Here is a 212500-nt window from a genome sequence, read left to right on the forward strand (position 1 = left end):
ATCTCTAATTCAGAGCATTAATTGCAGCTGCAGAGGTACCCTCCCCCCAACACACACATCATACAAAGCCCTAAAGAGCACAGAAAGAGATGAGCAGCTGATCAAAACAGTACATTGAGTCACAGGAGAGAGCACACAGTTGTTTAAATGGTAGTGAGGGTTCTGTGTGTGTGTGTGTGTGTGTGTGTGTGTGTGTGTGTGTGTGTGTGTGTGTGCCTCTGTGTGTGTGTGCCTCTGTGTGTGTGACGGTATGATGGTCTTCTAGGAACTTCTGTCTTGTCCTGTGCTTTGCGTGGTCTTTCGTATGAGGTAAAAAGCATACAAAGAGAGGGAAAGAGAAAGGAGAGAGAGATGAGTATGATATCTGATCAAATAGAAGAATATAAGACATGTCCCAGCGACTTGCTGTGTGTGACTTCAGAGAGAGAGAGACAGCTGTTCAGGTATTCATGTGCGTAGTCATGAAGCTGTAGAAAGGGCTTCGAACAGGCACTCGTTTATTCATCAGTTCCTCCCTCAATCTCTCTTTGGGATCTGACTGTAGCAGTCATACTGTTCTTCGTCTGTCTGGAACTGTCCTTTATGTCCTCACTGTGTAGCTGCTACATGTCTGTGACTCTGTTCAACTAGAAAGGCCTTATGTAAGACGCTATAGTTCACTCAGTACAATAATGCTATAGATCAGGGCCTACAACCCTGTTCCTGGGTTCCACGCCAACCCTAATCCAGAGCACCTGAATTCAATAATTAGCTGGTTGATAAACTGAATCATGTCAGTTACAACTGGGGTTAAAGTGAAAACCTACAAGAGGGTAGGTCTCCAGAAACAGGGTTGGAGAGCCCTGCTATAGATGGTGGAAAAGAGGAGACAAATATCATGTTTGATTAACAATGATAAAATACAGAAGAATTGAACAGAGAGGCAGATGGGGGGGAGAGCAAGAGAGAGAGAGAATTGAGAGAGGGAGAGAGAGAGAGATGGAGAGAGAGGATGAGGGGATGGGGGTAGAAAGGCATTAGTGTGAGCCAGCCTGTGGCGAAGTGTAGGGGTTAAAGTATATGAGGGGATGTGAGTAGAGGGAGGGTCAGATAGAGACCAGTCAGTCTGAGAAGCAGAGAGTTAAAGTATGATCTTGTTGTACGGTGGGATGAACTGAAAGACATGATGGTGAAAAAGAGGGAAAGAGTGAAATAAGAGAAAATGAGGGGAGAGAGCAGGAGAAAAGGAGAGAAGGGTGAGGATGGAAATGGAGGGAGGGAGATTAGGATGGAGTTAAAGAAAGAGGAGAGAGAGAGAGAGAGAGAGAGAGAGAGAGAGAGAGAGAGAGGGAGAGAGAGAGAGAGAGAGAGAGAGAGAGAGAGAGGATAAAAAAGGAAAGTGGCTGTGGCTAGCCTTGGGGGACAGTCTGTGTGGGAGTTTAAAGAAGTGGATACACGAACATCATTCTCTCTATCTCTCTCTCTCTCTAATTAGTTCGGGGTGTTTTCTTAAAGCAGAGAGAGGGGAAATCTCTAAATTCAGAGCATTAGTTGCAGCTGCAGAAGTACCCTCCCCCCAACACACACATATTTCAAAGCCCTAAAGAGCACAGAAAGAGCAGAGCAGCAGAATCAAAACAGTAAAGTATGAGTCAAAAGAGAGAACACACAGGTATTTGTCACATGCTTCGTAAACAACAGGTGTAAACAGGTGTAGACTAACGCTGAAATGCTTACTTACCAACAATGGAGAATAGAGAGAAAAATTGAAAGATTATATAAAAAATACACAATGAAAAATGGTAACTTGGCAATATACAGTCAGCCAAATACATTTAAACTCAGTTTTTCACAATCCCTGACATTTAATCCTAGTTAGAAGTCCCTGTCTTAGGTCAGTTAGGATGACCACTTTATTTTAAGAATGTGAAATGGCAGAATAATAGTAGAGAGAATGATTTATTTCAGCTTTTATTTCTTTCATCACATTCCCAGTGGGTCAGAAGTTTACATACACTCAATTAGTATTTGGTAACACGGCCTTTAAATTGTTTAACTTGGGTCAAACGTTTCAGGTAGCCTTCCACAAGCTTCCCACAATAAGTTGGGTGAATTTTGGCCCATTCCTCCTGACAGAGCTGGTGTAACTGAGTCAGATTTGTAGGCCTCCTTGCTCACACATTTTTTTCAGTTCTGCCCACAAATTGTCTATAGGATTGAGGTCAGGGCTTTGTGATGGCCACTCCAATACCTTGACTTTGTTGTCCTTAAGCCATTTTGCCACAACTTTGGAAGTATGCTTGGGGTCATTGTCCATTTGGAAGACCCATTTGCGACCAAGCATTAATTCCCTGACTGAAGTCTTGAGATGTTGCTTCAATATATCCACATCATTTTCCTTTTTGATAATGCCACCTATTTTGTGAAGTGCATTAGTCCCTCCTGCAGCAAAGCACCCCCACAACATGATGCTGCCACCCCCGTGCTTCATGATTGGGATGGTGTTCTTCAGCTTGCAAGCCTCCCCCTTTATCCTCCAAACATAACGATGGTCAGTATGGCCAAACATCCATTTTTGTTTCATCAGACCAGAGGATATTTCTCCAAAAAGTATGATCTTTGTTCCCATGTGCAGTTGCAAACCGTAGTCTGGCTTTCTTATGGCGGTAAAGGAGCAGTGGCTTCTTCCTTGCTGAGCGGACTTTCAGGTTATATCGATATAGGACTAATTTTACTGTGGATATAGATATTTTTGTACCTGTTTCCTCCAGCATCTTCACAAGGTCCTTTGCTGTTGTTCTGGGATTGATTTGCACTTTTCGCACCAAAGTACGTTCATCTCTAGGAGACAGAACGGGTCTCCTTCCTGAGTGATATGACGGCTGTGTGTTCCCATGGGGTTTATACTTGTGTACTATTGTTTGTACAGATGAACGTGGTACCTTCAGGCATTCGAAAATTGCTCCCAAGGATGAACCAGATATGTGGAGGTCTACCATTTTTTTCTGAGGTCTTGGCTGTTTTCATTTGATTTTCCCATGATGTCAAGCAAAGAGGCACTGTGTTTGAAGGTATGCCTTAAAATACATCCACAGGTACGCCTCCAATTGACTCAAATTATGTCAATTAGCCTATCAGAATCTTCTAAAGCTTCTAAATTTCCAAGCTGTTTAAAGGCACAGTCAACTTAGTGTATGTAAACATCTGACCCACTGGAATTGTGATATAATGAATTACACGAAAAATGTGTGTGTGTCATGCACAAAGTAGATGTCCTAACTATCTTTTGTTAAAACATCTTATGGCTGGGGGCAGTATTGAGTAGCTTGGATGAATAAGGTGCCCTGAGTAAACTACCTGCTACTCAGTCCCAGTTGCTAATATATGCATATTATTAGTATATTTGGATAGAAAACACTCTGAAGATTCTAAAACTGTGAATGATGTCTGTGAGTATAACAGAACTCATATGGCAGGCAAAAACCTGAGCGAAAAATCCAACCAGGAAGTGGGAAATCTGAGGTTGGTAGTTTTTCAACTCATTCCCTATTGAAGATACAGTGGGATATTGGTCATGTTGAACTTCCTAAGGCTTCCACTAGATGTCAACAGTCTTTGGAAACTTGTTTGAGGCTTCTACTGTAAAGGAGGGGTTCATAAGGGCTCTTTGAGTCAGTGGTCTGGCAGAGTGCCACAAGCTTGTGACGATCGTTCATGTGAGAGTTAGCTCGCGTTCCATTGCTTTTCTACAGATAAAGGAATTCTCTGGTTGGAACATTATTGAAGATTTATGTTAAAAACATCCTAAAGATTGATTCTATACATCGTTTGACATGTTTCTACGGACTGTAACGGAACTTTTTGACATTTCGTCTGCTCCTAGTGAATGCTCTTTGTGACTTTGTTTACAAAACGAGCTAACAAAAGTAGCTATTTGGACATAAATGATGGACATTATCGAACAAAACAAACATTTATTGTGGAACTGGGATTCCTGGGAGTGCATTCTGATGAAGATCATCAAATGTAAGTGAATATTTTTAATGTTATTTCTGACTTCTGTTAACTGCACAATATGGCGGATATCTTTTTGGCTTGTTTGGTTTCTAAGCGCCGTACTCAGATTATTGCATGGTTTGCTTTTTCCGTAAAGCTTTTTTGAAATCTGACACAACGGTTGCATTAAGGAGAAGTGTATCTAAAATGCCATGCATAACACTTGTATTTTCATCAACATTTATTATGAGAATTTCTGTAAATTCATGTGGCTCTCTGCAAAATCACCAGATGTTTTTGGAACTGTTGAACATACCGCGCCAATGTATACTGAAATGTTTTGATATAAATATGAACTTCATCGAACAAAACATACATGTATTGTGTAACATGAAGTCCTATGAGTGTCATCTGATGAAGATCATCAAAGGTTAGTGATTAATTCTATCTCTATTTCTGATGTTTGTGACTCCTCTCTTTGGCTGGAAAAATGGCTGTGTTTTTCTGTGACTTGGCTCTGACCTAACATAATCGTTTGTGGTGCTTTAGCTGTAAAGCCTATTTGAAATTGGACACTGTGGTGGGATTAACAAGAAGTGTATCTTCAAAATGGTGTGAAATACTTCTATGTTTGAGAAAGTTTAATTTAGGGATTTCTGTTGTTTTGAATTTGGCGCCCTGCACTTTCACTGGCTGTTGTCATATCGATCCCGTTAGCGGGATCTTAGCCCTAAGAAGTTTTTAACAAGAAATTTGAGGAGTGGTTGAAAAACAATTTTTAATGACTCCAACCCAAGTGTATGTAAACTTCCGACTTCAACTGTGCACGGGGTATCAGTACCGAGTCGATGTGCAGGTCTACGAGGTAATTGAGGTGGAGATGTGCAGTACCAGTCAGAAGTCTCTCAATATAGTAAATAAGTACACATGGCTTGTATTCAAAACAACAGGTTTTTTTCTCATGGTGAGTTTACACAGCAGTATGCAGGAACAGTTATAGCAATTTATGACATACAGTACCTGTCAAAAGTTTGGACACACCTACTCATTCAAGGGTTTTTCTTTATTTTTACTATTTTCTACATTGTAGAATAATAGTGAAGACATCAAAACTATGAAATAACACATGTGGAATCATGTAGTAACCAAAAAAGTGTTAAACAAATCCAAATATATTTTATATTTAAGATTCTTCAAAGTAGCCTGCCTTTGCCTTGATGACAGCTTTGCACACGCTTGGCATTCTCTCAACCAGCTTCATGGGGAATGGTTTTCCAACAGTCTCGAAGGAGTTCCTACATATGCTGAGCACTTGTTGGCTGCTTTTCCTTCACTCTGCAGTCCAACTCATCCCAAACCATCTCAATTGGGTTGAGGTCGGGTGATTGTGGAGGCCAGGTCATCTGATGCAGCACTCCATCACACAGCCCTTACACAGACCGGAGGTGTGTTTTGGGTCATTGTCCTGTTGAAAAACAAATGATAGTCCCACTAAGCGCAAACCAGATGGGATGGCGTATCGCTACACAATGCTGTGGTAGCCATGCTGGTTACTGTAAGTGTGCCTGAAAATCTAAATAAATCACTGACAGTGTCACCATCAAAGCAACCCCACACCATCACACCTCATCCATGCTTCACGGTGGGAACCACACACGTAGAGACCATCCATTCACCTACTCTGTGTCTCACAAAGACACGGCGGTTGGAACCAACAATCTCAAATTTGGAGTCATCAGACCAAAGGACAGATTTCCACCGGTCTAATATCCATTGCTCGTGTTTCTTGGCCCAATCAAGTCTCTTCTTATTGGTGTCCTTTAGTAGTGGTTTCTTTGCAGTAATTCAACCATGAAGGCCTGATTCACGCAGTCTCTGAACAGTTGATGTTGTGATGTGTCTGTTGATTGAACTCTGTGAAGCATTTATTTGGGTTGCAATTTCTGAGACTGGTAAATCCAGTGAATTTATCCACTGCAGCAGAGGTAACTCTGGGTCTTTCTTTCCTGTGTCGGTCCTCGTGCGAGCCAGTTTCATCATAGCGCATGATGGTTTTTGCGACTGTATTTACTTTTTTTTTTAAGTTCTTGAAATGTTCAGGATTGACTGACCTTCATGTCTGAAAGTAATGGATGGTCGTTTTTATTTGCTTTTTTGAGCTGTTCTTGCCATAATATGAACTTGGTATTTTACCAAATAGGGCTATCTTCTGTATACCAACCCTACCTTGTCAAAACACTGATTGTCTCAAATGCGTTAAGAAGGAAAGAAATTCCACAAATTATATTTCAATAAGGCACACCTGTTAATTGAAATGCATTCCAAGTGACTACCTCATGAAGCTGGTTGAGAGAATGCCAAGAGTGTGCAAAGCTTTCATCAAGGTAAAGGGTGGCTACTTTGAAGAATCTCAAATCTCAAATATATTTTGATTTCTTTAACACTTTTTTGGTTACTACATGATTCCATATGTGTTATTTCCAAGTGTTGATGTCTTCACTATTATTCTACAATGCAGAAAATAGTAAAACAAATAATGAAAAACCCTTGAATGAGCATGTGTGTCCAAACTTTTGACTGGTACTATACATATACTGTAGGTAGGGGTAAAGTGACTAGGCAACAGGATAGAATATAAACAGTAGCAGCAGAGTATGTGATGAGTCAAAAGGGTCAGTGCAGATAGTCCTTCCGTCATCTACCTATCTGCTCTCTCCATCTCTCTTTGGGATCTGACTGTAGCAGTTGTACTGTTCTTTGTCTGTCTGGAACTGTCCTTTATGTCCTCTCTGTGTAGCTGCTATATGTCTGTGACTCTGTTCAACTAGAAAGGCCTTATGTAAAACGCTATAGTTCACTCAGTACAATAATCCTATAGATGGAGGGAAACAGGAGGAAGAAAGAATGTTTGATGAACGATGATAAAATAAAGGAGAATGGAACAGAAAGGCAGATAGATAGAAAGAGAGAGAGATACAGAGAGAGAGAGAGGAATCTGTTGACTGATTCTCTGGCCAGGGTATAAAGGACTGAGCTGGGTGATGGACAGGTCATTAATTATTGATCCATGGTTAATGGATTATTTGATTGGATTGATCATTGATTTATGACTCTTAGATGAGAGGAACATGTTTTGTTCTTGCCGATGCTGTGTGTGTGTGTTACGCATCTCCTTTTCATTCCCATCCAATCTGGATGTGATAGGTCACACTGCATCATATGCCTCTCTCTCTCTCCCTATACACAGTCCAGGGTCCAGAGCTACACAATTGTTCCATCTGGAAATGCTCCAGCATCCAATAATCTTTTTACATATCTATGTTCGTTGCCAGGGCTGCAGTATTCTCAGATCTGTACTTTCAGCCTTTACTATGATGGCAAAACATCAGTATCTAGTTTTAACAGATCTGTGTTTTTGGCCAGAGCTACATCTAGTTTTAATTTCTTTTGGCTGTTGGTTTTATGGTAGGTACGTCTCCATCCTGCATCATTCATACAGTCAATACATTATTTATATAGAGAGAATGATTTATTTCAGCTTTATTTCTTTCATCACATTCCCAGTGGGTCAGAAGTTTACATACACTCAATTAGTATTTGGTAGCATTGTCTTTAAATTCTTTAACTTGGGTCAAACATTTTGGGTAGCCTTCCACAAGCTTCCCACAATAAGTTGGGTGAATTTTGGCCCATTCCTCCTGACAGAGCTGGTGTAACTGAGTCAGGTTTGTAGGCCTCCTTGCTCACACATGCTTTTTCAGTTCTGCCCATACATTTTCTATAGGATTGAGGTCAGGGCTTTGTGATGGCCACTCCAATACCTTGACTGTGTTGTCCTTAAGCCATTTTGCCACAACTTTGGAAGTATGCTTGGGGTCATTGTCCATTTGGAAGACCCATTTGCGACCAAGCATTAACTTCCTGACTGATGTCTTGTGATGTTGCTTCAATATATCCACATAATTTTCCCTCTTCAGGATGCCATCTATTTTGTGAAGTGCACCAGTCCCTCCTGCAGCAAAGCACCCCCACAACATGATGCTGCCACCCCCGTGCTTCACGGTTGGGATGGTGTTCTTCAGCCTGCAAGCCTCCCTTTATCTTCCAAACATAACGATGGTCAGTATGGCCAAACATAAATTTTTGTTTCATCATATTTCTCCAAAAAGTATGATCTTTGTCCCCATGTGCAGTTGCAAACCGAAGTCTGGCTTTTTTATGGCGGTAAAGGAGTAGTGTTTTCTTCCTTGCTGAGCAGACTTTCAGGTTATATCGATATAGGACTCATTTTACTGTGGATATAGATAGGTCCTTTGCTGTTGTTCTGGGATTGATTTGCACTTTTCGCACCAAAGTACGTTCATCTCTAGGAGACAGAACGCGTCTCCTTCCTGAGCGATATGACGGCTGTGTGGTCCCATGGGGTTTAAACTTGCGTACTATTGTTTGTACAGATGAACGTGGTACCTTCAGGCGTTTAGAAATTGCTCCCAAGGATGAACCAGACATGTGGAGGTCTACCATTTTTTTCTGAGGTCTTGGCTGATTTCATTTGATTTTCCCATGATGTCAAGCAAAGAGGCACTGAGTTTGAAGGTAGGCCTTGAAATACATCCACAGGTACACCTCCAATTGATTCAAATTATGTCAATTAGCCTATCAGAAGCTTCTAAATACTGCTTGTGTAAAAGTCTAAAAGTATTTGGTTTTAAATATACTTAAGCATCAAAAGTAAAAGTATAAATCATTTAAAATTCCTTAAATTGAGCAAACCAGACAGCATAATTTTCTTGTTTTTATTTATTTATGGATAGCCAGGGGCTATCTCCAACACTCAGACATAATTTCCAAACAAAGTATGTATGTTTATTGAGTCCGCCAGATCAGAGGTAGTATGGATGACCACGGATGTTCTCTTGATAAGTGTGTGAATTGGACCATTTTCCTGTCCTGCTAAGCATTCAAATTGTAACAAGTAATTTTGAGTGTCAGAGAAAATATTTAGGAATGTAGTGAAGTAGAAGTAAAAGTTGTTTAAAATATAAAATGGTAAAGAACAGATACTTTACTTTTAGTATTTTGACATAAGTACTTTACACCACTGTGTGTGTGTGTGTGTGTGTGTGTGTGTGTGTGTGTACAGTATTTCCCGTCATTAAGGCAGGATAGCAATTACAGGAGTTGATCTACAAAATTATGAATATACCGTTCACACAGATGCAATTAAGAGTCTCGGAATATATTAGCCTACCCTACCTACTGTAGCAGAAGTACAGATGTCTATATGTGAGCCTCCTTCACTAAAGCCTTGTTCACATTGACAGTTTGAAGTGACTCAAATAAAAAAAATAAAAAAACAGATTTGAATCTGTGCTTTTTCCTGCAGTCTGAACAGCCAAAAAGCACATGGAATCTGATATTTCAAGCCACATACAAATCTGATTTCTGGTCATGCAATTCATATCTGAATGGTCAAATCTAATTTATTTGCCCTCAAGTGTTTTTTAGATTCTTATTTGGCATATTGTGTTGCCTGTTAGCTATTATATTGACAGTTTGACAAGAACATGTGGAAGCTAACTAGCTTTTTATTGTTTACAAACTAATTAGTGCATGTGCTGGAAAGCTAAACAGCTACTTAGCTAGCTAGCTAGTTGACTGCTGTGGCTAGCCAAAACGGAGTTGTTTTAAAGGTTGGACCATATGATAAACTCTATGTGACCAGGGACAATGAAAGGAGAGGATAGGAGATGAGAGAAGAGGAGAGGATAGGGGGAGAGAGGAGAGGAGAGAACAGCAGAGGAGTAGAAAATTAAGCTGTCACCTCAGTCTATAGCACAGACATAATCACGCATAACATGCATGTTAACCACTCAAAGCGTGACCAACATGTCTAACAGAAATGACAGGCGGGAACAAAGATGTGTCTGTGTCATAATTGTGACCCAAGCCCTGCTCAGATAATCCCTACCGACAACGTAGCGCTGCTGCAAATGTACATTGTCCCAGGGCCGTTGGCAGTCATAATGTAAGTAACCTCATTTATGTACCTCTTACTCCCCCTGAATGCCTCTGTCAATCCCCTGAATGCCTCTGTCAATTCTACTCTTACTCCCCTGAATGCCTCTGAATGCCTCCTACAATCCTATTGTATGCAGTTATCATGTGCCTATGAACCTGAGATCTACTGTTTGAACTGAGGCGGTTTGCCCTAGTAGGAAGTCCAATGTAGCTCACCCTACACTATCAGCTCAAAAATAAATATAATGTCTACCTTTGATAAACCTCCCAGTAAAGCAATACAAATTAACAAAAGATGTTCAGCACGCTTATAGGGAAGGGCATTCAACTTACGCAAATGACTGATGATTGGCTGAGAGAAATTGATAATAAAAAGACTGTGGGAGCTGTTTTTTAGACTTCAGTGCAGCTTTTGACATTATCAATCATAATCTGCTGTTGGAAAAAACTATGTGTTATGGCTTTACATCCCCTGCTATATTGTGGATTGAGAGTTACATTTCTAATAGAACACAGAGGGTGTTCTTTAATGGAAGCCTCTCCAACATAATCTAGTTAGTTAGGCATTACCCAGGGCAGCTGTCTAGGCCCCTTACTTTTTTCAATCTTTACCAATGACCTATGACCTACTAATGACCTAATGACCTATATGCTGGTGTCTCAAAACAAGCGAAATCACTGCAACACTTAACAAAGAGCTGTAGTCAGTTTCAGAATGGGTGGCCAGCAGTAAGATAGTCCTAAATATTTTTTAAAAACTAAAAGCATTGTCTTTGGAACAAATCATTCACTAAACCCTAAACCTGAAATAAATAGTGTAATTAATAATGTGGAAATTGAGCAAGTTGAGGAGACTAAACTGCTTGGAGTAACCCTGGATTGTACTGGATTGAACTGTCATGGCCAAAACATATTGATGCAACAGTAGCTAAGATGGGGAGAGGTCTGTCCATAATAAAGCACTACTCTGCCTTCTTATCTCTATCAACAAGGCAGGCCCTAATTTTGTCTCACCTGGACTGCTATCCAGTCGTGTGGTCAGGTGCCACAAAGAGAGACTTAACAACTGGCCTAGAACAGGGCAGCACAGCTGGCCCTTAAATGTACACTGAGAGCTAACATTAATAATATACATATGCGCAGCAGGTGTTTATTGTAAAGGACCACAGGAGGAGGCAGGTAGCTGGGTCCAGGGGCAGGCAGAAGGTCATACACAGGGGTTCCAACAAGGCAACAGTACAGGCAGGGAAAAGGATAATAACGTCTTCCGGGAGATCAGGCAATAGGTAGATAACAGGAAATCCGACAGGCTAAGGTACAGGCAGGGAATAGGCTAATAACGTCATCCAGGAGATCAGGCTATAGGTTGATAACAGGAAATCCGACAGGCTAAGGTACAGGCAGGGAATAGGCTAATAACGTCATCCAGGAGATCAGGCTATAGGTTGATAACAGGAAATCCGACAGGCTAAGGTACAGGCAGGGAATAGGCTAATAACGTCATCCAGGAGATCAGGCTATAGGTTGATAACAGGAAATCCGACAGGCTAAGGTACAGGCAGGGAATAGGTTGATAACAGGAAATCCGACAGGCTAAGGTACAGGCAGGGAAAAGGCAAAAGGCGTCATTAGTGAGGCAGGCAAAAACGATCATACACGGGAGGAGTAAATCACAGGAAAAACCAGCTCAGAAAGACGTGTGTCACAAAACAAACAATACCTCACAGTGATGGGGTGCAAAGAACTGAACCAAATAGTGTGTGATAATGACATACAGGTGTGTGAACAGGTGATCAGAATTAAGGTGATTGGGATCTGAAGAGTGAGCTGTGTTCAGGGGATCTAGGTATTTGAGAGTGTAAGCTGGAAAGTGAGCTGTGTTCTGGGGATATACATGTTTGAGAGTTGGAAGCATACTTTACAGCAGGGAGCAGAGGCAGACTGAGGTGTGTGTGTACTGTAGGTGTACCGTATAATGTAAAATAAAACATCTAATTTGAGTGTACCGCAGAAAAATAGTGATTCATGTACAGGAGCTGTCAGCAGTGTTCTGGCACTATACACACTATTATTTGTATATACACTGCTCAAAAAAATAAAGGGAACACTAAAATAACACATCCTAGATCTGAATGAATGAAATATTCTTATTAAATACTTTTTTCTTTACATAGTTGAATGTGCTGACAATAAAATCACACAAAAATTATCAATGGAAATCAAATTTATCAACCCATGGAGGTCTGGATTTGGAGTCACACTCAAAATTAAAGTGTAAAACCACACTACAGGCTGATCCAACTTTGATGTAATGTCCTTAAAACAAGTCAAAATGAGGCTCAGTAGTGTGTGTGGCTTCCACGTACGTGCCTGTTTGACCTCCCTACAACGCCTGGGCATGCTCCTGATGAGGTGGCGGATGGTCTCCTGAGAGATCTCCTCCCAGACCTGGACTAAAGCATCCGCCAACTCCTGGACAGTCTGTGGTGCAGCGGGGTGGATGGAGCGAGACATGATGTCCCAGATGTGCTCAATTGGATTCAGGTCTGGGGAACGGGCTGGCCAGTCCATAGCATCAATGCCTTCCTCTTGCAGGAACTGCTGACACACTCCAGCCACATGAGGTCTAGCATTGTCTTGCATTAGGAGGAACCCAGGGCCAACCGCACCAGCATATGGTCTCACAAGGGGTCTGAGGATCTCATCTCGGTACCTAAAGGCACTCAGGCTACCTCTGGCGAGCACATGGAGGGCTGTGCGGCCCCCCAAAGAAATGCCACCCCACACCATGACTGACCCACCGCCAAACCGGTCATGCTGGAGGATGTTGCAGGCAGCAGAACGTTCTCCACGGCATCTCCAGACTCTGTCACGTCTGTCGCATGTGCTCAGTGTGAACCTGCTTTCATCTGTGAAGAGCACAGGGCGCCAGTGGCAAATTTGCCAATCTTGGTGTTCTCTGGCAAATGCCAAACGTCCTGCACGGTGTTGGGCTGTAAGCACAACCCCCACCTGTGGATGTCAGGCCCTCATACCACCCTCATGGAGTCTGTTTCTGACCGTTTGAGCAGACGGCCTGCTGGAGGTCATTTTGCAGGGCTCTGGCAGTGCTCCTCCTTGCACAAAGGCGGAGGTAGCGGTCCTGCTGCTGGGTTGTTGCCCTCCTACGGCCTCCTCCACGTCTCCTGATGTACTGGCCTGTCTCCTGGTAGCGCCTCCATGCTCTGCACACTACGCTGACAGACACAGCAAACCTTCTTGACACAGCTCGCATTGATGTTCCATCCTGGATGAGCTGCACTACCTGAGCCACTTGTGTGGGTTGTAGACTCCGTCTCATGCTACCACTAGAGTGAAAGCATCGCCAGCATTCAAAAGTGACCAAAACATCAGCCAGGAAGCATAGGAACTGAGAAGTGGTCTGTGGTCACCACCTGCAGAACCACTCCTTTATTGGGGGTGTCTTGCTAATTGCCTATAATTTCCACCTGTTGTCTATTCCATTTGCACAACAGCATGTGAAATTTATTGTCAATCAGTTTTGCTTCCTAAGTGGACAGTTTGATTTCACAGAAGTGTGATTGACTTGGAGTTACATTGTGTTGTTTAAGTGTTCCCTTAATCTTTTTGAGCAGTATATATATATATATATATATATATATATATATATATATATATATATATATATATATGACATGGGGGGGATTATGTGTTTGTATATTTTTTATTGCTTGGTATTACTGCACTATTTGAGCTAGAAACACAAGCCTTTCACTGCACCTGTGATAACATCTGAAAATCTGTGTCTGCAATCAATAAACTTTCATTTGGATTTGATTTTGAACAAACGGCACACACACACGCATACACGCACACCACCCTGGTTCAACATAATTTCTCAGACAGACGAGAGAGGTGTGAGGAGGTGCTTAGGAGACAGATACAAACAAACAAGCACGCACATTGTTTGGAGAATTGGCAGTGGGAGATAAGCCTCCTGCTTGTTGGACTGACTGAGCTTGCAAACTTCTTCAGGCTAGGGTCTATTTTTCTCAATTTCCGCCTGACTGACGTGCCCAAAGTAAACTGCCTGTTGCTCAGGCCCTGAAACCAGGATATGCATATAATTGGTACCATCGGAAAAAGAAAACACTCTGAAGTTTGTAGAAATGTTAAGATAATGTAGGAGACTATAACACAATAGATATGGTAGGAGAAATCCCAACCGGAATTGTTTTTTTTGCGAGAGCCCATGCTCTTCCAATGGAACGTATAGGAAAAAAAAAAAATCTAGCTCCCAGTGTGCAATTCCTATGGCTTCCACTAGGCGTCAGTAGTCTTTGTTCAAGGTTTCAGGCTTGTTTCTTCCAAAACGAGGAAGAATAATGAGTTTTAGTACAGGGACTCCAACCAATGTAGGTATTTTCAGCAGCCTCTCATTAGCTTAGCATACTAACTTGAGTGTCAAAGAAATCCATGGGTAGATGTTAAAGCCCCAAACCAACTTGAAGTTATTTCTGTCCAAGTTCTATCACCATATTATTATGTGGCCAGATTTGCTCAATCACTTCAATGGACACATTTCTGCTGATGTTCCACTTGGGAGAGATGCCTAGCTCAGAGGAAGGTGATTTGACTTTACCAAGCGTGGCCATATGCTAAGTGATTACTTTCCAAAACCCGGACTCAAAAATATCATAATTTCTCTCTTCTGAGGGCTTTCACATTCACTCCCTCACTCACTCACTCACTCACTCACTCACTCACTCACTCACTCACTCACTCACTCACTCACTCAAATGTATATGCACACACTCACTCACACACACACACACACACACAAACATGCAAGTGTACACACTCACTCACACACACTCAAGTGCACAAAAATACACACATACATCCACATACAGTACACACACACCTTTTTATAACTCTGCATGTCCAGCCTCTAAAGATTAGTGTCACTTTGACATTTTCACTGCTCTAATGTTACCTGAACACAAACACCCCCTCTCTACTACTCCCTCCCTCCCTTTGTGTTGTCCTCCATCACCACCCCTCCTTCCCTCCCTCCTGCCTTTCTCTTTTCCTTGGCTCAAGCATATTACTGAGGAAATTGGGGCCGATGGAGTCTGTCACTGTATGACCTAGAGCTTACAGAAGAAAATGAGAGAGAATAAGAAAGAGGGGGAAGAGGGGAGGGAAGCAGAGACGGGTGCGGAAGTGTAGAGGAAACAGGCAGAGGTAATGGGAAGAGGAGCGGGAAACAGGGGAACAGAATGGGCAGAAATGGAGAAAGGGGCACAGAGAGAGAGGGAATGCAAAAGAGAGGGAGAGAGAGACTCAAATTAAATTCCCATCATGTCAGGGTAGAGCAGGATTCAGTAGTGTTTATTGGCAGCTCCGAGCCTCAGGGAAATTACATTCTGCTGCAGAGCGTGAACACACTGACACACCCCCACCCACACACCAACACACCCACACATAGACAGCTGTTTGTGTCCTAAGGGGTGGCCACTGAGAAAACCCACTCACGTCAAGTCACTCTAGACGCATGACTGGGTGTGTGTGTGAGGGGGTGGGCGGGTGAGAAGTTTTTGATTGTATCCTAAGCTGGCCTATGTCTTCTCTCTTAGATCAAGATCAACCACACCCACACAAGTCTGCTTTAACGTAGTGACATGAAGATCTAATGTAGCGTTATGAAGGTTTAACGTAGTGTTATGAAGGATGAAATTGTCCCACTCCACCCTGCAGCTTTCCATAAACCCCACTGAGGACAGAACATCTGGAGTTGACATCTGCGACAGCATAAATAACATCTCTCTTTCCCACTTTCTACACCTTCTCTCTTTATCTCTCTCTCCATCTCTATCTCTCCACAAATGTTCTCTCTCTGTCCCTCTGTCTCTCTCTCTCTTTCGCTCTCTCTCTCTATAGGATCATGGTGAGAGTGCAGCAGGTACAGTGGAGGATGATGGGAAGTCGAGTTTCTTCTGTCAGCTGTGTGAGAAACAGTACCTGAGACACCAAGAGTATGACAATCACATCAACTCCTACGACCACGCACACAGACAGGTAACAAACACACACAAAAACAAAAACACGCAAAACCTCCCCTCTCCTCACACACACACAAACCAAGTCTTCCAGTCTCATCCTACACAGAGAAACTTAAAATAAACATAAAGCTGTTGCTTAGTTGTCATTGTTCTGAACATGAATTACAGCAGCCCAGAGTTAAGGCTCGTTATCGCCAGCGGCAAAGACATGAAACGAGCTATAGGAGCGGCAGAGAGACTTTAGCCATGGGCATTGTACCCACACATACACACACACACACATACGCACACACACACACACACACATAAAGACACACACCAGTTTCCGAGCTGTAATGTAGAGACTAGTTAATGTAGCCTATTTGTGCTGGCTGTTCTGTTTGTGATTCAGAGGCTGCCGCTATAAAGACACGTCTGTTCTTCTTTTAACATCCTTTCAGGAAAAAAGACACGTCCGTTCTTCCTTGTCAGGGGTAGTGAAATAAACATGTTGGGATTGTATAACACTACAAAAACACGTTGCACACTGATTCCGTGCTGTTGTTCTTTTATGCCGCGACCATTTGTGGTAGATGGTGGCATTCTGTATCGCACCACACTATCACAAGGAGGGTTAGCATGCTGATCTATCGGTAGTCTAAACTGTGGCAATTAATGGGGGTGTTTTCAGTCTGAGAGTCTCCTCTGGCAGTAGAGTCCTGCATCAGACAACAACAACAAAAACTGTCGGTGGTCCTGGAGTTAAGAGAGAACTTGGATAAATACAATGGGGAAATTTCACTTGACATGTGGACTGAAGATTTTCCCCAAAAAAATCTTGGTGGGCTTTTGGTTTCTCTTCCTCTAAAAACAGAAATAAATAATTCTAAATAACAAACTGGCTTTATTTACAAATTAGTAAGAATGTCTCACCCATGTTCAAGAATGGCTTTTTTCCAAATGATTCAGATTACAATCGCTCACTTTCAGTTTTTTTAAACAAAATAATCTCCAAAATATCATTATTTTTTAAACAAAGTGATTTTTATTATTATTATTAACCATGCATTATTATTATTATATAAAAGCCCCTTAGATATTCTCACAGACCAGATTTGCCCTAATGGAAAATACCCCTTAGATATTAATTTAGAATCCTCCAATCATCTAAATGTAATTCTTGGCGGAGAGTCATGTCATTGGCGAGAGTCAGGCGGTATTGGTAGAGTTGAAGAGGGCAAGGAACGAGATGGAGTCACAATCCATGCCAGGCAAACATGCAGATGATTATTTAAAATAAATTTTAGTTGCAACAAGTTCGATCGGGTTTAAATCAGGAAACCTACATGTAGAGATTTTTAAAAATATTTGTAGATATACTGTAGGCCTACCGTAGGTGACATGAGCCGAACTAGTGTTGAGTACTGTGCTGTTAAAAGTGTTGTAGGTCTTGTTTATTGAAATGTATTTTACTACATAAAGGTCTACTTACTGTGCTGGCGTCTTGACCCAGTTTGTGCCCTCATTTGCATTGCAAACCATAACGAAATACTATGGGAATAAATGGAAGAGGCAAGTGGAAGGTGGGGGAAAGTAAGGAACTTCTCTGTTGGCCCTGGAGGCCTTTTGAAAACATGTTTTCACCGTGGGATTTTGGTTTCTCTCCATCTAAAAACAGGGAGAGAAAACAAGCGTAGCAGGCTGTTCTGCAAACAATGTTTCTAGGATGGGCTATTAGCAGGACAATAGTCTCTTCAACCATTAGAAAAGGTAGTAGTTCGACCTCTGTAGGTGTGACCCCCCCACAACTTACAATGTATTAAGTACTCTAAAGTTTGACGTTTCTAACTCCAAACCTCATGAAACCACAAAACGTGGGATCAACCGTACAGTATTTGTGCTTTCCTTAATACCGGTCCACACAAGTTTCTTCAACTGACTTCTGATGATGATTAGAGCGATGTTGATTGCCTTTGCCGATCAATGATCATCTTCAACCATCAGTGAATCCATCTTACCGAGACTGAAACCAGATTTGCCCCAACAAAAAAATGCATCAAGCCCTACAAATATATACATTTATCATTAACCCTGCATTGTAATTGTAATGCAGGTGTTTATTTTGTTATGGATCCAAAACGAATTACTATGGGAATAAATGTCACTGAATGACATGTGGTCAACTATTTCAGCACCGTTTCGCGCTGCTCTGAGACCAGCATGGGGACTGGTCTTGATAAATTAGTCAATGAGATAAAAAAAAAAATTAAAAAGCAAGAGAACACACATGGTTAATGTTCAGATTTTATTTTATAATAATAATGAATAATAAATAATAATTATTATTATATATATATATATATATATATATATATATATATCATTATACCATTTAAAAGTTTGGGATCACTTATAAATGTCCTTGTTTTTGAAAGAAAAGCCATTTTTTTGTCCATTAAAATAACATCAAATTGTTCAGAAATACAGTGTAGATATTGTTAATGTTGTAAATGACTATTGTAGCTGGAAACGGCTGATTTTTTATGGAATTGGCCAGACACTGGACAGAGGAAATCTGCCAAGAAGCATCCCGGAGTTGCCTCTTCACTGTTGAAGTTGAGTCATTACCCTTCCTCTCCACTCCTTACCTCTTATTTTCTAGTGCTTTTTTCCAGGCCTATGGTGCTGGAGGGAATAGCAGCTGTTTTACGGGATCCTGACCAATTGTGCTATTTTGTGTGTTTTTTTTTGCGCTGATCTTAACTTCTTCTGTACATAATGTTTCCGCCATCATTTCCTATGACTGAAGAGAGATTTCGGACATCAGAACAACGATCACTAACATCAATTTGGATGAGGATTTCTACTTCAATGAGTCGGGTCGAATGACATACTGCTCATCCCGGACCAGGCCCAAATCCCGACACTCAAAAATGGAAAAGGCGGTGCTATAAAGGCCAGCGTGCGGGATGCCTGACAAGACAACATCGGCGAGTGGGTAAACCACCTCTTCCCTCGAACCAGCAATCACTGGAGAATAAACTGGAGGAGCTCCTTTCAAGACGATCTTATCAACGTGATCTGAAGAACTGTAATATCCTATGTTTCTCTGAGTTGTGGCTGAACAAGGACATGGAAAAATTAAATCTAGCTGTTTTTTCTATATATCGGAAGGACAGAACGGCAGCGTGGGATAAACTCGGGGGGGGGGGGGGGGGTGTCTTTGTTAACAAGAGCTGGTGTGTGGTCTCTAATACTAAGGAGGTCACGAGGTTCTGCTCGCATTAGTTAGAATATCTGTAGATGATACTATTTACCGAGATAATTTTCATCTATCATTTTCATAGCCCTCTACTTACCACCACAAACCAATGCTGGCACTAAGTCCGCACTCAACGAGCTGTATAGGGCCCTAAGCAAACACGAAAATTCTCACCCAGAGGTGTCGCTCCTAGTGGCCAATGATTTTAATGCAGGAAAAATGAAATTCGTCTTACCTTATGTCTACCAACATTTCACCTGTGCAACTAGAGGCGGAAAAACTCTAAATCACCTTTACTCCACACACAGAGACACATACAAACTCACCCTCCATTTGGCAAATCTGACCATAACTATATCCTCCTGATTCCTACTTACAAACTAAAATACACTGAGCTAAAGTCTAGAGCGGGACACTAATCCAGATGCATATAAGAAATCCTGCTACGCCCTCGGACAAACCATCAAACAGGCAAAGCATCAATTCAGGACTAAGATCAAATCCTACTATACTAGCTCTGACACTCGTCGGATGTGATAGGGCTTGCAAACTATCATGGATTACAAAGGGAAACCCAGCCATGAGCTGCCTAGTGACCCAAGCCTACCACACGAGCTAAGAATACGTGAGAATGCTGTTCATTGACTGCAGTTCAGCATTGAAGACCATAGTGCCTTCAAGCTCATCACTAAGCTAAGGACCATGGGACTGAACACCTTCCCCTGCAACTGGATCCTGGACTTCCTGACCCCAGATGGTGAAGGTAGGCAACAACATCCACCACGCTGACCCTCAACACAGGGCCCCACACGACACCAACACCATAATTAAGATTGCCAACGGCACAACGCTGGTAGGCCTGATCACCGACAACGATGACACAACCTATAGGGAGGAGGTCAGTGTGGTGCCGAGACAACAACCTCTCCCTCAATGTCAGCAAGACAAAGGAGCTGATCGTGGACTACAAGAAACGGAGGGGCGAGCACGCCCCCATTCACATTGAATGGGCTGTAGTGGATTGGGTCGAGAGCTTCAAGTTCCTCGGTGTCCACCACACTAAGGACCTATCATGGTCCAAACACACCAATACAGTCGTAAAGAGGGCACAACTACGCCATTTCTCCCTCAGGAGGCTGAACAAATTTTGGCATGGGCCCTCAAATCCTCAAAACAATTATACAGCTGCCAGATTGAGAGGGTCTTGACTAGCTGCATCACCGCTTGGTACGGGAACTGCTTGGCATCCGACCGTAAGGCGCAACAGAGTGTAGTGCATACGACCCAGTACATTACTGGGGCCGCGCCTGCCATCCAGGTCCACTATAGCAGGCGGTGTCAGAGGAAGGCCATACAAATTGTCAAAGAATTCAGCCACCCAAGTCATAGACTGTTCTCTCTGTTACCGCATGGCAAGCGCTACTGAAGCTCCAAGTTTGGGACCAAAAGGCTATTGATCCGCTTCTAACCCTCAAGCAATAAGACTGCGGAACATGCTACTTGGACTATTTGCATTGGCTACCTTTCACCTCCTCTATGCATACTCACTGGACTATACCCACACACTCACACACACTACACTGACACTCCAACACACACATACACAAGCACATGCATATTGACGCCACATACACACACACTCACTCAGACACACTTTCACGCTCTTCACATACGCTGCTGCTACTCTGTTTATTATCTATCCTGCGTGCCTAGTCACTTTTACCTCTACCTACAGTGCCTTCAGGAAGAATTCATACCCCTTGACTTATTCCACATTTTGTTGTGCTACAGCCTGAATTTAAAATGGATTAAATATGTTTTTGTGTCCCTCATCTACACACAATAACCCATATGACAAAATGAACATGTTTTTTAGCAGTGTTTGCAAATATCTCATTAACATAAGTATTCACACCCCTGAGTCAATGCATGTTTGAATCACCTTTATCAGCGATTACAGCTGTGAGTCTTTCTGGGTAAGTCTCTAAGAGTTTAGCACACCTGGATTGTACAATAGTTGCCAAAATTCTTCAAGCTCTGTCAAATTCATTTTCAAGCCTTGTTATAGATTTTCAAGCAGATTTAAGTCAAAACTGTAACTAGGCCACTCAGGCCTAGTTACAGGTCTTCCTGGTAAGCAACGCCAATGTAGATTTGTGTTTTAGGTTATTGTCCTGCTGAAAGCTGCATTCATCTCCAAGAGTCTTGTGGAAAGCAGACTGAAGCAGGTTTTTCTCTAGGATTTTACCTGTGCTTAGCTCCATTCTGTTTCTTTTTCATCCTAAAAAACATCCCAGTCCTTAACGATTATGCAGTCACCACTATGCTTAAAAATATGGAAAGTAATGTGATGTGTTGGATTTGCCCCAAACATAACGGTTTGTATTCAGGACATAAAGTTAATTTCTTTGCCAGATTTCTTGCAGTTTTACTTTAGTGCCTTATTGCAAACGGGATGCATGTTTTGGAATATTTTTATTCTGTACGGGCTTCCTTCTCACTCTGTCATTTAGATTAGTATTGTGGAGTAACTACAATGTTGTTGATCCATCCTCAGTTTTTCTCCTTTTACAGCCATTAAACACTAACTGTTTTAAAGTCATCGTTGGCCTCATGGTGAAATCCCTGAGCGGTTTCCTTCCTATCCAGCAACTGAGTTAGGAAGGACACCTGTATCGTTGTAGTGACTGGGTGTATTGATACACCATCCAAAGTGTAATTAATAACTTCACCATGCTCAAAGGGATATTCAATGTCTGGTTTTCTTTTACCCATCTACCAATAGATGTCCTTCTTTGCAAGGCATTGAAAACCTCCCTGGTCTTTGTGGTTGAATCTGGGTTTGAAATTCATTGCTCGACTGAGGGACCTTACAGATAATTGTACGTGTGAGTCATTCAAAAATCATGTTAAACACTATAGTCCATGCAAGTTATTATGTGACTTGTTAAGCACATTTTTTACTCCTGGACTTATTTAGGCTTGCCATAACAAAGGGGTTGAATACTTATTAACTGAAGACATATTTGCATTTAAGCTTTTAATAAATGTAATTAGATTAGATTTGTTTCTTACTTTTTAACTATGCATTGCTGGGAAAGGGCTCTTAAGCATTCCACTGTAATGTCTACCTACACCTGTTGTATTCGGTGCATGTGACAAATACAATTTTTCCTTCTATTCCCTCTTCACTCCTCTACTCTCGGGTGGTCCAGTCACTGACAGATCCGCTCCCTCTATGATTGACATAAGTCCTGTCACACACACACACATTCTTCTACAACTAACCTTGTGGAGAATCTTATTTTCCCTAACCCTAACCCAACCCTAGCTCCTAACCCTGGCCCTAAAACTAACCCTAGCTCCTAACCCTAACCTTAAACCTAATTCTAACCCTAATTCTAACCTTAACCCTAAACCGCCTAGAAATAGCATTTGACCTTGTGGGGACTAACAAATGTCCGCAGTTGGTCAAGTGCTTGTTTGTTTACTATTCTTGTGGGGAGTTCTGGTCCAACAAGTATAGTTAATCATGTCCTCATACACACAAATAGAGAGTTATGTATTATGTATGCATCTGAGTAGGAATATGATTAACATTTCTCACATACCAGCATTTGGCATCAAAGACTCAAAGCTCCTTACTGTACGCTACCTACACGCACACGTACGCAGGCACGCACACATGAATACACCAGTGTAGACATGCACGCATGCACTCAAACACACATAAACCCCCACACACACACGCGCACGCACGCACACACACACACACACACACACACACACACACAGAGCAGTAGAGCACATCAAAGTCGTCTACAGTGAGCTGACAGTGGGATGTTAAGTAGTGAGTGATAACACACAGAAACACTCGTTTGTGTTCTGCTCACTACAGATTAACCTGAAAACTGTCAACGTGTGTGTGTGTGTTCCTGGATTAGCAGGATGAACTTATCTGACATTGATTAGCAGCCACAGGAGGTGTGATGGTGAGAGTGTGCATGAATAAATGCATGCTCATTTGAGTGTCAAGATGTGCCCTTAGGTTTTACTGTGTGTGTGATTTCATGATAGCAAGAGAGGAGAGTGAGAGGGGAGGGGTAGAAGGAGTAAGGAGGGAAGGAGAGAGAGAGGAAGACAGAAGAGAGGAGGCAAGGTTTGACTGAACGACATGTCAGGCAGAGATGCAGGAAATAATCAGATAGATAGTTAGCGGCTAGATAAAATGATGGAGACTCCTAGATGCTAAGTTAGTTGTAAATATGATCAACTAATGAGAGCGAGAGAGAGCGAGAGAAAGAGAGAGGGAGGGAGATAGGGAAAGAGGGAGGGGAGACAGCGGCAGGGTAGCCTAGTGGTTAGAGCGTTGGACTAGTAACCGAAATGGTTGCAAGTTCAAATCCCCGAGCTGACAAGGTACACATCTGTCGTTCTGCCCCTGAACAGGCAGTTAACCCACTGTTCCTAGGCTGTCATTGAAAATAAAAATGTGTTCTTAACTGACTTGCCTAGTTAAATTAAGTTAAATAAGGAGAGGAGAGAGAGAGGCTGATAGAATAGAGGAGACTGACACACACACACACACCCCATATATATACCTTTACCTGCCAAGTGCAGATAAAGGCAGGATGAAAAATGATTAACGAAGGCAGAGAAAGAGACATGAATCACTATTTCCCTGAAAGAGCTGGCACGCCTGAAGGAGCAGACTGATGGAGAGGAGACCCACACAGTGGTCTGTTTCTCAGTACTGATGAGATGGTGCTTGCTGTGATCTTAGGAGTTCCAGGTTCCGTTAGAGGTGAGTTCCAGGTTCCGTTCTAGAGGGTTAGATGTGAGTTCCAGGTTCAGTTCTAGACGATTCTAGGTTAGAGGGATTTTAGGGCCTTCCAATGCAGTTCCTCTAGTGCTGTTTATGCTTTATTTATTCAATCAGTGGTCTGTAGTTTCTATTAGTAACATCATCTCCCTGCCATACTCCAGTCAATGTCTTCAATGTAAGATTTCAATAAGCAGGCTTATCACTGAGATTTGCGTAATGAAGTAAGTTTCCTAAATGATCCTCTTATGATGAAGTCCATATTAATGTGACAGATGGTTGCTGGCATTTAGGCTGATGATTGAAGGGTTGGTACACTGCAGCCTGCTGAGAGATGACAATCTGACAGACTGCAACACTCATCATCATTAGGCTTATAACACTGTCAGTACTCAATCATCACCATTCTCCCTGTCATACAGTTTCTATGGCAGACCATGTAGAAACAACATGTTTCTCTCCATCAGAGTTGAATGAGTCTGTAGACACACACTTTTGATTGATAGACAATTCACACTCAGAGATGATTCTTCCCAGAGATAGAGGGAGCTGAAATAGTTTCCACACAACGCGCGCACACACACACACACACACCCACACCCACACCCACACCCACACACACACACACACACACACACACACACTCTGACCCTCTCCTCTCCTCCTTGTAGAGACTGAAGGAGTTGAAGCAGAGGGAGTTTGCTCGGAACGTTGCGTCTAAGTCGTGGAAGGACGACCGCAAGCAGGAGAGAGCTCTGAGACGCCTGCACCAACTAGCACTGCTACGACAACAGACACACAAGTAAGATGGTGTGTGTGTGTAGAGACCTGCTTTCCAAGCGCACTGCAGGGAAATCTCTATGATACACACAAACTGTCCACATACGCTCACATGCATACACTCTGTCAGTTTCTCTATTCCTCAGAGTGATGGATGTAAGAGCTGGCCTAGATACTGTAAGCACAGGCTGAGTTAATATAACATGAACACTCACAGTAAACTGCATAATATGGACAGTGTTTCACATGTTCACAATTTTATATTTATTCTGTTCTCTGCTATCCTCTCGTCTCCACCTCTCCTCTCTTTTGTACCAGGGTACCGGGCCAGGTTGTTAGGTTCCAAGGGACAGTGAGAGCTGAGATCCAGCATTCAGAGAGACACTGTGGAGAGAGAGACTACAAACCAGGGGACCACTATGTCCCCTTGACCCAAACAGGGTTAATCCAAACCACAGGGAACTCCCAGCGACCCGCTGTTACCCTACCTCCAACCCAGCCCCAGATCATCCCGCTCAGCCTCCAGGGAAAGGACTCCCCCCATCTCCAGACCAAGCCTCTCTCCCCCTCCCAGCCCCAGCAGCCAGAGGATCCTACCCACATACCCATCTTCCCTGGAGGGCCCTTCCAAGCCTCCCCACCCCTAGCCTTGCTTTCCAGATGTGGATCTTCTCTGGAGGATCCCCAGCCTCACCTGAACAACTCTCCCCAGGACCCTGCCTTTCCGTGGGGCAGAGACAGAGGAAGGGTGGGGGTCTCCTTCTGTTTTTCCAGGAGGGGCCCAAGACTAGAGCCATCTGCCTCCGTCTTCTCAGACCAGCAAGAGGAGGAGGGGAGAGGAGGAGGAGGAGGGCAGATGAAGGAGAAGGGAAGGGGAGGAGATGAACTATGGCTGCGTCACCCAGACAACCTGTTAGTAGGGCTACCAACCAACAGCCTTCACCCCGGAAACAAGACAGAACCCCCAGGTGGGGAAGAGGGGGAGGAGAGAAGAGAGAAGAGAGGAGGGGAGGAGAGAGACAGGTTCTTTGCTAGCCATGACCCAGGCTGTCCTACCCACAATGCCAGACTGAGAGAAACAGACCAGAGCCCTGTACACGGGACAGCAGATAAGAGGGAGGAGGGGGAAGAGAGGGAGGAGAGGAACAGGGGTACAGAGCACAGACAAGAGGGCCATGAGGTGAATCAGACTCCTATGTCTGACTCCTATCTCCATGTGGTTGCCAGAGACGGATCCACCCGTCTGAGATGGCCAGCAGAACTGCTGCAGTTTACCACAGCCAAACCCCACCTTTCCTACAGCTGTAAGCCCACACACTGGCAACGCCACACCAACCCACTACACTGTAACCCTGAACACAACCACAACCACTGTCAAACCAAGTCACGCTGTAACCACTCAGCAAGCCAGCAGGAGACAGAGAAACACACAGAGGAGTCCGACTCCCTCATGTTCTCTAGCTCCCAGCCTCCTCCTCAGGACACAGAAAATGTAGAATCCAATACAGATCTATATACAGAGACAGGCGGGACAGATGAGGGAGCCAAACACTCATCATCCTGTCACGTTGTGGAGAAGACAGAAGCACATGGAGTGACAGCAGCCTTCCAGGCAAAAGCAACAGTGCCAGGGAGTGGAGGTGAATCTGGGTTCAGATGGCACCACCCCCTCTTCGGGAATGGTGACCCCCTTCGCGGTGACAACACGCACACAAACCCCCACAATCCCCAAAGAGGCAGATTAGGAGGACATGTGAGACAGGAGAGAGATCGAGCCGTCAGAACCCCCAGGCCTAAATTAGAGGCTGTCATCCAGCCTTGCGCTGCCGTTTGTGGGTGTGCAAGCGAGGTTAGATGTGTGTGTACGCACACTGCCAGCTCACGCACACACTCCGTGGGCGGTTCAGTAAGCACTTCGACAGATGTGTCATGCCGAAATTTAAACGACAGCACAAAGAAGAAGAGGAGGAGAGGGGAAAGGTATAATGGGACTTCAAACGAGTGCGAGGGAGAGCGGCAGCGTCTTAGGAGCGTCATAACCTCTGTTTCCACCTGGTGGGGCGGAAAGAGGAGATGTGACGGAGACAGAGGGGGAGAAGGAGACAGGGAAATAGAGCGGGAGAGAGAGACGGGTGGAAAGAGGAGAAGAAAGGCAGGGGGGAAGAGGAGGAGGGGGAAGAGGAGGAGGGGCGGGACTCTGTGCCTGCTGGGGGAGTGTGACTCGGAGTCTGTGCCCTGCTCTGACAGACAGAGGCCTCACAGGAGTCACAGTAGAGACCAACATCACTATAACTATAACTCTGCCTCCCCGTTCAAACCAGCACCAAGAGTCACAGAGAGGACAGAATACTACAGCACAGAGTCTCAGCTGTATAGAGAGATAGAGAGAGAGAGATATGGAGAGGTGGAGAGAGGAGAAAGGCAGGGATGGCCTTTCTACTGGAGTTCAGACTCCTCTCTGTGTTCTACTTCCGGGTCGCCCTGGGAAAAGGCTCACAACCTCCCAGTGGCATATGGTGGTCTCCACGGTTGCAGCGGGGGCTACCCAGTCTACAGTCGCCATGCCAACATCCATGGTAGCAATATTTCCTGTACTCCAGTGAGGAAGAGTAAATACATCCACAGAAACAGGAAATACATGAGTAGGAAGTGGTCAGAGAGTGAGGAGTGGGAAAGAACAGAGACTGGAAGGAGGCAGAGCTGGGATGGAGGGAGTAGAGGCTGTCGGGAAAGTGGTAGGGAGAGAGGGAACAGAGATTGGGGGAGTAGGAGGCAGGGTTGGGTAAGCAGGTTATCCAGCCCTGGAGGAGTCAGTGGAGGGGGCTGGCAGGGGTATCTCTCGACCCCCAGTCACAGAACTCTGGAGGGTTTCAGGGGATGGAGGTCTAGTCCTGGGGAGGGAGAAGTCTGGAACAGAGGACCAGTAGACTCAAGCCCAGACAGATGTACCTGGGGCAGCCGTGACAGTTGGGAGGACAGGGGGACATACTGCAGGGAGAACAGATACATCTGGGATGACAACTGGGAGAGACAGAGGTCCACTGAAGGTAGAGAGAGCTGGAGCAGTTGGGAAAAGGGATCACGACCTAGCCCCAGCCCCAGACCTGATAGTTTTAGCTGGGACTGGGCAACCAGATGCCCTGACCATAGACACAGCCGCAGTCCTGGTTCCCAGTCTGTTCCCAGTGTGCAGGTTACCAGATGCCCCATCTCCAGCCCCTGGCCTGATTCTAGCCCTGACTGGCTGCCTCGACAGCCCAGTCCTGGCTTCTGTAGCAGCAGCACCAGTGTGTCAGACCTGAGTGGGGGATGGAGTAGCTTTAGTACTCACTCAAGACTCAACCTGATTGGGAGAAAAACAACAGGGGTGCCCAGGCGAGCACCATGTCCCTCACCCACCAAGGAGAAACACCAAGCCTCCAGCCTTAAACCTACTCCTCCTATACCTCTGCCCAGCACTGATACCACCCATCCACAGGACAGGAGCCCCAACCCCACAGCACAGCCTGCATGTCTCTCAGACAGAGAGCCCAAAGCCCCCCCAAAGCCCAGAGAGGGGAACCCCAGCAGAACTATGCTACTGCCACTTATCGGGAAACTACCAGCAATTAGGAGAGGAACTAGGAGACGAGGGGCAGAAAGAGAGAGGGAGGGCCCTGACCAAACAGAGAAACATGACCACAACCAAGACCAGGTCCAGACACAGGACAAGGACCACAACCAAGACCAGGTCCAGACACAGGACAAGGACCACAACCAAGGGAAGGAGAGTATGAAGAATGGAGCGGTCCAAAGTGGTCGACTGTGCCCTCGACCCCTCTTGTCTCCGAGCCCCGAGAAAACTGGAGAGGACACGTCCTGTCCTTCCCTGACATCACATCCTGCTGTGACGTCATATCCTGCCCTAACCTTACCTCACAGGGGTCAGTGGTCACATGGCCCCTCCCCTCCTCTGGCTCAACAGCCAATCAGCTTCAGCGCTGAAGAGATGGGCAAGTATCGCTGTCTGCAGGAGCAGGCACGAGAGCACATGCAGAGACTGCTACAGGGGACAGAGACACACACACACCATACCCCCTCTCCAGAGCCACACACACACCCCACACTCACTCATACACATGTGGCACAGACTCAAGAGAAAAACACACACTCCACTTTCCTAAATACTTCTCTAAAGCTAGACGCACACCCCGTACAAACACAGCTCTTACAGACACACTCTACCCCCAGGCTCCCCCCTCCTCATCCTCCTGTCCCCATACCACAGCCTCTAATGACCCACCCTCCTCCACCCACACAACATCATTACATTCTACAACACACAGCATTCAGTATGGCACTCTCGTCACCCTCCTCTACCTCTTCCTCTCTCGCCCCCCACACCTCACCCCCTCATCACCTGCCCCTCCTACACCTCCCTTTCCCCCATCCCCATCCCCACCTCCCTCCATTCTCCATCTCCTCTATCTTTCCCTCCATTCTACTCTCCCATCCTCCTCTACATTTCCTCCCTCCCTCCCCTGCCTTCCACCCCTCTCCCCTCACCGCTCTCCCCCCCCTCACACTGCCACCACCGAGACCACCGTATCCAGAAAGACTTTGGTCATTGAGGTTTCAACAGAAAGCATTATGATGCTCTCTGATGACATCACATAGGGTTTACAATTTATTGTTAACTCCTGGACAATAATGTCCCATACAGTATAACAATCCACTGAATTTTCAGAATTTGTGTGTGTGTGTGTGTGTATTATGTTTTTGTATGAGTGCATGCGTGTGTGTGCGCATGTGTGTGCATGTCGTCGCTGTCGGATGAAAACCTTTTAACTCCATTTTTGCCAATTTTCATGTTTATACATGTATTGGAAGCATCAACTCCACTCAATGTTCTCTGAACCTTTCATGACTTTTGGAACAAGAAAATGTATTCAACATAGCTTCTGTAGTTTCATAATTGTATGTTTCCTGTTCAAGTATGACTCAAGGGAAAACGTGCACCTGCTAAGACTAGCTGCCTTTCTCTCATCTCTTTCTTCCTCTCTGAACGTCAGGCATACTGGCTGTCTTTAGAAGTACCGCCATACTGGCTGTCTTTAGAAGTACCGCCATACTGGCTGTCTTTAGAAGTACCGTCATACTGGCTGTCTTTAGAAGTACCGTCATACTGGCTGTCTTTAGAAGTACCGTCATACTGGCTGTCTTTAGAAGTACCGTCATACTGGCTGTCTTTAGAAGTACCGTCATACTGGCTGTCTTTAGAAGTACCGCCATACTGGCTGTCTTTAGAAGTACCGTCATACTGGCTGTCTTTAGAAGTACCGTCATACTGGCTGTCTTTAGAAGTACCGTCATACTGGCTGTCTTTAGAAGTACCGTCATACTGGCTGTCTTTAGAAGTACCGTCATACTGGCTGTCTTTAGAAGTACCGTCATACTGGCTGTCTTTAGAAGTACCGTCATGCTGGCTGTCTTTAGAAGTACCGTCACACTGGCTGTCTTAAGAAGTACCGTCATACTGGCTGTCTTTAGAAGTACCGTCATACTGGCTGTCTTTTGAAGTACCGTAAAACACCTGAGAGAGAGCGACAGACCGACGACAAGGCCGTGAGCAGAGCAATAGGCCCAACCCCCACTCCTACATCCGCCCAAGCCCCATTCAGCGACCAAAGAGCCATGTATCAGGTGCCCAGTATGTTCTGCTCACCCCTATTAGTCTGAGGCGTAACCACACGAAGCACAACCCTGGACACTATGGATCACAAAGCTTTTCCTATATCATGCTAGAATATCCAAGGTCTGAGGTCATCTGCCTTTGACCTAAAGAGCAGGAACCCAGACTTCACCAAAGACATCAGAAATACAGACATTGTCATCCTACAAGAAACATGGTATAGAGGAGACAGACCCACTGGTTGCCCTCTAAGTTACAGAGAACTGGTAGTCCCATCCACCAAAATACCAGGAGTGAAAAGGGGAAGAGACTCAGGGAGTATGCTAATTGGATGTAAATCAGACCTAGCCCACTCTATTGAATTAATCAAAACAGGAGCATTTTACATATGGTTTGAAATAACAGAGAAAAATGTCCTCCTGTGTGCTACTTGTATACCCCCACTATAATCCCCATGATTTAATGACAACAGCTTCTCCATCCTAGAGGGGGAGATCAACCATTTTCATGTTCTAGTCTGTGACGACGTAAAACACCAGAACCAGTCAGGGACCTGACACTCTCAGCACACAGGGGGACAAACACCTACCTCGAAGTGACAGCATTCCCTCCCAATATGCCCCCCTAGACACAACTACGACAAAACAACCAACAAAAACGGGTCACAAATCCTGCAACTCTATCGCACGCTGGGTCTGATAGGTTGAGGGGACTCCTTCGGTAGGTACACTTACAGCTCATCCCTTGGCAATAGTACTGTAGACTACTTAATTACCGAACTCAACCCAGAGTCTCAGAGCGTTCACAGTCAGCCCACTGACACCCCTATCAGATCATAGCAACATTACTTGAACAGAGCTAACTCAACATGAGGCATCAAAGCTGAACAAACTGCATACCATTACAAAATGTTATAGATGGAAGGAAAGTAGTGTAGAAACCTACCAAAAAACAACTAGCAAACAAAAATTTAATCCCTCTTGGACAACTTCCTGGACAAAACATTTCACTGCAATAGTGAAGGTGTAAACCTGTAGTAGAAAGCCTAAACTGTATATTTGACCTTTCAACTTCCCTATCAAATATAACAATTCCAAGCAGACAACCTAAGAAAATGAACAACAATGACAAATGGTTTGATGACGAATGCAAAAACCTAAGAAAGACATTTTGAAACCTATCCGTTCAAAAACAGAGACCCAGAAAACCTGAGCCTACGTCTTCAGCATTAAAACACTACAGAACCCTAACCCTAACCTGAGCCTACGTCTTCAGCATTAAAACACTACAGAACCCTAACCCTAACCTGAGCCTACGTCTTCAGCATTAAAACACTACAGAACCCTAACCCTAACCTGAGCCTACGTCTTCAGCATTAAAACACTACAGAACCCTAACCCTAACCTGAGCCTACGTCTTCAGCATTAAAACACTACAGAACCCTAACCCTAACCTGAGCCTACGTCTTCAGCATTAAAACACTACAGAACCCTAACCCTAACCTGAGCCTACGTCTTCAGCATTAAAACACTACAGAACCCTAACCCTAACCTGAGCCTACGTCTTCAGCATTAAAACACTACAGAACCCTAACCCTAACCTGAGCCTACGTCTTCAGCATTAAAACACTACAGAACCCTAACCCTAACCTGAGCCTACGTCTTCAGCATTAAAACACTACAGAACCCTAACCCTAACCTGAGCCTACGTCTTCAGCATTAAAACACTACAGAACCCTAACCCTAACCTGAGCCTACGTCTTCAGCATTAAAACACTACAGAACCCTAACCCTAACCTGAGCCTACGTCTTCAGCATTAAAACACTACAGAACCCTAACCCTAACCTGAGCCTACGTCTTCAGCATTAAAACACTACAGAACCCTAACCCTAACCTGAGCCTACGTCTTCAGCATTAAAACACTACAGAACCCTAACCCTAACCTGAGCCTACGTCTTCAGCATTAAAACACTACAGAACCCTAACCCTAACCTGAGCCTACGTCTTCAGCATTAAAACACTACAGAACCCTAACCCTAACCTGAGCCTACGTCTTCAGCATTAAAACACTACAGAACCCTAACCCTAACCTGAGCCTACGTCTTCAGCATTAAAACACTACAGAACCCTAACCCTAACCTGAGCCTACGTCTTCAGCATTAAAACACTACAGAACCCTAACCCTAACCTGAGCCTACGTCTTCAGCATTAAAACACTACAGAACCCTAACCCTAACCTGAGCCTACGTCTTCAGCATTAAAACACTACAGAACCCTAACCCTAACCTGAGCCTACGTCTTCAGCATTAAAACACTACAGAACCCTAACCCTAACCTGAGCCTACGTCTTCAGCATTAAAACACTACAGAACCCTAACCCTAACCTGAGCCTACGTCTTCAGCATTAAAACACTACAGAACCCTAACCCTAACCTGAGCCTACGTCTTCAGCATTAAAACACTACAGAACCCTAACCCTAACCTGAGCCTACGTCTTCAGCATTAAAACACTACAGAACCCTAACCCTAACCTGAGCCTACGTCTTCAGCATTAAAACACTACAGAAATATACTAAGGCAAAAGAAGGGGCAGCACTTCAGCAGTCAGCTCAAAGTAATTGAAGAACACATCTGGGGGACCACTTCTGGGGGACAACACAGCCCCCACCCTCTTCAACATATACAGTATATCACAAAAGTAAGTACACCCCTTACATTTTTGTAAATATTTGAGTATATCTTTTCATGTGACAACACTGAAGACATGACTTTGCTACAATGTAAAGTAGTGAGTGTACAGCTTGTATAACAGTGTAAATTTGCTGTCCCCTCAAAATAACTCAACACACAGCCATTAATTCTAAACCGCTGGCAACAAAAGTGAGTAGACCCCTAAGTGAAAATGTCCAAATTGGGCCCAATTAGCAATTTTCCCTCCCCGGTGTTATGTGGCTCGTTAGTGTTACAAGGTCTCAGGTGTGAATGGGGAGCAGGTGTGTTAAATTTGGTGTCATCGCTCTCACACTCCCTCATACTGACTGGTCACTGGAAGTTCAACATGGCACCTCATGGCAAAGAACTCTCTGAGGATCTGAAAAAAATAATTGTTGCTCTACACAAAGATGGCCTGGGCTATAAGAAGATTGCCAAGACCCTGAAACTGAGCTGTAGCACGGTGGCCAAGACCATACAGTGGTTTAACTGGACAGGTTCCACTCAGAACAGGCCTCGCCAAGAAGTTGAGTGCACGTGCTCAGCGTCATATCCAGAGGTTGTCTTTGGGAAATAGACGTATGAGTGCTGCCAGCATTGCTGCAGAGGTTGAAGGGGTGGGAGTCAGCCTGTCAGTCCTCAGACCATACGCCGTACACTGCATCAAATTGGTCTGCATGGCTGTCGTCCCAGAAGGAAGCCTCTTCTAAAGATGATGCACAAGAAAGCCTGCAAACAGTTTGCTGAAGACAAGCAGACTAAGGACATGGATTACTGGAACCATGTCCTGATGAGACCAAGATAAACTTATTTGGTTCAGATGGTGTCAAGCGTGTGTGGCGGCAACCAGGTGAGGAGTACAAAGACAAGTGTGTCTTGCCTACAGTCAAGCATTGTCTGGGGCTGCATGAGTGCTGCCGGCACTGGGGAGCTACAGTTCATTGAGGGAACCATGAATGCCAACATGTACTGTGACATACTGAAGCAGAGCATGATCCCCTCCCTTCGGAGACTGGGCCGCAGGGCAGTATTTCAACATGAAAACGACCCCAAACACACCTCCAAGACGACCACTGCCTTGCTAAAGAAGCTGAGGGTAAAGGTGATGGACTGGCCAAGCATGTCTCCAGACCTAAACCCTATTGAGCATCTGTGGGGTATCCTCAAACGGAAGGTGGAGGAGTGCAAGGTCTCTAACATCCACCAGCTCCGTGATGTCGTCATGGAGGAGTGGAAGAGGACTCCAGTGGCAACCTCTGAAGCTCTGGTGAACTCCATGCCCAAGAGGTGCTGGAAAATGATGGTGGCCACACAAAATATTGACACTTTGGGCCCAATTTGGACATTTTCACTTGTACTCACTTTTGTTGTCAGCGATTTAGACATTAATGGCTGTGTGTTGAGTTATTTTGAGGGGACTGTACACTGTTATACAAGCTGTACACTCACTACTTACTACATTACATTACCACACTACTTACTACATTGTAGCAAAGTGTCATTTCTTCGGTGTTGTCACATGAAAAGATATACTCAAATATTTACAAAAATGTGAGGGGTGTACTTACTTTTGTGATATACTGTATATCAATGAATTGCCGAGGGCACTAGATCAGTCTGTAGCACCCGGCATTACCCTACTATACTCTGTAGTCAAATGCCTACTGTTTGCAGATGATCTGGTGCTTCTGTCACCAAACAAGGCAGGCCTACAGCAGCACCAAGATCTCCTGCACAGATTCTGTCAGACCTGGGCCTTGACAGTGAATCTCAGAAAGACAAAAATAATGGTGTCCAACAAATTCAAATTCTATCTAGACACCATTGCCCTCGAGCACACAAAGAACTATACCTACTATACCTCAGCCTGAACATCAGCACGACAGGTACCTTCCACAAAGCTGTGAATGATCTGAGAGACAAGGCAAGAAGGGCCTTCTAGGCCATCAAAAGGAACATAACATTCGACATCCCAATTAGGATCTGGCTAAAAATACTGGAAGCCGTTATAGAACCAATTGCTCTTTATGGTTGTGAGGTCTGGGGTCCACTTACCAACCAAAAAAAGTCACAAAATGGGACACACACCAAATCAAATTGAAACTCTGCTTGGAGAATTATGCAAACACATTATTTGTGTACAACGTAAAACCCAAACTAATGCATGCAGAGCAGAATTAGGGTGATACCCGCTAATTATCAAAATCCAGAAAAGAGACGTTATGTTATGTTATACAACCACTTAAAAGGAAGCATCGCCCAAACCTTCCATAAGAGAGCCATCACCTACAGAGAGATTAACATGGAGAAGAGTCCCCTCAGCCAGCTTGTTCTGGAGCTTTGTTCACAAACAAAAACAGACCCCACAGAGCCCCAGGACAGCAACACAATTAGACCCAACCAAATCATGAGAAAACTATTTGACACATTGGAAGTAGTTAACTGAAAAACAGACCAAACTGGAATGCTACCTTTCCCTAAAAAAACGATATACAGTGGCAGAATACCTGATGACTGTGCACTGGCGTAATGCAATTTCTCTGGACCCCCCAAAGGTCGGAGTTTGCAACTGACCTGTATATCCTACCTGAATGTGCATGACATGAGCCATTCCTCGCAGCTTGGATAGAAAGTTGTTTTGTGTAAAAAACTGTTTATTAATGCCAATCTCTTTTTTTCTATGTAGAGGCCTGTAGTAGCTACAGTATGCGGCTGTGTCGGCTTGCATTTTTGTGTGTAAAGCTTCTCACCACAGCCTGTAGGTCCAGGTTACAGACCCCACTGTTTTCTGTATTGACCATCCAGACAGTTTTTTCTGAGACATTGTGCATTATATATCCATTGCGCTGCACACAATTTAAACTTAGTCTTGAATGGTGCATAGCAAGATCTACCAGAGATAAGGGACTGTTAATATTGCAACCACACAACTCAAATGACGGTTCACCAGAATGAACAAAATCAAGAACGCAATAACTGTTTGTCCGCTAAAGAGATCTGTTTGCATCTGCCAATTTACTGGCTGTCCAGTATACAGACAACATGTCCCAGCGCTTCCTCGGCCTACAATTAAGGAGACTGCGAGAGACTCAATTAAAGATATTGCTGAACTGCTATATTTGAAGCACCACTCCTTTCTTCCCAGTTTCCCTGATGTTGCTACGGCAATCAAGTTGTTTATAACCATCCTGTAACTGTCACTTCTGTGAAGAGATCGTTTTCTAAACTAAAACTCATAAAGACCTAACTAAGAAGAGTTAGGCTCTCGGTCTGACATGAACGTTTGAACACCTAAGTAAGCTCCACTCATGTCACTGGCGCCGTGGTAGTTCTGACCAGGCATTTGCTCACCAATATCCACTTAATTTCAATCAGTTTAATGATTTATTTTTCAAGGCCTGAGGGACTTTGATCAGTCACATTATTGAAGCCCAATAGACAAATGCTTAGATTCCTAGTATATATGGACATTTAAAAGGTTAATGAATTACTTTTTAGAGGGTTACTGTGAAAATGATTTATTAACTAAAATAAAAATAGACCAACGTCAGACAGGCGCATGGTATCCAGCACGCCAGTGCCACGGTGACTAACCCAAACTTAAGAAAAGCCTTGCCTATTTACAGACTCCATGTGAGCCTTGCTGCTGAGAGAGGTCACCATAGGCAGAGAGAGAGAAGAACGTCTGTGCCCACTGTTTATTGCTTATTGTTTTACCACTTGCTTTGGCAATATAAACATGGTGTTTCCCATGCCCATAAATCCCCTTTGAATTCAATTGAATTGAGGGAGAGAGAGAGAGAGAGAGAGAGAGAAAGAACAGAGTGAGAGAGAAAGAAGAGAAAGCGCGAGGGAGAGAGAGAGCCCTCGAGGGATATAGCGAGAAAAGGGGAGGTGAGAAATAGAGGGAGAGAAAGATAGAGAGTAGAGATCAAGAAAAAGGGCCATCTCTGTTTCATACAGGTTAGTTAAGCATTTGTACAAAAAGGCATCAATCACATTAAAAGCTGAAAATACTGTAACTTAAAACATAAAGACTGTATTATCCCTGGGACAACACACACACATAAAATGGAATGCAGCAAAATGTAATAACCTGTTTCCATATATCTGGTGTACAATGTAATGTAAATATATCTGCCCCGCTGAGGGGTAGAGAGACAGAGACTGACTGCATTATACAACCATGGGACAATAAAATGACTTTACATATACAATTTATTCCTGTCTGCTTATTTCACATGCTGTGCTCTTTGTTTTGTTTTTTGCTCAATGTCTGCTCTCACACACAACCATACACAAACATTCACGCATGGGCACACATAAACATATACACACACACTATCTCAGTTCAGGTCCAGATGGCGCATATTGAGTAGATTACCCAGAGTGATTTGAGAGATTTGATTGATTTGGCCTCTGTGAGATTATGGACCTCTGGGGGAGGAGTCAGGAGACTTCTGCTAGGGATGACACACACACACACCTACAGTACCAGTCAAAGGTTTGGACACACCTACTCAAGGGTTTTTCTTTATTTTTTAAATGTTCTTCATTGTATAATAATAGTGAAGACATCAAAACTTTGAAATAACACATATGGAATCATGTAGTAACCAAAAAAGTGTTAAACAAATCAAAATATACACTGCTCAAAAAGATAAAGGGAACACTTAAACAACACAATGTAACTCCAAGTCAATCACACTTCTGTGAAATCAAACTGTCCGCTTCCTGGCTGATGTTTTGGCCACTTTTGAATGCTGGCGGTGCTTTCACTCTAGTGGTAGCATGAGACGGAGTCTACAACCCACACAAGTGGCTCAGATAGTGCAGCTCATCCAGGACGGCACATCAATGCGAGCTGTGGCAAGAAGGTTTGCTCTGTCTGTCAGCGTAGTGTCCAGAGCATGGAGGCGCTACCAGGAGACAGGCCAGTACATCAGGAGACGTGGAGGAGGCCGTAGGAGGGCAACAACCCAGCAGCAGGACCGCTACCTCCGCCTTTATGCAAGGAGGAGTAGGAGGAGCACTGCCAGAGCCCTGCAAAATGACCTCCAGCAGGCCACAAATGTGCATGTGTCTGCTCAAACGGTCAGAAACAGACTCCATGAGGGTGGTATGAGGGCCCGACGTCCACAGGTGGGGGTTGTGCTTACAGCCCAACACCGTGCAGGACGTTTGGCATTTGCCAAAGAACACCAAGATTGGCAAATTCGCCACTGGCGCCCTGTGCTCTTCACAGATGAAAGCAGGTTCACACTGAGCACGTGACAGACGTGACAGAGTCTGGAGACGCCGTGGAGAACGTTCTGCTGCCTGCAACATCCTCCAGCATGACCGGTTTGGCGGTGGGTCAATCATGGTGTGGGGTGGCATTACTTTGTAGGGCCGCACAGCCCTCCATGTGCTCGCCAGAGGTAGCCTGACTGCCATTAGGTACCGAGATGAGATCCTCAGACCCCTTGTGAGACCATATGCTGGTGCGGTTGGCCCTGGGTTCCTCCTAATGCAAGACAATGCTAGACCTCATGTGGCTGGAGTGTGTCAGCAGTTCCTGCAAGAGGGAATTGATGCTATGGACTGGCCCACCCGTTCCCCAGACCTGAATCCAATTGAGCACATCTGGGACATCATGTCTCGCTCCATCCACCAACGCCACGTTGCACCACAGACTGTCCAGGAGTTGGCGGATGCTTTAGTCCAGGTCTGGGAGGAGATCTCTCAGGAGACCATCCGCCACCTCATAAGGAGCATGCCCAGGCATTGTAGGGAGGTCATACAGGCACGTGGAGGCCACACACACTACTGAGCCTCATTTTGACTTGTTTTAAGGACATTACATCAAAGTTGGATCAGCCTGTAGTGTGGTTTTCCACTTTACTTTTGAGTGTGACTCCAAATCCAGACCTCCATGGGTTGATAAATTTGATTTCCATTGATAATGTTTGTGTGATTTTGTTGTCAGCACATTCAACTATGTAAACAAAAAAGTATTTAATAAGAATATTTCATTCATTCAGATCTAGGATGTGTTATTTTAGTGTTCCCTTTATTTTTTTGAGCAGTGTATTTTATATTTTGGATTCTTCAAAGTAGCCACCCCTTGCCTTGATGACATCTTTGCACACTCTTGGCATTTTCTCAACCAGCTGCTATTCCAACAGTTGGAAGTTCCTACATATGCTGAGCACTTGTTGGCTGCTTTTCCTTTACTCCATGGTCCAACTCATCCCAAACCATCTCAATTGGTTTGAGGTCGGGTGATTGTGGAGGCCAGGTCATCTAATGCAGCACTCCCTCACTCTCCATCTTGGTCAAATAGCCCTTACACAGCCTGGAGATGTGTTTTGGGTCATTTTCCTGTTGAAAAACAAATGATAGTCCCACTAAGCGCAAACCAGATGGGATGGCGTATTGCTGCACAATGCTGTGGTAGCCATGCTGGTTAACTGTGCCTTGAATTCTAAATAAATCACTCAAAGTGTCACCAGCAAAGCACCGGCACACCTCCTCTTCCATGCTTCACGGTGGGAACCACACATGCGGGGATCATCCGTTCACCTACTCTGCGTCTCACAATGACACGGTGGTTGGAACCAAAAATCTCAAATTTGAACTCATCAGACCAAATAACAGATTTCCACCAGTCTAATGTCCATTGCTCATGTGTCTTGGCCCAAGCAAGTCTTCTTATTATTGGGGTCCTTTAATAGTGGTTTCTTTACAGCAATTCAACCATGAAGGCCTGATTCACACAGTCTCCTCTGAACAGTTGATGTTGAGATGTGTCTGTGACTTGAACTCTGTGAAGCATTTATTTGGTCTGCAATCTGAGGAGCAGTTAACTCTAATGAACTTATCCTCTGCAGCAGAGGTAACTCTCGGTCTTCCTTTCCATTGGCGGTCCTCGTGAGAGCCAGTTTCATCATAGCGCTTGATGGTTTTTGCCAGTGCACTTGAAGAAACTTTCAAAGTTTTTGAAATTGTCCGTATTGACTGACATTCATGTCTGAAAGTAATGACGAATTGTCGTTTCTCTTTGCTTATTTGAGCTGTTCTAGCCATAATATGGAGTTGGTGTTTTACCAAATAGGGCTAACTTCTGAATACCACCCCTACCTTGTCACAACACAACTGATTGGCTCAAAAGCATAAAGAAATTCCACAAATTAACTTTTACTGTATACACACATACATTCCTGTTGTGTAAGGATGGGGAACCAAACAGACTACTAGAGTCTCAGTAATTGGAGCTCAAGCCTCCTATCTCCTCCCTATGACCCCAAATTGTGTGTCTGTGTGTGTGCGCGCCAGAGCACGCACGCTCTCGATCCGTCTCCACAGGACAGCAGATCAAACAGATTGAGTGAAATCCAGAGCAGCAATAATTAGCAGCTGTTACAGCATCAAACCTCTCATCTTAAAAAACAGACACTCAAATTGAAGGCACTGATAATTAGTGGATGTTTCATAATCAAGCTACACCAGTCAGCCATCAATCCTCCCCTATCATCTATCAGACACACACATATTCTGACTGAACCACCACACAAACACACAGCTTGAACCTCCCCAAACACACACACGCACACACACACACCACAAAACACAATGGTTATTATTGAAGAGAAGCAGCGATGCTGAACCCAAAGCTCACTGGAGTTAATGTTCAATGGAACTTCTCTGAGGGTGAGCAATAGCATGTGATGGAGGGATGTAGGAGGTGTACTGCTGAGAGAAAGACCCTCACCAGCATGACTCTGTAACAACAAAAACACACACACACACACACACACCTCAGGATTAGGGGAAAAGGGCCCTTATTAATCATGATTTCACAGTATCATGATGGCGCTGCAGGTAGCCTAGGTCAGAGTGCTGGGCCAGTAACTGAAAGGTTGGTGGATCGGATCCCCGAGCTGACAAGGTTTTAAAAAATCTGTTGTTCTGCCCCTGAACAAGGCAGTTAACCCACTGTTCTTAGGTCGTCATTGTAAATAAGAATTTGTTCTTAACTGATTTGCCTAGTTAAATAAAAACATTCCTGTTGTCTGTCAGTGACTGATTAAATCCTTATCAGTAAATCAAAACCCTGTGTGTGTGTGTGTGTGTGTGGTGATTTACGACCAGGAATAGGCTTTTTCTGTGGCCTAATGATGTAGGAAAACAAGGGAGGTGACACAATCTCACTCACACACCACTGTTTGTAACTACAGTGTACAGCAGTCAGATGTGAGGTGTCGCTCTAAGACAGCATGGCTAATTGGCTGTTTATGTTATCTTTGAAACACACTGTATCTAGTAAAGATTACAGTGCTCATGTACACACAGACAAACACAATGCTCTTTCACACACACACACACAGAGAGCGAGAGAGAGAGAGAGAGAGCAGAGCAGGCAGTGTTAGAAGTAGAGTTATTGACAGAATAGTGAGGTCATTAACGAATGGCGTTCCATTTCGTGAAAGTTAATTATAAGAGTTAGTGAGTCTCTGCTAAATAGAGACTGAGTTTGCCTCCTTTCTATTGACTGTTGTACTGTTGAGAATAGAGAGGGAAAACTGAATACTTCATTTTAATTCACTTTTCACTGATGTTTTAACAGACAGATGGAGGCTTTCAGAACACACCCCCCCCCCCCCCCCCCCCCCCCCCCCCCCCCCCCTACAGTGATCCTATAAAAAGGGCCAGTATATTAGAATGTTTCTTTATGGCCACTTTACATCCACACTCTCAGTTGTTACTTACTTACACACACACACACACACGCGCACACACACACGTACACACGCACACACACACAGTGTAAGGCTGCATTTACAGGCAGCCCAACTCTGATATTTTTACACTAATTGGTCCTTTGACGAATAAGGTCAGCTCTGAAAAAGATCTGATGTGAAAAGTTCTGATGTGATTGGTCAAAAGATAAATAAGTGGAAAGAAATATCAGAATTGGGCTGTCTGTGTAAACTCAGCCTTACACACACACTTAAACACACGCGTGTGCTGACCGACTGTGACCACACATTGAAATCTCAGCTATTCAGGAAACCATCAGTGTACAATATGTGATAACTCAGGATGTGTGTATCCATTAATCCATTAACCTTACAGAGGATCCCATCACTCTAAACACCAGGATGTTACTGTCTTTAGGAAGTATTATCCCTTTGGGTGCATTATGTATCATACTCATCAGGAAGGATATTAGCTTAGATACACAACTATCTCTCTCTGTCTCTCTCTCTCTCACACACACACACAAACACAGAAAGAGAGAGAATGAGAGAAAGGGGGAGTGTGTGGGAGAGGGAGGTTATACACACCGACACAGGTCTGATGTGTTAATTTAGTAGGATTCTGATTTGATGATTTATTCATTAATTCCCTGCAAGATGGCCTGATTAACTCACTAATTAACTACACACACACACAATGATCAATGTTCAGTTCCAATCAATGTGTTGTTATGACAACGCAAGTGTTCTAATCTGTTAATCCAGGATTAGCTCTCTCCCACAAGCCTATGTTCTGATTAATAAAACACACTCACAACTACACCACACACAACTACACCACACACACACATATACACTAAGTGTACAAAACATTAGGAACATCTGCTTTTTCCATGACATAGACTGACCAGGTGAATCCAGGTGATAGCTATGATCCCTGATTGATGTCACATGTTAAATCCACTTCAATCAGTGTCGATGAAGTAGAGGAGAGAGGTTAAATAATCATTTTTAAGCCTTGAGACAATTGTATTGTGTATGCGTGCCATTCAGAGGTTGAATGGGCAAGACAAAATATTGAAGTGCCTTTGAATGGGATATGGTAGTAGGTGCCAGGCGCACAGGTTTTAGTGCGTCAAGAAGTGTAATCCTGGTGGGTTTTTCACCCTCAACAGTTTCCTGTGTCTATCAAGAATGGTCCACCACCCAAAGGACATCCAGTCAACTAACTGTGGGAAGCATTGGTGTCAACATGGGCCAGCATCCCTGTGGAAAGTTTGACACCTTGTCGAGTCCATGACCTGACAAATTAAGGCTGTTCTGAGGGCAAAAGGGGGTGCAGCTCAATATTAGGAAGATGTTCCTAATGTTTGTACACTGTGTATACCTGCACTCTGCAGACACCTACGCAGATGCACACACACCCCCCGTGCACACACACACGTATCCCCCCATGCACACACATGCAAAATCAGCTCTCCTCATCTAAACCCCAGCGTTCCCAAAGCAGCTATCTCTCCCACCGGCCTGATGATAATCAGTCCCGGAATCTTAGATAACATTCCTGTTTAGCGGTGTGGGAATTCTTCAAAGAGATGAGGTGCTGTGCTGTGTTGGGTTAGTTAACAGGCTTGGAGAGACACCTAGGTCAGTGTGTGTGTGTGTTTGTGTATTTGATTTAACAACGTCTGTTTATCTGTCTCAGATCCAGGAGGTGTTACATAGTGTGTGAAGCGTAAAGTAGGTTAGAGTTGTGTGAGTGGACTAGAATAAGCAGATGATTCAACAGCCTAGATACTGTATCTCCTCTTTCTGCTTTATTCGTGTTGCTTTAATGCTTTACTGTTCGTGTTCAGTACAGTACTTTTTCCACATTGTGTTACCTTACAGACTTATTCTAAAACTGATTAGATTTTTTTTTTCATTCTACAGACAATACCCCATAATGATGAAGCAAAAACAGGTTTTTAGATATTTTAGCAAAGTAATTCAAAATAAAAAGCTGAAATATCACATTTACATAAGTATTCAGACTTTTTACTCAGTACTTTGTTGAAGCACCTTTGGCAGCAATTACAGCCTCAAGTCTTCTTGGGTATGACGCTACAAGCTTGGCACATGTATTTGGGGGGTTTCTCCCATTCTTCTCTGCAGATCCTCTCAAGCTCTGTCAGGTTGGATGGGGAGCGTCGCTGAACAGCTATTTTCAGAGATGTTAGATCGGGTTCAACCACTTTGAAAAGGTTGGGCCACTCAAGGACATTCAGAGACTTGTCCCAAAGCCACTCCTGCATTGTCTTGGCTGTATGCTTAGTATCATTGTCCTCACATCATGATGCTTCCCTGTAGGGATGGTGCCAGGTTTCTTCCAGATGTGATGCTTGGCATTCAGGCCAAAGAGTTCAATCTTGGTTTCATCAGACCAAAGAATCTTGTTTGTCATGGTCTGAGGGTCTTTAGGTGCCTTTTGGCAAACTCCAAGCAAGCCTTTTACTGAGGACTGGTTTCCGTCTGGCCACTCTACCATGAAGGCTTGATTGGTGGAGTGCTGCAGAGATGGTTTTACTTCTGGAATATTCTCCCATCTCCACAGAGGAACTCTGGAGCTCCTTCAGAGCACTTGTCAAGAGAACATCCCTGGTCCTCCCTACTGCTGTCACGTCGGTTTGAAGGATCATGAGACAAATGCAAGAATGCGTAATAGGGTTTTCTATTAAGCCCAAATTACGGCGTGCCGTGTAAAGGCACAGGGACGGTGATCAAACAAACACGTAACAAAACACAGGGTAGAAACCCAAAACAAAAGAGCGAGGAGTACCTCGAATAAATAACACACGCGCACAATGATTAACCCATGGGACGAGACCCGTAATCATCTGTGCAATCCACAATGGCACGAAAGCCAAACACACAGCACAGGTACTCACACGCACCAACGAACATTGTAACAATAATGAACAGCCCAATGGAAAGTATTAATCAGTGGGAATAGGTGACAGGTGTGCGTAATGAAAGTTCCGGAGGGATCGATGACAACTGCCTCTGATCTGAGGGACTCCCTAAGCTCAAATGCTTTGTTTGTAAATGATGTCTGAGTGTTCCCCTGGCTATTCATAAATAAAAATAAAAAAATAAAATGGTGCTATCTGGTTCGTTTAATATAAGGGATTTGAAATTATTATTTTACTTTCGATACTTAAGTATTTTTAGCAAATACATTTACTTTTGATAATTACATTTAAAACCAAATACTTTTACTCAAGTAGTATTTTACTGGGTGACTTTTACTTGAGTCATTTTCTATTAATCTTTACTTTTACTCAAGTATGGCTATTGGGTACTTTTTCACATCACTGATTCGAAGCCCTTAAAAATCTCATCTCAGTTTGAATCACTCCCTCTTACACCAAAGGAATTGTGGGAAAACATTTGAGTGCAATTGTACGGCCACTTGGTCAGGCGACAAGATAATAATCTATGAGATTGTGTTTGTGTCTAAATTGGGAGGAATAATATTGTACATTTTAGTGATTTAGAGCGACTTGGCGTTAGTGCATTCATCTTATAGATAGCTAGGTGGGACAACCATAGGCATAGAAAGTACATTTTTGCATAGCATAGTTTGGAGGTAGGGAAGTGCAGTTCCTATTGCTGTTCTGTAGGTAAGTGCCATGGTGTTGTAGTGGATGCGAGCTTCGACTGGAAGCCAGTGGAGTGTGCAGAAGAGCGGGGTGACATGAGAACTTAGTAAGGTTGAAAACTAGGCAGGCTGCAGAGTTCTTGATAAATTTCAGGGGTTTGAGGGCATAATCAGGGAGCCCAGCCAACAGCAAGTTGCAGTAGTCCAGACGGGAGAGTACAAGTGTCTGGATCAGGACATGCGCCTCTTCCTGTGTGAGGTAGGGTTGTACTCGGATGTTGGAGAGCATGAACCTGCAGGAGGGTGTCACTGCTTTGATGTTTGCAGAGAATGACAGGGTGTTGTCCAGGGTCACACCTAGGTTCTTTGCACTGGGAGGGCGACACGAGGTCTTTGAGCGGGCAGGCCTGCCCCAGGAAAAGCAGTTCTATCTTGTCGTGATTGAGCTTGAGGTGGTGGGCCAAGATCCAAGTTAAGATAACTGCAAGGCACGCAGAAAAGCCGCAGAAATGTCGTCACCTGGGTGTCAGAAGGGGGGAAGAAGAAAAGTAGTTGAGTGTAATCCGCATAGCAATGATAGGAGAGACGTGATGATATGACGGAGGCAAGTGACATAGGTGTATAGAGAGAAGAGGTCTAGATCCGAGCCCTGGGGGACACCAGTAGTGAGAGTATGTGGTGCAGACACATATCCTCAATTGCGCCGCAATCCAAGAGTGCAGCGCCTGAGACGCCCAGCCCTGAGAGGGTGGAGAGGAGGATCTGATGGTTCATGGTGTTGAAAGTAGTGGATAGATCTAGGAGGATGAGAACAGAGGAGAGAGTCAGCTTTGGCAGTGCGGCGAGCCACCGTGACACAAAAGAGCAGTCTCGGTTGAGTGACCCATCTTGAAGCCTGACTGGTTAGGGTCAAGGATGAGGGAAGTCAGGAATGGGAGAAGGTCTCCAGAGTTGGTCTGGGGAAGGAAGGAGGGGATGGGGTCAAGCTGGCAGGTTGCTGGGCAGCCAGACCTTACTAGTCACAGGATGTCATCTGGAGAGAGAGGGGATAAAGAGTTCAATGCATAGGGTAGTTATGTGAGAGTGAGACCAGTGGACTCAATAGGCTGAGTGAATGAGTAGCGGATGTCAACCTTTTTTGTGGTTGACAAAGTCGTTCGCAGAGAGGGAGGGGGTGGAGGATTAAGGAGGGAGGAGAAAGTGGAAAAGTGTTTCCTAGGGTTAGAGGCAGAAGCTTGAAATTTAGAGTGGTAGAATGCAGCTTTAGCAGCGGATACAGAGGAAGAGAAGATAGAGTGAGTCACTCAGCCATGGAGCAGGAGGGGAGGGCCGACCCGGACAGGAGGAAAGGGGACAGTGCAGGTCATAGGATGCGGAAAGGGAGGAAGGTAGGGTCGAAGAGGCAGAATCAGGAGACAGCAGGATTCAGCAGAAGGGAGAGATGATAGGATAGAAGAGGAGAGAGTAGTGGGAGAGAGTGTGAAGATTCCGAAGGCATATGACCATATGGGTAGGGGCTGAGAGGTTAAGGTTGGAGGAGAGGGAGACAAAAAAGGAAACAAAGTTGTGATCAGAGACCTGGAGGGGGGTTGAAGTGAGACTAGTGGGCGAGCAGCCTCTAGTAAAGATGACGTCAAGCGTATTGCCTGCCTTGTGAGTTGGAGGGGAATGGGAAAGGGTGAGGTCAAAAGTGTCAAGGAGAGGTAAGAGAGAGTTAGAAAGAAATTAATAGAAGGCGGGGGGGGTGGGTGGGTCAATGTAAATTGTCCGGTGGCAATTTTATTAATTGTTCAGCAGTCTTATGCCTTGGGGGTAGAAGCTGTTGAGGAGCCTTTTTGTCCTAGACCTGGTGCTCCGGTACCACTTGCCGTGCCGTAGCAGTCTATATCTTGGGTGACTGGAGTCTCTGACAATTTTATGGTCTTTCCTCTGACACCGCCTATTGAATAGGTCCTGGATGGCAGGGAGCTTGGCCCCAGTGATGTACTGGGCCGTTCGCACTACCCTCTGTAGTGCCTTACGGTCAGATGCCGAGCAGTTTCCATACCAGGCGGTGATGCAACCGGTCAGGATGCTCTCGATAGTGCAGCTGTAGAACCTTTTGAGGATCTGGGGACCCATGCCAAATCTTGTCAGTCTCCTGAAGCGGAAAACATTTTGTTGTGCCCTCTTCACGACTGTCTTGGTATGATTGGACCATGAAAGTTCATTGTTGATGTGGACACCAAGGAACTTGAAACTCTCGACCCGCTCCACAATAGCCCCGTCAATGTTAATGGGGGCCTGTTCAGCCCGCTTTTTCCTGTAGTCCACGATCAGCTCCTTTGTCTTGCTCACATTGAGGGAGAGGTTGTTGTCCTGGCACCACACTGGCAGTACACTGACCTCCTCCCTATAAGCCATCTCATCGTTGTCGGTGATCAGGCCTACCACGGTTGTGTCGTCAGCAAACTTAATGATGGTGTTGGAGTCGTTTTTGGCCACTCAGTTGTGGGTGAACAGGGAATACAGGAGAGGTCTAAGTACACACCCCTGAGGGGCCCCAGTGTTAAGAATCAGCATGGCAGACTTGTTGTTGCCTACTCTTACCACCTGGGGGCGGCCCGTCAGGAAGTCCAGGATCTAGTGCAGAGGGAGAGTCCTTAGCTTAGTGATGAGCTTCGTGGGCCCTATGGTGTTGAACGCTGAGCTGTAGTCAATTAACAGCATTCTCACATAGGTGTTCCTTTTGTCCAGGTGAGCAAGGGCAGTGCGGAGCACGATTGAGATTGCGTCATCTGTGGATCTGCTGGGGGCGGTGTGCGAGTTGGAGTGGGTCTAGGGTGTTCGGGAGGATGCTATTGATGTGAGCCATTACCAGCCTTTCAAAGCACTTCATGGCTATCGCCGTGAGTGGCACGGGGCGGTAATCATTTAGGCAAGTTACCTTCACTTCCTGGGGCACATGGACTGTTCTGCTTAAAACATGTAGCTATTACAGACTCGGTCAGGGAGAGGTTGAAAATGTCAGTGAAGACACTTGACAGTTGGTCAGCGCATGCTTTGAGTACACATCCTGGTAATCCATCTGGCCCAGCGGCTTTGTGAATGTTGACCTTTTAAAGGTTTTGTTCACATTGGCTACTGAGAGCGTTATCACACTGTCATCCAGAACAGCTGGTGCTCTCGTGCATGCTTCAGTGTTGTATGCCTTGAACAAGAATAAAAGGCATTTAGCTCATCTGGTAGGCTCGCATAACTCCGCAGCTCGCGTCTGGGTTTCTCTTTGTAGTCCGTAATAGTTTTCAAGCCATGCCACATCCATCGAGCGTCAGAGCTAGTGTAGTAGGATTCAATCTTAATCCTGTATTGACGCTTTGCTTGTTTGATGGTTCGTCTGAGGACATAGCGGGATTTCTTATAAGTGTCCGGATTAGTCTCTCGCTCCTTGAAAGAGGCAGCTCTAGCCTTTAGCTCGATGTAGATGTTGCCTGTAATCCATGGCTTCTGGTTGGGATATGTACATACAGTCACTGTGGGGATGACGTCGTCGATGCACTTATTGATGAAGCCGATGACTGAGGTGGTGTACTCCTCAATGCCATTGGATGAAACCGGGAACATATTCCAGTCTGTGCTAGCAAAACAGTCCTGTAGTGTAGCATCCGCGTCATCTGATCACTGGTACTTCCTGCTTTAGTTTTTTCTTGTAAACAGGAATCAGAAGGATATAATTATGGTCAGATTTGCCAAATGGAGGGCGGGGGAGAGCTCTGTATGCATCTTTGTGTGTGGAGTAAAGATGGTCTAGGATTTTTTTCTCTGGTTGCACATGTGACATGCTGGTAAAAATTTGGTAAAACTGATTTAAGTTTGCCTGCATTAAAGTCCCCAGCCACTAGGAGCGCCGCTTCTGGGTGAGCATTGTCTTCTTTGCTTATGACCTTATAGAGTTGGTTGAGAGAGGTCTTAGTGCCAGCTTCGTTCTGTGGTGGTAAATAGATGGCTACGAATAATATAGATGATTACTCTCTTGGTAGATAGTGTGGTCTACAGCTTATCATAAGGTACTTTACCTCAGGCGAGTAATACCTTGAGACTTCTTTAATATTAGACATCACGCACCAGCTGTTATTGACAAATAGACACATACCCCCATGCCTCGTCTTACCAGAGGTAGCGTCTCTGTTCTGCCGGTGCATGGAAAATCCCGCTAGCTCTATATTGTCTGTGTTGTCATTCAGCCACGTCTCGGTGAAACATAAGATGTTACAGTTTTTGATGTACCATTGGTAGGATAAACTTAATCGTAGGTCATCAATTTTATTTTCCAATGATTGCACGTTAGCAAGCAGAACAGATGGCAGTGGGAGTTTACCTACAGATTCTTAGAAAGCTTCCAGATCTGCAGTCCCTTTTCCTGTGTCTTCTCTTCACACAAAAGGTGTGGATCTGAGCCTGTTCCAGTGAAAACAGGATATCCTTCTCGTCTGACTCGTTAAAGGAAAAAGTTTCTTCCAGTCCGCGGTAAGTAATCACAGTTCTGATGTCCAGAAGTTATTTTCGGCCATAAGAGACGGTAGGAGCAACATTATGTACACAATAAGTTAAAAAACAAGTTACACAAAACGCAAAGAAACTAACAAAATAGCACAATGGGTTGGGAGAATGTAAAAAAAAAAATCTGCCATGTTCTTTGGCGCCATCCAGACATAAAGTCTGTAAATAACTAGGTGAGAGTACTCAAGTGAGAGAGTGGTGTGGAGCCTTCCTCTCTTTCCTTCCTCAAACATCTCCGCAGAACAACTCGGCAGAACCGTCTTAGTTCCGTCAACCTTCTTAGTACGCGACAAAACAGCCACTGACACGACTGCCGCTTATAGCTGCCGCTGAGAAACCAGGGGACACTGACGAACTAACACTAATTTCTAATTGCTTAGCAGAGGTGGAGAGAATACCTCCCTGTACTAATTGCTGATTGGCTAGGAGAGGTGAAACCACTCCCCCCCAATACAGCCACTGATTACCAAAACAAGTCACAAATTGCCCTGCCCCTTGATCCTGGTTGATGGAAACAAAGCTTGAGTCGACATGTCAATCACTCTTTTCTAATACAGAAATCAATTCAGCACTAATATGACAGAGAGAGAGAGGTCATATGATTCTGGGAAACTCAGGGTTGAACAGCAGAAAGGCACTTCTGAGAACACAATACAGACAATATCTAGAGAGAGAGAGAGAGAGAGAGAGAGAGAGAGTGAAACTCAGAGAAAACTCAAGGGCCCATTCATCCTCTTTCAAGGGCCCATCAACAGTCGTAACTCTGCTGCTTTCAAACAAAGTGTTGCATCTGGTCTAGTTTGTGAGTTGTACAGAGATAGGTAAGAGGTCTTTATAAACTGCAATTTAAAAACGTTACCTTTATTTAATGTCCGAGTTAATAGTGTACTATAAAAGTAGACAGGGGTATACAGTCTAAATGGCTTTTACACACTTTGTTTTACCCGTGCATTTCCCCACCTATCACAGAAAAATGCATTGGAAATAAAGGGAGCGTTACTTCATTCACCACGAACGTCTCTCAGCGTGTGCTAACCCACTGTTTTACCACTAGGTCACTTGTAGAGCGAGAGAGAGGGGTGTGGTCAATGTTCCATGGCGTCCTCCTCCTCATCGTCACTACTGGTCTTCATCCATGGCAGGGTCTGTTTCCCTTCCTCCCCCTCGGTCTCATCCCCCAGTTCCACCAGGAGCTACTCTATGTGCTCCAGAATGGGGCCGTCACCACAGCGCAACTTCAAATACAGCTGGAGAGACACACACACAGAAATAAACATTTGTTACATTCATACACATTACCAAATGCCTCTTTCCTGGTGTATTGGGCTCAGTGAAATACGCTGTGAGCAGGACCATTATAAATGCCTGTTGTAGAGGGAACCGGTAGATTTCCATGTGTAATACGCTCTCTGCCTGAGTGGAAGCACTGAACTGATAACAGAAGAACACACTATGACACACATACGCTACAGCAATCACAACACAGAAACAGACAGACACACACACACACACTGATTAATTCATTTTGCTACAAAATGAAACTTCTCCTCTAGTCCACAGTGATGGAGATAAGCAGATCTGGGAATCTTGGCTGAATTAGTCTGCTTCATCCATGCACACACACACACACACACACACACACACCAGGGTTTCTTTTTATCCGTAATTGCCGGATTTTGGCCGATAAAAAAAATGAAATGCCGATAAATAAAATTTCTGCCAGCCAAATTGACCGGGAGAAAATACAATCCCATTGCAAGATAATGCTTTTTATACATTGATTGATTGATTAGTAGATGGAAATACATTTACCGTCATGCTTATTGGTCTATAGGTTAATTTGCTACATTGTGTGGATTTAAATTGAACCGTGTGTATTTTCATTAGTCCTCGTGTATGCCCCACAGCATCAAGTGCATAGGCAATGGTAGGCAGGCTAGCAGCCCATAATTACCTACCACTTTGCAATGTGATCTGGAGGCAGAATGCATTTTGAACACATATACTTAATTGTTTGAAACCGGAGCATTCCACTGCATATTATGAGGTATGTCTTACTTTGCTTCAAGGTAGCCGAGGCAAAATCCGACGATAGAAACATGGAGACAATTATTTTATAAAGACTTCCTCCTATGCCATTGAAACCAGCATTTCTTTCCTTTTTGTTTGGTTTTCATATCAACTTTCTTTTGTTGTCCAGAAGCAAAAGTCACAATCTTAGCCATATTAGTAAGCCTTCCTTGTTGTTGCATCTTTAGATTCCCCATCATTCTACGTTTCTAACTTTTCATCTCTGTCACATGAGAAATTAAGTTAATTGAATACTCACTTTACATACAGTTGAAGTCAGAAGTTTACATATACTTAGGTTGGAGTCATTAAAACTCGTTTTTCAACCACTCCACAAAGTTCTTGTTAACAAACTATAGTTTTGGCAAGACGGTTAGGACATCTACTTTGTGCATGACACAAGTAATTTTTCCAACAATTGTTTACAGACAGATTATTTCACTTATAATTCATTGTATCACAATTCCAGTGGGTCAGAAGTTTACATGCACTAAGTTGACTGTGCCTTTAAACAGCTTGGAAAATTCCAGGAAATTATGTCATGGCTTTAGAAGCTTCTGATAGGCTAATTGACATCATTTGAATCAATTGGAGGTGTACCTGTGGATGTATTTCAAGGCCTACCTTTAAACTTAGTGCCTCTTTGCTTGCCATCATGGGAAAATTAAAAGAAATCAGCCAAGACCTCAGGAAAAAAATGGTAGACCTCCACAAGTCTGGTTCATCCTTGGGAGCAATTTCCAAACGCCTGAAGGTACCACGTTCATCTGTACAAACACTAGCAAAATAACACCATGGGACAACACAACCGTCATATCGCTGAGGAAGGAGAGGCGTTCTGTCTCCTAAAGACGAATGTACTTTGGTGCGAAAAGTGCAAATCAATCCCAGAACAACAGCAAAGGACCTTGTGAAGATGCTGGAGGAAACAGGTACAAAAGTATCTATATCCACAGTAAAACGAATCCTATATTGACATTAACTGAAAGGCCGCTCAGCAAGGAAGAAACCACTGCTCCTTTACCGCCATAAAAAAGCCAGACTACGGTTTGCAACTGCACATGGGGAAAAAATCATACTTTTTGGAGAAATGTCCTCTGGTCTGATGAAACAAAAATAGAACTGTTTGGCCATAATGACCATCGTCATGTTTGGAAGAAAAAGGGGGAGGCTTGCAAGCTGAAGAACACTATCCCAACCGTGAAGCACGGGGGTGGCAGCATCATGTTGTGAGGGTGCTTTGCTGCAGGAGGGACTGGTGCACTTCATAAAATAGATGGCATCATGAGGAAAGAAAATGATGTGGATATATTGAAGCAACATCTCAAGACATCAGTCAGGAAGTTAAAGCTTGGTTGCAAATGGGTCTTCCAAATTGACTATGACCCCAAGCATACTTCCAAAGTTGTGGCAAAATGGCTTAAGGACAACAAAGTCAAGGTATTGGAGTGGCCATCACAAAGCCCTGACCTCAATCCTATAGAAATTTGGGGGGCAGAACTGAAAAAGCATGTGTGAGCAAGGAGGCCTACAAACCTGACTCAGTTACACCAGCTCTGTCAGGAGGAATGGGCCAATATTCACGCAACTTATTGTGGGAAGCTTGTGGAAGGCTTCCCAAAACATTTGACCCAAGTTAAACAATTTCAAGGCAATGCTACCAAATACTAATTGAGTGTATGTAAATTTCTGACCCACTGGGAATGTAATGAAAGAAATAAAAGCTGAAATAAATCATTCTCTCCACTATTATTCTGACATTTCACATTCTTAAAATAAAGTGGTGATCCTAACTGACCTAAAACAGGGAGTTTTACTATTATTAAATGTCAGGAATTGTGAAAAACTGAGTTTAAAGGTATTTGGCTAAGGTGTATGTAAACTTCCGACTTCAACTGTATACAGTACACATACAGTATTCTTGACATAGCTCATCCTGTATAACTACTGCTGTACATACATTTTCCTACGTATATATTGTCCATGCTGTCTATACACACCATGTATTTATATTGGGGACTCTGACATTGCTTATTCTGATATTTCCAGTCAGGTCAGCTTTCTTAATTTTTCTTTTGTTTCTTATTTGTGTTTCAGTATTGTACTGTTGAACACTTACCGCACTTATGGCTCTAAAAACATAAGAATTTCGCTCCACATGCTTTAGCATCTCCTAATCTGCATATGGCGACACTTTCATTTGATATGGAACCACACACATCATTTGCACAGTTTAGAATGGTGTTTTCCTATAAATTGCATTTAGCAAATGTTTGAAAATGACATTTTATTGGCTGCTTTACATGAGTTGCATGTTCTGTTAAGATTAATTACCCGGACCCCAAAAGCGTTCTACCTGGAACCAAAAAAGGTTCTCCTATGGGGACAATCGAATAACCCTTTTTTCAAAGAGTGTACTCTTAAACACTCACCTGGCTCAACCCTCTCTTCCTACATTCTGCTTCTATAAAGCCTTAACGGTCCTTGAGAAACATTGAGAGGTGGGTGTTGTACACACACACACACACAACACTCACTCTCCTCGCTCTTCATCTGTCATTCCTCTCCCCTCTCCCTTCTCTTAGCAAACTAAATAGCTAACAAAATGACTACATGGTCTATCAGAGTTGACTCTCTTATCTATGCACACTCACAGGGCCCTACACACTTACAGTACACACCCACTCCATAATTTGCTCACAAACATTTATACTGACTACACACACACACACCCCCTCTCACATTCAATCATCATATTCGCTGCTGCTACTGTTTATCATATATCCTGATGCCTAGTTACCTTACCCCTATACACATCTACCTCTATCGATCCAGTATCCCTGCACATTGTAAATATGGTACTGGAACTGGCCCTGTATAATATATTTGTTATATCTTGTGTGTTTTTGTTCTACGTTATTGATTACTGCATTGTTGGGGTTAGAGTTTGCAAGGAAGACATTTCACTCTACTTGTGCATGTGACATTGAAACTTAATCTATCTTTCAATGATCAATCCTCATGAACTCCACAACACTACAGAATCAGATTGAGAGGAGAAAAATACAGAAAATAAACAGCATTGAAGTTGTTTTTTTATCTGGTTCATTCCAGGACAATGGAAACAAAGCTTGAGTCGACATGTCAATCACTCTTTTCTAATACAGAACACAATTCAGCACTAATATGACAGAGAGAGAGAGGTCATATGATTCTGGGAAACTCAGGGTTGAACAGCAGAAAGGCACTTCTGAGAATACGATACAGACAATATCTAGAGAGAGAGAGATTCAGAGAATACTCAAGGGCCCATCGACTGTCGCACTCGCAACTCTGCTGTGCTTTCCAACAAAGTGTTGCATCTGGTCTAGTTTGTAAGGTGTACAGTGATAGGTAAGAGGTCTTAGTAAACTACATCTCTATAAACTTTACCTTCATTTAATGTCCGAGTTAATAGTGTACTATAAAAGTAGAGAGTGGTATGCAGTCTAAACGCTGTTTACCCACCTGTAGCAGAAAAAGACACTGGAAACATGGAGAGCATTACTTTATTCACAGCGAAAGTCTCTCAGCGTTACCAACATACTGTTTTACCACTACATCACTGGTAGAGAGGGGTGAGGTCAATGTTCCATGGTATCCTCTTCCTCATCGTCACTGTAGAGCTCAAAGTCTTCATCCAGTGCAGTCTGTCTACCCCTCCTCCCCATCTGTCTCACCCCCCAGTTCCACCAGGAGCTGCTCCATGTGCTCCAGTATGGGTCCGTCGTCACAGCGCAACTTCAAGTATAGCTGGAGAGAGAGAGAGAGAGAGAGAGAGAGAGAGAGAGAGAGAGAGAGAGAGAGAGAGAGAGAGAGAGAGAGAGAGAGAGAGAGAGACCGTTTGTTACATACATGCACATTTCCACCACGACTTATTGTTAAAAATGCCTCTTTCCTGGTGTATTGGGCTCAGCAGAACAAGGAAAGCAGATAGGATTTTTCTCTGCTCTCTCTCGCATACACAGTATTGCTGTTGTTATCTCAGTGAAATGTGATGCAGGACCATTATAAAAGCCTATTGTAGAGGGGACCAGTAGATTTTCTGGTGTATAAAACTCTCTGCCTGAGTGGAAGCACTGGACTGATAACAGAACGGAACCCACCACACACACACTGATTCATTCCTTTTGCTCGAAACAACTTCTCCTCTAGTGAGGGAGATAAGCAGGTCTGAGAATCTGGGCTGAACTGCATTATTCTGTCATCCAAGCACGCACACACATGCACACAAAGTACAAACAGCAGCAGGAACAGATCACCTTCACACTTACAGTGTAACCCTGCCAAAATAGTTTGTGTGTGCGTACGTGCATGCGTTTGTGTCACCCCAGGAACAGTCTCCAAGCAGTCTCCAAGCAGTAGGCTTGGAAGACGCTTGGCCCCCTAGGAGCTCATTTGGAGACAGTTGATGTCCTTCATTTTCAAGCTGATCAATTGAGTATCATGGCATATCGATAAAATGTACTTATTCAACATAAGCTGTGACGTTTATGGAATGCTCATTTATAAAGAGGAACGCATCTGCCAGGATAGTATCATTTTTCATTGCGATAGCCGTAAGTTAAATAAACAGTGTTATACATTAGAGAAGAGTGCTGAGCTCAGCAAAGCCACACAATCAATTAAACACATTTCTCATTTAGAGTAATGCAAGTTTCTCTCCCTTCTTTCACAGGTTGGCTGCTCTGTGTATGTGAGAGTGTGTTTGTGTCTCCCTCTTTCACAGGTTGGCTGCTCTGTGTGGTGTGTATATGTGTTTGTGTCTCTCTCTTTCACTGGTCAGCTGGTCTGTGTATGTGCATCACGGGTCAGCAGGTTCTCTGGTCTAATCCAAGAAGCTTTCCCTCAAAGCCTGGAGTCTGAGGCACATCTGGCCACTGCTGCACGTACACACACCCAATGACACGTCTTTCTTAAGCCGTTGTGACAGGGGGTGAGGGTGTTGACCTATGAAGAGAGAGGAGGGAAATTAACCCTTTAATTATCTCACCCTCTCGCTCTCCTTCCTCTTTCTCTCCCCACGCTGCAGATCCCTCTCGCTCTCCTTCCTCTTTCTCTCCCCACGCTCCAGATCCCTCTCGCTCTCCTTCCTCTTTCTCTCCCCACGCTCCAGATCCCTCTCCTTCTCTCCCCACGCTCCAGATCCCTCTCCTTCTCTCCCCACGCTCCAGATCCCTCTCTCTCTCCTTCCTCTTTCTCTCCCCACGCTCAAGATCCCTCTACCTCTCCTTCCTCTTTCTCTCCCCACGCTCCAGATCCCTCTCACTCTCCTTCCTCTTTCTCTCCCCACGCTCCAGAGCCCTCTCACTCTCCTTCCTCTTTCTCTCCCCACGCTGCAGATCCCTCTCACTCTCCTTCCTCTTTCTCTCCCCACGCTCCAGATCCCTCTCGCTCTCCTTCCTCTTTCTCTCCTTCTCTCCCCACGCTCCAGATCCATCTCACTCTCCTTCCTCTTTCTCTCCCCATGCTCCAGATCCCTCTCACTCTCCTTCCTCTTTCTCTCCCCATGCTCCAGATCCCTCTCGCTCTCCTTCCTCTTTCTCTCCCCACACTCCAGATCCCTCTCACTCTCCTTCCTCTTTCTCTCCCCACGCTCCAGATCCCTCTCGCTCTCCTTCCTCTTTCTCTCCCCATGCTCCAGATCCCTCTCCTTCTCTCCCCACGCTCCAGATCCCTCTCGCTCTCCTTCCTCTTTCTCTCCCCATGCTCCATATCCCTCTCGCTCTCCTTCCTCTTTCTCTCCCCACGCTCCAGATCCCTCTCACTCTCCTTTCTCTTTCTCTCCCCACGCTCCAGATCCCTCTCGCTCTCCTTCCTCTTTCTCTCCCCATGCTCCAGATCCCTCTCGCTCTCCTTCCTCTTTCTCTCCCCACGCTCCAGATCCCTCTTGCTCTCTCTCCTCTTTCTCTCCCCACGCTCCAGATCCCTCTCGCTCTCCTTCCTCTTTCTCTCCCAACGCTCCAGATCCCTCTCACTCTTCTTCCTCTTTCTCTCCCCGCGCTCCAGATCCCTCTCGCTCTCCTTCTGTCCCCACGCTCCAGATCCCTATCGCTTTCCTTGAGGTTCAGGGTGATTAAGTGTACATACAATAAATGGCACACATCTCATAAAAAGAGCAGCATAAATTGTTTAAGTGAGAGCCGATGTGCCCTTGAGGCAAAATGAATGATAGACTTTCTTTCTTTCTTTGGGTGAATCTAATAGAGATCAAGGACTTTCTCCTCGCCTCCCTCTAAATCACAATCCCCTTCTCCTATCTCAGCTCCTCTCAAACTTCCTACAAATCTCTCCTGCTGTCTCCACTCCCTCCATCCTTCACCCGCTCTCTTTTCCTCCTGACCCACACTACTTTCTTCATCCCTCTTTCTTCACCTTCTCCATCTTTCTCGACCCGCCTTCTCTCTCTGCTCCACAAGTGACCTTCCTGTTTGTGTGACAGATCACTGCTCAAACTCCAACCTAGAAACACACACCCACACACACACTCTCAGGAGATGAGGAGAGCAGGGTAGGGAATGATGTGAGAGGTGGAGTGTAGGGGAGTAGAGGGCTGAGGGATGGTGTGGTATGGTTAACAGCAGAGGAGGTGAAATCAATAGTAAAAACATCAGAGAGAGGCAGCCTTGTGTGTGTGGATGTGTATGTATGTATGTGTGTGTGTGTGTGTGTGTGTGTGTGTGTGTGTGTGTGTGTGTGTGTGTGTGTGTGTGTGTGTGTGTGTGTGTGTGTGCGTGTGTGTGTGTGTGTGTGTGTGTGTGTGTGTGTGTGTGTGTGTGTGTGTGTGTGTGTGTGTGTGTGTGTGTGTGTGTGTGTGAATATATAAATGAGTGTGTGTGGGAAGGAGCAAGTGGAGGTCAAGCGTTTTACTCTTTGATGAGCTAGAGGCGATCCCTTAGGGTATGGATGGCTTGGAGGGTGTGTGTGTGATGTAATTTTAATGCTGTGGCTGAAAAGCGTGAGTGAACTCCAGGAGTGAAGTGTTAATAGTGTGTGTGTCAGGGTTTTTGTTAGGAAAATGTGGCGCCGGACATTTAACCGGGAGCATTTTAATTTAACGGACATTTGAGAGATTCACCAGACCTATATGCATTGGGTGCGCAACCTGATTAGGGCGTCAACCCACGGTGCTCAGAATGACAGAACTCACATTTAGATAATGGTTACTCAGAACATGCAAGCCGAGGATGCAACGGTGTGCGTCCTTATCTAATTCCGATGAGCAATTTGAAGATGTTAGAATAACTGCCACATATACCTTTCCTCAGCCAACAAGACGAGTAACAGAAAAATCACTAGCCTATGTCCATCTACTGTCCCCCTTAGTGGAAAAGGTTTATCTATTCTATTGGTCAGCTTGTTGAGAAAGAAATAGCCTAATCAAAAACAGACTCTGGGACAGTTGTGGGACAATATATCCCAAATTCATACAACCAGAAGTTCTAGACTACATTAAAAAAAACATGTATAAGCAATGAGGCTGATGCAACAGATCAGAACGTTGATAAACTATTAATTCTTCACATTATAAGCGCAGCAATGTGCACAAGGCTACTCGCGAATGTATGCTCCATAATGCAATTAGCGGTAGACACCGTTGTCAAACGCACACCGCACATGAGTGGTTTCATGTAACAAGAGATGAAAAATCTACATTTGAAATTTAGAAAGAGGGGAGATCTACAGATGCAACAACTACCACGGGTTGCTAATATGACTATGATCGTGCCTTTGGCTACTGGTAAATGAAATAAATAATTGCCTCCACGTTTCGACGGTCGGTTTTTACTTTGAAGCGCGGTAAGACATGCCTCATCATATGAGAAGTCAAATGTTCAGGTTCCAAACAATTAAGTATGTTTTTAAAATGCATACTGCTTCCAGCACATTGTAAAGTGATGTGTGACACGCTGAAGCCTGCCTAAAGTTGCCTACATGCACTTGAATGGCGAATAGAAAGCTCGCTTCAATTAGGCCTACCAGTTGACATATAAAAATAGTAGTCCTAGCTCTTTTTAAATTGTGGATTTAGAATAGTTTTAGAATGATTGGGCTTATAAAAGCACCTTTAACTCCAGGAGCAACGAATGACCTGTTTGAGAAGCTGTAGCGGTAGCTCCCACGCTGTCTAACAGATTTTCCTCTCATAGGTTCTGTGTCTGTATACTGTGAGCATGTGATAAACATAACGACTAACGAAAGTACACGCGCTCCAATTTAATTCCACTAAATTATGCAAATGAACCTATAGACCGTTAAGCATGAGTGGTCAAATGTGTTTACATCGACTGGTATTTCAAAAAAGCAATATTTTGCCATGGGATTCTTTTTCTTCTCCTGAACAGTTTTATTTAAAAGGCTTAAAAATATATTTTACGCCAAAAGCCAGTGTGTGTGTGTGTGCGCATGGTGTTCATGCCTGTGTCCTATGACAAACATACAAATTGCATACAGCTATTTGTGGCTTTATAAGGGGCTATGAGTTTACAGCTCCTCTTCTCTCCTCTTAAGAGGGGTTGAGGGATGGTTGGAAGGGTGTCAAGGTCAACCATCATCCAACCCCCTTGTAAACTTCCATGAGAGGGAGCCGAAGAGAAACAGGGTCTGTCTCTTTAGAAGTAATGTGGCGAAGCACATTCATCAGAGGGAAAATGAATAATGGAGATATTTCCAAAGAACAGAATCAAATGTGCACAGACACATACATGCACAAATGTAATTAAATATGCACACTCACACAAACAGTGCTAACAACATAATTAAGTATGCTAGAAGTGGACTTGTGTCTAAACAAGCCAGTGTGTAGTAGGCCTCATTAACATGTTCAGTGTTTCTGACTAACTTTGAGACTGAACACTTTAATAATTAACACCACGCTCACAAACCCTGGTCTGTTACGACAGAAGACTCTCATACACACACTTGTGAGGCGCGGGTTGAAACTAACCCGCAGTCCCCGTGGTTATATCCGTGGGGTGGGCAGGTTTATGGTCATGAAATATTGTGTGGATTAAGGGTGGGTGGCCGGCGGGCGGGTTGAATAAAGAGAAAAATCCATAAATGTATAATTATTGTGCAATTCATAGCTATAGGTTACATTGGGGTTTTCCTTTAATTATTTGTATCTGAAGTCAGTGCGTAAGTCTAAGCTTCAGGGCCTAACTGTACAGGCGCCAAATACACAGCAATTGCCAAATGCTTTTGGGAACACTGGCAGAAACATTTACGTCGGTCCACTGAGGCAAAAAGGACAATGTCGGAGTATAATTCAATAAGAGAAAAGCTGCAAAATGGAGTTTAAAATAAAGAGAAGGGAGGACCAGAAAATTAATATATGGGAAAAATGATGTGTGATGATTGTGAGGAGCTATACAAATTTGACAGTCACAAGACTGGGACTTCAAATATGTCAAGGGACCTGTACTGTTCAGATGGGTTAAATGGACCAGGAACTGAAATCTGGACATTAACTGTGGGTCTATAACCTCTCGCATAATCTTAATATTAACTCCTGCAGAATTAAGCGGTTATTGCAGTAAAATTATACACCAAATGTAAATTGACTTGGAAAGAGCAGTGGAGAAATATTATTTATTTATCTTGAGAGAATGAATGCGCGATTAAGGACCGCCTGTGAAGGTCCTAACTTTATCAGCATCGAAAAAGCTGATAGTATTTCAACCACATAAAATATGCATCCATGCTCAAATTGAATCTTATCAGAAACATATTGGGTCGTTTTCACAGCTTTTAACTCCCTTAAAACTAGGGATGCAAGGGTACACAGTATGTTATCGAACCGTTCGGTACGCCCCCTTACGGCTCAATACACACACGTGAACCGCGGAATTACGGTATGAATGTCATTTTCCTATAATTTCCTAAACTTGTTTATTGGGCTGCAGACTACACGCACATTGTACATTCAGATCTACCAAACCAGACGAGCAGCTTGTGGCCGTTAGGGGGCTCCTGAGGGCTGACAAACTTTACTCCACAGCAATGTCTCAAAATGTGGCAACCGCAGTGACAGCAACCCCCTTCCCTTAAACAACCAATGGACGATTTACAATGACAGTAGGAAACCTCCCTAATGGGGCCCCATGAAGAGAATGGAAACTAAAAATAATATTATCTCAGCTCCAACGTGACAATGGCAAAACAGAGAGAAGCAATGCCGTCTTTCAAATCCGCTGTGTGGGAACATTTTGGATTCAGCGTTCAATACGATGATGAGGGTAAGAAGACCGTAAACAAACAAAGTACAGTCTGCAAGTATTGCTTTGCCACTGTCGGCTACTCGAGTGGAAACACTTCTAACATGATGTGTCATTTACGTCGCCATCACTCGGCCCTATCCCTACTAGCAAGTGGAGCTGGAGCAAGGAGCGTCCACTCGTTAGCGAAACACAACAATCCCTCGCTGCTGCCTTCCAAAAACAATTTGCGACAAATTTAAAAAAAACACAAAGAAATAAAGAAAGCAGTGGGATTATTCATAGCCAAAGATTTGCAGCCCTATTCGGTGGTTACTGACTCTGGATTTCGTCACCTGATTAAATGTTTTTTACCACGTTACAATGTCCCCTCCCACACACATTTCAGCAGCGAAGTAATTCCCAAACTCTATGAAACATCACGGAGAGAAATTGAAAACGAATTGACACAGACACCCTATCTAGCTCTCGCCACTGATAGTTGGACCTCCAGAGCAACTCAAAGCTACCTCACTGTGACGGTTCACTGTGTACTGGAAGCTACCTCACTGTGGCGGTTCACTGTGTACTGGAAGCTACCTCACTGTGACGGTTTACTATGTACTGGAAGCTACCTCACTGTGATGGTTTACTATGTACTGGAAGCTACCTCACTGTGACGGTTTACTATGTACTGGAAGCTACCTCACTGTGACGGTTTACTATGTACTGGAAGCTACCTCACTGTGACGGTTCACTGTGTACTGGAAGCTACCTCACTGTGACAGTTTACTGTGTACTGGAAGCTACCTCACTGTGACGGTTTACTATGTACTGGAAGCTACCTCACTGTGACGGTTCACTGTGTACTGGAAGCTACCTCACTGTGACGGTTTACTATGTACTGGAAGCTACCTCACTGTGACGGTTTACTATGTACTGGAAGCTACCTCACTGTGACGGTTTACTATGTACTGGAAGCTACCTCACTGTGACGGTTTACTATGTACTGGAAGCTACCTCACTGTGACGGTTCACTATGTACTGGAAGCTACCTCACTGTGACGGTTTACTATGTACTGGAAGCTACCTCACTGTGACGGTTTACTATGTACTGGAAGCTACCTCACTGTGACGGTTTACTATGTACTGGAAGCTACCTCACTGTGACGGTTCACTATGTTCTGGAAGCTACCTCACTGTGACGGTTTACTATGTACTGGAAGCTACCTCCCTGTGACGGTTCACTATGTACTGGAAGCTACCTCACTGTGACGGTTTACTATGTACTGGAAGCTACCTCACTGTGACGGTTTACTATGTACTGGAAGCTACCTCACTGTGACGGTTTACTATGTACTGGAAGCTACCTCACTGTGACGGTTCACTATGTTCTGGAAGCTACCTCACTGTGACGGTTTACTATGTACTGGAAGCTACCTCACTGTGACGGTTTACTATGTACTGGAAGCTACCTCACTGTGACGGTTCACTGTGTACTGGAAGCTACCTTACTGTGACGGTTCACTGTGTACTGGAAGCTACCTCACTGTGGCGGTTCACTGTGTACTGGAAGCTACCTCACTGTGACGGTTCACTGTGTACTGGAAGCTACCTTACTGTGACGGTTCACTGTGTACTGGAAGCTACCTTACTGTGACGGTTCACTGTGTACTGGAAGCTACCTCACTGTGGCGGTTCACTGTGTACTGGAAGCTACCTCACTGTGACGGTTCACTGTGTACTGGAAGCTACCTTACTGTGACGGTTCACTATGTACTGGATTGGGAGATGAAGAGCTACGTGTTGCCAACTCGTCCCCTTTATGAGTCATACAAGCGCACACTTTTCTTAAAAATAAAGACACCGAAACCATACCCCACAAACTGTGATACATACCGAACCGTGGGCCAACTGTACTGTTGGATCCTTACTTAAAACTGGTAAAATGTTGGGAATTTGGACATTTTGCATAGAAAATCTTTCCCATTTTGGGGGGTTATTTCTGCGCAGAGAAACAGATGAAAGAGAACTTTACCGATGTCAACTAGATTGAAGCATTCATTCTATCGATGTATACATACATCTTTTCTGTTGAGCAAGGGTTTATTTTGTTTTCTAAGGGAACAAGTACATGACAAAAGCTGCATGTATCTAAGTATAGACAAGTTGAGTAACAAATAGCCTAACAAAATGTCAGAGAGCAGAAACATATGCCCACCTAAAAATAAATCCTGCACCCCCATCTGCAGGTAACACACCCAGCCTGAGAGATACCACACCTGTGAGAGAGAGAGAGAGAGAAAGGTGTATTTTATTAAGTGAGCTCAGCTGTGACGGGGAAAAACACATTTAACGGTCTAGCCTGCATGAAATCTGTACCTGGAACTGTGACAAACAGGCTTTACACACGCGCACACACCGGAGGCACTTATTGAAATGCTCACGGCATCCTCATGAGCTGCCACTATGGTAACGAGCTGGGCCTGTGCCGCTTCAGTGTGTCTTCGCAAACTTTCGTCTCCATGCGTCAATCTGACAGCGCTGTTACACACACACACCCCACTTACAGACTAAAGGACGAAACACAGCTACACACATTGCATTCCTTCTCTCCTCTCAACTACCTGTTGTATTCTCTCTCCCTCATACCAATACTGTACACACCTACATTAAAACACACCCTACAAAGTTTACCCTCATCCTTCCACCTACAACACACAGCACACTTGTACTTCAGAAACGTGTGTGAGGGTGTGTATCTCATCTGAGGACAAGGATCAGCCACCAACACTTCTTGCAGAAGCAGGACATTAACATTCCCCTCATTTACTCTTCATTTTACAACAGAAAACATCAGTGACCTCCACCTCTATCAGTAGACCCATTACATGCATGCACGCACGCACTCATGAAGACAAGAGGCTTGAAGGCTGAACATAACTTTATGCCTTTTGAATGATTATACAATTATTAAAAGCATCCTCTTCATGACCTGATCTGCAACTCCGTAACTTCAGTTGAGCATAGCGGTTTCAGAACTTTTGAATACACGCACTGACCTGTGTGTGTGTGTCTAGATCTGGGTTGCTACTTCAATCAGAATGTCTTTGCTTCCTCAAAAGAACCTTCATTAGAATAAGTCTCTTTGAAAGTGTTTATGAAATATGGTCTGTTTTGCTCGTATTTATGGATGTATTAAACTAAGCACACACACACACTTCATGAGCACACACACACACCACTCGTCTCAGCAAACGAACGAGCCAGCTAAATTAAGAACATCAGAGAATCCACTCAACACCCACACGTTATTCTCTGAATGATAAGTCTACAGTAAGTAGGTGTCAATCAGTCCTCTTGGACGAGACAACAGTCACAGATACCATCTAGTTCTAGAGTGTATTTGTAGTTTTAACAAGGTCCATGTAAAGACGTCTAAGTCAGAATTCTATAGTTGACAAAGTACTACTTTGTACAGAGAGTTAAGTGCCACCACCTTGACTACTGGAAGCTGTTTGGGTCCATTAACAATGCATGAGTTACCGAGGTGGGTGACTTATCAAAAAGAATGGTTAGCACAAATACAGTTTGAGCTGTGGATAGAGGGTTTAGAGTAGGCTGTGTCATCGTCATTTCCAGTTGTGTTATACAGGTTATTCTGATGGTGCGACTGACAAAACATACGCTTTACTGTATATTTATAGGAGTTCAAACTGTGTGTGTGTATATATATAAAAACAAATATATATATATGTGTGTGTGTGTGAGTGTGTGCGTGTTTCTACTTAGAGCAGGTGTCTCCTGGATGAGTTCAAAGGTTCAGCAAGTGACTGCTCTCAATCTGTCAGCTGAGGTGTGTAGGAGGAAGGGTGAGAAAGAATGAGCACACTGCAGTGAGATCGTCACACACACACACACACCCCTCGCAAAGAATACCAATATGGCTCTGGAGCAGAAAGAACTGAACTGAGGCTGCAGGTGTGTGTCCTGCTCACTTCACACACAGAAAATAAAACTACCCCAGAATCTTTTCAGTGTCTATTTTCAAAGGATAAAGGTAAAAACATGAACAACTTCATAGTTAAGAACACTATAACAGTGGAAGAAAATGTAACTTAAGAACACTATAACAGTGGAAGAAAATGCAACATATTCTACAAGAACCAATATCACTCCCTAAAAACACAACCCTATGGAACAATCCTTGGATAGCTTTTCAGAATTCACAGATAAAATGGTCCACATTGAAAACTAAAAGGCATAGAAACTGTAAATGACGGTAATAGGAAATAAATGTATTTCCATGACAGAATTAAAAAGCAATTTTGAACTGACCAATGTAGATATTTTCAAATGCATGTAACTTAAAAGTTATATCAAGAAATGTTTATTTAAAATATTTTAGACATCAGAGCAATCTTGAGGGAATCCCATTTGAGTCAGAAAAGGATATTCATATGACAGGTTAAGTATACAAAACCTTGCAGAGACCATAATCAACGGACAATCTCTTAGAAAAAAGAACAAAAAGAAACTATTGGAACCAAGACTTAAAAATAACTGATATTGGCACAAGATGGAGGGAATGTTGGAACATAACTAACAGAATTACAGTGAACGAAGATGTACGCTTAACCCAGTATAAACTAAAGAGACAAAATGTATAAATTCTACATCATAACGGCAGAGTCACGTCTTAAGTGTAAAACTAATAATGACGCAATAATCCATGCCTTCTGGGAATGGTGAAGTCCAAAAGTTATGGGGAGAGTTAGAAAGTTGGCTGTCAGAAGGATTCATGTAAATGAACTTTTAATCAGTCTGTCTGCATACTGTATTTCAAGACTTGGCATATGAGGGTGCAGTGAGATACCCGATTGGTTGGAAAATACTTTTCTCATCAATCATCTTGAAAAAACTTACACTTAAAACTGGAAATCAATCAATCCCTCGTTAACACAATGGAAAAGGTCAAATGCTTTATTGTCTAAATGTTTAAAGTATGTAGGCGATGGAGAGAAACAAAATGGTGCAGTAGAGGCCAGAGAAAGTGATGCGGGTGCTGGTGGGCCTGGGCAGGGGTGATGTTGTTGATGTTTGTGTGTGCCTGTTTGCTATCATTTGTGTGTAGATGTTTTGTATTGTGTAAAAAAATAATATATATAAAAACACACACACACACAAAAAAATAAACGGACATCATGACTCACCTGCCCCACCTCGTCATCTTCCTCTAGTAGACCCTCCAACACATCTACTGCTGTCAGAGAGAAATCATAAAAAAAAACACACAAACCATCATTTCTGTTGTTCATTATACATCAAGCACATCCTGCTCCTAGCCTGAGTGGCTATGTGTGTGGAGGCAGAGCGAGCGAGGTGTTTCCTGTCACACACATCTCGCTCTTTCTGCTGCCCTAATCAATGGATGTGATCAGCGAGTCTGATTAGACTCTCAGAACCCAGTGATCCGTCGACACGGTCGTCAATAGCAACAGGACGGCTTACACAGTCATCAATACACAACGAAGCTAATCTCGTGATTACTATCAATAATCAGTCAATATCGCTCCTTTCCAATACTCCTCGACCTCAACAACCAATACAGAACTGGTCATGGTCAATAGTTCTAGTCTTGATCACTGGACCTGATCACCAGTCCACGCCCTCCTGTCCAGATCATTCCAGACTAGTTCACCTTACCCCTTCCCAGTGTTTATGATCTCACGCATCTCTTCAAAGAGTTCACCTGTCCCATTTTCTTCTTCCCTCTTCCACTTTTTATCATCACTTGTGTATGCGAGAGACGTTGAAGGGTGTGTGTGTTAATTAACTGTGGCGCTGATTACCTGCTGAGTGGTTTGATTAATTAACACATTCTGATTAGAGGGAAATCAACATCTCATTCCTGATGATCTACAGAGTACATGTTTTGTATTAGAGCGGAGGTTGATCAAACTATTTAGCCGATGTAGTTAAACACTCAACTATCTGTGTTAGTTCCGGACCTCCAAGGAGCCAACCACTGAGTAACAACAGCTTACTAGAAAACAGACATCAACTCACAACAGACAGACATTCCCCTGACAACAACCCATGACGACGACAACAACTCAACTCTAAGACTGGTTGTCATGACACTACCTCTTGTAAGGACAAAATATTATTCCTGCGTGAATTGCTGGGGACTTTTACCTGTTAATATGGTCTTTATATACATGTACCTCCTGCATTATTCACTTAGTTGAAATACACCGATTGTCATTCACAGTTGCTTTGGTGTTCCTGCATCTCTGTCTCTGAAACTGTGTGTGTGTGTGTGTGTGTGTGTGTAAGAGAGAGACAGCTTTCCTGACTATTGTAGTCATTTGTCTTGTTCCTATCCATGCTCTGCACTCTCGTAAAATGGTTCTGTTCAGCAACGTTGCCTGCAGATTACTCAACAGCAACAACAAATATACACACGAAACGTGTCGTCCCCTTTGCTTCAGGACCAGTTAGAAACCGCCCTCCTGGGAGTAGCTCATTTATAACTCTCTCTCTCTCTCTCTCTCTATGTATCTATGTGTAGCCGTGAGCATGCTTGTGTGTGTTTGTAGTGTCTTTATTAGTGTTTGTTGAGTCAGACCTTTGTAACCTCCTGTCATATGAGTGAAAAACAAAGTGATTCATTTGACACTTGGAATTTACCTAAAGGTCCAATGTAGCATTTATTTTTTATTTTTTTAAGCTTCAATATCAAATCATTTCTGGGTAACAATTAAGTACCTTACTGTGATTATTTTTAACCATTTTAATTGAAAACAAACTGAAATAGCTTCTTAGAAAATAGCTAATTTTCAAGCAGGAACTTAGCTAGGGCTGGTCTGAGTGGGGAGGGGAAAACTGAAAACTAGCTGTGATTGGCAGCGAGGTTTTGAACTCTTATTGGTCTATTAACTAATTTACCTCCTGGTGATGTCACCAGGTAGGCCAAAACTGCATCCCACCAAAACAGGCTGATGTTTTAGGCGGTCTATTCAAACAGCTCTTACACTAAAAGGGCATTACGATCATTTTCACTGTAGTTTTCCAGCCTCAGTGTGGAAATATACACTTAGTGGACAGTTTATTAGGTGCACCCTGTTCACAAAAAAATGTGAAATGGTTCACTCCTACAGACAGTGAGTCACGTGGCTGTGGTTTGCTATATAAAGCACGCGGACAGGCATTGAGGCATTTAGTTACTGTTCGATTGAACGATAGAATGGGCAAAATGAGTGACGCAAATGATTGAGTGTGGTTTGATGGTCTGTGCCAGGCGCTCTGGTTCCAGGATCTCAGAAACGGCCAGCCTCCTGGGCTTTTCACGCACAATAGTGTCTACGGTTTACAGAGAATGGTGCGACAAAAAAATAAATAAAATACATTCTTTCAGGGGCAGTCCTGTGGGCGAAAACAGCTCATTGATGAGAGGTTGAAGGAGAATGGCAAGAATCGTGCAAGCTAACAGGCGGGCCACAAACAGGCAAATAATGGCGCAGTACAACCGTGGTGTGCAGAACGGCATCTCCGAATGCACAACTCGTAGGTCCTTGTCATGGATTGGCTATTGCAGCAGACGACCACACCGGGTTCCACTCCTATCAGCTAAAAACAAGAAGAGGCACAAGTGGGCACGCGATCACCAACACTGGACAACTGAAGAGTCCATGGCCCAATTGTGCCTAGTGTGAACAGTACTGGCTGGTGGTGGTGGTGGTGTAATGGTGTGGGGAATGTCAAGTCCCTTGATACCAATTGAGCAACATGTTCATGCCCCAAAGAATTTAGGCTCTTCTGGAGACAAAGGAGGATTCAACTCAGTACTAGATGGGTGTACCTAATAAACTGGCCCAGTGTATATAAAAAAACATAAAAATCCGTTTGACTGCACTGGGCCTTTAACATCGCTCCAATGCAATGTGTAGACTGCATCTTACTTGTGCTATGGTGATATATGAAAACAAACAGGCCTAGCCTTCATATGCACTTAACAAAAATAGTGGCGCAACATGTAGTGATGGAAATAAAAGATCCCACTAAACATTCCACACAACACAAAAGCTTATTTCTCTCGAATTTTGTGCACAAATTGGTTTACATCCTTCTTGTGAGCCTTTTATCCTTTGTCAAGATAATCCATCAACCTGGTAGGTGTGGCATATCAAGAAGCTGATTAAACAGCATGATAACACAGGTGCACCTTGTGCTGGGGACAATAAAAGGTCACTAAAAGGTGCTGTTTTGTCACGCAACACAATGCCACAGAGCTTGCAATTGTCATGCTGACTGCAGGAATGCCCACCAGAGGTATTTCCAGATAATTGAATGTTAGTTTCTCTACCATAAGCCACCTCCAACGTCATTTTGGATGTTTTGGCCTGGCTCTACAGTGGGTGTACATGGCTCCCAAGTGGGGGGGCCTATACCCTCCCAGACCCACCCATGGCTGCACCCCTGCCCAGTCATGTAAAATCCATAGATGAATGACTGATTTCCTTATATGAACTGTAACTCAGCAAAATCTTTTAAATTGTTGAATGTTGCGTTTATATTTTTGTTCAGTATATATACAAACTACATGACCAAAAGTATGTGGACACCTGCTCGTCAAACATCTCATTCCAAAATCATGGGCATTAATATGGAGTTGGTCCCCCCTTTGCACATATAACAGCTCTTCTGGGAAGGCTTAGCACTAGATGTTGGAACATTGCTACAGAGACTTGCTTCCATTCAACCACAAGAGCATTACTGAGGTTGGGCACTGATGTTGGCGATTAGGCCTGGATCGCAGTCTGAGTTCCAATTCATGTCAATGGTGTTAGATGGGGTTGAGGTCAGGGCTCTGTGCAGGCCAGTCAAGTTCTTCCACACCTATCTCGACAAACCATTTCTGTATGGACCTTGCTTTCTGCACAGGGGCATTGTCATGCTGAAGAGAAATTTGGAAGCACAGAATCGTCTAGAATGTCATTGTATGCTGTAGAATTAACATTTCCCTTCAATGGAACTAAGGGGCCTAGAGCTGAACTTGTTGGAAAGGTGGCATCCTATGACAGTGCCATTTTGAAAGTCACTGAGCTCTTCAGTAAGGCGATTGTACTGCCAATGTTTGTCTATGGAAATTGCATGCCTGTGTGCTCGATTTTATACACCTGTCAGCAACGTGTGTAGATGATATAGCCAAATCCACTAATTGGAAGGTGTCCACATACTTTTGTATATATAGTGTATTTTTGGAATGTTCGTTCAAATCACCACTGATTTGAAAGTCTTGAGTCAAATCACCACTGAGTAAAGCATAGAGTAAAAAGAAAAACTTGAATGTGTAAAATAACACGTGCAGAACATAGTTATGAGAAAGAAGTTTACAGAGGGCTCGAACGGGGATGAGAAATCCGTATTCATAGCCAATTATATTTGACCCTGGTTGTAACCACAGTCTTCCTCTCCCTTGTTCCCTCTCTGCTCTACTTGGGTCAAATGCTTCTTGTCCGCTGTTTAACAACGGATTCCCTATTCGATTCCGATGTGTGAGTTGTTGTTGTTTGAAAACTGCAATGTTAATGACTTGCCTCTGGGTTTTACCACTGCTGTGTAGAAACTTTTAACAATAGAAGACTAAAATAGTCTGTTATTCTAGCTCTGAGTTATCTTGTCAGGCATCTCCTGTTCTCCAGTTATCTGCTGCTTCCATATTGTTGTTATCGTGGTGAATGTTTCCAAGCTCACAGCCATCTTCATCCTCATCTCCTCCTCCTCAATTGTGTCTGATTCCTCAATAGATGCACTGAGTCTGTAGTGTGTGTGTGTGTGTGTGTGTGTGTGTGTGCGGCTTGCTGACACATGCAGGAGGATGAAGACAAACAATGTGTCAGACACACACACCTTTCCACCCCTCTCCCTCCAGATCATTTCTAAAGCCCTCTATCCTCTTATCTCTGTTCCTCCCTCCATTTACCTCGCTCTCTGGGTAAAGACCACTCCTCTATTATTGAAGATGATCTCTGGCAAAGATAAAGAATACAGAGCACTGGCCTTTTCAAAGAGGAAACTGATCCTACACACATATATTCCTACCTCGTACTCTTCTGCCTCTATGAGGAGTTTGGCCGTGGTGACGCGGGATTCATACGGTGGGAAGTCACTCTGGAAAGGGAACACCAATTAGACACACACGCACTCACTCACAGAATCTCTCTCACACAGACACACACAACGTCACACACAGACAGAGCGATAAGTTGGCCCTCTGACTTGGCTTTTATGCTCTGGGTTGTCTCGCTCACCTGTGTGTGTTCCTCCTCTATGTCCTCTCTGCTGGGTGGAGCGTCACTCTGTTTCAGGGCAGGTAGCCACGCATCCACACTCCTCATCAGGTACTCCCTCCCCTCTTACACACACAGAAAATCAGACATCTGCTCCCCTGAACTGTCAAATAAAACTCCATCTGGTTAGACCCACAGTGCCATCTGGTGGCTGGAGGAGATATTATCAAAAGTAACCTTGAGAAAATCTGCAGAATTCCAAAACTCGTCCCCTCTTTGAAATGTTAAGAGTCATTTAGGAGTAAATACCTAGCTAGCTGTTATTGTTGCTCCCTAAAGATTAAGGCTTGCCGAAGAATTGGAGGCCTGTCTCATTCCAGTGCTAGCACTAGCAGATTATCGTAAAATTGTATGGCAATTGCAAATGCTCTGATTGTTCAGTTAAAGACCATTTTTCTCTCCCCTTATCACTTTCCTTTGCTCTCTCTCCCCCCACCTTTCCTCCTCCTCTCTTTGTCAGAAGTGATCCCTGTGCCCAAATGTATCTGCTTCATAACTAATTCTGCATTAATATCTGTCATAAACTGATTCATGTGTGTGTGTCTAGCTCAGCAGATTAATGGCATATGATTCCATTTTCTCACATTAATTAATCTGATCTGATTAATCTGATAATCTGATCGCTGCTTTAACAAGATGATAACTTAGCGTGAGACATACCATCCTCTGATTTATAGCCATACAGTGTGTGTGTGTGTGTGTGTGTGTGTGGGTGGACCTGGTTCTTCTCTGTACTGAACAGGTACCTGGCTATCAGCTGTAGAGCCTCTGGGTTGTCAGGGTGATAGGTCAGCGCTCTCTCTCTATGGCCTCTCGACACTGATCTCCTGCCCTATCCTCCATACTACACAAACACACACACACAAATCTGTAAATTCAATACACAACAGGCCTTTCAGGTAACAAAAATGTATATATGACTTTTGTGTTACCAGAGGTTAGTGAAGTAGATCTCTGACACAGAACAGTAGGCCACACACACGTCTCTGGCTGTCAGGATCTCTGACCCCGAGTCCTGGAGTGGGAAGGCTGCTGCCTCAGCTCCTGCTCCTGCCTGCGGTGACGGTTGGGGTAAAAGTTTTCAGCATCTCTGGCTGCCAGTTTGTAACTGTCAGTTTATGATACAGTCAGTTTGTGACAGTCAGTAGAAGTGTTCAGACTGAAGCAACAGCTCCTCCTAGTGTTCTGTGTTAGACATGCATTCAACAAGATCCATAATACGTGTGTGTGTGTGTACTCACTGTGGCTTGTGCATGTTTCTCCAGCATACACAGTAGTATCTGTATTCCTTTGAGGTAGTATTGCACAGCCTCCTGGCCTGTGTGTATCTGCCCTAGAGACATGTATTTACTATGACCTTCATCAGGACTCAACTGCACCGCACGCAGAAACATTTAGAGCTGGGGTTAAGGAACACACACACACGCATGTGAGTTTGCACAACACACACAGAGATGCAATCAAACCATACACACACACTGAAGGATATTTCCTTAGCCCTCTCTGTGTCTCCCAGTTCAGAGTGGATGTGTCCTAGCAGGTCCAGGGTAAGGAGGTGGTCAGGCTCGCTGACAGAACCTCCCCGCCATCTCAAACTCCAAACTGTCCATACACTCCTCAGTCTGAAACACAACACAGGACAGATGTTAGTGTGAAGCGTGTGGCAAACTCCAAACTTTCCGCACACTCCTGACTCCATCTGAAACAGGAGAAAGAGAGAGTATGTCTGGAGTGTGTGTGTGTGTATGTGTGTGTGTGTGTTCTACCTTCCCCAATAGTTGTTCTACAGTATATTTCTCAGCTGTTTTTTTCTTGGCTTTCTCCTGCATCTTCAGCTTCATTCTATCTTGAGGTGACAGACCTGCCAGTCCAGAGCCTGTTGCAACACAGTCCCTATTGTCAACAATAGCCTACATAAGTCTGCCTACAGTTACTGTAGCTAGCAAGCAAGTTAGATTGCTAGGTTGTTCTTTCCAAAGCGGACTAGCGAGCTGTGTATCTGCCCTAGAGACATGTATTTACTATGACCTTCATCAGGACTCAACTGCACCGCACGCAGGGACATTTAGAGCTGGGGTTAAGGAACACACACACACACGCATGTGCGTTTGCACAACACACACAGAGATGCAATCAAACCATACACACACACTGAAGGATATTTCCTTCAGAAAGTATTCACACCCCTCGACATTATCCACATTTTGTTGTGTTACAGCCGGAATAGAAAATTGATTAAATTACATTTTTTTTGTCATTGGCCTACACACAATACCCCCATAATGTTAAAATTGAATGATGTTTTTGAAAATATAAAATGAAAAGCTGAAAAGTCTTGAGTCAATAAGTATTCAACCCCTTTGTTATGACAGGTCTAAAGTTCAGGAGTAAAAATGTCCTTAACAAGTCAAATAAAAAGTTGCATGGACTCACTCTGTAACCAATAATAGTGTTTAACGTGATTTTTGAATGACTACTTCATCGCTGTGACCCACACACAATTATCTGTAAGGTCATTTAGTAGAGCAGTGAAAATCAAACACAGATTCGGGAGGTTTTCAGGAGGTTTTCCAATGCCTCGCAAAGAAGGGCACCTATTGGTAGAAGGGTAAAACAAAAAGCAGACATTGAATATCCCTTTGAGCATGGTGAAGTTATTAATTACACTTTGGATGGTGTATTGATACAGCCAGTCACTACAAAGATACAGTCGTCCTTCCTAACTCAGTTGCTGTAGAGGAAGGAAACCGCCCAGGGATTTCACATTGAGGCCAATGGAGGCTTTAAACCGGTTTTACTGGGTTTAATAGTGGTGGCTGCATCATGTTATGGGTATGCTTGTAGTTAAGGACTGGGGGGTTTTTCAGGATAAAAAAAGAAACAAAGGAGCTAAGCACAGGCAAAGTCCTAGAGGAAAACCTGGTTCAGAATGCTATCCACCAGACACCCGGTCTTATCCGGTGTCCTGTGTGAATTTAAGTACGCTCCCTCAAATTCTCTCTCTCCCCTCCGGAGTACCTGAGCCTTGGGACCATGCCTCAGGACTACCTGGCCTGATGACTCCTGGCTGTCCCCAGTCCACATGGTCGTGCTGCTGCTCCAGTTTCAACTGTTCTGCCTCTGGCTATGGAGCCCTGATCTGTTCACCGGACATGCGACTGTACCTTGTCCCGGACCTGCTGTTTTCGACTCTCTCTACCACACCTGCTGTCTCAACCTCTGAATGTTCGGCTACGAAAAGCCAACTGACATTTATTCCTTTAGTCTACAACCACTGTGATTATTATTTACTGGCCAAGTACTCTAATCTCCACCCGGCACAGCCAGAAGAGGAGAGGACTGGCCACCCCTCAGAGCCTGGTTCCTCTCTCGGGGTTCTTCCTAGGTTCCGGTCTTTCTAGGGAGTTATTCCAAGCCACCGTGCTTCTACATCTGAATTGTTTGCTGTTTGGGGCTTTAGTATAAACACTTAAAGACATCTGCTGATGTAAACTGGGCTTTAAATACATTTGATTTGGTATTGTGTTTAATAAAATATTTAATACATTTTGAATTGCGGCTGTAAGACAACAAAATATGAAATACGTCAACCGGTATGAATACTTTCTGAAGGCACTGTAGCTATCACACAGGGACAACAACACAAGTTGTCCTTTATAGCGATCTAGCTAACGCGTTAACCACGTCTCATACCCCCGTTAGAGCACGGATCTTTCCTCTTGGCTTTGCTCTTCTTTTTGCCATTGGGTTGGCCTCCCATTACAACAAGAACGATTTGTAATCAACTTCTATCATTTATGTTAGAATCACTGTAAAAAATATTGGGATAAATGAGTCCACCAATAGGCTATAAGTGCACATGCTCAGTACTGTTTACCCAGCAGCTACGAAGAATGATAGTGGACAAACAGTTCCAGTCCCAATGAATGACAGTAAGAATTCGCTGTTTGAGAATACCATAGGCAATCGATTTGATGTTGCGTTTTCTTGTGTCTTATTTGTTATATACAACCTTAATTAGTTAAGTCTTTGATCAAATTATTTTATGTTAGGTCTCCCTGTGTCTCATGTATTATGTACAACCTGAATTAGTTGTCTTTGATCAACTGCTATTGATAAAGTATTGAACCAAACGTCACTGAGATAATGTAGACAGAAAATAGGCGGGAAAGATATGACGTAGCTAATTGACAGTCTGAACTCACCAATGGGCTGCCAAGCCTGAGCCCATACCTCAAGAACATTCTGGATTTGGACCAATCCACAGCTACGAGCGTTTTCGTCACTCAATACACATTTCCAAACAGCTGTTGTAAATAGACGAATGACATACTGCTAGCTAGTCTTTGATACCGGCAACAAGCATATATTTTTTCTAGATTTCACTACTTTCGTTATCCATTACAGGTGTTTGCCTCCTAACAATTGACTAAACGAAAGTTACCGGCAGTCAGACCTGAATTTAAACTGCCACCGCCTCAGCGCTCTTTGGAACATCAAAACGTGATGCATTTAACGTTAGCTAGCTAACGTAGCAAATTGGTACTAACGAGTTAACGTTAGCAGGCTACTAGTAGCAAGGTAACGTTACGACTTGGACCAAGGGGAATTGGGCAGTTGGCTAACAGTCTAGCTCCTTAACTTATTGTTATCAATCTGGACAGCTGACCAGACAGCTAACTAGTTTACGCCCGCTGCTTTGCTGGAGAAGTCGGCCCACGCAAAGATAGCTGGGCAGTCGCGCCCACTTAACATTAGCTAGGTAGCTAACTAACGTTGATGCGCCTATCTCCCGCCTGTCCGCTGGTCAGACCGAGGAGATTGCCTTGTTACGGAGTTTCGTTGTGGCGGATGCCACCGGCCCCGTTTGCCGAGGGAAGCAAAGCACCAGTTCCTGGAAAGTCGAAGGGTAAACCACAACGCTAGCTAAGGTTAGCTATCCTACTCCAACCCGAACGGGACCGTGGCTGTGTACGTACTGACAGCTCTGTATTTGATTGTAGTTAGCTAGCCAGCTAACCGTTTGCCAGGGCTGTTGGACCAGTGTTATAGAGCGATGGGGGAGTTAAATAAAGAGGTTGTGGATCTAGTTTGGAAAAGACCAGGCAGTAACGGGGTGTCTGCTTCACTCTTCCGGAGATGGACCCAAGGTAAGCTACCTCTCACCTCTGTTTAGATCCATTCTGCTGCACCCCCCTCTAACCTGAACACCATCCTAGACATTGTCAGTGTTGAAGCAGGTAGTGGTGGGGCAAAATAAGTGGCTCTGATGTGATTCCTGTGTTTCAGGGTTGGTCTTCAGTGAGACCGAACACACAGCACTGGAGCAGTTTGAAGGAGGACCCTGCGCTGTCATTGCTCCTATACAGGTATGGACCAGTCCCCAGACCAGGCAGTACATAACCTTACACACAAACATGAGTTAGGTGGCCCAGCCTATGAGCAGGTAGAGGGTGTTGGTGTCTGTTACCAGAATTATGATATCAGGACAGGCACACATCTTCTTAGATAGCACTTTCCGGAAGTCACCTGACAGGCACTCAGCTGAGTTGCCTTCTCTATTACTGTTTATTAGAGTACTATATGGTGCTTTCAGAGAGTGTCTTTGTAAACATCTGTTCTTAGAGTGGATAGGGTTGATGAGGGTGGCAGGTTATGTTTTTGATCCTACTATAGAGATGGGTTACAGCTTGTAGAATATTTCCTGATTGTGTGTTTCCTGCAGGCCTTCCTTCTGAAGAACATCTTGTTTAACAGAGAGAGTTCTAACTGGAGACACATCACAGGTAACCTTGACCTCTATCCCTAACCCAGTGTTTCCCGAACTCAGTCCTCGGGACCCCAAGGGGTGCACATGTTGTTTTTTGGCCTAACACTACACAGCTGATTCAAATTATTCAAGCTTGATGATTATTTGAATCGGCTGTGTAGTGTTCGGGAAAAAAACAAAACAAGCACCCCTTGGGGTACCGAGGACTGAGTTTGGGAAACCTAGCCCTGACCCTGTTTAACTGAAAAAGTTGTAACTGGAGGTAACCATAACTTCTGACCCCTAACTGACCCTGTTAAACAAAGAGCGCTACAAATGGAGATGCATCATAACTGGGTTTATATATAAACTCAGCAAAAAAAATAAACGTCCTCACTGTCAACTGCGTTTATTTTCAGCAAACTTAAGATGTGTAAATATTTGTATGAACATAAGATCCAACAACTGAGACATAAACTGAACAGGTTCCACAGATATGTGACTAACAGAAATGTAATAATAATAATGTGTCCCTGAACAAAGTGGAGGGGGGGGGGGTCAAAAGTAAGTCAGTATCTGGTGTGGCCACCAGCTGCATTAAGTACTGCAGTACATCTCCTCCTCATGGACTGCACCAGATTTGCCAGTTCTTGCTGTGAGATGTTACCCCACTCTTCCGTCAATGCACCTGCAAGTTCCCGGACATTTCTGGGGGGAATGGCCCTAGCCCTCACCCTCCGATCCAACAGGTCCCAGACGTGCTCAATGGGATTGAGATCCAGGCTCTTCGCTGGCCATGGCAGAACACTGACATTCTTGTCTTGCAGGAAATCACTCACAGAACGAGCAGTATGGCTGGTGGCATTGTCATGCTGGGGGGTCATGTCAGGATGAGCCTGCAGGAAGGGTACCACATGAGGGAGGAGGATGTCTTCCCACCAACATTGAGATTGCCTGAAATGACAACAAGCTCAGTCTGATGATGCTGTGACACACCGCCCCAGACCATGACGGACCCTCCACCTCCAAATCGATCCCGCTCCAGAGTACAGGCCTCGGTGTAACGCTCATTCCTTCGATGATAAACGCAAATCTGACCACCCCTGGTGAGACAAAACTGCAACTCGTCAGTGAAGAGCACTTTTTGCCAGTCTTGTCTTGTCCAGCGATGGTGGGTTTGTGCCCATAGGCAATGTTGGCCTACAAGCCCTCAGTCCAGCCTTTCGCAGCCTATTGCGGAAAGTCTGAGCACTGATGGAGGGATTGTGCATTCCTGGTGTAACTCGGGCAGTTGTTGTTGCCATCCTGTACCTGTCCTGCAGGTGTGATGTTTGTATGTACCGATCCTGTGCAGGTGTTGTTACACGTGGACTGCCACTGCGAGGGTGATCACCTGTCCCTCCTGTCTTAGATCACCTGTCCCTCCGTTCACGCAGATGAGCAGGAACCCTGGGCATCTTTCTTATGGTGATTTTCAGAGTCTGTAGAAAGGCCTCTTTAGTATCCTACGTTTTCATAACTGTGACCTTAATTGCCTACTGTCTGTAAGTTGTTAGTGTCTTAACGACCGTTCCACAGGTGCATGTTCAGTAATTGTTTATGGTTCATTGAACAAGCATGGGAAACTGTCTTTAAATTCTTTACAATGAAGATCTGTGAAGTTATTTGAATTTTTATTAATTATCTTTGAAAGACAGGGTCCTGAAAAAGCAAAAAAAGAAACGTCCCTGAGTTTATATATTTATATGGAATCCTAGCCTATATCTTCAGACAGCACCTTGGCAATGAATTATTTTGATTGTATGTGTTCCTTGTAGAGGAAGAGCAGAAAGCGGCCCTGTGTTCTACTCTGGCTGAGATCCTGGAACAGGCCTGCTCTACTTCCTCCACTACCTCCTTCTGCCTGGTGACCTGGGCCAAAGGACAGTGCCCCCACACTACCACTCATACACCCCTCACAGGGGGTCCAGAGACCAGCCAGCAACCCAGTGAGTCACACTACTCATCAATCCACTAATACCCATGTAATATGAATAACTGCATTACTGTACTGAGTGGTATTAATCATCGCATATGATAGTGGGTAGACCACATAGTGAGTAGTATTGCAGTCACTGTTAATCTAGAATAATGACGTGTTGTGTTCTGTCAACGTTACCTCAGTTGTTTCACTAGAACGTGTGTGTGTGTTTGCATCTCTGTGTGTCTATTGTGTGTAGCTGCTTTGGCTGATGAGGATCTTGGCTTTGAGCGGTTTCACAGCATCCTCCAGTAAGTAACTCTACTGACTGTGACTCGTCTCTCTATTGGCCATGACTTCCATGGAGATGAAAGGACCACTGCATTGCAGGAAAATCAGGAACGCTAGTGTGTATCTCCGTCTGTCTGGGATTGGCTAAGCCTGTGTGTGTGTGACTGGAGTTTCTCGATAATGATTTACAACCTGCTGACTCGGCACACACACTCCTCACTGATTCCTTAAGGAGACACACACACAATCTTTGATTTTCTGCCAGAGGAGCATCAGATTGCCATCTGTTCCATTGCATAATAATACAACACTGTCAGCATGAACTACTGCACTGTCAGCATGAACTACTGCACTGTCAGCATGAACTACTGCACAGTCATAGCAGTGTGACAGTTAATGACTGCTATACAATAACCTTTCAGTAACTGTTCAGTAGTTGTATGGTTATTATACCTACATTAACCTGAATCCCCCCCTAAATGAGTGCAATGTCATTAGTGGTGCTCTCGCTGACTTCTAGCCACTGACCTTTGACCTCTAATCTCTACAGGAAGCGTATTGTGAAGTCATTATCAGAGCTTAGAGAGGAGGTGGTGTCTCTCTACGAAACCTGGAAAGGGCGCTGTGGAGTCCTGTTCTTCCTCTACTCTGTCATCCTCACCAAGGTAAGGCTCTGCGTGTGTTTGTATGTATGCGTATTACTCTGTACTCTTGTGTGCATGCATGTAACCACTTTTCTCTTTCTGTCTCTACAGGGGATAGTTAACATCAGGAATGAGATTGAAGATACTACAGAGCCTCTCGTAGATCCAGTCTATGGCCACGGCAGGTACGACCCCTGATCCCTCACTTTATTGAATCTTTATCAGCTATGTTTCTTTTGACGACTTCAGCTAAGTGATGTTCCAAAAAGTTTAAGCCATTACTTTTCTTTCTCTCTGCAGTCAGAGTCTGGTTAACCTGTTAGTGACGGGCCATGCTGTCTCTAATGTGTGGGATGGAGACAGGGAGTGCTCTGGCATGAGTAAGTACTCCACACGCTGACACATTTTTAAAAACTTTTTTTGTCATTTAGCAGATGATCTAATCAGAGCGATTTACAGTATTGAATGCATACATTTGTATGCTTTATTTTCATACGGGTCCCCTGTGGGAATCGAACCCTCAACCCTGGCGTTGCAAGCGCCATGCTCTACCAAACGGGGGACACACAGCGGATTACATTATCTTAGTGCAAAGTGTTGTGCAAAAAGCCTCGTTTTCTGGCAGCGTGATTTAATTTGAAACTTTTCTTCAATGAGCGTTAGCCGACTATTTATTGCTCAGTTTACTAAAGGTGTTTCGAAGACGTCCAGTTTCCTGGTGACTGTGATCCCACAGCTGAACACTAGATGGCAGTGATCAGTCACACTTTCACTTGGTCTACATACACACAGAGACCAAAGAAGCTGTTTCATTTTAAGAGGTTTTTTTGGTCTAAGCTAGGCCTCTTTCCCTCCCTCCCTCAGAGCTCCATGGTATCCACAACCAGACATCTGTGGGCTTTCTCACTCTCATGGAGTCACTACGCTACTGCAAGGTACGAAAACACACACAGACAACATTCCTTCAAGCTTGTTATGTCCAAACCATAGTGGTGAGTTTGTTCTTGTTCACTAGTCACGAATGATTGCGGGGGGAGAGATTCAAACATTCTGTGAGAGAATCAGCACCAGAAATAAACACATTGTCATACAGACCCTCTCTCACACATACTGCCACTTCTTGTCTGTGACTGACTACAGTAGATTAGGAACTACAGTAGATTAGTAGAACAGCTGAGTACAGTGCCTTGCGAAAGTATTCGGCCCCCTTGAACTTTGCGACCTTTTGCCACATTTCAGGCTTCAAACATAAAGATATAAAACTGTATTTTTTTGTGAAGAATCAACAACAAGTGGGACACAATCATGAAGTGGAACGACATTTATTGGATATTTCAAACTTTTTAAACAAATCAAAAACTGAAAAATTGGGCGTGCAAAATTATTCAGCCCCTTTACTTTCAGTGCAGCAAACTCTCTCCAGAAGTTCAGTGAGGATCTCTGAATGATCCAATGTTGACCTAAATGACTAATGATGATAAATACAATCCACCTGTGTGTAATAAAGTCTCTGTATAAATGCACCTGCACTGTGATAGTCTCAGAGGTCCGTTAAAAGCGCAGAGAGCATCATGAAGAACAAGGAACACACCAGGCAGGTCCGAGATACTGTTGTGAAGAAGTTTAAAGCCGGATTTGGATACAAAAAGATTTCCCAAGCTTTAAACATCCCAAGGAGCACTGTGCAAGCGATAATATTGAAATGGAAGGAGTATCAGACCACTGCAAATCTACCAAGACCTGGCCGTCCCTCTAAACTTTCAGCTCATACAAGGAGAAGACTGATCAGAGATGCAGCCAAGAGGCCCATGATCACTCTGGATCAACTGCAGAGATCTACAGCTGAGGTGGGAGACTCTGTCCATAGGACAACAATCAGTCGTATATTGCACAAATCTGGCCTTTAGGGAAGAGTGGCAAGAAGAAAGCCATTTCTTAAAGATATCCATAAAAAGTGTCGTTTAAAGTTTGCCACAAGCCACCTGGGAGACACACCAAACATGTGGAAGAAGGTGCTCTGTTCAGATGAAACCAAAATTGAACTTTTTGGCAACAATGCAAAATGTTATGTTTGGCGTAAAAGCAACACAGCTGAACACACCATCCCCACTGTCAAACATGGTGGTGGCAGCATCATGGTTTGGGCCTGCTTTTCTTCAGCAGGGACAGGGAAGATGGTTAAAATTGATGGGAAGATGGATGGAGCCAAATACAGGACCATTCTGGAAGAAAACCTGATGGAGTCTGCAAAAGACCTGAGACTGGGACGGAGATTTGTCTTCCAACAAGACAATGATCCAAAACATAAAGCAAAATCTACAATGGAATGGTTCAAAAATAAACATATCCAGGTGTTAGAATGGCCAAGTCAAAGTCCAGACCTGAATCCAATCGAGAATCTGTGGAAAGAACTGAAAACTGCTGTTCACAAATGCTCTCCATCCAACCTCACTGAGCTCGAGCTGTTTTGCAAGGAGGAATGGGAAAAAGTTTCAGTCTCTCGATGTGCAAAACTGATAGAGACATACCCCAAGCGACTTTCAGCTGTAATCGCAGCAAAAGGTGGCGCTACAAAGTATTAACTTAAGGGGGCTGAATAATTTTCCACGCCCAATTTTTCAGTTTTTGATTTGTTAAAAAAGTTTGAAATATCCAATAAATGTCGTTCCACTTCATGATTGTGTCCCATTTTGTTGTTGATTCTTCACAAAAAAATACAGTTTTATATCTTTATGTTTGAAGCCTGAAATGTGGCAAAAGGTCGCAAAGTTCAAGAGGGCCGAATACTTTCGCAAGGCACTATGTCTGGGTAGATGAGTTTAGATCTGGATACATTGGTATGTTCGTGCCATAAACCTGCTCATTGAACAACCATTGTATTAGCAACAATATGACATAGTCTTCTCTTACTGTACATATTCTATTACGACATCAGATTGTATTCCCTGATCATTCCTTCTGTTAGTTGAAATGGCATCAGAAAGCCTTTTCTGTAAAACTAACCTCGTCTGCGATCAGACAGTTAATTCCGTCTGGAATATGAATCAGAACTGCTTTGCTCTAGTTTTGCTATGAATGTGTGTTTCAGGTGGGTGCGTTCCTGAAGTCTCCTAAGTTCCCTATATGGATCCTTGGCAGTGAGACTCATCTCTCAGTGTTCTTCGCCAAGGTAAGAATCACACAAAAACACACACTCAACCTGGGCCCTGTGTGTCTGTGTATAATATAAGCCAGTCTCTCTTCCAGCAGCAGGTCAGAAAAAGCAGAAATAGGAATGTGTGCTGTAACAGATTTAATACTGCACAGTTCACATCAGAGAGAGAGAGAGAGAGAGGGAGACGGGAAGAGTGAGAGGAGGTATTAGAAAAGAGGACGGCAGTAGTATGGTCTTATATGGCTAGTTGCTGCTGTTTTTTTGGCGTCGTCTTGAAACCTTGTGGTCAGCTGCAACTGGGAAAATCATCATGTAAAGTATCTGTCATGCCAAGCAGCACAAAACACACACACACACACACACACCAGTGTTTTGGGCGAAGCAGTGTTCGTGTAACACAGCTGATGTGGGGGTTGAGAAATGACAGCATGTTCACAACATTTATTAATTGTCTCTTAAAGGTAGACTCCTTAATGGTGAAACTACCCCGTCTGTTTGTAATATTACAACAAAAACACAATTTCCCCCCCCCAGTCATCAGTGCAAGCGCGATAGCAGTGGACAATATGTAGTGGTGATTTTAGCATGAAAATGTTGGTGGGGCAGAAACAAGTGGGATGCATGCCATCAAACCCACTACACTAAACAAATGGTGCCCACAAACTGTTAGGGCCCACATAAAGCTGTCCCAGTAGCAGGCCCAACATCTTACCACTGATACAACTGTCTTTCAGTGGAGCCTTGTCTGGCAGCGAAATGGTTCATTCAACTTAATTTACAAGGCATATAAACTATGGCATAAGGGGACGACAAGCGGATAAGAGGCCATCCCTAATTAAGACCATCCCTAATTAAGCTTAAGACATTAATGAGCAAGCTCGGACAGACATAGTCAATATAACTATTTATTTAGCACTTTTGAAATCTGCAGCGACAGAATTCAGAACATGGGCCATTCTTACAGTGTTCTCCCTGTACACCAAGTCAGAACCGTATGTTAAATAAATGTGTCATATAAGCACCAAATGAAAGCTCTAAGAATATTCGATGAATACATTTCTCAAAAACAGGTTATAGGCTACATGTGAACCACCAAGTCAGAACACTAGGTGAAATTAAGATGGGTAAATAGACCAAATTATTAGGGTGAGGCACATGGGCTACTAATGTCTTACACACAACATACACTTAGTATTACTTTCTTAGCTACAGTATAAATATTTCCCTGGCATATTACATTTATGCAGCAACATACAACACGGAAGTCACGTTTTTATACGCTGCTCAAAAAAATAAAGGGAACACTAAAATAACACATCCTAGATCTGAATGAATGAAATTATTATTAAATACTTTTTTCTTTACATAGTTGAATGTGCTGACAACAAAAGCACACACAAATGATCAATGGAAATCAAATTTATCAACCCATGGAGGTCTGGATTTGGAGTCACACTCAAAATTAAAGTGGAATACCACACTACAGGCTGATCCAACTTTGATGTAATGCCCTTAAAACAAGTCAAAATGAGGCTCAGTAGTGTGTGTGGCCTCCATGTGCCTGTATGACCTCCCTACAACACCTGGGCATGCTCCTGATGAGGTGGCGGATGGTCTCCTGAGGGATCTCCTCCCAGACCTGGACTAAAGCATCCGCCAACTCCTGAACAGTCTGGGGAACGGGCGGGCCAGTCTATAGCATCAATGCCTTCCTCTTGCAGGAACTGCTGACACACTCCAGCCACATGAGGTCTAGCATTGTCTTGCATTAGGAGGAACCCAGGGCCAACCGCACCAGCATATGGTCTCACAAGGGGTCTGAGGATCTCATCTCGGTACCTAATGGCAGTCAGGCTACCTCTGGCGAGCACATGGAGGGCTGTGCGGCCCCCCAAAGAAATGCCACCCTACACCATGACTGACCCACCGCCAAACCGGTCATGCTGGAGGATATTGCAGGCAGCAGAACGTTCTCCACGGCGTCTCCAGACTGTCATGTGCTCAGTGTGAACCTGCTTTCATCTGTGAAGAGCACATGGCGCCAGTGGCGAATTTGCCAATCTTGGTGTTCTCTGGCAAATGCCCAACGTCTTGCACGGTGTTGGGCTGCAAGCACAACCCCCACCTGTGGATGTCGGGCCCTCATACCACCCTCATGGAGTCTGTTTCTGACCGTTTGAGCAGACACATGCACATTTGTGGCCTGCTGGAGGTCATTTTACAGGGCTCTGGCAGTGCTCCTCCTTGCACAAAGGCGGAGGTAGCGGTCCTGCTGCTGGGTTGTTGCCCTCCTACGGCCTCCTCCACGTCTCCTGATGTACTGGCCTGTCTCCTGGTAGCGCCTCCATGCTCTGGACACTACGCTGACAGACACAGCTAACCTTCTTGCCTCAGCTCGCATTGATGTGCCATCCTGGATGAGCTGCACTACCTGAGCCACTTGTGTGGGTTGTAGACTCCGTCTCATGCTACCACTAGAGTGAAAGCACCGCCAGCATTCAAAAGTGACCGAAACAAAGGCCAGGAAGCATAGGAACTGGGAAGTGGTCTGTGCCTGCAGAACCACTCCTTTATTGGGGGTGTCTTGCTAATTGCCTATCATTTCCACCTGTTGTCTATTCCATTTGCACAACAGCATGTGAAATGTATTGTCAATCAGTGTTGCTTCCTAAGTGTACAGTTTGATTTCACAGAAGTGTGATTGACTTGGAGTTACATTGTGATGTTTAAGTGTTCCCTTTATTTTTTTGAGCAGTGTAGTTCTGAGTTAACAGTTGTTTTGAGCATGGCACAAATCATGCTTCATTGACAGCATGGCCAATGTTGAATGTTTATCATTTTAAATTTGGAAAATTGCCTCTTAATCCCGAATTTGGGACCACACAACCATTCCACTGAATAGCAGGCTAGTGCTTTCTTTGCAATGCTGGCAGTTAGCCACTGTCATTGATTCCTTCCAAACCACTTGCTGAATTTGCGATTTCCAACTTGTGTTATGTTTATAGCCGATGAGTACCGATTTGTTTTTATTTATAATTTCTCTTCATAATTTTTCTTCATATGACAAGGATTTGCCAGTAGCTTGTCGACTTGATTCATGATGATAACTGCTAGCTAAGATTGATCATGCCAACATCATACTTTCACAATCAGAGCTGCTGTAGATATAACCTGATTTGACTTCATTTTATCTGTGGCCAATGACCTTGAGCCTTTTTCGATTGGCACTTCTAATGTACTGTAACTCTATGGCAGCCCCCAAGGGGCTAGAATGTTCTAGCTCTACCCTTAGACTTGGCAGTGCATAGTGTCCCCATGAGTGACAGAACACTGAGCCAGTCACGGTGCAACGCTCTGTATTTTCTGCTGGCTTGCACCACCACCACAGAAAGCACTGAATTAGGCTAAAACGACTGCATTCTCGAGCTGCCTTACTCAAGATAACAAAAAAGAGACCATGTTTTTGTGCAGCTTTATTAACTCAATTTTATATATATTTTATAACATTGTTGGCAAACTGATATGTGACACGTATTAATGCCAAAATAACATGCAAAACAGGCAAGTTTTGCTCTGAATGACAGGTCGCAACCAACAATATGCTCTTTTTTTTTTTTTTTTACCATGCTGCGTGGCAACAAAAACAATAGGTTAAATAAAATGTCACATGGTGCTGAGCATTTGATTTGACTGCTGGTGGGCAAGGAGAGCCCAAGCTCCGCTTAAACCATTGACAACTACTTGCCATTTTCAAGGGGTTGTTTAAATGAATGTTAACTATTTGGTTTTAATATCATCACCTCCTTGAAGAGCATCGTCAGAACTACACAGTTCAGATTACTCCACATTTAGCTCTGATAGTTTTACTGCATGCTTTCAGTAAACATCAATTGATCATGTACTTCAGGGGTAGCCTATCCATTTGGCATGTAGCTGGCTAGCTAAGAAAACATGTCATTTAGCTTGCTTCATCAGAGATTTAGGCTTTTGGAAAGAGCTTGACATTGGCAAGTCCTTGTCCTGGTAAAGTCGTCAGTCACACTACTGTAATCGCCAATATAATAGATGACAAGCAAATATAACAATATTTGGATATAGCCATCTAGTTTATCCCCTGAAAGTTAGCTTGTTAACTAGCCATATACAGTGAGCTCTGGGGCTCTTGGGACAGTGACCCTTTTTTTGTTTTGACTCTTTTTATCCCAGCACTTTGGATTTTAAATGATTACAACTGACTTTAAGTGCAGACTGTCCGCCTACATTTGAGAGTATTTTCGGGTGAACTGTTCAGAAATTACAGCACTTTTTGTACGTGGTCCCCCCCACCCCACCATTTTAGGGGACCAAAAGTATTGGCACATTCACTTACAGTACCAGTCAAAAGTTGGGGGGGGTTCTTTATTTTTACTATTTTCTGCATTGTAGAATAATAGTGAAGACATCAAAACTATGAAATAACACATGGAATCATGTAGTAACCAAAAAAAGTGTTAAACAAATCAAAATATATTTGAGCTTCTTCAAAGTAGTGCCTAAGAGAAATTCATGGTAAATAATGTACGTTTCTAAACATGCTACCATTTTTACGGATAGTTTTTACGGATAGTCCTGAATGAATGGCACAAATATCACCCCCCCCCCCCCCCCCCCCCCCCAAGACATGCTAACCTCTCCCATTACAATAAGTTATGGGAGGTTTGCATTTTTTTGGGGGGGGTATGATATTTATTCCTCTAACTTTCGAACACTTAAACAAAGTTGAAAAGGGGATGTTAGCTAACTTCACTAAGTAGGTCTACGTTGGTTGGATAAAAAAGTACATTAGGTCTACTTACCACTATGTTTAGCCTACTGTACAACGTTTCTACTGGTAGCTTGCAAAGTAGAAAATATCAGCTAACAGTACATTGGCAAATGCTTCCTTCTGCTGCTTGACAGGCAGAGCCCACAAAGGATGGGAAAATTATCTTAAACTTAAAATACTTGTCAGGTATAATTCACTTTTATTTTATCACTCAAATTAATGGTGGCTAATATTGAGCGATCGAGGCTACCCTCATGTATGACATAATCATGCTTACTGATCATGAAAAGCATGCAGTTACTTGCTATATATCTGATGAAAGAGCTGAGCTAAATGTGAGCAATTATTTTGTATGGAAAAAATCAGAAATTTGGAGTTCTGACTATGTTCTTCAAGAGGTGATTGTTACAGCCAAATAATTAATATTTTATTCAACAATCCCTTAAACGGCACGTAGTTGTCACTGGTTTAAGTGGAGTTGGGTCTCCTTGCCCTCTAGCAGGCAAATCGAATGTTCTACACCGTATTGTGATGTTTTATTGATAATGACCTATAACAATGATGGTGGGGTGGCACTGTTTCCCCCCTACTGCACATTCTATCTTGAAGTAAATTTACTTCAACAATTTGGAACACTATTTTAGTAAGAAATTCTTCCAAGAATAAACTGAAATCCTTCTGCATATATACAGTGGGGCAAAAAGTATTTAGTCAGCCACCAATTGTGCAAGTTCTCCCACTTAAAAAGATGAGGCCTGTAATTTTCATCATAGGTATACTTCAACTATGACAGACAAAATGGGAAAAAAAAAATCCAGAAAATCACATTGTAGGATTTTTAATGAATTTATTTGAAAATTATGGTGGAAAATAAGTATTTGGTCAATAACAAAAGTTTGCTCAATACTTTGTCATTGCCAACAAAGGGTATATAACAGAGGTCAAACGTTTTCTGTAAGTCTTCACAAGGCTTTCACACACTGTTGCTGGTATTTTGGCCCATTCCTCTAGAGCAGTGATGTTTTGGGGCTGTTGCTGGGCAACACTGACCTTCAACTCCCTCCAAAGATTTTCTATGGGGTTGAGATCTGGAGACTGGCTAGGCCACTCCAGGACCTTGAAATGCTTCTTACGAAGCCACTCCTTCGTTGCCCGGGCGGTGTGTTTGGGATCATTGTCACGCTGAAAGACCCAGCCACGTTTCGTCTTCAATGCCCTTGCTGATGGAAGGAGGTTTTCACTCAAAATCTCACGATACATGGCCCCATTCATTCTTTCCTTTACACGTATCAGTCGAACTGGTCCCTTTGCAGAAAAACAGCCCCAAAGCATGGTGTTTCCACCCCCATGCTTCACAGTAGGTATGGTGTTCTTTGGATGCAACTCAGCATTCTTTGTCCTCCAAACACAACGAGTTGAGTTTTTACCAAAAAGTTATATTTTGGTTTCATCTGACCATATGACATTCTTCCAATCTTCTTCTGGATCATCCAAATGCTCTCTAGCAAACTTCAGACGGGCCTGGACATGTACTGGCTTAAGCAGGGGGACACGTCTGGCACTGCAGGATTTGAGTCCCTTGCGGCTTTTTGAGTTACTGATGGTAGGCTTTGTTACTTTGGTCCCAGCTCTCTGCAGGTCATTCACTAGTTCCCCCCCGTGTGGTTCTGGGATTTTTGCTCACAGTTCCTGGGATCATTTTGACCCCACGGGGTGAGATCTTGCATGGAGCCCCAGATCGAGGGAGATTATCAGTGGTCTTGTATGTCTTCCATTTCCTAATAATTGCTCCCACAGATGATTTCTTCAAACCAAGCTGCTTACCTATTGCAGATTCAGTCTTCCCAGCCTGGTGCAGGTCTACAATTTTGTTTCTGGTGTCCTTTGACAGCTCTTTGGTCTTGGCCATAGTGGAGTTTGGAGTGTGACTGTTTGAGGTTGTGGACAGGTGTCTTTTTATACTGATAACAAGTTCAAACAGGTGCCATTAATACAGGTAACGAGTGGAGGACAGAGGAGCCTCTTAAAGAAGAAGTTACAGGTCTGTGAGAGCCAGAAATCTTGCTTGTTTGTAGGTGACCAAATACTTATTTTCCACCATAATTTGCAAATAAATTCATTAAAAATCCTACAATGTGATTTTCTTTCTCATTTTGTCTATCATAGTTGAAGTGTACCTATGATGAAAATTACAGGCCTCATCTTTTTAAGTGGGAGAACTTGCACAATTGGTGGCTGACCAAATACTTTTTTGCCCCACTATACATACATTACATACATACATGCACTGGATTCTGTTAGCTGTGGATCGTGTGTGTAACTGTATACTGCTATACCTGTGTATCAAAGCCAGCAATCAGCTTAAGTAGTTGTAGATGGGTGTCGCCTTACCCCTCTCGTCGAGCACGCTCTTCAGCTTCCCCTTCCTCCTTTCTCTACCCCTCCCTTTTTGTCCCTCTGTACTGTCCTGACACATACTTTCATCTGCCTCTCCATCTATCCATCCCTGACCATTTTCTTCCTCTCACGCTAACAGGAACTCCTAGTCTACAGTGTTTGTGGTGTTGGTTTAGTGTTTCACTTTTGTCAGGTGCAGAGCCTCTTGAAGCAGAAGACTCAATTACACTCAGACCTTTGTCCTGGCTAAGAGGGGCTGAGAGGTGTGTGTGCCAGAGAAAGACAGGTGATTAATGGTCTGTCAGGGACAACAAGCTATCTGGGGTCTCTCTCTGTGTGTGTGTCTGAACAACAGAACAAGACTAGAGAACAGGGCTATACAGGGCAGCTATAGAGACTGAGACCAGTCACGGACAAGGGGCCAGGCCCTATCACACACAGCCTTTGTCCCTGCTAGAATAGAACAGGTCAGAGAATATTAATGACGGTTACTGTACACTTCTTTCACTCAGATCTAGCTTTGTGTGTGTGTGTGTGAGAGAGAGCACTCACAGGTAAGGTACCATAATTATTTTATTTTTCTAAGATGCTCTGAAAGGGAGACCTGCCTCAGACCTAATGACCCCATCCGCTCTCACTTACTGAGACGTTCAGGAAGATGTGTTCTTGTGTCTGTATTATACATCAGACACATGCTCTTTGGGGAAAGACTGTGTGTCAGTAAGAGGCCAGTCTCTTGAGAGACACTGAGGGCCAGAAGAGCTGCTCTATCTCCCGTTAAATCACTGACCCATAACGGTGCTACTACACACACACACACACACACACACACCGGTTAAACCATCAGTGTGTAAACACACAGACACACACCGCTCCCGAGAGGGGCTTGAGGATCGAGGCCTGTGAATGGCATCACTCTCAGATGGAAAGGAAGAGAGAAAGGAGGAAACACTACAGAGAGAGAAGACAAAGGACATGGTCCCCTAGGGCAACCAGAAGCCCTTTTAAAGTACATCCTTCCTTCCGCACTCCCTTCCATCCTTTCCGGATCAAAATATGTCATTATGACTGATGTGACAGGACTGTAATGGAGCAGGTTGAACTTCAAGATTCTAGGTGTCCACATCACCAACGAACTAACATGGTCCAAGCACACCAAGACAGTTGTGAAGAGGGCACGACAAAGCCTATTCCCCCTCAGGAGACTGAAAAGATTTGGCATGGGTCCTCAGATCCTCAAAAAGTTATACAAAAAGTTCTACAGTACAGCCCAGTACATCACTGAGGCAAAGCTTCCTGACATCCAGGACCTCTATACCAGGCAGTGTCAGGAAGGCCCCAAAAAATTGCCAGACTTCAGCCACCCTAGCCAGACTGTCCTCTCTGCTACCGCACAGCAAGCAGTACCGGAGCGCCAAGTCTAGGTCCAAAAGGCTCCTTAACAGCTTCTACCCTCAAGCCATAAGACTCCTGGACTATTTGCATTGTCCCCCCTCAACCCCATTTTTACATTGCATGGATAATAAACAGAGTAGAAGCATAGTCACTTTACCTCTACCTACATATTACCTCAATTACCTGGACTAACCTGTGCCCCTGCACATCGACTCTGTACCGGTACCCCCTGTATATAGCCTCGCTACTGTTCTTTTTTTGTTTCTCCTTAATTATTTTATTTTTCAATTCTGATTTAAAAAAAATAATAATTCATTTTTATTTGACTAAATACCTTTTTTATTATTAACTGCATTGTTGGTTAAGGGCTTGTAAGTAAGCATTTCACTGTTGTATTCAGCACGTGACAAATACAATTTTACTGATTAACTGTACAGTAGAATTAGAACGCAGTGGCTGTACAGTAGTAACATGCTTAACATTTACAAAAAAAATTAAGGACAGGAAAATGGTCCAATTCACACACTCGAGAACATCCCTGGTCATCCCTACCGTCTCTGATCTGGTGGACTCACTAAACACAAAAGCTTAATTTGTAAATGATGTCTAACTGTTGGAATGTGCCCCTGGCTATCCGTAAATTTAAAAAACAAGACAATGGTGCATTCTGGTTTGTTTAATAAGGAATTTGAAAAGATTCATACTTTCACATTTGATACTTGACCCTTGTGTGGTCTTAAACATTCTGTATACTCCCCTTGTCCTAAGGGTAAAAAATGACCCGCCTTCACTAAACCCCTAAAATAAAGCAGATAAATTGAATTTTAAACCCCAAATCTATTTTGCATGATGAAACAACCTGTCATTCATCACAAACTTTGAATACCTGGGTTTTACCTCTTCACAATGCAGAAAGACTGCATTTAAATCAGTGAACACCACTCCTTTTTATTACAAAACACCTGTCATAATTGTTTTCTTTACTAAAGTAGGTTTATTTTTTGGTGTAAACATAATTTAAAAAATTAGCAAGAAAGCAGCAGAAATGTGCAGAATGTCATTTTGAATGCATTTTATTGAAGGGAAACGATAAGTCTAACTTTTGGCAACATAGTGATATATTCTTATAGTGTACAATGATGAATTCAACTACAAAATACTAGCCTCCCATTTTTTTAACCATTGCCCACACCCACAAGGGGTATAAACAACAATAAATAAATGTGAAGAACATAAAATCAATCAACTCTAAATTAGCACATGTAGGATAGTATGCAAGTGTGTGTGCATTCAGCCCCCTGAACAGCTTTCACAAGTGCTGCAGAGGCTGCTGTGCGGGGGAGGCGCTCCCTTTGAATGTGTGGGGTTACAAGTGCCTTTCCCAGCTGCTCCAGGAACACCCTCTTGTTCCTCTTATCAGGCATCCGGGTAGGGTTGAGTTTGTTCCATATCACGAAGGCATTGTATGAGGGCACATCAATGATGTTATGGAAGATGACCAGGGGCCAGCGGGCAGTCATCCTCCTGCAGCTGTAAGTACTATCACCTTGTCCATGTTGTCCATGCCTCCTTTGTTGTGGTTGTAGTCCAAGATGATGGCTGGCTTCCTGTCCTCATGATCGCTGATCTATGCCATTTTGTGCATTGTGCTCAGGAGGACCACATTCTTTTTTCTCTTTGGGAGGTAGGAAACTAGAGTGGTGGTGAAGGCAAACTTTGATGAGAACGCCTCTCTCCCTCTTGTTGCGAGGAGTGCAGGGGGGTGCTCAGATGTGTTCTTTCTAACTGTGCCAACCATGGTGATCTTCCTCTTCAGGAGCTGCTGGCTGAGTTGAATCAGTAACACACTTAATCTCAATTTATCATTGTGTGCATCTTTGTGGTTTGTAAATTATCTTAGAACTGCCGGGTCAGAAATGACCGTAATAGAATATTTTTACCCTGGTGGTGTACAGCTTTCAGGGAAATATGAACAAAGGTGATGTTTCACTTTTTCTAATGTTGGGGTCACTCTAGGAAAAGGGGAAAAAAACATAATTTAGGGGGTTCTCTGCTATTTTTGACCCTTAAGACAACACACGGGTTAAGTATCTTTTGGCAATTACTATTGAACGTTAAGTATATTTAAAACCAAATACTTTCAGGCTTTTACTCATTAAGTATTTTACTGGGTGACTCACTTTTACTTGAGTCATATTCTATTGAGGCATCTTTACTTTTACTCAAGTATGACAATTGGGTACTTTTTCCAACACTGCATAAAACGCATATCATAGTGTCAAGGTTTATTTATGATCACTATGTTTGTACAAGATGACTTGGTGTTATACCCTGGGTTGTCCTCAACAGAATGAGCCTATTTGTTGTGAAGAGAATTTGCTGTGCACCACGCATCTGAATGCACACATGACTCATTTCTGAGAACCAAAATTATGATCTGCTTCTCTGAATTGCCTTGTCAAAGCTAACACAAGATTCTTATTTTATAATTTAGCTTGTCATGTTGGCAATAGAAGTTTTAAAATTATGCTCACCTGACCCAGATCGCGATTTATAATGGACTATCAGTAATTGGTAAAGGTGGGGATGCTGGGCTGTGTCCAAAACAACTACAAGTGTGCTTGCTCTAGTTCTTCAACGGCACAGCTATGAGAGCTTAAAATAAATCAAAAACACACACTCTTCTTTGAGTCATAATGTGCATTGAAATTACTGTGCACACTTTGGAGCGGTATGGATGTTGTCTCAGTTTTCAAATACAAAAAATATTCTCTCCACCATCTCTCTCCTCCCCTGCCTTTCTTCCTTCTCCTCCCTCTGTAGTCTCATCCCCTTCTCCTCTCCCTCCTTCTCTGTGGTGACAGAAGGCCTCAGATCCCATTACAGGCCATTATAGAGAGCCTGTAATGGGATGAAGAGCGGTAGGATGGAGGGGGGTGAGAAAGGTAAAAAGAGGGAGGGTGGTGGAGAGGGGGAGCTTTTGTCCTGTTAGATCAGATTAAAACACTAATGCTATGAGGCAGTCACACACTAATGGTCTAAAAGCCACACTAACAACGGGACATCACACACACTAGATAGGGACACAGGGGAATCCTAGAACAGGCATCACAAGATGCATGGTTTGAGGTCAGCTCCAGAGCTCTCTCAACTAACACACTGAACACTGTCGTCGTCATCACACACACTCTGACATTAACTAGTTACAACTGTAATGACACGATATGCACGCGCGTGTGTATGTGAAAAAGGGAGACCTTGTGTCTGACGGGGCAGACGGCTCCTCTCCCTAATCAGCGTAGCGTCAGCTGCATGAGCTCATTGTGTGTTGAGGATGGAGGAGAACCCAAACCGGATGCCATATACTACATATCTTTGCTTACCATAATAAAATGCATAACCTGCTTGATTGCTTACTCAAAAGTTAAAATGGTTTGAAGTAAAAGGGCTAAAAAATATATTTTTGGTTTAAAATTTGACCTTTTTTTTCATGATATTCACATTGTAACTACCAATCTTGTCTCATCGCTGCAACTCCCCAACGGGCTCGGGAGAGGCGAAGCTCGAATCATGCGTCCTCTGAAACAAGTCACGCTGTGTCTTAACACCTGCTTGCTTAAGCCGGAAGCCAGCACAAATGTGTCGGCGGAAACACCGTTCAACTGACGACTGAGGTCAGCTTGCAGGTGCCCGGCCCACCTCAAGGAGTCGCTAGAATGCGATGAGCCCTGGAAAGCCCCACAACCATACGGGACTCCCGGTCACGGTACAAGTGTTTTTATATAACCCTGTGACCCAGATCACACAGGCACACAGAATTATCAGAGGCCTCAACATGTGACAATCCAAACTTGAAATAGCTCTAGCTCCTGAATATCACTCTCTGTACCAAAAATCAGCAGATGCCTCACTGTTCAATTGAAAGTTGAATGAGATTCATATCACCCAACGTCTGTAATGATGCATGTATACGTAATTCAGAAAGACTATATACCGTAGCCTTGAGACAGAAGAATAAATTGGCCTTTTGTGCCATTTGTTTCTTAGCCATTTAGGGTTTTTTAGCCACTGGTTTTGACATACTGTAGATGTAAATGCCATGCTATTAATTCTGTACTATGCTCTTGCATCTAAGTAACTTGCCCTCACATCTTGCATATTGAATGTAAATTCATATACTCAAACGTGTTACTTCGAGCACACCAAGGCCTTGAGTCTCCATTCTCTCCAGCCAAGTGAAAAATCAGAAATGAGGGGTCCACGGTCTCCAGCGGGACAAACGGATCCAGATGGGAACTCTGGGATCACATTCCCAACAGGAAAACAACCACCTGAGGGTGGACACACACATCTATGACCATTAATGCTAATCAGGATCAGGTTCCCCCTCTTTCAGGACTGTGTGTGTACTATGTCACCAGTGCCTTGGGAGCCATGGTGGTTATTGGAAGTCATCACAGTGAAATCATGAGGACCATGACTCTGGGTCATCTAGTTTGCCTCGACATGTGTTCCATTCCCCTAGCAGGCAGACACTACCCAGTACCCTGCTTTTTCCCAGGGGACATGAAATAACTGCTCTAATCTAAAATGATAGTTCACTCCAACATCAAGATGTTTCCAACCCTCAAGACTTAAGTGGAGTCGAAGCACAATACACAACATCTTCACAGATGATATGGGACTTGGACTCATCTCAATAAGACCCCTTTAAAAGGCCATGGGAACTGCTGACAGACTTCTGCTTTTGGAGTTAATGATCACTTTATACAATAATTGTATTATCCATTTCCTTGAAAATCCATTGGGTGTGGTGTTATGAGGTAAACGCTAGCTGAAACATTCTGTTTTCCTCTGATGCCATAACCTATACCAGAGAGAATCAATTTCCTCCGTCCTTAAATCTCAGGAGAGAGCGAGGGGTTAAGGGGAGGCTGGAGGGAGGGAAGGTGAGAGGGTTAGAAAATGCCCAAACTAAAGTAGGAAGGAAGGGGAGAGAACCAGATGGATAGAGATGAGCTGGACTAGTGTGTTTCTGTTTGAAGAGGTTTTTTGTTGCTGTTCAGGAGCTGGATCTGATGAATAAGAATCCGCTCCAGTAGACAACCCAGACTTGAGGGTTTGTGGAACCGAATTAGGTTCTGAGCTAGTTTGGAATGCATTCCTCTTGATTTTCATAGCGCACACATCTTGGTACCATTGGGGGGTGTGCACGTGCGTACACATTTAGAGAATGCAGTCCTCTGGTCCAGTGCAAGCAAACAAGAGGCTGGAAGGGGACGGTGCTAATACACACACCCCTTCCCTGTGGAGTGTGTGACATGACATGTAATCTAAACTCAGCAGCATCTCCAGGCCTCTAATAAAACACAAAGACATACTAGCAGGCCAGGCATTTAACACACCCACACACTACACACACATGGGTAACTGCCAAAATAAAGGAAACACTTGGGTAAATGAGGAATACAAAATATGTTGAAATCGGGTGTTCATTAAGATAATTAAGCAACTCATATCCCATCATGCTTAGGGTGGTGTAATAAAATGCACAGTTGCCCCTTATTTTGGCTATCATGGCTAGAAGAGATCTGTGGCTTTTTGAAAGAGGGGTCTCAAACGAGCACAGGGGGTTTAAAGTTTCTGTGTGTGTCACCAGATCTCAACCCAATTGAACACTTATGGGAGATTCTAGAGCGGTGCCTGAGACAGAGTTTTCCATCAACAAAACCCCAAATGATGGAATATCTCATGAAAGAATGGTGTCGGATCCCTCCAATAAAGTTAGTCAATTGTAGAGTTTATGCCATGGTGCATTAATAACCTCTTGAAGCAAGTGGGCAGTATTTTGATGTTTGGATAAAAAACGTTCCCAAAGTAAACTGCCTATTTTTCAGGCCCAGACGCTAGAATATGCATACAATTGGCAGATTAGGATAGAAAACACTAAAGTTTCCAAAACTTTCAAAATGTTGTCTGTGACTATAACAGAACTGATATTGCAGGCAAAAACCTGAGGAAAATCCAACCAGGAAGTGCTGTTTTTCTGAAACTACTCTGTTCCATTGCAAGCCTATCCTCCATTTAAAGGGATATCAACCAGATTCCTTTCCCTATGGCTTCCACAGGGTGTGAACAGTCTTTAGACATAGTTTCAGGCTTTTATTCTGAAAAATGAGTGAGACTGATCACATCGCATCAGTGGATAGCTAGGTGTCCCCAGATTTGTTCATGCGTGCGACACAGGAACGAGACCTTTTCTTTCTCTCTTGTATTGAAAAGGCTACTGTCCAATTGAAATATTATCAATTATTTATTGTACAAACAACCTGAGGATCGATAATAAAAAAGCGTTTGACATGTTTCTACGAACTTTACGGATACTATTAGGAATTTTCGTCTGCCCGTCGTGACCTGCACGAGCCTGTGGATTACTCAACAAAACGCGCCAACGAAATTGAGGTTTTTGGATATAAAAATAATCTTTATCGAACAAAATGAACATTTTATTGTGTAACTGGGAGTCTCGTGAGTGCAAACTCCGAAGCTCATCAAAGGTAAGCGATTCATTTTATTGCCTTTCTGACTTTCGTGACCAATCTACTTTGCTGCTAGCTGTTTGTAATGTTTTGTCTACTGAGAACTATCCTCACAAAAACACTTGGTTTGTTTTCGCTGTAAAGCTTTTTTGAAATCTGACACGCCAGGTGGATTAACAACCAGCTAAGCTGTGTTTTGCTATATTTCATGAAAATTTTATATTTTTTGTAATTTAATTTGAATTTGGCGCTCTGCAATTCAGCGGATGTTGACAAATGATCCCGCTAAAGGGATCGGTGCGCCAAGAATCCCGAGGTGCATTAACTTCTGGTGGCTTGTAGTGGCCCCACACCATATTAAGACTTTGTTGGTGTTTTCTTTATTTTGGCAGTTACCTGTACATAGACACGTTTTGTTAGTGTGTCACGTTATTGTATCTGAGCTGTGTGTGCAGACTTCAGGTTGCCTTGTCTGTAAATGAGAGTATATTACTGTCTCTTAAGGAGAAGTGTATCTAAAGTTCCATGCATAACACTTGAATTTTCATCAACATTTATGAGTATTTCTGTGAATTGATGTGGTTCTCTGCAAAACTACTGAACATAACACGCCAATGTAAAATGAGATTTTTGGATATAAATATGCACTTTATCGAACAAAACATACATGTATTGTTTAACATGAAGTCCTATGAGTGTCATCTGATGAAGATCATCAAAGGTTAGTGATTCATTTTATCTCTTGGTGCTTTTTTTTTTTTTTTTTTTTTTCTATTGGTGATTTCCCACTTCTTGTTTTGATTTTTTTTTCTCAGGTTTTTGCCTGCCATAAGAGTTTGGTTATACTCAGACATCATTCAAACAGTTTTAGAAACTCAGTGTTTTCTATCCAATACTAATAATAATAATATGCATATATTAGCATCTGGGACTGAGTAGGAGGCAGTTGGGCACGCTTTTCATCCAAAAGTGAAAATGCTGCCCCCTATCCCAAAGAAGTTTTAAGGAGACTCCAGACCTGGTTATGACCTGAGACATGGAGGTGAGAGAACGTCACAACCCTGCCCGCTTGTGTGGAAAACAACCTGTGGTGATTACCCCATTGGCTCACAGCAAAAACTTGACATTTTTCAAGCACCATTTTTTTTTGGTCTGTTTTAGTCGTTTTACAAAACTACATTTTAAGAAAAGTACATGTCTAAAGTTTACTTTTCAACATTGCCCGCTCCCTAGCGTTCTCCCTACTTATAAAAAGGTAATATTGTAGTGCTTCCTACACCCCTTTTCATGGTGATGCTAGCAGCCACGTGAGTGAGTGCTAGATAACTTTAACATTAAGCTAGCTAAGACCAAAAACACAGACTATACAGCTGCAAGTAGTGGGTGGAGTTTCAAACGGACTATACTAAACAAGTTAAATGTCTTACCTGTGATGAAATTTCTTCCACACACGTGTGTAGACTACATGGACAACACGTCCCCACATTTCCCACTCTCCCACACCGGATAACCTGAAGACACAGGGCTCTTCTCGCAAGATCTATTTCCCTACATGGGAGCATTGCGAACCGTAGGTTGTGATTTTTGACCTGGCTACATGTACTTTGAACAACACAGCAGCTTTTCGGCATGTTTTGTTATTTCTGTAGAACAAAAAAACTACGACCAAGTTGCAGCTTACAATGAGGGTGAATGAAAAATGTTTTTTCTGCAATTTGTGGTTGAGGCATTCCATATTATTACTTGAATACCGACTGGGAATATTTCCTGTGTGTGTGTGTGTGTGTGTGTGTCCTGCATCTCTCATATAGGTTCCAGCGCTGTGTTATTAACTACAGTTATAACTCTTGAGTCTTAACCCTCACTGCTAGAGGAGAGTACATGAGTTAACCCCGTCTCTATAGCTGGGTTATACTGTACAGTGCCATCAAAGTATTCACCCCTTGATTAAAAAAATTAAATAAATCAATTTTAGAATAAGGCTGTAACGTAACAAATTGTGGAAAAAATCCTCTGCGTTCTAAACAGAATACTCCATAATGACAAAGCAAAAAGTTTTTTAGGAACAGAAATATCTATTTGGTCACTTTGCTATGTCGTGACTATCATTGTGTTTGACTGTTTATTTATAAAATGATTACATACCACGTTCAATTATTACGAGATTAATCATATAACAATTAAGTAGTAATCTGGGGCACCACTCCCGACCATCTCCCGACTAAACTCTAAATATATAAATGTCTCTAGAGATTTAAATTCCTACCATTTCAACGTGCAGCCACGCTCCATGGTTTTTCTGGTCTAATATGTAAATTATTCAGCGAGTCTTATTAAGCACTCACCTTGGAGGGCGGTGTCATTCACGTTACCACAAGGTCTGTGCTCATGTGGGCGTGGTTACTGACTGGGTAAAACTTTACATGAAAAACAATTCTCTCATTTAGAAGGCTAAACTCACATTTCATCTTCTCACAAATAGTTTAATATTTAATAATTTAAGTTCCACAACATTTAGATGTATACATCCCAGTTATCAGATTTACATTTCTAGAGTTATCGTTATTTGGTTATAGCGTCTTTAATGACATCACAAAATTGTAATGAATTCAACAGGATTGTTCTTTAAATACCCATGGACCATTCCAAGTGTTTGGATTATGGAAATATTGTTTCATTATCCAATCTTGGATGTCACAGTACTACAAAATCTCTGTTGTAACAAAGGGGTTTTTAACTTTCATTTCTGCATAGTGGCAGGTATTTATGACTGTCGTAAAATGGCAAACTTCCCCCCCTCTCCCCCTATGTGGGAGAGCGAGGGCGCTGTATAGCGGACCCACTGTAACCTGTTCATTCAGGTCTTCACAGGAGAGTCATGACAGCTGTGAGACTCGAAATTGAGCTCAGGTACATCCTGTTTCCGCCTGTAGTAAATAAAATGTATTGGACATGATTTGGAAAGGCGCATACCTGTCTATATAAGGTCCCACAGTTGACAGTGCATATCAGTGCAAAAATCAAGCCATGAGGTCAAAGGAATTGGCCATAGAGCTCCGAGACAGGATTGTGTCAAGGCACAGATCTGGGTAAGGGTACCAAAAAATGTCTACAGCATTGAATGACCCCAAGAACACATTGGCCTCCATCATTCTTAAATGGAAGAAGTTTGGAACCACAAACTCTTCCTAAATCTGGCCTCCCTGCCAAACTGAGCAATCGGGGAGAAGGGCCTTGGTCAAGGAGGTGACCAAGATTCCGATGGTCACTCTGACAGAGCTCCAGAGTTCATCTGTGGAGATGGGAGAACCTTCCAGAAGGACAACCATTTCTGCAGCACTCCACCAATCAGGCCTTTATGGTAGAATGGCCAGACGGAAGCCTCTCCTCAGTAAAAGGCACATGACAGCCGGCTTGAAGTTTGCCAAAAGGCACCTTAAGGACTCTCAGACCATGAGAAACAAGGTTCTCTGGTCTGATGAAACCAAGATTGAACTCTTTGGCCTGAATACCAAGCATCATGTCTGGATGTAACCTGGCACAATCCCTACGGTGAAGCATGTTGGAGGCAGCATCATGCTGTGGGGATGTTTTTTCAGTGTCAGAGACTGGGAGACTAGTCAGGATTGAAGGAAAGTTGAACAGAGTACAGAGAGATCCTTGATGAAAACCTGCTCCAGAATGCTCAGGACCTCAGACTGGGGTGAAGGTTTACCTTCCAATAGGACTATGACCCTAAGCACACAGCCAAGAAATCGTAGTGGCTTCGGGACAAGTCTCAATGACCTTGAGGGGCACAGCCAGAGCCCGGACTTGAACCCGATCTAACATTTCTGGAGAGACCTGAAAATAGCTGTGCAGCAACACTCCCCATCTAACCTGACAGAGCTTGAGAGGATCTGCAGAGAAGAATAGGAGAAACTCCCCAAATACAGATGTATTTATTTTATTTTACCTTTATTTAACCAGGTAGGCAAGTTGAGAACAAGTTCTCATTTACAATTGCGACCTGGCCAAGATAAAGCAAAGCAGTTCGACAGATACGACACAGAGTTACACATGGAGTAAAACAAACATACAGTCAATAATACAGTATAAACAAGTCTATATACAATGTGAGCAAATGAGGTGAGAAGGGAGGTAAAGGCAAAAAAGGCCATGGTGGCAAGGTAAATACAATATAGCAAGTAAAACACTGGAATGGTAGTTTTGCAATGGAAGAATGTGCAAAGTAGAAATAAAAATAATGGGGTGCAAAGGAGCAAAATAAATAAATAAATTAAATACAGTTGGGAAAGAGGTAGTTGTTTGGGCTAAATTATAGGTGGGCTATGTACAGGTGCAGTAATCTGTGAGCTGCTCTGACAGTTGGTGCTTAAAGCTAGTGAGGGAGATAAGTGTTTCCAGTTTCAGAGATTTTTGTAGTTCGTTCCAGTCATTGGCAGCAGAGAACTGGAAAGAGAGGCGGCCAAAGAAAGAATTGGTTTTGGGGGTGACTAGAGAGAGATACCTGCTGGAGCGTGTGCTACAGGTGGGAGATTCTATGGTGACCAGCGAGCTGAGATAAGGGGGGACTTTACCTAGCAGGGTCTTGTAGATGACATGGAGCCAGTGGGTTTGGCGACGAGTATGAAGCGAGGGCCAGCCAACGAGAGCGTACAGGTCGCAATGGTGGGTAGTATATGGGGCTTTGGTGACAAAACGGATTGCACTGTGATAGATGTGCCAAGCTTGTAGTGTTATACCCAAGGAGACTTGGAAAAAAATATTTAATGCATTTCAAGTCTAACTTAATAAAATTTGGAAAATTCTGAATACTTTCCGAATGTGCTGTATGTCACACATACACACTCCCTTCAGCAGCATCCTCCTCAGTAAATTATGCTCATGTAAGGGCAGTTAACCCCCTGACCATTCATTAACCCTTAACACACACGTCTAACTCCATGTCTATCTATCTGGAGGAAGAATGTACCGTTTGATTTATAGAGATACTTAAACTAACATCTACCCATTCTGTACCCCCAGCTGCTCTGACAGTGAGAGATGTGTGTGTGTGCACTCCTCTCTACCAGCTGGGAGCCTTCTCCTCTTGATGTCTCTTTCTCTCCAACTCTTCCCCTGATCTCCCTCTGTCATCTCTCTCCCTCTGTTCGTCTCTCTCTCTCGCTCCTACTGTTTCATCTGAACTCCTACTTTAATAAAGGCTAGCTGAGGGAGATGTGCTCAGTTTATTTGCTCTTTTCTGACTGTGTTTATGCGGGCTGAGTGTGTTTGTGTAAAACGCCACTGTAGTAAACATACTCCAGTTCAGTGGATGCAGCCAGTGTCATTAATACTAGGCTAACCACAGTGCGTGTTTGCTTATGCAGTTTGGTTCCCAGCCTGTTAAAACTGTCATATTACACTATGAAACTTGGGTAAGGGAGTACGGAGTTGGGGGTTGATGAATCCAGAGGGCCGGACTAACCCCCCCCCCCATCTCAACACACACACACACTGTCCTATCTCTGTGAAATCTGTCTTCCCTTATTTCTCCCCCTGGCAACATCACTCTGAGCCAGCAAACAAACAACTATAACTCTGTATGAGCGTCTCATTGGCTGATATGTGTTTTGAGTGAAAACAAAATGTCTGGTTTTATCTGCAGATCAGCTAATAACCCAACAGAGCATGATGATAATGATAGTCCGTACACACACACACGCGCGCGTGTACTCCTTAGAGCTGGTGTTGTAGTCTTAATTCTTGACCTATTAAGTGATCTTTGTGTGCCTCGGTCTACACAACATCTCTCTCGCTCTTGGGATTTTCTGGAGAATTGGAAGCCTGTCTAATTTCTGTGTTTAGACTATAATATAATGTTGAAATCTGACATATGTCCCTTTCTCTTGTCTTTGTAGGAGATGTGTCTGGTGGCTCCTGAGTCTCCATCTGAACAGGCCAGGAGAGTCTTCCAAACCTTCGACCCAGAAGGTAATACCGTTCAATGATAGTCTGATAGTCTCTAGGGTTGGGCAGAATCCAGATTTTCATACCATTTCTGTACCATACTGGGGTATACAGTATTACCGGAAGTGCACACAAGGGGTGCTATTAAAATAGAAACCACAACAATTTAGGCAACGAGGATCTTGATCCAGGAGGGGATTGAATGTCTCGGCTGTAACCAAGAAGCTTGATCTTGACACTTAGCCACTTAGCTAGAAAGTTAGCAAACCAAATGCATAGCTGGAGCCCTGAGCTGGATATAATTGATTTGCCACATCTTAGGTTTCTTATAGTTATAAGCAGTGGCGTAGCACGCAAACCCTGGTTTATCGGTATTGAATATCATACCATCTGTATTTCGAAATACCCCAACATACGGTATAAATGGTATGTTGCCTAACAGTCTCTCTCTCACACACACACACCAATATCCTGGACATGTTATATTTTCTCCTCTCTCCTTCCTGGTAGAGCATGTGCCTGTATAACCTCCCATTCCTATCTTTTCATCCTCTCTTCTCCTCATCCTCTGTGCGGGGGTCCTCTCATCTCTGCTGTTGTTTTGGGGTTAGTGTCTGTGTCAGCCTGCCCGCCCGCCCCAATCTCCCCACAGCTGAGTCAACCTGCTCCCATCCTTTTCCTCTTTTTGGGGTGACCGGGGGGGGCAAAGAAAGGGGCAAGGATAGGGCATCCAGCTTGGTCTCACGTTAGAATTAGACGTTCATCCATATTTCTCAAGCATCGAATTTAGAAGTTGTTCAAAAAGTCAAATTTGTAAGTATTTTTAATGTTCAGGTATTAACTCCGAAGCAACTTTCTATTGTTGGATTCGAACTTGCAACCCGAGGCAGATGCTTACACCTATCGCCATCCCTGTCCACAACGCCCTAGCAAAACCGAAACCTACTTGAAGGTAACAGCGCTCACTGTTGCCTCTAGTGGCCGGTTTCCAACAGTCCTGAAACATGGATGGATGTCGAATACTGACTTGTATCACGGGTGACTTGGCTGGAGAAGGGAGGGACGTAGCGGAGTTCTACTTAACTCTATGAGAATTTACTGAGTCGAGAGGATGTTCGATTCTGAGGCCCGCTGCTTTCTAATCACTACCCTCTGCTTTGGCCGTGGAAAGAAGCTGAGAGACTGAACGAACAATGAGGGGAGAGGGACACACTATATTACCAAAAGTATGTGGACACATGGTCGTCAAACATCTCATTCCAGAATCATGGGCATTAATAAAGTTCGTCCCCTCTTTGCTGCTATAACAGCCTCCACTCTTCTGGGAAGGCGTTCCACTAGATGTTGGAACATTTCTGCAGGGACTTGCTTCCATTCAGCCACAAGCATTATTGAGGATGGGCACTGATGTGCGATTTAGGCTTGGCTTGCAGTCAGCGTTACAATTCATCACAGAGGTGTTCGATGGGGTTGAGGTCAGGGCTCTTGCGATCAAACTTATTTCAGCCGATGTCACAAAGTGCTATACAGAAACCCAGCCTAAAACCCCAAACAGCAAGACATGCAAATATAGAAGCACGGTGGCTAGAAAAATCTCAATAGAAAGGCAGGAACCTAGGAAGAAACAGAGAGGAACCAGGCTCCGAGGCCAAGATGTTAAAATGTTCATAGATGACCAGCAGGGTCTAATAATCATCATCATCATCATCATAGTGGTTGTAGAGGGTCAGCACAGGTCAGCACCTCAGGAATGAATGTCAGTTGGCTTTTCATAGCAGAGCATTCAGAGGTTGAGACAGCAGGTGTGGTAGAGTGAGAGTCGAAAACAGCAGGTCCGGGACAATGTAGCACGTCCAGTGAACAGGTCAGGGTTCTATAGCCACGGGCAGAACAGTTGAAACTGGAGCAGCAGCACGACCAGGTGAACTGGGGACAGCAAGGAGTCATCAAGCCAGATAGTCTTGAGGCAAGGTCCCAGGGCTTAGGTCCTCCGAGAGGGGAGGGAGAGAGAGAGAATTAGAGGGAGCGTATTTAAATTCACAGAGTACACCGGATAAGACAGGAGAAATACTCCAGATATAACAGACTGACCATAGCCCCCCGACAAACTATTGCAGCATAAATACTGGAGGCTGAGACGGGAGGGGTCGGAAGACACCTACGATACCCCCGGACAGGGCCAACCAGACAGGATATAACCCCACCCACTTTGCCAAAGCACAGCCCCCACACCACTAGAGGGGTATCTTCAAGGCCAGTCAAGTTCTCAACAAACCATTTCTGTATGGACCTCACTTTGTGCACGGATACGTTGTCATGCTGAAACAGGAAAGGGTCATCCCCAAACTGTTTCCACAAAGTTGGAATATAATTGTATGCTGTAGCGTCAAGATTTCCGTTGACTGGAACTAAGGGGCCGAGCCCGAAGCATGAAAAACAGCTCCAGACCATTATTCCTCCTCCACCAAACATTACAGTTGGCACTATGCATTGGGGCAATAGCGATCTCCTGGCATCTGCCAAACCCAGATTAATCTGCCGAACAGCCAGATGGTGAAGCGTGATTCATCACTCCAGAGAACGCAAGCCTAAGTCCAATGGCGGCGAGCTTTACACCACTCCAGCCAACACTTGGCATTGTGCATGGTGATCTTACTCTTGTGTGCTGCTGCTCAGCCATGGAAACCCACTTCATGAAGCTCCCCACGAACAGTTCATTTGCTGACATTGCTTCCAAAGGCAGTTTGGAACTCGGTAGTGAGTGTTGCAACCGAGGACAGGCAATTAAAACATATATATATATATATATTTATTTATTTATTTATTTATTTATTTATAAACGTGCTACAGCACTCTGCGGTCCCGTTCTGGAGCTTGTGTGGCCTACCACTTTGCAGCTGAGCCGTTGTTGCTCCTAGATTTTTCCACTTCACAATAACAGCACTTACCGTTGACCGGGGTAGCTTTAGCAGTGAAGACATTTGACGAACTGACTTGTTGGAAAGGTGGCATCCTATGACGGTGTCATGTTAAAAGTCAGTTCTTCGGTAAGGCCATTCTATTGCCAATGTTTGTCTATGGAGATTGCATGGCTGTGTGCTCAATTTTATACACCTGTCAGCAACGGGTATGACTGAAGTTGCTGAATCCACTAATTTAAAGGGGTGTCCACTTACTTTTGTATATGTAATGTATGTATGGAGCGATGGAGGTACCCATGGTATGTGTGATTGTCACACTACACGATGAGAGCGTGATGCATGTTGCTGGAGTGTGTGTATGTGTTCAGCTGAAGACTGATAAGGCCACCAAAGTAATAACCCACACACACACACACAACCCCCCCATGGACCAGACCTGCACGGACACATTTGTGTGTTTGTCGCTGTCTTTGATGTCTGTCTTTAGTGAGCGCTGCTGTGTGCGTGTGTGTGTGTGTTCCAGCAGGAATAGGCGGCATCTTTTCTGACGCACTAATCAACATTCCTCCGTTTCATGTTTATTAGAACAATATGCCTCTTAACATGGCTGAGGGTATGTGTGCGCCTGTGTTTTGTGTTGTTTTTTAACAAAGTGAGCCTCACCAGCTGAGAGTAGTCTATTCTATTTGCTACACCAAATATGTAGTAAACACACTGACCCGTTCAGACCAGAGAGAGAGAAATTGATGGGTCTGTCTGTGCCCGAGATGAGTTTCTGCTGTTTCGTGAAAAACAAATCATATATACCATATGGATGTTTATACACACACTAAAACCAGCAGAGTTGAGAGGAGTGTCAAAGCCCAATAAATCTGCCAGTGTCACATCTAGAGTCGGCCCAGTTCACTGTGTTATAGAAGAGAGGCGCCAAAAAACACACACATCCCGCATGCACGCAATAATTTACACACAGGTCTCAGACACACAGGTCCCGCGTGCATGCATGCAATAACACACGGCTTCATTAGTGTTCCACACAGAATTTGAAACTATGACTCTGCTGTAGTCCTTCCCAATGTACAACACACATACTCAAATCAAATTTTATTAGTCACATGTGCCGAGTACAACAGGTGTAGACCTTAAAGTGAAATGCTTACTTACGTGCTCCTAACCAACAATGCAGTTTTAAAAAATATGGATAAGAATAAGAAATAAAAGTAACAAGTAATTAAAGAACAGCAGTAAAATAACAATAGCGAGACTATATACAGGTGGGTACCAGTACAGAGTCAATGTGCGGGGGCACCAGGTAGTTGAGGTAATATGTACAGGTACAGTGGGGAGAACAAGTATTTGATACACTGACGATTTTGCAGGTTTTCCTACTTACAAAGCATGTAGAGGTCTGTCATTTTTATCATGGGTACACTTCAACTGTGAGAGACGAAATCTAAAACAAAAATCCAGAAAATCACATTGTATGTTTTTAAGTAATTCATTTGCATTTTATTGCATGACATAAGTATTTGATCACCTACCAACCAGTAAGAATTCCAGCTCTCACAGACCTGTTAGTTTTTCTTTAAGAAGCCCTCCTGTTCTCCACTCATTACCTGTATTAACTGCACCTGTTTGAACTTGTTACCTGTATAAAAGACACCTGTCCACACACTCAAACAAACAGACTCCAACCTCTCCACAATGGCCAAGACCAGAGAGCTGTGTAAGGACATCAGGGATAAAATTGTAGACCTGCACAAGGCTGGGATGGGCTACAGGACAATAGGCAAGCAAGCAGTTGGCGCAATTATTAGAAAATGGAAGAAGTTCAAGATGACGATCAATCACCCTCGGTCTGGGGTTCCATGCAAGATCTCACCTCGTGGGGCATCAATGATCATGAGGAAGGTGAGGGATCAGCCCAGAACTACACGGCAGGACCTGGTCAATGACCTGAAGAGAGCTGGGACAACAGTCTCATTGAAAACTATTAGTAACACACTACGCCGCCATGGATTAAAATCCTGCAGCGCACGCAAGGTCCCCAAGCGCATGTCCAGGCCCGTCTGAAGTTTGCCAATGACCATCTGGATGATCCAGAGGATCTCCTCCTCAACTGACGATACTGTCTGCATGCACAAGAGTGCAATGCAAATAGTCTGGGTAGCCATTTGATAAGGTGTTCAGGAGGATTGGGGATAGAAGCAGTTTAGAAGCCTTTTGGACCTAGACTTGGCACTCTGATGCCGTGAGGTAGCAGAGATAACACTCAGACAATTTTTAGGGCCTTCCTCTGACACCGACTGGTTTTGAGGTCCTGGATGGCTTAAAGCTTGGCCCCAGATGTACTGGGCCGTTAGCGCTACACTCTGTAGTACCTTGCGGTCGGAGACCGAGCAGTTACCATACCAGGCAGTGACGCAACCAGTCAAGATACTCTCGATGGTGCAGCTGTAGAACCTTTTGAAGATCTGAGGACCCATGCCAATCTCCTGAGGGGGAATAGGTTTTGTCGTGCCCTCTTCACGACTGTCTTGGTGTGCTTGGACCATGTTAGTTTGTTGGTGATGTGGACACCAAGGAACTTGAAGCTCTCAACCTGATCCACTGCAGCCCCGTCGATGAGAATGGGGACATGCTCGGTAGTCCACAATCATCTCCTTTGTCTTGATCATGTTGCAGGAGAGATTGTTGTCCTGGCACCACACGGCCAGGTCTCTGACCTCCTCCCTATAGGCTGTCTCGTCGTTGTCAGTGATCAGGCTACTACTGTTGTCATCAGCAAACTTAATGATGGTGTTTGAGTTGTGCCTGGCCGTGCAGTCATGAGTGAACAGGAGGAGACTGAGCACGCACCCCTGAGGGGCCCGAGCACGCACCCCTGAGGGGCTCCTGTGTTGAGGATCAGCGTGGCAGATGTGTTGTTACCTACCCTTACCACCTGGGGGCGGCCTGTTAGGAAGTCCAGGATCAAGTTGCAGAGGGAGGTGTTTAGTCCCAGGGTCCTTAGCTTATTGATGAGCTTTGAGGGCACTATGGTGTTGAATGCTGAGCTCTTGTCAATGAATAGCATTCTCACATAGGTGTTCCTTTTGTCCAGGTGAGAAAGGGCTATGTGGAGTGCAATAGAGATTGCATGATCTGTATGCAAATTGGAGTGGGTCTACGGTTTCTAGGATAATGGTGTTGATGTGAATCATGACCAGCCTATCAAAGCATTTCATGGCTACAGACCTGAGTGCCACGGGTCTGTAGTCATTTAGGCAGGTTACCTTAGTGTTATTGGGCACAGGCACTGCGGTGGTCTGATTAAAACATGTTGGTATTACAGACTTGGACAGGGAGAGGTTGAAAATGTCAGAGAAGACACTTGCCAGTTGAACAGCACATGCTCGCATTACATGTCCTGGTAATCCGTCTGGCCCTGCGGCCTTGTGAATGCTGACCTGTAACTTCTTATGGCTGCAGGGGCAGTATTGAGTAGCTTGGATGAAAAGCGTGCCCAGAATAAACGGCTTGCTCCTCAGTCTCAGTTGCTAATATATGCATATTATTATTAGTATTGGATAGAAAACACTCTGAAGTTTCTAAAACTGTTTGAATGATGTCTGTGAGTATAACAGAACTCCTATGGCAGGCAAAAACCTGAGAAGAAATCCAAACAGGAAGTGAGAAATCTGAGGTTGGTCGATTTTTCAACCCAGGCCCTATTGAATTCACAGTGGGATATGAATTAAGTTGCACTTCCTAGGGCTTCCACTAGATGTCAACTGTCTTTAGAAACTTGAATGAGGCTTCTACTGTGGTGTGGGACTGAATGAGTCAGGTTACTGGCAGAGAGCCATTTCCTGGTCACGCGCATTCCACATGATATCGACCTGCGTTTCATTGCTCCTCTACTCATAGGAATTCTCCGGTTGAAACTTTATTGAATATTTATGATAAAAACATCCTAATGATTGATTCTATACATAGTTTAAAATGTTTCTTCGACCTGTAATATAACTTTTTGAAGTTTTTTTGTCTGAAGTAATGCTCGACCTGCATGAGCGTTTGGATATGTATACCTAATGCGCTAACAAAAGCTACTTGGACATAAGTAACGGACATTATCGAACAAATCAAACATTTATTGTGGAACTAGGATTCCTGGGAGTGCATTCTGATGAAGATCATCAAAAGTGGGGGAATGTTTATAATGTGATTTCTGGTTTCTGTTGACTCCAACATGCCGGCTTATTTTATTATTTTTCTGAGCGCCGTCTCAGATTATTGCATGGTTTGCTTTTTCCGTGAAGCTTTTTTAAAATCTGACACAGCGGTTGCATTAAGGAGAGGTTTATCTATAATTCCATGTGTATACAGTGGGGCAAAAAACTATTTAGTCAGCCACCAATTGTGCAAGTTCTCCCACTTAAAAAGATGAGAGGCCTGTAATTTTCATCATAGGTACACTTCAACTATGACGGCTGTGCTTCCCTTTGTAGTCTGTAATAGTTTGCAAGCCCTGCCACATCCGACGAGCGTCAGAGCCGGTGTAGTACAATTTGATCTTAGTCCTGTATTGACGCTTCGCCTGATTGATGGTATGTCAGAGGGCATAGCAGGATTTCTCATAAGCTTCCAGGTTAGAGTCCCGCTCCATGAAAGCGGCGGCTCTTTGCCTTTTACCTCAGTGCGGATGTTGCCTGTAATTCAAGGCTTCTGGTTGGGTTATGTATGTATAGTCACTGTGGGGACGACGTCATTGATGCACTTATTGATAAAGCCTATGACTGATGTGGTGTACTCCTCAATGCCATCGGAATATATTCCAGTCTGTGCTAGCAAAACAGTCCTGTAGTTTAGCATCTGCTTCATCGGGCTGCTTTAATATTTTCTTCTAAGCAAGAATCAGGAGGATAGAATTATGATCAGATTTGCCAAATGGAGGGCGAAGGAGAGCTTTGTATGCGTCTCTGTGCGTGGAGTAAAGGTGGTCAAGTTTATTTTTTTGCACATTTAACATGCTGATAAATCCGTTTTAACACATTTCTAAGTTCCCCTGTATTAAAGTCCCAACTACTAGGAGCACCGCCTCTGGGTGAGCATTTTCTTGTTTGCTTATGGCGGAATACAGCTCATTCAATGCTGTCTTAGTGCCAGCCTTAGTCTGTGGTGGTATGTAGACAGCTACGAAAAATACAGATGAAAACTGTATCATGAGGTACTGTACCTCAGGTGAGCAATAGCTCTAAACTTCCTTAGATATCGTGCACCAGCTGTTATTTACAAAAATACATACTCTGCTGCCCCTTGTCTTACCAGACACCGCTGTTCTATCCTGCCGGTACATTGTATAACCAGCCAGCTGTATGTTGATAGTGTCGTCATTCAGCCATGACTCCATGAAACATAAGGTATTACAGTTTTGAATGCCCCGTTGGTAGTTTAGTCTTCCGCGTAGGTCATCTATTTTATTCTCCAAAGATTGCACGTTTGCAAGCAAAATGGGAGGAAGTGAAGGTTTATTTGATCGCCTACGAATTCTCAGATGGCAGCCTGCCCCCGGCCCCTTTTTCTCTGCCGCCTCATCACACATATCACGGGGATCTGCGCCTGTTCCCGAGAAAGCAGTAGTATATAATTCGTGTCAGGCTCGTCAGACTCGTTAAAGGGAAAAAAGGATTCTGCTTGTCCGTGGTGAGTAATCGCAGTCCTGATGCCAGAAGTTATTTTCGGTCAAAAGAGATGGTAGCGGCCACATTAAGTTACAAACAACACAAATAAACAAACAAAAAAAACACAATGGGTTGGGGACATGTAAAATGTCAGCTTTCTTCTCCAGCGCCATTGCACACACACACACAATCATATGTTAGTGTTTTAAGACAGGTAAGACACACGTACATATGGACACACGTGGTAGTGTTTAAAGCTGGTCCTTTCAGGTACAGAAGTCATAGCTGAGGAATGTAGGTCAGACAGAGGAGAGAACAAGGCTGGCTTTTGTGTGTGTGTTGCATGTGTACATATGTGTTTGTGTGTGCTTAATATCCTCAGTTAGCTCAATGTAAACTGTGTGTGTTCAGTGTGAGGGAAAGTGAAGGCCTGTCCTGTCTCAGTGCCACTGGGACTTGCTGATAATGGCGCACCCTCTCCATCCCACCTCTTTGATCATAACTCCCAGAAAACAAACACACGGAATTGCTGTGGAATCTGAGGCCTGTCTCCTAGCTGTGTTAGAACTAAAATTATCTGACAAATATTCTCTTTCTCTCCCTCCAGATAACGGCTTTATTCCAGACTCTCTGTTGGAGGAGGTGATGAAGGCACTAGACCTCGTCTCAGAACCTGAATACTAGTAAGTGTGTGTGCTCTTGTCCAGCACCAGTTCCAGCCGCCTTAGCTAATGTTTCACTGCTGCTGGGTAAAGAGCAGAGAACACCGACAGAACCAGAGAGCGAGAACACTAAACGTCCAGAGGATGCGAGAAAGAGGGGGGGATGGAGTGGGGTATTAAACTACTAGCAGAAAGACTGGAAGGAAATAATTGAATGTGCTGCTTCAAACAAGGTTTAGAGTGAGGAATAGTTCAATTCAAAGGGCTTTATTGGCATGGGAAACATGTTTACATTGCCAAAGCAAGTGGAATAGATAATAAACATAAGTGAATTTAACATTGGCAGTAGAATGGCCTTACTGATGAGCTCACTGACTTTCAACGTGGGACCATCATAGGATGCCACCTTTCCAACAAGTCAGTTTGTAAAATTTCTACCCTGCTAGAGCTGCCCTGGTCAACTAAGTGCTGTTATTGTGAAGTAGAAATGTCTAGGATCAACAACGGATCAGCCTCGAAGTGGTAGGCCACACAAGCTCACAGAACGGGGCTGCTGATTGGCATAGCGCGTAAAAATCATCTGTCCTCGGTTGCAACACTCACTACTGAGTTCCGAACTGCCTCAGGAAGCAACGTCAGCACAGGAACTGTTTGTGGGAAGTGAAATGGGTTTCCATGGCCGAGCAGCCATATACAAGCGTACGATCACCATGCGCAATGCCAAGCATCGGCTGGAGTGGTGTAAAGCTCGCTGCCATTGGACTCTGGAGCAGTGGAAATGCGTTTTCTGGGGTGATGAATCACGCTTCACCACCTTGCAGTCCGACGGACGATTCTGGGTTTGGCCGATGCCAGGAGAACGCTACCTGCCCCAAAGCATAGTGCCAACTGTAGTTTGGTGGAGGAGGAATATTGGTCTGGTGTTGTTTTTCATGGTTTGGAGGGAATCTTAATGCTACAGCATACAATGACATTCTAGATGATTCTGTGCTTCCAACTTTGTGGCAACAGTATGGAGGAAGGCCCTTTCATGTTTCAGCATGACAATGCCCCCATGAACAAAGATACAGATGGTTAGTCGAGATCAGTGTGGAAGAACTTGACTGGCCTGCACAGAGCCCTGTCCTCAACTTCATCGAACAATTTTGGGATGAATTGGAACGCCGACTGAGACCCAGGCCTAATCGCCCAACATCAGTGCCCGACCTCACTAATGCTCTTGTGGCTGAATGGATGTAAGTCCCCGCAGTAATGTTTCAACATTTAGTGGAAAGCCTTCCCCAGAAGAGTGGAGGATGTTATAGCAGCAAAGGGGGGACCAACTCCATATTAATGCCCATGCTTTTGGAATGAGATGTTCGACGTGCAGGTGTCCACATACTTTGGGTTATGTAGTTTGTATTTACAATGGTGTTTGTGCTTCACTGGTTGCCCTTGTGACAACGGGTCACAAATATTGCTGCTGTGACGGCACACTGTGATATTTCAACGAATAGATGTGGGAGTTATCAAAATTGATTTGCTTTCAAATTCTTTGTGGGCCTGTGTAATCTGAAGGAAATATGTGTCTCTAACATGGTCATACATTTGGCAGGGGAACTGAACAGTTATTTTAAAAGCATGAGAACCGGTTAACTTCTTGGCGCACCCATCCCGTTAGCGGGATCATTTTCATCAACGTCCTCTGAATTTCAGGGCGCCAAATTCAAATTAAATTACAAAAAATATTTAATTTTCATGAAATCACAAGTGCAATATAGCAAAACACAGCTTAGCTTGTTGTTAATCCACCTGGCGTGTCAAATTTCAAAAAAGCTTTACAGCAAAAGCTATCCAAGCGTTTATGCTAGGACATCTCTCTCAGCAGACAAAACATTACAAACAGCTAGCAGCAAAGTAGATTGGTCACGAAAGTCAGAAAAGCAATAAAATGAATCGCTTACCTTTGATGATCTTCGGATGTTTGCACTCACGAGACTCCCAGTTACACAATAAATGTTCCTTTTGTTCCACAAAGATTGTTTTATATCCAAAATACCTCCATTTGGTTGGCGCGTTTTGTTCAGAAATCCACAGGCTCGAGCAGTCACGACGGGGCAGAGGAAAATTCCAAAAAGTATCCGTAAAGTTTGTAGAAACATGTCAAAGGTTTTTTATAATCAATCCTCAGGTTGTTTTTACAATAAATAATTGATCATATTTCAACCGGACCGTAGCTTTTTCAATAGGAGAGAGAAAAACTGACGCGATGTGATCATTCTCGCTCATTTTCAGAATAAAAGCCTGAAACTATGTCTAAAGACTGTTCACACCATGTGGAAGCCATAGGGAAAGGAATCTGGTTGATATCCCTTTAAATGGAGGGAAGGCATGCAATGGAACAGGGAGGTTTGTTTCTCTTAGGCACTTCCTTGTTGGATTTTCCTCAGGTTTTTGCCTGCAATATCAGTTATGTTATACTCACAGACAATCTTTTGACAGTTTTGGAAACTTTTGTGTTTTCTATCTATCTAATTATATGCATATTCTAGATTCTGGGCCTGAGAAAAGGCCGTTTCATTTGGGTATGTTTTTCATCAAAATACTGCCCCCTACACTCAACAGGTTAATCTAGTCCCACAACAAAATGCCTATGCAAAGCCCTCCAGTGTCTGCCTGGAAGCTGAAAAGCGTTGCCCTCCCCTGCCCTCCTTTTGGCAAATCTGACCATGACTCCATTTTGTTGCTCCCATTGTATTGGCCGAAACTAAAACAGGAAACGCCCGTGCTCAGGTCTATCCAACACTGGTCTGACCAATGGAAGATAAAAATAATTATATATTTAAAAAAGTATTATAATAATACAAAAATAATAATAATATATATATAATTATTAAAAAAAAATATATATATATATATATATAAAACTTGCAGCAGCACTATCAAGGTTCTTATTAGCTATTTCCAGTCTTAGCTGAGACGGTGAGCAAATAATTAGTTTTTAGATTTTACAGCACCTTACACAACATGCATCTGCTCATTTCCCTAATCACCCCATTCACTCTGTCCAATTTGAAATATAGTTGAGTAGTGGAGACCAGAGTCTATCAAACTTGGGCTGTCTCTTGTGGAGGTCATAAGTGAGCTTTTCAAGAGAAAGTCAGCAATCTGGTCAATCCACATTTTAAATGTAGGAGGGGTATTAGAGGCCCACAATAGAATAATACATTTCTTAGCAAAGTATGTAATAGTCATAAGCAAATTGTCTCTGTCAGGATCAAGAACAAAGTCCTGCTGGGCATTAAGAAGATAGATACACGGGATCATATCAAACTGTAGGATTTTCTGTGCAGCAGTATGTATAGATTGCCAAAATCTGGCAATCTCTCTACAGTTCCAAAATACATGCATATAGGTTCCACTTTCAGAGGTACATATTTTACAGTTAGGAGAGATGTCCATTTTCATTCTATGGAGTCTCAAAGGAGTGTAATAAAATTTGTACAAAAATGTGTAATCTGATTCTTTCATTTTTACATTAGTAGAGGAGCAGTATACCCTGTCGCAAACCTCCGCCCATATCTCATCACTGATAGTCAGACCAAGGTCCCTTTCCCAGATTATTTTTAAAGGAGTAAAGGAGGAGCCTCCTTTCTCAGAAAGGAGTCTATAGATATAAGATATTTTGCCTTTAATGGATTGTGCTGTGACAAGAAGGGTTTCAACTTCATTCAACTGAGTTTCTAACCTCCTCTTGGAAGTAAATGAGGAAATTACATGTATAATTTGAAGATTTTTTTTCTTTATTTTTTTTATAAAGAAAATGGGATCTTCGCACATTGAATTCACTGCAGAGCTCTTGAAAGGATTTCAGTGTAGTGGTTTTCTGATGAAATAGGTCTGAAAAGATCCTGATTCCTAGAATATGCCAAAGATGAAAGTTGGCATCCTTCAGGACTTTTGGCAAGTCTGGGTTGCCTACTATGGGCGAGTGAGAACATATTTGGGAGGAAATACCCAGGTATTTCTTACAGTCCCTCCGCTAGTAGGGTGCTGTAAATCACAAAGGTTTTGGCCATGTTGCCCACTTCACTAAAGTTATTAATGAATATAATTGAGCTTAGTGGCAATGAACCACAGGATTGGGCTTCTATCTGAATCCACATTGACTCTTGTCTGTCTGTGATCCATGTTAGCATGTTGCGGATTTGGGCAGACCAGTAGTTCAATTGAAGGGAGAGAAGGGCAAGACCACCCTTAGATTCAGGTTTCAATGGAGTAGAGAACTTGATCCTAGGTTTCTATTGCCCCATATAAATTTGGTAATGCTTTGGTTAGTTGTTTTGAAAAAGGAAACTAAGAGGTAGCATGGGAGCATCTGAAATAAATAGTTCAGTCTAGGGAGGATGTTCATACGGATGACATTAATTCTTCCTACTAAGCTAATTGGGAGGGAGATAGTTTTCCTTGAAAAGGCTATTCAGATCTGGTGTAATGAAGGTATTGAAACCCCTGTGACTTCCATTGGAATGGACATAGTGTCTTCATAGAGCTGGTGAGCGTAAGATTGAGAGGGCAGACAGTGGATTTGTTCAAATTGATCTTATAACCTGAACATGCCATACTGAGCAATTGTCTAAAATGGGAGGGCTTTCTCAGGGTTGGATATGTAGAGCAAGACATCTTCCTCGTAAAGCGAAATCTTGTGCTGCAGGCCGCCTGCAGAAACACCCGTAATACTTGGATTGCTCCGTAATACTTGGATTGCTCCTGGATTGCTCCGCCCCCAACAAATAGAGCAGGGGGGACAGTGAGCACCCTTGTCTTGTGCCTCGTCCCAAAGGGAATCTGTCAGAATTCATTCCATTAGTAGTCACCATGACATTTGGATGAGAGTAGTGATTTGATCCATTTAATAAAGTTTGGGCCCATATTGAACTTTTCTAAGACAGAACAGAAAGCTCCACTCCATCCTGTCGAATGCCTTCTCAGCATCCAGTGAAGCCAGCAGGACAGGGGTGTGGAACACCTTCTCAGCATCCAGTGAAGCCAGCAGGACAGGGGTCTTCTGTGTGTTTACTTGATCAATAATATAAAAAAGATGGTGAATGTTATCAGAAGAGTATCTGTCTCTAATAAATCCAGTTTGGTCCACTTTTATTATTTTGGGAAGAAGAGTCTTTGGTCTTTTGGCGAGCAATTTGGTAATTATTTTGTTGTCGAAATACAACAAGCTTATGGGCCGGAATGTACGAGCAGGATAGAGGGTCCTTGTCTTTTTTGAGCAACACTGTAATGCGAGCTGTGTGCATTGAGTCTGGGACAACTCCGTTTTTGCAAAAATCATCCAGCATTGGCATGAAAATAGGGCTAAGCTGGGGCCAAAATGCTTTGTAGAAAACTCTGGGGAATCCATCTGGGTCTGGGGACTTGTTAGGTGGCATGGCGGTAATTGCCTCCAGGATCTCCTCAGGAGTGCGGGGGAGTTGAGATCTTCTTAGTTGGTATCTGATAGTTTAGGTAGCGAGATTCCCTCTAGGAAGGAGTGGAGTTCTGCCGCTGTGTGTTTTCTCTCAGAGGTATATAGTTTGCAGTAAAAATCATGAAAGGTTAAATTGATATTTTTTGGGTCATATGTGACCTCGTCCTCTGCTGTTCGGATAGCCATGATTGTACGCTCTAACTGCTATTTTTTAAATTGGTAAGCAAGAAATCTACTCTGCCTATGGCTATACTCATGGTATTTCTGTTTAGTAAATAACTTTTTTTTATCTCCCGAGTATAGTCCAAATTCAGTTTGGCTTTGGCTGCTTTAAGTTGACTCCAGGAGGTTCTGTCTGAGGATTGTTTATGTACTCTTTCACAGCATTCTAGCTCCCTCTCAAGAACTAGCCTGTGTGCTTCCATTGCTTTTTTCTTAGAGGAAGCATATGCATTTAGATGACATCTTAGTGTGGTTTTGGCAGCGTCCCACATTGTGGCCGGAGAAACAGGATAATCTTTGTTGTCTTGTGTGTAGTTGTCTATCCATGTAGTTACCAATGTATGGAACGCTTCGTTTGATAGCATGGAGGTGTTGAATTTCCAGCTCTTTGACCTCGGATGTTTTTGCAGAGGTCAAAGCAGAGGTGGACAAAGGCGTGATCTGAAAGTGCTATGGGTCCGATTGTACACGTGGCTGAAATTATGAAACTCTTTGGGATAAAAATGTAATCTATACGGGAGTAGGTGTTATGGACATTAGAGTAGTATGTATAGTCCATAGATGAGCTATTAGTCTCTCTCCAGATATCTATCAGTCCCATCTCTTTAGTAAGAGAGTTCAACATCTTTGCAGATCTAGGGTTTGTGGTGGGAACTTGAGATGATTTGTCTACGGTTGGGTTAAGGGTACAATTAAATTCTCCCGCCACCACACCAAAGGAAGCACAATGCTCATTGAACAGGGTTATAATTTTTGACATGAAAGCAGGGGTATCTGTGTTAGGAGCGTATATGTTTAAGATAGTAATTGGTTGTCCATACAGTGACCCAGTTATCAAAATACATCTCCCCTCCGGATCAGATATGTTTTTGTCAATTATAAATGGAACATTCTTATGGATAAGTATTCTTGTACCTCAACTGTTTGATTTGAAAGATGAGAAATACACCTGTTCCCACCCAAGCTCTGCGGAGTTTGGCATGTTCGGCATCACAGAGGTGTGTCTCTTGTAATAGCGCAATGTCTGCTTTTTCCTCTCTTTTTTTTAGAGCCCATAGTATCTTTTTCTGTTTTATTTCATGACCTAGACCATGGCAGTTCCATGTCAATAGATTTAAGGTACTAGTCATCGTCATCGAACAGTAATCTAACTTTAGTGCAAGTCATCTCTGTGTAAAGGTGGATAATAGTTACAGCTGCGTTCACATAAAATAATCTCTGAACACCCCAACCGAGTTCCCAAACAACTAGACATATCCCGTTGGATCTATTACCCCCCCCCGCTCAGTCTCAATCCTGTCTTCCGAAAAAAATAATAAAAGGGAACAGTTAGCAACGCACAACGTCTCCCTCCCCACCAAAGAAATGCCTCATCCTCTCCTCTCTGCCCCACGTTGAGTAAGTGTCAATGTAGCCCCCGTCCAGACCACATTAAAAGAGGGAGAAAATAAAATCAATAGCTCAGCCTACATATACCTCCCCCAAGGGACATAGGAAACCACAAGTGATAATAGCAACGGGAAATAAAAGTAGGCTGAAACATTAGTAGGCCTAGGTTAGGCTATAGAGCCTTTCCCTCTCAGCTAAAGGAACATAAATATAGATTAGATGGCTATAATAACATTTAGCGGGGCGGGTGGGCCTTTGGATATTGGCTATATGTTGTCTTACCTCCTTTAGTAATAACAGTAATAGTATTTAGTCATTGGTCCATTTCTCATTGACCAGGATTGTCTTTCAAAAAACGTTATGCCTCTTCGGGAGTTTTGAAGTGTCGCAGGGCTCCTTGGTGAAGAATCCTGAGCTCGTTTGGTTATTTGAATCCCCTAAAGATACCTCGGTCAATGGAGTATTTCTTCACCTCGTCAAACTCTCTGCACTTTCGGCGTATTCCAGCTGACAGGTCCTGGTGTAAAGTGAGTTTGGCGTTTCGCACTGTGATGGTGTTGATTTTCGCCGCCTGTAGGGACTCGTTCCTTGTCGGTGAATCTCAAGAAACGTATGGTGATTGGGCGCGGTGGTTGTCTGGCTGCTGGTGGGGGCCTCAGTGCTCGGTGAGCTCTCTCTATGGGCCTGTCGGTGGACAGGTGGAGCCACTCGGGAAGTTTGTCTTGCAGGTAGCGGATCAGGGGCATGTTTTCCCTCTTCTTTTTCACCCAGATTTAATAGAACACAATTATTCCTTCGCCCTCTATTTTTCAGGTCCTCTGTTTTCTCTTCCAGATGCTCTATTTTCTTTTTAGCATATGCTATTGTTTCCATGGTGTCTGTCAATAAGTTTTCCATGGATAGGATTCGCCCCTCGTGGTCCCCTCTACATGGATTTTTATGTTGTATATTTTTTTATTTACCACAACACCGCTTTCTATCAATTTATATAGCAGACGCTCATGACAAATTGAGTCTCAAGCTTTTTTGAAATCAACAAAACATGATTAAACTTTGCTTTTTTTTTTGTTTGTCAAATAGGATGTGTAGGGTGAATACCTGGTCTGTCGTGTGGTAACTTGGTAAAAAGCCAATTGGATATTTGCTCAGGATGTTGTTTTCACTGAGGAAATGTAGGAGTCTGCTATTAATGACAATGCAGAGGATTATTTCTCTGGGTTATCAGCCTCTGTGTCTGAGCATGTAACACTCCTCTTATTTCTGCCTTAAAAGGGAAATGTTTTTCTGTTTTATCACTGTGGAATAAGAATAATATTACTGCTGTAACACACAGGAATGTCTAGTGGTATATTTAGTATCACACATACACACACCAGAACTCCTCATCAGACGGGGTTACCGTACATTTCTCCAGTGTTTGCTTTCTTACACATAATCTTTTACACAGAACATGACACATTTATACCTCAGACAGCCCTTCACACCACCTCCCTCCTCACCTCCACCATTCGCGATCCCTCCTCACCCCTCACCCCCTCCTCAGCTCCACCCTTGCTCCTTACCTCTACCCCTCCCTTCTCCACCCCTTCGGCCTCCCTCCTCACCTGCACCCGTTCGCCCCTCACCTGCACCCCTTCCCCCTCCCTCTTCACTTCCACCCCTCATCCTTCCTCACCTCCACCCTTTCCCTTCCACTAGCTCTCTCCCAATGTCTCTTCTTACTACTACCTCCTCTCCCTCCGTCGGACACACGGGGCTGATTTAGGTTTTCTGAAGAATTGGAGGCATGTCTCATTGCTGTACTTAGACTATAACACAGTGTTGAAATGTCTGACAAACTCAACTCTGTCCTCTCTTCCTCCCTCTTTCTCTTCCTCCCTCTCTCTTCTTCCCTCGTTCCCTCTCCAGTGTGAGTCTGATGAAGAGTAAGTTGGATCCAGAGGGCTTGGGGATCGTGCTGCTGGCTCCGTTCCTCCTGGAGTTCTTCCCTGATCAGGTAACTGAAGAGGAGCTGAGATACTTTAAAGCTGCAGCGACATCCATAAAACATGCTGCGAAGACCGATTTAAACAAGAATATCTTTGGTGTATGTGTGTCCGTACATGAGCGCTTCTGTTTTGTTAGTGGCTTGTGGCTGACGATAGATATGAATTTGTTGAGTCAAATCTTTTACAGCAATGCACTGGTGACCAAAATGTTTAAATATATATTTACACAAACTCCTGTTCAGACAGGGACTCTGTGGCAGGGAACCATGGCTGAAGAGTGGGAGAGCGAGAGGCAAAGAGAAAGAAAGGTGGGAAGAGGGAGGTGGGGACAGAGAGAGAGAGAGAGAGGAGCGGGAAGTGTGTTAAAGTGATCAGGGCTTCGGGGACTCACCAGAGGAATTGCCCTCTGCCACAAAGAAATTATACTGCCATTAGCCAACTGGACACACACACACACACACAGACTGAGGTTATGGTTTCACGTAAACATACTCACACAGTCTATTAGCATTCTGGAATGTCCCAACAAAGTGTTTGGCTCTGTCTCACTATTGACTGGTTTCTATTATAGGCTGTTCTGTGGGATTGGGGTTATGGTTTCACAAACGTGTGTTTACGCGCGCTCACACACACACACACACACGTATGTGGGTTTGGGGTTATGGATAGAGTTTCAGGGTAAAGTATTCTGAATTGTCTGTGGGTTCCCATATACACACCTTCCAGAGCAGAGTTATCGACACGCATCCCAGAGATGACTCCATGATTGTTAACTGGTGTATATTGTGTTTTCAGGATACTGGAATCCCAGACTCCTTCCCTGTCTACCACTACAATGGCCTGAAACAGTCCAACCACAACGAGAGGGTAAGATATACACACACACTTCTAAAACAGCCTGAAACTGTCACACCACTATGATAATGTAAGGTGTTGGTGTGTGTTGTCTCTCTTTGTCAGGTGGAGTATGTGCAGGGTACGGCCCTGGTCCTGGGCTTGGAGGACCCCATGGTGAGGACAGATGACACTCCAGTGAAGCGCTGCCTCCAGACCAAGTGGCCCTACATAGAACTGCTGTGGAATACTGACCGCTCCCCTTCACTTAACTAACTCGCTGCTAGGGTGGTAGAGGACTGACTGATCTCTACAGGAAAGAAGGCCACAAAGACTGAGACACACAGTACATGTGCACTGCTGCACACACACACAGCAATTTGCTCACTGTCCTGGGCAGGACAAAAACACACAGAACATATGCCATTACACACACACTTGACATACAGACACACTTGTTTACTGTTAATGCTGTTGTGTTTTACATGACTGTAAATGAAGTCACAGGATGTTTTTGGTTTGTTGTAAAAATCTGAATGAATTATTATTGTCACCCTGCAGATGACTGTTTTATACTCTGGGATATATGCACCTAATAAGAACTACATGTAAAGGAAACAGCTGACCACGTTGGATGTAAACCTGTAACTGACTGACTGGACCTATGCTTCTGTAACACCCAGCTTTCTGACTGTTAAAGACATAAACAACCAAAGCTTTCCGCATTCAAAGATACAGTGGGGCAAAAAAGTATTTAGTCAGTGCAAGTTTGCAAGTTTTTGTGCAAGTCACTTAAAAAGATGGCCTGTAATTTATCCAAATTCCAGAAAATCACATTGTAGGATTTTTTTGTTTTTGTTTTTTGTGAATTTTAACCCTTTTTCTCCCTAATTTCGTGGTATCCAATTGTTATAGTAGTTATAGTAGTATCTTGTCTCATTGCTACAACTCCCCTACGGGCTCGGGAGATGCGTCCTCCGATACACAATCCAACCAGCCGTACTGCTTCTTAACACAGCGCGCATCCAACCCGGAAGCCAGCCGCACCGTGCCCCTGGCAACCTTGGCTAGCGCGCACTGCGCCCGGCCCACCACAGGAGTCGCTGGTGCGCGATGAGACAAGGAGATCCCTACCGACCAATCCCTCCCTAACCCGGACAACGCTAGGCCAATTGTGCGTCGCCCCATGGACCTCCCGGTCGCAGCCGGTTACGACAGAGCCTGGGCGCGAACCCAGGGACTCTGATGGAACAGCTGGCGCTGCAGTACAGCGCCCTTAACCACTGCGCCACCCGGGAGGCCCACATTGTAGGATTTTTAATGAATTTATTTGCAAATTATGGTGGAAAATAAGTATTTGGTCAATAAAAGTTTATCTCAATACTTTGTTATATACCCGTTGTTGGCAATGACAGAGGTCAAACGTTTTCTGTAAGTCTTCACAAACGGTTGCTGGTATTTTGGCCCATTCCTCCATGCAGATCTCCTTTAGAGCAGTGATGTTTTGGGGCTGTTGCTGGGCAACACGGACCTTCAACTCCCTCCAAAGATTTTCTATGGGGTTGACATCTGGAGACTGGCTAGGCCACTCCAGGCCTTGCCAGTGACTGTTTGAGGTTGTGAACAGGTGTTTTTTTATACTGATAACAAGTTCAAACAGGTGCCATTAATACAGGTAATGAGTGGAGGACAGAGGAGCCCCTTAAAGAAAAAGTTACAGGTCTGTGAGAGCCAGAAATCTTGCTTGTTTGTAGGTGACCAAATACTTATTTTCCACCATAATTTGCAAATAAATGTATAAAAAATCCTACAATGTGATTTTCTGGATTTTTTTTTCTCATTTTGTCTGTCATAGTTGAAGTGTACCATTGATGAAAATTACAGGCCTCATCTTTGTAAGTGGGAGAACTTGCACAATTGGTGGCTGACTAAATACTTTTTTGCCCCACTGTATATGCGTGCACACACACACACACACACACCTATTTGAACTACATCTGAGTTAGTTTGACCTCTTAATACTGAGGCAGGGTATCCCTGACCCAGATTAGGTTTACTGCATTATCTCCATTGAAATAGTCCAGGTGCAGCCTAAATCTGGGGCTGGGAAAGTAGCCTCAATGGTTTTTACAGGAGATTACACACACACACACACACTGGTGTTTGCAGCATAAATGGACCAATCACAGCAGAGATATGAAGACATTCCTCCTGTTTAGTGGTTTGACCTGGAAGTAGAAGCTTTGGCTGGTTTTACACGTTGCGCAACTTCTCTCTTCACACCAACGCAGGACGTGATATGGTATTTGTCACCCCCCAAACGAATAAACCATTTTTTCTTCACTTCTCGTGTGTGTGCTTGTTCGACGTTGCCTTCGATTGCCGACTGACTAATCTACACATCACCTTGCATCATAGTCCCGCCTAACCATCTGTCTACTTGCATCATAAGTAACTACTCATTATTGTTTGTAGATCAGTCAGTCACAATTTAACTACATTTCATCATGGATTTGGACAGAATGCTCTCGAACATGGCCTGTGTGTATGTGGGTACATGTGTCAGTCTCCGTATGGTGTATGTGTGTTATTGGAAAGGGGATATCTCTGTGTCTTTGTTGGATGAAACTGGGAGAGAGAGGAGAAAACAATAACAGATGGTTGAACTATTGAGCGCACACTGAAACTAATACAAATTACAACGCTTTTACCTGGTGAGGGACCCTCATAACACAGGCATGCGGCACACCAAAGAGAGGAGCACTACTATTTTTCTAATCCTCTGTGTGTGTGTGCATGCACATGTGTATCCTTGCCAGGTGAAGTTTCTAAGAACTGAAATCCTGTTGAATGTCTGAAGTCTCTTTTTTTCATTCTGTTCATCTTGGATTTACACGAAAGCAGTTGAGAAAGAGCAGTCCACCTATCAACATTGTTCAAAAGGGCAGTTTTAAGAGTGCTGTTCAAGTGTGTGTGTGTACACTGAGTTAAACTGTCCACCTCTATATGCCTGCACACAGCAAGCAGAAACATGCTCACACAGTTAGCATATGTGCTCCATGAGAATGGCAGGTACACAGGCATGGTAATTCTGTTTGTGTCTGTCTGTCGTTGGTCACCATGTGCATGTGTGAGACCATATGCTGGTTTGTAATATAATGAGCCACTATGGTTCCATCTGTCTCTGGAGTTCAACACTGACATTCACTACTGTTCAAAAGTTTGGGGTCACTGGTTTTTGAAAGAAAAGCAATTTTTTTGGTCCATTAAGATAACATCAAATTGATCAGAAATACGGTCCAGACATTGTTAATGCTGTGTACTACTCCCTTCACAAAACAGTACAAACTGGCTCTAACCAGAATAGAAAGAGTGGGAGGCCCCGGTGCACAACTGAGCAAGAGGACAACTACATTATAGTCTGCCTAGAAGGCCAGTATCCCGGAGTCGCCTCTTCACTGTTGACATTGAGACTGGTGTTTTCCAGGCACTATTTAATGAAGCTGCCAGTTGAGGACCTGTGAGGCATCTGTTTCTCAAACTAGACACTCTAATGTACTTGCCCTCTTGCTCAGTTGGGCACTGGGGCCTCCCACTCCTCTTTCTATTCTGGTTAGGGCCAGTTTGTGCTGTTCTGTGAAGGGAGTAGTACACAGTGTTGTACGAGATCTTCCGTTTCTTGGCAATTTCTCTCATAGAATAGCCTTCATTTCTCAGAACAAGAATAGACTGACAAGTTTCAGAAGAAAGTTATTTGTTTCTGGCCATTTTGAGCCTGTAATGGAACCCACAAATGCTGATGCTCCAGATACTCAACTAGTCTAAAGAAGGCCAGTTTAATTGCTTCTTTAATCAGAACAACAGATTTCAGATGTGCTAATATAACTGCCAAAGGATTTTATAATGATCAATTAGCCTTTTAAAATGATAAACTTGGATTAGCTAACACAATGTGCCATTGGAACACAGGGGTGATGGTTGCTGATAATGGGCCTTTGTACGCCTATGTAGATATTCCATAAAAAATCAGCTGTTTCCAGCTACAATAGTCATTTACAACATTAACAATGTCTACACTGTATTTTTGATAAATTTGATGTTATTTTAATGGACAAAAACGTGCTTTTCTTTCAAAACAAGGACATTTCTAAGTGACCCCAAACTCTTGAACGGTAGTGTACATTAACAGGGAGGGAGGGAAGGGGTAGATTGAGACGGAGAGAGAGGTACGGACAGCAAGAGGAGTGCAGAGAGACATAAGGAAAGAGATTGAGAACAGCAGAGGGAAAGAGAGGGAGGGGTAAAGAAGGAAGAGTGCATGCGAGGGGAGGGGTTAAGGAGAGTTGGGGAAACTTGTCTCCATCTGGTAGGTCAAGGTTGCTCACTGTGACTCCCTCTCATCACCATGCAGCCTCAGATTATGTAACAAGCACAACACACACAACCCCACCTGGTTCATATCACTTGTCGGAAAATATGAAGAAGTGGTTTACAGTAATATCCCATCTCTACACACGCACACACTAACATAGAAACACATACATTTCAGCCTAAGTACTTCATTTTGGACAACAGCTAAATAAATTGTTACTCGGGTCATCACAGATCACAGATGTTTGGACAATGTGGTCCACATAAGTCATGTTTCTCTAACACAAATGGACATAGAGCATCTCTTTTAACATGTTCCTCATAACAGCTGAGAAAGAGCAGTACTCCACAGCAGTCACAGTTTTACAGCTCACTATGACTTTATGAGACTTTCAGTCTCTTGACAACAATGGAACACTCTGAAGTTTCAATTTAAATTAAACTCCTGATGCTGATTAGGAGCAGACTGAGTTAACGCAGGAACACACACACTTTACACACTTTACACACTTTGCGCACTTTACACACACACACACACACACACACACACACACACTGGAGTAGTGATGTGGGCATAGTGGTATGGTCTGCTTTGATAAGACAACACTTCAGATCTACTGTACAGGATGTAGGCTATGCAGGCAAGATGTCTACAACACACACACACACACACATGCACACACACACTGGAGTAGTGATGTGGGCGTAGTGGTATGGTCTGCTTTGATAAGACAACACTTCAGATCTACTGTACAGGATGTAGGCTATGCAGGCAAGATGTCTACAACACACACACACACACACACCACACACACACTGGAGTAGTGATGTGGGCGTAGTGGTATGGTCTGCTTTGATAAGACAACACTTCAGATCTACTGTACAGGATGTAGGCTATGCAGGCAAGATGTCTACAACACACACACACACACACATACACACACACACACACACACACACACCACACACACACACTGGAGTAGTGATGTGGGCATAGTGGTATGGTCTGCTTTGATAAGACAACACTTCAGATCTACTGTACAGGATGTAGGCTATGCAGGCAAGATGTCTACAACACACACACACACACACACACCACACACACACTGGAGTAGTGATGTGGGCGTAGTGGTATGGTCTGCTTTGATAAGACAACACTTCAGATCTACTGTACAGGGTGTAGGCTATGCAGGCAAGATGTCTACAACACACACACACACACCCACACACACACACACACACTGGAGTAGTGATGTGGGCGTAGTGGTATGGTCTGCTTTGATAAGACAACACTTCAGATCTACTGTACAGGATGTAGGCTATGCAGGCAAGATGTCTACAACACACACACACACACACACACACACCACACACACACTGGAGTAGTGATGTGGGCGTAGTGGTATGGTCTGCTTTGATAAGACAACACTTCAGATCTACTGTACAGGATGTAGGCTATGCAGGCAAGATGTCTACAACACACACACACACACACACACACACACACACACACACACACACACACACACACACACACACACACACACACACCACACACACACTGGAGTAGTGATGTGGGCATAGTGGTATGGTCTGCTTTGATAAGACAACACTTCAGATCTACTGTACAGGATGTAGGCTATGCAGGCAAGATGTCTACAACACACACACACACACACACACACACACACACACACCACACACACACACTGGAGTAGTGATGTGGGCGTAGTGGTATGGTCTGCTTTGATAAGACAACACTACAGATCTACTGTACAGGATGTAGGCTATGCAGGCAAGATGTCTACAACACACACACACACACACCTCACACACACACTGGAGTAGTGATGTGGGCGTAGTGGTATGGTCTGCTTTGATAAGACAACACTTCAGATCTACTGTACAGGATGTAGGCTATGCAGGCAAGATGTCTACAACACACACACACACACACACACACACACACACACTGGAGTAGTGATGTGGGCATAGTGGTATGGTCTGCTTTGATAAGACAACACTTCAGATCTACTACACAGGATGTAGGCTATGCAGGCAAGATGTCTACAACACACATGCAAGTTGTGTGTGGATCAGAATAGGTTACGAATTTATTTATAGCTTCACTTTGGGAGAGGACTCGCGCAGGACAGGGGACTGGTAACGCGTGCCGTGAAACCCCATCACACACACACACGCACATAGGCATACACACACAACGTGTTAGGCCTAACCCATCTTTAGTTTTAGTCCGCGGGCTGGCGTGTTTAACTTTAGATCTCAGTAATAATTACGCAAGATAATTACCGGTGATTATTCTTTAATGGAAGGAAACGCACCTAATTAAACCCGCGCGGTCAGAATAAACGGTTTAATAATAAAACACCGCGAAACGCGAGATCTGTAATATCAGACTTCAATCAGTATCACCACACTGACTGAGGTCATGCCATATTATAGGACTATTGTGCGTGCGTGCGTGCGTGTGAGTGAGCGAGCGAGCAAGAAAGAGAGAGAGAAATAATGAATATATCCACTTTATAGTATTATTGCTTCTCGATCCAAACCTACGAATGGAGAAAATTGCTTTTTTCCCTCCATATAAAACGGTAGCTTTATGATGCAGCCACTTGGCGCGCGTTCTGATGTGGTCTGGGTACGGTCTTGATGTGGGTCGAAGTGTTGTGCAACGGGGGCGCGCACAGAATAGAAGCGCGCTACCGCAGCGACAGGAGAGTCTGGCTACAGGCTGTAGAGGAGTTTAGAGTGTGTGTGAGTGAGAGCATCAAGAGATCTGACCCGGCGGAGAGTGTGTGTGAGTGCCTAGTGTGGGAGACAGCGGCGAGAGCGCAACGCACGGGCACGCACAACTTGGGATAACTCACCTGGCTGGACAGAAACATCTCTCTCCCTCCATCTCGCCTATCATCTCTCTCCTTGCTAAGGGATTCGAGCGGTGTGATAGACTACTGGTCTGGCTGCGGGGAAGGTGTTAATGTGTGCCTATAGGATGTATGCATTTGGTGGGATGTTGTGTCGCGTGGTGTCGGTGCTATGGCCTGTCCTTTCGATTGTCTCGGGCTTCAACCTGCATGCGGAGCGCCCTGCGGTGTTCCGAGGACCAGAGGGGAGCTACTTTGGTTACTCCGTGGACTTCTACCGACCGACCCCCGAAAGCAGCACGTGAGTCCGAAACAGTCCGAGACCACAACTATCAGTTTAAAACATTGCATTTTTTTATGTTCTTAATTTCAATTTCGAACAGCCTACAAAGGTCTGCGGGTTCATGTTGGGTTAATATGAATTAAGTCTGGATTCCCCGAAACAACATGTCCGGACAGAGAGATGGGTTCATTCTCCTAATAAAATAGTAGAATAAAATATCATTATTTCAACCAGAAATTCGTCTTACAAGTGAACACAAATTCAGTAACAAATGTCACAGAATAGTAAGCTGTTGGGAGTTTTCAAAGCCCACCAAGACTACAGGAAGCAATATGTCATATTGCTAGTAGCCTACTGTACTTGTGCTTTCTGTGCTGACTCTGATGAGCGCTGGGATTTGTAAACAAACTGAGGGCTGTTTCATTACCAAGATGCTCCTATCATGATTCTTGTTTCAGCTCCTTAGTTCTATGCTCTGGATAAGAGCTTCTGTTAAATGACTAAAATATTAATGTGTCTTGCCCAATGAATATGTTAATTCTCTCTCTCTCTCTCTCTCTCTCTCTCTCTCTCTCTCTCTCTCTCTCTCTCTCTCTCTCTCTCTCTCTCTCTCTCTCTCTCTCTCTCTCTCTCTCTCTCTCTCTCTCTCTCTCTCTCTCTCTCTCTCTCTCTCTCTCTCTCAGAGTGTGTGAGTCTGTGTGTTAAAGACAATTTCTTTCTCTTAAGTTTTGTGTGTGAACATTCGGTTAGTGGCATTATATCTCTGTCATGACTGTCCCTGCAGGTTGAGTGTGTTGGTGGGAGCGCCCAAGGCCAACACATCCCAGCCAGGCATCATAGAGGGAGGAGCTGTCTACTACTGTCCCTATCCCCTAAACCCTGACCCCACCAAGCAACCCTACAGCTGCACACAGATACCCTTCGACAACGCCAGTGAGTTACACCATGCGGTGTACCTGTGTGTATGATGTGTGTGTGTGTGTGTGTGTGTGTATGTGCTAGTTTTGCTCTCACAAAGTTAATGAGTGAGTATGAAGGGGTTAACTCCTGCCCATGTGGTTGGCTTCAGGTTTCAGGAGCACAGAAGAACTGTACATGTGTGTTTTGTGTTCCTGTTAGAAGTGTAATTTCACCCGATGCACTTACATACATCCGGACAAATAACAGAACACAAGAGAGCGCCCTCACCACTAATGTGTGTGTGTGTGTGTGTGTGTGTGTGTCTGTGTGTCTGTGTGTCTGTGTGTGTGTGTGTGTTATGATCCACATGGTCTTTGTCAGCTGGAGTGTGTATGAAGAGGGCCATAGAAAAATAACTACTATTCATGTCTATGAGAAGGATATGTCGGTGGGTGGTGGCTGAATGCATCTGTCTGTCTGGTGTTCTGGAATTCGGGTCCTGTCACCTCTGTTTCTTTACTGAAAAACTACTTCCTGTTGCACTAATTGGTCTATTCTGATAGGATGGGCAATCAATTTCATAGAGATTAATAACTCCTCCACTGTCGTTCTCTCTCTCTCTCTCTCTCTCTCGCTCTCTCTCTCTCGCGCTCTCAATTATCCTGGGGGAGGGGTAAAGTGTGAGTGTGTAAGAAGCGGTCAGCGGGCTAGGGGGGCTAAACTGTGAGCACATGGGAATTCATTTTCCCTCTGAGACTGTGAGACTGGAGGGGATAAGAGGGGGGAAGGAGGCAATGTCTGCTTTTTATTAGATCTTCAGATTTGTGTGTGTGTGTGTGTGTGTGTGTGTGTGTGTGTGTGTGTGTGTGTGGTGGATATGGCTAAGGTTACTGTAGCCTCATTAATACAGGTTCAAACCAGCGACATAAGGGACAGACACACCCACGCATATAATCCATCATCACACACACACACACATACACACACACACACACACACACACACACACACACACACACACACACACACACACACACACACACACTCACACACACACACACACACACACACACACACATACACACACACGCACATAGAGCCATACAGGGGGAAGGAGAGAGAGATTGAAGGAATTAAGCAAATTAGACTAGAGAGGGTGCATTATGGTGATCAGTGGCATGGCTGTGGTGCGCCTGGCCTGGTGCAGTTAAAGGGAAGAGAAGTAGCCACTTACTGGGTTAAGGGTTAGGAACAGTGTCCAGGTGTGCATGAGGTCATTCTAATGACAAAACATGACACAAGACATATGGGGATAGCTCACTCAAATTTCATAATTAGCTTATCTCTTTCTTACCTTGTCGTCTAGTATGGGCCGGGAGAAACTGCTGTCTTTAGTGTGTGTGTGTAGGCTGCTGGTGTTTTATGAGGCGTAGAGACTCAGTCTCTCTAAACAGGCCCAGCTGGCCTTCAATAACACAGGAAAGGATCTGCATTGGAGCAGGATAACACACACACACACACACACACACACACACACACACACACAGTCATGCACATTTTGAGCATGACAATGGACATTAAAGATCAAGGTGTATTTCTATAAACTTCAATAGAAACATCATTTAAAAAAAGTTAGTGATGTCCATGTTACTTTAGTTAGCTAACAAATCTGGGCCTTCCATGGTGTATAGGCAGGCATGACCCATGTTGTACAGAGACTAGACCTATTAGGGCTGGGCCAGGTTGATTGATGCCATAATAAAACTCTCTCCCTCTTTCCCTCCTCCCTCCCCCATCTCTCTCTATAGATAACAGGATGATTAAGGTTAATGGCACCAGGGAGCCTCTGGAGTTCAAGTCACACCAGTGGTTTGGAGCCTCAGTTAGAACTCACAAAGACAAAGTGGTGGTGAGGAATGATATTCTGTCTAACCCTAACCCGTCATAGATGTAAACCACCAGTGCTATGACTAACTAATACACTTTGAACCAGTCATATACATGTATTGTGTGTGTGTGTGTGTGTGTGTGTGTGTGTGTGTGTGTGTGTGTGTGTGTGTGTGTGTGTGTGTGTGTGCGTGTGTGTGTGTGTGTGTGTGTGTGTGTGTATGTATGTGTGTGTGTGTCTAGGCCTGTGCTCCTCTCTACCACTGGCGTACTGTGGTGAACGGTGAGAAGGACCCGGTAGGAACCTGCTATGTTGCCGTGCAGAACTTCAGCGCCTACGCAGAATACTCACCCTGTAGGACCAGTGAGTTCACACACACACTAAGGTCACTATCAGGTGGCCATTCGTAAACACCCACTGGAACACACAACTAGGCTTGGGCAGTATACCGTATATACCGTATACTGGAGTATTTGGAAAAAAGCCACGGGATGGTTTTTCAATACTGTCAAAACAAAAGTTTTTCAATTAATTTGAATATTTGTAGCAACTTTTGAAGTTATTACCTGCAGTCAACTTGTGCAATACCTTAGGAGATAAAGCAGATTGCGTTCTTCATTTTAACCTGCCACAATATTTTAGATGAAGCTCACAGTAGTTCCCCAGAACAGTTGAGCCAGTCACGTGTTTGTTTGTTAATAGCACCACGGGAGAAAGCGAGCTGGTGAGACCATAACTTTCTATATCTATTGGCGAGTCTCTGTTGTGCAGCGCACATGAGGTGATGAAGTTACACTTGGATGCAAATCACTGCTAAATAATGGCTTTCTGCCAGAAGTCAAAGAGCTCTGGAGGAGTTGTCTGTATAGCTGCCGTTTTTTCCCTGTGCTTCTACCAATGTTTTGTTTCTCCCCCGTTCATCTCCCCATCTACTCCGTGTACACATGCTGCTCTTCTTTTAAAACGTCCGCACTCACCGAAAATGACATTCGGCAGCTACTTGCTATGCTTGGATAACTTTATGAGCTGTATTTGCCTGTCTGCAATTAATTAGTTTATGATCATTTTCGCCCGTTAGCATTTAGCTATGTAATTTCGCTATTAGTTTGTGGAAATTTTATTAGCATTCTGGTAATAGAGGCCCAATGGGCTTTTCTTGCATTTTTACCCCCCCCCCCCCCCCCCCCCCCTTGTGTTCTATGCCGGTAATATCGTAAATCCCGGTATGAGAGAAGGAAGGTATGACAATATGAAAATCTGAATACCGTCCAACCTAATGCACAACTCTTATCATTGACTCTCTACACAAACATCCTGACACGCACACACGCGCGCGCACACACACACACACACCTGTCTGGTGTTTTAGTGATTCTGGAGGGTATTTAAGGGTTTGTTTTATGTTGTCAGTGATATTCGACAACATCCACATCAAACAACCTAAAAGGAAAACATAAAACATTCTACTCTACTGGACAGTTTTTATTGAGATCAACGTGATGGTCCCAAGGGGGTTGGACGCACAATGCTACTGTACAAACCCAGCACACCTGCGCTCGCACACGCACACATACACATATCTACACACGTATGCACACACACACACACACACACACACACACACACACACACACACACACACACACACACACACACACACACACACACACACACACACACACACACACACTCAGTCTCTGTAATGTTTCCAACCCAGTGTGTGTATTTCAACAATTCTCTCTGGGAGCTTCCTGTTTAGAATTTAATGTGGATTTATGACCTCCGAGCTTACACACTCCAGCTAACACACATAGCAGTCAGTATGTGTGTGTGCGTGTGCGCGTGTGTGTGAGTAGTTACGACTCATTTCACCTCTCCTCGGGGTGCCTCTGGAACATGGGGAATGATTTATTATCAGCCAGGTTTATACACACACACACACACACACACACACACACACACACACACACACACACACACACACACACACACACACACACACACACACACACACCATACACTCTGATTTCTTCCACATAGAGTTTGGACATATGGAATAGTGGAGAGGTAAAGTTCGAGCTACTTGGAGGGTCAGGGTCAGACTTTGTGGAACACTTCAACTAATAACAATTCATCATAGGAGGGTTGAAACAATGATCTGATATTGTGTGTGATTGTGTTTGTCAGATGATCCAAACCCGGAGGGACAGGGTTTCTGCCAGGCCGGGTTCAGTGTGGACTTCACCAAGGTAACAACCATCACTACCCATGTGACGTCCTCATCACTGTCCATGTCATGACATCCTCATCACTGTCCATGTCATGACATCCTCATCACTGTCCATGTCATGACATCCTCATCACTGTCCATGTCATGACATCCTCATCACTGTCCATGTCATGACATCCTCATCACCGTCCATGTCATGACATCCTCATCACCGTCCATGTCATGACATCCTCATCACTGTCCATGTCATGACATCCTCATCACTGTCCATGTCATGACAATCCTCAATACAGAGAGAACCCCTTAGTTATTGTCTAACACACAATCACAGCCGAGTCAACATATTCCGAGACGTGTGTGTAAAAATACCTGTTTGTCATAACAGCCTCCCTCCTCATCCTCACTTTCTCTTTGTCTGACTCCTCCCTTCTCAGGGCTATAGAAAGACACACAATCAGGGTTAGAGGGGAGGGAGCTAGGAGGCATGCAACTTTGTTCGTTTCAATCACAGAGGGCCTTGCTCATGTGAACATCTGAACCCTCTGCCTCTCTGCTCAACGTACCCTCTTGTACAGGAAGCTGTCATTTTCATCAGGAAGTACACATGGATGACTGAAGACAGTGTACACACACACACACACACACACACACAGAGAGAAACAAACAGACATTGTCTTTTATGATTGTTTCTTCACTGTTTATCAATCAGTGTGTACAGGTAAATCAGGATGAGCTAGGCCAGTTCAAGGTCCAATGCAGCCATTTTTATCTGAATATAAAAAATGTTTGGGTAACAATGAAGTACCTTACTCTGATTGTTTCCGATTAAAAGGGTAAAAATAAACAAAAACAGCTTCTTAGCAAAGAGCAATTTCAAAGCAAGAATTTTGCTATAACTGTCTGGGAGTGGTCTGAGTGGAGAGGGGGAAACTGAAAATTAGATGTTATTGGCAGAGAGTTTTGGAACTGACTTTGTTATTGTTCTATTAACTAATGTACTACCTGGTGATGACACCAGGCAGGCCAAAACTACATCCCAACAAAATAGGCTGACATTTCAGATGGTCTTTTCAAACAGCTCTTACAAGTGCATTATCATAATGTGGAAATATATATATAAAACACAGGAAAAGAGAGAGGCCAGACAGTCTGCTTGGAGTTCGCCAAAAGTCACCTAAAGGACTATCAGACCATTAGAAACAAGATTCTCTGGTCTGATGAAACCAAGATTTAACTATTAGACCTGAATGCCAAGCGTCACGTCTGGAGGAAACCTGGCCCCATCCCTACGGTGTGGCATGCTGGTGGCAGCATCATGCTGTGGGGATGTTTTTGGCGGCAGGGACTGGGAGACTAGTCAGGATCGAGGGAAAGATGCAAAGTAAAGTACAGAGAGACCCTTGATGAAAACCTGCTCCAGAGCACTCAGGACTTCAGACTGGGGCGAAGGTTCACCTTCCAACAGGACAACAAGCCTAAGCACACAGCCAAGACAACGCAGGATTGACTTCGGGACAAGTCTCTGAATGTCCTTGAGTGGCCCAGCCAGAGCCCAGACTTGAACCCGATCGGAGATCTCTAGAGAGACCTGAAAATAGCTGTGCAGCGATGCTCTCCATCCAACCTGACAGAGCTTGAGAGGATCTGCAGAGAACAATTGCAGAAACTCCCCAAATACAGATGTGCCAAGTTTGTAGCATCATACCGAAGAAGACTCAAGACTGTAATTGCTGGCAAAGGTGCTTCAACAAAGTACTGAGTAAAGGGTCTGAATACTTATGCAAATGTGATATTTCAGCTTGTTTATTTTTAATACATTTGCAAAAAATATCTAATTACCTGTTTTTGCTTTGTCATTATGGGGTATTGTGATGTCATTATGGGGTATTGTGATGTCATTATGGGGTATTGTGATGTCATTATGGGGTATTGTGATGTCATTATGGGGTATTGTGATGTCATTATGGGGTATTGTGTGTAGATTGATGAGGTGGGAAGAAAAAACACAATTGAATCAACTTTAGAGTAAGGCTGTAATGTAACAAAATGTGAAAGTCAAGGGGTCTGAATACTTCCCGAATGCACTTTAAATTCAGCTTTTGTCCAGTCTTGAGGAAGTTAGTCCTAACCCTGGACTGACCCAGACTTTCTCTTCCTCAGGAGGGGACACTGGTGGTGGGTGGACCTGGCAGCTTCTACTGGCAAGGTAACATTAGCTCCCTCTATGTGAAACACTAGAATTGCAAAAAAGAGGCAGAGAGAGGGAGAAAGAGATGAGTTTAGCAGCACGATCAAGACACATTCCTGCACCAGACCTGGATTCACATAGTATTTGATTAAGCACTGCTCCAGTTCATTTCTGTCATTCCTGATGTGCAGTTTGATCCCAGGAGAAGCCAGATTAGGACAATGTAGAGTGAGAGACCCTCCCTCCTCTCTCTCTGATAGGAAGTGTTTGAGTGAGTCTAGTCTCAGTTGTAATGAGCTGATCAGAGGGAAATGGGGTGTGGAGGAACTCCCACTCACCATGATAATTAGTGTGTGTTGGAGGGCAGACACCTGCTTCACAGTGGACCTTGAAGTTGGAAAGTGTGTGGGTGTGTGTGTGCTGTGGGGGGCATGGTGGGAGGGGTTACTCTTCCTGTCTCTCCTGTCCTGATGTCTCCTTGCTTATCTTCATTGAGGTGATATTAGCACACAGCTGTGTGTGTGTGTGACGGTGAGTGTGCATTTGTGTGTTTATGAGAGACAGTTACTAATACAGGGTAGTAAACGCTCCTCCTTTTATCACGGTCACATCATGTTAACCTCTGTGCCCTATCGCTCCAGTCGCTTAATTCATTTTAAAAACGAAAGAGGATAGGAACATGTTTTACAACAAGAACTGCCCACTATGTCTGCCATATGTGTAATGAATATGATGGGAGACAGAGAGCTGGTTTCAAGCGCAGGGCGCAGCAGGTGTTTATTGTAAAGGACCACAGGAGGAGGCAGGTAGCTGGGTCCAGGGGCAGGCAGAAGGTCATACACAGTGGGTCCAACAAGGCAACAGTACAGGCAGGGAAAAGGCTAGTAACGTTGTCAGGGAGATCAGGCTATAGGTTGATAACAGGAAATCTGATAGGCTAAGGTACAGGCAGGGAATAGGCTAATAACGTCATCCAGGAGATCAGGCTATAGGTTGATAACAGGAAATCTGATAGGCTAAGGTACAGGCAGGGAATAGGCAAAAGGCGTCATTAGTGAGGCAGGCAAAAACGATCATACACGGGAGGATTAAATCACAGGAAAAACCAGCTCAGAAAGACGTGTGTCACAAAACAAACAATACCTCACAGTGATGGGGTGCAAAGAACTGAACCAAATAGTGTGTGATAATGACATACAGGTGTGTGAACAGGTGATCAGAATTCAGGTGATTGGGATCTGGAGAGTGAGCTGCGTTCAGGGGATCTACGTGTTTGAGGGTGTGAGTTGGATGCAGATGTTACAATATGCCTTCAAAATGGAGCGAGAGACAGAAGTGGGTGAGAGAGAGAAAGAGAGATGGAGATAGTCAGTGAATATTTTTATGAATTAATATTATGGTGTATTAATCCTTTGTTGAAGGGTGTTTATGATCTCTCTATGCCCCTGGTGTGTGTATAAGCGTTTGTGTGTGTGTGTGCATGTCGTTGCCCTCAGCTTGGCTCAGCTTCCTGGTGTTTAAACACTTCCTCTAGATGTTTATAAAAGCTCTCAGAGCAGAGAGTTTATGGTCTCTAATATACAGCTATTATCACAGGTGATTATGCTGAGTTATTATGGGAAGCCTTTTATACAGCTTATTATCAGAGGATCTGAAGGAACCTCTTATACCATCAGTAGTGAGGAAGTCTGCAGAGGGTTAGGGGTCTGTTTCTGTAATTAGGGTTAGGAGCTGTCTGTGGAGTGTGTGTGTGTGTGTGTGTGTGTGTGGAGAGGGTCTGTTTCTGTGTCTGTGGTTACGGTCTGTGAAGAGGGTCTGTCTTGTCTGAGTAGAAGGTCTGTCTTTGTAAGTCTGTGTCTTGGGTTAGGGTCTGTGTAGGTATGCGTCTGTATTTAGGCTTAGCGTCCAAGTCTGAAGGGAGTTAGGAAAAGTTGGCGTCTGAGACAGGGGCGATTTCTCTCTGCCAGTACCCACCACATTAAGGAGGATTGATGTGAGGTTGAGGGCAGCTGGAGATAAAGCAGGAGGCCTATGTTTGTCTGACCTCCCCCTCCATCGCACAGCATTTGCTACAATAGCAGAGAGAGAGAGCGCGAGAGAGAAAGTGTGTATGTGTATGTCATTCTAACTCCTGCTAACGAGGTGTTTCAGTGTTCCTCAGGGAAGAGCACCTCATACCTGTGAGTTTCATAACAAATGGCAGGAAAGTGTGTAAGGGGGCGTGCATGTGTGTATGATAGACTGACAGTGCGGAAGTTATTGCTCCCCATTGGGTCTGGGGATGGCCTGTTCGTTAGTTGACCATTGTGTGTTACTGACCTCTCTCTCTCCAGGTCAGGTGATGACTGCAGGCGTAGCAGAGATATTGAATGGTTACTCTCTGAAAGCCGTGCTCAGGAGAGTCCCTGGAGAGAAACAGACCCACGCTGCAGCTGATACCCATGACGACAGCTACCTAGGTAACACACACACGCTGCAGCTGATACCCATGACGACAGCTACCTAGGTAACACACACACGCTGCAGCTGATACCCATGACGACAGCTACCTAGGTAACACACACACACAGTTTCATCTACACACACAAACACTCACACGCTCACTCACTAATATATCTCTCTTGTCTGCAGGTTACTCTGTGGCAGTAGGGGAATTCACAGGAGACTCAGAGCAAGGTAAAATACAACACTTTCATCTCTGTGTGTTTGGTGCTTGCAGGGTTTCAGAGGCTACTCCCATGAACCGTAACTAACTAGTAATTACACTGCAAACTAACCAAGAAAAGTAACTTGCTACAAAACCATATGTTCTGCCTCCTACATCTTCCTAATTAAAACATGGCACCAAGTGCCAAACCAAAGGTTGACACATGGTTGTATTATGATTTTATTGTGGTTGTAGGCTGGTTGTGGTCTCATCTTTGAATTCCTTAAAGCTGGAGCTTGCTGGCTTGGGTTTGTGGTCAGGTCTGTACTGGGAACAGGGTTGGGGGAGGTACTCATATCAAAACCACTCTCTATCTTTCTATCTTTCTTCAGCTTTTAGTGTCTTCAGTCAGGGTGGCCTAGAGACAGAGACACACTGAAAGGCAGGCATCCAGACAGGCAGACAGAAAAGCAGGCAGGCAGTGTGATGTGTGTTCCTCTCTCCTTTCCAGAGCTGATAGCTGGTGTTCCGAGAGGGGCACAGAACTTTGGATATGTAAGTACAGAATCACACGCATGCATAACAGCACACAACCACACACACACACACACACACACACACACACACACACACACACACACACACACACACAGTATATGTAAGTATTGAATTTTAAAATTCCTGTGTGTCCAGAGAGGAAATGTTTCCAAAGTAGAATTCCATTCCTGGTTACTATCGCTTAGCAACAACAACTCCCCCCACTCTGACCACAACACAGTCCTATCTGTGTGTGTTTGTGTGTGTCCTGGACTCTCCTAAATGACACACAACTTCCTCTCCATGAGAGCTGACCCAGCCTGACCCCTTTCCCTGACACACACATGACCCCTCACCTCTAACACACAGCTCATTGCCTGCTCACACACACGCACACACACACGCACACTGACAGACACTGAAACCTAGATAGAGATGTATTCAGAGCAGACAAGCCTGTGAGGTTGTGTCAACAGGCTCTGGGGCCGGTAGCCCTCACATTTGTGGTCAGTGGGCGTCAGGGTTAGGTCTGTTAGGCCTGATGAGACTAGAGTAGCTGTCAGCCCACGTTAAGCCTCTCAGACCTGGGAAGACAACCAGTCTGACACCCCTGAGAGAGAGGTGGAGGAGGGGGGGGCAGGGAGTTAAGTGTCTGCACATGTGTCTTTCCCTCTGTCTGCCTCTCTCTGTCTGTCATTCCGAGCGACTGTCTGTGTGTATGTCCGTCCGTCTGCCTGTCCGCCTGTCTGTTTCTCTATATGTGTTGGTGTTTTGTGTATGTGTTTGTCTCTCTAACTTTGTGAGTGCGTGCACATGTTTATGGGTGAGTGTGTGTAGCCCCTGGCTGTCTCCATGTGGTTGTTATTGTAGGTCTTTTGAAGGAATTCCCAACCCCTCTGTCTCCCCCACATCTGGGGTTATGGAAATGGAGGGTACGGAACAGAGGAGGGGAGGGGGTAAGGCAATGGGGACGATGGGGGGTTGAAAGGGCGAGACAGGGGGAAGGGGGACCAGGCAGAGGGAAAGAAAGAGTTTTGGGCTGAAGAATTCTGTTTCTATTTCAGCTCATTACATCCTGTGAATGCGTTTGCATGATGCCTGTGTGTACCTGTATTAGGTGTGTGACTCTTGTGTCCTCTTTTAGGTAGCTGTGATTAACTCCACTAATCTGACATTCATCATGAACTTCACAGGAGAGCAGGTCAGTAACACACAGTAACGTCACACATACACATACACACACTGCTATTAATATTTTACCTGACTACTTTATAGCACTACTGTACATCCCTGACTGTAAGTGACGTCATGTTGTGAAATGTTTTGTCAGATGGCTTCCTACTTTGGCTATTCTGTGGCTGTTACTGACCTCAACGGAGATGGGTGAGTTGTCTGTCTGTCTCTCTCACTTTTTCTATCACTTTCTCTCTCTCTCTCGCTCGCTCTCTCAATTTCATTTTCAATTTAAGGGGCTTAGCTTTTCTCTCTCGTCTCTCTCTGTCTGCCACTTTGTCACTTTTTCCCTCTCTTCCTGTCCCTAGAGATCTTCATGGTTCTTGCAGTGAAATAATTGTTTAGTCCGAGCTAAGAATGAAGACAGTTGAGTGGGCGAGGGGGGAACGAGAGAGAGAGGATTGTTAGTATGTGTTCCAGCTGTAGCTTGTTCTCTGATTCTGATTACTGAACTCTATTTCTGGAGCCAGACCACATCCTTTCTGACATGTCTGTATAACACACTAAGCTGTGTGTGTGTGTGTGTGTGTGTGTGTGTGTGTGTGTGTGTGTGTGTGTGTGTGTGTGTGTGTGTGTGTCTGTGTGTGTGTGTGTGTGTGTGTGTGTGTGTGTGTGCGTGCTGCCCTCTGTGTGTGTGTGTGTATTCTAAAGCTGTGTATCTTTCCCCCAGGTATGATGATGTACTGGTAGGAGCACCTCTCTACATGGAGAGAGAGAGGGAGAGTAAACCTAAGGAGGTGGGCCGTGTCTACCTGTACCTCCAGCACTCCCCGCTCACCTTCTCCGAGCCCCTTCTCCTGACGGGAACACACACCTTTGGACGCTTTGGCACTGCCATCGCCCCGCTAGGAGACCTCAACCAGGACGGATACAACGGTAAGCTGTGTGTGTGTGTGTGTGTGTGTGTGTGTGTGTGTGTGTGTGTGTGTGTGTGTGTGTGTGTGTGTGTGTGTGTGTCTTTCCCCTCTCTTCCCGTTCAGTGTCCACTCCCAGTGTATTGGTAGGCAGAGGTTTTTATATGTTTCCTCTTCATCTCTGGCTGTTTGGTCTTGGAGAGCGGATATCTTATCAGATGCTCCGATGGGGGAAACCGAAGGGTCTTCAGCCAATCAGGAATTGCGGTGTTAGTACTGATGATGAGCAGGGTTTGAGGGGTGTGCGCGCTCGTGTGTGTGTGTCAAGAGAGAGAGTTATTTTTAATCTCCAGATGTCCACTAAGATAGGGGCATCTGGAAGTTTCTGTCCCGCTGCCCAGAGTTCATTCTGCCTCACGTTGTGTTTGCTTTTTAAACACACACACCAGTGGAGGCAGATGAGGGGAGGACGGATCATAATAATGTCTGGAACAGAGCAAATGGATTCGCATCAAACACATAGTTGATACCATTCCACTCATTCCACTCCAGCCATTACCACAAGCCTGTCCTCCTCAATTAAGGTGCCACCAACCTCCTGTGACACACATATACACACATGCACACACATACACACACACCCAAACACGTTCAGGTCTGGAGCCCAAATGCTTTTCGGAGCCTCAGGCATTTCTCTGGTGAACATATGATAACAATCCTACTTAGTTATTTATGTATGTGTTTATGTTCTTAAAATGAGCCACTCTCCCTCCACTCCCTCCACACCATCATCATCATCAGTACTAAATCAATAAACCTGAATCAATGTCTATCAGTGTGGAGGCATAACTCAATCAGTCACTCAAACGCACATATAAGACAACAACCTCTCCCTCAATGTGAGCAAGACAAAGGAGCTGATCGTGGACTACAGGAAAAGGCGGGCCGAATAGTTCTCCATTAACATCCCCGGGGCTGTAGTGGAGCGGGTCGAGAGTTTCAAGTTCCTTGGTGTCCACATCACCAACAAACTATCATGGTCCAAACACACCAAGGCCGTCGTGACGAGGGCACAACAAAATATTTTCCCCCTCTGTCACACAGCCTGGAGTGGTGGGTGCAGAGTCAAGCGCAGAGAGCAGAGGATAATGTGGACAACCAGGCTTTATTGTGGCATCCACAACACACGCCCAAAACAACAGGCGAATATCAAATAAAGTGTCCAACCCAAAACAGGGCACCAACAGACAGGGAGCACAACACGCAACAACCTAGACTAACAGAGAACAAGCCGGCACAAAAACAGGCGGGCCTAACAGGCTTAAATAGTCCTGAATCAAAACTCAAGCAAGAAACAGGTGCAACCAATAAGACATAACAAGCAGAAAAGGAAAAGGGGATCGGTGGCAGCTAGTAGACCGGCGACGACGACCGCCGAGCGCCGCCCGAACAGGAAGAGGAGCCACCTTCGGTGGGAGTCGTGACACCCTCAGGAGACTGAAAAGATTTGGTATGGGTCCCCAGATCCTCAGAAAGTTCTATAGCTGCACCATCGAGAGCATCCTGACCGGTTGCATCACCGCCTGGTATGGCAACTGCTTGGCATCTGACCAAGACCTATATAATAGGCGGTGTCAGAGGAAAGCCCATAAAATTGTCAGATTCCAGTCACCCAATTCATAGACTGTTTTCTCTGGTACCGCACGGAAAGCGGTACCGGAGTGCTAATTCTAGGCTCCAAACTTCTTCAGGATTGGTGGGTCCCCTGTGGTACAGTTGAGCTAACGTAGGCTAATGCGATTAGCATGAGGTTGTAAGTAACAAGACCATTTCCCAGGACATAGACTTATCTGATATTAGCAGAAAGCTTAAATTCTTGTTAATCTAACTGCACTGTCCAATTTACAGTAGCTATTACAGTTAAATACCATGCTATTGTTTGAGGAGAGTGCAGAGTTTTGTACATGAAAAATGATTAATAAACAAATTAGGCTTATTTGGGCAGTCTTGACACAACATTTTGAACAGAAATGGAATAGTTCATTTGATCAGTCTAAAACTGTGCACATACATTGCTGCCATCTAGTGGCCAAAATCTAAATTGCACCCGGGATGGAATAATACATTATGGCCTTTCTCTTGCATTTCAAAGATGATGGTACAAAAAAACCTAAAAAACAGTTTTTTTCTTTGTATTATCTTCTACCAGATCTAATGTGTCATGTTCTCCTACATTCCTTTCAAATTTCCACAAAAGTGTTTCCTTTCAAATGTTACCAATAATATGCATATCCTTTCTTCAGGGCCTGAGTCAGTTCGATTTGGTCATGTCATTTTAGGCGAATATTGAAAAAAGGGCCGATCCTTAAAAGGTTTAACAGCTTCTACCCCCAAGCCATAAGCCTGCTGAACAATTAATTAAATAGCCACCGGACTATTTACATTGACCCCCCCCCCCCCCCCCCTCCATTTGTTTTTGCACACTGCTGCTACTTGCTGTTTATCATCTATGCATAGTCACTTCACCCCTACCTACATGCACAAATTACCTCTAACCTGTACCCCTTCACACTGACTCGGCACCTCCTGTATATAGCCTCATTATTGTTATGTTATTGTGTTACTTTTTATTATTTTTTACTGTAGTTTATTTGGTAAATACTTTCTTAACTCTTCTTGAACTGCACAGTTGGTTAAGGGCTTGTAAGTAAGCATTTCACGATAAGGTCTACACTTGTTGTATTCGGCACATGTGACAAATTAAGTTTGATTTGATAAGCCTGCACACACACACACACGCACACACATGCATTGAGTGTACTCAGAGGCTTTTGTCCTGAGGTTGATACATCAGCCAGGGTGTGGCTGGGTTAGACTGGGAATGTGGAGGTGATCACACACAGGAGAGATCAGTAGAGGATCCATTAGCCTCAGGAAACTGCAGCGCAAGCTGAGCCAGAATGGAGCTTGAATGGAGCCAGAGACTCCAGCTGTCTGAGCCGCAATGGAGACTAGAGTCTGATACACTGTGATGTTCTCCCTCCTTATCATACAGTAGTGTGTGTATATCTGTGTGTGTGTGTGTGTGTGTGTCTCTGATTACCTCCCTCATAATCACAGAGCAGTGTAACCATGACAACCCTCTGTTTGTAGTTTTCAACTCCATTTTTCCCTACAGCAAACATGATGTAGGTGGGGAGTTGCGTTGTGTGGGGGGGGGGGGACAGACTAACACCTGGCAATCACTGGTGGAGGGTAACCATTGGCTGCTCACTGCCCCAGAATCTCCTGCCTGTGCCTATTAGACAGTTCTACATGTGTGACATATACATTTGGAGAGAGAGAGAGAGAGAGAAAGAAAGAAAGAAGGAAATGGAAAGAGAGAGGGGTAGTCCTAGGTAGTCTCTTTACCTCTCCCTCAGGGGCTTTCACTTGATGATGTCTAAACCATTCCTCTCTCTCTTGTTCTTTTTCTCTCATCCCTCTCTCCTGCTGATGTGAGCTGGTCTGCTGTATCACTTCAGAAGGCCAGCCTTATAACTCATACTGGAGTTGGTTTTGTGTTTCTATCTGTGTTTCCTACCGTCATACCCCCCCCCCCCCCCCCCCTCTCTGTCTGATAGACGTGGCAGTGGGTTGTCCGTTTGGTGGGGAGGACCGGAGTGGCCTGGTGTTGATCTACAATGGCCAGAGAGACCTGACGGCCCGCGGCCTAACCCTCAGCCAGGAGCTCTATGGAGCCTGGGCCTCCAGTAGTGGCCTCTCCGGCTACGGCTTCACCCTGAGGGGGGACAGAGACCTGGACAACAACCATTACCCTGGTACACTCCCATGCACCTTACTTATTTGATCCTCTTTTTTCCATTTCACTTCTCTCCTCCCTTCTTCTGGTGAAGTCGTTACTCAGGAGGGGTAGTGGGGTTACAGAGCTGTTGCCACGACGATTCTCTGAGGACTTCTTGTCCTGTCCCAGGAAGAGAGAGGGGGGGGGGGGCATGTGCACTAAAACATCTAAAGGAAATGTCAAAATGTTTCAACTTTATATTCATCATCTCCAGCACCACCCCAACATCAACGTATGTGAAAATAGTGTTTCCATGTTTTGTGGAAAAAAATATATGAGGGAGATAAGTGTTTCCAATGACATCATCAGTGTGCATCGTGGGATTTTAACCAATTATGAGTAGGCATTGTCTACTAATTGCCTACTAATTGTTTGATGATGTCATTGGAAACACTGATTTTCTTTATTATTTTTGCTACAAAACATAGAAACGTGCCATTTACACATATGTTCATGTTGGGATGGTGCTGAAGATGATGAATATGAAGTTGACTTTTTTTTTTAAATTTCCCTTTGAAAGTGTTTAGTCTGTTTGCCAGATATTTCATCATAGTGTTGTAGGCCTCTAGCTGACACAGGCCTCCAATTCTTCAGAAGAACATGTTCATGTGGCTGATATTACTTTGGAGAGACTTCCTCTTTTGTGATGTCATGGTACAGATGAACATGCCACACTACAGCAATCTGAAGGGAAAGCCTGTGTCTGAGTGTTTGTATTTACATGTTCAGTCAGTGATAGTCTGAATGTCTGTGTGAGTGTTTAAAAAGGTGATTTGAAAATGTTTTGAAATTAAACTTTTGTATCCCTTTGTTTTCCCTTCAATTTGGAGCCATTCTAAAGGCAGCATAGTTCAGTCTTTGTACCTCTATAGACCCAGCTGAAAGGCAGCCATTCTAAAGGCAGCATAGTTCAGTCTTTGTACCTCTATAGACCCAGCTGAAAGGTAGCCATTCTAAAGGCAGCATAGTTCAGTCTTTGTACCTCTATAGACCCAGCTGAAAGGCAGCCATTCTAAAGGCAGCATAGTTCAGTCTTTGTTCCTCTATAGACCCAGCTGGAAGGCAGCCATTCTAAAGGCAGCATAGTTCAGTCTTTGTACCTCTATAGACCCAGCTGGAAGGTAGCCATTCTAAAGGCAGCATAGTTCAGTCTTTGTACCTCTATAGACCCAGCTGAAAGGTAGCCATTCTAAAGGCAGCATAGTTCAGTCTTTGTACCTCTATAGACCCAGCTGAAAGGCAGCCATTCTAAAGGCAGCATAGTTCAGTCTTTGTTCCTCTATAGACCCAGCTGGAAGGCAGCCATTCTAAAGGCAGCATAGTTCAGTCTTTGTACCTCTATAGACCCAGCTGGAAGGCAGCCATTCTAAAGGCAGCATAGTTCAGTCTTTGTACTTCTATAGACCCAGCTGAAAGGCAGCCATTCTAAAGGCAGCATAGTTCAGTCTTTGTACCTCTATAGACCCAGCTGAAAGGCAGCCATTCTAAAGACAGCATAGTTCAGTCTTTGTACCTCTATAGACCCAGCTGAAAGGTAGCCATTCTAAAGGCAGCATAGTTCAGTCTTTGTACCTCTATAGACCCAGCTGAAAGGCAGCCATTCTAAAGGCAGCATAGTTCAGTCTTTGTTCCTCTATAGACCCAGCTGGAAGGCAGCCATTCTAAAGGCAGCATAGTTCAGTCTTTGTACCTCTATAGACCCAGCTGGAAGGCAGCCATTCTAAAGGCAGCATAGTTCAGTCTTTGTACCTCTATAGACCCAGCTGAAAGGCAGCCATTCTAAAGGCAGCATAGTTCAGTCTTTGTACCTCTATAGACCCAGCTGAAAGGCAGCCATTCTAAAGGCAGCATAGTTCAGTCTTTGTACCTCTATAGACCCAGCTGAAAGGCAGCCATTCTAAAGGCAGCATAGTTCAGTCTTTGTACCTCTATAGACCCAGCTGAAAGGTAGCCATTCTAAAGGCAGCATAGTTCAGTCTTTGTACCTCTATAGACCCAGCTGGAAGGTAGCCATTCTAAAGGCAGCATAGTTCAGTCTTTGTACCTCTATAGACCCAGCTGAAAGGCAGCCATTCTAAAGGCAGCATAGTTCAGTCTTTGTACCTCTATAGACCCAGCTGAAAGGTAGCCATTCTAAAGGCAGCATAGTTCAGTCTTTGTACTTCTATAGACCCAGCTGGAAGGCAGCCATTCTAAAGGCAGCATAGTTCAGTCTTTGTACCTCTATAGACCCAGCTGAAAGGCAGCCATTCTAAAGGCAGCATAGTTCAGTCTTTGTACCTCTATAGACCCAGCTGAAAGGTAGCCATTCTAAAGGCAGCACAGTTCAGTCTTTGTACCTCTATAGACCCAGCTGAAAGGTAGCCATTCTAAAGGCAGCATAGTTCAGTCTTTGTACCTCTATAGACCCAGCTGGAAGGCAGCCATTCTAAAGGCAGCATAGTTCAGTCTTTGTACCTCTATAGACCCAGCTGAAAGGCAGCCATTCTAAAGGCAGCATAGTTCAGTCTTTGTACCTCTATAGACCCAGCTGGAAGGCAGCCATTCTAAAGGCAGCATAGTTCAGTCTTTGTACCTCTATAGACCCAGCTGGAAGGCAGCCATTCTAAAGGCAGCACAGTTCAGTCTTTGTACCTCTATAGACCCAGCTGGAAGGCAGCCATTCTAAAGGCAGCACAGTTCAGTCTTTGTACCTCTATAGACCCAGCTGGAAGGCAGCCATTCTAAAGGCAGCACAGTTCAGTCTTTGTACCTCTATAGACCCAGCTGAAAAGTAGGAATTATTATTTTATTTTTATTTTCTTTCCATATTGTCTTCTTTCTGTAACAACAACAGATGTCCTCTGATCTCTCCATCCCACAAACAGGAAATCTGGGTCTTTATAATGAAAACATCACACACGCACACACACGCTAACACACACAAACACGCATACAGACACATATGCACTGCATGGCTTGTGATCTATTTCACTGGCCTCTGAGTGTAAGTGTTGAGTCTGTGCCAGGCTATGAACCAAAGCCAGACCATATACAGAATCACCCCACATCGAGTTACTCAGTCACACACACTATTCAAACACAATGCATATACATATAAGCATGCAGACACACACGCGTGCGTGTTGTAACTCAGGCTTTCTAAGACCCTCTGGGAAAGATCTGGTAGTGGAGGGAAAGCTCCCTGGTGGCATAGCGATCACACACACACACACACACACACACACACACACACATACATATAGTCTGTCGTTAATATGTTAGTAAAGTCACACTTTGGTAAAGGACCCTTAGATGTTTCATCATTATGAGAGGACTGCTAAGGCATCTGTGTGCCTGTTTCACGGTGTGTTTCTGTGCATAAGTCTGTTTCTATAGGTGAAGTTGTATGATCCCATAGGTACAAAACCCATGTTAGTCTTAGAGAGAGAAGGGAGGGAGGATTAGAGAGATGGATCAGTGTTCCTGATGGATACAGCCGTGTGTCTCTACCAGGGGACTCATGTGTCCAGCTAGGTATCAAACCTCGATTGTCTGCACGCCTCAAGACTGCAATAACCCACCGAGCTCAAGTCTAGGCGGCATCTCTCAGAGGCTTTTTTTTGAGGTCTTTGAGGTCTTTCACAACAAGGTTGCACATCAGCTTCTTGGAAGGAGTGTTCCTATTTAAACTAACCCTGGAGAAGTGACTGGGTCAGAGTCAGAGAGAGCAGTCAGTCAGGAACAGCAGGAGATGTCCCTAGTACACAGAGGTTACAGCCTGCTAGACGCACACTGACCCTGGGAAGCTCTGCTGTTCCCACTCCTAGGGTTAAGGTTAAGGTCAGTTTTGTGTGTGTGTGTCAGGGGTCAGATGGCCTGATGGCAGGAATTATGTTCAGCGGTAGAGATCAAATGCTGTAGACATTTATAACTTGCCAATCAGCATTCCCACTGACTCAGCCATACTGAACATAAAACACACACAGCACACACACACACACACACACACACTGAACACTTTGACAGTGGACACACTGAACACTGGTTCTAAAGAGAGAGCTCATACAGAAGTTTGAAGCAGCCAGTCTCTGACAGGTTGTGTAAACGTTGGATGGCAGCCATATTTCTCAGAGCAGGGAGTCCGGACTGGCCTAGAGGTTTAGTTACTCAGCATACCCCAAAGGTACACTTACTCCAAATGTGTGTCTGTATGTGTGTGTGTTTACATACTAACCTCAAATCAGTGGTGGCAGACATGTTTTTTCAGTGTAGAAATATGATTGACTTGGAAGGGGAAAGTGTGCCATAGGCTATGTTTTATTTACTCCAAAAGTACATTTACCCCAAATCAGCCTCTGTGTCAGTAGCACTTTTCAGAGGGAAAAGAACGGCCGGGTAAGGAGTACAGATGTACCTATGGGAGTGCACGCACACACACACAAACACATACAAACACACACACACACACACACACACACACACACACACACACACACACACACACACACACACACACACACACACACACACACACACACACACACACACACACACACACACACACACACACACACACACACTTAGGCACACACCACAGGAGGTTGGTGGCACCTTAATTGGGGAGGACAGGCTTATGGTAGTGACTGGAGCGGATCTGGGGAATGGTATCAAATACATCAAACACATGGTCTCCAGTTGTTTGATGCCATTCCATTCGTTTCATTTCGGCCATTATTATGAGCCGTCCTCCCCTCAGCAGCCTCCACTGGCACGCACGTATGCACACATACACCTACGGTAGAAGTGGGGTTGGGTTTCTCTGGAGTGTAAGACGGACAGATCCAGGACTTTGGAATGAGAGCAGCATTCTTCTGTTGGAAGTTAGGGTCCCTGAGGCTGAGCTGATGTTTGGACTGTACTTTTTGCGTGTGTGTGTGTGTGTGTGTGTGTGTGTGTGTGTGTGTGTGTGTGTGTGTGTGTGTGTGTGTGTGTGTGTGTGTGTGTGTGTGTGTGTGTGTGTGTGTGTGTGTGTGTGTGTGTGCGGTTAGATCTGCCTGCTGAAAGCACACCTTAGCTCTGATGACTTTTACAGACTGTGGTTGAAAGGCCAAGTGCTTTAGCTGCTGTCCTCTTTCCTCCTCTCTGCCTCGTTCCCCCTCTTCCTCCTTTCCCCCTTTCCACCTTCCCTCCTCACCTCTACCTTTCCAACTGCACCGCGTACCCCACAGACAGCTAGAGGTCCCACTTCCTCTGCCGGCCCCTTGTTACACCTATCACACACACACGCACACACACGCACACACACACACACACACACACACACACACACACACACACACACACACACACACACACACACTGGGGGCTAGGGTGTAATGTTGTGGTTTCAGAGGACCAGCAGGCTAAGGCACTCTCACTGACAGCAAAAACAGATGGACCACTCCTACATTCAATTTAGACTCACGCTCACTTAAACGCGCGCACACACAAGAACACACACGCATACAGAGGCAAACGCATGTGTGCAAACACGCACACATACACACACTCAATACATCTTATTTGATTCTAATAGTTTAACCATTTAAACAGATGTCACTCACAGTGTGCATGGTCTTGTCACACTCTAGCCCTCTATCAGCATCAAGACTTAACCTAGTCCGTTTCATTTGATGGATAGCCAGGTATGTATATTCCCAACAGATAAGAGGCTATCTGAGGAGGATTTCTCGACTTGACTGTTACTAGTAAACTAGAAACAACCTCTCTGTCACGTGTCTTCAAAACCACATTTTTCCCCATTCACTAGACCAATGGAAGTAGAGAGCTCAGAACTCTTTCAAACAGAACTGCAGAGGTCAGAACTAATGAGCTTAACCAGTCCCATTGATATATTATCATGAGTAAACTTAGCCTCTGACCCTCAGCCTCATTGATATTAGCATGACTCACCTTAGCCTCTGACCCTCAGCCTCATTGATATTAGCATGACTTATCTTAGCCTCTGTCCCTCAGCCTCATTCATACTAGAATGACTTGTCTTAGCCTCTGTCCCCAGTCCCAGTGCTGTATCAGATTCAGAGCTTAGCTTAACCTCTGTCTTCCAGTGACAGGGGTAGCTAGATCTATGGTTGGGGGTCAGTCCTGTGTTAGCGTTGTGTTAGCTTAGTGTATCTGGCAGGGAAGGCTTGTATTGATTAAGTCTCTTTCCCACTGCGGTTTCAGACTTTCAGTCAACGTGTGTGTGTGTGTGTGTGTGTGTGTGTGTGTGTGTGTGTGTGTGTGTGTGTGTGTGTGAGAGAGTGGTATGTCTCCCGTGACCACACTCATTAAAGTGCAGCTCTATTTTAAACAAAAACCCAATTAAGACTCTTCATCTTCAAAACACATAAACACAAATTAACTGAGTAGAGCACTGGACTAGTTGTGTGGCTGCTACAGACTGACTAGTTGTATAAGGCACATGATTATAGTAAAGTGAGGGAATGTTCTTGTTGTGTAGCAGAGGTTTCTGATTGGACCAATGGGAATGTTCTAATGGAGCTGGAATGTGCGACACACACCGTTGTCTCCGTTGCGACACACACACACACACACACACACACACACACAGACACTGTGTTCCTATTTGGATAGTTTCATTCTGAACCAAAATAGTGCTGCAAAAATAGTTATATTCACTACTCAAAGCTGGTACAGACTAAATGTGTTTGTGTATGTGTGTGTATCTGTGTCAGTGTGTGTAAAACGTGAGAGGTCTGTGCTTGATGAAGATTGCTGGAGACCTTGAAATCAGTCCCATCTGTGCGTTTCTTTGAAGCTCATGCAGTCTCCCTGTCTCGCTCTCTCTTTCTCTCTCTCTCTCTTTCACTGTAGATCTGATAGTGGGAGCATTTGGTAAAGGGGAGGTGTCGGTGTACAGGTAAGATATCTAATTATCTGATTGGCTAGACTACATTGTTTCATGTATCAGATTAGCTGCTAGTTTACAATGGTGAGGTGTGTGTGTGTGTGTGTGTGTGTGTGTGTGTGTGTGTGTGTGTGTGTGTGTGTGTGTGTGTGTGTGTGTGTGTGTGTGTGTGTGTGTGTGTGTGTGTGTGTGTGTGTGTGTGTGTGTGTGTGTGTGTGTGTGTGTGTGTGTGTGTGTGTGTAGGGCTCGTCCTGTAGTGTCAGTGGAGGCAGAGATGATCCTGACTCCTAGAATCCTGAACCCTGATGACCGATCCTGCCTCCTGACAGAATCTGATATCATGGTGACCTGGTGAGTACACACACACACACACACACACACACACACACACACACACACACACAAACACACACACACACGCAGTCACTAGGTAACCTAGTGAGTGACAGACAATTGACCAATAGGGTGAATTTTAGGCTATGTGTGTTGGCAGGACAGAGACATGGTGCGTTTGGGCAGATTGACAGACGGCACCAAACTGTGGATTTCTGTCAAAACAAACACAGCTGATTGAAATAAACCATCAGACTGGCTGGAGGAACGAGACAGGACACAACAACACATGTACTATTAGGGAGTTTTTAGGACTGTCTGGGATTGTTGCTTTTTATTTTATTGAATAGTTGTTTTATTGAGAGCTTTGGCCAGTTGAGGAGTTTTTCTGGTTGTTTTGGGGAGACTGAGAGGACGAGCAGTAAAGAGGAAGTTTTTCTGGTTGTTTTGGGGAGACTAAGAGGACGAGCAGTAAAGAGGAAGTTTTTCTGGTTGTTTTGGGGAGACTGAGAGGACGAGCAGTAAAGAGGAAGTTTTTCTGGTTGTTTTGGGGAGACTAAGAGGACGAGCAGTAAAGAGGAAGTTTTTCTGGTTGTTTTGGGGAGACTAAGAGGACGAGCAGTAAAGAGGACGTTTTTCTGGTTGTTTTGGGGAGACTGAGAGGACGAGCAGTAAAGAGGAAGTTTTTCTGGTTGTTTTGGGGAGACTAAGAGGACGAGCAGTAAAGAGGACGTTTTTCTGGTTGTTTTGGGGAGACTGAGAGGACGAGCAGTAAAGAGGAAGTTTTTCTGGTTGTTTTGGGGAGACTGAGAGGACGAGCAGTGAAGAGGAAGTTTTTCTGGTTGTTTTGGGGAGACTAAGAGGACGAGCAGTAAAGAGGAAGTTTTTCTGGTTGTTTTGGGGAGACTAAGAGGTCGAGCAGTAAAGAGGAAGTTTTTCTGGTTGTTTTGGGGAGACTGAGAGGACGAGCAGTGAAGAGGAAGTTTTTCTGGTTGTTTTGGGGAGACTAAGAGGACGAGCAGTAAAGAGGAAGTTTTTCTGTTTTTTTTGGGGAGACTAAGAGGACGAGCAGTAAAGAGGAAGTTTTTCTGGTTGTTTTGGGGAGACTAAGAGGACGAGCAGTAAAGAGGAAGTTTTTCTGGTTGTTTTGGGGAGACTGAGAGGACGAGCAGTAAAGAGGAAGTTTTCCTGGTTGTTTTGGGGAGACTGAGAGGACGAGCAGTAAAGAGGAAGTTTTTCTGGTTGTTTTGGGGAGACTGAGAGGACGAGCAGTAAAGAGGAAGTTTTCCTGGTTGTTTTGGGGAGACTGAGAGGACGAGCAGTAAAGAGGAAGTTTTTCTGGTTGTTTTGGGGAGACTGAGAGGACGAGCAGTAAAGAGGAAGTTTTTCTGGTTGTTTTGGGGAGACTGAGAGGACGAGCAGTAAAGAGGAAGTTTTTCTGGTTGTTTTGGGGAGACTGAGAGGACGAGCAGTAAAGAGGAAGTTTTTCTGGTTGTTTTGGGGAGACTGAGAGGACGAGCAGTGAAGAGGAAGTTTTTCTGGTTGTTTTGGGGAGACTGAGAGGACGAGCAGTAAAGAGGAAGTTTTTCTGGTTGTTTTGGGGAGACTGAGAGGACGAGCAGTAAAGAGGAAGTTTTTCTGGTTGTTTTGGGGAGACTGAGAGGACGAGCAGTAAAGAGGAAGTTTTTCTGGTTGTTTTGGGGAGACTGAGAGGACGAGCAGTAAAGAGGAAGTTTTTCTGGTTGTTTTGGGGAGACTGAGAGGACGAGCAGTAAAGAGGAAGTTTTTCTGGTTGTTTTGGGGAGACTGAGAGGACGAGCAGTAAAGAGGAAGTTTTTCTGGTTGTTTTGGGGAGACTGAGAGGACGAGCAGTAAAGAGGAAGTTTTTCTGGTTGTTTTGGGGAGACTGAGAGGACGAGCAGTAAAGAGGAAGTTTTTCTGGTTGTTTTGGGGAGACTGAGAGGACGAGCAGTAAAGAGGAAGTTTTTCTGGTTGTTTTGGGGAGACTGAGAGGACGAGCAGTAAAGAGGAAGTTTTTCTGGTTGTTTTGGGGAGACTGAGAGGACGAGCAGTAAAGAGGAAGTTTTCCTGGTTGTTTTGGGGAGACTGAGAGGACGAGCAGTGAAGAGGAAGTTTTTCTTCTAATTGGAGCTCATTGTTCTGTCCTGGATGGTTCTGGTTGGCAGGCATTTCACTGCTAGAGAACCTGTGTGTGTGTGTGTGTGTGTGTGTGTGTGTGTGTGTGTGTGTGTGTATGTGTGTGTGTGTGTGTGTGTGTGTGTGATCGAGATGAGCGCGCTCACACAAACACACACTGACATACAGAGGAGCAATTGTTTTATCCTGTCTCAATCTCCCATGTCTCTCTACCTCTCTCTCTCTCTGTTATCCAGTCTAAGGGTAGATATTTGTGCGAAGGTGAGCGGTGTGGGGATCCCAGACTCTGTAGGTAAGTAGCTCTGACTGGGGATGAAGAGGGGGGAGGGAGAGGTTTATGCATAAGTTAGTGTTAGAGATGCTAACTGTATGAATGCATTGTTTCCACTGGCTAATGATGCTCTGTAGAAACTAAAAGGGATAAAGTAGACCGTACCCATGGTTCCCTCCTGCACACCAGATGAGAATAAACACACACTTCCGCACACGATGGGACCATATGGAACCCCTCCTCACTCACTCACTCTCTCCCTCCATCCCCCTCTCTCCTCCACCTCTCCCAGTCCTGAATGCAGAGCTGCAACTGGATTGGCTTAAAGGTGTGAGGGGCGGAGTTAAGAGAGTTTATTTCCTGGATTCCCATCAGCCCCAACACACAGGGGTCCTAACGCTTGGCCACAGCCGTCCTCACTCCTGCCTGAACTATACTGTCTACCTACGAGTAAGTCAAACACACTCCTTTGCCAAAAAAATGAATTTGAGTTTTTTTTTTAAGAAAAGAGGCCTCCATCCTTGCTGTGTTTGGACAAGATCCTCTCAAAATACAGTGCCTTGCGAAAGTATTCGGCCCCCTTGAACTTTGCGACCTTTTGCCACATTTCAGGCTTCAAACATAAAGATATAAAACTGTATTTTTTTGTGAAGAATCAACAACAAGTGGGACACAATCATGAAGTGGAGCGACATTTATTGGATATTTCAAACTTTTTTAACAAATCAAAAACTGAAAAATTGGGCGTGCAAAATTATTCAGCCCCCTTAAGTTAATACTTTGTAGCGCCACCTTTTGCTGCGATTACAGCTGTAAGTCGCTTGGGGTATGTCTCTATCAGTTTTGCACATCGAGAGACTGACATTTTTTCCCATTCCTCCTTGCAAAACAGCTCGAGCTCAGTGAGGTTGGATGGAGAGCATTTGTGAACAGCAGTTTTCAGTTCTTTCCACAGATTCTCGATTGGATTCAGGTCTGGACTTTGACTTGACCATTCTAACACCTGGATATGTTTATTTCTGAACCATTCCATTGTAGATTTTGCTTTATGTTTTGGATCATTGTCTTGTTGGAAGACAAATCTCCGTCCCAGTCTCAGGTCTTTTGCAGACTCCATCAGGTTTTCTTCCAGAATGGTCCTGTATTTGGCTCCCTCCATCTTCCCATCAATTTTAACCATCTTCCCTGTCCCTGCTGAAGAAAAGCAGGCCCAAACCATGATGCTGCCACCACCATGTTTGACAGTGGGGATGGTGTGTTCAGCTGTGTTGCTTTTACGCCAAACATAACATTTTGCATTGTTGCCAAAAAGTTCAATTTTGGTTTCATCTGACCAGAGCACCTTCTTCCACATGTTTGGTGTGTCTCCCAGGTGGCTTGTGGCAAACTTTAAACGACACTTTTTACACACAGGTTTTACACACAGATTACACACAGGTGGATTGTATTTATCATCATTAGTCATTTAGGTCAACATTGGATCATTCAGAGATCCTCACTGAACTTCTGGAGAGAGTTTGCTGCACTGAAAGTAAAGGGGCTGAATAATTTTGCACGCCCAATTTTTCAGTTTTTGATTTGTTAAAAAAATTTGAAATATCCAATAAATGTCGCTCCACTTCATGATTGTGTCCCACTTGTTGTTGATTCTTCACAAAAAAATACAGTTTTATATCTTTATGTTTGAAGCCTGAAATGTGGCAAAAGGTCGCAAAGTTCAAGGGGGCCGAATACTTTCACAAGGCACTGTATCTGTCAACTCAGCTGAACCTGTTTTTGGACCAGTTATTGTGTTATAGTGAACAAACTTTCTGTTACACGGTATCTTCCCCCCCCCCTCTCTCTCTCTCTGTCCCTCAGGGGGAGGATGAGTTTAGGGATAAATTGACTCCCATCTCATTGGCTCTGAACTACAGTTTAGCCCCTCCATCCAACCTGGACCTCCCCCCTGTCCTCAACCGCTACAGCAGTACCTTCCTGCAGGAACAGGTGTGTGTGGGCTCTCTTTCTCATCCAATCAAGACCACTTACAGCATATGAGTACCGTTAGACTCGACCTTAACCCCCGTCCCCCGTCCCTCTCCCCATCGCTCTCTCCCTTTCTCCTTTATTTCTCAGGCATATATTCTGCTGGACTGTGGGGAAGACAACGAGTGTATTCCAGACCTCCAGCTATCTGCAAGCATGTAAGTATGTACTGTATGTAACATGTGTAGCATATACGTCAACATGAAACCATTACAGTCTCATTTTAAAAACAGTAGTTAAGTAACCTTACTGAGATAGGGGTGTGTTACGCCTTGTGGTGTGTGTTGTGCCCTGCCCTGTCAAGTGAGGCATGCTGGGAAGATTCAGAAAAGTCCTTGTCAACCTGTAAACTTTCAACGTATGTACATACTCGCACACATTCATACACACACTCACACACGCACACGCACACCTAAACAAAGGCTAGGACTGTGTTACAGCACGCAAGGAGAGAAGTTTGCTCTCTAATTGTTTACATTAGCAAGATAGTGTGTGTGTGTGTGTGTGTGTGTGTGTGGTGTGTGTGTGTGTGTGTGTGTGTGTGTGTGTGTGTGTGTGTGTGTGTGTGTGTGTGTGTGTGCGCGTGCGCGTGCATGTTTTTCTTCTGTTTTCATCTGTATGCAATTGCAATGGCAGCCCATCACAAACCCTGTCATTCTCCTCTGACTGATACACACACACACACACACTCCGACCTCTACTGTTTGACATAGTATTGACTTGTTTATTTCTCTCTCCTGCACACACACAAACACAGAGACCGTACAGAGCTGGTGGTCGGGGATGACAACCTGGTCATGTTGACCATAAACGCGGTTAACGAAGGAGAGGGGGCATATGAGACAGAGCTACACACACTCCTACCCCCTGAGGCTGATTACATAGGAGTGGAACGCAGGATAGAGGTGAGAACACACATTCCCACACACACTTCCACCCCCCACCCCCCCCACACTGGCCCCAACCCTAGCCCAGCTCAACTAGACCCTACAGCCTTGCTGACCTCTTTACCATTACATTACATCCTGTTGACAACCTCAGGGTTTTTTCTCTAGAGAGTGAGTGAATGAATGTGTAATGGGGCCCTAAGATGGATGAGATGAGGTTGTTACTGTCAGAACATTCATCACTCTCTTCCTCTCCTCCCTTCCCCCACATATCACCTCTCTGCCACCCTCTCCCTTCCACCTCCTCTCCTCTCTAGGCTCTATCCAGGTTGAACTGTGAGTACAGGATGGTGAATGACTCCAGACTCGTGGTGTGTGACCTGGGGAACCCTATGGTTGCCGGAACAGAAGTAAGTCCAACACACACACAAACACAAAAGAACACAAAAAAATACACACACGCACATGCACCCACTCTGACCTCACCCTCTACTTGGAAAAAAACACTTCCTGTCCAAACAGGAAGCTGTCACTCAGATACAGTGGTGCTGATTGATAGTTACCATGCTGAAGGATCACCCAGATACCCCGTGCCCCACTGAGTCCCACACTCTGAAGCTGTCTGTGGGTATTTCTGTGTGTGTTAATCCGTTCGCCCTTGCATGACACATCCAGGAAGCACAGGCTTTGTAAAGTAAAGAGTGGTCCCATCTGACATGTAACTCTACCCTGTGTTTCTGTAACCGCTCTGTCTGTCTGTCTGTCTGTCTGTGTGTGTGTGTGTGTGTGTGTGTGTGTGTGTGTGTGTGTGTACGTGGCTACATGCATGCGTGTGTGTTGTGACCCTGAGAGTGGTATTTGTTAGCTCTAGAAGCGACACACGTGTGTGTGCACGTCAGCTCTCCTTCAGACCAGATGTTTCCCAGACATACTTACCCTTGCCCCTTTGGACCTGTAGGAATTCATGAGCTCTTATAGAATAAACACACACACACACACACACACACACTAATCATGCAGCCGGAGTAACGACGCTTGTATACCATTTTGAATGTATCTTTTTCTCATTCTAATATTTTTGAGTCAAGCCTCTAAAATGCAGACTGCCTCGCCATGTTTCTTTAAAACGTTGTCTATTGTCAGCATTTTTAGTATTTTATTAGGATCCCCATTAGCTGGTGCTAAAGCAGCAGCTACTCTTCCTGGGGTCAACAAGCATAGCGGTGAAAACAGACACTGTTTATGGGTAACATCCTGCCATCAGGGCTGCCGGAAAATGTGTAGCGAGGCAGCATTTGCCACAGCACTTTTCAATCACTTTTGATTTAGTTTAATAAAATATATCTACGCAAAGTGTAAAAGAAAAGGGGCAAAGTGCTGTTTTTTTAGACCGATTTGCCTCATGATTTGTCTGTCTTTCACACCGAAGCGCTGCTACAGGCTCTTTGTGTGTCTTGACCAATCAGATTAATGCTCAAGGCGCTCTCCACTTTCCTCTGGTATTTATTTAGCGAGCTGATAGCACATCACTCCCAACAGACACAAGCAAAAACTCCTTACATCAATGGAGCAGCCTTTACTCCTAAACATTAGCGATCTGACATGTGTTGCATGGTAACGAGACACTTTTTGAGTCCGATCCACTGTAGGCTACTAACAGCAGCTGCATAGTCAGGCCTCCTATGGGCCCTGTCCCTCTGGCCAGGGTAAACGAAGTGGTAACGTAGTGTGGGCTATTTATAACCCAATGGGATTACATTTGGTTTATATTTCAACTTGGGCTAACCAGGTTACCTAGACTTTTTCAATCCAAGAGTATAAACTTGAATTAATCATTAAACACAGTAGCTGACATGGACTGTGAGTACATTTTGTTATGAGTATTACAGTTGAGCAGGAGCAGGACTACATGATGCAAACCTGCATATTATCTAATCATGTAGCTTTCTGAGTGTCTGTTTATAGGACCCCCCCCCCCCCCCCCAGTCCTTCTTTAAAATATAATTCATAACAACAAGTACAAGGTTGCTGCAGTTTAACAGGGCTTTCATCCTCCCCAAGGCCAGGAGTTCTTTAAAACCATGTGACCTGATTAGAAAAACTCTGGTCCCATCATAGCCCATATTCAACAGATGAATCACCTCATACCGTATAAGGGCTGGAGTTTTACCTGGTTAGCTTACCAGATCAGGAAAAATGATGTACCCCAGAATTTTGTTTTCCGCTACACCACTCTGGGGCCTGTGGTGCCACCTCTGCCAGACGATCAGCATGTATAATGTGAACAGAAACGGCCCCTCCACAGAGCCCTGTGGAACACCATATATAGCCTTGGAGCAATCAGTGGTCTCACTGGGCAGAAAAATAAATTGATACCTGTCTGTTAGTTTGGTCGACAGCGTCAATCCCTGCTCTTACATCAAGGAATATGAGAACAGTCACAGAGCCTCAGTCGTTTATTGGTCGATGCATTAGATCATTTCCTTGACAAACGCTGTCTCTGTACTATGGTGGGTTCTACAGAACATCCAGGTTAGACAGTTTTACAGTGGTGGTGGGGCTGTTCAGAATATGGGAGAGAAGTGACAGGAAATAAATGTTTTCCAGATTTGGCGAGAGAGATATATTTGGGTCACTTTGTCTGTCTCTCTCTCTTTCTCTCAGCCTGGGGACCTCAGTGATTTAGACCCATTTGGTCTTTCGTCGTCTCTGAGTTGTTCTGATTCTCTCTCTGATGTGCAATAAAGTCTCTGACTTTGGAGTCCTAATGAGTTTCCACCCTCAGGCTTCTCCCTTGTAGTTTTAGCGAGTGTTTTAAGAGTTTCCGGCATTGACTAGTGTCTAACATGTTGTTCATGAGAACATTATTACACAAACACAAGAAGCCATTATCATACTCATGGTTATGAACTAAGCCCTCCACGTGGTGTGAGTTAAGCAAGGGTAGAGGGGGGTTTAACTGGGGTCTGGAGGGGAAGGGATCTGGTCTGTCTCAGCCCACAGATCTGTACTGATCCTCCAACTGAGACACACACACACAACACAGATACGTAACCCAGATACACACACCATGGCCAGGTTCTGGTTAGTTTTCACAAAAGGAAACTGTAGATGGGGTTAGAAGGCTGCTCGCTTTAACACTTACAGATGTCACTAGACTTTGATTCGTCTCTCTCTGACTCTCTGTTTCTGTCCCTCTCTCTCTGTCTCTGTCCCTCTCTCTCTGACTCTCTGTCTCTGTCCCTCTCTCTCTGACTCTCTGTCTCTGTCTCTCTCTCTCTGACACTGTCTCTGTCCCTCTCTCTTTGTCCCTCTGTCCCTCTCTCTCTGTCTCTGTCCCTCTCTCTCTGATACTGTCTCTGTCCCTCTCTCTTTGTCCCTCTGTCCTTCTTTCTCTGACTCTCTGTCTCTGTCCCTCTCTCTCTGACTCTCTGTCTCTGTCCCTCTCTCTCTGACTCTCTGTCTCTGTCCCTCTCTCTCTGTCTCTGTCCCTCTATCTCTGACTCTCTGTCTCTGTCCCTCTCCCTTTGTCCCTCTCTCTCTGACTCTCTGTCTCTGTCCCTCTCTCTCTGTCTCTGTCCCTCTCTCTCTGACTCTCTGTCTCTGTCCCTCTCCCTTTGTCCCTCTCTCTCTGTCTCTGTCCCTCTCCCTTTGTCCCTCTGTCCCTCTCTCTGACTCTCTGTCTCTGTCCCTCTCCCTTTGTCCCTCTCTCTGACTCTCTGTCTCTGTCCCTCTCTCTCTGACTCTCTGTCTCTGTCCCTCTCCCTTTGTCCCTCTGTCTCTGTCCCTCTCTCTCTGACTCTCTGTCTCTGTCCCTCTCTCTCTGACTCTCTGTCTCTGTCCCTCTCTCTCTGACTCTCTGTCTCTGTCCCTCTCTCTCTCTGACTCTCTGTCTCTGTCCCTCTCTCTCTTATTCTCTGTCTCTGTCCCTCTCTCTCTGACTCTCTGTCTATGTCCCTCTCCCTTTGTCCCTCTGTCCCTCTCTCTCTGACTCTATGTCTCTGTCCCTCTCTCTCTCTCTTTGTCTCTCTGTCCCTCTCTCTCGGTCTCACTGTCTCTGTCTCCAGGTATCTGTAGGTTTAAGGTTTGCTGTCCAAAGGCTGGATGATGCCGGTCCTCACATTGACTTTGACCTACAGATCCACAGGTGACAGACACACACACACACACACACACTGCTGAAGAGCTGTGACACACATAACTGTAAAAAGGAACCTCTGTCAGAATTCTGAGTATTTCTGTGGCTTTCCCAAACAAAGAGCGTCGAGACAGATGACCGGAGGAAAACAGACGAGACAAAATATTGATTGTTCACTTCGCCACAAACACATGGTCACTCACTCATTTACTCACACACGCGCGCATGCACACACACCATACATCGTCACCATACATCGCCATGGTGCAGACATTACATCCAAACATCTTTACTGACTCGTGTGCCTCTTATCTTACAGTTCAAACAAAGACAGCTCCAAGAGCAACCCAGTCAGTCTGTCTCTCTCCATCTCTGCCAGAGCTCAGCTAGACCTGAGGGGGTGAGTTACACATCTCTGTTCTGGTTGATCTTTTCGCTAACCCTGTGACAGTAGAATATCTTTGCTCTGTTTGATGCACTTTGTTGTCATACAGTGTATCTCTTTGTCTCATGCCATGTAGGTGAGACAGGTTCATATAGTTTGCTGTATTTCTATTGCTCAGTGTGGTTGAGCCTGTGTATGTTAGTCTGTGTATGTTAGTCTGTGTATGTTAATCATCTATGTGTATGTTAGTCTGTGTATGTTAGTCTGTGTATGCTAATCATGCACACTTGGGCCAGTGCTAGTGCTACTTGGTCACACACACACACACACACACACACACACATGTTTGATTTACTATCCTTGTGGGGAACAAAACATTGATTCCCATTCAAACTCCTATTTTCCCTAACCGTTAACCTAACCCCAACCTTAACGCTAAGCTTAACCCCTAAGCCTAAAACTAAACCTTACCCTAACTCCTAAGCCTAAAACTAAACCTTACCCTAACTCCTAAGCCTAAAACTAAACCTTACCCTAACTCCTAAGCCCAACCCCTAACCCTAAAACTAAACCTTACCCTAACTCCTAAGCCTAACCCCTAACCCTAAAACTAAACCTTACCCTAACTCCTAAGCCTAACCCCTAATGCTAATTGTAACCCTAACTCCCAAGCCTAAAATAGCCTTTTTCCTTGTCAGTCCCCACTTGTCCGAATGTTCCTTGTTTTACCACACACCCCCCCCCCACCCCCCACACAGACACACAAACACACTTCAAAGCCTGGACCCCAGAGTGACTTGGCTGGGTCTACAGATGTTGTACACACAAACAGACAGTGAGTGATCTGTGGGGGGGGTTGTGTGTGTTGGGACTGGAGGGCGGGATGTTAAGGTCCAACCGACAATGGGTAAGTTGTGTTTGGCAGCGGAGTGGCGAGTGGCTTGGTGTTCACCCCCCAAGTTGTCCTGGACGTTGTAAATCATTTGTTCTCATACTCTCTCTCTCTTCTCTTCTCTTTCTTTCTCTATCGCTCCTCTTTTTCTTTCTTTCTCTCTCCCATCTCTCTCTCTGCCTCTCTCTCTCTCTCTCCCTTTCCAGGGTGTGTCATCCCTCTCAGGTGGTTCTTCCGTTTCCTCATTGGGAGCCCAAAGAGAAGCCGGTCAAAGAGGATGACGTAGGACCCCAGGTCACACACATCTACGAGGTACATACACACACAGTAAAAGCAGTAGCCCTGTAAGTACTGGCTGCTGTCTGATCAAAGGCCTCCTGAACAGTGGTAATTACTGTCATAAAGGAAGAGATAGGGGGGGGATAAGAGGGGGGATCAGACATACGTTTGTGTGTGTATGTGTGTGTTGAAGAGGCAGTGAAGCGGGACATCTGCTGGATGTCTACAGGGTTTGGGACTGCAGTTCTCCTGTCCTGCAGTCTGTCCAGCTGGTTATAGTTAGGTCAGCCAGAGTTTCTCTCTCCGAGAATTCCTGCCTGGAGCGCTGAGACCATGTCCTGTTTGGGGGACTCACCATCATCACCCTCAGAATTAATGAGTGTGTGGAAAGGGGCTAAGCTGAGTGGCTTGGTGTTCTCATACTCTCTCGCTCTCACTCTCTCTTTCTTTCTTTTTCCCTCTCTACTCCTCTCCCCCCTCTCTCTCCATCTCCTCTCTCTACTCCTCTCCCCCCTCTCTCTCCATCTCCTCTCTCTACTCCTCTCCCCCCTCTCTATCCATCTCCTCTCTCTACTCCTCCCTCTCTCTCTTCTTCTCATCTCTCTGTCTCTCCTCTCTTTTTCCCTCTTACTCTCTCAGCTCCATAACTCAGGTCCCAGTAGTATCCGGGAGGCGGAGCTCCAGGTGGGCTGGCCCTCTCGTTTCCGTGACGAACACCTGCTCTACGCTCTGGAGGTTCTGACAGTCGGACCAATCAGCTGCCGGAGCAACACCAGCCTCAACCCCCTGGGCCTACAGGTAACACAACCACACCTCCTGCTGAGACTGGACACGACCCTGTACTCATGCAATGATGTTCTATATTTATTAACCTGTATTGGTCTTCAATGTTTTAGAAACAATGGCATAAATGCTTTTGTGAAGTTACAGCCCAGGTAGATCAAAGTGTGCTGACCCAATCTAGCATTGATGTAGCTTGGTTCTTCTCATAATAAAATAGGGTAACGGGGTGTCATCTACCGTCTGGCTTATGTTTGTGATGATGACTGAGGAATGTGCTTTAATGATGACAGGACAAAGTCACTCATTCCATGTTTATTGAAGACTGTAGGAGGACGGAGAGGGACTAGTGGAGTAGGCCCATAGCAGGGTTGGTGGTGAAGAGCAGGATGCCAGTAAAGACAATGTGGTTGTAGTTGTCATCGTACAGCCCCCAGCCCTTAGGAAGCCTTAAGTACACCAGGTCATCTTTCTCTAGCTCCAGAGCCACGGCGCCTGTCATATACTCATAACCACCATGGAAGTTGTCCTGGACGTTGTATATCATTTGCTCTCCATTTTTGACCAAGAAAACACCCATTTTCTGTCCAGGCTCTCGGCCCATGGAGGTGAATGTGAAGTAGTAGACTCCTCTCACTGGTGCTGAAAACATACCTGTATCAGAGGGGAAGCAGGGAGAGATCAGCACTATCCATCTCTTTTAGGCACTGTAGCAGCCTGCTAATGGTTGGGGTCTGTGCCAGTAGCTGGCCCCTGTGGGCACCACAGGAGCCCGGTGGCACCATAATTGGGTAGGACAGGCTCATAGTAATGACTGGAACGGACTGAAGTGAATGGTATCGAACACATCAAACACATACCATTCCATTCACGCCATTCCAGACAACGTTATGAGCCGTCCTCCCCTCAGCAGCCTCCTGTGGTGGACACGTGAGCATGGAGATTGTGTGTTTATGTTTATACCTTTCTCTGAGTTGTAGATGTATTGCTGTGTGGGTGAACCTGTAGTATTGTTACTGTGTAAGTTTCATCTGTAGTATTGTCGGCGTAAGCTGTACCAGAGTTTGTGTCGTAACCGTTGCCGATGTTGGTGAAGATTTTTTCATAGACCAGAGTGATCTCAGTTTGAAAGGGTCCCACATATCCTGAGTCCGTCAAACCAACAGAAAAGGCCACCTGTCTTCTGTCTGCGAATACATGAGAATGAATTCGATCAAGTCCACCGTAATGTCTAAAATGTCTTCATTTCATACCATACTGTGGGTTTGATTGAATTGATCTGTTCTTACCTAGCCTCAGTTCCTCCACCTGGCTCTCAGCGACACTCAATCTTGCCTCCAGGGCTGAAATAGCAAGAAAATAATATCTTAATAAACTCATACTCTGAGGTAGCTTTGTTGTCATTGCTGTGCTTAGATACATCCTGATTAGATCAATTAGATCAGTCAGCGGTCCAGGAGAGTGATTGTAGCCTAGCTCTTATTAGTGCAGCATAGTTACATGCATTCTCTTTCTCCAGCTCCGCTACTTGCCTCTCACTGGTTGTCACTCTGACCCCAAGGCTAACAGTTCTGCTGCTTGGGCTGGAATCATGCACGTCAATATCCAGAGGCGTTCATCATCTTCTTAAAAAATGTACTACTCATTACCTGCATTCTCTTTCTTCAACTCTGCCACCTGGCTCTCACTGGTTGTCACTCTGTTCTTCAAGTCTGACAGTTCTGCTGCTTGGGCTGAAATTATATTAATATTTTAGAGAGGCAAAAGACAATATCCAGAGCTGTGGTTTTTCTTCTTTCTTCTATTGAACAAATGATTCACTTTTTCTAAGTTCATTATTACCTGCATTCTCTTTCTTCAGTTCATCCAGCTTGCTCTCATTGGCTGTCACTCTGGTCCTCAAGGCTAACACAAGTGAATTTCCAGAAATGTTCATGTTTCCAGTGACTTATTTGACTAAATATTTTTCATAGCCAATTGCTTATCATCATTACCTGCATTATTTTTCTCCAGGTCTGCCACATGACTCTCACCTACTGTCACTCTGGCCTCCAGGGCTAGAAGATCATTTATGCAAGAACATCATTTATGATGACAATGATAAGCCATGATGTAGTTTTGTTACATGGCTTTGTTTTTTCATATCTTGAAATGAGCTGAATGTTATTATGTTCAGGTGAAGAATACATGTAGTCCTTCTTATAAGTGAAACATTTGAGTCACCTGCATTCGCTTTCTTCAGTTCTGCCACCTGCCTTTCGCTGGCTGTCAATCTGGTGTCCAGGGCTGAAATAGTATAAAAATAATTAACAGTAAAAATGGATATCAAACACACACTTTTGCACAATATATCTTACCTGCATTTACTTTCTTCAGTTCAGCTACCTGGCTCTCACTGGTTGTCACTCTGTTCTTCAAGTCTGACAGTTCTACTGCTTGGGCTGAAATTATATAAACATTGTAGAGAGGCAATAAACAATATCCAGAGCTGTGCTTTTTTCTATTGAGTAAATTATTAACTCAATCGTTTTTCAAAACACTTCTTGTTACCTGCATTCTGTTTCTTCAGTTCTGCCACCTGGCTCTGAAGGGTTGTCACTCTGCTCCCCAAGGATAACAGTTCAGCTACTTGGTCTTGAATCATATGAGTCAATATCCAAAGTTGTTCATCTTTCTAGGCAATTAATTATTAACTGAATTATTTTCAATTCACATGTAATCATTACCTGCATTCTCTTTCTCCAGCTCCTCCACCTGTTTCTCACTGGCTGTCACTCTGGCCTCCAGGGCTAGAAAATAGTTTATGTTTTAGCATAATTTATGATAAAAAAATGTTAAACCAAGATGTAGCTTTATGATATCCTGAAATATGCTGAATCATGTTAAATTGAGACCTATATGTGGTAGTTCTTATAAGTAAAGATGCACTACATTGCCACAGGTATGTGGACACCTGCTCATTGAACATCTCATTCCAAAATCATGGGCATTAATATGGAGTTTTTCCACCCTTTGCTTCTATAACAGCCTCCACACTTCTGGGAAGGCTTTCCACTAGATGTTAGAACATTGCTGTAGGGACTTCCATTCAGCAGCAAGAGCATTAGTGAGGTCGGGCAACGACATTGGGCGATTAGGCCTGGCTCACAGTCAGCGTTCCAATTCATCCTGAAGGTGTTCGATGGGGTTGAGGTCAGGGCTCTGTGCAGGCCAGTCAAGTTCTTCCACACCGATCTCGAAAAAACCTTTTCTGTTTGGACCTTGCTTTGGGCACAGGGGCATTGTCATGCTGAAACAGGAAAGGGCCTTCCCCAAACTGTTGTCACAAAGTTGGAAGCACAGAATCATCTAGAATGTAATTGTATGATGTAGCGTTAAGATTTAATTTCTCTAGATCTAGCTCGAACCATGAAAAACTGCCCCAGACCATTATACCTCTTCCACCAAACTGTACAGTCGGCATTATTCATTGGGGCAGGTAGCATACTCCTGGCATCCGCCAAACCCAGATTCGTCCGTCGGACTGCCAGATGGTGAAGTGTGATTCATTTGTCCAGAGAACGTGTTTCCACTGCTCCAGAGTTCAATGGTGGCAAGCTTTACACCCCTCCAGCCAACGCTTGGCACTGTGCATGGTGATCTTAGGCTTGTGTGCAGCTGTTCGGCCACGGAAACCCATTTCATGAAGCTCCCGACTAACAGTTCCTGTGCTGGCGTTGCTTCCAGAGGCAGTTTGGAACTCAGTAGTGAGTGCTGCAACCAAGGACAGATTATTTTTATGCGCTACATGCTTCAGCACTAAGCGGCCTCGTTCTGTGAGCTTGTATGGCCTATCACTTAGCAGCTGAACCGTTGTTGCTCCTAGACGTTTCCACTTCACAATAACAGAACTTACAGTTGCCTGGGGCAGCTCTAGCAGGGCACAAATTTGACAAACTGTCTTGTTGGAAAGGTGGCATCCTATGACGGTGCCACGTTGAAAGTCAGTGAGTTCATCAGTAAGGCCATTCTACTGCCAATGTTTGTCTATGGAGATTGCATGGCGGTGTGATCGATTTTATACACCTGTCAGCAACGGTGTGGCTGAAATAGCCAAATCCACTAATTTGAAGGGGTGTCCACATACTTTTGTATATATAGTGTATAGAGTCACCTGCGTTCTTCGCCTTCAGTTCTGCCACATGATTCTCACTGACTGTCACTCTGGACTCCAGGGCTAGAAAATAATGCATACAAGAAAACAATTAACTGTGATGTAGCTTTGTTACATTGCTTTGCTTTATCACGTCCTAACATTAGCTGAATCCTGTTCAGGTGAGGCACACATGTAGTAGCTCTTATATGTAAAAAAAATGCCACCTGTATTCTTTCCCATCAGTTCTGCCACCTGCTTCTCACTGGCTGTTACTCTGGCCTCCAGGGCTAGGAGATCATTTATGCAAGAAAATCATTTATTTTGAAAAGTATGTAGCTTTGTTGCATCACTTTGGTTTTTCATATCTTGAAATGAGCGGAATCTTATTATGTGCAGGTGAAGAATACATGTAGTCTTTCTTATAAGTGAAACATTTGAGTCACCTGCATTCTCTTTCTTCAGTTCTGCCACCTGGCTCTGAAGGGTTGCCACTCTGCTCCCCAAGGATAACAGTTGTGCTGCTTGGTCTTTAATCATATAAGTCAATATCCAAAGTTGTTAATCTTTCTAGGCAATTAATTATTAACTGAATTATTTTCAATTCACATGTAATCATTACCTGCATTCTCTTTCTCCAGCTCCTCCACCTGTTTCTCACTGGCTGTCACTCTGGCCTCCAGGGCTAGAAAATAGTTTATGTTTTAGCATAATTTATGATAAAAAAATGTTAAACCAAGATGTAGCTTTATGATATCCTGAAATAAACGGAATCATGTTAAAGTGAGAGCTAATATGTGGTAGTTCTTATAAGTAAAGATAAATAGTCACCTGCGTTCTTTCCCTTCAGTTCTGCCACATGACTCTCACTGACTGTCACTCTGGCCTCCAGGGCTAGGAAATATGGCATACAAGAAAACAATGAACTGTGATGAAGCTTTGTAACGTCGCTTTGCTTGATTACATCCTAACATGAGCTGAATCATGTGCAGGTGGAGCGTACATGCATTAGCTCTGATAAGTAAAACATTTTAGTCACCTGCATTTTTGGCCATCAGCTCTGCCACCTGGCTCTCACTGGCGGTCACTGTGTTCCCCAGGGCTGACAGCTGTGCTGCTTGATCTGGAATTATAGAAATCTAGTAAAGAGGCAAAAGGTATTATCCAGAACTGTGATTATTATTTTCTTCTATTGAGCAAATTATTAACTCAATAGTTCATCAGAACACATTTAATTATTACCTGCATTCTCTTTCTTCAGTTCTGCCATCTGGCTCTGAAGGGCTGTTAGTCGGCTTTCCAAGGATAACATTAGTGCTGCTTGGCCTGGAATCATATAAACATAGTAGACGATATGTAACATCCATATGTAATAGGCAATATCCAATATGTTGTTGTTTCTATTGACAAAGTTAACTCAATATATATTTTTTAAAACATCTTGTTATTACCTGCATTCTCTTTCTTCAAGTCTTCCACCTGGTTCTCACTGGTTGTCTGTCTGGCCTCCAGGTCTATCATTTTTTTAATGATAAAAACAATGAACCCTGATATAGCTTTGTTACATCACATTGCTTTTCATATCCTGAAATGAGCTGAATCATGTTCAGGTGAGGAATACACAGTATGTAGTAGTTCTTACAAGTAAAACATTTTAGTCACCTGCATTCTTCCCCTTCAGATCCTTCAGCTGGCTCTCACTGGCTGTGGATCTGGCCTCCAGGGCTGAAGTAGTATGAGAGTAATTAACGGTAAATGAGCAGAAAAACACTTGTTTGCACCATATAGCTTATCTTACTCTACCTGCATTCTCTTTCTTCAGTTCCGCTACCCGACTCTCACTGGCTGTCACTCTGGCCTCCAAGACTAAGATCAGACAGTTGGAAAATGTAGAATGCTTTATTAGTTGTAAGTGTTATTTACTGTCAGAATACATGAGGGTGAAGTTAATATTAGTGCTTTACCTGCATTCTCTTTCTTCACTTCGTCCACCTGGCTCTCACTGGCTGTCATTCTGGCCTCCAGCGCTGAAGTAGCATGAAAATAAACATTGCTGAACATATCGACCATTGCTGTTTTTTTGTGACCAAATTAGAATTGTTTTAGTTATTTACTTATTTGTTGGGGGGGATTACAGGTACATTATCCATTTCAAAAGTATACGTTTATAAAAACTTGTAATCTGCCACTCACCAGCAACAAAAAATTGTAAGAAATACATACAGAGTTTAACAATAAATAGTAAATTCAGTATAAACAGGAAAATAAAAAAGAAGTGGGCCTCCCCCAACTTCCCATCCCATTCCCCCAGCCAACATGTCTCCATACAACTCCCCCTACCCCCATGTTTCCCACCCCTTCCCATCCCATTCCCCCAGCCAACATGTCTCCATACAACTCCCCCTACCCCCATGTTTCCCACCCCTTCCCAACCCATTCCCCCAGCCAACATGTCTCCATACAACTCCCCCTACCCCCATGTTTCCCACCCCTTCCCATCCCATTCCCCCAGCCAACATGTCTCCATACAACTCCCCCTACCCCCATGTTTCCCACCCCTTCCCATCCCATTCCCCCAGCCAACATGTCTCCATACAACTCCCCCTACCCCCATGTTTCCCACCCCTTCCCATCCCATTCCCCCAGCCAACATGTCTCCATACAACTCCCCCTACCCCCATGTTTCCCACCCCTTCCCATCCCATTCCCCCAGCCAACATGTCTCCATACAACTCCCCCTACCCCTATGTTTCCCACCCCTTCCCATCCCATTCCCCCAGCCAACATGTCTCCATACAACTCCCCCTACCCCCATGTTTCCCACCCCTTCCCATCCCATTCCCCCAGCCAACATGTCTCCATACAACTCCCCCTACCCCCATGTTTCCCACCCCTTCCCATCCCATTCCCCCAGCCAACATGTCTCCATACAACTCCCCCTACCCCCATGTTTCCCACCCCTTCCCAACCCATTCCCCCAGCCAACATGTCTCCATACAACTCCCCCTACCCCCATGTTTCCCACCCCTTCCCATCCCATTCCCCCAGCCAACATGTCTCCATACAACTCCCCCTACCCCCATGTTTCCCACCCCTTCCCAAACCATAGAAAACCCTCCCCATACCACCCCTTACCCATGGGGCTGAAAGTAAAGAAAGTAAAATAAATATTGAAATAGGTGTGTATATATAGTGCCTAAAGAAAGTATTCACACCCCTTTACTTGTTCCACATTTTGTTGTGTCATAGCCTGAATTAAACATTTATTAAATTGAGATACTGTGTCGCTGACCTACACACAATACCGCATAATGTCAAAGTGGAATTTTGTTTGTTGAAAAGGTTTTTAATTAATCAAAAATGTAAAGCTGAAATGTCTTAAGTCAATAAGTATTCAACCCCTTTGTTATGGCAAGCATAAATAAGTTCAGGAGTAAAAATGTGCTTCACAAATCGCATAATAAATTGCATGGACTCATTCCGTGTTCAATAAAATTGGTTAACATGATTTTTGAATGACTACTGTACCCCACACATACAATTATCAGTAAGGTCCCTCAATCGAGTAGTGAATTTCAAGCACAGATTCAACCACAAAGGCCAGGGAGGTTTTTCAATGCTTCACAAAGAAGGCCACCGATTGGTAGATGTGTACAAATTTAAAAAAGCAGACGCTGAATATCCCTTTGAGCATTTTAAAGTTATTAATTAGGCTTTGGGTGGTGTATCAATAGATCCTGTCACTACAAGATATAGGCGTCCTTCCTAACTCAGTTGTAGAGAGGAAGGAATCAAATCTAGGCTGTTTCACATCCAGCAGTGATTGGGAGTCCCATAGGGCGGCGTACAATTGGCCCAGCGTCGTCCGGGTTTGGCCGGTGTAGGCCGTCATTGTAAATAACAATTTGTTCTTAACTGACTTGCAGAGTTAAATAAAGGTTACTTTTTTTTTTATCAAAAAAGGAAACAGCTCAGGGATTTCACTTTGAGACCAATGGTATTTTTAGAACAGTTACAGAGTTTAATGGTTGTGGTATGAGAACTGAAAATGGATCAACAACTTCTAGTAGTAACTGCATCCACTGGTGAATTGGAAGAGAGTGAGGAGACCAGCAATGTGACATAGAGCTTTTTAAAATGACAAGTTCAAAACTTCACTTACAGAATCATACATCTCATATGCAAAAAAAAATGTGCTACATCATGTTAATTCATAGTAGTCTCCTTATTACCTGCATTCTCTTTCTTCAGTTCCACCACCTGGCTCTCACTGGCTGTCACTCTGGCCTCCAGGACTGAAATAGCATGAAAATATGTAGCTGAGATGCAGCTAAAACAAAGCTTTGTTTATTTCTCCCTGAAATTAGCTATGCTCATCTGAGGCACAATAGTTCTTATGAAGTCTACCTTTAAAGAAAGATGGGAACCCCTGTGCTAAGCAATCCCTTTGCGGTAACTCTGGGCTGAAATCATAAGGAAATGTGTCTTGTACATTATCTTAAAATGTCCAGCAAAATCCACAGCTGTACATTTTTGATTGAGCTAATGAACTAAATCGTATTTTGTCAAATTAGCATTTTTGTCATCACCTTCATTCTAGATCTGTAAATGGAACGTCAGTATCACATTGGCACTCTGTCTGTCGTCTAGGTCTGTCAGTTCTGCTGCTTGAGCTTTAATGATAAAGATATACTGTAGCCTGTGTATGATCCATTTCAGCAGCTGACTTTTCTATTGAGTGAATTATTATCTAAATCCATTTAGGAAATGACATCTAACGATGATTATATGTGTTCTCTGTCTTCAGCTTGACCACTCTGCCCCCCCCCCCCCCCCCCCCCCCCCCCCCAGGACTGAAATGGCACCAACATAAATGTCCAAACTTATCAATCAATACAGAATGAGAGTTAAGCACTACTTACTTTCACAGTGTGATCGGTTTCATTACCTGTATTATTACGTGAGGCTACCTTTGTTCTTTCTTTCTCTGTCTATATGTGCATTACTACAGTACCTGTGTTCTTATTCTCCAACTTCTCTACTCGTTTCTTTGTGTTGTTCAGCATGAGTCTCAGGTGATACAGCTCATCCCAGACAGCATCTATGGTAGTGAATAGAATGTTCTGGTCAATCTGATCCATCCCTCCTTTACTCTCTCCCTCAGCCCAGGCCCCAGACAGATAGAACATCAGCACCAGCATAGCTACAACACCCCTCATTTTGAATGATGCCTTAGTTCAATAGTAATGAAATGTCTATGAGTCTCAGTACCAGCAAAAAGAAGGGGGGGGGGGGGGGGGGGGGCAGAATGGGGAATCTTTATAGAAACACGTCAACAAGAACTAGCCCACTACGTGAGAAGTCAGCATGTGGTGGATATAAAAAAAATAGCACCAAGGGCATCTGATCAAACATCAAGAGAACCAGAGTAACCCAGAATCACTGTGTTGTTTGGTCTCTTATTTTTCCACAAGGTTGAAAACTGACTACAAGGCTGCTGATCAGGCTACTAGACAGTGTGTCATCTACAATATGTATGCCTTGCAAAAGTGTTCAAACCCCTTGGATTTCTTCACATTTTATTGTGTTAGAAAGTGGGATTCAAATGGACTTCATTGTAATTTTTTGTTTAGATAAAATACTATGTAATGTCAAAGTCTAATAAAAATTATATTTTAAAAAATTATAATAAAAATGTGATAACTTTAGCAAGGTACTGTAAGTGTGTACCTGTGGTGTTTTATGTTTAGATGATTGGTTGGTCTTAAAAGTGGTTTGTAATAATGTGACTTCATTATCTCCTCTCCTTCTCGCTCTCACACTCGCTCGCTCTATCTCTCTTTCTGTCTCTCTCTCTCTCAGACATCCTCTGTCCAGGACACTCCAGAACTGTTGGGCTTTCTGAGGAACAGTAGCTCTCCTCACCGCTACAGGCGAGCCACCAATGCTGCCCAGCCCTACAGCAGCAAGACCCTGGTACTTACTTTCAGTGTCAGCTTGTTTGGTATACAGCAGCAGTTTTGGAATGTATATGAACTCTCTTTCTCTCTGTAGAACTGCAGTAACATCATTTGTCTAAGAGTTCTGTGTGTGGTCGGGCGGTTGGACCGTGGTCAGAGCGCTGTAGTCAAGATCCGCTCCCGACTCTGGGCTCACACCTTCCTCCAGGTGAGCACAAGCACACAAACATAAACCCAGACTTATATACTGATGGGAGTATTAGTATTATTGTATGTATTAATGTTATTATTAGTATTAAGAAATAAAGTATCTATAACATGTATTCACCTTGCAGAGACGTAACGACCCATACCTCCTCAACTCCACCGTGTCCTTCAGAGTGACGGCCCTGCCCTACCGCCTCCAACCCTCCTCCTTACCCCAACACACCACTTCAGTAAGATATCCCTGACACTAACCCATACCTCTACACTCTTATGAGAAAAGGAGCCTGGAAGAACCTTCTGAGATTCAAAATATTGCCACACAGGGAACTTTTCCAGTTCAAAAAGTACTTAAGTACTTTACACCACTGGTCTTTGAGGAACCCCTGTTTAAAGGTTGAAACCGGAACCTTTTTGTGATGGGAGGGGTTCAATTTTGAACTTTTTCAATAATATATTGTAGAGTCTGCGAGCCTATCAGAAGATTGGAGGCATGGCTTATTTGGCCACCCATTATGAGTAAATGTCATTCCTGCTCATCATGTTAAGTTTATACACTGCATATTACATATTCTAATAAAATAATAATGATATTAACATTACTGATTACATATACATACAATACCTTTCAAAAGTTTGGGGTCACTTAGAAATGTCCTCGTTTTTTAAAGAAAAGCAAAAAAAAGTTTTTCAAGTGCTGATTAAAGAAGCAATAAAACTGGCCTTCTTTAGACTAGTTGAGTATTTGGAGCATCAGCACTTGTGGGTTCGATTACAGGCTCAAAATGTCCAGAAACAAAGTCCTTTCTTCTGAAACTTGTCAGTCTATTCTTGTTAAGATATTAAGGCTATTCCATGTGAGAAATTGCTAAGTAATTGAAGATCTCATACAACGCTGTGTACTACTCCCTTCACAGAACAGTGGTAGGCCCCGATGCACAACTGAGCAAGAGGACAAGTACATCAGTGTCTAGTTTGAGAAACAGACGCCTCAAAAGTCAGCGCCTCAAACTGGCAGCTTCATTAAATAGTACCCGCAAAAGACCACTTTATGCGATGTGCAATGTAGAGAACACCGGAAGAAGAATTATAATTTAAATACCATAGTGAAATATTGTAATGATTGTTTATGTGTCAATTAATCCCATAGGGGATGGGTTGCCGATTGGCGATTTGACACACGAAAATAAAATGTAATTCATTCAAGTTATAAAGTGGTAACTATTCCAACTTTGGGATTTGCATAGGCTCTTGAGGAGCTCATACACCTCTGTAAGCTCCATTGAAGCTACACAACTGTCAGTGTTCAACCTTAACATATGATGACAATATAACAGATGAACAGGTGTCAGAGGAAGACAGAGAGCGCCTGAGTGAACATTTCTCAATTCCTGAATTGTTGGAGGCCATTAAATCCTTACCTTCTAATACATCACCTGGGGAGGATGGCTTCCCTCCAGAGTTCTATAAAGAATTTAGGGAGCTGTTGGTCCCCTACCTTATGGAGGTACTTTAAAAAGCCGGGGAAGACAACTGCTTTCCAGAGTCTTTCTCTCAAGCAGTGATTACTGTAATCCACAAGAAAGGGAAAAAGTCCGCCTCCTATAGACCAATCTCCTTAACACGGATTGTAAACTGGTCACCAAGATGCTATCTAAGAGACGGGAGTCATGTCTTCCCCTGTTGGTCAACCCAGATCAGACTGGCTTCATAATTAATAGATTGTCCCCCAATAATCTCAGAAGGTTCTTTGATATAATTCACCTTGCTAACAAAAACAAAATACCTAGTGTTGCAGTCTCCCTCGACGCTGAAAAGGCCTTTGATAGGGTTGAATGGCCATAACTCTTTCACGTCTTAGAAAAGTTTGGTTTAGGTACAAATCAACTAAAGCTAGGATTGCTACCAATGGGATTACTTCCTCCTCTTTCCCTCTCTATAGGGGGAACGGACAAGGTTGCCCAATTAGCCCTGACCTCTTTGCCCTCGCCATCAAACCTTTAGCTGAGGCTATTAGAACGTACCCTGACTTACATGGCTTTGAGGTGGGCCCCCATACCCATAAATTATTACTCTTTGCGGACGACCTTATCTTATTTCTAACAAAACCAGAACACTCCCTCTCTCACTTGCAGGTCCTACTACAGTGTTATAGGTCTTTCTCTGGATATAAGGTCAATTTTGATAAAAGCGAAATCTTACCGTTGTCTGTCTTTGACTACCATACCATCAAGCACAAGTTTCCTTTTAGATGGTCGCCTATGGGCTTCACATATTTGGACATAATGGTGGATGGTAACCTGCACAACCTCTATAAACTTAATCTGGCCAGCTTGTTGCAAAAGGTGGAGGGTGACCTTTGTAAATAGATGGACTTGCCTCTCACTCTACTGGGTAGAATCAATGCAATTAAAATGAATGTCCTGCCCAGATTTCTATATTTGTTTCAATCTCTCCCTATCCCTGTGCCCGCAGCATTCTTTTCCTCTCTCGACAAGCTGACGGTTTATCTGGCACGGCAAAACCCCTAGGCTTGGTCTGGATTATCTGAACTTTGATTACGGTCAAGGGGGCTTAAAGAATGTACTACTGGGCTGCACAGTCTAGGTTTCTGGCTCAGAGGTTTGACAATGGTCCCTCTCCCTCATGGTTGAACATTGAAAAGCTTGCGGTAAATGATGACACTGGGGCAGAATTGTTTTACAAATGGGACAGAAAATCTATAAAAACCATCACAGACAAACCTTTAGTCATACATTCTGTCCTGGCATGGTGCAAACTGCATGAGCTGTTCAGACGAGGGGGATTCCTTTCCCCTAAAACTCCTTTATGGAACAATAGATTGATCCCTATGTTTTTCCAGAATAGTAACTTTAGACCATGGTCTGATAAGGGGATCACTCTTCTGGAACATTGTTACGAGGAGGGAGTTCTTATGTCTTTTGATCAGCTGAAACAGAAATACCACTTGCCTAACAGGGACTTCTTTAGCTACCTACAACTACGAAACTTTATTAGGGTGACTCTCACCCCATCTAGACTGCACAAGTTCAACCCAGATATCTCCTCCCTATGTTTTAGATGTGGCTCAGATGAAGGAACATTCCTCCATTCCACTTGGCAGTGTTCAAAACTACACGGTTTCTGGCAGGGGGTATGCTATACCATATCCTCAATTCACGGGGTTGCATTCCCTTTAGACCCGGAGGTCTGTCTACTGGGTAACTTTACTAACTCCAATCTTAGGCAAAGCCATACAATAAAGCTAACAGAAATATTGCTAGCAATGGCCACGAAATGTATTGCCTTGAAATGGAAATTGGATTCCTCCCTGCCAGTTGCAATGTGGCTATCGGAAGTTAATAGTTGTATCCCTTTGGAGAAAATCACTTACTGCTTGAGGAATAAGTTAAAGACATTTTACAGAATTTGGCAACCTTTTATTGACTATATGGAGAATCTCCCCCCACATCTCATTGATTGAATCTCTATATAACCCTTATATCATGTTTCACACGTAATGTATAGCATGTAGCTTATGATCCAATGGCTCATTATTTTTATTTTTTATTTTAGTCTTTATTATGACTTATTTATTGTATGTTTGTGTATGTATGTATGTGTATATATATATATATATATATATATATATATATATATATATATATATATATTACGCTCGTCTGTTACTGTCATTTTGTCCTGTTGCTGTCTAATATCTTTTCACTTTTGTTTTGAATGTTCTTATTTGGAAAATGCAAAAATAAAAAATATTTTTTAAAAGAACAGATGAACAAGAATGACATTTACCCCCTAAAAAGATCTATCTGAAAGCCACGTCCCTACTAAGCCATGCCTCCAGTCAAGGGTTTTGCTACATTAAAACATTAAAGGTTCTTCCAAAACAAATCACATTTTATTTGTCACATACACATGGTTAGCAGATGTTAATGCGAGTGTAGCGAAATGCTTGTGCTTCTGGTTCCGACCATGCAGTAATATCTAACAATTAATCAAAAATTTTTACAACAACTACCTTTACAAGTGTAAAGGAATGAATAAGAATATGTACATAAAGATATGTGGATGTGCGAGGGCCGAACGGCATAGGCAGATGCAGTAGATGGTATAGAGTACAGTATATACATATGAGATGAGTAATGTAGGGTATGTAAACATTATTTAAAGTGGCTAGTGATACATTTATTACATACAATTTTAATTATTAAAGTGGCTAGAGATTTGAGTCAGTATGTTGGCAGCAGCCACTCAATGTTAGTGATGGCTGTTTAGCAGTCTGATGGCCTTGAGATAGAAGCTGTTTTTCAGTCTCTCTGTCCCTGCTTTGATGCACCTGTACTGACCTCGCCTTCTGGATGATAGCGGGGTGAACAGGCAGTGGCTCAGGTGGTTGTTGTCCTTGATGATCTTTTTGGCCTTCCTGTGACATCGGGTGGTGTAGGTGTCCTGGAGGGCAGGTAGTTTGCCCCCGGTGATGCGTTGTGCAGACCTCACTACCCTCTGGAGAGCCTTACGGTTGTGAGCAGAGCAGTTGCCGTACCAGGCGGTTATACAGACTGACAGGATGCTCTCGATTGTGCATCTGTAAAAGTTTGAGTGTTTTTGGTGACAAGCCAAATTTCTTCAGCCTCCTGAGGTTGAAGAAGCGCTGCTGCGCCTTCTTCACGACGCTGTCTGTGTGGGTGGACCGTTTCAGTTTGTCCGTGATGTGTATGCGGAGGAACTTAAAACTTTCCACCTTCTCCACCACTGTCCCGGTCGATTTGGATAGGGGGCTGCTCCCTCTGCTGTTTCCTGAAGTCCACGATCATCTCCTTTGTTTTGTTGACATTGAGTGTGAGGTTATTTTCCTTACACCACACTCCAAGGGCCCTCAACTCCTCCCTATAAGTCATCTCGTCATTGTTGGTAATCAAGCCTACCACTGTAGTGTCGTCTGCAAACTTGATGATTGAGTTGGAGGAGTGCATGGCCACGCAGTCATGGGTGAACAGGGAGTACAGGAGAGGGCTGAGAACACACCCTTGTGGGGCCCCAGTGTTGAGGATCAGCGGGGTGGAGATGTTTCCTTCTCTCACCACCTGGGGGCGGCCCGTCAGGAAGCCCAGGACCCAGTTGCACAGGGCAGGGTTGAGACCCAGGGTCTCAAGCTTAATGACGAGTTTGGAGGGTACTATGGTGTTGAAATGCTGAGCTGTGGTCGATGAACAGCATTCTTACATAGGTATTCCTCTTGTCCAGATGGGTTAGGGCAGTGTGATTGCGATTGCGTCGTCTGTGGACCTATTGGGCGGTAAGCAAATTGGAGTGGGTCTAGGGTGTCAGGTAGGGTGGAGGTGATATGATCCTTGACTAGTCTCTCAAAGCACTTCATGATGATGGAAGTGAGTGCTACGGGGCGATACTCATTTAGCTCAGTTACCTTAGCTTTCTTGGGAACAGGAACAATGGTGGCCCTCTTGAAGCATGTGGGGACAGCACACTGGGATAAGGATTGATTGATCATGTCCGTAAATACACCAGCCAGCTGGTCTGCGCATGCTCCTAGAACCTAACCATAGGTGCAAGTGTGAACCATTATCAATGGCTCCTCAAGGATCTCCAGGGTTCTTAGTCACCACTAATTCTAAGAGTGTACCCTGCCTTACCGCCTCCAGCCCTTCTGCTTACCCCAATATACCACTTCAATAAGATAACCCTAACACTAACCCTTACCTCTACTCTGCCCTTTAGCCTCCAGACATCCTCCTTACCCCAACACACCACTTCAATAAGATACCCCTAACACTAACCCTTACCTCTACCCTGCCCTATAGCTTCCAGACATCCTCCTTACCCCAACACACCACTTCAATAAGATACCCCTAACAATAACCCTTACCTCTACCCTGCCCTATAGCCTCCAGCCCTCCTCCTTACCCCAACACACAACTTCAGTAAGATGTGACATCCACCCTAACTAGTACCTACAATAACCCTTACCCTGAACCCCATCCAGCCTGCAACTAACTGTGTGTGTGTGTGTGTGTGTGTGTGTGTGTGTGTGTGTGTGTGTGTGTGTGTGTGTGTGTGTGTGTGTGTGTGTGTGTGTGTGTGTGTGTGTGTGTGTGTGTGTGTGTGTGTGTGTGTGTGTGTGTTATAGATGGGTACACTGGTGCTTTGGGGAACTCCTGATGTGGCGTTTGCTATTCCTCTGTGGGTCATCATCCTAGCCATCCTACTGGGACTGCTGGTCCTGGCCATGCTAACACTGGCCATGTGGAAGGTACACACACACACACACACACACACACACACACACACACACACACACACACACACACACACACACACACACACACACACACACACACACACACACACACACACACACACACACACACACACACACACACACACACACACACACACACACACACACACACACACACAAGGACTTTAGTATAACTTAACCCTCTATTCCTCAGTGTGGTTTCTTTGACCGGGCTCGGCCGCCAGCGGATGACGTGTCAGACCGTGAGCAGCTGACTTCTGACCAATTAGCAGACGCCTAAGAACACTCACTGGCACCATGGAGACCAGTTCCTGATTCGAGGAGGCTGTTTGGGATGAGTTCCACCTCTTGAGTGAAATTAAATGAGATCTGCAGGCAGACTGCAAACTCACAGATCAAAGGTTATTTACCCCTTTTAAAGCTGATCTGTCATCAGTGAGTGGACTGCAAACTCACAAACCAAAGGCTGAAGTACCATTAAGATTGGTATTCAAACGGCACCAGAGTGACTGGGAACCATGCACACAGACGGAAGGCCTCAAGACAATTTTGGACAAGTAGAATGGACTCTGGTTCTAACCCTGCTTGTAGTTGAATATGTTTCTATGCACCGCTTGCCTCTGTGGGTTAGACTACTTGGGGATCTGTATGGTTGGATAATTCAGTTGGAGTTAACCAGTCTGGCTAACTTCAAATGGAGTTACCATCTGATGTCAGTGACTTGGTGTCCGCCTGCTTTCACTGTTAAATACATTCCATCATTGATCAATCACACACATGCACACATACATGCGCACACACACGAATGCACACGCAAACACACGCATGCACACACACACACGCAAACACAGGGGGCTGTACAGTATATATCTATGGATGGTGTATGTGCAATATTGGGATATTCTGTGTGATACTGAAGCTTGTTTACACTGGTATTATTTTATTAGAACTTGATGTTCAAATTGTTTGTGTATATTGTTTATTTAGTATACTATTGTGTATGTGAGTGTTTTTGTTGGTATATTAGTGTATGTGTCTTCGGAAAGTAGAAGAACCCTTAACTTTTTCCACATTTTGTAATATTACAGCCTTATCCTAAAATTCATTAAATCATTATTTTCCCTCATCAATCCACACACAATACCCCATAATGACAAAGCAAAAACAGGTTTTTAGAAATTTTTGTACAAAAAAAAGAACTATTACATTTACATACGTATTCAGACCCTTAACTCAGTCTGAGGTCCTAAGCGCTCTGAGGCAGGTTTTCATCAAGGATCTCTCTGTACTTTGCTCTGTTCTTTCCCTTGAATCTGCCAAAGGTGCTTCAGCAAAGTACTGAGTAAAGAGTCTGAATACTTATGTAAATGTGATATTTCCATTTTTATTTCAAAATAAATGAGCAAAAATGACTAAAAATCTGTTTTTGCTTTGTCATTATGGAGTATTGTGTGTAGATTGATGAGGAGAAAAAAAACAATTTAATCAATTTAAGAATAAGGCTCTAACATAACAAAATGTGGAAATAATCAAGGGGTCTGAATACTTTCCGAAGGCACTGTAAGTGTTAAAACAGTGCAGTGTTTATAACGGGTCCAACTGTTTACAAAAAGAACGTGGGACTGGGCTAAATACAAAAGGATTTGCATTAACATTAGCATTATCCAATGTGAGAGGTTTAGGCCTAGATTCAATCAGACCCATTGTTAATCGGCACTAGCCAACAACCCCAGAATGATTCCAAACACATTTAAAAAGAAAGGGAAAGTCATTGAGTTACATCTCAGAAAACACAACACTAAAGTATACAACATAATATTACTTCAGTACAAAGCAAAAATGTAATAGCCTAACAATGTCAGGTGATTAGGTGATCTTCTAGGCCAATATAGCAGTAACCTCAAGGGCTGGAGGTGGGGCCAAGAGTAATAATCTGGAGGGAGGTGATGCTATAGGCCAATATAGGCCAAATATAAAGAGAGGGTGAGGGAGGATTGATAGATCCAATAGAATCCAATCCAATAGAATCCTTCTGCGTGCCAACAGGGAGGCAAAGGCAATGGCATCTAGCTGTCTATTGGTCAGGGAAGGATTGTTGTCTGGTACTCCAAAAATTGCAATTTCTGCACTAGGCTGCAACTCTATATCCAATGCTTCAGAAAGGGTTTTAAATATAGTGGACCAGTAGTCTGCCAGACTGGGACAAGACCAGAATATGTGAGTCCAATGCGCCATGGAGCTTTTACACCTGTGACATGTACCATCAATATTTGGGTAGAATTTGGAGAGTCTGGCCTTACTGAAATGGATACCTTAAACTGTATAAGGCCGAGCCGGGCACAAGAGGAGCTTCCATTTACCCCAAGTAAGGCGCTATTCTAGACTTTGTCCGAGGTCTCTCAACCAAGTCCCTTTTCCCTCTCAGATGACGGGTTATCAAGGGACATGATTATCAAACAAATAAATACATGGAAATACCTAAATACACTTGAATGGGATAATTACATTTGATAGCGAAGTCATCAAAATTGGCAAAGGTGCCATCTATATAAAGGTCACTAAACTTAGTAAGGCCATTCCTCTGCCACAGACTTCAAGCTGAATTTAGATTGATTGGATGGAAGAGGTGATTATTACATATAGGATCTTGAATAGAGAAATCACAGAATTTGACGGAATTAAGGCCAAATTTTAAGAGTATTGACAACAATTGGATAGGATGTATAGCGCAAAGCTGAAAGAGTAAGATTGGAGGTGACTAAAGCTGACAAAGAGGAAGAGAAATTGGAGATGACTTCTGTTTGACACCAGTCAGTTTCTGGGGTGCGAAGCCAGTAAACAATATTTTGTATATTCGCTGCCCAGTAATAATACATAACATTAGGAAGGGCTAGTGTGTTCTAGCTCTCTGGAGGAATGCTTTACGTATTCTTGGACTCTCACCGTCCCCCCCAAAAGAGGCTTGGGGAGAAAAATAGCTGATGTTTTGGCAGTGTCGTAGGTGTAACTGCATTGGAGCAGTCAGATTGGTGAGCAGCTGCTCTTGTTAACTGCCATGAAGCCACACCGTCCCACTGGCGTTAGAAGTTCAGAATGAGAAAGTGTAGGCTATATAGAAATAATGACGCTCAAATTGAAAATTTTACTAAATAATGAGGCTTTCTATCAGCCTAATCGAGGTGAAGATTACATCTCACAATCTCGTGTTTATATTTGTAAACAAGGCTACATGGGATTTCTCTTAATGCGACGCTGTGCAGCCAATGGTAATGTCCTCTTTAGGTATAATACCAGGAGCCAATTGTGGATTTGGCAGCTCTAGCGCAGTTACACCTCCGACACCGCCAAAACAACCACTATGCAGATGTCGGCTGAAGTGGACCTGAATGAATAGAGCCATTAGGGAGTAAGGTTCAAACTTCATTTCAATTTACTTCACTTCTAGTAATTCACAGTATGTAAATACTGTATGAAGGATTTTTGTCACAAATTTGATTTGTGTTTTGTTTTTGTACTGAAGAACACTGAAAGATTATTGAAATAAAGTGTCCTTAATTGCCAAGTCTACATTTTCTAATATTGTTTACTGTGTTAAGGTGTGGTTCCTCACTGTCTCTTTTCACTGTATTTTTATTGTGAACAATTGTTTTTATTGAATCACATCATAACCAATACAATCAATAAAAAAAAATACAATTTCCCCCCCTTTTGATCAACCCCCACTGCCCCTCCCACCCCAACTGTCACTTTCTACATTGACCTATTCCATCGGAGAAGCTAAGGTGGGTCTAGAATGGGCTCATTCCAGCTATCACAGAAGCAACAACAGGAATGCTGGACAGTACACCAGAGAAGACATCTGACATCAGAGGGCAGAAGAGAGCTGCCAGTCACAGCGAAGGAGAACTCAACTCGCCCAAATGCTACCTCAGTAGCCCCTCCAGAGGAATACTGCAGTTGTTACTGGACATTTCAAAGTACACAAAACCCCAGTTAGGGTTGCTCATCAAAAATACACACTCAGGATATTATACAGACCATTTTCGGGTCTTGGAAAAAAACGATACAATTTAATAAAACTCACAAAGGGAAATATATTAGAATCTGTAGGTATAAATATGTTTTATCCCTGTCAGACATCACATTATTACATGGAAGGCAATTTGAGATATTTTCCATCCTTTGGAAATCAATATAGTATTGTAATTTACTCCTTACTCTATTGCTTTAGAAAGATGGTATGAGTAACTTTGGGAAGATGTCTTTTTTACTTTGGCAACTACAGTAGGTAAAAATATGAACAGGATGAACAATACATTGTAAACATTGTCTTACAAATACTGACATATGAACCAAACGTACATTCAAAAACAGTCCCTTCTGAAATGAATCGAGACGTTATTACAACTCACTGCATACCAAATGTAGACACACAAAGATGACGTAATAAATTAGTGATAAATTAGTTTCTATACAAAGGATGAAACCACTGTAGTATTATATTTACTATAAACAAAACACTAAATTCCCCTCCATGATAAAATAAATGGAAAATAACAGAAAGTGATACAAAAAATTTGTTGAAGATGCCATTTACTGTCTGGATTTGTGGAATTATGCAACAGGCCATCCTCTGTGCTGAGATGGATAATACATATTGTTTTAATACATTTGTCTCAGCGTAGTTAAGGGATTAGAATCAACACAACTAGTGTCAGGCTTCAAAAGTTGACTTCTATCCTCACTGAGAGCAAACACCTGTATTTATTCCTGTCAACATTGGCTTCTCCTGCTGGTAGAAAATGAATCAGGGAAACATTGACCTCTGTAACCAGTCACAATCCCATGTTCCAGCCAGTCAAAGGTGATGCCTGTTGTTTATGAAACAAGGCCATCAAGTATGAAGAAAGAGCATCTGCTCGGTCAGAGTCAGTGTGGCTAATGCTATACCCACAGCTCCTACCAGTCACTAGTTCATAAACACGTCCCCGTCCACAGAGCCACCAGACGCTCTGATAGGACAGCCACACCCAGGATCAGAGGCAAACATGGACTACTCCTATCGGCCTTGCCCACCAGTAGCAGATGCACCTTATTGGGGTCTGATATCATTCCCCGGGCGTCTTCCAGGGCCACTACGGCCGCCGTGCTGGAGTTGAGGTCCCCTGTGGCCAGCAGGTCAAACAGGCAGGCCTGGTAGTAGATGTCCCTGGCAGGGAGGAGGGCTGCACAGTGGGCATGGGCTGCAGCAGAGAGCTGGCTGGAGGAAGAGGAGGAAGAGAGGGAAGAGGAAGAAGAGGGGCTGGGTAGCGTCTCTAGGCGCTGTGAAGGTGGGCAGCCATACACACACAGCTGCAGGTCCTGCTCGGGGGTGAATGCTTCAGCAATGGCGCGTGGCGAGCGTACTGACAGTCCCAGGGACCGCCCACTCTGACGCACCACCAGGGTGGTGCCGATGTGGGCGGCACGGATCTCAGCCTGGTGCCCAGGCAGATCAGAGTGGACGCTCAGGCTGTACTGGCCCTGCCTCTCCCCGCTGGTCACTGAGCCGTCCACGAAGGCTGCAGGAACATTGTCCAGCTCCGCCTGGTAGATCTGCTGCTCGATACACTGGCGCCAGTTTTTAAAGATGATGGTAATCTGGTGGAGAGACACCCCTGTTGTTACACACATTCTTCCAATGAGCTAGACGTACGTATGCAACTTTATTTATGTACAGTCGTGGCCAAAAGTTTTGAGAATGACACAAATATTAATTTCCACAAAGTTTGCTGCTTCAGTGTCTTTAGATATTTTGATCAGATGTTACTATGGTGTGTCAAAGGCTTTTATTGACAATTACATGAAGTTGATGCAAAGAGTCAATATTTTCAGTTTTGACCCTTCTTTTTCAAGACCTCTACAATCCGCCCTGGCATGCTGTCAATTAACTTCTAGGCCACATCCTGACTGATGGCAGCCCATTCTTGCATAATCAATTTGACAGAATTTGTGGGGTTTTGTTTGTCCACCCGCCTCTTGAGGATTGACCACAAGTTCTCAATGGGATTAAGGTCTGGGGAGTTTCCTGGCCATGGACCCAAAATATCAATGTTTTGTTCCCCGAGCCCAGTCCAATCCCTGTACCTTTTGCAGTATATCAAAGTGGCTTTTTTGCTGCCCTTTTTGACACCAGACCATCCTCCAAAAGTCTTCGCCTCACTGTGCGTGCAGATGCACTCACACCTGCCTGCTGCCATTCCTGAGCAAGCTCTGTACTGGTGGTGGCCCGATCCCACAGCTGAATCAACTTTAGGAGACGGTCCTGACGCTTGCTGGACTTTCTTGGGCGCCCTGAAGCCTTCTTCACAACAATTGAACCGCTCTCCTTGAAATTCTTGATGATCCAATAAATGGTTGATTTAGGTGCAATCTTACTGGCAGCAATATCCTTACCTGTGAAGCCCTTTTTGTGCAAAGAAATGATGACGGCATGTGTTTCCTTGCAGGTAACCATGATTGACAGAGGAAGAACAATGATTCCAAGCACCACCCTTCTTTTGAAGCTTCCAGTCTGTTATTCGAACTCAATCAGCATGACAGAGTGACCTCCAGCCTTGTCCTCGTCAACACTCACACCTGTGTTAACGAGAGAATCACTGACATGATGTCAGCTGGTCCTTTTGTGGCAGGGCTGAAATGCAGTGGAAATGTTTTGGGGGGATTCAGTTCATTTGCATGGCAAAGAGGGACTTTGCAATTAATTGTAATTCATCTGATCACTCTTCATAACATTCTGGAGTATATGCAAATTGCCATCATACAAACTGAGGCAGCAGACCTTGTGAAAATGTATATTTGTGTCATTCTCAAAACTTTTGGCTACGACTGTATAAAGACCTGTCATGGATTGTACATAGTTATATTTTAAAGGTCCAATGGAGTTATTTTTTTATCTCAATAATAAATAATGTATGGGTAATAATAACAACTTACTTTGATTATATTCAATAAAAATAGTCCCCCCAAAAATTATAGTTTCTTGGCAAAAAAAACTATTACTCAAGCAAGAGTGGGGGGGGGGAAAACTGAAAACTAGCTGTTATTAACAGAGAAGTTTGGAACTCTCTTTCTTATTGCTGTATTAACAAATTTACTGCCTGGTGATGTCACCAGGTAGGCCAAAACTCCATCCCACTGAAACAGGCAGATATTTCAGGTGGCCTTTTCAAACAGCTCTTACACTAAAAGGGCATTATAATAATTTCCACAATTTTACAGTATTATTCAAACCTCAGGGTGGAAAATCGCATTTTTGACTGCACTGGGCCTTTAAGAACGGAACGTAAGTTGTATAATTAAAAATATATTTTATAAATGATAATTTACTGTATATCATTTTAGAAATGAGGCCTACCGTGGTGAGAGCCGTGGCATATGCCCCTCCTCTCATGGGGGCGCTAGTTGCCTGAACGTATAGATACTCATTATCTATCAGTGGCCAGGCCCCTTGTACAGCGCACGTCTGGAACTCATCACGGAAGGTGCGAACATGGGGATCCCCGAACACTCCACAGTGGAGATAGTCAGGGGTCCGGCCCTCACGCTGGAGGTAGCCCTTCTCGTAGATACAGGCGTCCCCAGAGATGGGGGCCTGTGGCAGGGGCCGGGGCTGAGCGGTGGGGCCTGTCCTGGGGCAGCTGTGCTGGATGAGGAGGTCCTCGATGCCCTGCACAGCCGAATGGTAGGCCAGATCTCCCCGGCAGGCACGGGCCATGCGGCGGGTACACATGGCGTAGGAGCGGAGGGCGCTGCAGTAACCCGCATTTCCCCCCTCTCTGCTGCCCCCTCCGCTGCCCCCAAGGTCCAGGGTGACAGCTACAAAGTCAGAGTTGCACCTCAGGATGCGACAGGATGCCCATACTGAGGGAGGAGGGAGAGAGGTGGAAGCTCCAGATCATATACCACAAATTGACAATAGTAGGAGCAAAAATATGTCTTTCCATTGAGCATGTAACAGAAATATCACAGTTGCTTGACATTATTGGGAAGCTTGAAGACAAAAGCTGTGGATCATTGAAAGTACCTTGCAGGCAGCACAGGTGAAACAGTAGCAATGCCACTATGATGCTGCGTTTCCATGACAGCTGTGAGTAGTGGCTGCAGAGGGCCAGTGTCCCCATCCCCTTCCAGCCTCAGGCCGAGGGCTGCAGACCAGGCTCAGGCTCAGTACAGGGGCTACAGCTGCAGGCAGGACACAGATAGAGAGAAACATTACACACTGTGGCCTGTAGGGGGAAACCCCACACCACTACCACAGGCACAATCTAGGCTCGACTCCAGTAGACCATTTGTCAAGATAGAGTGCAATTTGTATTGAATACATTATCAAATGCATATTGTAATATTTTATCATATAACAAGCGGATCACAAGATCTATGTATTTATCATACCTAGTTTGAAAGCAAAACACAATATTTACAGTCAGAGTAACATGTGAAAAACAATACAGAAAGATATAATTGTAAGTAATAAAGTAGATGTAGTTCATACCTTTTTGAATAGTTGCTAACTACTTTTTAAGACTGTGTGTTTGTGCAAAACGATCTCCCACACTCTTGGAACCCATCAACAGCACTCAGACTGAAGTCAACACCGTTGTGCTTGGACCTGGACAAGATGATGGCAATGGAGAGAAAACTGTTGACAAACAAACATTCAAGAATCAGAGAAAAGCAACACCAGTGGCCACCATTTGGTCACATTTAGGAATAGGACCAATCATTTGATCAACAGTCTTAGTTTGTGAGGGCAGTCTTATTCACCTGACCACTGGTCAGGTCATATCATGTTTGAAGCTGCCATAATGATAGCCATAATAATAGTCCTATAAACAGCAGTATTTACATTACAGAGCTTAGGTTTCCATACAGTAGATAAACTGCCCAAGTAACCTAACATCTGTGGTAACCATTGGCATAGCAAACACTTATCTGTTAGTGTTGTGAAGCTAGGCTTGAGACAAAATATAGTAAAACAAAGAAAAACTATGGCTTACCATGTGTTCCACAGCACTAAGCATCAAAACCCCATTTTATGTTGTATTTCAGTTCTTGGTATAAAGCAAGCATTTACCCGTCAAAGCTAGGCTACAACAATGTTGGTCACTTGGTCAATTGGGCATTTTGCAATTTGGACTCTTCTCCCTTTTCTGTTTGCCAGTGGAGAAGAACAAACAAGGGCCAAAGAAAGTGGGTAAAACAAAAAAGCGTATCTTCGTCAAGTCCAATTTAGTAACCAAAAGGATGGCATTATTGTATCTGATTTATGTGTGGAAAGATCTAAGTTTAAGGAAAGGTGTAGGCCTACATTCCGGTAAAACCTTTGGCAGTACAAGGCATTCCTAAAGCATTGGTGCCATTGGAAGTGTGCCTTTGAAAGCGACATGGCATGGGCTAGATTGAACCATGTGTGCAGTGCGTTTGTGTGTGGTCTTCTCTCTCTCTCTCTCTGAACCAACACTAAAGTCTGACCTTTATTACAGTTTGGGAGACCTGTGCACTGCGCCAGGGAGAGGGGGTATGAAGGGGGGGGGGGGGGGGTTACGAGAGCAGCAGGGGCAGAAATAGAGCATGCTAAATATACCAGACTCTCTCTCACTCCACCCAGCCCCTTTCCTTCATGTGTTCCCCTGGTCTGAAATAGTTCGGTTCTACAGGGCTGAGGAGGGAAGGGTAAGCAGGTGTTCCCAACGGCAGTTCCAATACTCAGGGAGGGAGTGGCTATGGCTACTAGCTGTCACAATCAGTCTTCAATCAGACACATCTTCAACTTACATTATCAAATGAATCTTATTTAACGGTATTCCAACTAACAGCAGCAGTGTATAGCACTCTCCAAACCCAGTCTCTTCACTTCTGTTTTCAACGTTTTTCAATGCCCTAGATTGGTCTCCTTTTGTTGTCCAGTGGGCATTGTGTTCACTAGTGTAGTGGTTGAGGTCTGGAATGTCGGCCAATGGATTCTGATGCAGCTGCACTTTTGGAGTGGGGGTGTATGCCCCCGCCCCCCTTCTTTTTTTTTTGTTGCACTGCTTTGAAAATCCCGGTGACCTCCCTCTGTGCACAGTCCAACAACACTGACAGGGTCCTGTTTGTTCCATCCATGAACAGCAAATAATTACTGTGCATACACACACAAACAGTCGCTTGTGAATTAAACACCAATATGGTACTACTTTTAGGGCAACACTGCACCCATACCCTTGTTTAACCACAAAACCCTAACTCCCCTTCACACACACACACATTTGTTTTACTATTCTTGTGGGGTTCAAACCTAGCCCTAAACCTTAACCTAACTCTAACCCTAACCTTAACCCAAAACCTAACCTTAACCCCAAACCCCTAAAACTAAACCTAATCCTAACTCCTAACCCTAAAACCTAATTCTAACCCTAATTCTAACCCTAAATCTAAAATAGCTTTTATTCCTTGTGGGGAAGAGCGAAATGTCCCCACTTGTTTGAATTTTCTTTGTTTAGGCTACTATCGTTATGAGGACCTCTGGTCCTCACATGGATAGACAAAACCAAACACACACATACACAACGTCACCATAGAGGTGGGTTGGTCACATGTGCGATTTAGGGATGTTTTTTCTCACAGCTTGGCCTGGAGTGACATGTCAACGTGCTTCTACATGTCAACAACAGCTCACATGAAGACCAGTGGTTTTCACTAATTCATTAGATCAAACCTCAACTGGTATTGGACATAAAGACCACAAACACAGAGCAAGCTGTTGGTCGTTTGCCTCAACCTCACTTGATTTATTGATGGATGAGACTTTAATGTGAATCCAATCTGTTTGTGTCTGCATGGGAAAGGTCAATGCACATCATAGCATCTTTGTATTTGTAATAGTGCAGCTCTCTCTCTCTCTCCTCTCAAGGTTTCCTTCCATCTGAAGTTTTGTCTCAACTGCATTTAGACCAGTGTATTTTGATGGTCACTATCAAAACATTCAAATAACTTCAGACTGATTGACTAATTGTATGATCTATTTTATTGATAATCTATCTATTGTACAAATCTATTGTATATTCTATCTATATCTATCAATATGAATTATGCGTGAAAGCATAGGATTGATTAAAACAATTATTTATGACAATCAATAGCTGTACTTCAGGACAATTCAGGGGGCACTATTACATGAATTAATGGCTAATATATGGGTATCATTCTATTGTTGTTGTATAACTGCTGATGTAACCTTAAATTCCACATGGCCAATGTCACCCAAGTGTCAGTCTACAGTACATGCCATTCTGCTGTATTTCTTGATTTACTCACAATGACAGGGAGTTTGTTCTAATATTAGGCCATGGAGAAACTATTTAAAGCAGCAAGTTCCATTAGGGGACAGGGTGAATTGTTCTATTCTACAATGTTAGAAAAAACATGTTCCAATCAAATGAAAGCTGTACAGTTACTTGACCCAATCCATACATGTTCATAACTCACAATGAGATAGCAGTATCTCCTGGCACACTGACTAAATCAACATTGTTCCCACATAATTTGAATGAAATTAGGTTTAACCAACGTGGAATAGACGTTGAATTGACTTCTGTGCCAAGTGGGCAGGTAAATAATATGCCACATTTCTGAATTGTGTAGCACATGATTAATTTAAGAATGAACCAGGCAAAGCACCATTCATATCCTCACCCAATCACACCTCTGCTGAAGCTCCGTATGAGGCTCTGCGTAAATGTCCCCACCTCACTCGTTCCAATAGGAAAAAGGCGAAGTAGGTTATGCCTGCACTGACACCAAACTCCCACACTGTCCAAGTGAGCTGCCGACACTGATGTCCAGTCTCAAACTGGTTTCATTGCAAGCCGCTACTCCTTCCTCTCTCGTTGTCGGCTCTCAGATGAGTGAGATATTTGACAGTGTTTCTCCACGAGTGGTATAAATCACTCGCGTCGAACACCTGCTGCTCGCGTAACAACTGTCCACTTGGGCGCACACTCTCCTAGGCACCGGGGGGCTATTTCAAACTATCACAGTGGCTCTGGCAACCTGTTCTATTTGCAACCTGTTGTTGCTAGTGTGTTTTCTTATTTTTATAGTAGGCCATTCTGTATTTATTGCCCTCTTGGTCATAAATCCCCAAGAAATTCGGTTCAAGCAGTTTTGACAGATATCGTAGCCAGTTGAGTCAAAAAAAGTGTAGACTTTTGTCAATATTGCACTGGCTGGTCTCAGGGCAATTCGTATTATTCTGTGCATAAATCTTTGACTAAATGAATCTTCTCCATTTAGTATGATATATTATGCTACGTTATTCATACGAATAATAGGTCGAATTGTGCTACACAATTCAAAAGTAGCCCATCATTCCACAGGGCAAAAACTGGTTGAATCAACGTTGTTTAAAGGTAATTTGTCAAGGTATTGTGACGTGGAATCTATACTGAACAAAAATATGAATGGAACTTGTAACAATTTCAAAGATTTACTAAATTCCAGTTCATATAAGGAAATCAGTCAATTGAAATAAGGCCCTAGTCTATGGATTTCACACTACTGGGAGTTGGTCACAGATACCTTAAACAAAAGGTAGGGGTGTATATAAAAAAAAACGTCCGTATCTGGTGTGACCACCATTTAGCTCATGCAGCAATCTTCTTTGCATAGAGTTGATCAGGTTGTTGCAGTCATCATGCCAATTGCACATTCCCTCAAAACTTGAGAAATCTGTGGCATCGTTTTAGAGTGGCCTTTTATTGTCTGCAGACCAAATTGCACCTGTGTAATGATCATGCTGTTTAATCAGGGTCTTGATATTCCACATCTGTCAGGTAGATGGATTATGTTAAAAGGAGAAAAAAAAGGAGAGGAGGCAAAGGAGAAAAATGCTCACTGACAGCGATGTAAATACATTTGTGCCCAACATTTGAGAGAAATAAGCTTTTTTTGTGCATAATGGAACATTTTTGGGATCTTTTATTTCAGCTCATGAAACATGGGACCAACACTTTACATGCTATGTTTATATTTTTGTTCAGTATACATTGAAAATACATTGGATTTGATAAAAGTAATCAAGCATTGTTTTTAGGGTGAAATTTAAGCAAATTTCAACATTGACAAACCTTGTATAAAATATGTTGAATTTGTGCCTTTAAAACAACATCAGATCTTCAACTTTAGATCCATTATCAGAAAGAAATTATAATTATAAGAATTCTACAAAAACAATAGACAATATAATAGGCCTAAGGTCTCAACCTTTGATGTAAAGACATTTAGTGATATTGAATTTTGTTGGGCTGTCAATGTAGCCGATGCGAAATGGCTAGCTACTTAGTGGTGGTGCGCGCTTGTAGCGTTTCAATCGGTGATGTCACTCGGTCTGAGACCTTGAAGTAGTGGTTCCCCTTGCTCTGCAAGGGCTGTGGCTTTTGTGGAGCGATGGGTAACGATGCTTCGAGGGTGACTGTTGACGTGTGCAGAGCGTCCCTGGTTCTTGCCCAGGTCGGGGCGAGGGGACGGACGTAAAGTCTATACTGTTACAACACAACCAATCAACACAACCAAATGTCAACATTTGATGGAGATGTATCTTCTGCTTGGATAATTCAATCTGCCACTCTTTTGAAATACAATAAATAGCCTATTAACTTGTTAACAAATAATATGTTGGATTCACGTCTCCAACTCAACCAAAAATAAATGTACACAAATGGGATGACTCAGATGGAACTAAAATGTATTAAAATGTATTTTAAAAATATGTTTCAGGCCTTTATGGTAGAGTGGCCAGATGGAAGCCACTCCTCAGTAAAAGGCACATGACAGCTCACTTGGAGTTTGACAAAAGGCACTTAAAAGACTCTCAGACCATGAGAAATATGGCCTGGTCTCTGGTCTGATGAAACCCTGAGCGCTCAGGGCCTCTTTGACTTGAATGCCAAGCGTTACGTCTGGAGGGAACCTGGCACCGTCTCTACGGTGAAGCATGCTTGTGGCAGCATCAGGCTGTTGGGATGTTTTTCAGCAGCAGGGACTGGGAGACTAGTCAGGATCGAGCGAAAGATGAACAGAGCAAAGTACAGAGAGATCCTTGATGAAAACCTGCTCCAGAGCGCTCAGGACCTCAGACTGAAGCAAAGGTTCCAACAGGACAACGACCCTGAGCACACAGCCAAGACAATGCTAGAGTGGCTTCGGGACAAGTCTCTGAATGGCCCAGCCAGAGCCCGGACTTGAACCCAATCGAACATCTCTGGAGAGACTTGAAAATAGCTGTGCAGCAACACTCCCCATCCAACCTGACAGAGCTTGAGAGGATCTGCAGAGAAGAATGGGAGAAACTTCCCAAATACAGGTGTGCCAAGTTTGTAGCGTCATACCCAAAAGAAGGCTGTTGTCGCTGCCAAAGGTGCTTTAACAAAGTACAGAGTAAAGGGTCTAAATACTTATGTAAATGTAATAGTTCCGTTTTTTATTAGTAATACATTTACAAAAATTCTAGAAACCTGTTTTTGCTTTATCATGATGGGGTATTGAGTGTAGATTGAAGGGATTTTTAAAATCCATTTTAGAATAAGACTGTAATGTAACAAAATGTGGAAAAAGTCAAGGAGTCTGTATTCTTTCCGAATGCACTGTACATATAAATGTTGATATTTGGTTGCATTTTAAACCCCCAAAAATTCAATATTACTTTCGTAATACAGTAAATAGCCTAAAGTTAAGGCTATCTTGCAAGCTGATGTAACATTCAACCTTAAAATGAGTAACACATCCATGGCCACATTTTGAGGTTATTGTAACTATACTTCTTATGTAATCATATAAAATGTGTACAGTATGTTCAAGATAACATGCATAGGTCTTCGCAGGTCTTCACAATTGCTGTAATAATCTGTGCAGAATCTTGAACGGCCTTGATCACTTACACCATGTACTTTTAATGTAATCTCAACTGCAATCCAGGTCATTTGGTTCTGCTATTGTATTAAGCACAGTGATAACCCATTAAACTGTTGTATAAATAAACATAATATCTGACATTGTTTTCCAATTTGAACTTTGCTCTACTTTTAAATGGTTGAAAGTGAAGTGATAGACATTCGGGTGACAACTTATCAGACATTGTTTTTCCATTGGAATTAGGTTGTGCTTTTAGATGGTTGGAAGCATATTGATTCAAAAACATGAGCTGGCGCACACCCAGAATAATAGTTAGTGTGCAGGTGATGACTAACGGTGAATAAACTATAAACTATCAAAATAAAGAAAGTTGCACACTCCATGTGTAAACTCCCAGCAATTGAATGGGTATTTACCAACGTTTCAGCATCACTGTGCCTTCCTCAGGGAAGCATATTGATAACATATTGAAAATTCTGCTAACTTTTGGCTGTCTTTTTGAGTGGGTGAATATAGGTTGTAATCTCATTGATCAACATCTCAACCAAATACTATCCAATTATCCATGTTTTGATAAGGTGGTGTGCCCAGTGGGATACCTCTTACCAGGTCATAAAATAGCATACGAATTGGATAATGTGATTTATCATACGTCTTGGATGATGTATAGTATTGTATATCTTTCTCTGAGACCAGAGCCCTTTACTATGAATCAGTTAGCAGGTACTGTAACTTTGGTCAACTCTGAGTTCAACTCGGGTTAACCGGTACCATGCAAGTCACTCACCTTTTAGCCAGGTAAATTTCCATGGCAACGAATCCTTCAGAACTAACCTGCTTGGGGCAGGCTAACTCAGGGCTAACTCAATGTGTCCTAAATAAGTGTCTGAGCCACTAGTTGAGGACCAATTTTAAAGAATGTGGGTGTAAAAAAAAAAATAGAAACGTTAAATACCTATCACATTACACATTTAGTAATGACAGCATTTGCTTTCCAAACTGTACGTTTTTTCGCGCAGTTGTATTTTGAAATTTGCAAAAAGAAAACTGACAACTGTAACCAACCAATGACATTATTATCCATAGATGGCAGTTCCCATTCAAGTCATGACTGGTGGCCATTGCTAGTGTATTCATGAGTTTATCTGTAAAATTGCCAGACCCACCAATGGATTGATATTTCAGCATTATCTCAATGAAGAGTTCGCCTTCGACTAGCCATGTGCGACATGCACACGCAGTTACAAGCCTGCTAGAGTTAGCGGCAGGCGGACGAGCAATATCCACCGTCACACGGATGAAGCCTGACCTGGAATGTGAAGATAACTGAAGCTGGCTAGCTTTATAAAAGCCTGAGTAGATCTAGTTTGCTTCGTAGTATACCACTCAGGTTGCTTGTTGCACCATAACAACAAAGGTGAATTACGGGGAGAAGTTACGTTGGTGTTTTGGGAAACTAACGACAAATGTTTGGATAATTTACGTAAAAGGTTAGGGGAACTAAAAAGACAAAGTTTAGGTAAATTTACATAGCAGGTTGGTGAATTTGGTTAAGTTTAGATTAAGGGTTAGGGGAAGGGTTAGCTAAAATGCTACAGTTGTCCCCAATTTGACTCAAACACGCAACATTTGGATTGCTAGATGGTCACAGATTACACCCATCCATCCTCCCTGATCCAATCTCCCTACTTTTAGTTCTGTCTAAAGTAACTGAACCATTGGTGGGTATCATACTGTCGGCCTTGGAGGTGCCCAGAAATACGTAAAGTATGTTTCGTATGGCTCTGAGGACAGGCTGCATGGTTTGTAAGATGACCCAACAAAACCAATTGTCTGCACCATGCACCATTCATTCACACAGCCAAGGTGCTAAACTCAGCTGGAGTAGGACAGGTGCCAAACCGCCCAAACAAACTGTCCAAGGCTATACTGTATATAGAAACTTTGAAATTGGTAAAGAAAATACAACAAAGTGACCAAACGTGTTTTCAGATAGTAGGCGAACATCAGTAAACGACATGACTAAAAGTGTTACCCTTTCAATTTATCGCTAGGTTTTCACGTGACATGTGGCGCGCACAAGTGGCGCGAAATTTCATTGATTGACATCTGAATATCATAAATGCCGATTTTGGGTGAGTCCATTGTAGTTTAATATTTCATCATGTTTTAATAAAAGTTCAAAGAGGTAGACATTCCTGCAGGGATACAAACACAGGGGGAAGGATAGGCGGACGTGTTTCCTCAACTGCAGAGAATGTCCGAAGTTATTGGCCTTTTAAGAGGGGCACCTACATGCCTCAGTGAGCATTGCATAGTGGCCTTTGTTTGTTGTAGCAGTGGGGGCGGGGTCCATTGACCAAGCAGTGGCTATTCGGAGCGCGAGGTCCATTGTCAGAGAGCTTTTAGGAGAGGAAAGAAGTCCTGTATCTTCGGCTCTGGATAATTGCAGAATGGGGTTGGAATGCATTTAAGAAAACAGATCCAGCATATAAGGAATTCTGGACTAATTAGAACGCATCTTTCTAACTACCTGGCGAGTTGTTACTGATGCATTTTCATAGGCCATATCAAAATATGTTCCAGAGAATGGCGACACTATATGAATGAAGATGCAATTAATCACTTGTGACTTGAGGTAAGGTTTTAAACACATTTTCATTGGTCTATATGTTTATCTTAGTGTACTTTTTTTTATAAAGGCTTAGACAGTTTGTGTTTGGACACACTCCTCCAAAGTCCAAACATTTTCCCCAAAGGAAATTATGCACCTGTTATGTATCACAATATATATATATTTATTATAATACATTTTAGAATGTGGAAGTGTTTTTTCCCTAGAAAACTTTTTTTATCCCTTTACTTTTTTGGTTGCCCTAAACAGATTACCCCTACGTGGCTTGGAGACCTGTTGCCCTGGTAACTGTTAGGGCTCATGTTTGTTGTGTGTGTTAATGTGTGTGTGTGTGTGTGTGTGTGTGTGTGTGTGTGTGTGTGTGTTTGTGTTTGTGTGTGTGTGTGTGAGAGAGAGAGAGAGAGAGAGAGAGAGAGGAGAGAGAAATAGAGCATAAACTCTTTTAGCCCATGACTAATATGCAACACTTTTGTCTTCCTCAGGTGATGTGAGTCTCAGACACATCTGAAGAAAGGGTAAACGGGATTGCAGCCAGATCATGAAATGTTGGTGCTTGGGGAAGCAGATTAAGTGTTAACCCCTCCCAGGGCCAGGCAGGTGTGGGATGTTGTGCACTGTTGTACAATGCCCTCCCAATATTGCACTCGTCCCGGCCTCCCGGACCCAGGGTATTCCATCTTTAACAGAGGAGCTCAGAAAGTTTGTTTTTCCTAATTATTTTCTCTCTGTAAACATGTGGAAGAGCACTGTGATATGTACTTCAAAACTTTGTTCTGTCTTAAAAAATATATTTAAAAATATATTTTCAAAATCACTTTCTACAGCACATTTTGCTACTACAATTATTTAGAGATACCTATTTCATATCTGTAGTACTGTCATTGGCTATATTGACCCAATTTATTCTATCTATTCGCAACACGTGGCCTGCTAATGGGAGAAACCCAGGGAATTTATTCTATACAGTTGGTAAGCCTCTGCTTCCAAACAGTCCCACTGTCTGCACCTGACACTGGCTGGCTAGCTTCCATGTGGGGACCTTTGCCAACTCCACTAAGTCATTCTCTTCCCTCTGTCCTTGTGACTTCACTCTGAAAGTTCCCACATATTGGGATAGGAAGCAGTATTGCACAAACTCTGCATGGCCAGCAAGACCTAGGATGACAAATGCCTATCATATTGCACCTATTCACACCTGAGAGAGAGTTAGTCAGGATAGAGCAAAGAGAATGAATGATCAGATTGGAATCCAGCCACAGTAGTCAGGGGTCAATAGCAGGACATCTCAAGCTTAATAGAATAATGCTTAAAATACTCCATTCTAAATGGAATCCAAATAAATGTTCAAGTCTGTCCTCAGCAGGGTAACTCGTTTTGTTGTTATTACACAAGTAGAATGGGAAGAGGCTTTATTTCACTTATGTGGTAACAAAATGCTCAACTCCATTACAAAGTAAGTTACAATGTAACATGTTAAAATACAGTGTTATCATTGAGTTATTACAGTGTTACTACACTGGCATAAGAATAACGTAATTAGGCTATGTGACACATAATATATGATATTAAATATATCAAGTTCTGTACAATGTATATGGATTTTTATGACTGGCTATTATGGTGGAGCAGAGAAGCAGACTGTTGAGACAGACTGGGCAGTTCAGTCAGTTGAGCCCTGGGGTCTGTCTGCTCCTGGGAGGTATGATGACAACCACAGCACTCAGCGGTTAGATAGAGTTAGCACAAGTGTCACCACATACATCACTGACTAGATGACCTTGGAACAGCAGTGCTCACTCACAGTTGCTCTTGATTTATTTGACCGTTTTTTTAAAAGTAGTATCGTTCATTAGCATTCTTGTTGTGTACAGAATCACAAAGGTCAAATAAACATATTTTTAAGAAATTCAATTGTTTATTCTTTTTTGAGGACAAACATTGTTTGGCTCTTTGTTTATGCTTCTGTTGAATTAATCAGTTAAAGATGACTTTATTCATAGAAACACTTCCAATAAGGCTTTATTTCATATTCAATTACTGGGCACAGAATCAGATGCCCAGGAAAGTATACACTAGAATCCACAGAGATCCACATTTATTCAAAATAGGGACATAATTCCACTATTAAAGGCTTAACGTAATATGGCTAAATAACTGCAAGTCTACAGTCTCTTGCTACAGATCTGTTTTTTGCTGCTGAGATGACATTATCTGATCATGACAGAGTTACCAGGAGTTTCATATCCAGAGGATGTACAGTATTTATCAAATTCCCATCATCCCTGTAACGTTAGCTTATGTTTTTTATTTTACAGTTAGATATGAGATGGAAAAACACATCCTTTAACTGTTCGGTCTTAAAACACAAAATGGAATCCATGTATTCCTATAATAGCTGTAAATACAAAAACACAAAGCAACAACAGCACTCACACCCAACGCAACAGTCAAACTCAACGGTTAACCGCTGTCATTCACACAACCACCGTTCATACAGTGAAATTGAGGGCAAGAACAGCAACTCAAACCCAGAAGTAACACAGTCCTACATACATGAATTATCATGTATACTTTCTTCCAAAGTCTCTGGTACCTTTTTGCTTTTCCAGTCTGGTATAATAACAATGTTGTAAAATGGTTCTTCTTCCTCCTTTACCACAACTCTGAAACCCCTCCCCTTTCACTCAATGGCAGACACAGTCACACACATTTGAACAGCAGTTGGAAGTCTGTACTGAGAGGCAGTAAGAGTGTGTGTGTGAATGTGTGTGTGAGAGTGTGTAGATAGACAGTGCTGGACAGGTTACTCATCTACATGCCTCAGCACTCACACATCCTCGAATCATCTCACACCTTGATGTGCAGCAGGACCTGTTTGCGATATGGGTTGAAGTCGTCTGGAACAGTGTCTAAGAAACAACAGATACATGAAGCAGAACATACAAGTAAATTAGTTCACTAGCATTATGTTGTTCAATACAAGTATCGTTAGTGGTTAGTAGCAAAGTGAAGAACGGAGTCTTACCGTTGCAGCGGTAGCGCAGGTTGGACCAGATGATGTTCTCTTGGGAGAAACAGAAGACCCCCAGTCGTCCGCCTCTCATGGTAGTGTCAATCACCACGCCAGAGTCAGCCACAATCTCCGTCCCCTCATATAACTTCACCCTGCCACAGAGCGCGGGACAATGCACAAATCAGGGGACTTTTACATTCCCGTGTCATTTCTAGCCATGTTCCCTCTGGTAATTATCAAAATGAAAGTCATCCACACTGTCTTTATTTATACCACTGTCACATACCCATAACATGTGATTGTTGTGGGTAGCTTTAGTACTTGGCATATGGTCATATAAGAGATTAGTCAAATGAAGTGCCACCAAACTAAAACCCAGTGGCAAGTAACCACAGAACTCAAAATGGGTGATTTGGATGAACAGAGAAAGAGAGACAGAGAGCAAGCCCAGCCCCTGTCCCAGCCACTGCCTGAGTGAGTGCAGTGCATCGCTGCAGTGCTCCATTGACTCCTCTGCACAGCATACAAAGCAGGTGTCTCTCTGTTTGGGTCTGAATAGGGCCTCCCTGCCTCTAAAAAGACCTGTCTCTCTCTCTCCACTCTCCCCTCACTACACCCCACTGGAGTGCCCCCCCCCCCCCTCCACAACCTCCACCCCCCAACTCTCCTTTTCTCTGGCAACTTTTTTTTATAATGGGCAGTGGCATGTATTCATGGATGCCAAGGGAAGCTAGGCTTCCCCCCAAAAAAATTACAAAAAAATATATATACAAAATAATGTATATTTTGCCTCTCTGTGTTTCATAAATTTCCTTCAATTCGCAACAAGCTGAATGTATCTCATCAGAGAAAGCATCTGATCTAACGTAACAGTGCCCCCCTGTCTCAGTATGTGCAGCATATCTATCTGATGCTGTCTGATCAGAAAGAGTATGAAGTTGTTGCTGCCCGTAGCATTGAATGCATGGGAGGCCAGCGAGCATTTGGTCTCCATTGAAAAAAATATATTAAAAAAATAGCCAATCAGTGTTGAGCTAAACTGTGTGAGCTCAACACTGAATGGTCCTGGAGCACCAAAAAAAAAGTGTCAAGGGAAGCCAGTTTGGATTTGGCTTCAGACTAATCACATCACAAGCCAAACATCATTATTGTCAGAAAAAAATGTGAATTGTTGCATCTCCTTGTGTTGTTGTCTTCCGGAGGCTAGCTTGCTAAAATCGTCCCTTTCCTAAATTGGCAATGGATGGAGATAGCGATTCTGATCCAACCATAAATTCGTACATTGTCCCCAGGTAGTATGCTGGCCTCGCGCATCGTTGCCCATGAAAGGTAGTTAGGCTAACTAGCAAGCATTTTAATCAGGTAGCCTAGGACAACAAAAAGTGTGTACTATATGACAGAGTTATAAGCCGTTTAGGCAACATGAAAGAGGAGAATGGAATTGGCGTTTCTCTACAAGTAGGGTGAGTCAACATGTTTTTCTACTTATACGTTACGCAAACACACACAAATACACACACACAGAGAGAAATCAGTTACATGGACAGCCACATCATATTTAGCTTACGTTGATTGGACTAAATCGTTTTTGGTATCTTTTAGTTGTCACTGTATTAGACTAAGCATGGGTGATTAGATGATGTTGATGTTGAAATGGTGCTGGAATAGTGAAGGCAGCTCCTGTTTTCTTTGCAACTTGCGGTAACTCTCCGTGGTTCTAAATCCATAAACATTAACTTGATTGACCATGCTGTAGGTCATGTAACTGTTTGTTACATGCAATATGTTTTGTGGACTTCACCAGACAGATGTTGCTCTCCAGTTTTGTAATGAAACAAATATGTGGTTGAATTTATTCTGCCACTGTGTCTTCTTATTGTATATATATCACAGTGTCAAGACAGGCTATAGAGCAAATAAAGCAATTATCACAACACATAGGTTATATAATGGCTTTTTGTTCTGGTTTGGCTTCCCCGGTGATTTTACCCACGCATCGCTACTGATAATGGGCCAGAAATGTAAGGGTTTTGAGAGATGCTCAAACACAGGTATTGGTTCAAATGAATGTGTCTTTTGAAAATGTCTAGCTGATGCTTTGTTGAGCACAATGTGGTATTTATGCCACCCAATAAAGCTGGTTTCTTAAACTATTTGCATAAGCAATATGTTCCTCGGACATGACGTCTGATTTAAGATATTCTCTTTCACTCTTAGAATTTGACAATCTGCTTGAGATTTTTCCTTATTCTGCTATGTTACTCTCAGTGCTTCTAGTCAGACTCCCTCACACTTGTTTATCTTTCAGTTTCTTTCTCTGTCTTTGATACTCTCCCTGCTCTCTCCCTCTCTCGCTTTCTCCCCCTCACCTCCTCTTCTCTCTCTCTCTTGCTCTCTCTGTCTCTCTCAGACCCCCCACTCTACAGTAGTTTCCTCTGGATCTGCATATGAACGGGCGCTCAGCAAATTCTTGCCAAGGATTTGGTTGACATGGCAACGGGGACAATAGATGGCCAGGGGGCCCGGTCTCTCTGTAAAAGTCACAAAGAGGTTTAGGAGGGAAAAATATGGAGTATATATTGGTGAATAGCCACCCAGTCCACCAAACTGCCACCAGCCATCTTTCTTTTTCTTTTTTTATCATCCAAGCCAAGGCAGTGTAAACTCCCTCTAGTGGTCAACAGTGGTCACACACAGCCGTGTAATCACAACAGTGTCCTGTCCAGTGAGGATGAACTCAGCTTCAAGTTCAAAGCCATCGAACACATCTGCCCCCGAGTAAGTAAAAAACAATGGAAATCTGATACATAGTTAAGCAGGTACTAAATGACTTCAGATCATAAATTCTATTGACAATAAAACAGTTACTGAACATCTGATACAAATAGAAAGTAGTAAATTAAAATCAAATAAAAAGAATAAAGAACTGAGAGAAAGAGGGGTGTGGCCTACCTGATGTAGCCCACCTGGGGCCTGTGGCTGAGCTGCCAGCGGTAAGACGTCTTGTCTCTCCAGCCCACATTCCGTGGGTCCGACCACAGCAGCTTCACCTCCTCGTTGGTGTCCCCTGTGTGCCACAGTGCGTTACGCAGGTACTCACCAGGCCCTGTACGGGACTTCACTGCCTGGAGGGGGACAAGAGAGAGAGAGAGAGAGAGAGAGAGACAGAGAGAGAGAGAGTTTGTTGCATATTCTGAACCCTGTAGTATATGCTACTTTTTCCATTATTATATTTCACTGGATAACTATCAAAGGTTTTTAGAATGTCTCTCTACCACAACATGCTTTGTTGTACTTATACTACCGTTCAAAAGTGTGGTGTCACTTCGAAATGTCCTTATTTTTTAAATAAAAGCACCTTTTTTATCCATAAAAATAAACAGAAAATTGATCAGAAATACAGTCTAGACATTGTTAATGTTATACATGACTATTGATTTTTTATGGAATTTCTACATAGGCCCATTATCAGCAACCATCACTCCTGTGTTCCAATGACATGTTGTGTTAGCTAATCCAAGTTTATCATTTTAAAAGGCTAATTGATCATTAGAAAACCCCTTTACAATTATGTTAGCACAGTTGAAAACTGTTGTACTGTTTAAAGAAGCAATAAAACTGGCCTTCTCTACACTAGTTGAGTATCTGGAGCATCAGCATTTGTGGGTTCGATTACAGGCTCAAAATGTCCAGAAGCAAAGACCTTTCTTCTGAAACTCATCAGTCTATTCCTGTTCTGAAAAATGAAGGCTATTCCATGCGAGAAATTGCCAAGAAACTGAAGATCTCGTACAACGCTGTGTACTACTCCCTTCACAGAACAGCGCAAGTTGGCTCTAACCAGAATAGAAAGAGGAGTGGGAGGCCCCAGTGCACAACTGAGCAAGAGGACAAGTACATTAGAGTATCTAGTTTGAGAAATAGATGCCTCACAAGTACTCAACTGGCAGCTTCATTAAATAGTACCCACAAAACACCAGTTTCAACGTCAACAGTGAAGTGGCTGCTCCGGGATGCTGGTCTTCGAGCCTTCATTTCTCAGAACAAGAATAGACTGACGAGTTTCAGAAGAAAGGTCTTTGTTTCTGGACATTTTGAGCCTGTAATCGAACCCACAAGTGCTGATGCTCCAGATACTCAACTAGACTAAAGAAGGCAAGGTTTTATTGCTTCTTTAATCGGTATAACAGTTTTTAGCTGTGATAACATAATTGTAAAAGGGTTTTCTAATGATCAAGTAGCCTTTTAAAATGATAAACTTGGATTAGCTAGCACAACATGCCATTGTAACACAGGAGTGATGGTTGCTGATAATGGGCCTCTGTACGCCTATGTAGATATTCCATTAAAAAACTGCAGTTTCCCGCTACAATAGTCATTTACAACATTAACAATGTCTACACTGTATTTCTGATCAATTTGATGTTATTTTACTGGACAAAACATTTGCTTTTCTTTCAAAACAAGGACATTTCGAAGTGACCCCACACTTTTGAACGGTAGTGTATATCCAACAGCAGTGCAATGCCACCACAACATGCTTTGTTGTACTTATATCCAACAACAGAGTCTATCTGAAAGTGATTCTCAGGAAGTGTCCCGATTCAGCCAAGTTTCTTATCAGTAGCACCACCTATGGGCTGCTGTGTTTGTGTCCCATCACTCACTTTGAGCTGCAGGCCAGGTTGGGCCATGGCCCTGAAGGGTGTCGACTGCCAGTAGGTCTGCTCTGTCTGTTTCCACATCACCACGTAGAAGGAAGAGGAGTCCTGGTAGCCGAAGATGAAGCCTGCATAGTCGTCGTCCGTCACCGTGTTAATGTGGAAGGTGCCCTCAAAGTCCACCCCATTGAACGCTGTGTAGCCTGGGGGAGGTTATTGCGTTGAGTCAGGTCAATTCAGTTAATTGGAATTTAAAAATATACAGTACCAGTCAAACATTTGGACACACCTACTCATTCATTATTTTTACTATTTTCTACATTGTAGAATAATAATGGAGACATCAAAACTGTGAAATAACACATATGGAATCATGTAGTAAGCAAAAACGTGTTAAACAAATCTAAATATATTTTATATTTGAGATTCTTCAAAGTAACCACCCTTTGCCTCGATGACAGCTTTGCACACTCTTGGCATTCTCTCAACCAGCTTCATGAGGTAGTCACCTGGAATGCATTTCAATTAGCCGGTGGGCCATGTTAAAAGTTCATTTGTGGAATTTCTTTCCTTCTTAATGCGTTTGAGCCAATCAGGTAGTGGTGGTATACAGAAGATAGCCCTATTTGGTAAAAGGCCAAGTCCATATTATGGCATGAACAGCTCAAATAAGCAAAGAGAAATGACAGTCCATCATGGAGGTCAGTCAATGCGTAAACTTTCAAGAACTTCGAAAGTTTCTTCAAGTGCAGTTGCAGAAACCATCAAGCGCTATGATGAAACTGACTTTCATGAGGACCTCCACAGGAAAAAAAGACCCAGAATTACCTCTGCTGCAGAGGATAAGTTCATTAGAGTTACCAGCCTCAGAAATTGCATCCCAAATAAATGCTTCACAGAGTTCAAGTAACATCTCAACATCAACTGTTCAGAGGAGACTGTGTGAATCAGGCCTTCATGGTCAATTTGCTGCAAATAAACCATTACTAAAGGGCACCAATAAGAATAAGAGACTTGCTTGGGCCAAGAAACATGAGCAGTAGACATTAGACAGGTGGAAATGTGTCCTTTGGTGTGATGAGTACAAATTTGAGATGTTTGGTTCCAACCACAATCTCTGCATGTGTGGTTCCCACCTTGAAGCATGGAAGAGGAGGTGTGATGGTGTGGGGGTGCTTTGCTGGTGACACTGTCAGTGATTTATTTAGAATTCAAGGCACACTTAACCAGCATGGCTAACACAGCATTCTGCAGAGATACGCCATCCCATCTGGTTTGCGCTTGGTGGGACTATCCTTTGTTTTTCAACAGAACAATGGCCCAACACACCTCCGGGCTGTGTAAGGGCTATTTTACCAAGAAGGAGAGTGATGAAGTGCTGCATCAGATGACCTGGCCTCCACAATCACCCGACCTAAACCCAATTGAGATGGTTTGGGAAGAGTTAGACCGTAGGGTGAAGGAAAAGCAGCCATCAAGTGCTCAGCATATGTGGGAACTCCTTCAAGACTGTTGGAAAAGCATTCCAGGTGAAGCTGGTTGAGAATGCCCTTGAATGAGTAGGTGTGTCCAAACTTTTGACTGGTACTGAATATATTTATTTCCAGGACCTTTTCAATACACAGCTATACTCAAATCACTGTATAGGCCAGAATTTGAGTAATTATATTTAGAATACATCACAGGACCAGGACAAGAAGTAACAAACAACATAACTCATAACATCAACTTACCCACAGCTAAACCAGGATCACTGTTCATGGTCTGAACTATTTCCATGCCCTGCAATAAAAGAGGATTCGCTAATATCAGAATCCGTATCCACAATGAATCATACATAAGAGCGTGACAAATATGCACAATGCAATATACCATGCTTTAGTCTGTAGTCAATGCACTAGCATAGGCCTATTTATAACAACCATAATAGTCCTCCTTGTAAACTGATTTCAGAGTAGGAGGATAACCTTAAAGGGATATTTCAGCCTACAATCAAAGTTGTTCATGTGTTGAGCCAAACAGGGAGGTCAAGGGTCACCTGATTGAGCACCACCCAATTGGGATCGATCTGGGCATCGCCCTCTGGATCCAGAATGACTGTCTGATAGGCTCTGAAGTCTGTCAGAGTGACCTCTGAACTCTCAGGGCACACATCAATCAGATCCCAGACTGAATCGTTGTCAAAGTCGTTCTCACACACGTCGCCCACCCCGTTACCTGGGAGAGGAGGGGGAGATGGCCATAGTAAGACAGAGGGGCACTTCTGAAGCATGTAGCGATGCAGAAGTAAAAAAAATAAGCTAAAACTTGAACATTGAACTATCCCTTTAACGGTTGGTTACTGTTAAAGGGATAGTTCACTGTTCAAGTTTTAATAACGGTTGGTTACTGTTAAAGGGATAGTTCACTGTTCAAGTTTTAATAACGGTTGGTTACTGTTAAAGGGATAGTTCACTGTTCAAGTTTTAGTAACAGTTGGTTACTGTTAAAGGGAGGGTTCACTGTCCAAGTTTTAGTAACGGTTGGTTACTGTTAAAGGGATAGTTCACTGTTCAAGTTTTAGTAATGGTTGGTTACTGTTAAAGGGATAGTTCACTGTTCAAGTTTTAGTAACGGTTGGTTACTGTTAAAGGGATAGTTCACTGTTCAAGTTTTAGTAATGGTTGGTTACTGTTAAAGGGATAGTTCACTGTTCAAGTTTTAATAACGGTTGGTTACTGTTAAAGGGATAGTTCACTGTTCAAGTTTTAGTAACGGTTGGTTACTGTTAGAATCTTTCTGGTTGGGGTTGGTGATAAGTCTGCAGTTGTCTTGAATGTCTGGGATCCAGTCATTGTCATCGTCATCGTCACAGTCGTCCCCAAGGCCATCGTTG

The 212500-nt window shown here is 43.8% G+C and overlaps 5 protein-coding genes across 18 annotated transcripts in view; 2 read left to right on the forward strand and 3 right to left on the reverse strand.

The window, feature by feature from the left end:
- The first annotated feature begins 76987 nt into the window (after positions 1-76987).
- LOC110486083 (ubiquitin carboxyl-terminal hydrolase MINDY-3) lies at positions 76988-125450 on the forward strand. Of its 2 annotated transcripts, XM_036944567.1 has the most exons (16): positions 76988-78017; positions 78157-78236; positions 78593-78653; positions 80434-80604; positions 80836-80887; positions 81418-81532; positions 81623-81696; positions 81812-81891; positions 82376-82446; positions 84600-84680; positions 105704-105776; positions 114944-115019; positions 123979-124066; positions 124301-124366; positions 124854-124925; positions 125019-125450. In XM_036944567.1, the coding sequence occupies exons 1-16, from the start codon at positions 77924-77926 to the stop codon at positions 125166-125168; spliced, it is 1404 nt and encodes a 467-aa protein (XP_036800462.1). In that variant the 5' UTR covers positions 76988-77923; the 3' UTR covers positions 125169-125450. The 2 variants fall into 2 exon arrangements, with proteins under 2 accessions (XP_036800462.1, XP_021413113.2); XM_021557438.2 differs by lacking the exon at positions 124301-124366.
- A 6524-nt stretch (positions 125451-131974) lies between these two features.
- LOC110534631 (integrin alpha-8-like) lies at positions 131975-185554 on the forward strand. Its single transcript, XM_036944640.1, has 30 exons — positions 131975-132449; positions 133216-133364; positions 135140-135240; positions 135462-135582; positions 137407-137468; positions 139610-139655; positions 141971-142096; positions 142269-142313; positions 142796-142839; positions 143966-144022; positions 144152-144204; positions 144725-144930; positions 148532-148729; positions 155611-155656; positions 155888-155995; positions 158371-158426; positions 158698-158855; positions 160266-160394; positions 160524-160591; positions 161191-161338; positions 161638-161730; positions 165388-165467; positions 165778-165858; positions 166942-167047; positions 167654-167812; positions 177789-177902; positions 177981-178094; positions 178222-178323; positions 184254-184376; positions 184579-185554. Exons 1-30 carry the CDS (start codon positions 132262-132264, stop codon positions 184663-184665), a joined length of 3168 nt encoding a protein of 1055 aa, XP_036800535.1. The 5' UTR covers positions 131975-132261; the 3' UTR covers positions 184666-185554.
- On the reverse strand, positions 168097-177191 carry LOC110486122 (girdin). 8 transcript variants are annotated; one of them, XM_021557494.2, is made up of 23 exons: positions 176941-177191; positions 176159-176221; positions 173891-173953; positions 173730-173792; positions 173589-173651; positions 173378-173440; positions 173169-173252; positions 172966-173049; positions 172758-172820; positions 172549-172611; positions 172373-172456; positions 172154-172216; positions 171948-172010; positions 170521-170583; positions 170345-170428; positions 170152-170235; positions 170018-170080; positions 169789-169851; positions 169637-169699; positions 169444-169527; positions 169084-169137; positions 168853-168981; positions 168097-168448 (listed from the first exon to the last, which is right to left on the reverse strand). In XM_021557494.2, the coding sequence occupies exons 1-23, from the start codon at positions 177143-177145 to the stop codon at positions 168141-168143; spliced, it is 2019 nt and encodes a 672-aa protein (XP_021413169.2). In that variant the 5' UTR covers positions 177146-177191; the 3' UTR covers positions 168097-168140. The 8 variants fall into 8 exon arrangements, with proteins under 8 accessions (XP_021413169.2, XP_021413183.2, XP_021413176.2 ...); XM_021557508.2 differs by lacking the exon at positions 173891-173953; XM_021557501.2 differs by lacking the exon at positions 173730-173792.
- Positions 185555-185846: 292 nt separating the features above from the next.
- On the reverse strand, positions 185847-196403 carry hjv (hemojuvelin BMP co-receptor). 6 transcript variants are annotated; one of them, XM_036944731.1, is made up of 5 exons: positions 196111-196403; positions 192919-193035; positions 192451-192608; positions 191782-192287; positions 185847-190025 (listed from the first exon to the last, which is right to left on the reverse strand). In XM_036944731.1, exons 3-5 carry the CDS (start codon positions 192545-192547, stop codon positions 189360-189362), a joined length of 1269 nt encoding a protein of 422 aa, XP_036800626.1. In that variant the 5' UTR covers positions 192548-192608; positions 192919-193035; positions 196111-196403; the 3' UTR covers positions 185847-189359. The 6 variants fall into 6 exon arrangements, with proteins under 6 accessions (XP_036800626.1, XP_021413266.2, XP_021413283.2 ...); XM_021557591.2 differs by having other exon boundaries at positions 192919-193065; XM_021557608.2 differs by having other exon boundaries at positions 196101-196403.
- Positions 196404-204019: 7616 nt separating this feature from the next.
- LOC110486192 (thrombospondin-3a) overlaps positions 204020-212500 on the reverse strand; it is a 15288-nt gene continuing 6807 nt past the window's right edge. Inside the window, exons 16-22 of the mRNA XM_021557617.2 lie at positions 212391-212500; positions 211664-211842; positions 211359-211407; positions 209632-209828; positions 207917-208089; positions 204977-205116; positions 204020-204860 (exon numbers count right to left, since the gene is read on the reverse strand). The exon at positions 212391-212500 is cut by the window's right edge and continues 72 nt beyond it. Coding sequence (XP_021413292.1) covers positions 204799-204860; positions 204977-205116; positions 207917-208089; positions 209632-209828; positions 211359-211407; positions 211664-211842; positions 212391-212500 — 910 coding nt within the window. The 3' untranslated portion in view covers positions 204020-204798. The remainder of the gene's footprint in view (positions 204861-204976; positions 205117-207916; positions 208090-209631; positions 209829-211358; positions 211408-211663; positions 211843-212390) is intronic.

Source organism: Oncorhynchus mykiss, chromosome 2, assembly GCF_013265735.2.
Source record: "Oncorhynchus mykiss isolate Arlee chromosome 2, USDA_OmykA_1.1, whole genome shotgun sequence".
Taxonomy (NCBI): domain Eukaryota; kingdom Metazoa; phylum Chordata; class Actinopteri; order Salmoniformes; family Salmonidae; genus Oncorhynchus; species Oncorhynchus mykiss.

What these genes read in the sequence shown, in the direction of transcription:
- LOC110486083 (XM_036944567.1), top strand. Translation starts at nt 77,924, where the DNA reads ATGGGGGAGTTAAATAAAGAGGTTGTGGATCTAGTTTGGAAAAGACCA. An exon ending in GTCTCAGAACCTGAATACTA is followed by an intron (nt 115,020 to 123,978) that starts GTAAGTGTGTGT and finishes TTCCCTCTCCAG; the next exon opens with TGTGAGTCTGATGAAGAGTA. An exon ending in AGTCCAACCACAACGAGAGG is followed by an intron (nt 124,926 to 125,018) that starts GTAAGATATACA and finishes TCTCTTTGTCAG; the next exon opens with GTGGAGTATGTGCAGGGTAC.
- LOC110534631 (XM_036944640.1), top strand. Translation starts at nt 132,262, where the DNA reads ATGTGTGCCTATAGGATGTATGCATTTGGTGGGATGTTGTGTCGCGTG. An exon ending in TCTGATATCATGGTGACCTG is followed by an intron (nt 155,996 to 158,370) that starts GTGAGTACACAC and finishes TCTGTTATCCAG; the next exon opens with TCTAAGGGTAGATATTTGTG. An exon ending in GAGTGGAACGCAGGATAGAG is followed by an intron (nt 161,339 to 161,637) that starts GTGAGAACACAC and finishes TCTCCTCTCTAG; the next exon opens with GCTCTATCCAGGTTGAACTG.
- LOC110486122 (XM_021557494.2), bottom strand. Translation starts at nt 177,145, where the DNA reads ATGAGGGGTGTTGTAGCTATGCTGGTGCTGATGTTCTATCTGTCTGGG. An exon ending in AGTGAAGAAAGAGAATGCAG is followed by an intron (nt 173,793 to 173,890) that starts GTAAAGCACTAA and finishes GTCTGATCTTAG; the next exon opens with TCTTGGAGGCCAGAGTGACA. An exon ending in ACTGAAGGGAAAGAACGCAG is followed by an intron (nt 172,612 to 172,757) that starts GTGACTATTTAT and finishes ACTATTTTCTAG; the next exon opens with CCCTGGAGGCCAGAGTGACA.
- hjv (XM_036944731.1), bottom strand. Translation starts at nt 192,547, where the DNA reads ATGGGGACACTGGCCCTCTGCAGCCACTACTCACAGCTGTCATGGAAA. An exon ending in TCACCTGTGCTGCCTGCAAG is followed by an intron (nt 192,288 to 192,450) that starts GTACTTTCAATG and finishes CTCCTCCCTCAG; the next exon opens with TATGGGCATCCTGTCGCATC. An exon ending in ATGCCACGGCTCTCACCACG is followed by an intron (nt 190,026 to 191,781) that starts GTAGGCCTCATT and finishes TCTCTCCACCAG; the next exon opens with ATTACCATCATCTTTAAAAA.